A 204,691-nucleotide genomic window follows, 5' to 3' on the forward strand; every position below is an offset into this window, starting at 1 on the left:
TACATATTAAACTGAGTGAGGGCTTTAAAAAGCAAACTGGGAGGGAGAGTGTTTGGAGATGAGCTGATTGTTATTGTGAAATGATAAACTAAAGGGACAAATTAGCCCCAAGTTTGAATCTGACTCTGAGCGTGTGTGTGTGTGCGTGTGTGTGTGTCTGCGGTGAAGCTGATGAACCCCGCCTGGAAGACGATCATTAGTGAGTCAAATACCAGCACAAATGGCCACCCGCGATAATGGCTGACATTCATCTATGTCTGAGTCTTGTCCAACTCGCCGCTAAACACTCACACAACCAGGGAGCTGGAGTCTGACAAGTTTAAAAAAAAAAAAAAAAAAAAAAACTCTGTGGAGGAAAGAGACTACAAACTCATCTCACAGTACGAACCTGAGTCTGTTTATACTTATACATTCTGAGCTGATGTTGCTGCTCATAATGAGTGAAATCACCTCAGATTGACCCTGAACGACTTAGCGGGAACAAGAGAACGAGCGAATAACGATGGAGAGAGTTGGGATTCGAGGTGCAGCTTTCTGAAAATAGATTCAACAAAACAGTCCTCTCACCATAGAATAACCACGTATGATGAGGCAGTGCAAAGGGAAGGAAATAAAACCTTGTTGCGTAACATTTTAACACTCACCCACTTTGGTGTGATCAATCAGGCGCCCGTGCACAGTCCATCCCTCTGCCCCCCCATCTGTTATTGCAAGTGCTGTCCATATAACAGGCGCCTGTCAATTTTGCCTGCTTTTTATTGACTCATCCTCTGAGCCACGGAGGGGTTTCGATCACAATTATCATTTTTTATGAATACATTTTCATGAATATATTAGCGTCCTCCCCACCACCGGCACCCACCACACATACACATACACATTTGGTGGAGTGTTGTTTTCTCACAGTTAATCAGTGGCCAGATAAATCAGAGGCCATATTTGCGGTCCATCTGCTGGGAAGGTGCAGTGGGCTCCAGACGCCATTCAAACATGCTGGACAATAACAGGAAGTGGAAAGACAGCACGCAGACGCTGAAGGCATCACACTTCACTGTTCACTATGTTCTGTCAATACAGATGTCTGGCCAACAGGATTTCTTTTTTTTTTGTTGGTGGAACGGAACGCAAAAAACTTTTTTTGCTTCTGCATGCGGCAACTTGTGACTGGTTTAGATCTACCAACCTGTTTTTAGGTTTTTAGGTTATGGAGGCTAATGTTGGCTAGCATAAGACAGCATTTAACATGATCCTGTAAATGATAATCCAGTGAGTCCATGTCAGCAAATGTTACATAGCCTTGCTTTAAAACTAAAGTGTAACTTGTAACTTGCCAATGCTGCCATCTACAGGCAAAGGAAGTAAAAGCTGCTCCACCTGTAACTTTCCGACCCTGCCACCCTCGAGGTTTTCTAATTTCACTCTGGACTAATGAAATCCGGTTAGAACTCCCTTCTGTCCTCCTGGGAATATATAGGCCTCTGTAAAGCCTGTGTTGGTTTAATATTTTATTAAACATCCTTCTGATCAACAGGCATAGAAATGTAATGACAGTTAGCAGATAACTTGCACTGAAACAAACTGGAGTAGGTTTGGGTTAAAAAAATAGAAAAAGCATCTGGTTGCAGAAACGCCAAAGCTGTGCAGCGGCTCGTTCGCCAAAGCTTTCAGACATTTTTCATAGACAGAAACAGTGGACAGCAGAAAAATTAAAGAATCACTGAGTCAGGGACAGAGCAACTCCACCGGTAACTCTCTGAAACTCTGAATAAAGACCCAAACGGGAGCCGGGTGCTTTGTTATTCCAGATGGCTTTATGGGTCATGAAAGAGTGATTCACGTGTCACATTAAAAGTGCTCGTCGCTGGCCTGCCGTCTAACCGCTCCTCTTCTTAAAAACCGGGAAGCACCCCATCAATTATTTGCTAAGCAGCCATACTGAATATCTCACTTTGAACAGTGTGTGGGGACGGCAGCCCTGTCAGCGTGATGATAGATGCACTGGAGGCTCACGCTGCCCCCAGCACGCCTCTCTGAGGGTCGGCAGCTGTACAAAGCCTGAGCTGTCTGCATGTGTGTGTGTGTGTGTGTTGCTTCTCTGCGCACACACACACACACATTGCATCACATGATAACAAGCAATGAACATAACTAAGTACATTCACACAAATACAGTACTTATGAATACTATAAACAATTCTGAGGTATCGGTTCTTTACATGAGAATTTCTACTTCCTTATATTTCCGATTCAAATACTGTACTTTCAATCTCTTTTACTTATGATGGACTATTTTTTATGGTTTTAACAGTTCCTCTGCTACCTCTAAAAAAATATGAGGAATAATTTATACAGTACAAAAAGTTCATCAAACAAGCAAAGAACAGAAAATCTGAGGCTGTTAAAGTCTGTAAGCAGGATAACGTCACAATGAGAAATCTGGGTCTGATTTGTAAATCATCTTAACTCTGCACAGCTGCAAACCCGCCAGAGCCCGGGCTACTAATTACACCGTTTGCCACTTTAATGTCCAATATAGCCACCGAGGATTCAATTGGGTCTGAGGAGAATTAATAGAGCATTAATCAACATGCGCTAATTAGCTAATAACGTGTTAATTAAATCAGGTATTTAAAGTTCTGAGACGTGTAAAGCTTATTCTAGCGTACACGTGTCATTGACTGTCGAGGGGACAGACAGTACGTCTGTACACGTATGTTGTAGCAGAGATGACAGCGAGTCAATACAAATGTCACGGTGTTGGTTAAACCCGGTCGTCATCGCTCCGCTGGGGATTCCCTCTTCACCCTGCTGTTACCCTCCTCCAGCTGACCCCTGACTGCGCCCACCTCGACCTTTAACTAGTCTCATTTCTTCTCCCTCATGATCAGCTGTGACAAATTAACACAAAAATGCTTTCGGATCCGTGCTGCCGTTCAGGCCACCATACGCCGCACGCTCAGCTGACGTTCATAGATCCTGCTGAGCGGGATGGAAAATGGCAGGAAGCCAATAGCCGAGCTTGTCTTTGAGGTCCAGATCAGTGAATTACTTTGATAGTGCTCTTAATGTGAAATCAATACACCCTCATCCAGTAACCAGTGTATAACGCTTGACCCCAGGACTGACTTTTTTGTTTTTTCCCTCTCTCTTTGTCTTCTAAGGAATGGCTCCGTAAGTTTGAGGACAGCTTTTATCTTTGCGGCGACACACATATCGCTGACACATCAGACACTGTGGGGCCTTGGCTTTAGCTGCTCTGGACTCAACCTCACTTCAGTGATACAGCCCAGACTATCACCTGAGTTCCACGTCAGAAACCCAAAAAAAAAGATGCCAAAGTGTATTATCCGATCAATTTAATCGATATCGGTACACTAAAGACTTTCGTTTCCTTTCCTCCTTCAACCACAAGAACATTAATGACGTCCAACACTGTTGTTGAGTGATAAGGCCTGGCTCACAGTCAGTGTTCACTGTCAGGTCATCCCAAAGGTGTTGGATGGGGATGAGATCAGTGTCTCTGTGCAGGCCAGTCGGACTTTGTGCACGGCAGCACTGTCATGTAGAAGCAGGAAGGAGCCTTCACCAAACTGCTGCCATGCTGTGACCATTTTATACAATGTGCAGTCCCAAATACTAAATGTGAACAAATGTAACCTTAGCAAACAGGATATATTCACGTGCAGTTATTTGCTTGTGATTTGTGAAAATTGCAGTAAATGTGGGTTATAAAAAATTAAATGATTCATTTATTTTTTTGGTCAAATTCGGCACTTCCTGTCTGCTACAACGCCACAGAAAAAAAAAACCCTGTTTCTTTAACAACGTGTGCCATCGTGTCCCGACCCGGGAACCCGCAGATTTTTATTCGACCTGCACAACAAAACTTTTGATAGCTTTATAGAATTTAACCGAAAATCAAATAGAAAAAAGTTCAATAGAATCAGCCATGTTTTTGGTTGTAAGCAAAGTCTGGTCTCTCTCGCCAAGGACTCAGCAGTGGCTTCAGAAAACCTCTGGTGGTTTCAGGGTCTTCACAGCTGTTTCTGAAACACATAAAAACGCTGTGCGATATGAAAACGCAGCTTAAAATCAATTGTTGAATTGTTTTGTTCTAATCCACAACATCTCTCCTGATGGATCATGTTTTAATAAACCGTCTGTATGTCCTCTTAACCTCACCATGTCACCGTCTCCTCCTCCTGTCTGTCCCCCGCGCTCCCAGTCACCTCACCTTAAAGGAGGAGGCCACAGATCAATACGTTTGATGGGGAGGCAATAAGCAGCCCTATTAAGTGACAAAGGTTTACTCTGTAACAGCTGGGCTGGCGCGAGAGCCGAGCTTGTCTGACTAATGAATCGTGAAACAATCAGGCAGTAGCCATTTGTGTTTAGATCTGTAAATATGGCGCGGTACAAGTGCCAGACCATCGCTGGCACTCCAGCTGGGGCCACAGATGGTCTGGATTGGAGGCGAGGCGCAGGCAAACCGTTAGCTCCTCCGGCCCACACTGCACCGCACCTCCTCTGTCTCTGAGTGACAACTTCACTTTCGCGCTAACTTAGGCCGCCTGCCCCACATTGGGAGCCAGGATTTGGTAAAAAAAGAAAAAAGAGAGAAAGGAGAAGAAAAAAAAAAAAAAAAAACTCCTGACAGCTCCTGAATGGAAGCCCAGCCGATGAGCAGTCTTGCTGCGCTCCGGCAGAGGGAACCAGGGGGAGCAGAGAGCCAGGCGAAAGAGAAGAGCAATGATGATCCTGCTATTTAAAGACATGATCAACCTAATTAACCTTGGGATGCCAATGACTAATTCTGAGGTGGCTGGTCCACCACAAGAGAGGCGAAGTGGGAGCCTCATAAATCTCGCTAATAAGAAGCACTTTCTCAAATATTAGGAACACGGGCTCACAGCCTGGTCATTATTGGGGAGTGGATTGAAAATACTGTACGCGGTGTTCTTATCAGTCAAGCGGGGGAAGGAGGCGGCCGGTAATGTGGCAGAGATGGACAGTATTTCACTCGCCGACAGCTGAGTAAATACAACAACATTCAAATGGACAAATAAGAATTCATTTCAAAGAGCTTTTGTCATTTGCCTGCACAAATGATTGAAATAGAGACAGAATATATTCTGCAGTTTCAGTGAGGAGGGAGGGGGTTAGCGGGGATGTGGGGGGGTGGGGGGGGCGGGGGTGTCCTTGAAGATAGAGCTATGAAAGAGATGAAAGGTTTATTTAATCTATTTTCAAGGTAAAATGATCTTCCGGCACTTTACTCTACACATTTGGTGCAGTCAATGTGAAAGCGGTACAAAGCCATTACAATGCCCCCAAGTCCATTAAACTGAATGACAGACGTTGTTTACAACCCCAACTGCTTCTGCAACCGCACCATTATCGCTGCATACTGATGCAGGCGTCCACAGCAGGATTGGCTGTCATTACAGAGGCACATCTTCAAGCAGCATTTATCAGCGTTTGTGGAGAATTTGGAACCTGCTAATCACTGGATGACAGGTTACTTTCATTACTTCCACCGACATATTGGGCTGTGAACACTGCACGTTCAGACTGTCTGTAGATACTGGATGATTACAGACACACAGCGGTGTCAGACATTTTATTTACATCCAGCACGACAGTAACGACTGCCCTTACTGTACTTCAATAAGAAAGTTAATCTGACACGTGCATCTTGTAATTGTCTATCACTTTGATCCAGATTCAAATCCAGATTGAACATATTTGCTCTAAAAACTCCCATATGAAAGTAGTGATTGTTGGATCTGCTTCCTGTCGGCCAACAGAAGTCGTGATCCATCCAACATGATCCACATTTGATGCTGTGTTTAAAACTACATGTAGCTCAAATCCCTTTTAAGGTCCTTCATGAGGTGTTTACGTTGTTTTGTCAAACCCAGTTACCTCTCACATAAGTCCAGCTTTTACAATAACCACATCCACCTGATATTCAGATGTTCACCTCAAACACAACACCCAGGCTGCTGCAGGGTCCGGGTGTTCTGCCCTGCCATGTGCTGGAGGGATATTTATGGGCATCTAAATGTGTGCGGGCAGGTCTGCAGAGCCTTTGTTTCACAGTGGTAATAATGCCAGGCCCAGACCTACTGTCCTTGCCCCTTCAGCCCCGTGAATACAAACCTAGGCAATGGAACTTTTTGCGCAACGTTAACTGTCACGACCCGCGGCGGCGGCGGCTGGAAATGGCTTAACTAAACTGTCAGATCTAATAAAGCCAATAAAGGGATCAGATAAATGTTTATTACATAGTGGGAAAAGATCATTTCTGGACAGAAATTGAGGATGACCTTTCCGGATAATTCCTTGCTGCTACCCCCCTCACCCCCCTCACCCCCCCCCCCCCCCCCCCTTCAGCTGGATAAATCACTAGGTCCCTTTTGTTTCACGGCTGATGGAGCCTTGCTGACGTGGGATTGTTAAAAGCTCGCTGGCTCTTCTTTCTTTGTCTCCCCAATTACAGGAGCCCTCTGAATCTGAATGCCACCTCTACATACAGACAGGGGCAGGCTGCTGTGCTCCCGCGGTTACGACAGTCAGAGGAGATAATCATATAACACCTGGGTCTACGTGCAGATGGAGCCGCTTTTACTGAGTATGTCCTGCACTTCTGCAGCATCAGTGTTCAGAAAATTTAACGGTTTAGACTGAATTATAGTTACAGAAGGAATAGTTACACATTTAGGGAGTTCGATGAGATGATTGACAACACGTTATTTAGTGTGCAGGTGGAGCAGGTGGAGCAAGGTGAGTAGCTTAGTTTAGCATAAAGACTGGCTCTGTCCAAAGTACAAAAATAAACACCTCACTAATTAGCATGTTTGTTGGTTTAACCTGTAAATAACCAGAGGTGAGTTATGGTCTCAGAGGGAATTTCGTGCTGTAACTTCTGACAAGCACTGGGTCTGAAGCAGGCTGACGGTTTCAGAACCAGCATCTGGTGGCCATTAGACGAACAGCAGCTTCCACATCGACTACCGGCTAGTTAACACACTGGAACGCTGCCTCTGTAAAGCGTTACCAGATCTGCCTGCGAAAGTTAACAGAGTGAAAAAGTACACGCTCCGTGTTCATCATTAATGTGGAGAGGGGGGGGCTTTAAATCAATGTAAAATCCAAGTTTAACACAGAAAACCTGTAACACTCATCAAATATGGATGACGACACCGACCCACGAGCACCTGCGCCCCACAGGTTCACTGCTGAACAGATGTGGCGTGATGAGATCAGGTTAGGGGGTGTTCGAAGATGCTTCCTTACCGGGCGATCCCCCTTTATTTTCCTCTCAGACACCCCCCTCCCCCGTTCCTCCCCACCGCCCCTCCTTGGCCTGTCCTCTGAGCTACATGTGGCATGGCTGCCTACTGCTTCCTGTGACAAGCCAAGCTGTCCGCTGACCACTTCATTTTTGATGTTGGCAGGCGAAACTCGAGGCGTGGCGGCCGATGTGTGTGTGCGTGCACGAACGCGCACAAGCACACACACTGGGTTCAAGGGAACATCATCCAAGAAGAAGAAGAAGAGTTTCCAAATGACCAAACACAGGCTGCTTGATGAGTGTTTGCTTCGCCTCTTCTTTGTTTTCTCTCCGTCTCTGTCTCAGAAGTCCATCTTTGTATCTGTTTATCTTTCATTCTCTTTCTTTCCTCTTTTCTTTGTATTGCTGTTTGTGTTTCTGTCGTTCTTGGCTGCTGCTTTTCTTTTTCTTTAAGAAGTGTCTCTATGTCTTTTTTCTCCTGCCATTTTCTGTCGTTTTGTTTTTCCTCCTGTTTTACTTTCTTTTGTTCGTTTGTTTGAGATCTTACTTTCTCTTTGTGTTGTCTTTCTGCCCTTATTGTCTGTCTTTCTTTTTCTTTATACAGTCCATCCTTATTGTCTGCTTTCTTGCTCTGTTTTTATATTGCTTATTTAATTCCTTCTTTTTCCTTTCTTTCAGTTTTTGACTGGTGTTTCTCTCTGACTCTGTGGTCGGGTTCCTTCTCTGTCTCTGTAGGTTTTCTTCTTCCTTTTCTTTCTTTCCTATTTCTCTCACTATTCTTGTCTTTTTTGGAGGAGTTTCGCTTTAGTCCTCTTTGCTTTTGATCCCTTTTCACAGAGTATTTCACACATGAGCCTGACAGTCCATGCACATACTGAGTGAAATAACCCTGCTGTTGTCACTGTTGTAGTGTTAAAAGCCTCATCATTCAAAACGAGGGTTTACAGGACAAGATGAAACTCAGATTTGGGTTTTGCTTGCTTTGCTTCTGTTCCTTTCTGTTGTTTTGCTCCCCTCCATCTCATTCACCAACACCAACACCAACACGTGTACCGGGGCAGCCCCTTATTCTCTGAATCTGTTCCTGTATCAGTGTAACACACTGACATGAGGCTAAAGACACGACAAGGCCCCTGTTTAAGGTCAGATACACATTAGATGCTGGAGTCAGGATTGGTGCTACCATGCTGGGCTCATGATATTTGGAGGCAGGAGGAAAGCTGTGTGTGTGTGTGCATGTGTGCGTGTGTGTGTGTGTGTGATTATAGCTGTAGAGTGAGAGTATATGAGGCAGGAGGGCCTCACCCAGCCCATTAGATGTGCGCACTGGCCTGTGAGATGTTGTATCACTTTAATTAGCGGGGGGCTGTGGGCCACGGCGTGAGGAGATGTTTTAGTCATTGCCTAAAGCCACGGACCCCCCACCACCTCCCCACCTCCCCACGCCCTCCTCACCCTGACCCCTCTCACCCACTCCTCCCCACCCTCACGTAAAAAGCTTTGTCAAGCTTGGTTTGGTTTGGCTCTTTTGTCAAAGTGACTAATGACAGGGTGACTATTGTTTTGAAGGCTACACATCTTGTTCTTTATCAGGTGGGAAACTGTTTTTTTAGACTTGCAGTGGGGAAAATTATATGTTCTGTTCAAACATTTTAATTCAAACTGCAATAAAAAAACTCTTTTTCTTTAAACTTCACAGCATCTTCCTAAATTGCAGCCACATTTCCATATTAGCTGATCTGTGAGATCGTTTATTCAGCCCTTCTGCCTCTGGCCTCGTCTGAATTTGAGAAAACTGGGCAAAACTTAAACGCTGTCACACCGTCTGAATAAATTGCAAAATAATGAACATTTTAGATAATTACGGCGAATCAGAGCACGCTGAATGCGCCCTGGCACCGAGCCAGCTCCCGCAGACGGTCAGAGATGGAGCCATAGAGAGCGGGAATGGGGATTCTGGGTAATTGGACTCATTGTCCCATTGTAGGAGCTAATGAAGTGATGCAATTGAAGGGATGATTCTTTGCAATTGTCTTAAAAGTAATTCAGCAGCTTGTGGCATCGGACAGTTTATGTGAATAACAATAATTATGTGCCATTTAAGAAAACAACAGTTTACAGGATTTGTTACAAAAAAGACGCATCGTGAAAAAAAAAGAGAAAGGAAACGAAATCAAGCAGAAAATGAAAACAACTCCAAACAATTTGTTCCATCACTCGCTAAAAAAAGACTAAATGAAAAATTGTGATTGTTTGTAAAGTGATAGTCTTGCATGAAAGTGGATAATTGTTTGTCAAAATATATGTGTAGATAAAAATTCATTAAAAATGTTTTCCTTTACTTTTTTTTTACCACATGTAACATCAGGCAAAATATAGTAAACGTATAGCTTTCATTATTAAGAGCCTGAGTTCTTGACATGACAGTAACACGCTGTAATACGTGTTACAATGATTTCCTGTCAGAGGTCATGTTTAAAAAAACACAAGTACACACCAGCAAATAGTGAAGATTGATGTCAGAGGTGAAAATCATTGGACAATAGCCTCCTAATGGCCGGTGTCAGATGCCATGCTTCTCTCTGTTAGGGCTGGGCTGGAGGGACGTGGGATTGGATGGGAGGCAGGAGGAGGTAGGTGGGGGGGTGGGGGGTGGGGGTTGATGGTAGGCGGTGCTGCAGCTCTTTATTGCTATCATAAAAGTTTACACGACCGCCATCTCTTACAATCCATATTGACAGGAGTTTTCAGAGAAAAGCTTCTTAAACTGAAGGAAAAGAAAGAGAAAAGAGAGCGACTTCAGCTTCCAGCCGTAGGTGCAACATGCCCCTGTAATAGGCCAAGGAAAATATAGACTTATGGAAAATTAAATGAGGCATGAATGACCATAAGCGTGAAGACAATTACACCCTTCGGAAATCGTATATTTGTGAAGATAATTTCCGGAGGAGTCTGCGCACTCGGACCCGCTGGGGTTACAGTATCTTCTCTTGAACTCTCCTTGAACTTGGGATAACCGTCGCTGGAGTGGGACGTGGCTATCTGCCCCCGCATCTGGTTATTTTAGGTCCAATTTGCTGCCTAATGCCACAATTACCCTGATCTATGGCTCGAGTCACCCCTTTAATGGCTCAGTGTCAAAATCAGCACATTTGCTGAAGCGAGGGCCTGAGAGGAAGTCGTGACTTTGCTCCATTGACGGCTTGATTGATTCAGGAACAACTTTTTTTGTTCCTCGACAGAAAAACCAGAAGTCAAGAGCAAAACAAATGATCTGACTTATAAAACTGAACAAAGGCTGAGTAAAAGATTAGGCTCTGCAGTTTCCTTTACAGATGTCATTATTTGGTAATAACGTATTAGACCGATCGAGGTTAATAAAGCCATAAAAAAGTGCACAATCAGATAAAAACCTGGATCACTTCATCAGTTCTTCCTCCTGCATGTTCTCTGTTCCTGTATAAAAGGAAACGGATTCTTTCTTCTCTGTTTTCATGGTAATTTCTGCCATTTAATTATTTTACACTGCTCCACCAGATATTGTGATGCACTGGTTATTTGTAATTGGTGACTGCCTAAATGAAATGGGTTTATCTTTTACCAGGCTAACATTTAGCATGGTTAGCATGAAGACAAGTTATCATTGCCACGTTAAAACGCTTACAGCCTCAGACTTCCCCATCTGAACCTAACCCTTTGGATATTAGCATAATGATACGAGCATGAAATTATAACGTAAGATAATACAACTCTACAAACACGATGCTGAGGAGAGATGCTGCAGTGTGGAGAGAGTGACTCCACTTTGGCTGCCCAGAATCTCACTCTCTCAGCGATGAAAAGCAGCCCCCTGAAGTCCACTCCATCACGGCATGGCTCTCTGCCCTCGCTGTGGCGTGACTGGGACAAGGATGAGTGGCGGTAAAGGACAAACTCATGGACACCAGTTGGGCTCCCAGAACCAGCACACATTATTACCCCCAACAGAAGCCGAGTGAAGGCAGGAGCCAGGAGCCCGTCCTCGGCACAGCTTCGGTGGGAGATGCAAAAACAGATGGCCACCCCCAGCAAGACATTAGCAGCAGAGATTTGAAAACATCTTGAAGCTCCTGTCGCCACACAGAGACTGTGGTCAGGAGGCTAATGTGAGAATAGTAAAACATCGGAGTAAATGGTAAAATGAGTTGCTATAACAACAGCTGTCTGAAACTACAACGAACTACAGCCACTGCGTACTGAAATATGATGTTACTGAAACAGAACAAGCCAATTAAAACAGAAAACTACCCCTGCCTACCAATATATATGGAGATCATACATTAACACGGAGCAACATTAAAGCTCAGACGCACTAAAGGTTGAACTTTTTCCAAATGATTAAAGACCATTCGCAGTGATACGAGCGAGGCAGCCGGGTTAGGGTCAGCAGCTTCTACAAAGGAAGCAGATTTTCATTTACCATGATTTTAGAACAAAGCAGCTGCTTTAAATAGTGATGCCAACATTGTGACAAGGCCTCAAGTAGAGGCTAAATCAATCAGCACCACTGTGCCTTCGTCCTTTTCTGAATGACACCATCGCCCAACTCTTCGACGAGGCAGTTGTTCACCACCGATTTTCTTGTGAGAATCAGATTTGTTCAAATCACCTCTGCCCTGAAGCAAACACCCAAACAAATTCAGCAGTAGATAGCACACAAAAAAGACAACACCCCCCCAAAAAAAGCCAAGGTGACACGTATCATTGTCTCCAGTTGTTCGGCAGGGGCGATATTTGTCGCCGCGGTGTCAAGAGACTTGTGAACAGAGGATCTGACTATTCCCGGACATATTCTCCGCACCTGCGCCGGGAGTGCACTGGGCTGGCATTTCAAACTTTATCACCTGTCACAAGAGAGACACCGGCTGCTCCGGAGAACACTGCACCCCGCCGCCGTCACCGCTACCCCAACCCCACCCTCCACCCCTTCACTCGCGAGACATCACACCCGTCCTTGGAAGTCGTGCTTGGAAAGAGAAAACAAAGATTTCCCCAGTGGGAGGCTGCAGCCGCTGGCCAGCCAATGTCCATATTGTCTTCTGGCTCCTAATTGATTTGAGGACTGTGAAATTGTCTTGATCACGTAAAGCTAGATGCTGCTTTTTTATATATCCATTCATACACGTAAATATCCACCAGACGCAATGTACAGTGAGTGACTTAAAAAGCCAGACTGCTCGTGCTTATAAGGGACAACTTGTTGAACTGTGTTTTGTTATTTTATTTCACTGCTTTGCCTCCAGACTCCTGTTCATTGTTACTGCTGCAGTGACAAAATGTACTGACAGGATTTATAATCTGTTATATGGGATTATCTACATTTACTAAAATAAGTGGAAAATAAAAAGGTTCACCAAAATAGATGTGAATGAAAAATATCAGAAAACTTTTTTTTTACTGTTTCACTCTTTAAAAATATTTGATTACCTGTGTTCTGGACTTTTGCAAAAAAAAAAAAAAAAACCTGTCAACTGTTGGTTTGTAAGCTGATAAAGCTATAATATAAGAATCTTTGAAACTGATAATGCAACTACATCCGTTAACATCCTTCCTCTGATTTGACTGGAGTGGTGGCAAAATAGAAAACGGAGGTAAAGGCAGTTTTTTCCTGCATTTCCAAGGACCAGCTGTCCATTGGGATTAAAAGCTGAGGAAACTCCTCCAAAGTGACGGCACTAGTCGTTGCTTAGGTTTAGGGTTTGTATTAATTAGTAACATATCAAGTCACAATTATAGAATGAATGTAGTCAGTGGTCCCCACAACAAGTAATTTAAATTTCAGTGTGTGTGTCTGCGTGTGTGTGGTGGCAGTCTCCCGGGGACACAGTGATCAAGGTGACACGTCTCTCTGGTCTCCACAGGGGGTGTCTGGGCTCCAGAAGGCCATGGGTGTCACAGCAACAAAGCCCCACACTGGATGATGTCATACCCCACACACACACACACACACACACACACACACACACACACACACACACACACACACACACACACACACACACACACACACACACACACACACACACACACAGGGACTGACACCGGTGAAAGGTTAAGTCAGCGAGTTTTAAATTGTGATTAGTTGTAATGATTCTGACTGAACTTGTACAACTTTGTAGTCAGTTTTGTTGTTTGTACTGTTGTTGTTGTTGTTGTTGTTGTTGTGTTGGACTGAAATATAATGTGCAGGTGTTCATATCAAAGTGTCCACCTCATGTAGGTTTTAACACTACTGAATACTGAATTTACTTTTTTGTTGTTAGATTGCTTTTCTGCTAAAGAATTAATGGACATTTGTGATTACAGATTCACACAGCTGTTATGGGTGTGAAGTGCAAACTGAAGTTTATGAAAAGGTAACAGAACAATAGTACAATACATAACTGGGGGCGAACGTGGCACAACAAGTAAAAGAGCGTGGCTTTGGACTTTGGACCAGTCTGAGATGGGAGGGTCCCCAGTTCGATAGTTCGATCCCTCGACCAAGCACAACGGATATGGGCGGTGGTGAAGGAGACGAAAAAGTAAAACTACACTACACATGCACCGTGAAATGACCAGGAGAAAGACAGTGGTGTCTTTCAAGATGAGGACCAGTCAGCTTAAGACGGGGGGAGGGGGTGGGGGTCAAAAGACCCTGCTGTTCTGGCGTTAGCGGCTATTATTTTACAAGTGCTAGTCATTATCTGTCCTACTCCACTACGCCCACTCAGTGTCTGTGTCTGCGTGTGCTGTACGATCATCAAAAGTGCACGCCTGGGGGGAATTAGGGAATGAAACATAATGTCAGCAATAACACAAAGGACCTTGGTTTAACATTTCAGCCTGTGCTGTGTCCCTGCTACAGCCCAGAGCAGAGCCAACGCTGACCTGCTGCTACGCTCTGAGCCGCCCGTCCACAGGCTCTGCTTCGCCATCTGAGGTTTGGAAATGTGTTTGCTGCACATGCACACAGTCCACAAAAAATATTTCACTGTCCACAAACAAACGCACGTTTGTGTGTTCACGTTTTATCATTTTAAAACCAAAGCTACAAACAGCTGAGTGGGAAAAACCATTCCGAGTCGGAGATAGTGTGAAGATGTCTCCCACTCAGTGGGTCAGCACCAGGGCTCACATCCTGGAATAAGGGGTGTTTTTCCTGTTCCTCCCATTCTGCTGATACAGCATGACTGCAGCACGAGGTCAGAGCTCCAATCCAGGTCCATAAAGAAACGGTTTTCTCAGTTTGGTGTGAGAGTATTTCACCGTACTGCACAGAGCCCTGACCTCAACCCCATCCAACAGCTGCGGGATGAACCGGAGCACCGACTGCAACCCAGACCTTCATCAGTGCTGGACCTCTCTAAAGCTCTCGTAGCAGATTGAATTGAATTTGATTAAATAACTAAAATGTGGCTAAAGTCATGAGTTGGAAATGAGAGCGTAACCGTTTGACAAAAATTACGCTCTAAAAGTTAGAGAGCATTTCTGCAGGTGTGGTTTTACTGTTGTGCTGTGTGTGACGTGCCGCTTCTGCCATTTTATGTGACGAACTTAGACACGTCTGCACTCATTTGTGCACTGAGGTTTCTGAAAGTTCTGCAGTTTTAGTTTCGGGCCAAATTATGGAGACAAACCAGAAAAAAAAAAAACATATTTTCAGTATTTTCTTGTATTTTTCAGGCCTTCAGTTCACCCATTACAGATTCTGATTTTGAAGGGCATGTGGAATCCCTTCTCTGTATACACTCACAAACACACATACACATATACAGTCAAACACACATATGCTACAATGCACACATGCAAACACGCACACACACTGAAAAGCCATCTCTTCTTCATCTTCACAGTTCTCAGTCATAAATCCCTCCCCTCACAACACTCCAACACCCACACATTTTCACCCTCTGCTTTTCCAAGTTCTAACCCCCCCCCCCCCCCACACACACACACGCACAGACACACACACCTCCTCAACCAAACTGCTTGAGCCACTTGCCTGCCAGGGAGGCAAGATGGCCCTCCAGCCCTCCAGCCAATCAGACAGCTTGGCTCGCACAGGAGATCACAGGCCAGCTGATCCAGCCTCCCCGACTTCTTTCTTCGTCTGCTCTTCTGGAAACTTTTGGAAGCGAGCGCAACATCGGCGGTCGAGCTTCACAGGTCTGCTGGAGAGAGAGCGAGAGATGTGGTGTGATTTAAGAAAGTATGATCACGGAGGACTAATGGCACACTGAGAGATGGATGGTGTGTGTGTGTGTGTTTACACTGCATGTGCTTGAGTGCATGTACTGAAGGGAACACGCTCACACTGTTTTTCCTTGCAGTTAAATGAAAATGAAATCGATTTCACCTAGTTACTGTGATTTCAGTGAGTAACTAGTCTACTAGCATCTTTACAAAGAAAGGCTGTTAATAAAAAAATAAAGTTTAAACTGCTGGAGGCTTTAAATGTGAAACATTGTGCAGGAAGTGTTGTGTTACATTGGCATTAGCTTAGCAGTGATCAAAAAAAGAGCAAAGTGAAAGTGACTGGAAATAATTAGAGAATAAAATCAGTATTTCTAACAAAGAGAAACTCAGAACAGCAGACTGGTAAGGAAGACACAACTGCTGCTGTACAGACCAAACAGTGTAAGCGTTGTGACAATGTCAATCACAGGCCGACAGGAAGTGATGACTTTTCATACCAAAGCTAATTAGAACGGGAGAGGATCAGAAAAAAAGGTTAGCTTCTAACTGAAATATGATCAAATACAAACCAGGAAAAAAGGAAAACTAGAAATATAATCCTGTTAATCAAATGGTGTCCTCTGCAGAGATCCAGGTCTTTAAATAAAACACAGGCACACTAATTGGGATAAAGAAATCAGAGACATCTAAATGTGCAGCTAGCTAATGTGTTGTTGGCTAGCTAACCACAGAATCCCGGTAGACACTTTCTTGGGATCTGGTGAAAATTCCCCTCAAATATAAAATGAGCTCTCTCTTTTTTCTCTATAGCATTCTTATCCCATTGCTTATCATCAATAAATTGCAGCTGCAGCGTGCACAGTGACTAGACTTCATGGATATTTTCCCTTTCAGCTGAACAGAAGCATTTTGGCACTGTAGGCATTCAGCTGATGCTCCTATCCACAGCGATTTACAGTGCCTGAAACAGCAGAATGAGCTTCATCTTACAGATCACCAACACTGCGAGTGGCCAATAAGTGAGTGTGCACGCTCACACTCGCCTTGGTTCGTATTCGGTGTGACACCCTCTCCCTGTTTGTCTTCATGCTTGCAGCTGGGGGTGGAAATGCTGATCATGCTAAGTGGCATGTGGCTGAGACGCAGAAATACATGCTCGAATTGCTCTACCTTGAAATCTGCTTTTGCTCTCTCAAAGAGAAAAATTAGACAAGGGTGGAGAGTGAGATTTTCCAAACGAGGAGTTACAGAAGCCCTATTTTGAGATTTTAAACACACTTGTACACTTGTCTAGATGTATACTGTACAAGTGTATTAATTCCATGTTGCATTAATTGCATGTTCCATTTTTTTTCTGTCTGTCCAGTTTAACTCATTAAAATAGTGCTGTAAAACTGAAGCAGTTGTTTCCTGTGTCCTGGTTTCCAGAAGCAAAAGTCCCATTCATTTTCTTTTCAAACAGTGTCAGGTGACTGAGTGTTGAACTTCCAAATCATGAATGGACCTGAAACAACCAATCGCTAATCTTAAACTACACTTACATGCATATAACAGCAAAATGAAGCTAAAGTGTACAGTTCTGGATTTGGGGTCAGTTTTGGAGGAATTCGGCAGCTGAGCTTCAATATTTTGTTCTAAATATTCAAAGTTCTTTGAATTTGCTGGAGCCCTGATTCACACCTCCGACTGGCTTCTTTTTCACAGCAGCAGCAGGTTTGGGGATCATGGGTATTGTAGTATTTTTTTTTAGCTATCTGCCATAACCAAAACATTATTTCTGAGAAATGAAGTTGAAATAATCATATAAGTAATAGTAATATAAACCTACAGTGCTGTAAAATATCTGAGGAGGTGTCTGTGTTTCTTTGTTGAGGAACATTGAAGATACTTTCAAAAGAAAACTCTTCTATCTTTACTAGGCCATGGGACATTGTTAATTGTTAGATGTGAGGGAATTAGCTTTGGGAAATACTTTGGGAATTAGCGGATCCTCCCTCTGTAAAGAAAGTGGCTCAGAGTTTAGTATTTTGCTGTCCTAACTCTGACGACATAGTCTGCAACTAAATAAAAAACCAGAACCATTTTAGTAAAAATGTGGAACCTCATGTAGGACATAACCTGTGTTCCTGAGTCATAATGAAATGAAATGGTTAATAACAGGACCTAAAACCACTTTAACTGTAAACATTTAGATTAAACACTATATTATCCTGTAAAACACACACACACACTCGTATATGTCTCGAAACAGCCATCTGCACACACAAACACACCATGCCGCACAGTCTCAAGTGAAAATCACATCCTCGTTCTACCGGGAAGGGAAACTGTTGTGTGATTATGATGAACTGGTTAAACTGCAATTACGCCGGCGAGCGATGGGAGACGAGACGACAGCAGTTTAGACGACAATTTGGGAGGTGGCTGCCGTGGCTGCTGCAGCTGGGGCCTGTTTTAATGCAGTAATTGATAGACTCTGCCAGTCACTAGTGGGTTCAGAATTAAAACTCAAATTATCATCATTAGGCACCCCTCTAATTGCTGCATCAAATGCACATCAGCGTTTTTGTTTTTCATTATAAAATTACACTTGTGTTATCTAATTTCATCAGCTGCATCGATGACGTCCACTAAGGCCTTGTCAGTGATTTGAGGAGGATGTTTGGTTTGGTTTTGTTTTCCCCCTCGGCAGCCTACTCACTGCCTCTTGTATCATCGTAATGAACATGTGATAGATGTCTGTCAGATGGGGCCCCAGAATCACTTTCTGGTGTTGATGCGAGCCATAAACACAATCCAGTCCCCCTTCAAATAAATGGAAAACGCCCTGTTTGGAGGACTTATGAATCACTGGGAACGGTAGCTGCGCCCATTAAATGCCTAATAAAGTCCAGTCAGTGGTAATGTCTGCATTCACGGTGTTGATGACATGACCTTTTCAGATCATGCTCAAAAATAAAATGGCACACTCTCATAGGGAAGGTGCAGTACAGGACCCACTATTGCAAAACACACAACAAGTATCATTTATATTTTTCTTTTTAAGACAACATAGCATCATTTGTGTGTTCATGTGAATGTGCTGTTTCAACAGAATCCGTTAGACCAGCGGTTAACAAGCAGGAGGTTAGAAATCCCACAAGGAGTCACAAGATGAATTTAAGGGGTTGTGACATAATTACTGGAGGAAATAAAGGTATTCTACTACACAGATAATTATCATATGAAAAGTAAGGAAAAAAGAAGAAGAAAGAAATCTGCAAACTGTGGACAAAAAAGAAAATCCCAAAAGAAAAATAATCTCTGTGTTAAGATTGTGCAAAGGAAACTGAATGACATCAGTGCTAACACCAAAGACGGGTCCAAAAACATTAAACTCACATAGTAAATTGGTAGAAATAAACTAAACGGAATCAACACAAAGACCAAAACGACTGTTACACATTCTGCTGTCCAGGAGGGAACAAGGTTACACATCATTTTGAAAACACAAAAGCTAAACAGTTGTGAAATCCGACTTTATCCTGCACTCGACATAGTCTCCTTGCCCCCAGCTTAGTCTGTGCCTTTGTGTGTGTGTGTGTCATATGGTAAGCCTCCACACAGAACATACACACTGTAGATATATGCTGAGCAGGCTAATGTTCTCGCAGACCGACTGGGTGCATGTGTGTGTGTGCGTGTGTGTGCGCGTGTGTGTGTGTGTGCCCTTGACAGCAGTCCTGACCTGCTGTTTTCCAGCTGTAACACAGTCAAACACTGAACAATCAGCCTCTGCAGCGCTGCCAGCCAGTTAGCAAGATGTAAATTAGCCAATAGCCACAGCAGAGCTAAATTAATAAAACCTGTTGTCTCCCTGCAAACTACATATCAGACATACTGTAAATGCACAGGCATTGATACAAGGATTGAGGGTCTATCACTAATAATAAATAACTTTATTATCACCAATGCAAAAATACTGTATCTGTTGTAGAGAGCAGTTGCAAAACACTGCAATATTAATTTATCATTGTTAAGTTACATCTGGATTACCACAGTGAATCTGGGTTTACAGTTTGACGCAGCGTTTTCCAAAGCTCCTTAGCTGTCGTGCGCTGAGGCTGCCGCAGATCTGCAAAGCACCACTAACACACAACTGTAGCTGCAAGTGATGCGAACACAGAGTCCTTCTTCTTCAAGAGTATTTTTCCTCACTAAAATCTGGCCCAATTAGAGAATATTAATGATTGTTAAATGTGCATATGCTGGAGCTGGAAAATGGGAAGGTTAATAGACAGGCAGCATCACGCGATCACATTTATCAGTTTCTATTTATCTCTCCTTGGGAGGTGGCAGGTTTACAGTAAATACCTTCTGTCCCCCTAATTTCCTAATGATGGTGATAATGATGGAGAATGGCGCAGTCATTAGCAAGGACAGGCTCTGTGCATCACTCTGTCAGCTACGTCTCTCCCAGGCCTGCAATGAGAAGTGATGGGGCCCAGCTGTTCCCCACATCCTCTCCCCAAACTGAACCTCTCTCAGAGATGGAGAAAGAGCAGGAGGGGGGGAGAGAGAGAGAGGGAGAGAGAGGGAGAGAGAGGGGGAGAAGGACAGAGAGATACAGAGAGAGTACAAACATCAAGAGACAAAATAGAGAAAGGAGACCTGAATACCTGCCAACCAAGAGAGGACGCAAAATGTCACAGGACAGTTTTTAGGAAATTAGCCCATTAGCCGACTTAGCACTTAATTGAGAACACAGACAACAAAATCACCCATGTGTGTCTACAAATACTTAAGCAAACACCTTGATCACTGATAGCACAGTGTCTACATGCTAACGCTTTCTCACGAGCCAGTAATGTGAACAACTGAATATACAACTGATGAACGCCATGATGTTAAAGGCTCTGACTCTGACTGCCCGTGTTGAGATGCTTTTGACACGCACACACACACACACACACACACAGTACGCGGCCTGATGCAGGCTCCATGCTAACAGTTTAGCATGTCTCATGTTTTAGGGGTGTCTTCAGTTTTTTTAAAAGTTCAACTCACACACATTTCATTTTGACCACTGCCTTCATGCAAACCCTTTAGCACACACGTATATCGTGACAGTAGTCTGCATGCTACTGCTTTAATACGCTGAGTGACTGAACAATGTTGTGGGACATGAAGGACTAAAGAAAATACTATAGCTGGCTAACATTAGCCCGATAACTCTGGTGCTAATGATCTAACCTAGCTTTTGAAATGTCTCACAATGTCTCCCATACGTATATTTCCCCTGTCTTCAGTTTATTCTCCACCTCAGATTTCTTGTAGTTCCGTGCACCTTAATCACCGACCGTCATTTTATTTTTAACATCTCCTTTCCTTTCACTCTGGCTCTCCCTGCCTTCCCATTGCACTTCTTTTAATTGTGCACACTCCCTTTGTCTCCACCGTCTTAATTAGTAGTCCACACCACATGCACTACTATCAGCCTTGCGGAACATGTTACAATTAGAGTTGATAGTCAAATATTCCTCTTTTCCAATAGATTAATTTGAGAGTGAGGCTTATCAGGCAGGCCTTACTTGTCCTGCGCAGCGATAGCTTTCAGTGAAAAGAACACTGGTATAGAGTAATCTGAAAAGGCCGCTACCATTATCAGCATGAATGTTAAACACTCAGTATCCACTCTATAAATTCAGGGGAGAATAAAAATGAACGTTTTCATTTGTATTCTTTCTTCTTTTAACCGTTTTTCTCTTGTTAATCTTTGTGCAGAGTCTTGAATCCTTCAGAGAGGTACATATTGGCAATTAGACATCAAGGCATGGCTGATAATGCATTGAGTAAACCTCAAGTTGAATAAATGATGCCCCCCCCCCCCTCCCCCGACCCACCCAAAAAAAAAAAAAAAAAAAAAAAAAATCAGTCTGGCTGATTTAAAACTTGTGACGTTCAAAATTTCAAAGTCACCTCTGATGAATAGCGCAGGGTGATTAATTCATGATGGGATACGCCACCTTGTCAGGCCAAGCTCTTCACTGGGTAATGGCAACACATGCATAATAGAAAGGTGGTTCTCTGCCTCCCCTCGTTGTCTGAGTGACTTCAAAGGAATTAAAAATGGAGCCATCAAATTACATCTGTTGTGTTACTTTGCTCCAACAGTTGCTTCAGAACAGGGGAGTGGATTACATCTCTAATGCAGTGAAAAGCTACAGTGAGTAAAGTCAACAAGTTTGAGAAAAAGCCCGTAAAATAATCTGAAAAAGTAAAAACTGGAGGAATTTCATTATCTTTTTGTAATGAGCCTGAAGGCCTGTCATCTCTCTCTATATTAGATCCCACTAAGACAGTTTCTGTCAATTTATAGTGCATCGCTCATGCATAAGTTATGTAGTTTACTTTTTGCATTTAGAATCTGCTCCATTTATTGTCTGATGTCTATTAAAGAAAGTTAAAACCTGAGTTTTCAAAGTAGTTTTACATTTTTTTTTCTTTAATTATGAGTCCAAACTCCAGCCGTAGTGCAGCAGCAGCATGCCGTAATGACTGGGACTCCTTTGTACATCTCTCCTTCACTAAAAGAGTGAACAGTCAGTTCAGCAGTGGAATGACCTTTTCTCTAAACCCTCCAATAACTCTCCAGCTGACAGGCCGAATGAGCAGATGATCCCGGACTCCTTCATGGTGAGTTGCGACTGCACTCGGTGCAAAATGACAAGTGAATCAAGCTTCTATTTTTACCTCCGGGTGGGGAACTTGTGTCACTCTCGACCACTGCACCCAAGAAAATCAGCCATGAAGTTTGGTTTTGGGCAATCTGACCGCTGACACCGCGGAGCTGTCACTGCGATGCCCTTCTCCTCCATCAACCAATCCCCCGCCTCGACCTCGCACCACTCCTCACACCTGACTGGCACCAGGGGTAGCGTGCCAGGCCAAAAGCGTGATTGACACCTCGCCCGATCTTCTGTAAACACCTTGAGATCTCGACACCTCCAGCAGGGAAGATCAGTGACTTGTGTGAAAGAGGCCTCTCCTCCTGGCCTCGGCTCAAGTCTGCTGGCGCTCGCTATGATGCAGCCTGACTTGTCAGAGGGAGTAACAAGATGCTGAGTGACTTAGCACCTCTGGAAATGTCAGCCCCCGAGCCGGCAGACGCCAGGCTGAGTGGAGTGGCGAGTGCACAGACCCCACTGCGACTGGCTCAGCTGCTGCCTGTAAGAAGCAGGGAGGACGACACATACGCTCGACGAGAGAAGACAAGCAGCAGAGACGAACTGGGCCCTGATGCAGCGCAGTGTTGTCGCCCCATTCCCCCATATTTCTGTCCCACGTCTTACGCTTGCTTCGCTTTTCAGAGAAGTGCATCTGCTATCGTCCAGCTGCTGCTGTGGCTGAAACGGACCCTTGCTGCCCGATGTGCAGTGGGTACGACAAAGTCCATGTGTGATGATGATGTGGGCAAAAGCAGAAACCGGAGCATGCTTAAGTGCCCCGTTATTGCTCTGGTGAATCATGTTAAAGGAGACAAAGCGCCAAAGAGACACCCAGCACAGAGGGGGGAACTCAGTCACGACACAGTCTGTCAGACCGCAGTTATTTACCATGCCGACAAACACATTTTTTCTCTCCCCGAGGAAACTCGAGGATGTATAACACAACATATTTAGTGCTACATATTTATGGAAGTCAAGCAGAAAGTCAGTTTGGTGAAGCATTAAGGAATCAGGGGGCACGGAGAAGAAAGCGTTTACAAAAAGAGAGAGAAGAGAGACTTTGGAGCATGATGACGCTCGGTAAAATCTAATGGGCTGTTTACTCACCGCTCCACACTGCTACATTGACTCCTGATTTATATTTTCTGATTCATAGAGGCGCATGCATCTTACTTTAATCAAGGTTCTCCCTATCACCCCTTCCCCCCGCCCCTCTCCATCTCTCTTGCTGCCATCCTTTTTTTCCCCCACAATGCACATTAACAGCAAAAAATATAATCAGTTTTATGACAGACTATGTTTTTAGCACATGATGGGTGAATATAGCATTTTGAAAATGGCTCATCCCTATCCTCAATCTCCAAATAGATCTGCTGGGATGGAATGCAATATCATCTGAGAGGACAAAGTCTCAAGGGTGTGTGTGTGTGTGTGTGTGTGTGTGTGTGAGTGTGTGAGTGAGCGAATGGCTGCAATCTGATGGCTGCTATTTTTCATGTTTGTTAACAAAATACAATTTGAGGAAGGAACTGAGTAAACGGATAAGGACATAAGCACATTATTAGAATGAGCTGACGAATAAAGTTAGAAGCCTGCAGTGTGTCTGGGACTAAAAGGAGGACAAGAGTGTCCCCGAATAAGTGGGAAGTAGAACCGACTTTACATGGGGAGTTACTTTCAGGTGTTTTTTTTATCATGTTGGAAATGCTGGTGTACAACACGCTTAATGAGATTGTCACAAAGCCCTGACAAAGAGCAGCTTTCCACACGTCACTGCCCCTAAAAATCAGTCAACTGAGAAAAGTTTTGCTTCTGTCTTTCAGGGGTTAAGATTCAGTCTCATTTCTTGCTGGATGCTGTTAGCTGCTAACCAAGAGGGCGAGAAGGCACAGGTTCGGCAGATTAGGGCCGGGGATTTCTCTTGACCTTTCAGCCAAATGCCATGCTGTTTGAGGTGTACAAGCATAATTAGATCTGATCGTCCCGTTGCTTTCTTATCTTTGCCATGGCAAATTTTTTTTGCACTGCAAATCGCTGTTGTTCATTAGTGGCGTTTAAGATGTGGAGGGCACAGGCTAATGACAAGAGCTAGTAAGGTTGAAATAATCCTGTTGTTTCCGACGCTTCCGCATGATGCCCACAACTGTTGCGTCGATTGCTTTCAAGAAAGCCTCCCGTTAATGAGAAGGCTGGCCTTCCGACGGTCCGTTTTGGTTCTGTACATACATCGTCTGGGAGGAAAAAAAAAACACAAAAACATTACGCGCTCTCCCAGCTAATGTAGCCGCCAATTCACAGTGACATTTGCCATTAGCTCCATGCTGAATTCGACCGGCGACAAAAGCAGAAGAAGAAGCTCAAATCATTCCCAATTAACGGAGGCATCAAACAGGAAAATCCTAGCAGGAGATTTTACGGGCAGTGCACGGAGAAAGGTCAGGCTCCAGTGGAACAAGGCAAAGTCACAGGATTTATTAGAACTAATGAGCGCTTTTGTTAGACCAAATTAACGCCAGCACACAAGCAAAAATAATAAATAAATAAAGGGGTCTGAGCGTAGCATTTGTTTTGTGACACACACACGAACCCAGTCACTTGACTGGCTGACGGGCTGACCCAGACACAGCCCTAAAATGAATGTCACTCTAAATATGTTGGATTTGTCCATTGGAACAGTTATACCAGATTTTATCCACATAAATCTGAACCATACAGATGCTAAAAGAGACTCACAAAACTGGAAAGGCAAGGTGTATTTAAATAAGCTAAAAATTCACACATATGTAATTATAAGATTTATTACATTCTTTAAGTTTACATTATAAATTGTATGCAGTGATCTACTCTTTTAGATTTTTCATTTTAATCCAATAGTCGGGGCATTTTACCTGAAATTCAGATGGACATGGAGTGCTCTTAATGTTTTTGGATGCTGTAAACAATTTATTTATGTCCATAATGTCAATAAACATTGCTTTTTTTTTTTTTTTTTTAGATTTCCTTGTATCTAAAATGTCTTCCCACTGTTTCCATCTACCCAAACCACCTGAGCCTCCTTTTACGATCTCCTCATTTTACTAATGAGCCCTGAGACCTTGGATAGAGGAGAGTATTTACTGAGATATTCAGATGAGCAGTTATGGGGATATTCTCTTACCCCTTGTCTTTCTCCCTCTCTGAAACGATGGCGGTCTGTGTGGGGAGATGTAAGAGATTGGCTGTGACAGCGCCAAAATGAGGCTAACGAATATCCTAATGAGGAAATGCCAGCCGTGTTCCTGTGTTCCAACCACACCAGAAAGCTGGCCCTGAGAGAGAGGAACCCGAGCTGCGGCACAAACCCGCCCGGTAACTGACCTCTAACTGAAACACCAGCCACGTTCAGCACAAAGCTCACACAAAATTTAGTACAGAGCATGTTCAGAGGTAACAGACTTTAAATTTGTATCTCTATGATATGGATACAGCAAGTTTCAGTGCACCATGGTTTTGTTTGTTTTATTGATCTATATAAAAATCAGAAGTAAACATCATACTTTAGTATCAGTCCCTAAGAAACAAACAGGAGATTGTGGAAAACCCCCAGCTGTAAGTGTAGTAAATACTTTGTCTTAGTCGGATCATTTCTAGTGACTGAAACACTCCTCCTCCTCCTCCTTTCCTGGGGACCTTAAGGAGTCACCTCAGGGACCCCTGGAAGTGCCCAAAACCCATTTTTGACAACCACTGTCCCACTCGGACAAATCACGCTCTTCTTACATCATTCTGACAAGGCTTTTTAGATTCAAGACAAGGCCTGATTGTGACAAGCGATAACACTGCACACAGACGTCTCTGAAATCTCTGCGGAAGCTGGATTCCATTAGAGAACAACAGGGACGGGCCCCTCAGTCCCCGAGGTCCTAAAGTAGCATATGACACAGAGCCTGAGGGCAGAGGAAGTAACTCAGCCTCACATAATCCACAGGATAAGCTTCACAGGAGACAGACTCACTTAATGTATGAGAGATATTAACGACAGTCCACCGCAGCAGTAACACCACTGACACCACTGATGATGACTTAATAACCGACTCAGAAACGCCTGCACCAAATTCAGACCAGTGGTGAAGCTGATTCATTGATTCATTTGGTAAAACTGCTCACTGATGTGGTTTATAGTGAACAAGAAAGTCCTGGTTCGTGCGAATGAGACTGAAAATACCCAGGAAAGAGGAAATGCAGGCTGGAAGGTGTTTGCTTGTTAATACTCCCTCTATATCTTGGGTGCGTCCCGTTACAGAGACAGACATGTTCAGGGGTGAGGAGGTTGGTTAGGGTAGTAAAGCAGCAGTAGGGGGAGGAGGAGGAGGAGAAGGGGAGGGGTGGGCGGGGTGGCATATGGTCACATGAGAGGCACTATCATGAGTTAGAGAGCGAAAGCCCTGCCTTGTGTATGATATGCATTGTGGCAACAAACATGGATTGCGTGTTTCTGAACCGCCTAGGTTGTAAGCACGGGTGGTGGAAGGGGGGGGTGGGGTGAGGGGTGAAGGGTGGGGGGTTACGGTTTGGGGACGTGTGACGATGGCCTGAATTGAAAAGAGCCACCTTTTGATTTTGGACGGGCCCTGTTCCTGGCACACTGGCCGGCCATAAGGCGGGGTGGGGCCTGAGGATAATGGCAGCAGAAGGGAGAGGAAGCCGACAGCTGGCGAATTCTGCCCCAATATGTTTCCATGAAAGAGGCGAGGAAATTTCAGAAGACGCGATGCCCGAACGACACGCTCGGCGGCAAAAGGGAAGATTAAAAATAAAATTAGTTAACATCTTGCCCGTTTCACCCCACGATGCACATTTCAGCGCAGGAGGGGGAGGGGGGGGGGGGGGGGGGGGTACTGATTGCGACGGCCATTCATATTACAACAACAACAACCAGAAAAAAAAGGAAACCTTACAGTTAATTAGAAGAAGTCATGTGTCACCTCCTGAAGCTCGTTCAGCACACACAGATGTGGCCTGGAGTGTTTTAAGCCACTTTCCATCATCTCTTTTTTCTCTCCTCCCTGCATGCATATCCTGTTTTCCCATCCTAAGCATATTGTGAATCTAAAATGCAAATGACTTCCTCTTTTTTTCCCTCTCCCTTTCTATTTTTTTATTTTTTTTTTCTACCTCCAATCACGGTGCCTCTAATGAGGTGTAAAATATGTGCATTAATGACAGAAAAGTTATTTAGATCTGGGGGAGAGTTAATTGGTTTTAATCAGGGCCTACATCCATCTGGTTACGCGAGACAACAAACTACTTCATCCTGATGCCTCATTAGACATATTGTGAGTTGCTACGACTAAAGGAGACACTTGTCTTCAACTAGCTTCCCTTACACACAGACACTGCTCAGCTGCAAAGCCTTAATTGACCAAAAGAGTACAGACTGGTGTCTTGTCAGGTTTTATATTGTCCTACTGTTCTCATTTATTGTACTGTCCTTTATCTTCTCCTTAAAGTGAACAAAACCTGTGAACATGTGAGAACATTTTGGTACGTAGTGTATGAACAATATAAGCTTGCCAAAATGTTGACAGTATATGTGTACTATACATGGTGTCTTTGAGTGCTCGCCTACATAACACATGCAAAATATAACAGTAATTTAATAATAATATTTTATACCTTCTTATAGTGATTAATCCAATAACTGTATGTTAGTTGGACCAACCTCTTTCTAAACTCTTGAGGAAAAAAAATTCTAAGAACTAATTCGATTTTTAAGAAGACAAACTCCAAAACAACCACGTAAACAAGCAAGTTTTCTAATCTGTGATTGACCATCATAAAGCATCCTCTTCTTCATCATCATCATCATCATCATATTTGAGTGTTACAGTAGCTTAACCCCTTTAGAGCTAAACCTCATGGTGACTTTGTCACGAAACCTGTCTTCGTATGTCTCAGTTTTCCTTAGTTACTGATGAAAGCATCATCTCCATGACATCCCCAAGTGGTCACATAAGTTTAAAAACAGACATTAATTATGCCTCGGGGGAACATACATTTCATGTCACCGTCTTGAAGAGTTTCTGTGCATGGGGAGGGGTCTCTTTAACTAAAGCACTCAACGATCTGCTGTCTGTCTCCATTCGCTCAGCCTAAAGATGCTCTCACCATCTGTTGGCAGTGTGACCATGTCCAAAGGACCATGTTTCTGAGGATCCTAACAGGCCAAGAACTAAAATGTGTGAACTGCAGGCCTGCTAATCTGAAGTGTTGATAAGAGGCTTGAAAACATACCACGTGTGACTTACACCATAAAAACTAGGAGTTCACTGGGGATTCAGCCAAGATCCAGAGGGACTCGATATGAACCTTAAGGTTCTTTAAACAAATAAATCCCTACGGAATTTCTTGCAGAACCCCAACCCTGACTTAATTTTACAAGCAGGGATTTAAAGTTTTCTTAAAGCCTAAAGCACATTTTACAGTTGATAACGTCTGCTCGTTAGTTTGAAGGTCTAAAAATGTGACCTCACACGGAGGGAATCATGTCAAATTAAGAGTTTTCTTTTTAAAGTTTTCAAACTGAAGGAGCAGAGAACTTTATTACAGATGACAAGTGCACATGGGAGAAGAAGGAATCTGCAGCTAGGTTTACCCATGTGCCTCATTAATCATTAGCATTTGGCTGAGAGGCTGCTTTATATGCCTCCATGATTCACATCGTCACTTACTGTGGTCCATCTTCATTTTACGCTCTGGGTCCTGTTCTGATGTGTCATATGAGACGGTTTTGCTCGGGTGCAAACTCACCTACAGTTATTTTCTTTCAAAGTGAAAGTTGTTTTTGTTCAAGGTTGACAAGTTAACCAGAGTTAAATTACTCATTGAACAGTTTGTGAAATCTGTCTGTCAGAGGATCGAAGCTTAGAAGGTTAGAATATAATCATTTTATAAAAACCACATTATGGAACTTACTGTACCAGCTAAGTTCACCTTTGAGCTGAGATTAATTTATTCAGTAAAAAACTAAATGTATGCTCTTTAATCAGTTTTTGTGCCAAACATTTACAAATTACACCTAAATATACATAAAACTGGGGCTGAACAGATGAGGAGTAGTGCTTACCAATAGTAAAGGATTCAATATGTATAATATCAATAACAACTCATCATGTATTCTGCATGAGAAGACTCCGAGACTGAGGCACAGGGAACAAGCGGGAAAAGACTTTTTCTGGGTTTTTGTCATGCAGCTACAGGGCCTTCTGTTTGCTGTTGTCTGAGACATTCTGCCTGATTAGTAAAACATACATGTTAATTATAGAAATCAGTATAGTTGCAGGCTTGTGAGGAATAAGAAAAGTCGTGCAATTTAGTGATTTGCCTGATACGACAGTTAAAGCAGCAGCAGCAGTGATGGAAATTGCCGTGGTTATAATTAAGAAGACCTTAGCATATTTAGCTAAATTAAGCAGTGGGACAGGCTCCATATTTACGGCGTCGTTTCCTGGCTAATTTTCCTCACATCCTTATGTGCGGTGTCAGAAATACTCACTCTGTGTTTACATTTGGTTCCTGTTTCCCTGCTCGTTCATTCTGATTGGCATTTCTAAATCTATAGGGCCTGAGTGTGCCGATTCCCTACAAACCGTAAATTGTACAGCCGGGAGATGATGTGTGCTGACAATCATTATCCGGCGCTGAACTTTGACACCTAATCATGAAAACAGTATGCAAGTGGTACAGATAATTATCTTTGGGAGTGCCAGTGTGTGTGTCTGCTTCTGTGCATGTGTGAGGGGGGTCTTTCTTTCACAAATGAATGTTACGGCAGATCCCCTGATAATCATACTGACTGTAAAAGGCTGCTGTGTTTTTAAGGGGCATAATTAATCATGTACAGTAATCATTGTTGGATAGGAGGTAATGTGATCTTACATTTGTGAATGTTTATTTTCCAAATGCTAAAATGTTGTAAATTTAAATGGATTTTTAAAAAATTATGAGATACAAAACAGTTCAGCTGTGTCTCGTTTTCACTGTGCTGTGCTGTTTCCACAAACGTTAACCAGCAGTGTCAGAGAATATACAAGTTCTGTGGATCACACAGAAGGTCTCCACTCAAACAGCATAAATGTGCCCTTGTAACACTGCTGCATCATGGGAATGGATGTGTTCGAAAGGTTGATGGGGAGGATTCCAGGCAAACACACACACACACAGAGAGCACTGAGGCTGTAAAACCACCATGGGTTTTTACATCTGTCTGGCCTCATTGCTATGCATAGAGCCCCGAGCCACATTTCTCTGCTTCCACCTAGGGGTAGAGCACATTGGCTACGCCACCGCCCTGACAGATTACCGCCCTAAACAGTGGTGCCTCCGCCAGTGAGAGAGAGTCCTGCCAGCAACAGCTGTCCTTTAGCATTGGAAATGCTAAGTTCCCCTTTGACGAAGACCAAACGGGAACGAGTGTCAACAATGCTTCGCCCTGGAGTGGTTGCTAACATCTTGTAACTTTCTGTGCTCCTAACCACTTCTGTTAGATACTTTTGGATCAACAGAGCAGCTGATCTGTAATATGTATGGTAATTTTTCGTTTTTGGCCCCTCTGCTGCCTGTTGTGGAGCACAGAGAAAAAAAACGAAAACACGGTGTCAACGGTTCTCTTGAACCCGTGCTGTACGTTAGCCGGCTGCTATGCAAATGAGGTCGGAGGAGAGGAAAGCAAACAAATCTGTTAATTGATACATCCTGTCAGTGATGGGCCTCGAGGATTGCCGTGAAGAGCTGAAGAGTCATTGTAGAGTGCCTGGGACACTGCAGGAGTTTAAAGTGCATCTCATGGAGATGTTAGCGGTCGTCCTCTACAGACTAATGGCAACCATTTTGTTGGCTGTGGAGAGGTGCCCAAGCTGTCGAGGGACAGGCATTTGGAGTGACCTCGGTGGCCTGCGCTGACCACGGCATACAAGTGTGCGCGTAAGTTCAACAGCCTCTCCAGGAAAAAGCCGTCCGTGGCAAGAAGACACTAATTAAGGTAACACGGGCGGCTAAGTCCCACAAGTGTAGCACACAGTTGGAGTGTATACTGAACCTTGTCATGTAGGTCACTTTGGAGCTTTTAGCAAAGCTATGCATATTAATGGACCTCTGCCACAGCAGTCGCTGCCGCTGCGCTCATGGGGGGTTTTGTGTACTAACTGTGGGGCTCTTTTCTGAAACATATGCATTGCAAATTGAGATTATGGCTGGTTACAGTTAGCGCAGGTCCCCGTGGCATTATTTAGCCATATCAAAAATAAGAGTGCATGATGCTGAAAGAATTATGAGTTACCCATGGATGAAATTGTTACAGTAAAAGAGGTGTAGAGAGATGACCATATGCTTAGTAGTATGAAAATACATCTGCCATATGATTGAAACCCAGATGAATTCAGGGTGTGTGCACAGGGGTTGAAGTGGGATTTGGCAGGTGGGGTGGTTGGGGGGGGGGGGGGGGGGGTACCCTAAGATCCGGTGTAGGTGCGAGGTGGTTGGGGATTGTTACAGCTCAGTTTAACCCCGGTGTGCGCACTGCTTATGTGTTTTAAGCAGCCATTTACCTGAACATCAGGTGGCTTGTTGAATGCATGTGGAAAATACAGGCCGCATGATTCGTATCCATATGGTTTCACTTTCACGAAGGCTTACAGCGCTTAAGATCCTGTAGTACCACAGAAGGCTGCAAGTGAGTGGGGAATTTTCTTGTAGAGAAAAAAATAATCTATACAACTTTTCGCCCAATATCCAGTTTGTAATACATTCATAACACCAGAAGAAGAGCTTTGTAACAAGCGTGTAGATTCAACTGATAACGTGTGTAGCCTCTAAGCCTTTTGAGGGAGAGATGTGGCTAACGTTTTACTTGAGGATATGAAATAATTTTGTGTTAGCTGCCATGTGGATAGAGCGGGAAAAACATACAATGATGGTCCTCGACTGGACTCAGCCTGGGAAAGCAGTTACATTATGTTATTCATCCCACGCCACCATTATAGATCCATTCTTGTTATTCTATTCTAGGAGAAAATATTATTTCATCAGACTGTGCAGAATTAAATGAACCTTGTGTTTATCGTCCCACACAGTTTCTACCTGAGCTGAAAAATACATTTTACCTTAACTGGCACTATGTTTAAAAAAGTCCCAGCTTAGTTGTGCATTAACACACGAAGCTGGACAGATATAGATACTTGTCATACAAGTAAAATCAGTACTGATCAGAAGCACTATACAAAACAATACAATGATCAATGCAAAGATTCAGCCAGCCATCAGAAATATGCCATGAAGCAGCATGAAGCTGTTCATCAGGTGTCGTATGACCGCCAATTTGACCCACAGTGCCTCGCTGTGTTCCTCCCTTTACTCTGATCTCCTTCAGTTCAGTGGCATGCATGTGGCATGGATCTTCAGCTGAGCCTCACAAATCATCTGCCGCCACGTCAGTCAAGCCTTGTTTACTGATACCCAACATCCTTTCCTTCTCGCCTGGCTGTCTTGCTGCGAAGTCGGTCGGCGATGTGTGATGTACATCATCGGTAATCAGATAAGTTGGGTACCATCCTCCTGCTTTCTCTCCAAAACAACATGTCCACTGAACTGAAAGCCAGAGTGCAACTGTCACATTAGCAGCCAGAGAGGACTCACTCCACTGCATGCCTGGTAAACAAACCCTGAAAGATGTTTTGCACGACAGACAGACTGACGGCTCTCTCAGGCGAGGCCAGAGTGTCGCCGAAAAGAGCCGCCATCCTCTCCTCTCTGTTGTCAGTTGAAACTCTTTAACCAATTAAAAATGGCAGAGCAGGGCGCATATTTGAATATGCATGACAGAATGTTGCATTTATGAGAAAAAGGGGTTGAAACTGCTAATTATGTAGTCAACAGTCTATCACTGTGCTTTTTTACCTTCTATTTAATTTGCACATGAAATCTCCCCTCTCACGACGGCAACCTGCGTTTTGATCCTCGTCGATTTTTGCAAGCTTTCAAGTGTGCTGCTTTAATGAGGCATTTCATACTCACTGAAAGCGGTTCTGTCAAAGAATAGTGATAAAACCTCCCTGATCACAACTAACTGTTGTTTGTCACTTTTCATAATGAGCCACGGCCTTATTATAGTTCTTTTTCCTGTGGATCATAATGGAGTCGTCACAGTTTTCACCTCCCCGTAGCTACGTTCTCCTGTGGAGGCAGAACCAGGCGGTTAAATTTATCACTTGATGAGTTTTGCTCTGAGCACTGGCAAAGTTGGACAATTATTTTTGAATCCCTGGACTCTCAGAGGAGTTAACATGAGGGAAACAGCCAATTATGGAATGGGATCTGCTAAAATGTAAAAAAAAAAGAAAAAAGAAAAAAGAAAACAAAAGCAGTGCTTGTGATGTTGTTGGAAATGTCATTAGGGCAAATTGGAAATGTTTATGAATGCGTGACTGAATGACTCATGTAGTTAGGGTCATGAAAACCGTTTACATTCACTGAACTAATATAAATATCTAATTTATTACAGTTTTTTTTTTTACAGTTAATCAGAAAGTTTCTGACTGACTAGTCGACACTGACTGTAACAAACCAGCAGCAAACCAACCAATCACATACACAATGTCAGCTCTTCAACCACAGGGCATCCCACGGCCCAGCTGGGACACTGAAAGCCTTCTTCTCTGTTTCTGAGGTATGGAGAAAAAAAATTCCAGTCAGACCTAACGCCGCTTGCCAAAAACACTGCTCATCCAAAGTCATTTGCAGCAAAGTCCATTATCATCATCACTTGTGGTGATGAATTCCCTATGATGGTGGCAGGCCCGCAGCAGCCTCCACTCATAATGACATTCTGCTCTTGTTGGCAGTCACTCCCCGTCAGATGGCTCATTCCCAACAGCCAGCGTGTCAGACAGAGCACACACACAATACTGGGCTGGGCCTCGCCGCCAGAAAGAGGGGGACAGCAGGAATGGCGGTTGAAAGACAGGGCTTCATTTGTGGCTAGGCCACAGTGTTCGGTCTAGTCAGCATGTTACTTCTAATGTAATCATCTGTGACATTCTGTTATAAATATGTTTCACTGCGCTGCTTCACCTTCTCCTAAGCTTTTACACTTACCGTCCTAAACACGGTGGTGCGCAGTTATTTCCAGGGAAAACTCCACAGGAAGTGATGTAAATTTTATGGCACGTTTAGTTTGTATAAGCAGCGAACACAGTCATGGCTGACCAGAGAAACTAAAGGGCCATCAGCTACAAGAACTCTGAGCTGACTTACTATTTAGACTTATGGAGGATAACTGTGACAGATGAAAGGTTAAAGCCACTGGTGGATGGATCACACATATTTGACAATCGGATCGAAGCATAGAGAGACACATCGTAGATCTTAAGTTCTTTCAATTAAGTGAAAGGGAGGGACAATGATGAGGCTCCCTGATTTCACTGCTGGACCAAATTAAGGTTGATGCCCCATGAAAAGAAATGTAAGAGGAGCTGCAGGGCCAATAATATTTAAAGCACCATGCAACTAAGTCATCCCGTTAGAAATAAAACACCTCTATGGACACGGTGGGTCTGCTCTCTCCAGCAGTGCGACTCAACAACTCGATAAAACAAACGAGACACAAAGCAAAGTTGTGGAAACAGACATCTAGATGCACATTGTTAAAGGTCTGAATATTTGAAGTAACTACAGTACTGACAGGTTTTACAAAAGTGGTATTACGAGCTTCATGTATGTCAGCACATGATAAAAGTATAAAGTTAAATGCCTGCATGTTTGATGCAACAGGGCATGAAAAGAGCGCAGGGTATCATCACCAGAACAAAATGTAGTTTCCCTTCCTCCTTTGCTATTGAACGATTGACTTGTAAGATAACACAAGGAATCCTGGGAGGTGCAAAGCAAGATGGCTGAAGGTGACACTAAGCCGGAGCTTATCGGGGGATTCGGTAAACAAGAGGCCTGGCAAGCGCGGCGCTCGGCTGTTGACAACTGGTGATGGTGACCAGGTGGGATATGTTATCCTAACAGTCTGGAACTCTTGTGAATTATTTGCTGATAGATATAAACAGCTGTTATTCTTGGTAATGGAAAGCAATTAGAAACATCTGCATACTTGGCTGTGAGCGATGCCTCCGAATGGCGGCTGTGGCTCCCAGGTGCCGCTGGGAAATAATTACATCATCAGGACAGGGGCCGGGACTGGAGGACTGCTAGTGATCTGTGAAGAGCAAGGAGGAGAGCCCAAAGAGGAACACACACACACACACACACATAAATTGTATTAGTCAGACTTGTGAGAGCTTTCTGTTAATTACATTTCAGCCTCCAACCTCAACCTTAAACCTAATCTAAGTCTATCCTCAAATAAAATCTTGACCTAAACTGAAACTCAAATTTAACTCTTCCTTTATTTTATTCCGCCTATTTTCAGCGGCACTGGCTGGATATTCTGTCAGAGGGTCTCAGCACAGCCTGACAGATGTTTCTTTCCTGTGCTGTGTCACAAAGTGGAAGATGAAAACATCTCAGGCCAAGTGCTTCGTACCAAATCAGTCCCAGCCGTGGGTGTGATGTCAGACTGGGAGAGAAAAAGAACAAGCCCACCTTCACCACAGGCTCATGTTCATTCATAAAACTGTGACATACATACAAAACATTTGTTGTTGACGCTGTGACATTAAGCTTGGTCCCTGGCACCTTACTGATGAATGATGACAATCTATGTTTGTCTGTGCATCGTGTAGTCTCTACTTTTGGTTTACCCTGAACTGAATTTTAGTTATAATCGATGACCATACCCAAATAGTAACCCTAAACTAACTGACCTAAACTAGATCCTGTTTCTAATCCAAACCTCTAACGCTAATTTACTTCTGTGCCTTCACGTGGAAATTCACAAACTGCAACAAAGATGATGGAGCATCTAAAGTGAGTGTGAAGGTAAAAAATATTCTCTAAAGACCATCTGATTCAAACGTATTATTTACTGAAGAGATGAAGTTAGACAGCACTGGCACTGTCAGCGGGACAGGTGCGACCTGACAAACCTCATCAACATGTCTCAGCAGCAGAGGGCATTTGCAGCTGTTTCACTACATTCAGCCACAAAGACAGAAGCAGCAACACATGAATTTCAAACGTTATACATTTCAGCAGCAAAGAAGTGAGGAGGATTCAGAATAAACCCATTTGGTAAAACTGCCCCCCCCCCCCCCCCCCCCCTCACCAAATGCCTCAAACTGCTTCTCCAAGGCGTACGAGAACACACTTATAAACACATACACCCACAGACGAAGACAGCAGACATTTGTTATGGTGATAATTAATTCAGTTTTCCGAGCTACAAAAAAGATCTGTTCCTCTCTCTCTGATATTTTCTGAAGTATGAATTCACTCTTAATGCCGGTGAGTGAAACTCTTCAACCCTAATGAAAGGCACATGAAGAGTTTGAGCCAGAGGCTGATCTGAAAGCTGGCAATCGTCTCCTTGGCATTGCATCTGTGTAGTTTATTTGTTGTATTTGTGCCCTGTAATAATTAATTTGTGTAATTAGTGTAGGAGTCACTAGTGTTGTGACAAGGACAACACTAGTGATCCCTCACCAGCAAACATAGCTACTGTGTTCAGTGGTACCAAAGCGCCACTGGCACAGAGAACAGGACAGTCTGAGTTTCCTTTTACTTTAAGATAGTATTTTTACTCTTTAATACAGTACATTTTTTATTGCTCCTCCGTAAAATCACTCACTCGCTCTGGTAAAATTTTGACAAACTATGGAGTAATCAGAGCAAATATATACTGAGAATATTAACAACGCAGAGGTACATTAGGTTTGATCATTGGTATGATAAATTTCTATGGATGTTCTGACATGCTGTGAAAATGGCTCACTATTAGAATCCACTGTAACCGACCAAACTGAAGTGCACCACAGTTCAAAAAGATTCAGAGAGATTCGAAACAACTACTGAAACTACTTTGTATTTTTATGGTAGATCAAAACATCTGGGGAACATCTGTCTGTTATGGTACATCTGTGAAAAATGGACTTTTCAGTACGAAAAGTGCTTCTCCTGTACGTATTTTTCAGTTTTACTGAGCCCTTTACTGGAAATGTCCTCTGTGATATTTGTTATGCAGTCAGTCATGCCACAGTGTGTCTTCCTCTAATTGAATTGTGTATGGAGCCACTGACCTTTTGCCCCAGCCTCCTTCTCTCTCTAAACAATACTGCGGCTGTGAGAGCCCCGACTGTGCGATGGCTCTGAATTTACCCCAGCTAAAGCATGACTGTGACTCTCCACATACATCAACGTGCGGGCCCCTACTGCGCGTGCTCATCAGCTGTAAATACCAACAGTCTGCACTGCCGTGGTGAAATGAGCAGTCCGGGGTATATGACCATATTGTGAGGTGGCAGGTCGGGCCTGATGTTTAAAGATAGTGTCCTGTAGGCAGAAGGTCACGGGTCTGAATGGCTCTGCAGGAAATGAGTCCTGACTAGATGTCCTTGATCAGCACACTTACCCCCTGATGTGCGCCTGACAAGTCTCTGAGCACAAAAGCATCTATATGACTGAAATTGGAAATGTATAGAATGTGAGGATGTCTAAAATAAACTTGGAGCCCATCTAAAAGCCTTTCCACAAATCATACGGAGGTAAGTGATATGTGCGTTTAAAAAAAATCTATCATGCAATATGTCAGCACACTACATCATGTACCTGCAGCTTTTAAATGACAAATCACACGGTGCTGTAAGACTGACATAAAACTGCTAAAGTAAAGCAGATGGGCAATCACTAATTGCTATGGTAGATGTCCACACGCTTGAAAATGTTTTACAAATCTAGTTTTATACCAAAAGCCAGAAGCAGAAAATGTCTAGTCTGTTGGAGAAATATGACTTTGATCAAGATTTACACAAAAACAACACAGCAAAAACAGACGGGGGGGGGCAAAAAAAAAAAATCTCTCTTTCTACTGCAGTGCCTATGCAGCAGACAGGAGATAGAAGCAGCTCCAACACAAAACATTATGTTTGTGCCTTTGTTTCATCGGGGCCTGTAATCCCTCGGGCAACAAACAGAAAATATCCGTCAGAACGGATGAACCTGGGGGCCGTGAGTCGCGGCTGTTGTGGCTGGATATGTTGATGCCGGCTGGCGTACCTGTCACAGAAAGCTGCAAGTGCAGTTCAAAAACGAGGTGGCTGGTGTCACATGAGTCTGCTGAGGGAGTCGGTGATGAATATGAGCACAGCAGCGCAGCACTGAGTCTGTATCTGTCAGCACTTTCTTATCCTTACTTTTTAGTCCTGCTTTGTCGTGCTTTTGGGATTGTTTTACAGCAGAGCCGAACGCGTCCGACTCCGTTTCAGTGCTAATGCTTCAGATTCTTTTTCTTTTTTTTGGTTTTGGAGTTCGTCTCCATCTCTGTTGTGTGTTGTTTCAGCACAGAATCTTTAGGAACGATACCGGTATTGGACGATCCTGGCACCTCACCGTTTACTTCCAATGCCAACATTCAGCGTCACTGGAAGTAGTGTGACCTTTATGTAGAGTGGTGGAAAGTAAGGGTGTGGAGGCCGAGGTGGTGCATGAGTGTGTAGTGTGTTTGACATTCACAGGGGAGACCTGCCATTACCCTCAGTAACAGACTGCCAACTGATGTTAATATTTACTTTAGCCTTAACGACAATATTTTCGCAGTAATAACCATATTTTTTATTTGCCTGAAATTAAAACCACATTTTAACCGTAGTTTATTTGCCATGACCATGATTTTTCATAACCTCAGCCACACGGATGTTACCAAGCACAATGCAGAACATTTTTTTTTTTTTTTTTTTAAAGATACATTTTGTTTAACATAAAAAACGTGTTTCTGGGTTTTAAAATTCAGGTCACACCAGTATAAATGGTACAGTACAATCCATATCCTGGTGTTTGTAGCTTACCGGTGCGCCCTCTGTACAGGTTAAGCTGCCCACTCCTACCATAAACCCATTGTACACGGTGAATAATGTGATTCTGATATAACTCGGACTAGTACAGTCTGTTAATCTATTCATAGAGACTGCGGTGTCCTCATACTACAAGTCAAATACATGATCAGATATACTTTTGTAAATGCTTTTCATTTAAACTGACCTGCTGGTCTCAGTTGATGAAAAACAATAATAATAATTGGTGTGTGGAGGTACAGTAGACGACAGCGCGGTGGATGAAACCAAAGTACTTTCCTCCTCCCAGATGGTGCGTTCAGCCTTTTAATAATGAAATCTGCTTTTGTGTTATTTTAAAAATTACAATAACCTTTCTGCTAATCCCCCGACTTACGACCCCGTACACCTGGATTTCTGCGCTGCACGTACGTCCGAAATCCCCCCGGCTCTTGATAACATATTAGGATTATATCTCAGATATGGTTCTTTAATAAATAGTTTAGATAAGCATATCTGTTTAATTTTATCCACCCGCCCTCCCTGCATGCAGGATTACAGTGAAAAGGTTGGTTTTGTTGAGCGCGTGTACTGCAGTCTGCAGACAGAACATGCAAACATCTGTACAACAATTCATCAGAAAGAATTATGTATGGCAGACTGGAGGGCTCTAAGCTGTGTGTATTTCAACATCCCAGTGTCCTGAATGACTGAGGCAGATCATAAATAATGGAAGCAGAATTAATTGGTTTATGTTATGAGCATGTGTTATATATATTGATGGCATACCGTTAGTGTGCAGTTGCTCTGTGCTGGACTAGACATGTATACTGCAGCTTCCAGTTTGATGAATGATCTGGTGGCTGGATTTATAAGGTTTAGGTTTAGCTTGAATTAATGCATTAGATGATGACACAAAACAAATAAACACAAAAATAAGAAATCGAATCGATGCAGGTTAGAAAAAAACAGTCACTTCTGGAAAACTGGTGATAAACTAAACAAAAACTGAACAGATAAATTACAAAAAAAACCAAAAACAATACAAAACAACAGCAACAAAAATAAAATTAAGCTATCAAACACAACTGGGTGAATTCGTGAACAGAATTTATTTACACAATATGGCCAAAGGTGGCCACTGTTTCTAAGTGAGGAGTAATATTAGGTTGTCCGAAAAACTGTACGTACGTTTTTTTTTTAATAAAACAAATGGGAAACAAGTTTAAAAATGGATTCACATCAATTTATGACAAATGTTTAACAACATCTGGTTTGGATGTGTGGCTGTGTACCGGTTATATGAGTCGTGCTGCTCACAGTACATATCTTCACCTTTACACTCTTACTGGTCGGTTTCTGAGGATATCGCAAAGCGCAAATCCAGAACAGATTTTGTGAACTGGATTTATTCACGTTTGTAGCATAAGTGACAAACAGCAGCAAAATGGGCATTTAATTATATGGAAATATTGCTGGTTACTACTTCCAAACACAAAGTTCCACTCTGTATTTCATGGTTAGCCTAAAAGAAAAAAAAAGTGTGACAAACCTTAAATTATGCATGCTGCACTTGACCACGAGGTCTGAATTTTCTAGGCCAAACACCCTGCTCTCTGTGGGTCATGACCCACCCCCACACACACCCCACCCCACCCCACCCCACCACTCCTGCATTGTTTTTGTTTTTTTTTTTACCTTGCGTGCTGAGGTAAATACCTCAGCACCTGCATGTTGCACTGATTTCACCCAGCCCCGGCAGATGGTCCTCACCCTTCACTGAACACACACTCCGGCACCTGGGACGCTGGGGAAATCCTTCCGTGCTCATGCCACTCTGTCAGGGCGCACATGCACACATTATAAACACAGATGCAACGGCATGTGTGCAGGCATGCGCGTCCGCAAGCACGCACAGCCAAACATGAATGCAACTACAACCGGGGCACGAAGACTGAAACAGGCAGAGGCTTCTCATTTCCACGTGTAAACACAAATTCACTGATGTGTGGAGAAAAAGTGGAAACAGAGCACAGAGAAAGTGACGAACAGAGCAGGTTTATGGCATCTGCTCCATCTACTTCAAAAACTTTTAACATTTGTGGCCATGTGTTTTTTAAACTATTCAAATAGTTCATTTAAAAATCAATGTGTGTTTGTGCGTGTGTGTGTCTCATTGATGTCATTCTGTTTGTGTGTGTGTGTCTCATTGATGTCAATTCCCTTCCTCTGATTCACAACTCTTTTACTTGTATTACTGTATTATGTATCATTGGAGTGAAGGGGAAGGTGGTCTCTTCTGTATGTCCTGTTAAAATAAAGTTATTATCATACTATTATAAACTGCTACGTTGACACTGTAAAATCAAACACTGCATATAAAAAACTTTGGGTACCGACACCAGAGAAGTTAAATACTACACACATACACACACACTCACACACACATTAGCCAGCAGCTCAGCTCCAGAGATGCAGTCTATATAAAAAATGGTGTTGTTGTCCCCTCACAAAGAATCACACAGCAAACAAGCGGCCGTGCTCAGATTCGTTGTGATGAGGAGGAGCGTTTCCTTCCTTGAGCTTAATTTGAAAATATGCCCCACAACCCCATGACTGCGTGCCTGGACGGACGCGACCGCAGGCGCAACGTATAGACAAACAAACGCCTTATGGCGACTGTTGCTGCACTCCTTGCTGATTTAATTAAAGAAGCCTTCTGTGCTAGCAGTGCAGCACAAAGGAATGTTAATGATGGAATTAATGGCTGCTGTTTTCCACACTGAGCGCCGCACCAGCCGCACGCCGTCCGACAAATATCCCTGAGCTGAATTCCAGGCCGGAGTGAGGCACTTCATATGGACAGAGACTTCCCTTCTCATATCTGCACTGTCAAAGTGAGCAGCAGCAAATGCCTTTTGTTTTTAGCGTTAATTAAAATCCCCACCACGCTAATGTGATGCATCGTCTCAACCAAAGTCAGACTGCTGAGATGGATTTAACAAGCTGAATATAAACAGCTTCTGTCAAGCGGAGGGCCAGTGGAAAGAAGGCTTCATCTGGGTTTCAGGCTATCATTAAGTTGCAGATTTAAGGCGTTCAGCATTCAGCTGATGCTTCTTTACAGAACAGACCACTAGAAGAATTTTCAAAAGTCAGAGGAGGAGAATCATACAGTGGGCCAGCAAGTTTTCTTGTGACGCCAAGTTGACCATAAATCACAGATAAAGAATAGTTTGTTTGTTCAAATGAGAAACCTTTTTTATAACAAGACAAAAAGCTTCTTCACGTTATTCTGAGGGCGTCATGAGAGTTTTCAGAGTTCGCACACTGAAATTAAGGTCTGAGGCTGGAACCTGCATCTCTGGGCTGCATGTAGGTGAACAACTTATAGTAACAACTTCTGTTTACCATGCAGGTTTGCAGGATTTCATGCTGAGGTTTGGGGGGTGTGGCTTAGCTCCTCTGTGACCAACAGGTACCTATAACATCTTTTCTTTTCCAGCTTAACACCAAATTAAATCATCTATTTACCCTCTAAAAGCTGCAGTTTCACACGCAGCAGTGCAGGGGGCACTATAGCAGGTAAAAGGCGGATTCAGTCTAATTCCGCTTTCCGTCTTTGATGAAGTGGAAGGAATTTATAACCATACTAAGGTATTAGAGCATGTAAACTGCCCAGTGTCATTTCTGTTACATTTAACATTTGTCAGCTGGTGGAAAGTCCAATTTTACAGCTCAGTAAAAAACTAAAACACTGGTGACAGTGGAGATTCCTTTCATGGGATGATCAAAAAAAGCAAATGAACATTCCAATATACAACCACACAAATTCACTAACAGTATATTTAATTAGCAAATATGAATACGTCAGTGGAGCAACCACAGAGGATTAGAGCTTCAATCCAGACTGACACCGCTGTTAAGCAGTGTGCCTTTACCCTTGGCCTGTCTGAAATATTTACACACAAAGTGCAGAAGAAGTTCACTTCAAGCGCAGGTATCATTTTTGTTCAGCCTTTCGGGATATTAACGAAACTTCCCCCAATGTTTGTTCAAGAACTTAAATGAATCAGAGGCAGTAAATCAGGAACACGTGTGTGAAGACCCCGGACACAGTCAAGGGAACTGGGCGATAAATCAGTGGAAGAAAAGGTAATGTGGCCTTATACTTCAAAGTTTAATCGTCATGCAAAGAATCACTCTCTCCTCGCAGGGCGACAGAGTCAAAGATACTCTGAGGTCTGGACCTTCACTCCTGTCCCACATCAATCACACCTGGGCGTTTTTAATTTTCTGACTGTAGATCTCTGCACTGCTCAAGATATTAAGGGTCAAGTTATTTTTTGACATTAGTTTGACACTTAGCAAAGCAGCTGCTTTTAATGCAGAGCGCGACACTACAGCGTTACAAAAAGTACTTTACAGCATTTCATGACATGAATGTGATTTGAAAAGGTCACAGGAAAGTAGATCCTCTATATAAAAGCTATAAATGTCACACTGAGTTCATACAACATCTTTATTCTCACATATTATACCTCTGATAGAAAAATATGTAACAAAGTTTGTGAACTCAGCTCCAAAAACTGACTAATGCCTCATCAATAAAGCCATGAAACCATGAACTGGGCTTTCATATTATTAAACCAGGATCTTCACTGACCTTTGACCTTCTGGAAGCTTGACATTTAAAACGTCTTAAATCTGTTCTGTGTAATATCTGTCCAATGTGGTATTTAGATTGGATTATCTGGATCACCATGCATCCAATCTCAATGATTCTTTTCTGTTTGGAAGGTAGAGACGCTACAGTGATGGAATTTCATTTGCAGGTGATGAGAGAAAACACAGACTTTATACTTTATCCAACCTGACACCTCACTATAGCGAGTCATGTGTGTCTGGAAAAGTATGTTTCCGGACACACATGCATCTTTAGGTGAGGGAATGAATCCCTAAATCTGAGGCACACTAATTGAATGAAATCTACAAGCGTGTGTTGTGCTCACCCCTCAGCTGGACTCAGTTTAAAACCCTACATGTTAAGGGATGGCTGCGAGACTTTTAATGTGAAAATTCTGGAGAAAGTGTTGAGTTTCATTCATGGTGGCCTAACACTGGTGGGGGAATGTGGAACACCTGATGTGACTGTTGCTGTACTGATGAAATTAGCCCTCTGGAAATGGAATAAATGAAATGACTTATCTCTAACGTGAGCCGTTCATCTGTCAAGGGGAAGCACTGATTTCTGTAAAAACTATGTTTTTAAAAAAATGCTATGATGTTTTAGTGAGATGCACACAGGAAAGCGGATGGACGACATACAGCACGGTGTGTTGGAGGAGATCTGTGCAACACGTTGAATTGTGACACAGACCTCTACGTATCTGAATAAAATACACAATCATGATAAATCAACTCTTATCATTAGCTCCCAGTTGCGTTAAAGATCTTTAACTCCAGATGAACTGTGTTGCATTCATGATCACACACGCCTGCTGCGTCGGAGGCTCTGCCTGACGCATCTGTTTCTGCTCTTAAACCACCTCCTAAAACCCGTTTTTATAGACTTGCCTTTTGTGTAATGACTTTTGTTTTTGACGGATTTGTTTAGTTTTGACCTCGCCATCCTTTTTTATGAATATGCTCCGTTTATATATTTCCCTGCGTTGATTTTATGTTTCTGAATAATTATTATTATTATAGCCATCTTTCTTATTATTATTATTATTATCATGACAAATTGTTTACTGCAAACTTGCTACAGATGGGAGCCAGGACATCAAGTGAAAACAAAGGATTGCACGCCAAGCGTTACATTAGTGGATAATATCTCAAAGTCCATGTTAATTTCACACTCACATTTTGTGTTGACTTACACATGACTCAGTGACAGCTTAGGACGCTAGTCAGTGAAAGTTTCTCACATCTCTGTATCCTCTGCACTACAAGCTTTTAGCATATTTCTCTGCACCCTAAAGATTAAGCAAAGACATCTGTGCCCACGTCCTGATGTCCCTGATGATGATGATGATACAGTACTCTGGGGGCCAACACATTAAAACCCTAAGCTATTGACCCATAACTAAAGTGATGTTTGAGCTCATAATCTTTTCATCTCATGGTAGGTGAAACCTGCTTTTTTGGATTTTGACTGTCAGCAGACAATAGGGAGGATCATTTTAACTCAGCTCCATGCTGAGCAGGTGGGAGGGGGGAGCAGGGATACAAACGGAGGATGGGGGAAGTGTGTGTGTGTGTGTGTGTGGGGGGGGCATCCACGAGTCTCGATGTGTTTTTAGGCACTGATGTATCGCCGCTACCGCCACAACAAACTCACTGAGTCGCACCTCATTTACAATCTTCTCCAAAAAAACGCGAGCACTGAGAAGCATCTTCATCATCCTCTCGGGCTTTTCCCCATTGTGTCTGGCAACGCGATTGTTCCAATACAGCGATGCATAAAGGAGGATGCACTTGGGATCCGGGCAATTTCATTACACCGAGTCAAGCTGTTTCAGTTCAGGATCCAGGCCTTTGTGCCGGTTGCCCAGCACTGAGAACTGGAAACATGGCACAAACAACATTATGTGTTATAGCAACTTCGCGCCGGGCCTTGTGATATGTCCATCTGCCGTGACTAGTGTTGCAGATCGCGCTGATATCCCTGCCTCCCTGCCTGTGTTCCCTCGCCTCCTCTCACTGAAGCTCTCCAGGTTGCACGACCACTCAGCCATAGTCGCCCTCAGTGCAAACTACTTTTGTTATGAAAAAAAGAAGATTTTCTCTGAGCTGTTATGCTTTTGTGTGGATGTAGAAGTTTCATTGGCAAGTTTTAGCCTCAAGTGTGCTTCATGGCTGAATGGTAGCATGGTAATATTAGTAATTACAACTTATTCTGCAGTGCATATTGTCTCATGTCTACATCGAGTTAGCACTGATGTATGTGTGAATAATATGAACTGCAGGTAGAGATGAGGCCGTAGCAGAAGGTTTGACCTTTTGGTGCAAGCTTTCGTCACTACTGAAGCATTTCTGTATGGTTTGTTTTCATTTAGCTGTCAGACGTTTAGAAAGGTTTAGAGAAATTAAAAATCGGAATCATAGCTCTGTAGTTGCCATTATCCTTAACCAGGATAAATTAGTGAAATTTTATAAGCTCATTTGTTAAAATATTTTCCACTTTCCTAAAACTTATTTTTTACATTCCTTCTCTTTTTTTTTTCCTTTGAACCTGTCAACTGTTTTCTTTACAACAATAAAAATACCCAGCAAAACGTGTGCTTCAAGACGTGAGCTGATTCCAGCGTCCAAGAAAAACGATCTATGGCATTAATACAAAATGCACAGGAGAAACTTCACACATCAGATATCACTGTATGATCCAAAATCCAACCACCAGAACGCACAAGCCAATGACAATCTGTTCCACCTTTCAAGCTGTTGTTGTTAAAAAAAAAAAAAAAAACACACGAGCATATCTTCAGCTTGACACCTTCCAACTATACTCTGATCTGATTTCATTTTTTTTCCCCCAAGATTACAACACCAAAGACTACACAGAACATATTGACACACTTTAAATGAGGTGGTTTACAGATGCCCGGTGCTTAAATCCCCAAAAAACAAGGCGATGCTTAATTCATATCATACATTTATTTCATGAGGGTAGGCGGGTCGATGCGAGCGAGTCTATCGGGGTCAAGCTGCAGCGTCTTACAGGCTAAGCTCACACTGCAACATAAGCTCATGTTTTCATCTTGCGGATTACTCTTTCTTGGGGAGGGACGGACAGACGTTTGTGGGCAGATGATATTTTGAATTTTAAATAAACAAACACATGTCATCGAGGGTAATGGGGGTGAGGGGTGGGAGGCCGGGGAATGGAAGGGGAGGGGTCGGGCGTGTAGGGGGGAGGTTAAGGAAGAGCCTCCGGCTATCTGCAGAAAGCTGATTATGCTAAAGTCAGGGATTCAACTAGACAAGTTTATGTCTGCGTTGATCAAGGCAGAATAATATGAAAATCTCAGAAGCAGCCTCTGTTCTGGTGATCACTTCCTACATAATCAGATAAGGTGAATCTTAAAGGGAGAGAGTTATCTACACTATGGCAGCATATGGCCATGAGAGCAACTGGGGCTGTTCTGCCTGTGTAAATACAATAGTGTTATGATATCACAGTTGGTGATGTTTTATGGGTTTAGTGGTGTTAGCGTGGTCCATACACTCTCTGCCGCTGTAAAATTAGTCCTATATTAATACCACAGACAATCCTCTTTTTTTTTAATGTGACACAGCAGAACCAAATTAGTTTAACAAGAAATCCTAAATGTTATCAGAACTTTTCTTGTACTCGCTAATAACAGAAGCGAGAGCCATAATCTGCGAGTAATTCCTTTTAGGGATGGAGACAAAGAGGAGCACTAATGTCATAAATCACGCAGAAGAAAGACTCATATCTGCATCATTTCAACGCTAATTAGTCCTTACAATTCATTCTGCCATGGAAGAAGAAGAAAGTGACTATTTTTAGCAGCCTGCTGTATTTATCAGTCCAACAATTAAGCGCAATCCATGTGTACTTGGTCAATTGTTGGCTCCAGTTCTCTATTCTAGCACTTAAAAGTGAGAAAACCGGCAATTTAGTGATAACAAATGTTTTATTTTTTTATTTTATGATATAGCTTCATACATTTAAAAATGATGGAATCAACGCAGTGTTATAGGTTTAGCAACTGCACGTCAGCTAAGCAGCAGCAAAAATAAAATTCAAAAACAATATAGCAGCAGATTTATTGTTATCTGCAGTCTATCTGCTAATACTGGAACACATTTCAGAGAAACAGCCCAGCAACCTTTTTTTTTTTTTTTGCCCTCTGCAGCAGGGTGGAGGCCCACAGCAAAGAGTGGTGGCTTTGTTGTGGAAGAATGCGAATAGTGGAGGTCTGTCATTTATTTGAATCAGCCTCCATAAAGTTGAGGGAAAGCACAGGCTTGGAAAATCAGATTCTGGTGATGCTCGATTTCAGTGCATAAAAGCACAAATACGGTGGGAAATGCTTCAGTGCTGGTGGAAAAGACCAGAATTATACGTTCACATATAATTCTGGACTTTACGGGCATTGTCAGGTGCAAGCCCCATAAGCCACAACAAGCCAATCTACATTTCACAGTATTAACGAGCGGCTCAGCCCTCACTTACGTGTCACCTTGTTTTCCACTGCAAAAACTGAAAATAGATTTTACCTGTAATATTATATATTATGTATGCTTTACATTAAACATGACTGCCATTCTCAGCGTAGTTTATGTCAGAGTGATACTCTGAAGCCCTTCTTCCTCAGCACACTGCTCTAGTGTTCTTAAAGCACCACAGCTTTAACAACAAGGAGGGTAGTTTAAAAAAAGCCTTAAGCATCTGGAGGGATTACTGTCAGAAAATCATTTAACAGACAGTTTCCCTCCTGTTTCTTCATTATCTACTGCACTTGAATGGATGAACAAAATCCTAGCACATGTAAAAGAGGATTTTTTTTTATCTTGTCTTGATGCAGATTACATTTTTGTGTGGGTTATTACTGTATGTTCGAGTATTACCTATTCTCCTTTCAGCTTTTTTTTTTTAACTTCAAATTTAGAGGATTGTGCCGTCTTTGTGGAGGTATGTACTTGTTGAGAGCTTTCTAATGTTAATTAGCTACTGTGATTCACTCAGTCTCTTCCCTGAAAACTCAACTTCAGTGTTAGCATCAATAAGAAAACACAGCACCAGACAAAGTGAGTGTCTTACTCCTTCATCACATTACAGCAGCAGGTAAAACCACCGTCGTCCTCTCCCCCACTTTGACTGTAAAGTATCTCCAATGTCATCAATGGATGAAGCTCATTTCTACTTTATGTTGGAGTAAGAGAGGATAGAGGCACATTTCATTGGCTGCTGTAATGACATAAACATCAATCTGTCTGAACTGCTGCTTAAATGACTGTGTAACCTTTACAGCACTGTTAAAGAAAGATGTATAATTTCTGCATAAAAAGAGAGAAGCTGAGGTAGTAAAACGAGGAGTCTGGCTGATGCACTTTCACTTTACTGGACTTGCAGTCTTTTTTATGTCCAGTCAGAAAGTCGCGCCCCCGAGAGTCACTTTATAAAAGACTCACTGATATTTCCTGCTTTTAACACGCACATTAAGATATTCACTGAATTTTAACAGATTTAAAAATTGCTGGGAACAACAACAGATTGAGAACCATAAAAAGTAGAATAAAGCCTTTATAACCCACTGACATTCCCCACATAATGGAAATATTTTACAATGCCTCCGATTTATGGACCTCCACCTACTATAAATTATATTATGCAAGAAACATCATCATGACTGGTGGCATTAACTACCTTATATTAAATAGGTTTCCAGAGGGAAGGATTGACTTGCTATATGTAGCCTGGAACAAAATTCAATCTGCCGCCATGTTTAATGCCACATTTTTTATTATCTTGCAAGCATATGTTGGAATGGCTACAGATGATGAGGCTAGCTGCTGGGCAAAGTGATCATCAGTGCTGTTTTTTTCCCCTTTTTTATTTAAGCTCTCTTAATAACAGCATCCAGCAAATAGTTTGTGACCTTTGTCAAGGTTTTTGCTGGAAATACAGATGCTAGCAGCAACTGTGCTAGCCCACGGCATGCGTGAATATGCAAAGATCCCCTGTTTTGTTTTTTTTGTTTCAACATGAAAACGTGAAATTGTTTGGAAACCTTTTGCCTTGCAGGGCTTTCACGGAGAGAAGCCACATAGAGCTGAGCTCTGCAACAGTGTTTGATGCTGCTTTCTTAGTTGAGCATATGCCACATTCTGTTTCAGAGAGGCTGTGTTTGTGCAGTGGTCTTTTTTTTTTCCACAGAGCTGCAACTGTGGCCATGGGGAGGAAGGGCTGGTCAGGGACAGCAGCTGTGCAGCCCTCTGTGAGCATCATGACATGCATGACCTGGCCGAAAACACAAGGTAAGCAAAAACATACCAACAGGGCTGAAGTCTTCACTGATTCTACTTCATGTTACTGTATGTGCATTACAGGTCTGTGTGTCATAAAACAAGTCACTCATGTTGTTCACTAGGAATGACACTATAGGAGAAACATGTAGGTCAGCAGGGTGACGTGAATGTGAAGTGCATAAGCAGTTAAACATACAGTAACCAGGAGGGGAGAGGCTTAACGGAGAGATCAAGAGAAAAGGCAGCAACTCGTGGAAGAGGGAAGGAGCAGGGAGGAGGGAGGAGGAGGGTGAAGGAAGGAGGGACGGAGGGGGGCAGGTGGTAGGCATGGGCAGGGGTATGCTGGTGCATCTGCCTGCGGCGTTGGTATTGACGGACATATTTCCCACAGCTCCGTGTCACGGCAGGATCATCGCACATGATTACGGGGGGGATCAGCATGATCGGCTGTCGCTGATTTCGCTGACATCTGTCGGTGAGGTGATACAAGCTGTGACAAGGATTGCCCCAGACATGAAATCTTGAGCGGCTTTTGAGCCACGGTGGCCGAGGCTACTTGTACTCCGAGCAACACCGACACCGTGTCTCCTCGTGGTGTTTTACCTCCGGAACGAAATGAGAAAAAAAACTCAATCTGCTCATTAAAGTCCCACTCACTGTTCAGAACACTGGTACTCCAGTACACATCACTGAAAAATACATTTAGTGGTATTCACATGGACTGTGTGCAGAAAAGTTGAGGATTAGAGACACACAAGCAGTGAGACGTAATTTTCCCTTTATGGAAAATTTCAAGTTGAGTCCATAAAGAAACTGAAATGGGATTTCTGACCTTATCCAAAAAAAAAAAAAAAGTTTTTCTTCAGAATCATATGGTACGAAAAACTACTAATCCGTCGTTGAGAAAGGTTCACTCACATCTTTTTATGGAGCTTTCAACCACATCTGATGGTCTTCATCAGCAGATGGAGACTGATCAGCTGCGATCTCATTATCTACATATCCTGTAGACCATATAGCACCCATATAGGCCATGAAATGAAAAAAATGAGCCATATCCACGACAACCTACCAAACTCCATCTGAAAGCTCTGAAAAAAAATCACTACTTTAAAACAAGATTGCTTCCAGGAAAATCTTTGCCCGCACCGCTACAGACAACTGACTCTCAGGGTTAATGTTCGTGTGTTAGACAAAGCAGGAAGTCGTCCCTGAACATCAGCCTCTGTTAAAACACATACTCAACCTGTGAGAGTGAAACGTTACAGCGAAAGCAATTTACACATAATCCACTGATTGAGCTTCCTTTACTAAAACCAATATCTGCCCAGCTTCAAAAGATGGATTATTTATCCCGGGGTAAGTAATTGCGTGGTTCATAACAATGAGATTCGGATTAAGGAATTCATTACGGGTTTGTAGCCGAGCACAGCTTGTATACAATTACCTTTAAGTACAGCCCAAGAGATAAAAATCATTTCTTCAGTATGGAGAGCTGGAACCGCTTTGATGTGACCCCCATCACAGCACAGGCACAGAAAATTATCTCCCAGCTAAATCCTTTCTTCATTTCATCTCGGAGATTCGAGGGACATTCTTAAACATATGGCTTAAATTGCTGGTAATGGCCGGATAGCGAGTCATCTGGGGCAGGAGCCTGAGCCCTCTCTCATTTTTTGATACGAGCTCTATCTTTGATTAAATGTCAGACTTTCACTGTCACATATGTTGGAGGAAAATCCCCCTTTTTCCTTGGAGGTGCTTTATTGGGCCGTTCCAAGAAAAAGAGATCTAGACTGCACCGTGACCACGATGAAGACATCAGACTTAATGCTGCCATTCTTGCAGTGAATTGTCTTGGAGGTCGCATTCGACAAACCAACTGAAAAGCTTTTAGTTTGATTTAGATGAAAAATGTGCTGCAGCACATTCAAAGAAATAGCCCAAAGATCCTTTTCCCATGACTGTAATTCAAACATCATAGAGTACGAGCCTGGGTTACGCTGGGACCTTTAATGTCCCCATGATTGTCTCAGTTCGGTTTTTCTACTTAGAAAAGCTGGGTGGAAAACTTGTGGACAAAAACTGCTGAAGGTACTGAATCCCAGCCTATCTCCAATTTCGATTTTCAAATCTGGATTTCAATCATGAATTTAATGCCTTATTTTTGGGGCAGCAGATAAAGTGTAAAGACAATTTGTAGAGAAACTGTTGAAAAGTTATTAAGACTACAAGATCTGTGGCACCGAACGCAATCTGTGGCGTCTATTCCGGTCGTCTTGGCGGTGTGTGATTACAATTTACAAATTAATCTCTCCATTTAACGGCTCGTTTGAACCAATAATGAATAAAGATTTAATCAGCATACATGGTTAAACAATAAACAAAGAGCTCAACTGCAAATAATGTCACCACTGATTATAATATTCAGAGAAGATGATAAATATATTTGCAGAATTCAAGGAACTATAAATAAATGTTCTTAAAGCACGTCTGTAGTAATTAATGGTTGTTAAAGATGCTGATTTTTCATTGTGGTATCTGCTCACTGAGAAATGCAAAGCTAGCTGTGAATCTGAAGGCTTGTTTGGGGTTGTTTATTGCATATATGACCAGTCATTTACATGAATAATGTCGCCCCGCTTTACCACCAGAAGTGTTTATGACAGATTAGAGGCCAGCATCCAACTGCATTTTCATTCCAGTTATTTTTGTTTTAATGCATGTGTGAATCAATTAATTCTGTCATAAAAGGCCACCATAAACTGTGTGCAGGAGTTAATGAGTCCGGCATTACCACATCATTACACCAGCTGGCATAATGGAGCATGTGTTGTTTGTCATAATATATGCTGCCACGCTTAACAGTCATAAATTGTTTGGATTGGTAAGTTTTGTTTTTTGTTTGATGACAAAGACAAAAGACCTGTGCAGAGACATTTCCATAGTAACGGTGGGTACATGCAGTGCATGTGTATATACAGGTGACTTTGAAGCTGATGGGATTTATCAGGATGATTTTTAAAGATCCTAAAGCATGTTCGGATTCCATATAGACTGTGTGATTTGTACTAGGTTTACCAAGGTATTAACAAGGATCAAAACCCTCTTTCATCGAGGTCTTTTTGAAGATGCACTGCCTTATTTATTAGTTTCACTGCACTCAACAGCACCTCCAACACAGACAAAGTTTGTGACTAGGTAGTGAGGAAAATGGAAGATCTAGCCACAAATGAGAAAGACATTTTTCTCAGGAGTTGGTGGAGATCAAATTGGAGCTAGAAAAACTCGAAGTGACCAATGAACTTATATTCATCCAGTGGAACGGTTACGCTGTTCCGTATCAGCTAAATCTGTACGTAGACGATGTTTAGCCAAAATGTTTGACATAACAACTTGATGAGCAAGTGCCAGTGTGTCTTTGAGTCTGTTTGAGTCTTTTTTTCCTCTGTTGGTAAATAAATCCCTAATAAAATTCCCACTTTTTGTGGGCGACAAACACAAATTATATCATTCCTCTTTGCCAGAATTAAATTTTCTAGTAGTTAATCCAGTTAAAAATATATAAGAAAACCACCAAGAAAGCACTACTAATAAATAGTCAGAATTTGCCTCCACATACCCAGAAACTCTTGCATAATGTTCTCATGCCTACCACACAGGACTGAGTCACCATCTGCAGTCATCATAGTGCTTGTTTTTCAGTGTAACCTGTGTTTAAAAAGGTATTATTCTCAAATGTAGAGAGTGCAAGACTGAAAATAAGAACAAAATGCTCCAAAGTTCAAACAAATCTCTTCAAACGTGCCTGCTGTAAATGTCTCCTGACTGTGTGAACTGTTAAATGTGGGTGTTGCTGATAAACTGCCTGCACACTAACAATTTTACAGTGTGCTCAGTCAACCTTCCCACAATAAATGCAGGTTAAAAATGCATCACTGCGAGTTCCACTCATGCAGCACATGTATCGTTCAGTCACAGGGTGTACAAAATGTGCCTCCATCCATCCTCTCATAAGCAGTCTGCAGCACAGCGAGGGGGAGGAGCCCGGCCTGTCTCAAGGTCACCGGGCCCTTCACCACTGTGGCATGATGGGTAGCTCCTGCCTGTGCCAGCCAGCCAGCCAGCCAGCCAGGAACTGCCCGGGTCCGCTTGGCCGGCGTTACCTTGACTGAAAGGAGGGAGGAAGGCACCGGCGCCCCCCTGCCGCTCCATAACTGGTACCAAATGGTGCCTCCCCTCTGGGGTCCTGACCCACGAGCAGGCAGAGTCCCAGGACATCTCAGAGCCGAGCTGGAGGATGGGCAGACAGCTGTCTTCTGTCAGTGGGCCCGTGGACCTCGAAGATCATCTTTCTCCACACACACACAGAGTCATTTAGCAGGAGACTTAGTCTAAAACCAGGGATGCACGGGCCTGAACAAAGCACGCCCAGTACTGATATTTAGGGCTACATTCACATTGCAACTAAAAATGTTCCAATTGTGATGTTTCCTCCCACATGTAACACAAGTATAATGTTATCTAATCAGAATTGTTCCTGTACAAGAGTAGGAATGCTCAGTTGACTTTCCCTGGATAAATAAAGGTTAAAAACGTAATAATCATATTGGGCTCTGAGTCCTGCTAATCCCTTTAAATCTGTATGCACAGTGACTATGAAAAGCCTAAGTGAAACAACAGTACATTCTCTTTTAATTCTCTTGAGGCAAGTCTCAGATCTTTTTTTTTTTTTTTTTAAATGAAGAGATAACACAGTTTGTATGAAGAGTCTTACTTACTGCTACCTCTGAAGCCACAGTGAGGCTCCGAGGAACAATGTTATATGGATGTTGATGGGAAGAAGCTGCATAATTAATTTGTATATTCTAGCATGACAGATGTTTGATTTTGGCTGTAAAAGTAATTAATAAGAGAGTGAAGGGAGAGGCAGATTGCTGGAAGATTATTTATGAAGACTCCTCACCGAGCACGTTGGAGGTTGGGGGGGTGGGTGCTCTGTGTGTGTGTGTGTGTGTGAGGGGGGTATCAGCCCTCGCTCATGCCCCAACATCACCTGCTCCCATGACTGTCCCAGCTGTTAGCCTAGCTGCTACCACTGTTGTCTCCGAACATTTGTTTTGATGTCCCTCTTCACTCCAGGTAACAACTGAAATGACTAACATACAGCGAGAGGTGGGGGGGTATTTAAACAATGACTGTACAGTGAAACATACTCTCCTGATTGTTCCAGAGGGCAAACCTGAACACCTGCTTATACTTGGAAGGAGGGATTTTCTGAGAATTCACCTCAGACAGATGTTGACATTTCCCTCACACGGAGGCAGGAGGAGAAATATTTGCAGAGTTGGCCGGGGAACAGCCAACAGGTACATGTGTGGCTTTGTTTGACACCGTGGTCTTTGTCTGAGGGTGCACCTTCAGAAAAGTTAACTGTGATACATTTTTATTATCTGATTATTTCTGTTAACGCTGCATGATTTCAAACAAATTAATGCTGTAAGCAGAAGTTGTATGGATCAGAGGGAATCTGTTGGCTTGGCAATCGTCCTCTAACGATGATTACTGTACAGTCATGATTTTAAGAATATGGACTTCTCTGAAATCTCTGATTTCTTTGAAGGGGACACGAAAAACAGCTAAATACAAACATCTGTCCTCATGACATTATTTGTCCTAATAAAGACATTACTTTATTACATTACCATTACTGTTTTCTTAGAAGATGGTATTTAGTGCCACTTTTGTTGTAAGTACTGCTTCAAATACACTTTGTGTGACTGCTGTTTTATTTCCATCATTTCCCCAGTTCTGTAATGTACATACACAATCATGTTAAAGCACTTATGTTGTTAAGTAACAATTGTTTGTATACATGTGAATGCTCCTAACAGTTAGCATTTTAGCATGCTAACTTCCTTAGCGATTAATGTAATGCAGTGCTGCACATTGTGCAAGTCAAAAAGTGACCACCATGAACGTGTGGACCAAATTTCACAGGAGCCCATTCAGTACTGTAAAGATGGTTCAAAACTGGACCAACAGACTGATGGACCGGCTGACACACTGTCAGTTCTAGAGCCAGCCTGCTGGCATGGCTGAAAATAAGCCCAGTATAAAGTCAAGCTGCACAGCTTTGGTCAGAAAGCATGCCTGAACTCTTTGCCCCACTGCTCCACTATCACAGGCCGTGCCAACCCTGAATGTATAAGCCTGATATGCCTCACTATTAGATGCAAGACTGACACCCTCTATAGGAAATGTACTATAGAGCATCTTTTACACTTTTAATGGTAAAACCATTTATTGGTAAATTGTAGATAAAATATTCTATTAATGGTGATAGGTTAGTAATTTTTACCTCTTGTTCTGATACTTTTTTTTAGGGCCCATGTCAGTCACAGGCCCTTAGACTTGCCTGGACTTACAGACCGACAGACTGAGGAGGAGAAAGAAAATAATTAGATACGGCCCAGTGTTTTGCAACAGCAGGGACGGGACAATTTATGCCTCAATCTAGGCACAAACTTCTGCTTTTCTTTTTTTCCCTTTTTATTACAGAGCTGTATACGGCTTCAGAAGATAATAATGAACTGTAATGGATGCCAAACAGTGAGGACAGGGAGTGAATGTAATTTTCTCAATGAGGGCATAAATCTCGCACGGAGGGTGTTACTGGAACGTCTTGTGGATATTCAAATCTGCTGCTTTGATTGAAGCAGTCACTGTACATCACAGGCCTTGTAGCTAGACAGAAGGTAAGTGCAGGTGATCTGCCACAATGCGATCTTGTGCATTGCAGGCCTGTTTGCTCTGCAGGTCTTATTAGTCAGCAATGATTAAAAAAAACAAAGCTCTGATAGCAGTGCACAGGAAGGGGGCGATTTAATCAACTCCCCTCCTCCTTGCTGTAATATATACACGTTGTTGTGACAACAATAGGGTCTTGTTTCATTTAGCTGCTAAGTCTATGGGCTTACATTAATTCAGACCACAGTCAGGGCTGTGGATTATGGGAATTAAACATTATCTGAATAAGAACAGAGGTGAAGAGGAAGGCATGCATGGACAGTTATGGAGAGATTAAGGTCTGACTGATCTCTCTGTTAAACCTTATAACTGCAAAGTGATGAGACCCTCTGGTGAACAGCTTTCTCTACAGGCCCCTGCAGGTGCCACCCACAGTAGTTAACAAGAAACTGTGCCTGCAGTTCTTGATCGTTCATAGCTACAAAAAAAACAAAAAAAAAACAATCAATACTCAAAACCAAACAAGCACCAAGCCATGACTCGTCCTCTTCTAGATTTTTTCCCCTCTAATTTCCAGGATTTATTCTTAGGTAGTTGAGACACAATTCTTGTAACCAGTCTCCGAAACTTCCTGACAATATCCTGGCAGGTTTTAAAGCATATCTTAAAATCTAGAGTCAGATATGGCTGATGTGAATATACAGATATACAGATTTCTGTGCTTCTAACACTAAAAGGCCGCCACAGCAGGGCCAGCCCTAGAAACGTGAATGCCGGTTGCTGATTGACCAACCGACTGATGAATTTACACCATTGGTCGGCTGCCCAAGTGTCGGAGCTTCCTCACTGGCCGTTGCTTTTTCAACATGAATTGGTTTGGAAACAGTTTCTATTCCATCATCAGACAGGCGTTTACAGGTAGCATTGCTAACTTAGCGCCAGTACGGTAAACTGTGACAGCGGTTTCCCTTCCAAACCATACGACCTCTGTCACAGCTCTTGAATCCCACTATTGGAATCACTGGTTTATTCTGCTGGGTCTATTTTTTTTTCCAATGTCCTGATTTCAAAAGGCGAGGAAATGATTAATAATTGATTTCAAGAACTAAAAAAAGTGGGAAGCACTAAAAAAAGTGAAAACACTCTAGCCAAGTGAAATATCACCTAAAATACTTGTTTGACCTCCTCTGAGTCATCAAATTAAATGTCTTTGACGGTAAATGGGAGAGACTGCAGAGTGGACAGGTAAGTTCAGCCATCAGAAAAGAAATTCTGTGCACATAATTGTGCAGATGTGTCTGATTAATGGGTAATGCATTTGAAATTAATTACAGAGCAATAAATTAGGACTCTAACACAAGACAAAGTGAACTGAATCGTTCTCTTTCTTGAAGGATAAATAGAGAGATGAAATATAATGAAGAAAGAGGGAAAGTGATCATAAAGAAATACATTTGCATACTAATTAAAGCAGACTAATAATCTTCCCAATATTCTTCAAAGGAGTGTACTCAATAGAAGTCATTTCCATAACTGAATTATTGTCCTACTGTCCTACAGTACTGTGGGGAACTTCCCCGCTTCAACCGGTTAAGCTTTTCTCGTTGTTTTAAACTTTCCTGCTTTTAAACTTCGGCATCATTCATTGTAATTCCCAGCACACCCTCAACACAGGGTTAAATGTCCTTTCAATCTGTTAATTGCAAGACTTTATAATTCAAAGTAAGGGACCCAAGACCTGCTATAAATCAAATAACTACTCACAGGGTTTTAATGAATTCCTCCCCCTGACATTGCAGGTAGTATTGTCTAACCTGAAGACTCAACAGCATTCAGTACGCACACTCATCCAAAAAAAAAAGGTTTGTTAAAAAGTGATTTACAAAAGTGATCTACACTCTACCTTTAGAGCAAACATGAAAACAAGCCGCTGCTATGCTGTCCACCATTTAGTCAGCAGTGAGCAGCATTGTGTTTCTTCTGTTCCTTTTAATTAGACTACAGCAGCGTCAAAAAATGCCAGTGGTTATAGAACACAGTACGTCTACAGCAAATATTAAAGCTTGTATGACCTAGATGAACAGTAGGTTTAATCACTATTATGTTATCGCAAAGGGACAATTATTTGTATGAAAATTCTATTTCCTGTTTTAATAACAGGGACAGGAAACGAGTGAATACTGTAGACAGAGTAGGAGGGTCTGACGTCCTGTGTGTGTGTGCATCCATAGATGTGTGTATGCCGTATGTCTGTCTTTATGGCGCGTTCTTCCTCTCACCGTGTCCGCATGGCAGTGAACGTGGATGCATTAACGCACAAAAAAACTTTCACTAGTCGAGTTTAAATAAATCCTTCTGTTAATTTTCTGGCCGTCTGTCCCTCATCGGCAGTCGCCAGCAGCGGTAATGTGCCTCTTCATCCCAGCAGGGTAAACCTCTCAGAAGCAATATGTAATTAAACTCAGAGAGCATATTCTTTAATCCTAAAGGCTATTATAGATTTATGGTCAGTGCATTGTCTGAGCTCCACAATGGCTTTTCCTCACTGCACTCTTGCGGATACCGTGAGCCCATATATGTTCTTAAATGGGTAGATAAAGGTTTTGTAACCCTTTTAAATCTGGCTTCATAATGGGAGTGCTACAATGGCTTACTGCCCTCGTGGGGTAATACGTCGGCTTTTGTATTTGGCCTGGGCTGGATAGAAAAGCTTAGAAAGGATAGAGGAATCTGTAATTATAATGCATCAACCGTCATCAATGACATATTTTTGAACCCATTTCCAGTCACATTAGAAACAAGAGCTGTACATGTGAAATTGTAATTACGGTATTTTCATTTTTAGCTCCCAGGGATTAAAGTATTGAGTATGTTTAATTGTAAGTGTTCTACATTTTAAAACAGTGGAGTCCTGATTAAGAGTGACGTATCAGCACGACAGGATGCTTTCAAATGCCATGAATACTTAACTTAATTGCTACTTTTATTTGCAATATTTTGAGTCAATCTCCATTTTATGGCTCTGTGGGAAAACTCTGATATAACGTTTCCCCTGTGTCCTAATGAGCGTTGGTGGAACACTGTTTTTCTCCCTGATTTTTTTTTGATCTGCAGGGTTTTCTATTTGCATTCAATTTTTTTTTTTAGCCCGTTTGGAAGATCATTTATAAAAAGCATCATAAATCTCACTTCCCTTCATTTTATTTTGCGGTATGTGAACACCAATAATAGCAATTTAGAGCCAAGATCAAGGCTTCCCTCTTCAGAAACAGTTAAAATCATGACTTGGATCTTTTCATAACTTTTACCAAATACTTTTAGCCTGAAGTGGCCAAAAACATACATAATTGTCCAAAAGTCTGAGACCAATTTCCTATTATAATTTCTTGTCTTCGTCTTGTGTTGATTCCAGCCCTCATCTCTTAATATCAGTTGTCTGAACTGAACTCTGAGGCAGCAGATGAGAAAACACTGTCTGTAAGGGTTTGTAAGGGAGCTGTAACAGACCAAATACAAAAATGTAGCACACTTAACTTTTCTTCTGTGAATTGGACAAAAAAAGAAAATACGCAAACTTAATCGCAAACTTAACGTGCCACAAACAAATAGCGACTTTTTGTCTTTTTCCGAGCAGCAGTTGGACCCTTCGTCCTTCTCTGTCACACACAGCTGAAAATCATCAGGTCCTGGTGCCTCAATGATAATGTATTCTCTCTTATTTGACTTTTTAATGGGCTTTCACCTAATTATCATCACATGGTTCCTCAGATGTGTGCTGGAGAGGGAACTCAGGAGTCAGGGAACAAAAGGAGGTCAGATTTGGAGGTGTTGGCACATGGCCTGATCCGCTCTGGTACCCCCCTCTGCCCATTTCTGCACGATGATAAATTTTCCCCTTGAACATGATGTCAATATGTTGATGTGCCTTCCTTTATTAAGATACCATCCAACTGATAACAAGTCCTGCTGTGTGTTACCAACATAAATAATTAGAACAGAGACCAAGGAACGGCAGGTGGCTTTTGGCACAAAGAAATAATCATACTTGATGTGGAAAATAAAGTAAAAGGACCCATCTGTTCACGGCGGGGGGAGGCGAAAAAACACGTTAACATATTGTCAGTAACATTATGAAATACACAGTTAATAATTTAGTCATGGCACATGGCTCCGGACACTTGTTTTAAGTAATCTAACAGAAGTGAGCCAGGGCCTGCTTTGAGGCTTCAAATTAAGCGCAGATTTGCACGCTCATGACTTGTCCACCGGGCATTTTGTCACATGCTCTGCCAATTATTTACTCAAAGGGCTGATGAAGGAAGAGGTAGCAAAGCCATGTAATGTTGAAATAATCATCTCTGATATGAGATCAGCCAAGAAGCAGCAGCAGAAGGGAACTGCTGAACCACAAACTCTCTGTCCATCCAACACAGATTCGACACCCAAGACCATCCTCATCTCCTACAGCAAAATCCATGACCTGCAATTCAATCAGATTTACTTTCCTCTGTAACATAGTATTCCCATGATGCCATATTATGCCATATTGCAGACACTCGATCAGGATAAAAAAAAAAAAACAATCAGGAGATCATTATTTTTAAGAGAGCTCTACAAGAAATAGTAGTGAAAGATCCTTCAAACAGAGCATCTAGCTTTGGTGACCTGTGGGCCTCTGGACCTGTGCCCTACAAGCCTGTACAACAATCCATCCATTCTAAGACAGATGGCAGATTTTCGCATAGCACCAATACAGTCCAGTAGTTCAGCTGTGCGGCGTTCAACAGACTTGTCCATTTTCTCTTTAATTGATATATGCTATGAATAAAATTATTCCATGGAAAATTTTACATCTGCATGCACCCAGGCTCAGAGGCCATTTTCGATATACTGGAGATACAAATTGCCAAAATGAAGAGGCTGTCTAGGATGGCCACTTGAACCAATCAAAGTTCAAGAGGCCTCCTGTCAAGAGCTTCTCGACTGTTATGAGGAAGCACTGGCACATTAAGGCCACCACAGGAGCCTGCACTGATATAATTTCATCTTATTCAGTTGTGTACGAACAGGTTCATCGGTGGAAAGCCATTCTGCAAATCAGATATATTTACTTGCTTGTTTGAGATGATCAGTTTAATGTTTACTGGTGTGTAGAATCATGCTTGGTATATAAATGAGATGATTACGGCTGCAGGGCTTCCCCGCTCAGGGAACAGTCGCCTCCGAGCACAGCGGTGCTTCCACTATGAGAGCAAACTTCAACGCGCGTCGCGTGGCGTCGTCCCAAAGCTTTTTCTCTGTGACTCTGCATAAAGATGTGGTCATTTCAGTCTGAGAATACTGCAGCCTGCTGTCAAACATCTGATTAACAAACCTCTGCAGGTCACAAGTACTATGTGGACTGCATCAGGATTCGTTTTTCTGTCTCTGCGGTATAGTTAAATATATCCATAGTTCTGTTCTTTGAGAATTAAATTCTTTCTTCCATATACAGTTTTGAAAGCACATGCATGGCTTATTTTTCTAAAAACGGGATCAGGAGATATGTCTCTGATACTAACTCTTATCTTAATTTATTTTCTGACTTCCCCTTTAACGATACATTCATCTCAAGGCTCTCTCCAGTCTTGTTTCAATTAAGGACGACTTGTTCAAGGCTGACAAAATGCTGAGCTGCAACAGCAGCAAAAGGAAAAGGAAAAAAAAAAAACACCCACACATCTCAATAAAATGGCTGCTCCTGTATCCCTCGCAGGGAAACATTATTCCTAATAAAACTCTTTAATAAATACTTCAGGTCCTTGGAGAGTTCCTTGAACCTGAAAGGAAACACTGTCTATACCCAGGAGCAAAGAAGGCCATTACAGCTTGTAGTGGAAGATTTAATAGGTGTCATAATTTATCATGTAAACCGAAAAGTGTTTCTTAATTAAGTGCGGACGTTAATGAATTTTTTAATTTGATCCCTGTAAGTACTTTGCCATGCTAATTGCAATATTCCACACATTAGTTATCGGCTATTGCCCTTGGCTATTTGCTGTCGTGAGGAAGGGAACCCTTTTCCCTCAGCTTAAGTTCATTAACACAGTCTGAGGCTCCAGTCCAAACTTCGGAGGCTGTATTGTGAATAAGCAACATTTTATATTTGGGCCTTAGGTTCTGGTCAGCAAACAGAAATTAAGCCGCCACCACCTGATTCTTTTCACAACTGACAGTGATTTGAATTTACCGTTATGAATGTTTTTTTGTACTGATGAAGCACAATCAGTTGTATATCTTTGTAGTTTGAGCATCTGCTCGCTCATAACACCACATCCCCGTACCTCAGACTGAAACTGTAGATGGGAGTAATCACTGAGTGAGCTATTTAAAATGACTAATGCGAGCCGGGCTCGGTCTTGATGACTGCCTTTGTATCCAAAGTCTCGCTATCACCGGTGGCAGGCTCATATTGTTCAGTGCAATTAATCTGTTTGAGAAACATAATAATGGAGTTGCCAACTGCTGCCCGTGCTAGTATTTTATTAATCAACTGCAATTAGGCAGCGCTGCTATGTCCTTAGGATGACTTTTCATTCACTTGCAGGGGAAAGCAGAACGCCAGCACTACAGTGCACTCAATGAGAAATGCTGTTCGCCGCTACAGAGATCACAGATGCGCTCAGACAGACATAAAGTAGCGACAATGTGGGGAATTATCATCAGCCACTAACCAAATGCTGGTGCGTTTTGGCTGCGGCTGTTAAGTTTGTCTACTTTATCACTGACTTCAGCGAATACCAAATGCCATTTTGAGGTTGACTTGCACCGTAAAACCCCAGCTGGCTGCTGAGTTTTAGAAAGCACTAGCGCTGCTGTCGCCTGTGGACGGAACAGCTTCACATCCCACACTGCAGTTTAGCACTACACAGCATCTAATAAACATGGATGGATCATGAAATGAAGGACCACTGGGCATAGGCACCTTAAAGCCTCACTGCTGGAGAGGCCTCTGACTTCATGGTGTCACTACTGTACCTGAATTAGAGCCAACTTAAAACCTCAGGAGTTTAAAATAAAAACCTTTTTGCAATTTCAGTTGCACTTTGAAATAAAATATAATTCATCCATGCCTACACAAGAGCTAGGAGAACGAGAGCATTTAATATTGTATAAAATGACGCTGAACCTTTATCTTTATCAGCTGCTTAAAAAGCAACAGCTTAAAAGATGAGATGAAAGGAAGTACTGGACCTTTTATAGATTACTGCTTCCCCTCAGTTGTGGGTAAAGACACTTGTGCTTATGAGGTTTTATTTTATCAGTATCAAAGCTACTGAAGCTGCCTCTTTGATCATACAGCAGAACAAAAAGAGGAGAAAGATGGAGAGGAAACAGCAGATCTCGGAAGGTGGTGAAGTATTTGGAAAAGAGAAGCGTTGTGAGATTTCAATGCAGGTCTCTATGCTGACTGCAGCAGGACGGCAATTCTATTACTGAGCAACACAAGCCATGTACAATAATGTAAAGTAATTGAATCAGGCCTTCTGAGTGACCATACTTACAGTATGATATTCTGCACAGTGCTGCAGTGAGTTTCTCCTCCCTTCACCCCCTCGCAGTACAGTCACGGTTAAGATGGATTTGCTAAGCCCTTTAATTTAGCCAAAGCCAAAAGAACACAAGGCCATTAACACAAATTTTATCCTCAAACCCAACCCCCTTTGTGTCATGACATTCAAGCTTAATGGAGAACTCAGCAAAGGCAAGCGCGTCCCCATAAATGTTTCATGAAGTAATTCCACCCATATGAAGAAACTCAGAAAAAAATCTGTTGACATTATCCCGCCGATGTTGTCGGAGCATCTGCAGAGGAAATGTATTTAATATTCACAGGCCGTCTTACACTCCGACATTAGCCGTGGAAGATAATCCCTCAAAGATTAAATTAAATGTAGGCTGGAGTGTTTAGTGCGGCTATTGTTTTCATTAGTGCAAAAAGGAGTTGTACTTGCTGCGTATGATATTAAACCGTGCTTCTGGGCGAGCATTTGACATCCATACTCCCCCCCCACCCCCACCCCTCTTATAAAACATAATGTCATTCAGGGTCCGTAATCTCCAAGCAGCAGGTTAGTATTACAGTTTTTAACTACACTTAGCGGTTACTAAATATGCATTTGTGGTATTAAAATAAATCTTCTGTTGAGATAAAAGCAGAAGGTGAACTACACTCCCTGGCTGCTTCAAGCCATTTGCTCAACTTCACTTCAGAGAAGTGAAGGGGGGGTGGGGTGATGCTGGATTGTGAGGATGATAATAATGCAGTTCGCTTCAATTTATTCAAGTAATCAGATGTTCTCTGTTGCAAGGGCTTTTTGGGGAAATGTCAACAGGTTGCAGGAAAGCAACATCTGCGAATGTTGATTAATTATGGTTTGACAGATGTTACTGAATGTCTGCAAAGTCTGGGATTTGAGAAAACAGTAGAATGCCTCATCCAATCTTGTTATCCACAGTGAACGAGTTGCACATAGACATGGAGCACAACCGTATTTTCCACCAGTTAGCATGAAAATTTCTCTAAGTTTTCTGTATCCATGCATAATTTATATACCGTATACTGCATTACTTCAATAAATACAGAGGTCTAGATTAAACATTATCAACCACTGTGACTACTAACAAAAATTACTGCAGGACGCTGCAGTAAGACATACTGAAGCAAAAACAGGAAACAGGTAAGAAGAGAACAGACGATGTGCACCATACCTCAGTGAGCACAGGAATCTGAATACATAACAGTAGCGATCACTCAAGTTTGAAGTTGTGGGTTGTTTGAAAGCTCTGACAACTTTCTTACCAGCTCCTAAGTTTTCATGCTGATTTTAAAGATCACGAAGGACAAAATGAGCTCGAGTTCTTAGCGTTCTTCCAAACCAAAAGGCTCCCTAAGGATTTTTTTTTTGAAAAGCCACAAAAAACAATGACTAGGAAAAATTTGCACTATAAAAAACATCCCAAAAAACTATGTCCTTCCCTTATTCCTGAAGACATTCACTAGGGTATCTTCTAGGGGACACAAAGCGTCTTGATTGACATCTGTGAGAAAGCTCAAGGTGCTGCACTGCAGGCCAGTTTCAAGGTGATGTGCACACTGAGCTTTGATAGTTTGTCTCTAACTCATCATGCTACCGAATTTAAAAAGGAGCAAATGCAGGTCAGACCATGTGGGTGGCTGAATACAATCACATTTCATAAGTCATAAATCATAAATGCCTTATTTGATTGTTCACTTGTTTGTTTCTGTATATCACACTGCTGTTTATGGGTTTAATCATTTAGTCACTTTCAAAGTCAGCAACACTTTTTTTGAACACAATCACAGTCACTGTTCAATCCCCATAACCGTGTCCAACATTTAAAGTCCATCAGAGGCAATTAAAATAATCATACTTTGACAGCACACTTTCTCCAACTAGGCACTCTTGTTTTTATCTCTGTAGATTAAGCATCCAGCTTAAGTCCCCAAACAGTCCGGACATAAATTAAAATTAATCTACTGATGCTGATGAGAGGAGGCTGAGACAAGTGTGCCCAAGGTAAAAATACTGTTCCTACTGGCAATGGCATTTCATTCCTTTTACTTACGGGCCATCATAACAAAATGCAATTTGATACTGTACGCTTGGTTTCTTTAATGTTGTTATTTCAATATCTCTTGGTGAGATGCAATTGCAGTTTTGTTGTTGAAGACAATCACAGTACAACTGAACCTGTATCTAAACAATGTTAAAATGAATGTTGTGACATAAATTATTAAGCTTCCTCAATGACACAACCAGTTCCATGTTACCATAACAGGTACAAATTTTCATCTCCCTTTAACATTTCATTCTCCCCTTTTTTAACTTGACCTTGAAAATTGGTGCCGAACTCTCTTGGTTCCTTATGTTTCAGCCAAATATCTAAACATTTTACACTCACCTTGTTATTGTCTAACAGAAAGCTGTGTTGGTGACACTCACCTTGGGCTGGTCAACTCTTGGTAGTCCAGGCGAGGTTGTAGGTAGTCCATCCTTGCACCACGGTCGGCCCCTGTCACCTCAGGATCCCTGACACGGGGAGCTGTCCCCTCTTTCACCCTGGCGTGGCTGATCAAGCTGTTCCAACAACTGGAAGACATCACAAGTTAAACACTCATTATTTTAATTTGATGCTAATCATGTGTTAATGAGACTAATCCTCGCAATGATTCAGGTAATTTGCTTAATGGCTGCCTAGAGTCCAGATTACAGCAATCAGTCACGTTTGATAAGACGTCTGTTGCGGGGCAGGGGGGAAAACTCGGTGGAGGAGAGGAGGACAGGGAACAGGTGAAGGCCAGCAGGTCTCTGGGAGAGTGAAGACACAGCCCTCTCACCTTTGAGCCGTTAATGTCTCGGCTCTGCATCAGGGGGAGAGCTTTTTGATATTTCCCCTCAATCATCACTCCACACACCATTCACCGTTCCCACCAAGGTGGATGCTGAACATATTGCAAACAACTCAGAGTAGCCTCCTCCTCGGAGCAGTGGCACAAATCATCAAATGAAAAGCACATGAAAGTCCTTGTTCAACAAATGGGACATGAAATTACCCCAATGTCCATCTACTGTTTATTATACAAACATAGTTTCTTCTGTTTTACTGTTGTTTATTTCCACATCTTATATTCAAAACTGTGGATAGGTATATCAGACCATAGTAATGTCATTGTGCCTCTTTTTAACCAAATGTAAGCATTTTTCATTAACTGTCTCTGTTGTATTAGAAAGGATTCAGTTTTTAAAAACACTTCACAGTCTCACAGCTGAGATGAGATTCAATGCGCAAAGCAACAAACCTGTTTTACAAAGTGCAAGCTAGCAATTAAAGCTTTAAATGACAAACATGAAACAACAAATACATTTTAAAAGCACGGGTATCAAGCCATTGCACGCATTATGAAATGTTCAGAGCCCTGTTGTGTAGCTAACAAGCCGTTTTAGCAAAGTAGCTACAGGCTAGTCTTGCTAGTTTGAAGCTGAGCTAGCAACAACATATCGAGGTACGCTAGGCTAACTAACATAGGCTAACTAGCTAAACATTTCTGTTTGGCTAGGTAGGCTTTTTTTCTTTAGTAGCCACAATGTTAGCCTCATAACATTTGTTTCTGTGTCTCTTACCTCTCAGACTCTTCCGCCGGGTTTTAGTCCGGCTGGAGCTTTTGAAAAACTGTCAGCTGACCAAACTTTGGCTGAAAGAGGAGGAGGCGGGACTTCTACATTTAAATACTAACTCCCACTTCCTGGAAACAAAAAGTCGATATACGGGATAACTTTGTATTCTTGATCATTTTAAATGCTTGTAATGGCTAATTCCACCTGTTATAGTGGTTTTTCAAGGCAATTTTCACTGAAACTTCACTGATAAACGTACGTTTTAGATCGATAGACGTGTTTGTGTGATTTACAGGTGTCTCAGCCAATGACAGGTATAAATTGCTGATTGCCCGCCCCCACCTGAGCATCACCCAGTTTCCACCCTCTTTCCCCAAAATTAACACTGGCAGCAACGTTTAACCGCAAGTATGATCTTAAAACGTCTCGATAACATGATTTTAAAAATACAGTTAATTTTAAACCTGTTAAAGCTTGAAAAAAAAAGAAGAAAAAAACAGTGGACTTGCTTGACTGACAAGGCTCTCAGCCAGTTAAAGCCAACAGAATGCTTCCCACCTTAGTTCCACCATCTGCTGGGAGAAAAAGAAGGCAGAACAAACCAAAAATGAACATGGATTAAATAATTTCTTAGAAAATACATTTATATTCAAATAATTTGCAACAACAAATCCATTTCACAGGAAACATAAAATCGAATTACATTTTCTAGCAAAGCAATGAAGATTTTTTTTTTTACATAAGTCACAAAATGTTCATACTGAGCATATCTGTAAAATGTCCGACAACGTATTTGTTTTCCACCGCAAAAATATCCAGCCTTGCAGAACAATATCCACTTGTAGTGACTACAGCATTTTTAAACTTTTTATTGTTATTTTCTGGACAGGAAGTGAGGTGTAAACTGATAGAACAGTAAAAAATGAACAACCCCTGGGCCTCTTAGAATTACAGATGGACTCCTGGTGGGAGGACACATTGTCGGGCAGATCAGTTCACCCTGAGAGGAGGAGTGAATGAGTGAGCTCTCTTCCTGACTCAGATCAAGCAGGGGATGCTACGCCCCTGACAAATGGCCACAGCATAATGACCTGTGTGTGCTAACAAATATAAATCGTTTTCTCTTGCCTTTTTACTGTCATCAAAACAAATGCTCATTAGCCTTTTATGAGGGATTGTGTGAATAATAAATAGATCCTAATTACCCCTATCACAAATGCAAATGTGTGAATTAAAAGCAACGGGTAGTAAAACAATAGAGCTACTGTCCTGGCCTAACATAATATGTACAGTCACTGAGTTATTGAGCAATTAATGGTTTAAATTAATTTCTATGTCCAGTTTATTTACTTTACATTATCTTACCCACCCGTTGATCTGTGCTCCATTCTGCTCCCATTGAGTTATACCCACTTCCTTTGATTCTAATTATTCTAAAATGTTATTCTTTCTCGAGCAGTTCTGTCTGAGATGATTGTTAAAGCATTAGCTATTGCTTTGACCTTTGACCCCCGGAGGATTAACATAACAAATGTGTTTTCAGTTTTGCCGTATGTTTACATTGTGAGTTACGTGCTTAAACGTGTCTTTATTTTTAAAGAATTTGGTTTATGATGTTTGCACTCTCCTGACCCTACAGGAAAATGACAGCTATTTGCATAGTGTTAAACCAACCAACCAACAAACAAACAAACAGTATTAGACAGCATTATTATGGAGCAGGCTTTAAAACAATGGCACTTAGTCAAATCGCCATCACTGTTGCTATTTCTAGGAAGCGCATTTGTCACCTAAATCAGAGGATAACCTATATTTTACACTCTAATCTGAGCTAAAGCATGTCAGATGCCTATACAGGGGGCCCAATCCATTGTTCAGACTGAAGGCTTATCCATGTTTCACATGCTGAGTGACAATGGACTTATGAGCCAGCCCAGTTGGTCTCTGCAGCTTCTGACCACACACTCACCAGGTTCTTTTCAATGGCATAAATCTGATGCACGTGTTAATGCACCTTCTGTTGATGCTTCATCCCACTATGACCATCCACTCCTCTTTAGGTCGAGCTTTAAGGACGATTAAACTAAAGGGGGTTAAAGCAGGTACTGTAACAACCGACTGGGGCCTGAATCTACCTGATGGCCTCAAGATGAACGGATTGAGTCCACCTCATGCATGATATTTGCAGGCAGGAGAGTTAATTTCACAGTTGTAACTAAAAACTGATTAATTTAAGAGAGCAATTGTTAATCTGACCTCCATCTAAATGTGATGAAAAATTGTTTGGGTGAAAGTAAAACCTCTTCGACTGAGGTGATAGATACATAGCGCTATAAGGTGCTTTAGATAAAAGCTGGTTCAAATTCCCTCACAGATGACAGGGTGACTGACGCTGACTTGTGGCAACCCCCACTATCAGGCAGATTATGCTTTGTCCAACAACAAAAAGCTCTTTCTCCTACACTTTAACTCATCATGGGGATTATAAAAAAGGTAGCTCAATACAATGACTTTCATTTCTGTTATTGCTTGACAGGCAGCTGCATGTGGACTTAGCAGCCCCCAGCTCAACTGTAACTATGTGTGGATTAGATCTGCCTGATCCATTAGATGGATTATGATTATTATCACATCCCAATATCATTTCAGTTGTCACACCCCAATGCTTTGGGTTACATATGGGCGCATGATTTATGTAATGTGCAGACAGCAGAATTCCACTGACACAATGTGTAAGACAGTCTGTTATAGATGTTCCACAGTTGTACTGCATTCGACATTACTGAGGCATTTTTTCATCATCCTCAAAAGGATTTTTTAAAATGAGTTTTTAACAAGTCACACAACTTTGTGGAAGTATGGTACTATATTCCTGAAGTTCTCCTTAAATTATCTGTTGTCTTCACTTGTCAGATTGTATAATTCAGGAGGTGCACACAGTGATGACAAAGCAATTAAACAAAGGTCACGAATCGTCAGGAGGTAATGAGATGGATAGCTCAAAAAATAGATTTTCATATTTACTGTATTGCCTGGTGTCTGGATTCTGACAGATGAAGGCGTGGCAAGAAAATAATACTGATTCCCACAGTGGCTGGTGAGCGACCATATTCAACAACTTTAAGTTAAATCAAACTCACTCCTGCAAAACCTTATTTGGGTAAAAATAAGAATAAAAAGGGAGAAAGAGAGTTGATGGTAGTTGATAGTATAAACAGAATTCAACCCTGAAATTACACTTGGTTGCCTTTTGTGGCACAGAGCTAACATCCCCAAACGCGGAGAGGCAGAAAAACATTCCCTTCAGAAATGATCCTCTTTTTGTGACTCTGATACAGTTCCCTTCACAGGTCTCTGTAGGAAATGCTCTGTAGTTTCTGCCTCTCTGATCACTGGCCTGATTAATAGGGGTCTGAATTGGAAATTTAATTGGATGTGGTTACAATTATAAAGCCATGCTCTCCCCGCAGCGGCAACTCTGACTGCTGGATGGCGCCGTCGGGGGAACAAGATATCAGCGGGGGAAACATGTTCTGTCACACCACCCCCACGTTATTCCAATAGACAGGGTTGTGAGGTGTGTCAGATCGGTGTCGCCCACAGTGGAGCCATTAGAACACCCAGACTGCTCTGATGGTGGCGGCCGTTGACCTCTATGATGGTCTCCATTGAATGGCCAATTTATCATGAACGGCTGGTGTGGGAGTTTGATTTCGACGACTTTCGCACGTTTGGCGCGAGGTTTTGCTACAGGTGACTTTTGTGGTTGTCGATCTGGAAATTCTTACACTATGGCAACATGCAGACACACCACTTTTCTTCAGTTTTACTTACCCAGAGAACAGAAAATGCCCCTTTTCCTGCACAGTTAAACACATCACACTTGGGAGCTGCATAGTACAACACAGAGTTTTATAGTGGAGTCACTGAGCAGCTCCATCAGAGCCGTTATGGGCTGTGCTCTCAGGGAGCCTCACCGGTAACCAATATGCTAAGCAGGGCTTGTGCAGACATGTATCTTCTCTCCCGCTCTGCATCATTTTCTCTCCCTCAACATTTCTTCAGCATGTCTACTTTGAGTATATTTGATCCATCCACTCTAATTTTCCAACCAATAAACCCTCTCAGAAATCACCCACTCACTTGCTCACATTGCCCCCTCTCTGCAGTTGCAACCCCCCTAAGGCCTCCGGAGGTTGAGGGAGCCCTCTTTTGGTCAGAATCAGTATAACACCACCACAGCCAAATCTCATCAGCGAAATGAAAAAGGCTCTGTCACAACCCGGGGATCATACCACACAGTTCTGGCACACCCATGCGTGCTGTTAGTCCAGCATACATTATAATCTCTGACATATGTAAGATCCGTGTCATGCTTTTTTTTTTTTTTTTTTCCATAAGCTAAAAAACTTAAAGAGGATGAATTTGAAGCTTCTCCTCCTATAAGCTGCTTTCAGCAGTCTATAGCTGAAACCACCTCTGACAAATGAAAATGGAGCAATTATTAGATTGAGGCCAAGAAGCAGAGACTGGAAACCATTGTCTGTGTTCAGCTGGATCTCTGGTTTGTTTTGTATTGTAATCTATAAAGTAAGGGACTTGAAGGAAATTGTAAGTTGTACAGACCGCTGCTCCTTTATATAAATTCTTCAGTCTTGATGTACATCTCTGAAACTGTGTAGTCCAGGACTTTCTTGGGGAATGGTTGAATTAAATTATTGTCATGTTCTGTGTTTTATTTTGAGTAACTGCTTATTTTTGAGGGTCAGAACGGTCTGGAGGGAACAGACCTGCTGCTTTGGCAACTTCAGAACAGGAAGCAACCTGTATCTAATTTACCTGGACTAAGGAAAGGACCAAACCACGCAAGCAAGCTTTTTGGCAGGGCTGAAACCCATAGTTAATGTCAATTAATTGTTTAATCTGTATTAGTGAAAATAGTGAAAATATAGTGAAGATAAAGAAAATAGTGACACATGTTCCCTGTTTCTTATTTTGTCTGAATAACAGTTAAAGAAAGTTTGAGGAATCAAACAATATTTAATGGAAGAGACTGTTGGGAGGCTGCGATCATCTTTTATGACGCCATAAATAACATTATGTTTACATGGCGGTTTCTCTCCCACCATATGGACAGAGGGAGAAGCTTCGGTGTCAGTCAGCACGACATGCTAAAGCAACAGTGTGTTTGTGTGTTGTGTTTACATGCACATGGACACATGCACATGCATGTGTGCACATATGTGTGCATATGCATTATCAAGTGATTCCTCTGACTGAGCTCATGGCTAGTTAGCCGTGTGTGTGTGTCTCTCTCTCTCTAAATCCTTCTCTGTACTCTCACTCTCCTGTCTTCAAAGAATGTCTCTTTCTCTCTCCCTCCCCCCTCCCCCCTTGCTCTCTGTTGACATGCCAAGTAGTTGATAAAGAGAACGTTTCATTTCATGCCCAGCACCGGCGCCATGGCTGCTCTGCATGAGCGGGCCGTCCGTCAGAGCTTCCGACAAGTGAGGAGGATCCTCGAGCAGCCAGCGCTGCAATGCATGAAGTCAGACTCAAAACAAATGGGCCAAAAACAAAGAGAGAGAGAGAAAGAGAGGGAGAGAGAGCAGGAACCAAACATATGTGTGCGCTGGAAAGTCATGTCCTATTTAAGTGACTATTATTAGAGCGGGTCACCATCTGCAAGTCTAGATAAAGCAAAGGGGGGAGGGGGGTGGTGACTGTGGAAGATTATTCTCAAAAACAAACAAACGTATTAGCACATGCTAATGCTAGCTTGTTAATAGACAAGCTGAAATCTAACATATGTCCTGCAGTGACTTTTTAGACATGGCAGGAATCATTGCACAGGCTCTCCTCATGCATTTACTCTGCATAAATGAAGAACTGTAGAATTTTTTGGGGGGGATTGGAAAGGCTCCATGGAGCCATTTGGAGTTCCTCAGATTTGAATTGTAGGCTGATCCATTAGGGCACCTTCCCAGCTTCTTTCAAACTCTCTGTTTGTATAAAGGCTTTTGCTTAAAATTTAAAATTTTAAACATGACAGCCCTATGACACAATCAGGGTAATTTCCACAGACCTAACATGAAAAAGTTCCTCCGAGGCTTCATTAGACATTAAACTAAAGATGAGTAAATCTCATGGCAAATACTCTGATCTCCATGTGTAAAATTGGTGGAATGACCCTTTAAAGCTACTAGCTATGGCAAAACAAAAGGGGAAAAAAGGGAAAACTGTGTGTTGAAGCGTCAAAAGAACCTTCTAGGAAGATGTTTGTTCAGAAGTCAATCAGGAAGTCTACCTTCATATTCATGTTTTGTCTATTCTCAGTAATCAGTCCATTCCTAAATATTTTTGCAGTGCGTACAAAATGCATCAAAGAAACTCAAATATGTAAATTCTTTCCCAAACAATTTCCCTCGGGTATGGAGTCAGAGTGCAGCAGCAGCAGCTGAGCAACGCTGCATTAAAAAGTCAGACCTCTGTAGTCGCTCCAGCGTGCAGCTAATCGGAGTGGGTATGTTGTTCTCAGAGCTAATGTCACCTTGCTATGAAGGCACATATTGCGCAGTGTGAGAGGAACTGCTTTTCAGCCCACACAAACAAAACAGATGTTGTGGGTGTCAGGGGTCGGTGTGCAAGCTGCACGGGCCTTAATCAACTATTTAAACAGCTGAGAGTTAATGACGTCATTACAAACACAGATTTACAGGCACTTTCAACTCCCTGTGGAGCAACTCGACACATTTTCTTCTTAATTCATCTCATTATTTTAGTTGTTTTCACCTCCGTACCATGCCCATTGTGTTTATGTTTATGTCTGTTGGTATACAGTGCATCTTATCTGCACAACATTAAGTTTGTGTCAGTCATATTATTGTCGCTGCGTCAACTCCTTGTACACATATTGTTTTATGATAAATGTTTAGGATTCATCCAGTTTAGCAACATTTTCCTCACATAAACCATGTGCTCATCAAGAGAAGAATAAACAGATTTTAGAATTAGAAAACAAAAAAAGAAAACACTGAAAACACATGCAGCAGACACAGACAAACATTAGCATTAATTTTAAGTTGTATTTCTGGTCTATTTTGCTCTCCAGGGACTTAAACTCCTCCACAGGTTGTGTACAATAGGCCTTTAGAACAAAAGACTAAAGTTTCAGGCCAAAAAGCCAAAAAAAATAATGAGTTAATGAGTAAAGATGCTAAACCCCTCCCGGTCAGCTTACAGGAAGCCATTCTGGTGCATCTTTATGCAGCAACTGCATTTTAATTCTAAGTGGATCTGGTGAGACAGGCTGTGCTAAAGTTTGTTTGGATGCTTGTGACCCCAGCATATGCACCTGCTTCCCTTTGTCCCACCTAAACTTTTAGTGTAACTACATCTTTCTTCCCTAAACTGCTCTGATCCAGACTGGTAAGTGCTTACACAGCAGTCGTGTACACAGAGCAGGTTGCGCTTCCCTGAGCATCCATGAAATCCACTGCAACCTCAGACAATTAATGAATAGATCGAGGAGACAGACGGACCACAGTGTGTTCTAGAGGCTCCCATTGGCTGCTGAGACAATGGTGACGGCGGCTTCCTGTCTCACTGAATGACAGAACAGTGTGGCGGTGGCGGAGGGGACATCAGAGAAGTGAGTCGGACAGATAGAGAGGAAGGGAGAGGGAAAAAGAGCCTGGGGGTCTTGCAGTCAGTTTGTCAGAGAAACTCAACGGCCACCAGAGCTCCAACCTGCGTCACTTTGAATTCCTGGTCTCACCACATGATATCCCCCCTCCCAAACCAACCCCCCACCCCATCCTGTCCGCCTGGAGATGGTAGATTAGTAGATAGATGCCCTGGCTGCGAAGTAAGGCCGGCTGTAACAACATGTAGGCCCCGACAAATGATTGATTCCCTCCTAATTCTCTCAAATAGGATGTATGAGAGTGTGGCGGGTGGAGAAGGAGGAACGGGGGGCAGAGCAGTCTGAATGGAGATGATGGTGGTAGATTCGATGAGTGGGGGTGAAGAAGAAGAGGCAATAAGTAGGCCACCCTGTGTCAGGTAAACTTTGGGCTTGTCGCTAACTGGACGTGTCAGAGCGGCTAAATGTTGAGCTGTCACCACAGAACAATGGGGTTAAAGATATGGCCTAAAAATCTTATGTTAGCATCACATACAGAAAGACATGAAGAGAGAGCTGAGGACTGGAAGACGGGGGGTGGGGGGGGGCATGAGTCATGCTGAGGATTCCTGTATTTGAGTTTTTACTTTTATAAGTTGAGATGCACGGGTTATTGGTTTGGTTTAATCTCTTCTTTGAACATTAAAAATCCTTAAGATCCACCGGAGAGTTATAGCACAATAATCAGACTGAGCTAACATCTTTCCCTTCACCCTTCAGGCTGATATTGTGTTCATATTGTGTTTGGGAGGAGCAGGTGTTATTTAGATCTAACCTATCAGCTGTGCCCAAAACTCTCAATCCCAGATGTCATTTTCATTTGATAAGTTAACAGTGTTGTGTCAGTGGAAAGAATACAATACAGAGACAGATCTTCAAGGCTGAAACTAGAAAATGTTTGACATTTGTGAATGATAAATTACAAATAAGCTACTATCAAAACTATCGCTGTTCAACAAATCAATTTGTCAATAATTATTTAAATCATTTGACTATCAAGGTGTTTTCATGTTCCAGGCAGCAGGCTCTAGCTGTTCTAAGGGCTCATGTAAACGCATAGGACAAACAACAGTTATCCAGAGCTCCTCTACAGAGACTGGGCATCTGCCTTCGTTAATCAACGGCCCCTTCCCCCTCCCAGAGCACGAATCGGAATAATGAGTCAATTAATGTGCTAAAACGGCAATGAGAGATAGCAGAGAGAGAGAGAGAGGAGAGAGAGGAGAGAGAGGAGAGAGAGAGAGAGAGGAGAGAGAGGAGAGAGAGGAGAGAGAGAGAGAGAGAGGGAGGAGGGGAACCGGAAAAGACAGTGACGAGAGACACACAACGCCACGTGAAAAGGATGGAACTGAAAGGGAAACACAGAAGAAATAGAGCGTTGTGCTATTTCATTGATAATTGACTTTTTGTGTGTCTCTGTGTATGTGTGTGTGTCTCTGTGTGTGTGTGTTTGTGTGTGTGTGTGTGTGTGTGGCAGGCAGCAGTTGTTTGCAGTGCAGTGCTTTGGTTTTTTATCACATCCACGGAGCCACACAGCAGCATCCATGCATGACTGATGGTCTCGGCTGACACCCGCCTCCCCTGGCCTGTCTGTCTTAAGTGAGGAACCCCGGGTTTAATTGCAAAGGGCACATTGGAAATGAATCATGAGAGAAATGGGAGAGGGAGAGAGTGTGTATTAGACAGTGACAACAGACCGAACAGGAACACACACACACACACAATGAGAATCACTGTGGTTTCACTTCAAGTTAACCTGCTCTGCAGTGTTTATTTTGATCAATCCCACATTTTTTCGGTCAGCAGCTTCTCTTTGTATGTGACTGTGATACCACGAAAGACTCAGGTGTTTTATGTTTGGATGATATATTTATTTTAAATCAGCTGCATGCACTGTACAGTAGGTAGTTTAATTAGTGATGCTTTTGATCTGTATCCACACTGCATTAGCACGCCAAATCCTTAATTTGCGGATGTTAACCTGTGGTTGGCCATTGTTTGGTTTTTGTGCTGCATGTATTGTATGGGTAAGAGAGAGAAGCGAGCCTATGAGACCCACAAGCCCCTCTGTTAGACTGCACTTTGAACAGTGCTGAGGTTTAACAGATGATGTTTAGCATAGCAATATTTGCTAATTAGCACTAACATCAAATATGATGTTAGTTCCATTTGTATAATAGTTGTGTATTCTGAGGAACAGAGTAACACCAAAAACACCTTTGCGGTGATGGCTGATGGCTGATGATGTACTAAATGTTCATTTCTGACACATTTAAAGTCGGTGACCAGACAATATGGAAATCTAACTGTTAGGCCAAACCATGACAGCAGGCATTGGAAAGAAATGATTGCATCCCATTGGCCTTAACAATCACACAGATACACACTCACACTTACATTTTGGCGCTAACATTTTAGCATTAGCATCTTGATAGCTTAACACTGTTATCAGGAGCGCACGGAGTGTTAGTGTAATGAATCAGGATATAACAAAGTATTTCTGAGACCAAGATTTGACGTGATTGTATGTGACTATAACTGACATTATCATTTTGAAAAGTCACACATTATTGATTAATTCACATCTGTACATAGTTACAGTTACAGTATTTACACATGGAAGCTGCTCAGTAAATTCTTCATTCTCCTGCTGTTAACCACGGAATACCTGAGGTAATCTGTGTTTTCAGATGCAGAGCAATCACCACAGCTCCCTTTAATCTAAAAAAAAAAAAAATCTGTTGGGCTGACACATGGTACTGCACGCCGACACCAGCATACACATGTGGCATTAAGAGATGCTGGTATTACAAATTGACTACGAGTGTAATTACCCCTGTTGCTAATTGTCCCCCCTGAAAGTGGCACTGCCCATGCCATTACAATCCGCAGCCACTTCAACCCCAGCGATCAATTATTTCCACTCTTGAATAATTAATAACAGCTTAATTGTCCACATTGCTGGCGAAGAGTCAGGGCCTCATTTACATCAACTGTGCAGGAGGATTTTTTTATTCATATTCTTGTTGGACATGACGTTTCTTTGTCACCTTCTGAGATGCTGTGTTTCATTACAGCTAAACACACACAAACGGAAGCTGGAGAGTGTTCACACGGTTACAATCCATAGCCACGGTGACCTGACCGATCAATTATTCAGAGCCATTTGCTTTTGAATCAGTCACTGACACACTGCACGGACGACAGGAGCTTGTACAGCTACCAGGAGAACACCGGGGGGTCCGGGCCCCAGCGGAGCTTCAGGTTCAGACGCCTGCCCACTTACTTTCAGCCTGTCACTAGGAATCACCGACGACCTTTAATGCTCTCACCCGCCTCCACCCGTCCCGAAGCTAAAGTAAATTAGCATGTGTCTCTGAGGAGGTCCATTACAAAGCGAGGGTCTTTTAAAATACAGCGTGTCTTATGAACGTGTGATTGTAAAATGAAAGTAGAGTCACTGTAGCATTCAGAGTGATTCAGGAAGAACAGGCAGGCGGGTGGTGATAGCTACAACACTGCAGGGTGGAGGATCAAGATTAGTTAGGAGTCCGTGAGAGGCAGTGTTTACAGCACCGCACACCGAATATCACCAAACAGATGGGTGAAACATTAAAGGAAAAACCTGAACAAACTAATGCACAAACACAACAATCGCAGATGCCTCCATACATGAGGGCTCACTGAATGGTTTGATGAGTAGGACAAGGATGTGTAACATGCTGCAGCCTTTACAATCACCATTTCAGTCCAGTTGGGAGATTCGTAGGTGTTAGTGCTCTCCATCCTCAAAACTGAAAATAAGGGACGATGACATTCATCCCTTTGCGAGCTTCCAAAACTTTGAGAAGACGCATGATCTCCTATCTGTGTATGAATACAGCAGTAGCTTTCATTCTTCATATATTTTGACTTTTAAAGAACAATCCCCGACAGTCACAAAACTATTCTCCTTCCTCTCATCCATTGCTGTGACATGTTTAACCCATGGCCAGTTCATGAAGGACTTTTACATTTGCTGCCTGTCATCTTGAATGCTTCGCCTCTTCCTACCAGTTTACTGTTAAAACTTTAGCATCGGGGCATCTTATAAAACCCATCTCTGTCTGCACCCGTTTGGTCTTTGTCCACCCCTTAAATAACGCATTTCATATAATTTCCTTGATTGCATCCTAACACGCAAACTACTGAATCTACCGAGACAGAGAGGCCTTGGAAGCATTTTTTCTTGTCCAGATGTTGGTGACATCTCCCGGGCCATTCAGTCCTCACACAGGCATGCTAAGTCGTCCAGAGACCGCAGTCAGAAGGGAAATTACATGAGGAATAAGAGCCAGTTTGTGCACTTTTCCATGCAGGCTTAAGGGAACAGTGGGGAGGGCGCTTTAATGCGACAGTGCGAGAGGTGGTGCGATGGCACTGGATCCATGGCAGCTGTTTCCTTCAATGTTTCATGCTCATAGCCACAGCTGCTCTCCAAATGAGAGTTAATATTGCAGGGGGGCCGTCCACCCTGGGTCGAGCCTTGTCGCATGGTCTGAATGTCAAACTCCGCCCAGCAGGGTGACACTGGCTCAAAGGACACACTGTGTGTTTTTCCCCTCTCTCCTCTCTTGCCCTCTCCTCCCCGTTGATGTGTCTTTCTGCCTCATTGGATCTTTTTCCCCAAACTGGACAAGGGTGAAATCTGTATTTTCCATGGGCAGGCCGATGTGGTCTCAGCTTTAAATGAAAAATAAATGAGGAAATAAAAGATGGTTGTCTGGTTGTAGCCGGGAGAACCCTGTGTTGACACAGTGATTCAACTGGTTTTTGTGTTTCTGAAAGCTGTAGTGTGCACTAATGTTTCAGTATCAAGCTAAACACGGAGAGTAACCCACACTTTAGAACATTTAGAACATCTTAAGTTACACTGACAATGAGCTTTAGAGTATTTATGGTACTGAAGTACTAACTGTTGCACAGTTGGTACAAGTCTTCATATATAAACAAGAAAACAGGTTGTGTATTTCTAAATAATAAGTTTTAGGCAATGATCATCACTGGACTGAAGAATGACAACGAATTGACAAGAATTTCCACATCTGAACAATGGTTCTGAGATGTGGAAACTACTCAGTCCTGTTCCTGCATAAAAGGAGAAAACCTGGACTGAGGCAAGAGACGTGCATGAGCACGTTTTTTTCACGTATATGCGTCCCAGTATGTAATCGGATGACTGAAACCAATACATGTGACCATTGTCTGATCTTTCACCTCCGTGGTTAAGGCTTACATTGCTAACAAGTTGGTTTGCAACTGTACTGTTCAGCAATCAAAATACGACAAAAGAACAAACACAAAAAAAAGTGTACATCTGCTGTCAGTAGACAACAAAGGGTGACCTCCCTGAGCATGTATCACGATTCACCACCTCTGTAAAGTGGCAAATGTCACTTGGCTCAAATGTGAACATTCAAAGATCAAAGAAAACTGAAACGCAAATTTGCATGAAAAAGAAAAAAAGAATCATTCAGTCAGTTGTATACTATCCGTATCAAACACAATGACATCACTTCCAGTCTGGTCCAGAGACGAGATTTGAATCTGGATGTAAATGGAATAAAAGCCTTGATTTAAACACAGCGAGTGCTGTGCTCTTCCCACAGGCCTGCACATGACCTGCACTCTGCAGTAAACCTGTGTTTCCTCTGTGCTGATCGTATCCATAGTGATAGATGTAGGGTGCCCCTCGACTCTCTGTTGTGTCTCCCTGCAACATCGCGCACTACATCCCTTTGGACTGCTGCACACACACAGTGGTGGCAGCTATGAGCATGATTTGAAGTGTCCTGTCTGCGGCAGTGCAGCTGCATAAAGGAAACAGCTGCTGAAATATCACAAGCGACCCCCCCCATGTCTCCTAGTATCTATCACACACACACACACACACACACACACACACACACACACACACACAGTGGTCAGCTCAGCCTGGAGAGAGAGGACACAACAAAGACATCTGCAAGATGGCCTCGGACACACAACCCCACCGATGTGTGCACTGCTGTGATGTCGTCTTCTCTGGGTGGGTGACGAGTGTGCTGCTGTGATGAGGCTCCTCTCTGGGCTTCATCCCACTCCCGCTGTTTTCTTTTTGAGTGGACTGACACGCAAACAGGAAACGATGTTCAGAATCTTTGTTTGAGGCGTGAAGATGAATTTCTGATGCTGCGTCTTCAGCGATGGTTCAGGCCTTTGACAATCCTTGTCCTCGTCCTTGTTTGCTTGCACCTCTGATTGCATTGTGGACCTCCTGGAAATGCCACTGCAGTTTATTTGTGTTTACATCTTGAGTCTAAATGCAAACCTTCCAAATCTTCACCACACGCTGTGCGGCAAAAAGCAGATGATCATTTACGGGTTCTGACACAAATGACGTCCATCTTAGGTCAACTCTGTCTCCCAGAAATGTTTATGTACGACTAAACTGCAACAGCAAATGCATTTTGTAGGAAACATAACTACAACTGGATTGTAGTTATACAGTAAGAGGGTCTGTTGTTGATTTATGTATTTGGCAAGTCACAGTTGACACTGAACATCAGTGTTTGTTAGGTCATGAAACAAAATATGAGAAACAATGAATATAAAGAGAACTTCACACGGTGATGTTAATGATACTCTGCTTATCTGTGTGATGGAATAATCACCCCAGGAAATACAATAAAAATATATTTCTATATCACCGAAACATCTGGTTACTGTCAGGTAATGACTCACGTCCATTGTACTGTACCACAGACCAGATATAATAAAGATTAGATTTCTTCAGGAAACACTTGAGGTTTTCTTTTCAGATCATCAGCTGTTCGAGTCTCAGTGGGAGTTTTAGGTTCCTGGAGTCTTTCACATTTCACAATACCATTTTATCACATTTTGAAGGGAAACAGAAACCTCTGCCAAGTTATTTCTCATGGACATCCCACTCACCCTCACACCTGTTGCGTTGTAGCTCCTTGGGGGATGTGCCATACTGCTGACAATTACAAGACAAAAAAAAAATGTTAATGGCATATGGATCCTATTTGAGCAGCTACGGCTGAGTTGAGCTCAACCAGATGTTTTGGCAATCCAGCACGTTGAAAGGTGGAGTGTGTTACGTGACAGATGACCCTGTGGTCAATACAAGCCGACGACTTCAATGATTTCTGCAAAACTGACGCTAAGTTGCTTTTCCATGCGACTTCCAGCAGGGCCCTCCCCTCTCTGTCTGAGAGAACTGGTTTGTAGCAGACACACAAGTTGCCATTCGCACATTAACATCAAAGAATCTGCATCAGTGTTTGTGAAAGAAAGTTCTTTCATGATTTACAGCAGAATTAGATTATTTAAACAGAGCTTATTTTAAATTCTAATGTCTCAACAATACAATTACCAGATGTCTCAGAGCAACAACAAGATCTACGCTGCAGATCCCTGACCAACCAGCCTGTCGTCCTTTATACTGCTTTCTTCTCTCCACTCTGATAACAATACTGTACTACTACATGCATCAACTTTCAAGGCTTCATTCCTGCAGGAAAACGGTAAAAGTGTAAGTTTCTTCATCCCTGAAAAAGGCCTGTTTTCTATGAAAATCTGACCGTGTGTGGCTGGGACCGAAAGAGGCTTCAATGTGCGCAGAAAGAAAGAAAAAACTGATTGTTCTATTATTACCTGCAGTTTATTACTGTCACACTTATTCAGATGGGAAACAAACACAACAGGTGCGTGGTTATGCTCTATTACACTTTAACAAAGGTCTGTAATAATGACTCTATAATGGCATCTACTGTATGTTTATTATGTATCTGTGTTTGGGTTGTGTTGACTATGTTTTCAACAAATTTAAAACAATTTAAATTCACCTTTCATAGCATATACATGTTGTGCGTGTACATTACAAAAATGATCTCCATCATCTATCCATTATGTCAGTGATGTATCAGTGAGACTTGTTCACTGCCTGTCTGTGTCCAAGAAAACCATTTGTCTCATTTCTGGTTATCTCCCCATGCTACTTCTCACATATGGCCTTCCTCAAAGAACGAGATCTCCACGGGAGCCAGTTTCCGATCTGGCAAAGTCATATAGAGCCTCTCAGAGCAGAGCATGCAGGGTGACGCTGAGCTATATCAACAGTGACAAAAGTATATTGAATAATTATCTTTGGAATTAATACATTAGCCCAAACTTAAGTAAATGTCAGCAGATCAGTATATCTGGGAATGAGAGGGAGAGCGGGGGAGAAATGTGAAGGACGCTGTGCTTCATTAATCATGTCTTCCAAAGTAATGTAGGCAGATGAAATGATTCTTACAGAGAGCTGTCATTACAATCACACTGGTCATTTTAGATATCTAATTCACCATTCACCATCACAATCTTCTGCTCTAGATGGAGGGGGGAGATAATTAACTAATTCAGTGCCGATTAACTCAGGAAAGGATTTCTATCCTACTGGCACACAGGGATGTGAAACTGGGAGTTTCAACCCAGCGACTGTACAGGAATCCTGGTAATTCTCATAACACATGGCTTGCCTTATTTACAGAAAATTAAACATTTAAAGTAACATGAATGTCTGTTTTGAATTTTTGCCTTTAACAATGTTTTTAAGCCCATTTTCTGCCTGGTAATTAACAGCAAATCTCAAAAACGACTCAGGGTTACAAACTGTCAAACTGTGTTTTCTTGCTCCAACAGTTGGCCTCCTCCGTTCCCACCTACAAAAACTTTTATGCATTTCAAACTTTGGGAACACTAACATCAACCCACATTTCATCTAATAAATTCCAAGTGTGTGACATAACATATTTAAATTAAAGTTACTAGTTTGTTTTTTATATCTCATAAAAGCACTGTACTGAGTCACTGAGTTGACTCCCCATGAACAACAGAAGACAAGGGTATAAACAATACTCGGGAGAACTGTTATTCTCTCGGTCGCAGCCTTAACGCAGTCTCGACACTGCTTGGACTTGACGTGATGGTGTTGACTCCATGCAACCTTGCGTCAGTGGTTAGAAACCGCACTGTAAAAACACAGACATCTGACGTCTGAAACGAGACCACGGTCGCCTGCATCTGTCCGATCATCGAGAGTTAACCCCACAGTGAAACATGACTGATATTTCCTGTGACATGAACATCGGTTTGTCGTGAGCTGAACGGAGTCGCACACACCCGAACCAGACCCTGCTCACTAAAGAAGTGTGTTTACATTATTCACTGCTATGAATAAATCACTCCCAACTCTTGATTGTGCAGCATATGTGGGGCCTAAGTTGTGTTCATCTGCCATTCCAAACATCTGTTTAGCCACAGCCTCCGAGGAGCGCTGCTCAGTAGTGACCTAGCCTGAGCTGAGGGGGGACACAAGGATGAAATATACATGACAAGAGTAGAGAAGAAAAACAGAACTGAGTGCAGGGCGGTGGGTTATTGATGATCCTCCTTCCTGTCTCCAGAGCTGCTCCCTCTCTTATTTGGTTTCCCAGAACTTCTCCATATTACATGATCATCCCGGGGTCAGAGGGGCTTACATATACTTTTGATTTTGTTCTAATGTTGGCTGCATGCAGTGCATTCAGTGCTCTGTATATGTGAGTTATCTTGTAGAGATAATTTCACCTCTAACAAGTGTGAATCGTTCTATCTGCTATGAAACATTGGACACAAAGCAGATGAAGATACACAGACAACAGGCCTGAAAGAGCTGTTGGAGTCACATGAGGCCAAGTGTCATAACAACATCCAGGAGCACCAACGACCATCGATGGCCTTGGTAACGACCTTTCAGAGGTTAAAAACCCGGAATTCCAGTTGGAAATGTGTAACTGAAGAACCACTCTATATTCTTCTAACATATTACTGGAGGAGCGAGAAACAACATGGACCTGATCTCATAAGATAAAACTGTGTATTAAATAGCAGGATGAGATCAGGGACATGGCCGACATCCTCCCAGCACCGGCTGCACTGTTAATTTATCTAGATTAAGTTGTCTTGATCCTGCTCAGAGAGCGACCTCCTCCATACAGTAGCAGGTGCTGAGGCAAGTAAAATGGCCTCGGATGATTGATGCCTCTTCAATTAGTCACAATGTGAGACCTTCACATGTCACTCTCGCTTCCTTATTAATGACATGCTGTGTTAATACTGGGTGTGTTAGAGAGCCTCTGAACGAGGTTTGTAATTAATGTGCAAGAGGACCGAGGAATCTTCTGATTGGAGCTCGGGGTGTTTCAGGCGTTTCATTTCGTGTTTGTGGACTTAATTATCTACATGTAGTCGTTTAAATACGCAAATAAAGATTTCTTTTACCATAAAAGTTGGTACTGACATGTACCACACATCCTTTATGTGTTAATTTTAATGAAACAAACCTCAGGTTGTGACACTTGATTGATAGAGAAAGAGTTCAATCTTATCTCTCCCTGAGGCTTCGTACGATTGTGTGCGGCGATGAGATGTCTCTGATGCACTGACATTCAGAGATGCTTTTAATACTCATCACTTTATTACATGTTTTAGCCAAAAGCATCAGTACATTGATGGTAATCTGATTCTGAGCCATAATTAGAGGAAGAAACTGGTGATTTCTAGATTTTAGGACTGTATCCTACTGACAAGTGCTGCGTGAAACCTCGTATAATTGTTTTTGTAATTCTGGATGCATGCGCAGCGCTTAATCGTTACAATTAATCATCTAGACAAAGAATTTCCAGTTTCATATAGACAAGACACGTTCTACATATTTTAATCTCATCTAATTTTCAGTACAAGAAGACATTTCATGTGTGTTTTCCAGGCATTACAGTATTAAGAATATCCTGGAAACAGGATAAGCTGCAGCGCCGCCCTTGCGTGACTTCCGATCACCACTGCCTGCCTTATGAACAGCAGGAGTTAAGCTGTGTAATATGTCAGCAGATTCCCCAACAGATTTTCATTTGGCCCTCATGACAACATCAGTGACCTGATAGCCATCGATCCTCCAGTGTAAGTTTGGTCACGCAAGTGGAGATTACAACTATGTCTCCAGACAAATACAATATTCATGATTATGCAGTACATACACTACAAATGAAAATACATATGTGTTCTCAGTACATACTGTATGTTGTTGTTGTTGGATAATACCTCAGGAGACGCCTCTGATCTCTACCCAGCGCTGACAGAACTCTCTGACTGCTTCTTAATGCAATCAAGACCGCGGGTTTTTCAGTGATCCCATTGACTAAAATCCTCTCAGGCAAAAAGCATTTTAGCAGCAAAGTCAGAAACTGCAGAACTGTGTCACACAGCACTCTGCACAAACCAAACACTTTCACTGACATAACAGACTGGTTCTGACCGTGTTCGAAATATTCTTGTTTGCTAAAAACGTCAAAAGACGTCCATCTGCTTCCCGACCTCTGTCCAGCTCGCAGTGACAGCAGGCTTAAGCATGAATGTGCTCCTCGTGAGAATACGTTTTATTTTCCATTTGGAACCTGCCTCCTGACAGAAAGTCGGATCAGTCAGTCACATTGTTTGACAAAGAGCTGCACAACATGTCGTCGTAATTTGGAAAGTGTACAAACTGACTCCTCTGCGGGTCTCAGTGACTGACAGATGAACCCCGTCTCCAAATATATTTAGAGGGAAACAGAGTTTTGACTGGATTACATTTTCTATAGTCTGATACTGACCATATGAGTTTTCACATGGATGTTTGTAGGGCACAAACCACATACATGACGGTGGATGTGAGCTCTGGTCTTTGGTGTGACAGTCGTGTGCTTTGCACGTCTGCCATCCATCACAACCACCTCCTGGTTGTGATGCTGTGTGAAAGGACCTTCTCAGTAAATGACTTTGTAGTAAGAATGGCCTGATAATATTTACCTCGCAGCTGTTGACATAGATGATGAAATGAGGAACTGTCATGAGGTACTGTAAAGTAGTTCATGGTCTCACCTGTACAGCAATACAGGTATGACATAGTCCTATTTCAGGTCTGAACACAGACTTATTTTCTCAGGCTGAGTGAAGATATGTTAAATCTACCATATGATAGATAGATAGGTTTCTTAAATAAAATAAATGGTGTTATTTTTCTGGAGTAAAGGGCTTAAAAATAACACAGATGTTTGGGAAGCTGAGTAAAGTACGTCTTTTTTTTTAGTTGTTCGACCAAAGCTTCAAATTCAGGGTGATTATTAGAAAATGTTTATTCTTTTTTCATTTTCACTGACAGTTGCATTTAGTTCTCCACCGTGACCGAAGAAGACACAGTGATAACGCTGGTGTCGGATCTTGACAGGCCTTTACCCAGGACTGGAGAGAAGGTTTCATATCCGTGACTGTGTTTCTTTTCCGCAGGGGGGACACGGGGGAGTGAAGGTTGGGTGGTGAAACGGTGGAGGGTTGCGGATGAGGTCAACCTACGCCCAGGGGCTTCCTCAGGTGAGAAGACGTCAAGGGAATCTAGAGCAGGAGATGGATTTCTTCACCGCAGAGCCACACGATCCCCCAGGGGCCGCTCTCACTTTATCTTAATGTCATTCTCTTTCATCCGTCCAGTCGAGTGAGATGATTGAGGCTGTCCCAGCCAATTGTCCGAAGAGGATTTGATAGAAGAGCGAGTCAATGAGGAGGAGAAATATGCCGTAATGTAACTGGCAGAGGAAAATATTCACAGTCACTTCGATGGTGACATTCGGATGGTGGATATTTGCAGAGTAAAGGTATTTTTGTTGCCTATTAACACAGGACATCGATGGCAAATGTGCCCATTGAAGCAACACAGCAACAAACAGGAAGTTGCTGTCCTTTCACAACAGACAGGCAGATAGATCCTTTAGGGATTTTGGTCATCGTGGACACAGTCTGTGCATTAAGTTCAGAGCTGGAGTCAGGATGCGGTTAGCCTAGCTTAGCATAAAGGTTGGAGGCAAGGGGAAACAGGTAGGCCTCAAAGGCTTTGTGGGTTATGCTAAGCTAGGCTAATTGACTCCAACTAAAGTGCTATCAAAGCTCATTTCCCAAACTTAGTTTTAGACGATGCTTTGCAGAGCAGGGGGAGGGGTGGTAGTCGGGGTGTATCAATCCAGATGTTTTTTATTTTCCTGTGTTACCTTTTCTCTTTCTTTCTTTCTCTTTTTCCTGGTGATAATAAAAACCATATATTGTTTTCATGTTTTTTGTTATTATTGTAATTGCATCCAATTGGTCAGTTAATGGTATTAAAGTAATGTCCCATTTTGTTTGACCTGTGTAAAACCCAATAAAAACAGAATCAGTGAACTGTGTTTTGAACAAAGTGACCTAGAGATAAAAAAAAAACAAAACAAAAAAAAAAAAAGGAATTTTTAATATCTACCTATGTTTATGAGCATACCTAAGACCTCTGTAACTACTTCCTCTTAATCTGGACGTCCAGGGGCTTTTAGGCAAAACAGGATAATCATGAGGATAATCTCAATTATTAATAGGTTGGTACAAATATGATTCCCTGACCGATTGTTTGAACACACGACAGAGCTGAGGCAAAACAAAGGCAGGCCGGCGGGGTTAGAGGAGGAGGCAGTGAGGGAATTATCACATGTGTGTCGAACATGATGAATCTGGGATCAGCGGTGTGATTTGTTTGGGCATTTCTGGCTCTGAAACTCGCACTCGATTGGTCGATTGTTGTGTTGTTGATCTGGGAATTTGACCGATACGTGTTCTTATCTAAGGTTATTTGTGGAGCTTAGAATCTGCAAAAAGCCTGGAAGGTTGATTTAAATGGGAAATAAAATTAATTATGCTTCTATACATGCTAAATAAATAATGCATACTGCAAAATGGAGTGAAATCCACTTGTGAAAGAGCATAAAAGTATCAGCACTCTTCACCACACACTTCAGATGGTAGCACCCAACATCCTGCCAGCCTCATGAATAAATTATTTCACTCCTCACTGCCAAACTGTGCTACAATGAGCTAGACTGTATTTTGCCATTTAAATTTCTGAGCCCATTTTCATGCAAATGGGAAATTTATTGTCACAAACCATGTAACGCTGGCAGTAACACCTTATCTTAATGAATATCAAGTGCGGCTGTATTTCCCTGCCGCAATAGCTCACTAATCAAGTTTTAGTTGGAATGTGATTCATAAAGGGACGATTCATGGCCTCTCGACTTACACTCAGACTCTGCGGCCTATACGACTGTGTTATAAGGATTGATGAAGTCATCCATCAGATTGATCGCCAGCATTCTACCAAATGAAAATGATTATCGAATTACTGTGGTCGAGCCGTTAAAAGACCCCCGACTCGTAAAACTCTGAAGTTAGAGCTTCTCTGAACCCACTCAATTAAAAAGTACGAGGTAATCGCTTATACATGCTGTTAGTGTGAGTTATGGTGGTTAGCACAGTCCCTCGCCACTGGTGCACCTAAGTCTATTGTGCAATTACTTAAGAAATGATACATTAAACCTTTGAAAGTACCAAAGGTTTAAGTTCAGGTGACCTTTAAAAGTGCAGTAAAGTTAAATAGAAAGTTGGACTGTTCAGGGTTTTTTTTTTTTTTTTCAATTAAAGTGTTCAGACGCTGCAGCGAAACATAATCCTTAAGCCTCCGTCCACTGTCAGCGGCGTGACATGAATTCTTAGTCCATAAGCCAAATATTGATATTAATCAAAACCTGAAAACGAATTAAGCCTCTTTACTTGTTTATCGGGTTGTTTTTGACCTTTGACACATGAACTTACAGAGGAAACCATAGGCCTGTTGTTTGATCTGCACTTCGTAAATACAGAGGATATTATTCCCTTTTTACAGTTACAGTTAAAGTTAAACTTAAAATACATGAAAAAAAAAACCAGAGCGCAACTCAACCTGCTCTCACTTCAGAACTGAGAGGTTCACTAACAAACACCAGACAACAACTACATCTGAATTATTAGATTTTCTGATGCAATAATTCTGTTTGTTAACACAGCATCGTATCATAAACACATCACCATGTATGTGTATGTAGAGAATGCTCAGTAGCTGCAAATCTAACAATCTACAATAATGGGAGTGACACCGTCATAACCAAGGAAAAGACGCTGACAGTTGAAGACTAGTCTGCACAGTAGAACCAACATGACAAACTCTTCGTATGCTGTGTAGCAGGTGGCTTTGCAGCATCAGTCAGTGTCCTCGGCACGAAGTCCTTCATATGAAAACAAACTGTACAGATTTCTATTTAAATGTCTCATTGGTTTAACGCTTCCCTTCAGGTGCTCAGCGGCTCACATGCTGCCTCTCTGGCTACCTGTTTCCCGCTCAAAGATTCTGCTGTGAAATCCAAAATCAAACCCAGATTCTTAGCCTCCTGTCGGGGACTTGCGTCTCTGTCAATCACCAGGATCCATGTGAAAATCAAAAATAGTTGATGAATATAAATCCATTTTTGATCATAAACACAAATATAACAAAGATGTAACACGAACTATTAAACCATTATATTCAAAATTGCAAGGACAGACTCCAAGCTAATCTTGCAGAGAAGTTATTGATCATAACATCTCTGCTTCTAAATTTTTACATCATGAGTTTCCTATTACAACCAACGCTGTGGCAGTATGTGGGAACCACCTGAAGCTGAATGCAAATGTTTTGTAAAGAAAGAGTTTAGGTACCGTGTGATGAAAGACAAAAACATTCACGTTCACTAATGCAAACTAAGCTTTTAATTCCTGTTTTTGGTTAACAATCAAAGGATATCCCTGCATTGAGGAATTCCTCACCTTTTGTCAATAAACAAGCTTTATCGAAAACGAGCTTTGGCGCTAACAGAGATGATGATTGGCTCATATGTAATACTCTCGGTTTCTGAGAGGAGAACGACAACAACAGTAATTCCCCGAGGGCTTTTGTCCCTTTGTTTTTAACAGCTACTTCAATTACCACCATATGACACTGGGGACAAGGTGACAAACATGTTGTTGTCTGTGTGCACACGAAATGTTTGTGAAGGTTTGTTTGCTTTCACAAACCACCAGGCTGAGCTAATACCTCACAGCCTTTGGTAGATTAGACGGTTTGGGAGGTGTCAATCAGCAGCCCTGACTTCTACCTTTTCACTGTCACTGACTTGTGGACCAATAGGAAAGAGAGGAAGCATCACCCTTCACCTCTCCCCCCCCTCCCACACTCTCTCTGCCTCCCTGTCCTTCTCTCCCTTCATTCACTGAGGATCAAGCCTCCATAATCCCTGGATTTTATATCCACCAAAACAGCTTGGGCCCATCAGCAAATTGCGATGGCATATGGTATAGGTTTATGATTCATCTGGCACATGCATAGCAATGAGAGTCTCATCATCCGTGGGCAAACACCGGGAAAATATCGTAATGTTAAACGATGCCAGCCATGGAGAGAAGTGGCACCGGGCGTGTGGGAGGGCTGTGTTTGTTCGGCCCACCGAGCGCAGCAGCTGAGGTTGTAAACAGGGTTTTGGATCTGTCGTCCCTCCTGCGGTACGGGGCTAGATTAGGGACTGGTGCCGGGGGTGGAGGGTTCCGGGAAGGACCAGCCTCCGGGGGGATGAGAAGATGGAGAGACAACAGGCCTGAATCTGTCTCAAACACAAACCACAGTCTCACTGTGAACATTTTGGCCGCAGTTTGAGAAGAGAGAGGCGAAAGAGCTTTAATAACCATTATATAAAGGTGGAATGTAAATAAACTGATCACTGATTAATAGCAGGATCTTAAAGTTCACATGGGCTGAGTTTTCTGGGTTTCACGTTCAATTTTAAAGCCTGAGCTTGAATTTAGGTCAAAATATCATAAGCAGCGTTTGGGAGGTTACTGTTGACGTAGCGATCACACTTCTTACAGAGGAATGAGATTATTTCACTTCATAAGGAAACATCCAATAATGCACTGACTGAATCAGTCTTCATCACAATGAGACGACGTGGAAAGATTTTTCTTTTCTGCTAGTTTTAAAACAGCAGGAGCAAATCGAACAAGCAAGAAACACATGAGTCTTTACTAACGATGAATAGGAGAAGACATCAGCGGCCGTGTTTTCTGATCAGGTGCTTTAACATTTCATTTTGCTTTGGACAGTAAATGTAATTTACCTTAAATCAAACATCACAGTAACACTTCCATAAAACAAGTTATTTTACGCAGATATTCCTGTTAAAAGCATGTTTCACCCGAGTGAGCTCACTTCTCATTAGTATCAGAGTTTCTCGCTGCCTGTTCAGCCACAGACGTGATCCACAACATTAGCACCATTTCCAAACATCTGCTGGAGGAGTCAGAAGCGATCTGCTGCCTCCTCTGCCTGTGCCTCTTTGGAAATGTGACATGATTACATACAAACACCTCCAGCCAAACTTCCCCTCTGCCTTCATTAAAGCTCGCCACAGAGCGCTGCCGGCAAGGTGACTCGACCCGCCTCTGCCACGGCTCCACCCCCACCGGGGTCTGGCCAGGCCCACACCGCCCCACACCACTGGCTCAGAGGGCCGTCCGTCAGCCACCGTGCCGGGTCAATATGGGTTCAGACACGGAGCAGAAGCGACTGCGGCTGCCTGCGTGGATCTGCGGCTCGGAGAAGGCCTGCCATGAGCTGACAGTCAGTATGTTGGAGGTTTATCATTAGCAGGCTCCAGACGGCCCAACGACCCCTCCGGCCGGACAGGTGATCTCGCTCGGCCGTCTGACTCAACATATGCCCCCGCGGAGCTTCACCACACATATTGTGCCATCATTATTTCATACCTAGCAGGAGCATCTCTGAGCACAGCCCAGATTTAGGTGCAAAAGCAGGTTTCTGTGAAAAGATTTATTTATTATTTTCATACTGTACGTGTGTGTCCCGGTGGGTGGGAGAGAGAAACAAAGTGCATCTGCAGCCTTTTGCATGTGTTGACCATCTGTTCATTTCAGAACACGCTCAGAGAATATTTCAAACTATTTAGTATTTTCTTGGTAATAGCACAAAAAAAAAACGTTTTCAAATCATCGAATCATTTATTTGCCGCAGTGAATAATGACACCTGAGATCAGGGTGTGAAGATCTGCACTGGCCTTTGATTATTTTTTATTCTTCTCTATAAACAATTAAAACTACTGCTTCTCTATCTCAATGGACGAATGAAAAGTTGGTGAAGTAGTTTTTGATTTTTCTGGTTTTAGCAGCTGGAATTTTACCTTGAAATCATCCAACATTAACATTCATTTTCTCCTGCACATTTAAACACTTGGTGCATTTCACTGTATCATATTGTTACACCGTTATTTGATCATTATAACTGATGCAATCATCAGTTAGCATGACCTGGTTTAGCTGTTTGAGGCTGAGCTAATGTTAACACCTGAACAGACCGATGAGCGGGGCCGAGGACTGTTTTCAAACCTCTGGTCCTCGCACCACGATGGCACCTGAGTTTTCCTAGTTTTCCTGTGAATCCTGTTTTAAAGTCGATATAAGAAGCCAAAGTTCTCAGACCATAAAAACCAGATTTAAATCCAGAACCATCTGCTCACAGAAGATTATAGATATGATCAGATGTTTGATGCCAGCGTTCACTTCTTGACAGTTCTGAGTTTTGGTTCATAACAATAAGCAGCATTACTGTTGTAGTATTTTTATCTATCACAGTGCATCATATTCTATGGGCTGATGATTGATGTTACGTAAAGTCTTAATCTGGGAAATTCATAATCATATTACAGACAAGATTTGTGAGTTATATCACACATACCGTATACGTATTCCACTTCCTTGCTACTCTCTTGAAATAGCTGTACACATCACCGACACACAGTCTAATCATCTTACAGGAGTCCTAAATCTTTATCAGCATATATAGTATATTGGGCTTTAAAATTCACAGGGAGCTCACAGAAAAGAGCATCAAGATAAAGCTCTGAAATCCTGAACCGTCAAGCTCTCCTAATCCCCCCCACCTGCATTTTCCACAGCCGTCGCTGAACAGCAGCCCTCCATATCGCCTGAGAAGGGGATTTAGTTGTAATGCTCTCAGAAATACAATGCATAAAATCAAGTGTCAACTCTAACAAGCTGTTCTTAGGGCGGATGGGCTGCCCTCTGGATCCGACAGGGTCTGGGCTCAGGCTTTGAAAGGTTAGCGGCTGTACAGCATCGCAGCATTTGATCCCACAGTTACCCAAATTTCAGAGACAACTGTGCAAATCAGGATAACCTGGGAAGCCAGACGGGCTTTTGGGGGGAAACAGCTGCTTAAGTCCGTTCGCTGCCTGCCAGAGAAACTTTATCAGGGGAAGTGGAGGTTGAAGTTTTATGGCAGCTAAGCCCCCTCCATCAAATTGTGAAAACAGAACCTTGTGGCACAGCTCAGGGTGGATTTAGGAGTTTGCTCTGTGTTTTCTTGGCTGTTAGCGTTAATATAAAAATAGAAAAATGCAAAGACCTTCGGATGCTGCTGTCCTCATGTGCCACTTTTATTCCAAGCACGATGTTAGACTACGGATCATCTCAAATACAATAGTGAATTATTTTCCTCCCAGAATCATAAAGAATCTCACACGTTCCTGCAGCGATGCCTAATGTGTGAAGGGACGCGAGTTTCTTCGACTTTAGTCACAGAAATTATCTTCAAAATTCATTTCTATTCTACAAATTGATCTTCGTGTGTCTCCTTTTGTATCATTTTTGTGAATTTTTCCTGCTGAAATAAAGAATATTTGCAGCGTCTAAGCTTCTTTAAACACACGACATCTTTTGGGTAATTCAGCTACTTTATTCTCCTCTCCGACGTCTTTTCATCTCCAAACTATTTTGTTTGTTCAACTATGGCAGTGTGTCGCTATGTACTGAGCCCGTTTACATATCACATGATGTATAAGCTTGAATGGCAGCATGGTATACGGGCAGGCTTCTGTATGAAGTATGGCTTGTGTGTTTTTTTGTCATTGAAGAACAGAATGAAAATGTGTAAAGAAAAATCAGTCTCTTTGTTGCTGTTGAAAGTTTTTTGTTTTAGTTTTGTGCAGCTTGTAGATTTTTTAAGTTGTTTTTTTCGAGTCACAGCTTAATTTACAACTTCCTTTTCCTGTGGTTGTTTTACAGTAATTTGAGGATGACATTCATCCAGCAAATATTTGTGTATGAGTTGTGCATTTAGTAGATTTGATGATTTTTTTCTTTTTCAGTGAAACCACATTTATTTTTCACCAAATGTTCACTGACTGATGTATTTTATGTATTCTGTATTTCCTCTCCTTGGACTCAGAAGATGAGGCTGGAGGACAGAACAGAAAAGTCGATCTGTACTGAGAAAGAAAAACCTTCACATTCTCACACTGTTTGAAAAGCTCTGGTAGTGCTGATGGTTCAGAGGCAGATTTTCTAACAGTTGGGTTCTGGGTTTAAATCCGGTCTGGATCGTTTCTCCAGCATAAAGCATCAGTTTGCATTAAAATCCACTTCAGACCCCATCAGGCAGTTCTGGAGGGATTTAAATCATTAGACTATGTTCAGCACCACACCTGTATCCAGATGAATTATGTGCATTTAACTGTATTTATTTATGAACGTGGTTATTATTTGGTTTTATTTTGTTGGGGTTATTTTTTCATTCTTTCTTGAATTCACTTATTAATTCGTTTTGGCCGTGCACCAGACTTCAGTTCAGAAACATCGAAGTTTAGCAGGATGAATAATAAACTCAGGTCACCAACCGAGCGTTTCCTGCAGTGGGCTGTTCTTATGATTATGCTGCTAATCAGAAGAACAGCAGCAAACAGAGCAGATATTAATAAACAAGTTCATAAAACTATATTTTAAAAAAAAGGTTCCTAATGTCTCCGATCGCTGGTTTTGGCGTCCTAAAACCTGTGTGAACTGGTCAGCTGAGAGCAGTAATCAGCTTATGGTGATGATGATTTAGTGAGTGCTGAGTCATCCTGTCTGCGGAGCAGAATAACACACAGGAGGGTGTGTTTTCTCTCATTTATACGCACTCAGCACTTAAAGCTCTGGGAACTCGGAATATACATCGTGAGTCACTGCGGACGTTTGGCTTCCATGCAGCTGTTTTTGGGTAAAATATTTGCAATCAAAGCTTCAGCAGACAGACACGAAAGCCTGAGTCAGTGTCTCTTGTTTTTCTTTACTGGTCAACACATCAGCTGATCAGGCTGAGGCTACAACTACCACTGTTTATCTATATATATTCTCTAAAGACTACGGATCGAATAATACAATATTTCTGATACAGCACCCTAAAAAACAAGGGTCATTTTAAGTACACTTTGCTGGTTTATATTCCTGCACTGAAAACAGGAATCTCACTTGTGACAGAGCATTTTACAGTGTTGAATTTCACCGTTTATTTAAGTGCATGATCTACATACATCTTCCACGGCTGGTGAAGACCCTGTAGGGTTAAACTGTTTGGTTTTAACCACCTGTGATCATCACACGTCTGATTGAATCCATACTTATTGTGAACCTCCTCTGCTTTCTGATACTAGAAGAACTTTTTCTTTCCTGGGATCAGTTTTATCATATTCAGGAAAACAGTTCGCTGTCAGAGCAGACGTCCTGCTTTCAGTCTGTACAGCCCTGTCTGTTACCGCTCAGTTTATGCCTCGCTATAACAGCTTCACATGCACACGCTCTGAAACAACAACTGTGTGTCAGGACAACACGAGGTGATTTCATGAGACTTTCAGTGACAGAAATAAGATCAAAACCCGATTTCACTAAAAACTGATGAGAGTTTATGAAAAAGTGAGACATGTAAACATCAGACAAAGAGACATCACGTTCTCTCTCACTTCCAACATGGAGGGGGGGTTATTGTATATGGACACACACACACACACACACACACCTCAGCTGGCATCTTGTCACAGCATGCAAATGTGGACAAAGCAGAAGGTGTATGAGCGCATATTTTTACTAAATGCAAGACCTCATTTTTGGGGCGTTGAAAACCTTGGAGGGATTCTGTGTGTGTGTGTGTGTGTGTGTGTGTATGTGTGTGTGTGTGTGTGTGTGTGTGTGTGTGTGTGTGTGTGTGTGTGTGTGTGTGTGTGTGTGTGGTGCCTCCGGTGACTTACTTCACAGGGGGAGAGGCTGCACACTGTCCACTCCTCTGTCCACACACACTCTGTATAATCACGTTCCCTGTCGGGCCCTATAAATCTGTATGGGCCCAATTAAAGATCGCCTTCAGCACGTCCACCCCTACCAGCACACACGTGTTAAAAAGAGAGAAAAAACAAAAACACAGTTCGCTGTTCATCGAATGTATATTTGACACAACAGACTGCAGTGTAAAACCAGAACAGGAAATGTTTGTTTAAAAATAAAAACAGTGTAAAACTCTTTTTAAAAAAAGCTTCGCAAATAAGATGCTTTTTGGTATTTTGGTTGCAGCTCACACACACATGTGCAACTCGTGTGAGCTGAACCTGGAAATAAAGGTGCTATGTGAATATAAAAAGACAGAAATACAGATTAAAAACTGTACAAACATTAAGATTATAAAATGATAAATTACAATTTTGCACATTAAAAGAGCTGATAGTGATGTGCTCGGCAGAGAGTAACACATGCAAATCAATTTAAAGTCACAATGTGGTCAAAATGTTGACAGAAATCAAATGAAGATATATCAACAATTGTGACAACTTTTTTTTTTCTTTTTTAGCTAAAGTTGTACTTAAACTGTTAAAAGTCGAAAAGCTCGGCTGAAGTGAATAAATGGTTTAAAATAAAAAATGTCAACATGATTCATTTTTCCGTTTTGGAGTTTAAAAGACATTGAAACAACTTCATTTAACAAGTGCAGAAAAACAAAAATACTTTCATCAAAGGCATCAATTTACAAAGAGCAGCAAAGAAATTCAAAATTATTTTTTATCTACAGCAAAAGGTGTTGGAAAAAGAAAATCCCATAGTCTGTGATGGCGTGTGGCGAGGACTCAGAGGGGACACGTGACGTGTTATTAGCAGGGCGACTAGTGTTGTGACTGCTGTGTAAATATCTCATTAGTTCGGGTTAATAACATTCCTGTGCTCCTGGTTGTAACATAAAGACGACAGGACCTAAGTGCTAAAATCTCCTGGTCCTCCGTGCGTCCAGAGCGAGGCTGATGAGCCTGTTAAATATCAGCCTGCAACATTATGCAAGAGGCTAAAAGTGTTTAAGTCGGACATAAATACCAGTGCACCCCTGAGGATTTGATTTGGAATTATTTACGTCCCTCCGATCAGGAAGGAGAGGAAACAAAGGAATAATTAGACGGGCGTGTTGCGCGCCGCTCGCCTCGCGTGTGCTCGTGCCCACCGAATGTGAGACGCTCACCCATTCCCCCTCAAACTTGATGGTTGTTGAACTTATTTTTAGTGTCATTTGATAAGCTTCCCTGCTTGCACAGAGACATCCCACTGACCCAGCCACTGGTCATTGTCTATACCGCTTCCCGTCAAAGCCGGCGCGCTTTGTCAGGTTTCGACTCGAATATCCATTTTGCATCTGAAGTACGGTATCCGAAGTGACTGGATCATTCGAGCCTTTTTCTTCAGCTGCTGCCCCCTTTCCTCCCCCACAGTGTTTCCGCTCACACTAACATCATTTGGGATTGGCGTCATGACAGCGCGCTTGAGAAATCCACAATATACATAAATATATATCCCCTGCTTTTTGGGGTGAGGGAGCTGGGGGTCGGAGGGCGGGGGGGGCATAATTTCTGGAAATGAACAATACTTATCCGTCCATCGCATCCGTTGCTTTGGGTTTGCGTTTTGGACGTGGTACACCGTCACCGTGGCGCGGTGTCCTCTTTTTTTCCTGTGAATAATGTGGTAATAGGTCATTCAATGTCAAAAGGCATAAAAAAGAGACAGCCAAGTCTTCACAGGCTGCTGCTTGCTGTTGCCTTTAATTATTTTAATTAAACTTTGATATTCTGGTGCTGAGAGAACTGGTGAGTTGTGACGGAGCCGGGGAGCCCTCAGAGGATTGAGATGGTGGGCAGAGGAGTGTCGAGGCAGCTGTATCTATATCTTTAAAGTCTTAACTGATGGGTCTGTTTATGGGCAGTGATGTTCTACGCCTTGCTGAGCAGAGAGCAGACTGTGCTGAAAACAGGGGCAAAAAATACCAAGCGCCATGTCAAGGTCTTGAAGGCATCAATCCCTCAAACCTAGCTGGAGATCATCCTGGTCAGGAGGCTGTCCTGCGGTCGAATAACGCTCTATTAATTTCCCTGTCCCGAGTGCATAATGAAAGGAAGGTGTCTTCAAAAAAAAAAAAAAAAAAAAAAATTACAAAACTAAAGGGCAAAGTCTTGATGCCTTCCAGTACCTTGGGGCATCCTGTCTACAATTTGTCATGCGTGTGCACTTCTCAGTGTTAAAATGACAAGATAAGCCAGTCAAAGGGCAGCCGCCAGGCATCCAGCACGGCTGAAGTTGGAGAGGATTCGTGATGAGACATTGCCAAAAGGCAGTGGACTTCTGCACTTGTGAGGCCCACTGGGATTATTCCGACTTCCACGCCAAAGGCAAACAGCCCCGTTCTCCATGTTTTTTTTTTCTTTTCTTTTTTTTTTGTTTTTTTTTTTTAGATAGCTTCCGTCTGTGTCCGTGAAATTTGGTTTTTCACAGAAGGCACAATATGGTCAGAATATGTTAAGCCTTTGGTGCGCACGAAAAGCTAACCGAGTCTGAGCACTGAGTTCTGGGGCGTCCTGTGCGCCTGCTTTTACTTTCCTTATTTAAAAAAAGGATTTGTTATAATGAAAAGCTCGTAAATAACTTAATGAACAAGAGTTAATATTAACATTTCACCCTGTGTGTGTCAGAGGTCTAAGAGCAGAGAAGAAGGGAAACTGTGCACAAAGTGAAGCGGAGTGAACAGATAGTGGTTTCAGCTGCAGGATTACAGATCTTCAAAAAAAAAAAAAAAAAAACAAAACCTGAAATTCTTCTCTTGTCCACAGCTCTCAGCACGGTGGCTTTCACACAGTAGTCCTTCTCTCCTACTGATGCTGCACACGGTTGAAATTCATACACCGACCCTGAAAAAGAGAGAGAGAGAGAAGAGAGAGAGAATTAAAACGACTGTAACAATTAAGATGCACCTCATATCTAACTGCTGCTATTTTCTTTTTTTTATATTTGATAATATTTTATTATATATTTGCTAATTAGCACCTTAAAGTATTTCCTTATAATGTAATTCATATACATTTCTAGTAACCATTATTTTATATGATCCTTGATAAAACTATTTCTATTAAAATAATGAAAATTAAAAAAAAAAAAAAAACCCATAACAAATAAAGATTAAAGTAAAAAAACTAAAGGAGATAATATTCACTGGTAACAGCATAAATATTTGACTCACACAAAACAAAGACAAAAACATAAATTCATTCATTTTCTCACAGAGTGAAAAAATTTCTGCGTTCAGCTGAAAATTTAGTCTCAGCTACAAACCGACCTGCAGGAGCAGGATTTCAGTTCCCTCTCTACCTTTCTGAGAAAACACCCCCGAAAAAAAACCTTTCTGTGCATGCTCTCACCCTACGTGTATTTGTGTGTGTGTTTGGGTGTCGAAGCAGCTGTCTGAGCCTCTCAGTGCAGCAGCAGCAGCCTGCTCGCTAACAGTAGGCCGACTGGCACCAAGAGGGAGCTCTCGCACAGCGAATCCCCAGCAGCCAGTCGGCCTCCAACCTCACACTCACACACAGCTCTGCCTCCCTGAACCTCCTCGTCTCTCTCTCCCTGTCTCTCAGCGTGTTTACATGTGCTTCCTGTGACCTGATGCCTGCTGGTTTTCAGCACTTCTTAAACATCATGAAGGAGAGTTAGTCCTAAAACGATGAGGAGCAGACACCAGCAACTGGTCTGAGGACAGCATTTTCTCACGTGCTTCCAGCCACATCTACCCCGGCAGATGAAGGTGAACGCAACTTTGTTTGTGCAGCTCAAAGCTACAAGTGAGAAATGGAGAGGTGTTTTCTTGGAATTTGGGTGAACTGACCCTTTAATGCGCCACACAAACGTCCTTTGTGGTGAGAGGTGAGAGGAATGCCACACAGTCAGGGGCAAATGCTCCAAAACAGAAGCCTCCAACTGGCTTTGAGCTCAGGACCTTCTGGCTGAGAGCAGACGCTGTGAATATCTGAACCTCCACGCAGGTGAAAACATTAAAGAGACCAGGTTAACGATGCCTCTGCTATGCCACGTAGACGTGTAACTGAATTTCTAAGCAGCGTTCTGCACATGACAGACACCTCAAAGAAAGAACGTCTCCCTGTGGCAGGACTGCGCCAAGGCAAGAGAACAGACAGGGACTCGGAGAGGTGCATCCAAATAATTCAACGTCCCAGAGAAACTGGAAGAAATATCTTTAGATGAGTTGATTTCCACAGCTGAACACAGAAGATATCACACAAGAAAAAAAAAAAAACAACGCTCTGTCATCAGCCTGTCCTCTCACTGTGTCGTCCGTCCACAAAGATCTCTTCACAAAGGGACGTCTCTAACAGACTGAATTTATTACTAACCAAACGATGTGAATCAAACACAGGGTAAGAGGTTGGAGGGACATCTGATTACTGACCAGCAGGAAAATAAAAAAAGTAAACAGGCAAATGTAAATATTTCTATATTTCTCCCAGTAACCTGGTTTCTTACAGCGTGTGAATGTTACCCTGCATTTCCACACTGATCCCTCTGCTCTTAGTCCACTGTCACACTACAGTACTCAGACCTGGTCTTTGTTGACCAGGAAATGTTTAATATTGGAAAATACTAGTGGAAAATAACAGTCACAGCTCTCGAATCCCAACAATATTCACAGATACACTGCAGCGTTTGTGGTCCGACAGTGTGCATAGTGTGTAATGGAAAAACTGAATTTGTGATTTTAATTTTCATTTCAGATGTGAGACATTTGTGACTGATGAGTACAGAAACCGATCTGAAAAGATCTGATCTGTGAGTTGAACTGTGTTTGAAACACGCTCGTATTTGAGCTGCTGAGAAAACAAAGGCACATTCTCGCACATTCAGGCCTCACAGAGTCCAGGTGGCAGCTTCTTATCGAGGTATCACGGACAGAAATGACCACGAGACTTTGGCTCGTGAGCTGCCTGGTGAACGCGGAGCTCAGCAGCCGGCTCCTCCGGTGCGGAAGCTCTTACAGTATCTGCACTACAGTCTGGCTCCGGAGCAGAAGCGTGCATGGGCCGACTGTGACGAGGGCTTTAGACAAGCTGGAGAATCTTCCATTTCTCATTATTTGGCAGGGCTGGTGTGTGTTTGGTGGAGGGGTGGGGGCTTCGCTCCGTCTCTGCATGGTAAGCCCCTCGACGTGTACCCTCTGCAACTAATCTCGCACAGTCAACAAATAAGGCACATCAGATGCTGTTTTGGCCGCGGCCATCAGAGCGGCTAAGTTCAGTGGATTTTACAGGTTTTACTGCGCGGGGGCTCGGTGAGGGAAGAAGTGCTCTCTGCAGCGGCAGAATGGCGGGCAAAGCAGGGGGATCTGGTGCGAGGGCGAAGCAGGTGCAGCACAATACGGTCAAACCCATTCCAGCTCCCCTGTTCCCGGATGAGCGGGGCCTGACTTGGCAGGGAGCGCTGCCTTGTAACTGGGCCATGTTGGAGAGATGGAGGCCCACCTGTGCCACCCGGAGAGGCAGAACAATAGTCTGAATATGTCAGCATGGAATGTCAGTGAAATCTCATCAGACAGTCGGGAGCGTGACTGCAGATAGACGGGTGGATGAGTCAGGTGGTGAGATGGAGAGGTGAAGAGACAAGAGGAGGGGGTGAGGTGAAGGGGGGTCAGAGAGAGGCATCAACTTCCAAATGGAGACTGTGATTAATAAGGTTCATTACAGACACTTCACTGGATTTCTATCAAAGTAAATGGAAATATATTGAATGGTGACACCAAACCGCAGCGTTTCCAACACCATCCGCTGCCGATGTACCTGAGAGATCCGGCACACATCGAAAATGTGGGAAAGTCATTTAAAATTTTGGGTTGCAATTGCATTTGTCAGTTCATTATTTTCATGATTCATATTTTAGTCTGTAAAATGTCAGGAAATAATGAGATGGGCCCACTGGCAGTTCCAGGTTCCCATGGTTTCTGTGCCCCAGTTGCTTATTTTGTCTAAACAACTGTTAAAAAAACAAAAGGATTCACTTCTCATTGATGTAATGAGACGGAACCAACTAACACCTGGCATTAACAAAAAAAAAACCAACTAAATCAACTACTTAAATTTCTGTCACCATTAAGTACAAAGAACTAACAACACAACAAAGAGCTAAAACGGAGCCAAACAGGATTCTTGCTCTGCTCAGTGTAAACTGAAGGCCTGTTGGTCTGAGCATCTGAAATGAACCTCTGGCGTCCCGGTGCCGCGTGTCGTCGAATACCGTTCCTCTCTCAGAACTGTGCCTTAAGGTCGTGTTAGCAGGTCCTCGCCGTGTGTTGACAGGAGCTGCAGAGGTCCACATCTTGCCCAGTCCTTCAGTCAACACGTTTGTCTCTTGGACTCTTGGCTTGTGACTTGAGGCAGAGCTCCAGAAGTGAGGTGGAGACTGTGAGTGTGTGTTTGATTTTGACTGTCATCTCTCGCTGAGTTCGCACCCTGAGCAGCTTGAGTCAGACCAAACTCCGTGTCATTTTAGGAGCTTTTTCTCACTGTGACATACTGTAAGATAAACCAAGTTCTGAATAATGACGACAGACTTTAAAACAGTGTTTGCAGCTTCGAAAACTACTTTTGTAAAATCTAATTACAAATGCGATTGGACGGGACATTAAAACCTATAACAAGACCAACTGAACAACTGGTTATTATTTGGTTCCCAAACTATTCTGCATATCATTTTATGTGTCTGAAAATGGCCTCGCTCTTTGTCTAATGTCCAAAAAAAAGGTATGTTATAAGTTGCAGATCCACTTTCTCATCCTCTCACTTCAAAGTGGGAGACTCAAAGATGGGAGAGTCAACAAAGGCGGAGAGGTTGTGTAAACTTTTCAAAAGACGTCATACAACCACAGATGATGCTGGCTGGGCTGAGTGCTTGATGGTTTTCATAACATGTGTGTATGTGTGCACGCTGCAATCATTGCCAAAATCAACCGCACTCATTCTGGTTGCACCTGCTTAAAAGCCACATCTGCAAATGATCACCCAGTCATGTCGATGACGCTGTTACTGACATGGACTCAGCTGAGGCGAATGAAATTAGAAGCTTTTAAAATGTTTGTTCTGTCAAATTCAGTATAAGACAAGCTTTTACTGAGCGGGGACATCTGAAGGTTTTCCATCATGTCCAAAGAAACCAAAGAGACCATCAGTCATATTCTGTGTGCAAGTACTGGATCTCCGGGTTTTTAGCACAGTGACTCCATGGTGGATGGTTCCCAAACTGTCAGTTCACCTTAACATCATAACTTTAACACGTTTTTAAGAGTTGTAGGTCATTCTGTTGGCTGGTAGGATCTGATCCGGAGCATGAGTCAAACCCTGGAAGTTTTAAGGTCCATATTTTGCCATGTGTCTGTCTCTCCATGACGCCTGCTCAGAACAAGTTTGAAATGAATCTCTGCAACAATTTTTGGGAGACAGATAACAGGAAATAAACACAGCTGATGATGAATTAGTTCTCTTCCAAATGTTTGTACTGGCTTGTCGTATTAATCGATTGTATAGTTTGTCACATTTACAATATCAAAGACAAAAAAAAAAAAAAAAAAAAAAAAAAGATGCATGAAAGCAGCATCCATTTAGGTTACGGAACGAATCTCCCATCTGGACTGTAGTGCGAAAACACTTGCAAGCATGAGAGTTGTAATCCAGTTGCAAGATGCTTATTTTGCAGTGATAAGCTACAGGCTTTGAAAGATTTTATCACCAGAACAGAGACTTTTTTCCACATTAGAGCTTTGCAGCTATACAGTAGCTTAGTTAATCTAGGGCTTAGTTAATCCAACAGCAACAGGACGACTGCAACATTCATCACATTATTCCAACACTTGTCTGTTCTTCTGAAAAAATGTTGATGAGCTGAACAGAAAATTCATACTGCAAATTATTCATATACTGCTGTGTGCGATCTCCATCTCTACATGAACAGGCTGTAAAAAAGTTTTGTTCTCTTTCTTTTTTCTTTTTCTAGAAATCACAGCGAATGTTCTGGGATTCTTGTCTCAGTTTGACAGCTATAAGGAACTCAGAGCGCGTGCAGCCTCCGTCAAGACCGCACACATTTCCACAACACTGTGAACAATAACGTATCCCAACAAATACAATCTACACCTGGATCCAAAGCTGCATTAAAACGTCCATGCATAATGATAAAACAGTCACAGCATACATAGGGCAGATTTTTAAAAATCAAGTCTCAAACTTGTGCAGCTGCTTATGAGAAACTGGAAAAAAAAATTCATCACTCAGGCTTCAGCTCGCTGCCAAACTTCACAGCACATTTCAAAATATCCTAAATCACTGAGGTTTTCCTGGAGAGGCACAGATCCTATCTTTCCTGACCTGTAACAGTTTTAATACCTTTAATACACACAGACAGACACACACACACACAGTAAAATAAAAATCAAAGGAAATTCTCCTTGGCTTATGGAGGACTCCCCAGCCCAAGTTCATTTAAGCTCTGAAGTGTGTGTTGCACCAAGTTGTTCCAAACTTTTAAGCTTCAGTTTCAACTCTGATCTCTGTTTAACTTTAAATGAACAGTTGAGATCATTTCAACTTCAAAAATGGCTGCAACGTGTGAGATGGAAAAGGAAAATAAGCAAGTGCCTGGAGAAGAATAAAGGAAAAACTCAACCTCTAACAGAGGGCAGAAGAAAAGTTGGACATGCTCCAGTGAAAATGCGAGTTAATACTGTCACACCATCTACATCATGTCAGTCTCATGACAGAAACAGCCAGAAAGCTACGAAAAGCAGATCAATGCTGCTCTTTATGGGCTTTTGTCCACGATCATTCCGAGCTGGGACTCGTTCATTCTTGACTATATGGAAATTACGGTGGTTTCAACTTTAAATCCTTAAACAGGGTTTTACTAATCCAGGTTTTAATCTAAACAGTTATTTTAAAATCTGGTTTAATCATTTAAAAAGAATGATCAACTCTAATTTCAGCTTAAACTGATGCACATTGGTGCAATCCACCAAAGTACCGTTAAGTAGCACAAGTGTTAGAAATCACTCCTTTCACAAAAAAGTGTGAACTGTTCCTTTATCGAATCCACAGTCCTCCTCTCTGGTGGAGGCAGCAGACTCTGAGAAGTGAAAAAAAAAACCAACTTCACACAGTGTCATCCTCCCCTTCAAGCCCCTGCCTGTCGAGCCTCAGCCACCAGACATGTGTTCTGTTTTACTCCGTGTCCTCTGCCACATATTGAACAAATTAAAAGTTCAAGTTGGACGGAGAAGCACAGCTGCACGGGGACAGGAGAGAGCCAGAGTGTGAGCAATCCTCCCTCCACGAGGCTGCTGGCCCTCTTCTCACAGCCCCTCGTCCACACACACAGACGCACACACACGCACGCACACACACACACACACACACACACACACATATACGCTGCCCACACAGCGCTGCCATCTGGCCTGCTGGGAAATCAGAGCCACCTGAGACTCGGCCAAATACATGATGCTTGCTGACAACTCGGGCATTTCTTCTCATTGTAAATAGATGAATAAAGATTATACAGGCACATAAGGTACATGGGAGGACAACACTTAAAAAAGCAGTTACTCCTCACACTACTGCGAAGTTTAGCAGCTATGATGATGGAAAAGAAGCAAAGCCTCTGAGTTCAAATGTATCTCCTGGTCCAAGATAGAAAACACTTTCTATATATACTTAATATCCATGTTACAAATGCCTCCACATTTACATATGAACACAGCAACATGGCTCTGTGACATTTACAAGTTTGACTCCACATTTACATATGAACATCACACCCATACTTGACTTCTTGTTCCAAATCTGCAGCTATAACAGCTTCCATTGTTCTGGGAAGACCTGGTTCACAGTCTGTGCTCCAGCTCATGCCAAAGGTGTGGAATGGGTTTGAGGTCAGGGCTCTGTGCAGAGCAGTCAAGGTCTCCCGCTCCGAGCTGGGAAAACCAGTTCTTTATGGGCCGACCGCTGTGCGCCGGGTCATTTTCGTGTTGTAAACGTCGTTTTATTTCCTACGTCATTAAGAGTTTCCTTCATTAAAACCGAGGGACCTCGTGCAGACGAGGCGGACACAAACAGCCCAGGCCTCAGACAAAGTAATGACAAACAGCAATAACAAAGATTTAGCATCAAAACTTAAGATGATATAAAAAAAAACAACCTGTGACACCACATTTTCATCTCAGGCCTTTCAAACAAGAACACTGCCTCCATTGGAGAGTGTGAATAAAGCGGTGGATGATGGGTAAGCAGACTCTGACAGCTCCGTGACTGACCCTGGGAGCAGAGCGGGAGTGAGCGACAGCTTGCAGTAAAAAGTTAAGCTAGCAGGCAGCAGCATATGGTCTGCAGACTGTCAGAGAATCACTGGCTCCTGTTTCCTGCAGACAGGAGAATCTTTTACTGAGCAGAGAGAAGAGAAACTGACGGTGAAGAGAAAGGTCAGGTTCTTTGGTCCGAACCATCAGGCAGGTGCTGAAAGTTTCTTTTTGTTGAACTTTCAGTTGCTCTTTTGAAACGACGCTGATCACACTCGAGCTCATGTAACATCCAGCTCAGGTTTTCAGGGAGGGAAAGATGGACGCCAAGATGGCAGATTTTTGTTTACAGTATTTCTAACGATTGAGACGGTCAGATACTTCTGTACCTGCTCGCTCATGCAGCCCGTCATTGTGGGTTATACTTCCAGCTAAAAGCCTCAAATGTAAATCATGAAAGAGCTTCTGACTCTGTATCAGCTGTCTGTTGTTTCAGGGATAAGTGGTATCTCCTGAAGCTTGAACATGGACGCCACAGTACTGTAGGTGCAGCTGTTTCCTGCCTGGGCCTCCTGCTTGCTTCCAACCCCCCCCCCCCACACACCCTCTTTGGTTTTGTCAGAGTAAGCGCACATCATTGGCAGCTAAAAGCTCTGGGCACCGTCCCTCTGGTTGTTCCAGAGAAATGCCAATCGTTTTGGCGTCGACGGGGGCCTCACAGACGGTGCAGGAAGGCACAGATGGCACTAATGGACGCGCAGAATCCAACCGAGGGACCGGGACAGAGCCACACCGGAGCGCCGTCCAAATAACTGTAGTGTGAATGTACTGTATGGCCAACGCGCCGCTCTGCTCTTGCGGGGCCGATGCCACGGCAATGCGGCATAAAGAATTTAAAATGATAAAATAATCATAAGAGAGGGAGATCGTGGGAGGATCGGCGTGGAGCGGTGCCAGGAGGATCAGACAGAGGAGAGATTGTTCTTGGGCTGATATGTGCTGAAGTGATTTAGACAGGCCTCCTCCAAGTCAACCCACTCCAGTCAGACAACTGGGTTTACAGCTAATGAACTGAGATGCCCAGTCTGTCAAGGAGAAGCCAGTTTATAGACTGCACCTTCTCCTGGTACAATGAGACTTTTGTACAACGTGCAAGCCAGCTGATAGCCTGTTTTATGACCTGTGAGGCGACAGACTTACATTAAGACTTTTTTTTTTTATCGCCCAAATCTTTCCCTCCATTTCCCATGTGATGCCCACATGCTGCAGATTTTAACATTTGTTGTGTAATGCATTCACAAAAACACTCCTGTGTCCACCAGCCTCTTTTTAGCTAGTAGTGCTAAACAGATGCTTGTAGGAAGAACTAGTCACAGCTTTTGGCGGTGCGAAGGGGCCGCTGAAAACCTGTTTGGAGCTCCGTGTTCTTTTGATAAAAGTTTCGATACTTCTGAAGGGTCACGACACCTTAAGTTTGAGCCTTTTTCAGCCTTCTGTGTGGTTTCTAAAAATGTAAGCGGCGTTCAACGCTGAGTGGAAAAGCAGATAGGTGGGCAGATTAGAATTGGAAAATTATAGCGTGGCATTTTAAAATTCTGCAAACCACCAAAACAGCATTATATAGATAAAAGTTTCTCAGGCGCTAGTTGGCAAGAGAAAATGTAGGAAAAAGCGCATTACGAGATGACACGAGGAAGACGCTGAGCTGAAGCACACTTCAAAACATGCAAACAGCAGCAGCAGCATCCGAATTCCACAAAAAAAAAAAAAAAAAATCTGGTTCTGCAGTGGACACACATCTGTTCAGTGTCCCGAAAGCTCAGCTCTGCAGCACAACACACTCAGACGACATGTGCTGCAACTCTTCTGAACAAGGACTCCAAACGCAAACCAAAAATAAAGAGGAGGCCATTTGTTAATTTTTCTTCTGGGTGCCACAGCGTATCAGCGTCCACGAAGAGCCAGTGGGCTCATCTGTACTTTTAAATTACGTGTCATCGCCACAACTGTCCTTCCAGAGAGGCCAGGAGAGACGCCACAAACACTCAGGACTGCACTAAAAACATAAGCTCACATCATGTCTCCGGGTCGCGGCCCCATCAACAAGCATCTCATGTTGCTTAAATAAAGTATGTGTAATATTTTCCTGTTAATACGTCACCGTGAAATTTGTTTTTCTGTTTTGTGCTAAAAGGAGTGAACCTCGCTGCTGCTTACACCTCAGGGTGTGTAGATCCGTAAAGCGCACAACACCACTGATGATTAAAATATGGATTAACAGCATCCACGAAGCTGGTGAGGATTTCAGCGTTTTCCTCAAGGAGGCCACAGAAAACCGTCACAAACAATTCAGTATCTGCCGACAACAAAAGATGAGCAGAGAGAAGAAAAGGAAGTATGGAGAAAAACCGCCTCGTGCTCCAAAGTCACCAATCACGCTGATTTTTGTTCGTGTGCACACTGTGAACATCCCGTATAGCTGTGAAGCGCTGAACATGGCCGTCTGTATATTGAATCAGCTGGTGCACTTTGAGTTTGAATGTGAACAGTAAGTCACACGCAAGCTGCATGAGGGATTTATCAGCAGGTTCAAAAACAAATGAAGAAACAGGAGAAAAATTAATCAAGTGAAAAACTTAATTCACCAGAAATTTACAAGCAGATTTGGTGACGTGTGCACAGTTTTTTTTTCTGTTCTCACAACTAACCATATGTCTGAGGACACAAAAATCAAATTCTGCTTTTTCCTTTCAAATCTCATTTCTACTGTGACCCCCCCCCCCCCAAAAAAGCCACTGGTATGGCTTTTAATTATAATTAGCATGATTAATACATTGTTCTGTAACAGGACCTTTTATTCCAGCAGCTTCTGTCTGCACCTTCAGACAAACAGTGAGAAATTTATTTCTCTTCTAGTTTAAGTGTTAAAGGAAAAACTGTGTCTTTCCAGATATAAATATGCTTAATATCCATTTGGGCTAAACTTTGCTGCCTTAAATTAATCTGTCAATATTTTAAAAGCACAGATGATTCAATCTTCACAAACCTATTTGTAAACAAAGGTCTTAAGATGACTCATTACCAGCAATGTGCTTTACTTTGATGCCAGTCGTGTTTTTGTCAGAGTAAGCAGATATATTTTCAAGTGCTGAAGATCTCATGTTGGAATGAAACTCTTTGATTGGCCTCGATTTTTGGAAAGTGTCCCTTCAATGTGTGTTAATGTGTGTGTGTGTGTCTGTGTGTGTGTTACTACTCCTGTTCCCTGCATGGTTCCCCCTCTCCCCCCTCCACCAGCGGCATGCTGGATAGGGTCACATGTGATCTGCTCTGAGCGGAGACGCAGGCCATGCGACAGGGAGGGCCAATAATTGGAGTGAGTTGTCAAGACAGGGCGGTGTGTTTGTGTGTGTGTGTGTGTGTGTGTGTGTGTGTGTGTGTGTGTGTATGTGTGTGTGTTGTGCACGTGCCAGGGTGGCTCCTCTCCTACAGGGTGGCACATATTAAAGTCCCTGATGAGACTAATGCAGGAGGAAATGGTTTTGGCATCGTGCCCGGCTGAGAGGTGAAAGGGAAGGCTGGTCTGGGTCGACCCTGACCTGAACTGAATCTGGAGCAAGCACGAGAAAAAAAGAAAAAAAAAGGAAGAAATAAAGAAAAGAAAAAGTTGATTTGAATGTGTTTCTCTTTTGTGTGTTTTTTAAATTTTTATTAATGTTTATATTTTTTCTAGAAATTCTGTAAAAACACACAAAAACCATTTTCTGTTTCCCAAATCTAAAAATGCGACGTCTCATATTTGTATTATTACGGAATCATTGATCCTTCAGACAAAAATTAGCGAGAGAGAGATCACAGCCCTCGTTTCCCTTTTAAGAGTTAATCAGCAAATTAAAGATGCAGATTTGCAGCTAAGGACGTGAACCGCCAAAAACATGCAACGCTTTCCTGCAGCTGACATGGTGAACGAGAATTACGAAAAAAAGGTAAAACAAAAGCATTAATGGGAAATTGTGTCTAATCAAAGGCACAAAGGAGATAATTGTGTTGTGGGTTGATGAATTAATTATTATTAGTCTCTCTGACAATTTTGGTTTATTTCATTCTTGCAGCTACATGAACATCTGTAGCTGCCTTATTAATGTTTGGCTCTGACAGACAGAAAAGTTTCTTCTCAAACACACACAGTCATTTTTCAATATTTTAATTATTTGGTTTCTGATCATCATCAAATCACCAATTTATTCTTCTTCTACAATTAATGGATTTTTTTTTTTAAATTTTTGAACACAGAACATAAGACTGTAGGTGTGTGGATGTGAAGCAAGGCGTTAGCATCTACTCATTTTTTAGTATCAGTGTGAAAAATCTTGAAAATTACAAAAAAATATGTCAGCTTAAAATTTACACAATTTAATTATGTCAAGTGTTTTGAGATTTCCATCATTTAAAAAGACAACATCTTCGCACCTTGTTAGAAAAAAAATAAATTAGAGGGTAAAAAAGCAGAAAGATTAAAAAATAAAAAATATCTGTGTAGTTGTTGCTGTTTATTCCAAAGGTGTTCTGCTTATTTAGCAGAGCTCACAGCTGATTTACACTAAAGGGTCTGGGTTCATAATTCACAACCAAAATCTGTCTTCATGTTCAAAGTTAAATCTGATTTTACAGCAAAACTCCAGCTTTAAATCTCAGCTGGAGAAAAGTTGTTATTTACGAGGCTGTAAACTAACAGGGTGGAAACACGAGCGAGCGGCGGAGGCCTGCTACAGCGGGTGGAAAAGCTCGGTGATAAAGCATCTTGTTAGCTCTACTGAGGAAAATATGCTTATCAAGCCGCATGTTAATACAAGCAGTAAATAATGTGATCATCGGCCAGCGATGCTGGAAATATAACAGCGTGAAGGAGCCTGAAGCTACGCTGACGACAGGGAGGTGTTTATGTGTCTTTTTTTTTTTTTAACATGGGCTGCAAACTGTGAGAACTGGGCTAATGTGACCTGATCATGGAAGACATGAGCACCAACATACACTGGCTGGACCAACAATATGTGCGTACACTCATAAAACCTCACACTGCTGTGTAAAGGCATCATGCATGAATAAAAAAGCTGCTGCTGCTTCCTGATGCAGGTTAAACTAAAATTCAGGTTTTATGTTGTTTTCAGATAAAGTGAAGCTTGTGCTTTTTCTGATTTTTGTTTTGTTGCGGACACATTTAGAATAAATGCATGTTAGGACTGGGGTTGCCATACTATTGTTTCACAACGAACTATGAAGATATAAAACAGAAAGACTCCAAAACAAACTCATACCCACACCATCCTGATACACCACTGCCTTCCTCAGCTGTTAAGGCTAACATGTCAGCCAATAACTGCCTACTTACACATCCATTATTCACTCTGCTTTTACCTGTGGTTTGTTCTCATGAGAAACATTTCTGGCTCCTCTGCTGGAAAACAAATGAAGAGACTGAAGAGCTTCAGTTTCAGTTAAAATAACCTCACTTACTCTCTCGTTTCCTGCTAACCTCCCATATTCTCAGCTTATGGAGCCTTTCTCACCTCAGCTGCTGAGTCACCTTACTGCCCCTGGGGTGAGAGCGAGTCTGTGACCTTTATCGCGTTAGCATCCCTTACGTTTTGGAGGCACGAGCGCCGACGATGAAACGAGGTGATCGACAAATCGAAAACGGCGAGAAAATACTCATCGAATGAACAAAATCATCTTTCCTTATCAGATTCTTGAAAATGCATTTTGAGTCTCGTCATTCCTCCATACTCACACATGGTGACAGACATGACCCTGTACGACTGCAGGAACCTTTTTAGGACCTCAGATTCTGCACCTACGACCTTCTGTCTCCGTTCCAACAACCATCTCACATCATCTAACAACATCTGTCCAGGTCTGTTAATATTTACAGTTGTTGCATTGGAAGTGCAAACAGATATTAGAGGGAGTTGGACTTGGGAAACCTTCACAGGAACTCGTGGTGTTTATGGTGAGGTAAAATGGACTAGATGGAAGTTGCTGCTGAAAAAAAATATCAGGCCCAGTGCACGCCCTGATATTTTCTTTATTTTTTTTAATAGTACCCAATAGCCTCTCCAAACCCCTTCACTTTCTTCCAGCTCACTATTCATGCTTTGAGACCAAACTGTGTTGCGTTTTTCTCATTTAAAAAATTAGGGAGTGTATTTTTCAGAAAGCCACAGGATGCTACACCAAACACAACCCAGATAAAAACCCTGTGTACCTCTGTGATACATCAGCTTTATTAAGGGACCACCCTCTTAAGATGCAGCGCGGTTCTCACGACTTTCCCTCGTCAACGATCTGTGGACTAACACTGTGAAAAAAAAAAAACGACTGTGAACTTGAGTCAACTCTGATTGACCTGGAAGTTGGCAGAAGAATGTGGGTGGAAGCCTTGATCTGCAGTATGATGAACTGTCGCATAGCACGCTCAAACCTTCCCCAAGGCCCAGCAGTGAAATTAACAAGTTTGGCAGGCCGGCGATGCCTTCTCAGGCAGGCGCTGAGTGCTGCTCGGCGAGGGGAGGGCGGGCACTGCCTCTTTGTCTCAATGGAGACAAATCTTGGGCGGACTGTTTGTTTGGGGATGGGGTGTGAACAGTGCACAAGTCCATCAAATCAATTAGAGTCTTATGCAGAGACGGCCTGGCTTGGCCTGGGCTGAGGGAGCTTGGCCCAATCTTTTGTGAGGGGTTATGTGAGTCAGAATGTTGCCACAGCCAACAGTCATGACTCGTGTACTCACAACACCAGTATGAGCGGAGGGAGGAGGGGTGAAAAGCTTGCATATGGCCAGAGCCAGTGTGTCACATTTGGGCTAGAGTTCACATTGGGCTCAGACGCTCACACCAATGAACTCATGTGAGCCGCAGCACTGCGGCGTGTTTGAGGGTGAGATTTACCAGCTTAGGGGCGGAGGGCAGCAAACTGTACTGCATGTACACTGACATCCGCTGTTTAGATCCAACTGTAGACATTTATCGTCCATCCTGCCTGAACGCTAAAAGAAAGTGAGATACGTCTGAGGAAAGCAGAACACTGAGCAGAACTTGGTTGAAGATTTTGTCTGAAATAAACAGAATAAATGTAAATTTGCGTGAAACTACAACAGGTTTTTTTGTTTACGTCTCCTCGTGTGAAGGTTCATACTGTCTGCACATTTCCTCAGAGATCCTGGACGACTGGAGGGAAGTATTACTACTTCCTGTCTGTCAGTATTCGAGCTCGGATCCCGTCCAGATCAGTGTCAGCTCAATACATCAACTAACCGCCATGTGATTTCTCAGCTGATGAAGCCTTTCTCACCTTGACTTTCTAGTTTTGAATATATGTAAATGAGCCTGTTCTCACTTTCCAACATGTCCGATTTTCTTTCTCTCTCTGTGGAATCAACAGACAAACGGAAAGGAGGCAACTTTTTAGACGTACACATAGTATAAGCTACTGTCATTGTTACAATGGCCCATATAAAATATTTTCTCTTTCTGACAAACGTCCAGCAGAGCCTGGACAAAAAAAAAAAAAAAAACTACGCACAGGATGCTGCAGAGTTTGTCTCAGTGTGCAGCCAAATTGGACATGTGTGGTTATAATCTCGCATTTACGTGTCCCAGTTACACCTCAACCTCCTGCCTATGAGATTTTGTGGTGCTAATAACGCTACCGCTACAGATCCTCGTCAGACAAATGTAAACACAGGGGCCATTTTAGGAATGTCAACAAACCACTAATGTTGTCGATTTTCTTGTGAGGGCAGTCTCGTACTGTTCCTCCGACCAGGAGTCAAAATGTCTGCCGTGGTGCTGTTCTGATAGTCATTTAATCATTTTAATTACGTGCGAGGCAGAAATGCTAAACATCTGCTGGTCTCACAATTTGGGAAATTTACATTTTTAGAGAGTAAATCATTAATGATACTAAAAAAAAAGAAGAGCAGTAAGCAGGTTAACAGAAAGAAAACCAACAGACAGAACGATACTGAAACATCTAATAAGAAATGATCAGCTAAAGATACTAAACCAGTCTCTGGTTAGTGAGTCAGATTCTCCACATGTCGACTTCCACATGTGAGAAACAAGTTTCTGCCGCTGCTCTTTTGGTGATTTAAATCCTGCAGTGACACTGATTGCACTGTTTAATTAAGCAGGTTTTCAGGCTCTGCAGTGGGTCAACACTCGTTTCGACTTCTGCTGCTGCCATGAGCACAAATCTGAGTGCGATCTGCATTATGTTAATTTATTTGCATATGTTGGAGACTACAGACATTCACAGTTGCCTGAGGCCTCATCCCAAACACTCAGTATTAAGTAATTATTCAACAGTGTGGAGCAGCTCCATTCTCTATTACATGGTATTAAAAAGGCTAATATCACTGCTGTTTTCCTAATAGCGAGGTTGGTGGCCATGTAATTTATTACTACATGCATACTGCAAGTCTCAGAGGATATTTCACCAGGAGGACCCACATATGATGTTACAGCGACTGGCCGAGAGCGTTTCGTCGCAGTTTTCCAAGTTTTTTGGGGAGTCAAGCTGTACTGTTAGGGCGACATGCATGCTAATCAGCAGCGCCGCATCCTGTAGCCTTTTATTATGCGCTTTTCTACACAGCGTGTCAAGATTATTTCGATTGGAGGAAAACGCCAGCTGTCATGTTTTATGCATTTGCTTTTCAGTTCAATTCGTCCTTCACGTCTCTGCTGGAAGATGCAGCTTGACTTGTGCTTCAGCTTTTATATTTTACAGTGTACAGGTTTCGTAGTTCCAGTGCAGATGCTTAGGCCTTGATCGCACGCCAGCAGACCTGTCTCCAGACAGCGGTCATGGGACATGACACCCATGCAGCGTCTGGACAGGAATGTGTTTGGATGCAGCAGTTCCTTTTTCCTCAATGCGTAAATCACTAATGCTTTTCTGGGTCACTTAATAATTCAGAAAGTACGGTTTAAAAACAAAGCTGAAACTGAACACAGAACGACAACAGGTGTGTCTCATATCCGAATGTTTGTCTGAAACAGAATCACAAATTTTTCTCTTCTGTTCCCACAAAGCACAAACTCATGAAACACCAACAAATCAACAAACTGACACGGTCAAACTCCAGATTCACTGGTATCGTAGTTACGTAGCGTCACGCGTGGACAGGTTGAGATGTTGTTGACAGACAATAAAAATAATCTTGTTTGGTAGTTTTCACTATCTCAACATGTGACTCTTCTAATGTCATAAAATACAGGGATGAATAGAACTGAGCAACTGATATCAAAATTAATGTCCCAATTAGGGCTTGGTATCAAGACTTAAATGCTGATTTCTATTAAATTCTTTGTCAGGCCTTTATTACACATTTTTTAATGATACGTTTTCTGATTCAAGTCATAACTTAACATAAAAACCGTGTCTTACTTTCCTGATGTCTTAGTTTTGGTAATGTTATCGTGGGTATGGGTTTTTATTGAAAAAAAAAAAACAAAAATAAAAAAAAACAAAAAAATGGATCCTAAAGTTAGAAAAGTTTCTGATTCAGATCAGTTCTAAGAATTAAAGCTTACGATTCTGACAAAACATTTAATACATAACACTGAGTTATCATCCAGCCACAGGGATGATCTTACATCATATGAGCAGTAGACAGCAGGACTATCAGATACATGAGTAAATGGACTTATCAGTCTAAGTGCAGGGCAGCAACTCTCACGTACTCGATCTGTCTAATTGACTCAAATACTCTGCCCTGAAATCCCAAAGGCCTCTGGAGCAAATGCTGCACATACACACATGCAAATATTACACACACAGACACACACACAGACACACACAGACACACACAGACACACATAGAGGCCCCCTGTCCCCTCCGCTTTCTCCTCTCTAGCCCTGGCTTCATTAGCAGCGGTTTGCATCATCCCCGGTGAAAACGTCACATGTCATCAGTGACTCCATTCTTTATCACTTCCTGCGGTATAGACAGTGTAACCTTCAGAAACCTGCTGCCCACAGTTTTACGTCTTAATTAGGAGCACTGTCAGAGCCACCGAGCGCCCCTCGTCCCGATGTGAAGGGACAGAGAGGGATGGAGACGGAGAGGGAGTGTGAAAGACGCAGAGGAGGACAAAGTCACAGGCACACACCAAGACAGCAGACAAAGGCTGTGAGAGAGAAGGAAGGAAAAGATGTACAGTGGAGGAGGAAGAGAGACAGGAGCAGGCAGGGAGAGGAGGGGGGAGGATGGAGCATGGAGAGGGTGAGGAGGCAGGACTGGAGGTTGACGGCGTGTAACAAACCAGATGACAGAAAGTAGGTGAAGAATTTGGGCTAAAGCAAAGTTTTGTCATGTAAAACAGACGACAGAGCTCAGTTTGCTGTGTACACATCACATTTCTGCATCATGTGATGCGGAAAAAGAAAGACACACATTTCCAAGTAGGACTGGCGATCACTGGAAATGCTTTCTAACCAGTGCTGATACAGTGCCTGAGTTTTGGTGCTGGTACCAAAAAGGACGTGTTTTTTAAGATTAGTTTGAGAAACATGAAACAAGTTTTAGAACAAACTGTTGTCTAAACAAAAGCAGCTCTAAAAAGGATAAATCAAACTGAAACTGACAGAATTTTGTTTTTACTCAGGAATTTTCTGTTCAAAGAAATCTGACCAGGCACTTCAGCCCTGGTCTGCTTCAAAGTTTTTTGTTATTCAGTGCTACAAACACTGAATATAATATTGGTCCATATTAAAACAGCACTGAAGTTTGCTACCCAGCCAAATATATGTATATAAATACATGTATATATACATGCACCTCATATACTGTACATGTATATATACATGTACAGTATATGAGGTCACATGAACTAGTTTGAACTCAGTCAGTATATAAGACCAAAATAAAGTCTTTTCCTGCTGTCCTCACTCTGACAAAACAACAAACCTTTTGCTTTCTGCGACTGAAATGTAATTTTGGAAACAAGAGAAAAAACACATCTGGAGAAACTGTTCCCTAAAAAATATTTTCGCGTAGGTTTTGTCACAGACAGTATTTAGCAGGTGCACGCACAGAGAGAGAAAAGTCGGAGGAGGATGGTTTCAGTGGAAGACAAGAAGAAGAGAGTTGAAATTGTGTTGGCTACTTGCTCGGCGAGAAAGAGCGAAAATCCGGCTTAGCGGCGAAAACCCTGGAGATGCTTGTGTCCTCAGTTTGGGGACAGCTGACGGGTTAACACTATTAAGACTGCAGAGAACACAGGACTGAATGTGCATCTGTGCTCCCAAACAGTGTGATTGAACGCCGCTTTCGAGGCATTCACTCTGAGACACAGATACACAGACAGAAGGACTGCGGAGAAGCAACGGGACGGCGCAGGAACACACATTCTTTTGCTTCTTTGTTACCACGCTCCCATGACAGCTTCATCTTTTTGGGAGTTCATCAGCAAACACATCTTTAAGATGAATTAAATATTTTATCTGATGAAAGTTTATCATCTCAGTATGCTCTGGTTTTATTCATCCAACACAGTTTTTTTTTCCCCATCTCTTTATTTCCTCTTTTCCCATCTAATATTCAGTATTGCACCTAAATTTCATCTTATTTATCTGTTAGCTGCAATAAAATTCTCTTTGTTCGTGACCTGTGTGCCTCCATCTAATCGTAAGACAAACAAACAACAAACAATGAAGGAAAAACCCACTGAAGCTGTCCTGGCGAGCTGCTGTACAGCCATGAAAAAAGCCATTACAGCACTTAAGCATTAATTAAATCTGTATCATCATTACTCAGTATAATTGAAGGTGAGACAACCTATCAATTGTAAAAGATCACACTGTCATTAAGGTTAATAAGCTGTTTTATAAACTATCACCATTAACATCAGATACATCTATTATAATGATAAATGACATATTGATAAAATAGGTGGTAAAATTGTCGTCTTCTTCCGGGGTGGACGTACGGTGGCGAGGATGAGGTGAGACAAATGAGACGGTGAAACGAGTGACTCAAAGTCTCATCAAGATGAATACTTGATACTGCACTGTACTGCAGGAAGAAATGACCGTAGTGTGGATATTTCATGAGGTGGGACAGAGAAGAGAAATGACAACTACATCTGGAACCTCTTCAAGAATGTTTTCAATCAGCCGCTGTGCCGTTTTGCCAGCTATTGTCACATCTGCATCTTTTCTCTCAATCAATTATGAAACGCTGTAATTTATTCATGGGATACTCAGGCTCCAGTTGTGAGAATGTATGAAGAATTCAACCTCCGGACTGACAGGGAAAAAAAAAAAAAAGCGTTAAACAGCATCCTTAAAGAAGACATCTGTTTAAATCATAAGACACACAGCGAAGTCGCACAGATTGTTTGCAGTAAATAAAAACCTGTTTTAACTGTGTGACTGCAGAGCGGCTGACGCAGATTTAACATCCGCATTAACACCAGAAAGATCTGAGCTTCAGTTCCTTTTCAGCCACAGAACAATACAAAAAATATTTTACTACATTTTATTTGTTTTAAGTAAAACAGAGATAAAAATCCAACAAAAAAGACGTTCACACCTGCAACTAACTGTGATGAGACAAAGCCAGGTTTGAAGTAAGGTGAGCTCTCAGAGGCTTTCTCCTCTCGTCTGAGGTCACTTAACACAAGCAGCAAAAAAATTAATTAGCGTCAAACTCAAATTAAAACATCTTTTAATAGCTGTTGAGTCTACAGTTTGGCATGAAAGAGCTCATGCTTAAGCTCATTAGTGTAATTAAGCTCATGTTAAAACAATGGCAGAGGCCCGGCGCTGAAGGAGTTAACGAGGTGGAGCCAGTAATTGGACGAGGAGTGACCCTTTCACAGCCGGTGACGGGGACGAGGCTAATTCACTTAAATTGGCACTAAAGGCCACAAGTTTAGATCCAGAGAGATACAATTAGCATCCTGTGCCTTATTGTTCAAAAAATAATAATAATCTCATGTCTCAGCATTAACAGGGTGGAAGTCACCGCTCTGCCCGATGTGAAACAGCATCTGGCTTCATACATGTGCATTTTCAATCATCTTAGCCACAAGTTGTCATGTGGTTAAAGTCTAATTTATAACTCACTGTGCTGATTCTGTGACGGCTTTTCTCTTTTTAACATACTGTCTTACAGAACTACAACACAATAAATTCACATTTCTAAAGGTTATAATGTTCAGTTGTTATCGAAGGTGATGGTTGCAGATGTTACAGGTCAATACTTTCAGCTAGGTGGACACTGGATGCAGACGAGACCTGAGACAATTAGCTGATTAATCAATTGGCTGATTAATCAATTAGCCAAATGACAAAAAAATTAACCTGCAACTATTTTGATAATTATTTAACCTCAAAATATCTCATGGACTTACTGGTTCCGTATGAAGCATCCAGACCCCTTAGATCATCAGGGACAGGCCTACTGTGTGTTCCTAGGGTCAGGACTAAACAAAGTGAAGCAGGATTTAGTTATTCTGCCCCTCACTTGTGGAATAAAGTTCCGGAATACCTGAGGTCAGCCCAAACACTCAGCTTATTTAAGTCAGGCCTGAAAACACACCTTTTTACTGACGCATTCTCTTAAATTGTCTTTACCGCACTCTTCTTATTTAATTATTTTACTGTTTTCTATTTTTTCTGCTACAATGTTTTAATATATTTCTTTTATTCTATTATTCTATTATTCATGATTTTAAAGTAATCTGTAAAGCACTATGAATTACCTTGTGTACGAATGGTGCTATATAAATAAACCTTGCCTTGCCTTAACCTGTTTAAGCAAAAATGCAAAAAAAAAATAAAAATAAAAAATTAAATAAAATCATGAGTTCCAGTTTCTCGAATGTGAATATTTTCTGGTTTTCTGAGTCTCAGTGAATAGTAAAAAGAAAAAAAAGCATATCTTTGTGTTTTGTGCTGTTTGTTGGATGAAATAATCAAATAGAGAGCTTAAGTTTCCATATGGCTGTAATCTGAGCCTGGGTGACAATTCAATACAACTGCTCACTGACTAAAGGTGGAATCATACTGTTTTGAGTTTAGAGCTACGGTTTTATCCGACGCTAAACATAATGATTATGTGCAGTTCATTTTGGGAGTTTGATTATTTTGAGCTGCATCAGAATCCACCTGCCGTACGGTGATATGTCAACACTGGTAAAACTTTCTAATTAATATGCTGATACTGAAGTCAGCCATTTATTCCAGACCTCCTGCAATCTGAGGGAACTGTTATGGTTCTTTGAGGCCGGTATCTACATTTAAAAAAAAGTGGGTGACCTGTAGGAGTTTCACCGTTTACCAGCTTTAGCTTGAGCAACAGGACAACAGCGGAGAGGGGGACAGATGAGAAAGGAGGAGGTGGTGAGGGGGGGTCGGGGGGGTTGTGTACTCTTGAGCATGAGACTCGGGCCTGCAAACCAATGAATAGAGCCACATTAGTGACACTTGACTGCTCTGTTCACAGTGGAGGCTCAGGGGCCGAGATATTCAGGGTGTTTTCAGGAGATCAACTCATTTATTTTCTGACCAAAACAGATCAAAATAAAAATAACTGTATTCATAACAGGCCTGCATGACAGCGTGTCTGATTCTGCCAAAGAAAAAAAAAGCAAAGATAATTTCATTTTAGGAAGAGAAAGAGATTTAAAGAGACTTAATAACAAGGATAATGTGAGACTAATACTAATAGAACATCATATATGTTGGTAAAGCTTGAGGATTAAACCACGAGTAAAACAAACAAACAAACAAACAAAAAAAAACTTCTGAACTGTCATGTTGTAGATTCTGTATGAGAATTACCATCTGATGTTCAGTAGCACATATTTACATGTTTATTCATAACGTACGTCTGTTATCAAACGCAAACATTTCTGAGCGGATCGTATTACATGCAGCTTCATGCGAGGGCCCTTCACTACATATTAGCCGGCAGCATCACACCGTTACATTTATGTATACAAAATACGAGCGGGCTAATTGAATATTCACTGTGAACATATTCCCTGCATAACATGACTCCCCGCTTCCATCATTTTAAAAATTCAAATCAATGGGAGGAGAGGAGGGGAACATTAGAATACATTACTGCATGTATGTGTGATCCTCCACTCTCCTCCCCCTCCCTCCTCTATATGTCTGTCAGGAGGTGAGCCGAGGAGGAGGAGGAGGAGGAGGAGGAGGAGGAGGAGGGCAAAGTGCACGCGACATAGCCGGCCTCGGCAAAGCTGACGTTAACAATAATGTAATTTAATTAAAGCCAAGATCCCAGCGGTCCTCGCCAAACGACCGGGCTTTGATTTTAATAGGTGATGAAGAAAAGGCTCGGCACACCACGACACCGCCACTGCTCCAACCAGTCTGAGGGATTCTGGGAAAAAAGGCACCGGCAGGACATCAGTTTAGATCGTATCAGGCAGGGGGCTGAGGGGTAGGAGGGTGGGGGTGTGTGAGGGGCGACAGTGGGTGCAGGTACCAGCCCCGGCCACCCAAATACAACAACACCGATCAGCTAATGGAGAGGAAAAGGGGAGACCTCCAGCACAGGGGGGCTGGACAGTCCCAAAAACAACAGGCACGAGCAACAACACTGGAAAATACTTCACTGAAAAGCAAAATACTTCGGTAGCCAAGTGTGTAAAGCCGTGTTCAAAGTGGATTTCTCTGCAGAATGAGATTTAAAAGGGAGGAGAAAAACAAGAGCTAATCCAGAACTGACCGAGGAGAGATCAGAGTCGGATTCTTCACATGCTGATAAATGACATTAAATCTGAAAGGATATGAAAATATCAGCCTGTTCTGTTTTTTTTTTGTTTTTTGTTTTTAATATGTTGCTTGACAAACAGTTTTGCCTTGTTGTTTTTTGTTGTTATTGGAAAGTCTTCTCTAAAATAATAATAAAGCATAAAAGAAAATAATCTGTTTAGTCATATTTGTCTCTATTTAATGAAACACACAAACGGCTTAAGCCTGTAAAAAAAATGTGTGTGTATGTGTGTATTCAGTGTACGCAGATATAAAAAAGGTCAGATTATTTGCAAAGATCCCAACAACAAAAAATAAGTGTTAGGAAATTAAGTAATATATTATTATACATTCTGAAGAAAAATGTTTAAAACTGTTGTTGCAGGAGTTGAAAACAAAACATAACAAAACACAAATCCAAGATTTTAGATGCTGAGAAATTTGGAAGAACTGGAAAGGATTTGGTCCCTGATGTCTCACTGATCATTTCCTCATTATTCCTCTCTTTGTCCTACATTAGGCTACTTTTCACTTTACTCCTCCAACCAGCCGCCACCAACAACAATTAGCTTGGTTCTTCTTGGTCCAAGAAACACACACACACACACACCAACACACACACACACACACACAGGGAGGGTTCCCTCATTGGTAATCCTGTTACCAGCCAGGTCCCAGCCTGGACTTGCCGTGCGGGGACAGGGATGAGGAGGGGAGGGGAAGAAGGAGGGGAGAGGGGGGGATTAACATGGCGGTCATTATCAAATTTACAACCAGTCATACAGACATCTGCCCTACTTTTCCTCTGTTAATGTAAAAAGAACTAATCTGGTTAAGAGAGCACGGGCGCGGCTCGTAAATCGGCGGCGCTCTCCGCCATAGTTAAAGCTGTCACTTCTCTTGTGGGGGGAGCGGCGGCTGAATGGAGCTGTCAGCTGGCTACTTGTTAGGGCTAACAAGGCCGTCCACTGATAGGACTAATGAGGCCCAGGGCTCGCCGCTACCCCGCGCAGCCCACCGCCACCACTGCCGCTGCTGCTGCGGTACTCTGTGCTATGTAATGTCTGAGGAGCTCCGAGGTGCAAGAAGTAACACGGATCAATCCTGACTTCTACGGAGAAACAAAATCAAATTTAATGTATAATAAAAACATCTGTTAAGTCTTTCAGAGTTTCCTTTGTATTAGGAATTTTCTATTAATGCATTTCAGTCTGTGGAAACAAAACACAGGAAGGGAGAGAACTGCAGCAGCATTAAGAAACCTGACTGAGGTTTTATTTTTTTACTAAGAACAGGTGAAATAATCTCACTCCACAGGCAGAGTGTTGGTCTGGTTGTGTTTTTTAAATCAATTTCATGTTATTAGCAACAACATTCAAGATTTGTCTGGAAAATTGGGGACAGCTACAGTGACAAATACAAAGCAGCTTCTATAGAAGCTTCCGCAATCAGATTACAAAACTGTTTAACTGAAAAGATGTTTCTTGGAAGCCTGAAATAAACTAATATCCGCTCAAGTTTATAAACTGTGAAAAATCTTAAAGACATCCGCTGTGGCCAGAGAGCGATGAATTTTGATATCTTAAAGTAACTTTCATTTTTTTAATCCTGTTGTCCATTTCCTTCTCACAGCAGCAAAGAAACAGAACTGCTCCTCTCAGAAAGCAAAAAGAAAAACAAAAAAAACCACTGAATATTTTCCTCCCTCTTCAAATGGAGAGGTGAATTTGATGGCGGTCGGGGGTTAAATGTCAAGCATGAGTAATGTCTGATTGTTATTTGGAGCTTTTCGACTCCAGCCTTTTCCAGCGAGGCCTCATCTCTCCTCACAATGCTTCATTATTTGTGACGCTCTGGTTTAATTCCAATTACCCCTGTTAATTAGGAAATCTCATGCTCTCTGATCTAAGGGTTCACTTCAACTTAATGTCATTTGCCAGGTTGTTTACTTTCGATTTAAACCTTTTATTGTGAAATGAAGTGTTACATTTGTTTCAGTGAGGTATTTATCTGTGAGGGTAAACATCCTGACTGATGTCAATGCGTAGATGTCCTCTCGCATGTATTACCCTGTGTTTATTCTGCATTAGTGCCGCTGTCAACTCTTTCTTTAGGCATATATTAATACCACATTAGCATATTGTCTTATCAGACGTTTAGGTACCAAATTATTCTTTCCAACGGCTGTGAAGAGAGCAAAATGTGGGCCTTCTGCAAAGCTGAAAACCTTCAAGGATGTGTCATCTTTTGGCTCCTCTCGGGCTTTTATTGTAACACTGAACAATACAGTTTGACGGCTTTTATTAGTTTCAGGAAAGATGTTCTCACCATATTCAGTGTGGCATTGTAAAGATAAAAGCAAAAAACGGGAAGCGTGAAAGGATGAATATGTGTGCATCTGTTTAGTTTTTTTGTTTTAAGAATACCAAGCACACATTCGCTCTGCTATATATACACACACTAAGATCAAGTGCAAAGATGCAAAGAAAGAAGCTGCTAAATGCATCTTTCACGTACAGCACAAGACTAAACAGTCTGCTGAATGTACTGTCAGACACAGTGTTCAGTTTTTCCTATCGTTTCACATCAAACAGTCCCTAATTTTGAGGCCATCAGAGCTTTTTCGTCCTGCTAGTATCTAAATGGGTCACTGTGCTTTGTCTCAGGCTGTAATCAGCCTCCCTTATTTCCTGTGAGGAAACCATTTCCTGTCTTGGATCATTTCCATGTGACCAGCCTGCCTAGTACATACTGATACACCAGTGCAGCCAGTATGGCAGCCAGTTTCCTGCTGATCCTATAGCATGGCTAATGTCCAATATACAAATCTGCATTTAAATCTGATTGAGTGGTGAAGTGAGTTGGGTTTATGTTGTTTACCACTGGTAACAGTTAATAATTGTTATTAGTCAGTAGGATAAATAACACAAATATATCTCTGTGTAACTCAAAACGATCAATACCACTGAGAGATGATGCCGTGTTCAATCTCCTGTATTTGGTGTTTCAGAAAATCGCAGCTCTGAGACAAATGACGACCAGCTACCACAGACGAAATAACAACAATAATGTCTCAGGCATCTGAGCTTAACTGAACACACCCAAAGAAAGAGTTTCAAAACAGTCTGTAACTGCATCAGTGTTAACGTCATTTGAACAAAACTTTAAAGCAGCTAGTTGCTCAGTGAGGGATTACAAATCTCAGGTCGGGAGAACAAACTGAAATCCGTGGCTGCTGTGAAAAAAATGATGTAAAGTACAAATGTGTTTAATGTCACAAAAGCCCTGGAATTTGCTTCCCTACATTTCCCATAATCCCTCTTGGTTCTCATTGCAAAGATGATGTTTTGATGATAGCTTTTCTCTGCGGATCTGTGTGAAGACGATAAACATATTGGAAACAATTTTTCTCCCCCATTACTCGTTCACTCCTCCACCATCTGCCATTGAGAGAAACTCAGAGAGAAACTTGAGCTCCGTTTGTGATGGAAGGACATTTCCCACAAAATGTGACCCAGTGGCTCACAATGTAAAAATGCAGTGTAGAGGCCACAGAGAGGCTGCCAATCCTCCCAGCCATGGTCTTGTTTGTTTACAGTAATTATGCTCATGTCTCAAAATGAATGCGGCAATTACTGATGCTAAAATGCTACATGTAGCACCTTCATGCCACTCAAATATTGAAACCGAAAGGCAAATATCTATGTCCAATTTCCAGTCTAATGTTTCTCTTGGCTCCATTTCCATGCAAACAATCACCTCGCAGAATCCTAATTGAGCCCTGAGAAAGCGGCAGGCTCCACACCGCGCTGCCGAGGAAGGAGAAAACAAACCCGAGCGTGTATTTCTGTGACCTCCAAGGACGGCTCAGCCATGCCATGCCGTGCCATGCCAGGCTACGGCAGGCAAGCAGACTGTCACCTATACCCTCGGTGGCCCTTGGCTTATGCCAGCCTTGTCCTCATTTTCTTTCTTTTTTTTTTTTTTCCACCTCCCATTTACATCTATCCTTCTTTCTTTCTCTCTTCCCTCCATCTGCCGGGACTCTTCCAGAGCAGGTCCGTGGAGTCCCTCTGCTCACAGTCACTTAATTAAACGCTCCCACAGCACAGTCTACAACGTGACCGACGGCTGTTAAATTAAGATGCTGTCACAGCCGGGGCATGGAGCGCCGGCAGGGTGAAAGACAGATAAAACCGCCGAGGGAAGAGAGGAGGAAGAAGGAAGACAGAGAGGTGGGACGCTGTGACTGTAGTTTACGGCCTGTGCAGTTTCTTACGTGTATTTTAAGGTGAAAACCTCGACTGTTTAATTCCAAAATCCAGTCGACCTCTCAGATTTTCTCATACGCCACCTCCTCTGACGTCTCCTCCTGATAAAATAAAGTCTACAGATTCTTCCTCACTTTTTTTCCCTTTTGCATCTCTTACATAATTTTATCGTCCTGGGAGTATTCTGTTGGCTCTAATATCCGAAAAAGGTTATTTTCATTATTGATTAACTTCTTGTTTTTACTTCAGTCTATTAATTGTTGAAAAAATTATAATAAAAAAAATCACTATCACAAACTTCTTGAACCTGAGGTAATGTCTCCAAACTCTTTTTCCAAAACAACAGTCCAAACCCGAAGGAGTACAATTCACAATGATCCAAAACAGAGAAAGCAGAAAGTCTTCACAGCTGAGAGGCTGCAGTCAATGTTCAGCATTTTTACTGATCATCAAAATTTAATTTTCTGTTTATTAACTAATCAGTAAATCAACACGTTGCTTCAGCACTCCGAGTGCTGCAGCTTTAAATCCTGAGCTCTCTTCCACTGGTTGTTTATAGAGAACAGTTCAGGGATTTACATTCTTTCTACTGATGCACTCACTACTCATGCACATGTAAATATGTTCTTGATAAACTTTATTTTAGGTTGACAGAGCTAATAGTATGATGCTATATATGACAAAGACTAGTTAGGACAAGAGAAATGAGAGTAGCAGAGAAGGGCAGAGGGATTTTCTTTTTAGGTGAGGTTGAATTTTTGAGGTTTTGCCAAAATGACATTTGAGATCTTGAGCAACATCTAAGATGCTTGTAGGAGACTGCGTTTCTCTGCTGTGCTCTCTTTTCACTCTTGGGATCAGTAACTATCACTTCATTAGAACTTTTAACCTCGATTTTCACGACTCAAGAACAAACTGTTCCTCCACAAAATTGCTAAAAATGTCTTTTATAAGCTCAACAGCAAATATGCTTTAGCAATACTCTAGAGGTCCATCAGATAAGACCATTAACCTCCACGCACCAGCACACTCAGCCCACACGTCCCCCTGGTGAGGAACAGATGAGGGTGAGAAGAACAAATGGAAATCCAACTGGAAATCCAAACGGACTCGCAAGGACTCAGACGCCTGTTCTCTGTTTCTGCCGTGCCTACTCCTGTGTCTTTTTCTGTAGGAGAGTTTAATGTATGGTGATGCATCATTCATTACGCACCTTGTTTGGACATTTTGCAGACAGCTGCTTTTAGAAAACAATACCTAGGGTGTGAAGGTGGGGGTGGCAAATGAGAAAAAAAGATTTGTGAAAAAAAAAAAAAAAAAAAAAAGCACACATGCACCGCCTCTTCAAAAAGAGCCTGAGTGAGCATCAGAATAAGGCCAGCCTCCCCCTCTCTCTCTGCCACCTTCCTCTACCTGCTGTCCCTAGTCGATCCCTGGCAAAACTTGGCGGCAGATGTTGCTGTGCTAAGTTGGCTCTGAAGTGCCTCCCCGGCTCCCCGGTCTCACCGACAACACAGTCAAACCACATTAGATCTCTTTATTTGTGCCTGGGGCAAGTTCGGCACTGCAGCTGTGTCCACCCCCGCTCTACCTTTGGTGTTGAAGGCCCTCAGGCACTAAATGTGAGACCACAAAAAAAAAGAGAAAAAAAAAAAACGTTTCACTCGTTTTCTGTCTCTCTGTCTCTCCTCTGCATCTGCTGACAATCCAGCAGTCTGGCTCCGGGCGGCAGCACTGAGGGAGGGAGCGAGGGGTCAGGAAAGGAGACCGCTCAGAGACGGAAGGAGGGTGAGGATGGAAGCTCAGCGAGGAGAGCGGGAGGGGGAGAGCATGAAGGGTGGCGGCGTGGACGCCCGGGTCCCCGTGCTGAACAGATGTCTGTGACAACCTGCTTCCTTACACCTGTACAAGTCCTTGTAACCCCGCGGATGCAGCCCGCAGAAAAATTCATGACCCTGGAGGTTTCCTGTCCGCCATCAAAGTCCGCTGCTCTACCTCCCCCACCCCCCCCGTTCCTATCTCCCCTCCCTCTGCTGCTCCTCTTCTCCATGTCACTCTGCCATCTACACCTGACCTGCCACCGCACAATTCAGACTCTTCACATTCTGATCAAGTCAAGTTTACTTGTAAGAAACCAAAGTCGCATCCATTGCAGTGGGGCCCCCGGCAACATGAGGCCAATAACAGTGACGGTTACTCACTCCGCCTCAGCTCCCTGAAAAGATGAGGAACAAAAAAAAAACAATGCAGAAAGACTTCTCAGCCAGGAAATCCAAACACAGACCCTCCTCCTCCTCCTCGGACAGCCGAGGGTGCAACAGGAGCCCAAAGTGGAAAAATGACAGTTACTAGAAAGAATGTTGGAAGAAACCCCACAACAGGTAACGGCAACAAATGTCATGATCATGAAAACTCAATAAAAATGGAATCAAGGAACGATTCCTGTCTCATATCAGGTATATGATATCAGCAGTACGTAGATATGCTAACACAAATATCCATGCTACAGGTCAGTGGACAGTTCTGATTCATTTTCCACGTCCACGTTTAAAAATTCACATCTTGGACACTGAAACATGAAACCACACCTCAGCTGTGTAAGTTTCCACAGACTTTACCCAGAGTCTGTTTGATCCTGTCACTTAAACCACACACCATCTTCACCGAGGACATAGTTTCTTTCAGGGATCAGTTAATCTGACGGTGTTGATTTAAAAATGCATAATTATTTATAATTTGTAAACCAGATTGATTTACACAGGTTAATATGACACCACAGTGTTTCTTCCAAAAAACTAAAATGAACTTAAAAAAAAAAAAAAAAACTACAAACTAGCCGAGATTCAAAGTTCATTCTTGACCATGTTAGATTTAGATTTTCATGTTAGACAGATGCTGAGCTAATAAATGATAAAAAGCTCCTTTTTAACTTTAAGTGACGCCAGTTAAAGTTTACACGTGTTGAGCTGTTACACTTTTTGGAAGCAGTGACATTAACTAAATCACTGTGAATCAAATCAGCGTTACAGTGAATTTCATTTGTGCTCAAAGACTCAAAGTAAAAACAAACTGAATTAAATTAGAACTTAGACTTTGTCTTTTATTAAAAAAGCATTTGTATTATTCATCGAGATGCTAGAAATGCTGCGGTGAAATCTGTGAGCCAGCGGAGGATTCAAAACATCCAAACTCACTTAAAAATACATGTTGTTTTCACCGGTTTCCATTCACCGTCCACTACTGCTCAGTCAAGACGCTTCAAAAACACACGGCGTGCGTGGCTTCCTGTTTGATCCTCTCCTGCGTCTGATGCACACAGTCTTGATCACAGACTTAAAAGTGGAGTTTGGCACAGTGATCAGCATGAGAATGAAGCGAGCCAGCGGTGTCAGGGACTCCGCTGGCAGCCTTTCCTGTTCCAGCCTGAGTGCTTTGACACCACTGCTTTACTCACCAGTGGGCCTCACGCTCTGTTTTCGGCTCTTTTAAACAGTTTGCTCGGAGCGACTGAGGTGACCTGATGTGTGGGAACATCTATCATCTTTTACACGGTGGGAGCGGCAGCCATGATGGTTCCACACTCTGCCCTTTTCTGCTTAAAACCCAGACAGGCGGGTGAATATCGGGCAGGGGAATTGTTGTCATCTCAACACGAAAACAAGGGCCTTGCCTACAAGCGTACTGCAGGAAAATATGCAAGTGTGGTCATTTCACGCAAACGCTGTCCTCATCATGAAGCCTCACAACACCACACAAACAGCACGGCATCATACTTCAGTCCTGTTTGCCTTCACAGAGTTATTACAACAGTTAAAGCCACTGGCTCTGAGACAGGCAGTAACAACTGGTCTGAACTCGTATTGCTTCGTGGTTTGTAGGTCAACTGGTGACCTACTGACTTTTAACCAGGTTACAACCTGGTAAGAACTAATTTGGTTAAAAAGTTGTGGGTTTTTAAAAAGCTTCAGTTATCGCAATTTAATGTGCCGCAGGTCTTAACTTTATTTTTAAACAAAAGCATTGAAAAGATGTTCAGACAACGGTTATATACAACCGAGACGTCTCAAAACGAAGCTAAACAAAAGTCTAGCTTCGTTTTAACCTCGATAACTGAACATCTTTTGACCTGCAGACTGCCACATTTTTTAAGGTGCATCTTCTGGCGTTCTGTTTAACAACACCACAACGTCCTGGGCAGTGACTGTCAGGCTCAGAGCTGGACATCTGGCTGGGGTTTTTTTTTCCGTGTTCTTCGTAGCAGCGAACGTTATTCCACTTGAGAGAGTCTGACATCATCCTGAGAACCATTAAAAACTCTTATGGCTCCAGTTCTCAGGCCTCTGTGAACAGGAGGAGGATCACACCACACCACAGTGGATGAAATATATACAGTAGGCATGTGTTCGGGTCCTTTCTCCTCCTCTGCCTGTACAGCCTCCGCAATATTTTACTACAGTGACAGGAACAGGAAAAAGTTTGGAAGTCAGTTTTCTCTAAAGCTCTATATTAGATTTTTTTTTTTTTACTTTAGGCTGCGCCTTAATGTGGTTCTACTCGGTAACATTCAAAAAAAAAGCTGTATGCAGCATTAATGTGGGATACAGGGGGGGTTTCCACAGCTACTACCACGGTATAAAGTATTCTTTCTGAGATTAAGCATACATGTAGCTCAGTGTTAACAGTAGATGGTGTGGTTTGTTGGCTTGTCTGCTGCCTTAGAAAGCGAACAAAACACCAAAACGTGGTTAAATCGGGCTCAGTGGCAGTTTGTGAGCAGTGTGCTCTCCTGACCGCCTGCGGGGCGTTGGGTTTCAGCGTTTCGGTTTGTAGAGCTGATATGTTTCCTCGTCTCTGATGGAGGCTGAGAAAAGCCCAGAGTCTGACCATATTAGGTTGTCTCTGTCATGATGCTTCCTTCTGTGAGCGGCTGCAGCTGCAGCTCACACTGGCCCGATTAAGTAACAACAACACAATGCAAAACTTGTGCCAGCAGCTTCCTCTGCTGAGACGCAGTGCACAGATTCCTGTGACACCCCAGCTGCAGTGCAACGCAACGCAGCAATAAAATAATCAGTTCTTAAATGAAACGGCCGAGACTCAGAAGCTGTGGAAGCATAAAGATAGTGACTTTTTTTTAAAGGCTTCTTCTTTTTTTTCTTTTTTTTAGAAAGGTTACGACAACCTTTAATAGTCCAAAAAAAGAGGAAGACCATCCACACTGCTGACTGATGCAAGATATTCTGTGTTTACAGGATGAGACGTCGACTCACTCCCTTCAGGCTGCGGTTTGTGCAACAAAAATCCCAACAGAGAACTATGACGCTCATTTACTGCATCCCACACACACCCTACTGTAAAACACACACACACTCACACAGCCCAGGTTTTCTTTTTTAAAATCTTCCTCCAAAATTGTGCATGCCTCTGCATATTGTCTTTGTCCTGGGTATGGTTTGTGTTTCGTGCCTTTCAGCGAATAGATTTTCCGTTGTCAGTGATTCAGTGTTGTCTGAGAAGAACGAGGGATGAACTCCGAGGTTCGTTTCACCGACTTACCTTGTCTGCAGAGGAGGGACGCATGAGAGAGACGCGGTCATACTGCCGCCGCAACAAGGCCCACAGAGCATCGAGACGACCCTGATGGAACAGAAAAACGGGATTGCAGCGTCTCAGCAACATGTTACTGACCTTATTTGCAGAAATGGTACGAAAAATTACGTGGAAGGAAAACAACACATCGAGAAAACAAGAATCATGACATGAAACTAAGTACTGGAGTTCCGGCTCACCTTGATGGGAGTGTACCATTTGTTCTCTGTCCGACGGTAGGTGGAAGCAGGTTTCGGGGTGGGGCGTTTGATCATTGGCTCCTCTGCGTCCTCTGGTATGGACACTTTGGCGTTCTTGGCTTTCTCCAGCCTGGCCCCCTCTTCAGTTGAGCCCTTTTCACCCCAGCGCACCTGTGCGGATAAAACCAACCAAGAGCCATTAGTCGACCTCAGGGCTGGGCGTCATTTTATACATTTGTAGTCTCAAAGCCCATAATAAAAATATGGAGGTGATTTTCTCAAACTTTACAAACATCTTCCAGAGCAGCAGAAGACAATTACACAAATGTTCTTTCAAGCTGAATAGCACTCGCTCTTAAATTGACCTGTATGATGGACTTTAATTGTAGCCCTTAATTAAAGACCAGTCATAACATCCAAAGTTCACAAAAGAACATCCGTAACCTGCACAGCCTGTAAGCAGAGGAGGCCGAAGGAGCTAACAACTGCGGTAATTATGCATCCATAAGAAAATTAAATGACCTGTTTCTTTTTTCTTTTATTAATAAGCATATTTACATGTGGTACAATGTGTTATTGTGTGTGAGTGAGCGTGTGAATGCAGGCCTGTGTGTTAGTTAAGCTGTCCTGCTTTTTAATTGAATTCATCACATCTGTTGCAAGGAGGAGATAGAAAAAAAAAAAAAAAAATACACCATCGCATGAATGGGGGAAGGTGATTAATTAGCGACACAGTTTTCAAGCTGTAGGTTAAGCCGTGACAATATAGAACAGCTTTTCAGAATCATCTCCGGGATGCATCCCTGGCCTGCCGCACCATCAAGAAAAGAGAGGGCTGCGATGAATAAAAGATACGTTGTCACCTCAGTCCGCTCAATACACATTTGAAATATTGGCAGCGGCACAGCGGTGGAGGCGGAGGTTGTTTTTCTTAGCGTGACGTCTTAAATATGGATGCAGGGGATAGGGCAGGTTGATCTTAACAAGCACCTTGTTCTCCATCCACAAGGGGGAAGCTTCAGAAGTGGAGACAGGCCTGTCGGTGGGAATCAACCTGCTACAGGAAGAAGAGAGAGGCGAGATAGCCGGGATCGCATCTCGCCAACACTCGTGGGGATAAAGTCAAGCGGTAGGAGCTCCCTGAGGATGCTGGGAAATCCGTGCAATGCCACCAACTTCCTCGGGGCTGGGAAGCGGTAGGGGGTGCAAGAGCGAGGGGGGGAGAGGGAGGGGGGAGGAGGAGAGGAGCCTGCCTTGAAACCTGGATTCCCCTCAGAGGAGGCGGATAACAAAGGGGCTGCCAAGGTTTGGAAGCTGAGAAGGGGGAGGTGGTGAGGAGATGTGGGTGAGGTGGATATGTCAAGTTGACAGCAGCACTCAATCCTTCATCCTGGCAACGACTTGATCCAATCAGGCCCGGACGGCCAAGGACGAGATGGCAGGGCCTGTCACGTCTGAGGCATCAGTGGACTGACCAGTCCCTCCTCCCGCTGCCTGTGTAACTCAACAAACTTGTAGCTCCAGAGAAAAAGGCTGGACGTCAGCAGGTTTCTCTGACCATGATGCAGGTTTACTGGGTAACAGCTGTCTGAAACACGTAACTTCCTGCTGTCAGGGAATCTGATCTGGTCTTTGTCAGATTCCAGTTTTTATTTGCGGTTTAGACTTTCTTCCCCGTAAATACAAGCTCTGACGGACCAAATGATTTAAGATTTGCTGCTCAAAGGAGATTGATGTGTCAAACATAATGGAGGAGACTTGACACTGTGGTGAAAGTGTTTCATCCTACTGAAAACATTTTGTTGGGGGATGATGTCTAGTCTCTGACCTCCATGCGTTTGATCCCTCCAGCTCCTCTTCCTCCGTAGTAGGAGGCGTCCACAGTCGGCCACTTCTTCTTCGGCAGCGGCTCAGGCTCCTTAGAAAGACACAGAGGGAAATTAAGACTAGATACTATGCACAGTATAAATATGAGAAGCTGCAGCTGGAGCCACATCCAAACTCTGATCCTATAAACGACTAAATACATCAACTCTACTAACTTGACAAAAGGACGACTGTGCTCGCTATTGTTTCTTTCAGTCCCATTTATTATTAACATGTGAATTCATTTCCTTCCTGAAGGAAAGACTCATCTACATCATTTGTCAGGAAGGAAGTTACACTTACTTCCTTACTTGTGCTACAGCCATAGATTCTTTCTTTGTCCTTCTAATTTGATTTCCTACAATTATTTCCTTCATTGTTTTTAATCCCTTGGACATGAATCCAGACTCGCACAAGCTCCATATTTAAGTACAGAGAATGTTGCATATTGTGATGACAGAGATATGAGTCATATCTTTAACGATATATTTCATTTTCCACTAATGACAAAGGGTTTGTTCAGCATAAAAACATAAAAATTACAAGTTCACTTCTCAATCAGCAACTTCTCAAGTTTTTTTTTTTAGAATAGTTCAACATTTTGGGAAATGTATTTATTCGTCTGAGTCAGAAGAAACAACTCTCATCAAACTACTCCCATGTCTGTCTGTCTGTCTGTCTGTCTGTCTGTCTGTCTGTCTGTCTGTCTGTCTGTCTGTCTCTGTGTAAAGCTAAGAGCAGGAGGCTAAACCAGTGTGGCTCTGTCCAAAGTTCAAAAGTCCATCTAACCGCACCTCTAAGGTTCCTGTTTGTGAAATATGCACACGATAAGAGTGAGTTGCATCTTTATGAGTCTGAATGCTAAGCTAGGCTAACCACCTACAGGCTCTAGCTTCATGCTTCATACTTAATACAAAGAGGGGGGTCAGTTTAATTTTGAAAAGAAAGCCAACAAGCTTCTTTATCCAACTGTGGAAATATTCCTTTAATTTTCAAAGCTCACTTTCATTAATTCTCAGTGTGGATATTTAATCTGTGACTTTACTTGATGATTTTTATTCTATCTTGTAATACTAAAGTTTTTTTTTTAAAGTTCCTTGGTATCAATATGTATACTGGAACTGTGCCAACACTAAAATACTCACAGGTGGTGGAGGACGGGCAGGTGGAGGAGGCGGCGGCGGGTCTTTGATGACCTGGATAAACAGAAAAAGCAAAAGAGCGTCAGCACAAAGTCCATCGAGGGACGCACACGGACACACACGAGCACACGCTCAAACCTCGTCAAGACAAGCACAGACAAGGCTGACGGAGGTGATTCGTGACAGGTGACTGAGACAGACAGAGACATCCCTGAGATTGTTGCACGGCAGAGACGCTGCCGCTGCCAGGCTGCTTTGTAAATGCAACTGGCGTCCCATCGCCCCGCTGACTGCTGATTACAAGGATTCTGCTTGTAAACCAACATCAGGGGCCCCCCGTGCAAAATAAAGAAAAGCTGAAAATCAACTTGTTGACAGGGGAGTCTTTGGGGCGAGCGCTGCTGCCCGTTTAGCTCTTAATTAATTGGATGGGGTTCAGTGCTCCCAAGCAATCCCCCCAATCATAAAGTCCTAAGGAGTTAATTAGCTCCAATGAGATGCAGAGGAGGAGGCTCGGGCTCGGCTCCAAGCCCTGTCTGGGTGGAAGATGAGTGGCGGCATACACACACACACACAAAGAGAAAAACAAAACACACTCATAACCACGACACACCTCTCCCACAGCAGAGTGACCAGCCCAGCGGCATTGTTCATGACAACACTGGATGACATGGCACCTGAGGAGCAGGTTGTCCACAATGTGATTCCACTCAAGGACAAGATGCCTCGACTAGGTTTTTCAGATGTGCATCGCAAAGCAAAGCGCAGCCTGACAGTGGCATTTGTCAGGTGTCAGTCAGACGCTTCCCATACTGATGTCCAACTTTTTCCTGCAGGATTGCTGAAGACACCACTGCCACTCGCTCCACCTGTGAGACGGATCACGCTGGAAAGACGGAGTTTATTCTTCTGTGTTTCCAGGTTTCAGCGGTTTCAGCTTTCTTCCACTTTGCCAGTGCACCGCTCAGGCTGAGATATGTTCTTACTGTAATTATACGCACAGTATTCATGTGCTAACGTCCACTATTGTGCAAGAGGGGGACTGTGACAGGAGGCCTGGTCTCACACCAACCCTGAGATCCATTAGTCACCAAAGACAGTTACTACTCTGCCACCGCTGCTTATACATTTGCTAAATTGGTTTTGGTGGGAAAAAAAAGAGCAATGTAATTATGGCATATCATAGATCCTAACAGCTGTTTCATTCACCGTTAAGCGCAGGGATACCACCACACACTGTTGTCATTAGAATAATGAAAAATAATCAATTAGCGTTAATTAATTGCTCTTTGACACACAACTAGCTGTTAGTAAATCCAGTAAAGGTCTGCGAGTAGCCTCTCCATACGGTGATTAACATCATTTCAGCCACACCTTACGTAGACGGGATTATCTCTTTTTATTAAGTGCAGCAGATTTCCTGGACATATTGTGGGATAAATAAAGCATTATACAAATGATGGGGCTCTGCTGCTCTTTCCCAGCTACCTGATGGACAGATGTGAAGAGGAGTGCTCAGCGATGTGGCGGAATAATTAAAAATTAAACCACGGGATACTTAGCCATCTGACATCAGCCGCAGCAGCTCACCACTGCAGCCATGACACCGGGGGGGAGACTCAGACCAATCAGAGGAGCTCGGGGCATCGTCCCCATATGGCCGTCTCTGAAACTGTCCGACTGGACGAGATAATCTGTTTGTTCTCAACCTCAAACTCAAACCGTGCTGTGTCAAGCTGTTTCGGGAGGCTTATTGTGATGGATCAGGGGCAGGTAGCATATTTGAAAATGATTTGTGTTTTTTAACTGTGGACACATTAACCTGTTTTTAGCAAATAAAAAACGATTTTGAGGGCGAACAGAAACAAAAGAAGACAGAAGTTCTGCATCGGGGAGCAACGCTGACAACTTCTAAAATGAAATAACATGAAATAATCAGAGATTATTAGCATGTTAAGCACCAACTGAGTTGAAAATGTGTCCAAAAGTGCATCCAATTTAGCAGCGAATCATTTGTAATTTGGATAAACTGCCGATGTTATTCAAAACTGCATCTCCAATCCTAAATCCTTTGATTTGAACTAAAGGCTACGCCATTCTGAGTTTAATTTCCAAACAAATCAGAAATTACCACTCCACAGCTTGTATGACCTCTCTCCTGGCATCAAGCCACGTGGGAGAGAGACCGAGAGAGAGGGATTGTGGGAAAGAGGTTGGGCATGTGTGTGTGTGCGTGGCCTCATCCTGACTGCTGAAACCTGGCAGACTGGGGGTTTAAATATTAACAAGCCACACATGGCCCTCCTCTTCTGCCGCGTCCCTCGATGGAAGGCAACAGCAGCTCTCTCCACCAAGACAAACACGTCCGCGGCCAGACATGCTGCAGGGGGTTTACATTTTAATGCCTTTGTTGGTTTTCCAAAATATGCTTCCATCTCATCCTGGATGGGCTCCCTTCAGGTCCACAAAGCCAGGTGACGTCTATCATTTAAGGGGCAGCGCGAGCAAGCGGGAACGGAGGTGCACAGAGGAGGGGGTGGGGGGCGGGGGGGGGGGGGGGGGGGGGGGGGTCTACTGGTTGGATGTGGAGGGTAAATTTGCCTTTATCAGATCTCAGTAGAAAAAAGCAGAGACACAGAAAAAGACCAGGGTGCACCATCTGTAGCCCCTCTCTCATAGCCCCAAACGATAATCTGTTGTGGATTTTTGTAAATGGTTCTGTGGGTGAGATGAGGGATGGGTGAGGAGTTTACAATAGGAGCTTTCATGAATATCCAGGACTAAAACAAAAGTTTAAACCATATCAACAAAAAAAGAAAGTCGAGTTGTTGAAAGGGAAACAATAAAGAAGAGCTCAGATTCAAGTTCCACCTTAACAAACCCTGTTCATATGGGACCAGTAACATGTGGAACCAGTGAATCGCCTTCCAACTTCCACATTTACAGAAACTTAATGAAATTCTCTGCATGACCTTCTTAGATTCCAGCTCACTGCCGTTTATTCTTAGTCTCAGATCCGTCATGAGTAGGGATGGGTATACCTAGGGATGGGTAACTACCTTCTCGGGTCACTGCTGAAATAGCCCAGTCCTGTGAGCCAGAGCCTGTGAGCAACAACTTGCTGAAACCCAATTTGTCTAATCCGTATTTAACAAAGCAAAACAAGGAAGGAAGTTAGCAATCACAGAAGAAAAAAATAAGAAGCGTGAGAGGTGTAAAAGAAACCAAGCACCAAACAAACAACATGTAGCTGAAAACACTCTGGTCGACAACATTAGCATTAATAAAAGGAGAAACAGAGTAAGTGTTTTAAGCTGGAGCATGGACATGGCAGCTTCAAATGTGATTAAACCACAAACAATCTCTGTGATTATTATTAATCGCTTCAGTCCCCAGGTACGCCTAATATTAGTCCTGCACAAACAGAGACTTTGGTAACCTTGGTGCAATCTGTCACTCACATCCTTCTCCTGCTTATCTCTGCCTCGTTTTGTTTTTAAACATAGTTTGTTCACGTAAAATGACTTCATCTTGTGTTCAGGACTTGTGTGTGTGATCACACGCAGTCATCAGCCACCGAGCAACAGGATGTGGGCTCTCTACTTCATGTTTGAGGTTCTTCCTCTGTGGTGTTGCTAAGCCACTGTGGGTGAACAAGCTGAACAGGAGGTGACAAGGTTTAACAGATGTTGAGCACAACTTCCCGTCAGCGCCGGCTGGTGAACGATTCTGAGCCTGCAGTGTATGAACCCCACCTGACCCTGCTGGTTTATGGTTCCTCTGACCTTCACATGCACTGACCCATTTCCCCAAATACAATTTCAGTGTAAAAACCACAGTTTCAGTTAAACTCTCAAAGATAAGCTGAATTTGCAGCAACAGGATGTTTTCAGCAATGAGAACAAAAACATCCAGAGAGCCTGTTCAGTGTTCCCACAATTAACTTTAGCTCTTAATACTACTTTTTTTTTTTTTTTTTAATCAAAATAAGATATTGCAAGTACTGCTAGCATCATCAAATTTAGAGAAGGCAGCAGTGAGTAATATATATATATTTTTTTGCAGGCAAAACAGACAACGTGACCTTTTTTGCATGTTTTGTCAGAAAATAACTTTCTCTTAGCTCTGGAAGCCCTGAGTTCCAGAGTAGTAATACTCACCACTGTGCAGCAGAGAGGCCAGAACCACCACATGAGGCCCAGAGCCACGAGGGCCAACAGCACCAGGAAGACTATCACCACTGCTAAACCATCCGACTGCAGAGGAAAATGATGGCAATAATCAATTTATACATCCGAATTATGAAACTGTGTCGTTTGAGCTGAACATATTCACTATGATCTGTTTTGTGTTCTTAGTGAAGCAAAAAGGCCCAAGTGGAGGTCATCCATTAGACCCAACAACTGGTGCATGTTCCAAAAAACAGATATATACACAGATATAACACACACACACACACACACACACACACACACACACACAAACATAGGGGCAACTTAGCTGCAAAAATGATTAAATAATTATTTTACAATGGTTTTTTTATTATTACATAAAAGTATTTATGGTTTAAAGGTTGATTTTTTAATTTATATCAACAACGACACTAATTTTAACTTCAACCACGAGATCAGCTACGCTTACTGAAACATTAAACAAGGAAGTTACAGAGGAGTCAGAAATGTTTTTGTATAACGTGCAGGGAGAAAACACAGGAAGGTGTTTTCAGCTCAGTATCATTTCATTTTGCTTTGTTGTTTGTCAGACTCACACATGTGGAAGCGGTGATGGTGGAGGCGGCGGAGATGAAGGACTTGCCGTTGTTCAGGCTGATGAGAACATCCATAGTCCTGAAACGAAAAAGTTTAATCAGTGTCACAATAATATGCTCAATCAACCATACCAGAAAATACAGCGGGAACTAATTGGACATGAGATTGACAACCAACGTTTAAGTCTCCAACAAAAGGGCCGGCACAGATCGGATGTATCGGCATTAGATTTACATATTTTATGCGTTCAAATATCAGTATTTGCCTCAAAGGTCATATATATCGGCTGGGTCTTCCAAAACAACTCATGGCTTCCAGTGTTAGAATGAAGAGCTGAACTGCTTCACCACCAAACCGTGTTTAAAAAGAAGTAACGAGCCCAGCGCTCACATCAGCACGATGCTCACTAAAGAACCCAACGGGTGCAAACTAAATGGTCTAACTAAGAGGGGAGGAAACCCTCTCATTATCACAGCCATCAGCGTGTGTGCATGAAGTAATCTGACTAGCAGTAACAAGGCTCGTGAACTCCTACGACTTATTTAGGGGGGGAAATGCGGAGGCCAAAATGGGCGCAATTAAAACCCTAATGATGAACGGCACCGCAATTTCCATATGTCTATTACGCCCAATCCAATTACCACAGGTTTAATGAGAATTCAGGATACGGAACATGTGAAACGCCTGAAATCCTCCGTCCAACACAAAAAGAGAGGAGAGAAAGAAGTACGCAGAGTGGCATTGTGTGTGAGGGGCCAGCTGTGAGTGTGTGGTAGCGTACAGGGGAGGCCTGCATAAAAACTGGTGCAGCGGAATAATAACAAGAGAGCTCTCTTTGCTCTGGATTTTGCCTGAGGCAGAGCCTTGGGCCACCAATTCTCCTGTGGTTCAGAACAGATGAGCAACCAGACCATGTGTCCATTACTATGCGGTGTATTCTAAACAGTCTAAACTGACTCCTTTGCACCTTTCCTTATTTACCCGTGCTAAATATTTAAAACACAATTCACTGAACTTTAAAACCAGATGCACTTTGACACTTCAGCTTGTTGATGCCTCCACTTTATTGATTTATTCTTTTATTCTATTGCATTTTATTATGTTTATGTTATTTATTTGTTTGACATGTGGTGCTGATTTTCCATATTTAATCAACATCTTACAATCAGGTAGTCGCATTGAAATTGTAATTAATCTTTTTCAGTTAGTGAGTTTAACCTTTACGTGTGTAGGGTAGTTCGGCTCTTACAGCCACAGCCCACAGAAAGAAAACCGCAGGTAGACATTTATAGAAGTAACAGACACACAATGTATAAGCTCCGTTAGAGAAGCCAAAGGCAGGTAAAGGACAATTCCTGAGAAGAATCTAGAAGTTAAAGAGGTGTAAGTGTTATTTTTTAATTTTAGGTAACACTGCAGGATCCTGAAGCACTGAAAAACCCAAGAACTAAAAACATACACAGCCTGACAACTGTGCAACCAGCACACAAGAGATGACACAAATGTCAAGTCAGACAACCAACTCAAAATACACCGCGCCGTAAACCTCTGACATTTCAAACACTCTCACTTTAGGCCTATGTGCAGTTTAATCCCTTGCGTGAAATCCAGTCCAGCCAAGATGAACACAAACATGAGGTTAAACTGTTACTGGACTGTAGTTGTACAGTAGTTGAAAGATTTAAATGAGAGAGGAGAATCATTAAACCTGCACAATGAGGAGGGCATGACTTGAAACGTCTGAGCTCTTCTGCACGAAAACTAATGAATGCATGACAAACACTAAAATACTTAAAAACGCTTCAGTTTTTAACCGGTTTGATTCTATCAGGAAACGCCTCTTTGTGTCCGACCACTGAAACGCTGCAGCGGCTCTGCAGCTCAGCAGAGCCATTCCAGGTCCCTGCATGTTAACTAAGTGCTCGTGCTGGATGGGTGAGGGGAGAGGCTAATTTAGTTGACACCCTCAATCCGTGATAATGGTGGGCAGGTTGTTAATCAAGCTGGAGGTGTGGACCTCGGCGTGTGAAGGAGGAAAGCTCCCAAGCGAGTTACACTGACGAATGCCCACCCCCACCCCCCCTCGCCTGACATCCTTAACGCACCACAACCCAACCATAGTCAGCGAGGCCATTTCTTTTTTCTCCTTCACACACTGACTGCTAATTTACCAAGTTATTGTTGAGTAGGCAGAATCTGCTGCAGCACAGAGGCATAAGTCATATATCCTCTTCCCTTTTTCACCCTTTTATTCCCAGGAATATCACCACACCATTCACCACTGTTGCTCAACAGAAAATTAATTTCCCACGATTCTGATAATCGGCTGAAAATGAAAATTGTTCCTTGCATTTGGTTTTTTTGTGAAGGCCTATAAGCAAATCTGTGCATCTCTGGTGTGATTTGAAGACATTTTCTATAAATTCATTTTTACTTACTTTTTTTTATGTTACACATGCTATACCAGGCAAAACACAAAGGTTAAAAAAATAAATAAAAAAGTCGACTGAATTACTTTTTAAAAAAGCTGGATGAATAATTAAAAACAACACTTCCTGTCATTTAACTTTTACGCAGTCAAAGCCAGTGAGTGACACTGAGGAGAGAGCTGCAGCTGCTCGGTGGGTCGACGGCTATGTTTGAATAAATGCGAGATGAGAGGGCAGATTGTCACGGGGCTGAGGGATCAGTCAAAATTTGGGTGGAAAGCGACACAGGCTCCCAGAGACACCAGTTGAATGGCAGAAGGCTTCTTCTCGCTGCAGATCTTTGGCACCACAGAGGAAAAACTTTGTCCCAGGGCTCGCTATAATCTGTCAGAAAGTAGGCCCGCTGTGACGCTAAGCTTTGGTGATGCGATGCAGCTGGAGCGGCTGACAATGGTGACGCTAATGGCTTTCAAACTTCCCTTAAAGATGTGAAAATTGAGGAGGCTGAATAATTCACAGCGGAGCATATGCGAGGCCTGTCACTCGGTATCCAGGAGCCATCACTCTGCGTGGGTTTGTGTGGCAGAAGTTCTGATGGAGGGAAGAAAACGGGGCTGATGGGAGGGATCGCCTCACGAAGCCGGGGACCAGATGAGCTGTTGTGTTCCAGAGAGAGAGACAGCCGCCATTAGGAAAGAGCGACGTGCACTCGCTGGGTTGAACTGCCCATAATTCATATTCACACTAGACACACAACCTATTATGACGGGCCACAGACAGACACTGCATCAATTTGAGGGTTTCCAAGCCTAAAATGTTGGAATCCAGTGATGTAAAGTAAATGCAATGTGAACTAGAGTCAAATGTTGAGCATTTACAGAATTTTTGTTTCAGTTTATGGCTTATTTTTGTTTCTCAGAACCAAGAACAGCTCGAATCATCTGTTGTTGCACATTGAAGATCTGAAGCTGACACGTTGCTCAATGCAATCAAAGAGAGCTGGTTCCAGATTCACCGTGCGACAACAAATCAGTGCACATCCAACATGTCTGTGCCACATGGAGGACAATCAAACAACAGGACATTTCTATCATAAACATCTTCATACCCCCGCTGGAGCAGATGGAGTGGTGCCGCTGCTAGCAGCAGTTCTGGGACAGCCTGTTCAATTATTGACGAGCATTAGCATTAGCTACTGTACCTGCTTTGTAAAGCAGGTGTCGACTCCCCGCTCAGTTATTTTTTGCCCTCCACCGTTATTGTGAAAACACCAGGTGAGGACATGCTGCTGCAAGAACGCAGCCACTTAACCTCTCGATCGACGCAGCAGCAGGGTGTGCTGGGCCTCCTAATGGGGATACTCAGGGGGTGGGAGGGAGCGGGGTGGGAAGGGAAGGGAAGGAAGGGCATCAGCAGATGCCAGTGTTTCAAGCCTGATGCCACAGCTGTCAGCACAGATGATGCCTCTCTGTGAGTGCTCCTACACAGCTCAATGACCAACTGAGGACACTGCGATTCCTGGACATCGAGCCCAGACGCGGAGCCGCCTGCTCTGAGCCCCCGGTGCGACAGGAAGCTGCAGCTTCCTCGACTCCAGTGACTGCTGCATTTGAAATATTCTCCCCAACAACACACGTCTGTGAGGTCAAGGCAGAAATTCAAGCAGTGCTCACTGAGGAGAAGGCCTCGTGGTTCAAAAGTGGAAACAGAGAAGGAATGTGCACTGAAAAGGTGATTCTTCTTCGGCTGAGTAGAGCTGTGTTAACCGGGCGCCCTGTGCCCCAGAAGTAGTGATGGAGCAGAAGTAGACAGATGGACGGAGACGGAGGATTCCAGGCTCCGGCGTTCCATGCAGGTGGTCCGGGGTGCGGGGATTGTCAGTGCATGGTGAATTATTTAAATGGGGAGCGTGGAAAAGGGAATGGTTGCATCTGTCGCACATCCTTTTAAAGCCCCTCCAACAGATGTGTTTACTCACCACCCGTACCAGCTAACTACTTAATGGGTCACCACTGGCAGCCAAGAGTTAATTAAGCAGGCCTTTTGCAAATGGCGGCACATAGCACCAGCTCAGGTCCTATCAGGGCGTAGCAGGCGCTGCAGGCCTGTGGTTTACAGATGTAGTCGCTCAAGTTAATCTCTTTACTGTATCTTGGTTAAAAACGTGAGATTATGTTTTGCTCTCCTGATTTATTCAAGAGAAAAAACCTTGAAAATCAGGATAAAAGCAAAAACAAGGAGTTCTGCAGTAGCTGCTTCTAACACGGGATCTTCTTTGCATCGTTTCTTAACGTATGTACCAACTTTCCATTTAGTTATTAGTATTTAGTTAGAAAATTATTTAACAACAAACAGAAAATGTGTATCTATTAATTATATCTATTTTGATCGGTGAAAAATTGAAAAATAAATCAATGCAGTTAATCACCAAAAACCTCCTGGTTCCATCTTCTTCTTCCTGGTTTTCTATGTCTTATATCGCTTTGAGCTGAATGTCTCAGATGTTTGAACTGTCAGACAAAACAGGAAATCTGAATGTCTCACCCTGGACTCACGCATTTGACATTTAATGAGAGTAAATGATTAATTAATCAAAAAATAATTGCTACATTAACCCATAATGAAAATAAATGTCGGTTGCAGACCTATTTATTTGGTTTTTTTTTTTGTTTTGTTTTAAACAGGGACAATAAAGATAAACATGCGAGGTAAACTGCATTTTCAGGCCACATAAATTCAAAGTAAAACAACAAATCTAACGAATGAATAAAAAAGATTTCGCTTAAAAAAAAAAAACTAAAGACAAAACAGCTTGTGTGTGAGTTTATATGCATGTGCCTGTGTGTTTATTGTACGTGACAGTTGATCCTGTGACATACAGGTGTAGAAGTGGGCGTACAGTATGTGTGTGAGGACACGTATGCGTTCCACCTTCAGCACCGTCCATCAGCTCCTGGCAGAAAAACACATCACCCTGAGCAGTTTGGACTTTAAAAACTGAGCGGATTATCTGAGGTGAGGTTCAAGCTGATTTGGAGTCGTTACAGCATCACCGTCATCTTATGATACATAATCTGTTTTAGAGCTGAAGGACCTTCAGGAGCCAGCAGCACTCGTAATCATACATTTTTGATTGGATTGCAGTCAGCGAGGACATGAAAATCTGTTGTTCCATCTAGAATGCCTTAGCGATCATCTGTTATGGTTTGGGATTAAAAGAGATGACGTTAAACTCAAACAATAGCTATGCAGCCGGGAATAAACGCATATTTACTCTGGTTTCACTTAAATCTTTGCGGGTTGTATGTATGGGTTGTTTTTCCTGTCGACATCTACAATGTTTACCGCGTCTTTACGCTCCACCAAACTCTTCATCCCCTCAGCTACTGTTTTAACATACAGCCGATTTATAGATTTAGGAATTGTTTATCTGCATCTAAAAAGAAGCAGATGAAACATAAACTGTGCATGTGAGGCTAAGAGAAACCAAGACGATCGAAAAATCTTAGCTAAATATACGAGAGATAAGGAAAAACAAAGCAACTCCATGACTGAACACAGAGGGAAGCAGCACGGAAACGAAGAAGAAGGGGGATCACAACAGTTTTGAAAGAGTCCTGTTTTTGGGAATGTGAAAGAGAGGAAGTAGCTGTGTGTGTGCGTGTGTGTGTGTGTGTGGTTTTACAGGGGAATAAAAAGAAAAAAAAAACATTTTATTTTTTATTTTCTATTTTATTTTAGATTTTATTTAGATGGTCCTATTTATAGATGCCAGTTTTATCCAGTTCGCAGTGAGACGCCTGTCAGTGAAGTTTCACACGTCTCTTGTTGTCCACATGCCAAGATCAAAACTTAAACACATCTACAGAAACACACTGACCTCATACGAGCAACATTTTGGAAAACTAACTACTATATTACTACATTTTCCATGGATACCGTGCATATTTCCATGAAGTTTATTCATTTACGCCAGCGTGATCTACATGATTTAAGGATTTAATGGTGGAAAAACTCCATATTACTGTGTTTAAACTATGGAGACAGTCTAAGAGACACTGAACACCACCGCTGAGTGTTGACTGCTGAATTAAATCATTTAAAAAACTTTAAAAAATAAAATAAAAACGGCTTTTCATTTTTTTTAGTTTTTTTCCTGTGGCTTTAGTAATGGAGGAATCGTATCAGTAGTAGACCACATGACTGACGAGAATCTGACATACACTCACTAGCTGTTCCACTATCACTTCCCCCACCGTGTACTTACTGTCCGACTTCATAGAGTTTCGGTGCAGGACACAGCAGATAATCATTACGCACTGTGCTCGGCTTGTGATCTGCAAAAACAACACAAAAGACAAAACATTAATAAGCTTCCTGCAAGACTCAAATAAAAACCTATTCCCAGATCATATGATACAGTAAATAAAACATCACATTTACTCCTGTCCGTTTTGTTTTTTTGTTTGTTTTTTTTTAAACAAACAGCAGCCATTGTGATCAGAAGTGGTAACTGCAGGGTAACGGCACTGAATTTCACTGCACTGCATCAGGAACAGGCCGAAATATAAGTTACATTAGCATAAAACTGTGTTCACTGAACAACATTAAACATTAAAGGAAAATTTTATCTCAATTTCACAAATATTTTGTGATTTATTCAAAAAATGAATATCTGCTCTGAGAGACGGGACATCACAGATTTGTTCTCAGGTAAAAAAAAAAAAAAAGATCATCTTTTTCTATGAAATAAAAACACAGATATTCAAAGATTAATATTAACTTAAGTTTTGTAAAATTCTGGAGGAAAGAAACAGGACAGCCTTCCTCCTGTGAGATCTGCTTCCTCTTCAGCCTCACGCATCATATGTTTTTCTTTCCAAACTGAATCAGTTATTTCGTAAACTTAATGTATTTTTAAAGCATCATGTTCGTGCACATTCTCCTGCATTCAGGAAGATAACAATACTGTGTCATATGTTTGGTATTTCAGCACTCGTCTACTGCGAGGAATTTTTGTCCTCAAAAAGAGAAGACAGATTGGGTTATGAGTGCACGCCTGTGTGTGTGTGTGGTGTGGTGTGTGTGTGTGTGTGTGTGTGTGTGTGTGTGTGTGTGTGTGTGTGGGCATGTGGGTGCATGTGTGTGTCGGCACAGGTCGGCTGAGCTCTGAACCATCTTCAGCCACAGAGGTCGTTCAGATTATTGATAATTTTTTTTTCCTGCTCGTCTGCTCGGGGCTCTGACCGGTTTTGTGACGGAGAAGACTGTAGCATCTGTTCCACATATGTGGCGTGTGTTCCATAGTTGCCATGATGCCTGTCCATAATTATAAGGTGCCCCACTGTTAAAAAGGTCTGGACTGAACACATGCAAAAGCCAACGAGGGAATAAATAGCCCCAAGTGGGCAAATGTGAGACAGCCTAAACTGAGAAAGGACTAACAGGAAGACATCTGCTAATGGCCACTTCCTAATTCGGATGGATTTCTTTTTTAAAAGGAAAAAAAATATGCTCGAGTATTTTAGTCAAGATGAAATGTTGAAAAATCAAAAATAACTTGTCAAAGAGGGAAGTGTTGTCATTGGCAGTCACCGATCCCACAGATCCCACGGCCAAATGAGAGTTTGAAAAGACTGGCTCTTGGTGCCAAATCCCGTTTGCTTCCTGAAAAAGGATTTTTCAACAGAACAGACTGCGAGCTCAAAATAAGGAGCACAGTGACCTACATAGCCTCCTTTCTTCTGTTGAATTTAGATCATATAGATAGGGTGCTGCTGTGAGATAACAGACATGCCCAGATCGGGGGTTTGTTTTGCCATGCCCAACCTCTGAACACCCACCACCAGCTCCCATCGTCGCGAGCTGAATAAGAAGGTTTCCTGATTTGTGCATGAAATTTAATAAAAGACAATGACTCCTCTCGGTTCCTGCGTAATAAATGAACATGCGAGACACATTCACAGATCAGAGCCGCGGGGAAAGAGGGTGGAGGGTCTGTTTCTGCAAGTTAGCAAGTTTGTGGCTCTAGGGAAAACTTGAATCAGATTGAATCAGAGGGCGACAGGATGCAACGTGCGGCGCAGATTCACAGAGGACAATTTACTGAGATTCAGTGCAGATGTCCAGCTCGCAGCCTCGTTCATTTTATCCCGGAGAAACAGATTCTGCTCACACCTCATTCATTATTAAAAACTCAGGACAAAGCGCCAAACTTTGTGTCCTTAGAAACATTAGTTTGACAAAGAAATCTTTATTCAAATTTCGCTTCCCTGTTCAAATTTTGAGCCTTGAGATGATCTTTTTGTTTTTTTGTTTTTTTGGTCAAATCATCATCATGTTGAAACTAAATTTTAAAAAAAAACAACAACAACAACAACAAACATCTGCTTGGTGAAATATTAACCCAGCAGATTGCGGCTGTATAAAGAATACTGCATAATGAATGGAACAGCACTTTGTGGACAGAAGCACATGATCGTGCCTTCACAGAACAAATGCACAGTTTCTTCTTTCAAAGTTTTATTTTGGGTGGTTTCCCCTCTCATGCCTATTTTTACCATTAGGACACTGATATCGGTCTATTGTGTTTCCTTTTCCGCCTTGTTGTCATCCTCCACACGATTTCTGGCTTATTTATTGACAAAACAACACCCACATATTCCAGTCTGACCATTAAATTAATGATACTGGATGAATGCTCTGAGATCTTAATATGCAGCAAATATCAATTCAGGCCATTTGGCTTTTTTTTTTTTTTTTCTGAAAATATCTGAGCCGTGCTGAATGAACATGTGAAGCTGTGGTTTGAGTTCACCATAGAGAGCCTGATCTAGGCCTGTGGTTAAGACTGAATGTAAGCTGTGCTGCCAGTGCCACTGCCAGTGGTTTGTACCACTTACTGAAGGTTTGCTGGTTGACTATGAAGCTGCAGACGACGCTGTCATTGTTGCGGCCAGGAGAGAAGCCGTTCCCTCTGAGGACGATGTCGAAGGTCTCTGTGGAATGTAAACAAACAGGAGATAAGGACGGGAGGGAGGAACATACGTACGCTTAGTTTCTTCTAGTCTAGACTTCAGACTAAAACTAAAAACAGTCTGATATGAAAACTTCAGTGCTTGATTGCTCACAGCAGCTCATGTTTCGAGCGTTTGAGTGTCATTAACAGTGGTTAAGGCTCACAAAAAAGACACTGCTTAATTTTAAAAAAGCACAAGATTTAGGTGGACCATCCCCAGAAGGTGTGGGGCCTTAAAGGACTAAAACTCTGCAAAAACCTCAAATTATTTAAATTTTATGAGGCTCGGTGGTGAGTTTCAGCGTCAGGTGATGGCCCAAGTGCTGTCAGAGGATTTTAAACTGCCCACATCGATCTGCTCCTTGTCTCAAAGCAGACTCGCTGCCTCACCGCTGCTTGAAACGGAGACATCTTTCCAATTACTCCTGGAGAGATGTCTTAAGTTCTGTGAGCAAGACGTAAAAAAAGAGGGATTCCTGCAGAGAATAAATCAAGCTGAGTTCCAGGGACTGACTGCAGCAGGAGGATCCACTCACCGTTCACACACACACTGGAGGGCTCCACACTCAGAATCTCTGTGCACGATTGCTTTAATATCTGGAGGATGAGGGAAAAAAAAAAAAAAAATGAAATGGGTACATTATCACTTGAGGGCCAGAATAAATACATCAAGTCCTGGCCATTATCAGCTCTGTCAAGTTTAGAAAACAGATTAGGGTGCAACACCTGAGAAATGTCTCGCTCCTGATCGGGGCCTGGCGGCTAAAGGAGAGCACTGAATATCAGCGGCGAGGAGAACAGGCGGGAGAAACGGCAGCTGTGTCAGCCTTTATGGGAAAATTATGCAAGACTATTCCATTCCTCAGTTCTATTAAAAACCTCCGGGATCCTGCATTACCATATAAAGAGGCCTGTGTGAGCCCACTGTCATGGAGCTGCACTATCCGCTATGATTCAATAAATCAACAAAGGACAAACTATGCAAATCCCAGTACACAGTCAGTAAAAAGAAGCATATTAACTGCAATATAGGACACTTGAACCTTTCATTTGATGTTGGGCGAAACTTCAATCTGAGAAGTGGAAGGGGGGAGTGTTTACAGAGGCCTTATTAAATACGATGGTTTGATATGGAACCGTTAAAAGGGGAGAGGGTTGTAGATGACAGCTGGGAGGAAAAGGATCTGCTGCTGTTCCTCTGTGCCACCATTCTCCCCGTCTAATTACTTCCTTGGCAATGCCAGAGGAAGAAAAAAAAAAAGAGAGAGAGAAAGAAAATAAAACAAAATGGACTGTTTGCCTGTCGAAGCTTAAACTGATGGGAGGACCCGAGAAATGACGACATTTTCCCCCGTTAGTTGTAGAAATGTAGAAACAGTTCTGCTCCAAAGTGAGAAATCTGCCACTTGGACAAGCAGCAGCCTTAAAATATATTTACAAAAACATCGTACTTTTAAAAGAAATCTGGGTAAATTGAGTCATTCATTAGGGTTGGAAGATCGAAAGACTAGATCCTTGTGGTTTGGAGATATTAAAATATAAGCTCTGAACATTGAGATTAGAGGCCTCTGTTTGGTTGAACTCAAACAGCAGCTATTCATTTCTCTGGGATCTAGTGACAAACATTATTTACAGGCTGCAGGGGGAAAAAAAAGAGGCAGTCGTCCAATTATCCAAAGTCATCCAAATATCTCAGCCAGTGCTGTAACAAGGATGAGGCTGGTTTACTCGTTTTGTGGGAATAATTAGGTGGAAAGGTTCACGGGGGGCATTTCTGTCTTACGTTATTTAGCAGGTATGCGTCAAAAGATCACATCTGAACATCTTGAAGTCTGCGATGCCGTGCAGGTTGCTAAACTCAGCAGGATGTGTTCGGAAGCTCAATTAACTTAACAATAACGATGTGGCTGCGTTGCAGTTTGGGGTTTTCCCAAAAGGCCGGCAGCTCAGACAACAAAGGCCCAGTGTAGTACAGAAAAAAAAAAGAAAATGGCCTGACTGGGTCCAGAAATCCAACTTTAGCGAGCTTTCTCTGTGAGTTTTGTCATGCTGGTCACAGAGGCAGCGTAGATCCTGCAGCAAAAGGCTGCACAGATGATCTCAAATCCTCAAAATCCAGCAGAGGAGTGAGGAGGCCAACTAGTCAGGAATCCAGTATTACTAATCAGAGAAGAATGCTCCGCGTTTCATTTGGATGATGGAAGCGTCACTGCGCTCAGCGTCTCTGAGGACTGAGGAGAGGAGCGTTCTTGTTGCTCTGCTGGACATTCTTGTACAGGATTTTTTTTAATAATTTGGAAAAGTGTTGTTGTGTACATGCAAAAATACACATACGACTTTAAAGAGAAGGACAGCCCTGTGAAAAAGACCGTGCATGCCTGTCTCTTGATAAAATATTTTTTTCTTTTTAGCTCAGCATAAACTAATCAGAAGCATATTTGCTTCTAATTATCAATAACTACATCCACCCAGAGACTTTAAGCACATTTTAATGTTAATTATTACAAGCTGCATTCACACACTGCTCAGGCATGACAATATTCCAGTGTGCTGAACCACTGTGTCATTTTTTCCTTTTTCATTTGTCAGGATGCCACTCACGGTTCCTCATACTTTAATAATCCGATAGCTACAACACCTGTTTGGAATGACACGTGAAATGATTCTGCTGCAAATCTACGTAATAAGCACCACCTGGACTCGGTTTGGAACAACCAGGATGATATCTGACATGAACTTCACTTTAAAACAACAAACAAAAAAGAAAAGGGGGAATGAAAATACATGTTTAGCATGAAAGATCTCCACATTGCTCATCAGTGTTTGCTCCTTTACATGACATTCACTCTCAAAGCAGCTTTGTCGCACTTTTCATCCTACAACAGAAACAAGTCACACCCTTTGGCTTTGCATCCCTTCAGCTGCACGTCTAACAGCTCTTTGCCTAAACACTGCTGGCCTTGTCGGCTCTGACACAGATGCAAGTCCAGCTCAGGTCAGAGTGCTCCGCAGGGCTCTGGGCTCAGATTCATGTAAAATGTTGTCATACAAACCCCCGCCTTGGCTGACAGCGTTCAGCCTAAAAAGCTGCAGCAAACGGAAAGTATCACTAATTGGCTGGCAGGCGACGAGGAGGCTGCATGGGAAACTTCATATAAACACTGTTTCAGGGCTCTTACTCTCAGACAGATATTTGCTGATTGGAGCATTAGACTGACAAGATGGATCCGATGCATCGCACTGGCTTTTATTCTTAATCAGATTTAATCTAAAATAAAAAAAGAAAAGCTTTAATTGTGCCGAAGTGCTGCTGCAGCTCTGAGAGTTTTGACACTCAACAAAATAAAAACACTGTGAAGAGGATGTCATATGGACAGTGACTGTCAAGCTGCTCCCACTCCAGTGTCTAATTTGCCATGGAGCCGGTAAGACATTTCCCTCTCAGTCTACAAACTGAGGACACAACGAGCAGCGTTTCCACAGACATTTTCCATTCATCTTAGGAGGAAGTTCACTGAGGTTTCTGCTTTAATTTCTGAAGAACTTCAGTGAAGTCAAGACAGGGAACTTTTTTTTTTAAACCAAATTTACCAACAGTCTAAACTACATTGCCACATTCATTTACTTCTAAAATCAGGACAAACCCTAAAAAACAAATGACCAGTTTTGTGCCTAAGTGTCTGTGGAGAGCAATAAATCAGCTGAAGCTCAAAAACCGTCACTGACACACAATCACACGCACAGGGACAAACAGAAAGTAGGCAAACTTACAGAATTGACAATGCCTCTGAGTGCATGGAAGCCATCTTTGACAGGAAACACTTGGTCCTTAGTGTCCGCAATGTCAGCAAGCTGTTGGTAACACGAGAGACTGGAGTAAACAAGACGTACTGCTGATTTAATGCTGCTTTCTTCTTTTTCTGTTTTCGTCTTTATGACTGAGCACTGTCTTTCCTTTCATATCATGGGCAGGAGGAGACATAGCAGATGGCATGACTGTGGCAAACACTTTGCTCAACCATAAAAAAAAAAAAATATCACTGCAGCACAAACTGGGAGCAATGTTGCCTTTGTTTATGACTTAATAAGAGCTCATCACAGGATGGTTACCAATGGTTACAAGGGACAGGCCACCATGTTGGAAGAGAGGCACCACTGACATTAGAGGGAAAATTCTGACTCTTGTGCAGCTCACACAGTCTGACATTATTTCATGAAACGAGGACAAACTCTGGAGTGAAGATTATTCAGTGTGTTGTTGAGACAAAAAAAAAAAGCAGTGGACAAATTCTTCTGTAGCCAATTAAATTTCTTGGTTCCTGAGCAGAGTGATGGGACAATAACAGTTTAACAAGCAACATAAATACAGAAATGATGCTTTTACTCCACAGTTTCCACTTAAAACAGCGAACAATGCTAATGTGCACAGTGAGCTTTAATAGTTACACTCCCCTGCATATCAGTGTTTAACAGATTCTTCTTATGGCTACATGGCAGCGCTGGCATGTCCATGTGAAAATAATATCCAACAAACAAGCTACGCTCTTAGTGAGAGCTTTTTGGAAATGTTACTGAAGGGAACAAACACTGTTTAATATTCTTTCAGTTTATTTGGGATTTGCTTGTGCAATCTAATTAATGCAGACTGTGTCCTAACAAACATCACTTGTTGTGTGTTTTTACCTAACTGATGCAATTTTATGTTTTAGATTGTGTTTCCAGTCCTTAAAGGCTGTTTTTTTTTTTTTTTTTTTTTAAACCACATGGGAAAGTTCAGGACCTGCTAATCCTTTAGCCCCTCAGGAGCCACATGGTTACAGTGCCTGCTACAAACCTGGCTGGAGACCTTTTGCATGTCATACCCCTCTCTCTATCCCATTACGTCGCAAAAAGGCCAAAAATGAAAATCTTAAAAACAGATTTTATTCTTAAGAAAATTCCAAATATGCAGATATTGTTGTCACTGAAGCTCCAGAGCTCCGCTTCACCTTATTTTATTTTTTTTTTTACCATTACAACCATCTTTCAGGAAGTGGGAGCTTGATACTGCAAAGATTTTTTTAGGTGGAATATCTCTTTAAGACATGGCAGCTTTTCCACACAGGTAACAGCAATGATGTTACAAGTGTTTACCTTTCTCGTCATACTTCCAACATGGCAACATGTCTCATGCTACAATCATAATCACTGAGCATACATTCAGTGACAGACTCCTCTGGTGTTTGACTGCTGCAGATTAAGACTAAAGCTCTCTTACCTGCTGCTCATCAAAGTCCTTGATACCCACACAGTAAACACGAGCGCCGTACTTCCTCGCTTCGTCAGCCTGCAGCTCAAATGTGTCCATGATGTGCAACAGGTGCAAATGGAAAAACAAAAGAAAAACACCTGGTGAAACAGAATACTGTACATGCAGGGCCTTCAGGCATCAAATCACAGTCAGGAGAAGGTAAATACATGAATAAACAGTTCAGTAATTCATTAAATAAAACTTTTAAAAAAAGGTTGGAAAAATATTTATGGATAAAAGGAAAAAACACAGTTTAGTATGAAGCATTTGTGTTTGGAATGAAGTGAAAGTACAGTGACATGAAGAGGAGGTGACAGGTGAGACGTCAGCTTTGTGGGAACCCAACATGAATTCTGTTTTGAGACACTTGATCAGGACAACAACTGTTCGACAGCATGAATCTAACCTCTTTCACCGTGAGCTCGTGGACGTAAACTTCAAGCTTCCCGTCTGTCAAAGCCAGGATGATGCTCGAGGACCGCTTGGCCTGTTTGTGTATCTGGGCTGAGGCCTTCAGGTTCAGATGAAGGACAAACATTTCATCAGATCCCAGTTTCACAACAATAATGAATATGGTGAATATTTGTGAAAAGCTACTGAGCGGTAATTGGACTGATGTAAGAGGGTAAACTGACCTCTTTTATTCCCTCATGCATGTATGTTTCACCTGCTGGTTTCACGGCCCGCAGGCGCTTCAGACCTTCTTCTATCTCGTATCTTAAAAGACACATAAAATAAATAAATGACATATTGATCCACATGGATTCGGCTGAACAGATATCAAATCAGAATTTTAAGAATGCTTATTCTTCCGTGCTGTGAGTGAAGGTTTCCGTTACTGGTGAGAAACGACATGTGACATGTGAACACCTCATATATAATGATTTCTTCAACCATTTTTATGATCCAGTGGAAATTTGTCAAAGCAAAACTGGAAACTTAATTATTACTTACAGTACCACTGCATTTACATCTGCTGCATCTATGTTTTACTTGTCAGACCAGTTTGTGTCTGTACTGTATTCACTGTGAAAGACACTCAGACGGACCACAGTGTTGTTCCCCTGTATACTGCTGAATTAATCTGAACTCTTGCTGTGAGTTAGGTTCTATAAGTGAAGGGAGTATAAAAGAAAACTGATACCTAATGCTTCCCTATTTTAACTTCCGCCCTGATATGAAGAAACAGAAAGGCTTGTTTTCTGGGTTAAAACGTGAATAATCATCATGCAAGTGAATACAAGTATCCTAAACTACAAGATGACAAACAAAATCATTGGTAGGACAGGGCGACATGGAAATCACAGTCACCATCACAGTATGGGATGATGTATTATGTACATTATGTACAGTATGGAAGCATCATTGTACTTCAAGACTCATGCTGAGAAGTGCTGTGTTTAAACCAGCAACACACAAGACAAAGGTAACACAATCAAACAGCAGAGTCATGAGATGTGTTCCCACGGGCTCGTCTCAGAGTTCAGTACCTGTCTCCGGTCAGAGGCAGCAGGACCTGTGCTCTGGCTGAGAAAACAATGAAGGAGACTCTCATACTGGGGCTGAAGGGAAACAAGACAAAAGAACAGGAGTCAGAAACGAGTCATCAGAAACGATCAGCTCAAACCATCTTAGGTGGAGACAGTTACCAAATACATCAGCTTCCTATTTCCTTACTCCATAAAATCATCACTTCTGTCCTTCCTCCTCTTTATCAAATAACCACCCACCGACTGACATGTGTTAAACTCAGAACAGCTATAAAGGAATGAGTGAGAGAGAGAGAGAGAGAGAGAGAGAGAGAGAGAGAGAGAGAGAGAGAGAGAGAGAGACAGTTTTATATAAACATGAGTTCAGTTAAGCAGAATTACAGAGGTATAAATAATTAACCAAACAGAAGCGGCTATTTTAATGTCAACTAATATTAGTGTATGACTTAAGCTTCTGCGGGGCTGAAGGAAGTGATTAATCAGTTTATGTACAGGAAACATGTTGTGGTGATGAGTCACATGTTAACACACACACACACACACACATCCTGTTACACACATTTCTATACTTTAACACCTGAGACTTTTTTAAGGGTGTGAACTGACCACAGACATCGGCATCTGACTGAATCCTTTCTGTACGACCAGTCCCGTCTACATTTGCTCTCCCTCTGTCATTTTACACAGGACTCGCTGTCTCAGAGACACGAACAAGTCTTATTTTGCAAACACAGCTGGTTTTTAAGTAAATATCCAGCAGAAATTTGTGAGAAATAAATCAGCAACATATGAGGCAAAATGCACTTTACCGCCTTGTGTAGACAATTTTCAATGGTTACAAACCCGTCAGATTTTCTATCCAAAGTAAATGCAGTAATATTATAAAGGAAAAATGCTACAATGGGAAAATGAATCCAAATCATATCTACACAGAGAGACACACCGATTTAAAAAAGAAAAAAAAAAACAGCACATAACAAGAAGAAAATGTGAGAACATGCAGCCTCATTAAAACCTAAAATGCTGTGTAACTCCAGCCGTCAGACAAACTGTAAGGACACGTATATGGTCCTTACAAACACAAGTATCCCAGGAAAGTACCAAACACAGTATTAAAGCGCTGAAGTACAGGACCTGAGTAAACGTACACAGTCACTTCCCACCTCTGCTGCAAACACAAAGCACACGGATGCCATCCCACAGAGTGAGTTAAAACTTCAGATAATTAAGTGCACAAGTGTTTCCTTCAGAGATCTGAAGCCTTCGGAGCATAAGGAGAGGTGCTGATATTTCTCACCCACGTGACACATGGCCCAGTCGCGATCCTCCCCCGCAAACATAGCACAATCTTTAAGCCACACGGCCAGATCTGGCAGGGAGCAGTAGCAGCCGTATACATCCACATCCTGTCTGCAACTTTCAGTCATATGTGGACTAAAAACTAACCACGCTCAAGCGGGATTGAGAAATCGTGGGTGGTGACTTAACGTCGAACTTTAAGATTTCAGTAGAGCTTATGATTGTATATGTTACCTCTTCAGCGGTATTGAGATAATTTCTAAGAAAGACTTGGGATAAAGAGGCAGCGATGCCAAGGACAAATCAGAGGGTGGTGGTGGGATTTTTTTCTCTTTGAGAGGACTGGGGGGGGGGGGGGCGGGGGGGTTGAAGAAGTAGTCCAGTTTGCTCCACATGGCGGAACAGAAGTGCTCTTGGTGAGCGAGCATTGTTTAGCAGATTGTCCTCGTCGCTTTCCAGTGTTCTTTTGCTTTACTGTACATTGTCTGCCTGTCAGCCGTTCTGTGATGGAAGCAGGGGATAAGTGTGGAGCCGGACCCCCCCGGTGCAAATGGCCATTCTCACAGCCCAGAAGACTGCTCCTCTCTGCCACCCACTCCCACCTGGTGCCTTTGCTATTTTCTTCAACCAACCACTTCATTCTGGCTGGGTCGCTACCGTCTGTACTGTGCTGGCAGGCGCCGTTTGACTCAAACGTTATGCAAGCTGAACGTTTCAAGCCGGTTTCTCCGGTTTTGTCTTTTTTTAATGAAAAAGAAAAAGGATGCCACGGATTCTGCAAAATGATAGTTTGATAGAAACAGGTGGGAAGTCCTTCAAATCTGTGCCACAGGCTGCACCTATGCAACGTTATCGGCTCTGGAATTATAGACATTTATCCCCTAAAACAACCACGCCGATGTTTACTAGATGTAACATTAAAGACGTCAGACAAAAGAATTGTACGACTTTCCTAACTTATCATTTATTTCAATTTCCTACCAAAAGTTTTGTTGTCGGTACAACAACATTTTAGAGATAGTGAATATCTTTCTTGGAAGAAAAGTATTTACTGCAGATTTTTATTGGTTTAGTACATGTAGTCTGATATAACTCCATGCTGCTATCAACATTAAATCATTGTTTGCCTCCCTTCCATGCAATGTCCACAAGTAAAGTTTAGGGAGTATGATTTTCACTTCATGTTTTTTTCTTATTTCAAAATATGAGCGTTATGAAACCCTTCCTGACTAACTGTGAATACAAGCCACAAAAATATATATATTATTTTTCATACTTCCAGAGAATGCATGACTTTGACACCAGGGACTTTGATACTCACCTCACAAACCTGTCGGTTAGGTTCTTCACAAATGAGTAAATCTCAACCCAGTCCGCAGAAACGCTTCCAGACCTGAAACCAGAAAAAAAAAAAAAAAAGAGTCAGCTCACAGCTCGTCAACGGCAGCAGACTGAGTGCCGGAGAGTAAAACACTGTACGATATTTGTGCTTTGTACCACAACCACAGTTGGACATTAAGACCAGCCACATGCTGGATGATTGTGCTGATCAGTCTGTGTACTATAGCTGCCACTTCAGCTGTCAGAACCCTCGAACGTTCACAGGAGCTCTGCCTTTCTACAGATCGAGCTGGCTGGTACAGTCAGGTGGGAAAATCCCAAAAGTGACAAGACCGTAACGTTTGAACTGAAATTTGTCAGACTGAGGCGGAGGTAACTAAATACAGTACTACTGCTACGACTCGGAGGCAGGAGGTAGGCAGGCAGGAAAAGGCGAATACAAACGATGAACAGAAAATGTGTAACGTTAAAGTGAAGTTTCCTTCTGTCCACGTGTTTCCTTCAACCCCTCTTTTCTTTCTCCAGCTGATACGAAAGCATGAAAACTCACAAAACTGGAAAGAGAAGGTTTTCCTTTGATGTATTAAGGCTTAATTGGTTTTAAAGACAATGTCTTTAAAACCAATTACGCCTTGGAAATTAAAAAATAAATTTCTCGCTGCAACCAAGGACAAACCAATGTTAGGTGGGTGTCAACCTGTAGCCCTTGGCCCCGCTCACCCCTCGATAAGTAAATCTGACCACAGTGAACACGGTGTGTAAAATGTGCCCTTGATGTAACGACAAAGAGGTAATTAAACCAATAATTACAATTCAATGTATGTACGGAGAACATAAAACAGAAGAGTCTGACCATTAGGAGGCTCATCTTTCATGCCTCCTCTCTCTCCTCCCTGCTGCCCAAAGACAAGGTCACACTGAGGAGGGAAGAGATGACAGCCGGGGCAAAAGAGCCACCGCGCTCTGACAATATTGGAATGTCGGTGGGTAATTAGCAGTGGTTAAGTGTTGGTGTGGCAGTTAAAGGTGACAGCTCCAGAACACATCTGCATCATGCTGATGGTGCTATTGATCAGTAAAGGTATTATCTGACTGTTTTCTGCTTTTCCATATAGTATCCAGATGTTTACCTGTTGATTTCAGACACACCAGCAACCAGGGAGGGGCAACAAATCAGTGCAAGTCTAAACAAGATGGCGGCGCGCAAGAGCACAGCAGCTCTTAGCTCTCTGTGCTTTTATTTTTCTATTCTGTTCTGTACAATATACTGATAAAAGATTCGATATCATCTGAGATTTGGTTCATAATCATAATTTCAAGATATATGTACTTTCAACGCAAACAGTCTCTAAAAACTAAGACTAACCATCAGATCACTGCTCCGGTTTTTTGCATTTCAGCTGTTTGCAGGTGTGTTAATACATGAATATACATCTGAATATGAATATACATCACCCAGAATTTACAGAACCACAGTCACATTACACTTAAGTCTTGTTTTAATATCTACAGCAGCCAGAAAGTAAAGTTTTCAAAGCTTGTTTGAGTGTGCTAGCTCAGACGTTATATCATTACACTGCATGTTGATTTAGAGATATTTGCTTCAAAATACAAGACTTGAGATTGTCAGTATCACCTCGTGCAAATCTCCATCTGATTATTTCATCTACCAGTTCTGCACCTCAGTGGCCACCCTGTCAGACTGGGGGTGTACAAGTTAGCTCCCTTAAAAAGAGAACCTGGATCTCTGGGAAACTTCTGTGAATAAATACGGCTCAGTGACATTAGAAGCCTCACTTCACAGGGAATTTCCTTGGAAAGAGCTCCTTGAATGTTTAGAAAAGCAAAAAGCAAACAGAACAGCTTTCACAAACTGGCCTCAGACGGAATCATTATCACTTGGAGTCAGAATACCAAAGTCTGTGCAAAGTTTCTTTGAACTGAAGAGCTGCAAATTACAGCTGCAGCAAATTTTACATCATAAACTGCTGACATTAGTCTTATCAGTACAATCAGGACCCAGCCCTGCAACTGATTGGGTTTTATCTGCAAATAAACTTTAAGCAAAAAGTCATGCAACCATATGACACCCTAACAAATTCAAGATGGACCCATCGCCCCAGATTAGGCTTTCAGGATCCCCCCCCCCCCCCCCTCTCCACTAACACAGGTATGCAAAAAATGCAGATCAAATTAAGATATATGGACTTGGTCAAAGTTGTGCCAAATAATCTTGGTCATCATCCTGTAATTTTGCAATTTAGGTGAGGGTGGGATGGTTTGAAAACGGGTCAGGGGAGCAGTGTTTCAACTCAACGGCCCTGAGTGATGGCACGTTTCCAAGCCGGGGGAGGACAGGATTAAAAACAGTTGCTGTCAAGACTATGAACTCTCCAATAACATACTGCAGGTCTTTTTGCATGATGCTGTTGCAGCACTGTGAAGTTCTGCAGAGCTGACTGAACGTGGCTGTGTGGAATCTGTACGTTTGATGTGTGAAAAAGCAGAACGAGCGCACAGAAGACAGGAAGTGGTGCGTTGCCAAAGTCTGTTCCAAACAGTGATGCAATGCTCGTGTGCTAGTTTGCATGATGAGCACCCGCTATTCGAGGACTTCTACGTGACATTGCGGGTTTTGTGTTCAGTGACATTCTAAGATGACAAAAGACATAATGTTAAGGTAACACATTACAATGGTAAAACTCCTGTTAGTTCATCACCCACCACCAAGGAATCAATACACACACAAATGTCAGCCTGTGAGCAGCTACACCTTGGTTAACCTTTGGCGGTTAAAACTACTTGGTTAGGGAAAGATCATGGTCACGGTTAGGTTTGTTCCTCCTATGCAACCACTGAGCGTTACACCAGTGATGCTCAACCTGAACCTCACATCCGCTGCTATTTAGCAAAAGGTACAGCAGGCGCAGGTTGTTCAGAGAATGAAAATGAAAATGGCTTTTAATGTTTTTATTCTTTGTCATAATGCATCTCATTCAATTCTTTGTTTTATATTGTTTTGCAGTTTGTCTTTGTATATACACAACCCTTACTGTGCCTAATGTGTCCCCTTTGTATTGCACAATGTGTAAATGTTATGTATTTACTATTGGCAGAATAAATCAAACCAAAGCCACAGTCAGGAGGAAAGTGTACAGTGACTTGTAGTAAGTGGCAGGATATGGCAATCAGATGTCTTGCTCGTGGGCATATAAGCAATAGTTAGGATCCCAGTTTTGATCCCATCCAGAGAGAGCACGGGGTGTGGGTGACAGGGTGTGGGTGACAGGGTGTGGGTGACGGGGTGTGGGTGACGGGGCCTGGCTTCAGCTGGTGCTGGATGGGGCTGAAGTCTGGGCTCTGTGCAGACCAGTCAAGCTCTTCCACACCAAACTAGGAAAACCATTCACCTTTAAGGCCCTGGCTCTGTGCCTGACATGAACATTACTGTATGCTGTGACACTGAGACCCCCCCCCCCCCTCGCCCCCCTTTTCATTGTGGATATTGTGCATAGGGTTACCATGCGTGGTGTCCGAATACTTTTGGCCAAGTTGGCATCAACATCTTTGGTCACGGCTACCGTGACGCCGCAAAAGAGCCGCAGGAAACACACCTGTCACTCCGGCGGCAGACACCCATCCCCGGCCCCAAAATCTAGCTTCAGCCCCGGCAAAGGCAACTAATTCTGTCCGAAAGCAACAAACCTCCGACGTGTTGCCGTCTTCTGAGGAGTGCAGCGGCGACGTTGTTGCCGTTTTCTGCACCAGCATGGGGCAGTGTGCGACTCAAACCAAACTTCAGCAACTTTTTCTTTTACTTACTTGTCCAAAACAAAGTAGAGGTCGTATGCTCCGTGACATGACCGCTCCTCTGCCAAGCAAGACGAAGCGAACAAACCGAGGAGGATCACAGCAACCGCCGCTGAGGTCCAGCGACTCCTTCCGTGATAAAGTTCTCCCACCGTGGCGGCGAAGTACCGTGAGAGCGTTTCCAACATTTTAACCCGAAAAATAAAGAAAAAATTCAGTCGACAGTCAAGGCCCGTGGTGGACTCAATACCAGTAAATAAGTTTGAGGGAGTTTCTCAGGGCGTAGAGACGCTGGAGCACGACGCGCACATCCCGCGGTTTGAGGAGCTACATGACAAAAGTTTGTCCCAAACAGCAAAGTTAAGCGAGCGACTGCGAAATGAGGTAAATCACCGCGCGACGTCAGCGGCCCCGCACGTTCCCCATCGTCCTGACTCACGGTTCGCTCACACGCACATCATCCATACGGTTCCCCAGCCTTCCCCAAACCCTGCTCAGAGCACCGCCTAAACCAGCGCCACTGCCAGAAAACTTCTCCGGGCCAAAGGACACGATCCAAACAAATCTTAGGATGCTTTCAAGTGCTCCTCCAAAGCTGGTATCTCCGAGCGCTGCGACTTTTTTTTTTTTTTTTTTTACTGCTGTTGTAAGTTATTGCGGAACTCACGAAGCAGAGGAGATATTTCTATCAAACATTCTCCGTTTATCGGTAGTACAAGTAGAAATACCCCACTGTTGCAATCTTTTACTAACCACATTTTACTGTGACATGAAGCGGAGATATGAAGTTGCACAAAATAAAAATAAAGTACAAGTACCTACATTTTCACTAGTGTTGTACACATGTTTATTTACACTGCTGACTTGAAGTAGCCAGAGGATCTGAGGCCTTACACATCATCTGTGCGTTTATCCTCAAATGAACAAATTCTCACCAGTGTCCAGGATCAGACACTTAATTCTGCAAACCTAAAGCAGGCAGGATCCAGCACCCACTCAGCCAAAGGTCAGGGCCTCCGAGGCCTTCACCAGGCTCAAGTTCTTCTCACGCAGCGTGAGTCTCGACCAGCAAATCATGTACCTAAAGTGGTAACAGATAAAAACCGAGGTTTGCGGAAGTTTGGATTCCAGTTTTTTTCGACAGTTCTCAAAGGCCGCATCACATTTCAGTCCAGTACGCACACTGGAGGTGGATCCAGCTGCTGAACTTCTGAGGAGCTGGACTTCTCCCTGCACTACACACACCCAGCATCTGTGTCATCTTTGGTACAAGGCTAATTAATAATGTTACATCACCAGTATTTACACGAATCAAATGCTTTCAAAAGTTTTTACTTTTATTTATTTCTTCAGATTTTTTCCGACCATGCAAACTAACTCACACAGCCAGGGTTGGAGGTTCAATTCCCTGTGGCACTACCAAAGCTGAAATATATTTTCCAAAGATATTCTACAGCTATTGTAGCTGATTTATCAAATAATTCGGTGAAAGGAAATCTCTCTGTTTCATTAAAATATATCGTGAAAGTTTTACATTAAAAAAATAGTTGAGGGATTTTCATGAAGTTTGGTCCCAAAAATGTGTCGTGCCTAAGGCGACTTGAACATTTTGAAGAACTGCTCCTGTATGAAACAACAATTGTGTTTGTGTTGCACTTAAAACCACATGGTTCTTTTTAACATTTGGCCTGTAAACTACAAAACCTCATGTTGTACAACAGGGTTTAACACAGGAAGGGGACCATAATGAAACAGTTTCCCCAAACATCCAGGTTAAGAGCCTTTCACTCGACCATAGATGTCAACTTGGTTTGCACTATGTCTGCAACACACGTTATTTACTTTCATTTCATATCATATGAACACATGGCCAAAGCCAAAGCAGGAATCCAAAAACCTTTTCCCAATACAGAGAGAACAGTCACTCTGAAGAAAACAGAAAAGTCTGTTGGCAAAATGTGAACAGGAAGAGGCTGCAGATGTGAGCTCTGCCATGTGTGAAAGAAAAAAACATTTCGAAATAGAAGTTTCACAAGGACAAATTCTGCAGTTTCCATTGCAGTATTCCTCGTACAGTATTTTTTAGGGAGTGAGGGGTTTTTATTTGAGCCTCTTTGGGTCTTTTCTCATCCAGTTTGTGTTTCTTTGGTTGTTCTTGTTCTGTTTTAATAGCTCACATGTGCAAAGGGGATGATGACCGTCCTGATCACCCAAGAATAAACAATAACACACAACAGAAACAGACCCTAGGAGGCAACACAACTTACAGCTAACTGGAATAAAACAATCGTATTGTGGGTATATTTCAGAGAAGCTGATCAGTCGTGTCCTGACATACACTTTCACTGCTGCCATGCAATTAGGAAATTTGTTTGCCATGGTAACACAAAGGTCCCTGAAAGCACTGAGCATGGTGGATATGACATGTAACAGTGCAAGAGCACGGGGGAATTTTCTGTTTGACGTTTAATTAAGTTTGCCTTTTTATTCAGGGCACATTATGGAAACTGCAGGTGCTTCCATCTACGGCATGGATGGCTCATTGTGCGATTTGAAATCCCCAAACCTGGCAGACTTAGTGCATTTCTCTACTCATTGATCTACACAGGGAGCTGGACCCCTAAACCTGGCAGTGCACCCATGGAGCTGTATGCATCAAACTGAAGCCGCCTTCCTCAGTCGATGGCTGCCATACTCCACCCGCCGAGCTCCGCAATGCAGTTTAACCAAATACAATATGAACATGTGGCCGAGTAAAACCAAAAGTCTTCAAGGGAATACCAACATGGGTAACGCAAACACTCTCACAGTTGCATCTATTACCTGTAGATGAGTAATTATGTTTCGTAAGTCCTGTGTGTCTGACTAACATCCCCTCAGGTTACGGTAAATGCTAATGATATCTTTCCTCAGGTGGTATTTTCCAAGACTAACAGGAAAGTCCAGGATTGGTCTTATCTGATCACTCATGCCTCGTGTTTGAACAAGGTGTGTGTAGCTGGCAGAGGATTTGACTTCAGGCTATGAATTTAAGTAAAAACACTGACAGGCACTCAAACTGAAAATGCCACAGCTGTTGCTGAGCTCTACCTGGTTTACCTGGTTTACCTCTATCTGCTGCAACAAATGTTCTCAATAAAGGCGGAATCAAAGAGTTCTATATATTTAATGTAATTTCTGTAATTCACACAGACGTTTGTTTGTTGGTTTTCAAGGTACGTAACTGTGTAACCATACACAGCAAATAAGAGGGTGAAACAACAGCCGGCACCAGTAATGAAGTCCATGTAAAACTAGAAGCAAAGTGAAAGTTTGGAATCCGTATCCATTTGGAGCTGCCGGCTGTAATTTCTGAGGAAACGAACGCCTCATTTTTCAGTTTCTGAGAACTGAGTCTCATGAAGTCTTGAGACTTCATTGCCAGGTCGAAAGGGGAAAGTCCAAGTGAAGTCACTGGTCATTAGTGTTAAAGTCTAAAGTCATCACATTCATGTGTCTCGAGTCCACACTTTGGTCTGCTCGCCTGCTCTGACAGTGAACATCACTGTTCTTAAAATACAGTGGACAGATGTGAGCCAAAGATGGTCTCAAGATGATTTTGGGAATATGACATTCCAGTATATCTGAAGCTTCTAATCACATTTTCATTCAGTTACCAGTTCATTTTACACTGTGGGAACTGTGTCCACATCTGCCTCTAGAACCACATTTTCTTTAAATCCTGATGAAGTACCTCACTTTATAAAGTGAAAGAACCAATTACTCACACCACAGCTTCTCCTAAAAATGGATTATACAAAGCCACCAAATCTCTTTTATTTTGTTTTGCCTCAGTGTGAAAACTGTGCTGTCACACAACTCCATATCAGCGAGGTAATTACCACTAACACACCTCATCAAATCTGAATAGTCCAGAGAACAGCAACACGCGAGTATAATTATCTGCCAAATCAAAGTCTAATTAGATTTTAATTAGAATGTTAATTCTTTTGCACGGCATTTGGTTTCAGTATATGCTACCTAACTTAGTGTATCCTGATCAGGGCTCCATAAAACAAAGGGAACAAGGAAACAACAAGCATGTATTTCCCATTATTTGGGAAATGTATGTGTATATGAGAATCCAGCGGCTTGAGAAAATAGTTGTACATCAATTTGTCACAGGGCTTTTAAGCTGGAGGAGAAATCAAAAGTGACAGTTAAAACAACAGCACTAATTTATGGAAGCAGCGATGTGTTGAAGCTAATCAAGAGATCAGCCCGTGACAAAATGCAAAAAGTGCAAAAACAAACAGATATTTCTAACAGTTAAGAAAGAAGCACAGCGACATTTCTGCCAGCAGCCTACCTTCAAACATGATGGGTCGCGTAGGGGTTTTTAAGAGAACCCTAAACTAAACCTTTGACCTTTCTTTAAAAAATCATCATTTTCTCTGTAAACTCAGTGCCCTGTCATCATCAATCATATTACCACAATACTATAGAGGAGGGGCCTGTTCAAAAGTTAGTATAGTCTAACTTCTCGTTGGTGGAAACAGCCCAAATGGTACAAGTACAGCCCAAATTATCACAACCCACCCAAAATCATTCTCACCCACCCTGTTAAATACAGTTATCAAATAAATAAGCAGCCAAGATAAATGGTTGTTTCATGTGTTGTCAGTGGAAGATTTGTTGTACAGTTGTACAGTTGTGTGGTCTACTCTGACTCCCAGAGAAAAGCTGCTGAACTTGTTTTCCCTTCAGCGGCTGAGGAAAAGACTTTGCTGAGTAATCAGGCACAAAATGATCAAAGGTTCCAACCCAGTGGAAGCAGCCTGTTCTCTGTGACTCAGTGTGCTTCAGTGTACAGTTAATACTTCTCTTCTGTCCCGTAGGACGGAGACTGTACAGCTTCGTCCTCTGAGGGTCCTTGACGCTCAGGACTGCTGCATGTTTATGATGCTTCATCTGGAGAAAAAAAAAAAAAGAACTCGTTATTGATAATTGGAGAGGCGTCAGGAAATCAAGCCACCTCAAGAAAACCAACCAAAGAAGTATTAGTCACAATAACAAAGATCCATCGAGCCCTAATAGCATCTATAACTCATAATTACCTTAATAACTGTTATTTTAGCTTGTTTTTCCTCCTTTGAGAAAGCACTGTTTGTCACTAATGGCATCTTAAGTTGAAATTGAGTGCCTTGCCCAGAAGTAAACTGCATCTATCAATCATGACTTGAGGCCAAGTATCAAACTACACAAAAGCCAAAAGTGTGTGTGTGTGTAATGAGTGTAGTGTGTGTGTGTGTGTCTGTGTGTGGGACTCAGAAAGCTCCTACACCTGTCTGGTACGTGTAAGTGGTAATTATGCACACAGTGACCACCTTGTGTTGTTCTGAACAACCCATTTTTCATCTCACACGAACACACAAGCTCCTCAGCTGCTCCACATCAGTTTCATCAGTAGCTGGAGCTGAAGATGACGAAGCGTCGTGTTGGAAGATCTTAACTGTGCTGCTGCAGTGTCTCCAAATTGTGCCGTATACAGGTACAAGTTAGTTATTTCTTCAGTGTAGTGGTTTGTCCACTGCAGCTACTTGTGGTAGTGATGTAGTATAATGTTTAAAAAGCGATTCCAGACCATTATAAAGTAAGAAAAACCAATTCTGAACAAATATTCCATCAAGAAAATAATCAGGTCGGGTCAAAACTTGAGACTCAAATGTTTTTTGCTTTCAAATCTCAGCAGCTGCATCTCTCTGAAGTCTTAGAGTTGTATGTTTGAACTGACTTCCTGTGGGTTCACCCTCCAACTCTTCCCTGCACGACAGGCCTCGGTTAAAGCTCACATCTGCACAGGCTCCGTGGTCCTCAGAGGCAGACGTTAGCATTTAGAGAAGGACAGGCAGCGATGCGTCGTCCAGATAATGAAATGAATCCACGTTTGATCCTCTCGCCGTCTCCTGGTAATTGTTCTTGATTCCCCCTTTGTGTTTCACGCTTGACTCCCCACTCATATCAGCTCGTGTGTATGAAGACGTGCTCGTTCCCCCTATCAGTGACAGCAGAGTTCAGTGATTAACAAATTAAGGATCTTCTTTGCCTTAATCTGTCTCGAGGCTTTTTTTCACTTGGCTCCTGCAGAAACATGTTTGGCAGTGACAGCACCTCTGCTCCCCTGTTTAATTGGATTAGAGGGAAGTCGGGATTAATACAGTCTCAGACGGGGCGTCGGGGAGGGCTGGATGAGGGGAAAACAGGTGATGAAGCCATTTCAGAATTACCTTTTCAACTTCTTTCACTGTGTTGTTGAGACGTCAAGGATCTCTTTGGCGTGGAGTATCATGGGAGCAAGTGAAAGCCTGTGTGAGGGCGTATGGATTAATTTAGGGAAACATTAGGCTGAACCGATTAATGTCAAAGCAGGAACACTCAGCGGTTTCCTGATGTTCAGCAGTGGGGATGGGGCCATGCAAGGTTCTTTTAATTTCTCTCGTTTAGTTAGTCTGAGTCCGAACACGATGGGATGCTTTGCACTGTTCAAATCTGACCATTTCTGACTGAAAGATCTAGACAGTTATTGGACGATTAGCAAATCGTCATTAATTAGCAAACTGTCATTGTGAGCGTGCGACCATGCGTTAGCATGTAGCTCAACCCAAGGCCTCACCGAGCAGCTAGCATGGCTGTGGTCTTGTTTCCATAAATCTTTTATTTTCATTTCACTTCCAGTTAAATTATACAGTATAACAGCTTTAAAGGAGATTGGACCTTAACACCGGTGTCGTGTGCTGTATCGACTGTAAAGCCCCCGGAGGCAAATTTAGGATTTGTGGTATTGAGCTACATAAATAAAATCTGACTTAAGCCTCCAAAGCTATAAATTACTTCTGAAAACGTAACCTCACTGTTCTTCCTCTTCGCCTCAAGATTTCAAAATACATGTAATTATGTCATTTCAAATGCTCCCATTTAACAGCCAACCAAGTGTAACAGTGAACACATGACAAACAAAAAGAAGAGAAAAGCACTCTACACGCTAAATTTCATATTAATGCATAGGCTGAATAAACTAATAAAATAAATAAACACAGATATAATATGAATGGATGGTTTTATATTCAGGCCAGCAAACATTTTGTTGATCTCACCCACTGTCGGTAATGATGTTTGTGGCTTTCATGTTGTGACGGATGAAATCAAGGCTTCATTAAGGACAATCAGAGATCAACAGTCAGATCTCTGGTCTGGTCTCTTCCTCCTTCTGTTTGGGTTAAAAAAGATGAAAGGAAGGAAGGGAGTAAAGAAAGGAAGGAAGGAAGGCTAGAAAACAATCCAGGTTCAAGCACAGATGGTTATTGCCCTTCCTGCCTGCGTTCAATCCTGTCATCTTACTTACGTTGTCATTCACTCGTACGTTAACATTCCCTCTGATTTTACCTGGCTCCGATAGTTCAGTCTACTTGGGGACAAGAATATTTTTCCAAATTTTGGAAAGAAAAAGTAAATAATAAATTCACAATATTTATTGATGATTCATATTGATTGTTGTGGCAGCGGCAAAAGCATTTATATACTTGACATGAGTTGTTTCCTCGGTGGAGTCATAAAACACAAGAGTTGGGCAGCAGATTTCCACAAAGTGTTTCCAAGGCCAGCAACTGGAAACTTTGCGGTATTTACGTTCGGGTCCAGACCAAACACATCAGACATATTTCGTAGTCAAACAATTTAGATTCACTGGCAAAACGAACTCCTCAAAACTGCTAAGGTTAGACGACCTTTGACCTCATGGTTACAGCAATAAACAGAGCAGTAGTAGTTAAAAAAAAACGTTGACTGCTGGTTGGAAACAGGAAATGAACAGTGTCCTGCTGTGTTAAAATATTTTCCTTGATTATAAGACTTTAAATTGTAATTTTTATTTTGATAGATTGATCATTTTACCCAGAGCTCATAAATAGTGAATACCTGCTTCCTCTTGGCTCAGACTCTGCCGCTGGTCTGTAAAAATATAACTCAGTTAACAAATCAGTTTGCATCCATGTCATTCCTGTCACCCCCCCCCCCCCCCCCCCCCCCTCCTTTCCTCCCCCCTTACTCCTCTCTGTGTTTTATTTACTTGGCTGACATGCAGGCTTCGCACTGGCAGCTTTGTCCATCAAAAGGCACCTGCTCCTGGTGATTGTTTGCTCACCTTCCTGTCCAGAGCTCTGCAGATGAGTGTCAGCAGTGTGTGTTTCTGTCTCACCACCTTTTTTTTGTTTTTTTCCACTCTTGTGAAAGGTTGACGGGCCGCCTGTGGAAACATCAGCTCGGCGCGGCGTCCTGAGGCTCTGGAAATGTCACTGAATTTCATCACTGCATTACGTCCACCGCATTTCTGTGAGAGTATTTTGTTCAGACTCCTGCATGAGTGTGTAAGTTAGGAATTCAGGATCTTGCTCAAGGACATTTCATAATGTATGACTGTTGATTGACACACTGCTCATTATTGCAGGGACTGATCCTGAGAACTTCCAGGTCCAACACATCATCTGATGTCAAACGTCTCTGCTCACAATACAGATCTCAGCAAATAAATCCTGCATCTTTTCATCACTGGTATATAGAGTTATTGTTCTGTTTTGGTGCGGATATTTAAGTGACATTCAGTGAATCAGAATAAAGGACATAACTTTAGTTCAGACGCAGCACTGATGTACGTTACCTGTATCAGCTGATTCACGCACGCTTCACCAGCTGACTTGTAATGTTCAGCACAGTGAGGCCAGTCACACACTTCTCACCATTACTCTACTCATAGACTCATGCCAATGCCATTTGCTGCTGCAGCTCAAAATCTGTGCCACTTTTAACCATGATTTAAGATCGTATTTGTTTTTATTAAGGTGGACTGGTTATCCCTGCAGAGGCCTCATGGCTGCTCAGAGTCTTGGAGAGCTCACTCTACGAGCAGAGCCTTTTCTGACAGATCCAAGCACCATCTACGTCTACGTGCTCGATGATCACTGCATGTTTATTAGTAGCTGTGTGTTTTCCAAGGCTTCAAGTCTTCAAATGATGAGAAAGACATGTCATACAAATCAACAGAATGAGGTCACTGGAAAATGAGTTGGCGGGGCATTAAGTTAGCTATGACTTTTATCAACCTCTGTTGGTGAACAGTCGAAATTGCAGCAGTCTTATCAGACCCAGTTTCCTTTGATGGAACACTTCCCGTGCTTTCCCCGGCAAGATCTTCAAATACCATTCTGTTCCAAATGAGAGCGCAGGCTGGAAAATCATTGCTAAATTCCTGAAATCTAACCAGCTGGTTAGATTTCAGGAATATTTCAGGAATATAGTCCCTGTGTAAATATGTCAGTGGTGTTTTGATGCTGGAGGGCAGCAGAGATTTGCTGCCTCAGACTTAAAAACTTCACTGAGTTGAAGGTTTATGTTAAAAACTGATTGTGATCTGAGTTTTAAAAAATGGAAATCAAGGGAAAATTGGGGTCACGGTTACTTTTCAAATATCAGAGTGTGTGTTCGACTGAATGAGTACATAAGAGGCAGAGAAACAGTGAGTGGAACAAATAATAAAGACAAAGAGAATGAACAGCAAGAGCGCAGCCGCTGATGTGAAACCAAAGTGGACGAGGCTTTCGAGTAGCTGTTGCTTCACATGTCAGGCTGTGGCACTGCTGAACACTGACGGGGGCTGATTGGTGAGGGCCATCCCTTTACAGCTTAATGATTGTCCCACAGCGCCCTGTCCCTCAGGGGCAAAAACACTTTTCAAAGAAGAAGAAGGAAGTCTACGAGCCTTGCTGTCGCTTAAGTTGGCAGCAAATAATCCGTCCAACCTCGTCACCTCCAGTGCAACCGGCAATCCTCTCCCCCCTCGTTCCACCAGCCCCGGTTCAAACTGCCCCGGGCGCTCAGAGCAAGATAGCGAAGAACAATTGCCGTGTTCACAGTTCATCTTGCCGATGTTTTTTCCAGCCTGTCATGGGAGTCTTTGCACTTTTCCAGCTTTAGAAGAAAACTTGCTGGCACATTGTTGTTTTCTCGTGGCTCAGGAGAAGGTTTGACCTCACATGACCTCTCAGGAGGACAGGTGCTCCGATGAAAGTATCGCAGCACAGCATGCTGTATGAATAGATGCATTAAACTTTTACATGACTTAAATGTATGCACAGTAAGGATCACGCATGGATGAAGTATGGACATAATTCAGGCCTCATGATCATGAATAACCTCTCAGTGACTGTACACTTGTACATCTGTGAGCAGATAACTATCTTTAGCACTCCGGTTTTCCTACTGGTTTTTCTGGTTGATCCTCTTTCTTTGGGTAGTTTGTATGTTTATAAGCAAAAAAAAATGATGATCATCCATTTTTACTTCTCACGAAGAAGTTATATTTTCAGTTTCATTCATTTGTTTGGCAGAAGAAAGTGAGAATAACACATTCCTGTCAAATCTGACTGAACGTTGGACCATTGGAGCAAATCATCAGACGCTGGTGCGGATCCAAGAGTTTCCCTAAGATTTCTTAATATTTTTCCCATGACCTACTACACTTATATATAAGAAATTTACCACATGTATCTCATTATTTTCTACCATTGTGTGCTAAGCCAGAACCAGATTGAACGCTTCTACAGATATTGTCTGGCCCTTTAGCAACTTTAGGCCACAGGCTTTTAAAGCCAACATGAAGAAGAAGCTCCTAAGCTGCTCCACGGAATGGGAACTTGACCTGAAGACAGAGTGATACAACTGTTTAGTCAATGAGGAATAAGTGCTTTCATTTAGGTGCAAACACCGAGTTTCTAAAGAATGAGAAAAAATTCTAGTTCTAAAGACACCTAGAAAAAATTCTAGGTGTTAACTACATGTATAGATTTTTTAAAATGCCATATTTTCCCAATATTCTCTATTATTGTGTGATTTAATGCAGATAAAGGCTGAATCAATGTAAACAATCCTCCCCCCATTCTCAGCACTTTAATGGATTTACCTAAGCAGTCACACTTGAGTTCACGCACGGACACACCTCCTCACTCAACTTGACAAGCTTGCCTGTCTGCATTTACTCTGACGACCAGAAGTATCTAACACATGTGACAAAGTCCTCAGACAGACCAGGGCGGCGTTGGAAGCGATGGGGGGGGGTTGGACCTCGCCTGCTGCCCCTCAGCGTCACATCTCTTGACAGCTGCCATTTTCGGTACCGTGCTTCACCCTCGTCGCCAGCCGACCGCCAAGTCCCCATCACGTCTGCTTTCTCACCGCCTTTTCCTGCTCAGGTTTCCGGAACGCAACAAGGGCGGGAGCTAGCACTGTGTCGCCAGAGATTAGCAACACGGGCATGAGGGCTAAAAGGCCTCCACCGAAGTCTGAGTGATGGCTGAGGACAGAAAAATGAAATGAAAAACATCCTGAACTTAGTGCAGAGCTGGAGATGAGGCTGAGCTGGAGAGGATGGTTTCCCTGATGCTGAATACATGTTGATATGATGACTTACCGAAATGCAACTGACAGGATGCGTCGTATCTAGACCTGATATTATTTCACAGGACTTTTAACGCAAATTTTTATAATGCTGCACTACATTTACGTGAAATTTCTGTGCCATGTCATGATGATGTTGAACTAACCCTCATCAACCTGAGAAGGCTTTTTCATTAGGCATGAGCAGCAGTTTTTTACCTCAAAATCTGAGATTGAAAGATGAGGACACCTTAAGGCTTTCAGAAAAATTCAAATTTGGATATCTACAAAAAAAAAAAAAAAAATCCAGCTGCTACTGCTAGAACAATCAATAATTAACCTTTAGCATCATCTGTGAGCCTGTATTAAATTTTATAGGTATATAATAAGTATGTACAGTCACATTGGTCACAGAATGATGCAACTGATGCTTCTAACTGATAAATGCGCAGTAAACATACAGCTCTGAAAGGAAATATCCATTCGTTCCTCCGTTTTCAGTGACAACCGAGCCAAGAATTGAGTGTAACAGGGGCCAAAATTTGACAGAAAATTCCCCTGCTGTGACAATCTGACAGTGTTGATTAGGAGAGTCACTACTCATATGAGCTAAGATACACTGGCTGAGACACAAGTGAATCTCTGCTCCCTGCAGTTCTCAGAAGTGTAATCAATAACCTCAGCACATTCCCTCCCTGCCAGGTCTGAGTGAGAGAAAACACATGTTCGGTATTGTAGAAGTATCAGAGCATTCACGAATAATTGTGCCTGGCCAGGCTGCTTAAATGAATTCAGGGAACTTATTGTTTGGAGGACAGAGAGCACGAAGATTTGTCCAGCGTCAGCTCTTGTAACCTAGAACGCAGCAAAACAAAAAGAAAACACTACGACAAACTGTACCTTTCCTCAGCCAGAGCCGTTAGTTTGGGAGGAGGCAGCGTGACAAGAATCATCTTGTTTGTTTCTTCAGGGAGTTTTTTGTTTTATTTTAGCTGCGATGACGTGAAAGTGTTGTTCCTATCTGGAATTCACCTCTGGTTTTCTTTGTCCTCAGGAAACCACTGCACTCTGAAACAGATCTCACAGTTTACTGCTGTTGTAGAAATTCTTTTTTTTGTGTGTTTATCGTGAATCTATGCAGATTGTTTTAAAACTTTCCCTTTGACCAAACGTGGACCACACAGTAGTGATATACAGCAAGCTACAGGGCCACCAAAACATTAGTAAGGATGCTTCCCAAGAGGATGCTTCTTCTGACCAGATTCCCAAATGTACTGTCAGTTTGGCCAGAGCTGGATGACCATGACTTGGTCATTTGCTTTCTTTCCAAGAATGAAGTTGAGAAGATTGATACCACTCTCATGACATGATGCCCGTCTTTCGTTCGCTAAGTTATGGCACATAACTCCCTGTAAAAGCAGACACTGTTGAGGTTAGCATACAGCGACTGAATGCTAACAGAACTATGCCTCCTGATCTAGAAGCTGAGCGTTAAAACTGAGCAGTCTGACAGAAAATTAAGTATAAAAATAATTTAAGCAAAAGTCGAGTTTATTTCACTTGAGAGTCTCATCACTGGACGAGCAGACACTCTGTATTACCCTGAAACTGAAAGTGAAAATGAGTAACTGAACCTTATGTTCAGTTCAGTCAGAACAACGTCAGACTGGTGAAAAGAGCCGATATTTGATCTGTGAAAGTAGAATCTATCCAGAGATGTGTTCCAGGAATTGAGTTCAGAACCCATTTGTGACAAAGTGAAAGCTATTTTCAAAGTTTGACGCAGTCGGATGAATTTTCAGTTCAGCAGGCAGCTGTGCGTTCGGTTGAAGTCCCACTCAGTGTCTTTACATCGCTCCGCGAGCGTCTATAGGACCATCAGCTAACAAGCTCCATCTCAGCCCGGAGCCATATCCCTGTAACGTACACCAGAGAGCTGCATCATCTCCCTTCACGTGGGATCCCTTCGAGGACAGCCACAGCACAGCGCAGTTTTTTCGTCACGGACTACTGTGTGAACTTTTAATGCGATTACCGGCCACATAGGATGACATGAGTCCAGGCCACGGCGTCCGTTTTCCCAAAGCAAACATAAGAGGTTTGGATGGATGGTGGGCAAATACCCCTGCACATCCCTCCTGGCAATCACTCCAGCCTCCTCCTCTGGTCATCCTCTAATTTCCACAGGGTCATTAATCTAATATTAAAGGGCTGTGACAGTAATGAGTGCTGCAGATATGTGGTCCAAGGCTGCGAGAATAAATGGGTGCACTTACAATACCAGCAAACTCAGACCAATCTCAGCAATATTTAGCCGGACATTGAGCTGCAGTGCCTGAGCCTCAAGTCATGTTAGCGTAACACCAAACGCCGCTCAAGTGCTAGGGGGTGGGGAGGTGTGTGTAACGTGTATCCGTGTGTGTGAAAAACGCTGTTAGAAGCTCAGACTCGAACCGAGGCCAAACATTTCAGTGGGTCACATACTTGGCTTGGCTGGAAAACATTTGCTGCTTCCCAAAGTCTTTCGCTCCAGCTTCCTCGGGCAGTTTGAGCGGAGGCACCTGAGTGCCGCTTCAGCGCTCTAAACTCAGGAGTTAAATAACCAGGGGCTCACCCATCTTTACTGCAATTACAGCAGATTGCTTCATTTGTACACAAAATTAGGCCTGTTGGGCCTGCAGCAGGATTTTTTATTATTCATTTTATTATTGTGCGACTGACTCTCTCCTCGATTTTGACATTTGTCTCGATTTGTCTCCATTGTGTACTTGTCTTATCTGATAATCTGCTGGCTTTAATTGTGAACTCTTTGTGCCAACCTGATTTCTCTTATAAAACAATCAGAAAAGAACCGTGGAAAAGAACCTCATTGCTTTCCACAGTCTGATGTCTCACTGTCTTTCTTTCTTTGTTTTGCACGCTCTCTTTCAATCTCTGTGCGCCTCAGGCCAAGAATATGAGACCAATTAAAACTCGGAGCAGGGTCCTACAACCATCCGCTCTCCTGGCAGACGTCCTGGTAACACGTTGCACATTCTTTGCTCCAGAAAGCCTCGCGCTCTCCACCCCATTTCCCAAAACCACATAACACAAACGGGGACTGGTGGCTTGGGGTGCGTGCCAGGCTCAGACGCGCAACAACAAAGACAAAGGAGATCACAGTGGGAATGAGGGGCTTCCCCAGAGAGTACAGGGGAAGATGATGGTGAGTTTATGAGGTAAATCTGCTGTGAAATCTCCCCCACGTAGAAAGTGCACAGGACAATGCCGTCTGCTTAGCCCTGACGTGACAAGAATGAGGTCGATGAACCCCGGGTGCGTGACCCCTGACTAAGTCCAGGGAATAAGGTGCCGGGGGCGATAGCAGAGCTTCGTTAAAACCAGAGGTCACTCATTAAGACCGGGATCCTTCCCTCGGCTTAAATGTCTTGAAGGAGAGGGCGGCTTCAAAGCGATTATAGTCAGGCATAGTTATCCATGTCGACCAGGGTCAGAAGTTAAAGTATCCCTGGTGACTGCCGGCATGTCCCAGGATGGTGAACCCCCCCAGGCTCCCTGTGAGGCAACACTGGAAGTCCAGAGGGATTTATTTTCCTTTTCATTGGTGCCACCACTCAAATCCTGCAAACTGTATGTTACCAAGTCAAATTCTAAGAAAGAAGTGAGTTAGGTTTTCATTCTGGCTCTCACCCTGGGGTCTGAGACCCCTGAAATAAACCAGAGTCATAAAGTGAAATATAGGACATGAGAAAACGTTTTCATAAAACATAATGCTCAAATACAGCAGTAAAAGCCTTTTTACAGTGTGCGGTGACACACTGAAGATCATTACTTCATGTCAGAGTTGTTTCAGCTGCAGCAGAGGACGCTAAGTAGCATCATGATTTTTAGACTTTGCTAATGCAGCGAGTCATTTCATTTTATCCTGCTTTCATTCTGCAGACAAGTAAGTCTTAAAGACATATGGACTAAAGTGACACAATTAAACTGAAATTCTTTTAATTTGTTACCAACTAGTTTTTTGGTAACTTCCTGTAGCTGAAAAATGAGGAATGTTTCGCAGAGGTTCCTGTTAGGACCAGAGCCAGAGCTGCAATGTGGCAGAAACATGTCGCTTCCATCACAGCTGCATCTGTGTTGCACAGCTCTGTGGACATGTGCATTTTCGCTGGCGAGTTAGCACTTGCTGCTCATGAACGTCCATGACGGAGGTCCTCCTCGCTGAGGTCTCTTTCATGCCACTGTCAAAACAACTTGTTAGCTCTCAGAAACATTTTATGAATTCAACTTTTGAATATAACTCATTGGTCATGTCCTGGAAAACCTTCCCACCCTGAACCCCTGGCTTCAGAGTCTGCAGGGTTTTTTAAAATTTTTTTATTCGGCTGCTCTCGTCTGCCAGCCAACCCACACCCGCCCTGAATTCTCATTCTCTTTCCTGTCTCTGTGTGTTTTTGTCTCTTTGAGATGAAACTTTGATGCACTTATGGAACGCAGAGCTCTCCCTGTGCAGGGACTCTGAGAGGGGCCACACACCCCCAAAACACACACACTCACATCTAGACACAGATCGAACGCCCTCTACTCGGCAGCTGTGTCCCACTGTCCCACATATACACACACACACACACACTCTATGCTCGGCTTGCTGCCGGCGTCCGCCTGCCGCTACCCGTCAGGACCCCACTGTGTGTTTGCTGCTGCTGGCTTTGATTTCCTGTTTTGTGCGACAGTCCTGCAGCCGTCCTGGGCCACCACGGGTTCGGAGGGGTGAAGGTGGGGGCTGCGTGGGGAGGGGTTGGCGTTGGTGGTGCTGACAGACCCTCCTTAAGGCATTCCACATCAAATGTCATCTTCATCCTGCACGTTTTTCTTTTTCTTGCTCTTTGCTACATCAAAACAGCCCTCACCCCTGACCTCCCAAAATGTTTTCAAAAAGAGGTTTCACATTAAAATTGGCGACATGAACTGTATTCACACAGCACAGAGCACGCAGAGTAATGATGCACTGAAATGTGGAACGCTGGCCATGGATACAAAAGATCTTAGTTTGTCACTTACGGTTTTCTGGTTTGGATTTTTGGGTTCTAGATAGAAATCACATCCTTCGAAGAAGAACAAACTAATGTACGTGGCTGTGAACTGACATCTGTTTCTGTTTATGGAAAAGTGCTGGGACAAAATGTAAAGTTCATATGTTTAGAAGTTAATTTCCAAAAATCCAGAGAACAAAGTCAGATGAATGAAACTGAAATCCAAATCTGAGACTTGATCAAAATCAAACAGCCATGTATATGTTATTCATTGTTGGTGCATCACAGTAGGTCAGAATGTTGTTGTTTCATGAAAAACTGACACTCTTAGTAATACAAAGGAAAATGTGACTCAGTTTTTTTTTCTTCTAAATCAAACTGCTCACGCAATCTGTTTTTTATTTAAATGTTTTTGAATGTGCCAAACTCCAAAGGCAGAGAACACTAGTTCCCAGCTGCCTTCTGTGAGCTGGACTCTGGTAACAGTTCACACGGGGGACTGGACAGGTAGTGTCGGTTTGGGCTTTATAAATAAAACTGACGGAGAAATGACTTGCCTAAAGTCGCAGTTCATTGTATTTTTATGAATTTACACTCAAATCACAGCTGAAAAAGATCAAATCTGTGTTTTAGTAACAAACTTTTTAAACTGGGGAATTGATTCTATTTGAATTAAACTGGTCGTGTGAGACAAGGAGAGCAAAGCCAAACGGAGCATTTGAAGAATTTGGAGGATGCTGCCCTGCCCTGACAGAGGCAGACGTGCAGCTCTCTCCCCAAAGTGTGTTTCTGTGTGTTGGGTTCTGTATGGGAGGACACCCTGAGGGCAGAGGAACCTGGAACATTAAGCCCTGCCATGGCAGCTCAGTGCAGCTCTGAGCCTTGAGCTGCTCTGGCAGCTTGCCCGGGGTGGAGGTGATGGTGGCACAGGTTTGGAAAAGGCCCCTCAGCTCACTCCTCTTCACTTTTCCGGGACACACAAACCCACTCCCTGTCCGAGCCGGTGATAATGTTTTTGTCACTTTATTTTTGGAATCACGTACGACACAGAAGGGAAAGTTGGCCTTCGTGGCCTTCGTTCGACCGTGTTCATCCAGAACAGGGAGCAGCAAGAATCAAAACATTCTGGAAGACGGATGCCAATTACAAAGTCGTGTTGGGCAGCTGGGCAGTCTTGATGATGCAGAGAGAAAACGTGTCCCTGTCCCTTTGAAAACGTCCCAAAATAATCACCTTTGGACGAGACGCCAGGTTGTTCTCAGCTCTTGGGAAATGAGTTGAAAAGCAGCAAACAAACTGAATTTACATGAGAGAAAATCTTCAAGAGGAAGCTAATTCAGTGCTGCATCTATGAGCTTCACGGGCAGCACAAACCTGTGAGAGACCTGTTTGATTACTGAATCAGCAGAGATGACGAGAAAGAAGCCTCCACCGGCCAAGTCTCTTTTTAAAGCTTCTGTGAATTTCTGTCAACTTTTTCATCAACCTCACCTCAGCCACTGTCAAAGAGTCATCACTTATTTTGAAGAGGAGAAGCAGATCTGAGGACACTGGTGACTGAAATGTATTACTTCACCTCAGCTAAGTGGCCTTCATGTCTCAGCCTCACTCAAGGTGTTGTCCACTAAGTCCAGACCCAGGATTTGCTTTTTTTAAATCATTTGTAAGGACAGTCAATGACGGCAACCCATCGCAGTTCCTAATTTACTTGAGGCAAACCTCAGGTGCTCCTTTTGACTGCTTTTTCAAACTTGGGCCAGTTTTTCAAGATCTAAATCCAGTATGTTTGCTGAAGTGTGAAAGATCGCAAACAGGGTCTGTGAGCCTCATCACAGCCTCACAGAGCCTGCATGAAACGTGAAAGCCAACCGTTCCACACGGTGGCAGCCAGGAAGCGGATGTGGTGTACTCCAAGTTTTGAGTGAAGAAAATATTACAACACAAAAAATTAAAATGTCCAGTGTTCTTTATGTTTTCAGAACCTGGACAATGTAGGAATGACTCTAATGCTAACGACCCCGAAACAACTGAAGAAACAAACCTTGTATCTGGTGCAAAAACACCCGATGATGGACCCAAGACCATTCTTCTGGACCGCACCCAGGTGTGACAGCAGCTTTCACACATAAACAATTGCACCAAAACCTCAGGACGACCAGCCTCAGGTTCACTCAGCCCAAGTGTGAAAACGCCCTTAGAGAGCCATCACTCCCACATTTCATACAGTCACTGAACATCAGCTGGAAGCTTAAACATGTTGTGATGTCTGTACCTCTCTCAGCCAGGCCTCGATGCGAGTCATGGCGACATCCCTCTGCTTTTCCACGGCAGCGTCCTCGTCCTTTAAGGCCAGCAGCTCAGCCTCCTGCACTTCCCTCCTCGTTCGCTCCATCTCCTGCCTCAGCTCCTCCTGCCACCTTGCTCCTCGCTCTGCTCCTCTGTGAGCACCGTCAGCTTCCTCTCGCTCTCCTCCAGCTCCTTGGCCAGCTTGATGGACGGAGGACAGAGGTAAGTGTGTCTCCATAAACCCGATAAAACTACAACCACAAGTTAAGAAGTGGAACAGACATGAAATGAAAACTTTCTTCATCTGACAAGTGTTTGATGATCTAACACTTGTTTTTATTTTGAGTTAGTCTTTATTTTCCCTCCCTGATGTTTCTGCAGACTGAGCTCTGCAGGGCGCCCAGCTACAGACAAGAACATTTACTGCAACACAATATAAGCATTTATTGTGTACTCACTGTTTATACACTATAGTGTGTGAGCAGAGACACACTCGAAAAACAATAAACCTTCACAAATGTCAGGTGTAAAAATCCTGAAAGTCACTTTCAGGTCAGTTTCAGGCTCAGAGGAATCCTCTTGTAGTAATCTCAGTGCGTTTTAACTATACATATACAACTCTAACACACATATACATGCACTTACACTTTATCAGGTGAGATTTGGTTTTAGAGTTAAAGTAAGGGGCGAGAATCTGCATAGTGTCAAGAAGGGTCCTCACAGTGTATGTAAGACAAGAATGTGTGTGTGTGTGTGTGTGTGCTTTTGATGTCTGTGACGTCACAAATTTCGGTTGCCAAGGCGATCCAGGTACAGACACATGTCTGTGCCTTTGATGACATCACGTGTCTATATGTGATGTCATAGACATCATGTGGAACCCTATATATATGTATAACCAACACCAGGTCTCTCACAGACTTTACTGAAGACCCAAAACGAGAAAGCGTCCTAGATAATTCATAAATCTCAGTTGCAATGCTAAAACTCCAAGCAAGCTCTGGATCAGAAGAGGATCCACAAACACTCATGGAGAGGGGAGGCACATCTGAGATCCCGCTGGGCACACCTCAAACAACCGAGTGTGCCGAGGAAGAAGAATCAGAAGTGGAGATCATAGTGGACTCACCTCAAACAACAGAGTGTGCCAATATTCCTGCAAATGACAATGAGTCAGAAAGAGACAACCTCAGGGTGTTTGTTGCCATGCTGACGGTAAATGTGCTGATGAAGTGTAAGGCTCTGAAGAACCAACGTGAAGAACAGTGGGCCTCTCACGCCAATCGTCTGGTGGACCAGACAATGGAGGACCTCACCATCAGAAAAGGCTTCTGCCCCGATCACAAGAGCCTCAAGAAAGTCTCCAAGGCTGTTTTGCAAGAATTGCACAAAAAATTTGGTGGTAGGCGCACGCTGGAGTCCCTCATACTCTCACAGGACCCAGATGTGGACAGAGAGATGATCAAAATTATGCAAGCCCAGATCATAAAGTGCTCAGACCTACTCGCTTTCAAAGCTGATGCCAAGCTTACTGTGGAAGATGTGATAAGACTCATATATTTTGTTATTGGTGTTGTGCTTCTGTTTCTGATCATCAAGTACTATCCAGGCTGACACCCCCCCCCAACATGTCCTCTAACACCGTTTCAATTTTTGAAGGGGTTTTGCTTTCTCGCTGTAAAAAAAAAACAGTAGATCAGTGGTAACACTGCACCCCTCAGTGTCGGTGTGGGTTTTCTCCGGGTGCTCCGGTTCCCACCCACATTCCCAATTTGAACAATTTGAAATTTTCGCCACCACCCAACCCCAAAAATCCCCACAGTAGATCAGTGGTTGCACTGCACCCCTCGGTGTCGGTGTGGGTTTTCTCCGGGTGCTCCGGTTCCCACCCACATTCCCAATTTGAACAATTTGAAATTTTCGCCACCGCCCAACCCCAAAAATCCCCACAGTAGATCAGTGGTTGTTGGTTTTCTCCGGGTGCTCCGGTTCCCACCCACATTCCCAATTGAGCCAATAAAAATTATTAACCATATTTTTAATGTCTGAAGTACTATTTCTTGAATTAGAGTAATAAGGCAGACAGTGTGGATTAGCTGACCTCTACACAAACTCAAGCAGGTTGTAAATGCGTACACAGGTCATAAACTGTACAGTCTCATTTGGACCCAAAAGTGAAACCAGAAAAATGAGAAAGTAAATAAATGTGCAATAATAATAATAAAATAAACTTTACTATTAATAAACTTTATTCATTGAGTACTTTAAGTTCACAAAGGAAACACAAAGGTGAAGACATAAAAACATATAGAAATTGAAAAGTGACAAATATTTAATTTTGTACTTTTTATGCAGTCAAGAAGCAATGAAAATTTTTAAGAATAAATGAATGAAAAAAGGAAAACAGAAAACTTGAAAACCATTTTATAACAATGAGAGGTTTTTAGTTTTAGTTTTAACATTTTTTTTTTGTGAAAGGAAAAAAGCCCCAATATCACAGCACTCACAAAACTGAATCAGAAAAACATTATTTTCTAAATAAATAAAAATAAAACAACAACAAAACTGAAATCTAAATCAGTTTGTTTCAGGATTTTTTTTTATTGAAAGAAGAAAAATCTTGCAGGTTCACTGCACTGGGATCAAGAAAGATCAGACTTCTTTACTTAAAACAATAAAATAGGTTGAGGTGATGATTCTATACCTGAGAAATGTTTGTTTTAAGGAAAGAAGAGTCCAAGGCTTCAGTTAGAGAAAAACTCAGACTCAGTGACCAACACTAACCCACCACCACAGTCAGTTACTGCATGAAGGCGACAGACTCAAAGCTCTGATCGCTCATTCTTACTCAGTCTGTTACCTCGTCCTACTGAATGAAACAACAGTCAAAGAAGCCCAGCGCTCCCATTAAGGCTGACTGGGATGTACACAGGGAGAGAGGATGTGAGAGAGTGTGTGTGTGTTTGTCTTGGGGAGGAATCTTTAAAAAGCAGTAGGTTGTTGGTTGGAGTGTTTATAGGCTGATCTCCGTCTGAGTGTATGTATGTGTGTATGAGTGTATGAGGCTTTTGGTGTAAAAACAACAGTTTGCTGATGTTTCCTTGACCAAATGATTTACCACTCAATCAAGAAAATGATCAGTAAATGACTAAATCAAGCTGAGTTAGTTTTAATTAGATGCTTCTACCTTCCACGGTCATGTTCGTTAACTCCAGCTCCAGCTCCTCCAGCTCAGAGACCAGCTCCACCTCCACCTCCTCCGGTGTTAGATGCTGGACTTCGCGCTCCTCTCCTCCGAAATCATACTCCCAGTCTCCCCGCTAACATCCATGCTAACAAGATGCTTCTACCTTCCACGGTCATGTTCGTTAACTCCAGCTCCAGCTCCTCCAGCTCAGAGACCAGCTCCACCTCCACCTCCTCCGGTGTTAGATGCTGGACTTCGCGCTCCTCTCCTCCGAAATCATACTCCCAGTCTCCCCGCTAACATCCATGCTAACAACAAAAACGAAACTTAAAGTTAAATCGCGCTCGGTCACGTTTTCTGAGCCGCTCGGGGCGGGTTAGCCAAACAGCTAGTTAGCATCGACAGATGTCACTGTCTCAGCAACAAAACGACATTTAAAATAAAAACGGAACTTCATTAGCTGCCGTTACAGTCCAGATCACAGCTGCCGCCAGCGGTAAGCTAACTACACGGAAACAACGGTGTGTCGTTGAATATGATCCGACTGAAACGCTTGATCCACCCAGGTTCCACAATGAGATCGTCCATTTTCAAGTTTTTCAATAAACTTTATTGAATCTGCATCGAGCGCATCAGGCAAGAGTTAGCATTCATTTGTATTTGCTGATTGTCTATGACATATCATTCCAGACAGTGGAGGCATTTATGGAAACTTTGTGTTTTTTCATGTGATTTTAAACTGTTAAAGGACTCAGGATGAAGTATTTCTTATCTGTGCCCAGGTGAGTAATGAAACTGTCTCTGAAACACATCAGGCAGGGAGAAAAATTAGTATAGTAATATACTATAGCTCTGCCTTTGGTGTCAATAAAACCTGCACTGTTCGCTGCAGCACTAACACAAATACACACGCTTTCTCTGTGCATGTGAAGTTTCTGCAGACTGAGCTCTGCAGGGCGCCCAGCTACAGACAAGAACATTTACTGCAACACAATATAAGCATTTATTGTGTACTGACTGTTTATACACTATAGTGTGTGAGCAGAGACACACTCAGAAAACATTAAACCAAAACAAGCTTCACAAATGTGTGTGTGTGATCAAGTGTATGTGCCTTTGATGTCTGTGATGTCACATATTTCGGTTGCCAAGGCGATCCAGGTACAGACACGTGTGACATGACGTGTCTGTGCCTTTGATGTCTGTGACATCACGTGTCAGTACCATCATATGTGATGTCACAGACATCACGTGTATATATGTAGAACCAACACCAGGTCTCTCACAGACTTTACTGAAGACCCAAAACGAGAAAGCGTCCTAGATAATTCATAAATCTCAGTTGCAATGCTAAAACTCCAAGCAAGCTCTGGATCAGAAGAGGATCCACAAACACTCATGGAGAGGGGAGACACATCTGAGATCCCGCTGGGCACACCTCAAACAACCGAGTGTGCCGAGGAAGAAGAATCAGAAGTGGAGATCATAGTGGACTCACCCCAAATAACAGAGTGTGCCGAGGAAGAAGAATCAAAAGAGGAGATCATAGTGGACTCACCTCAAACAACAGAGCGTGCCAATATTCCTGCCAATGACAATGAGTCAGAAAGAGACAACCTCAGGGTGTTTGTTGCCATGCTGACGTTAAATGTGCTGATGAAGTGTAAGGCTCTGGAGAAGCAACGTGAAGAACAGTGGGCCTCTCACGCCAATCGTCTGGTGGACCAGACAATGGAGGACCTCACTATCAGAAAAGGCTTCTGCCCCGATCACAAGAGCCTCAAGAAAGTCTCCAAGGCTGTTTTGCAAGAATTGCACAAAAAATTCGGTGGTAGGCGCACGCTGGAGTCCCTCATACTCTCACAGGACCCAGATGTGGACAAAGAGATGATCAAAATTATGCAAGCCCAGATCATAAAGTGCTCAGACCTACTCGCTTTCAAAGCTGATGCCAAGCTTACTGTCGGAGATGTGATAAGACTCATATATTTTGTTATTGGTGTTGTGCCTCTGTTTCTGATCATCAAGTAGTATCCAGGCTGACACCCCCCCCAACATGTCCTCTAACACCGTTTCAATTTTTGAAGGGGTTTTGCTTTCTCGCTGTAAAAAAAAAAACAGTAGATCAGTGGTAACACTGCACCCCTCAGTGTCGGTGTGGGTTTTCTCCGGGTGCTCCGGTTCCCACCCACATTCCCAATTTGAACAATTTGAAATTTTCGCCACCACCCAACCCCAAAAATCCCCACAGTAGATCAGTGGTTGCACTGCACCCCTCGGTGTCGGTGTGGGTTTTCTCCGGGTGCTCCGGTTCCCACCCACATTCCCAATTTGGACAATTTGAAATTTTCGCCACCACCCAACCCCAAAAATCCCCACAGTAGATCAGTGGTTGTTGGTTTTCTCCGGGTGCTCCGGTTCCCACCCACATTCCCAATTGAGCCAATAAAAATTATTAACCATATTTTTAATGTCTGAAGTACTATTTCTTGAATTAGAGTAATAAGGCAGACAGTGTGGATTAGCTGACCTCTACACAAACTCAAGCAGGTTGTAAATGCGTACACAGGTCATAAACTGTACAGTCTCATTTGGACCCAAAAGTGAAACCAGAAAAATGAGAAAGTAAATAAATGTGCAATAATAATAATAATAAACGTTACTATTAATAAACTTTATTCATATAGTACTTTAAGTTCACAAAGGAAACACAAAGGTGAATACATAAAAACATATAGAAATTGAAAAGTGACAAATATTTAATTTAGTACTTTTTATGCAGTCAAGAAGCAATGAAAATTTTTAAGAATAAATGAATGAAAAAAGGAAAACAAAAAACCATTTTATAACAATGAGAGGTTTTCAGTTTTAGTTTTAACATTTTTTTTTTTGTGAAAGGAAAAAAGCCCCAATATCACAGCACTCACAAAACTGAATCAGAAAAACATTATTTTCTAAATAAATAAAAATAAAACAACAACAAAACTGAAATCTAAATCAGTTTGTTTCAGGATTTTTTTTATTGAAAGAAGAAAAATCTTGCAGGTTCACTGCACTGGGATCAAGAAAGATCAGACTTCTTTACTTAAAACAATAAAATAGGTTGAGGTGATGATTCTATACCTGAGAAATGTTTGTTTTAAGGAAAGAAGAGTCCAAGGCTTCAGTTAGAGAAAAACTCAGACTCAGTGACCAACACTAACCCACCACCACAGTCAGTTACTGCATGAAGGCGACAGACTCAAAGCTCTGATCGCTCATTCTCACTCAGTCTGTTACCTCGTCCTACTGAATGAAACAACAGTCAAATAAGCCCAGCGCTCCCATTAAGGCTGACTGGGATGTACACAGGGAGAGAGGATGTGAGAGAGTGTGTGTGTGTTTGTCTTGGGGAGGAATCTTTAAAAAGCAGTAGGTTGTTGGTTGTTTATAGGCTGATATCTCCGTCTGAGTGTATGTATGTGTGTATGAGTGTATGAGGCTTTTGGTGTAAAAACAACAGTTTGCTGATGTTTCCTTGACCAAATGATTTACCACTCAATCAAGAAAATGATCAGTAAATGACTAAATCAAGCTGAGTTAGTTTTAATTAGATGCTTCTACCTTCCACGGTCATGTTCGTTAACTCCAGCTCCAGCTCCTCCAGCTCAGAGACCAGCTCCACCTCCACCTCCTCCGGTGTTAGATGCTGGACTTCGCGCTCCTCTCCTCCGAAATCATACTCCCAGTCTCCCCGCTAACATCCATGCTAACAAGATGCTTCTACCTTCCACGGTCATGTTCGTTAACTCCAGCTCCAGCTCCTCCAGCTCAGAGACCAGCTCCACCTCCACCTCCTCCGGTGTTAGATGCTGGACTTCGCGCTCCTCTCCTCCGAAATCATACTCCCAGTCTCCCCGCTAACATCCATGCTAACAACAAAAACGAAACTTAAAGTTAAATCGCGCTCGGTCACGTTTTCTGAGCCGCTCGGGGCGGGTTAGCCAAACAGCTAGTTAGCATCGACAGATGTCACTGTCTCAGCAACAAAACGACATTTAAAATAAAAACGGAACTTCATTAGCTGCCGTTACAGTCCAGATCACAGCTGCCGCCAGCGGTAAGCTAACTACACGGAAACAACGGTGTGTCGTTGAATATGATCCGACTGAAACGCTTGATCCACCCAGGTTCCACAATGAGATCGTCCATTTTCAAGTTTTTCAATAAACTTTATTGAATCTGCATCGAGCGCATCAGGCAAGAGTTAGCATTCATTTGTATTTGTTGATTGTCTATGACATATCATTCCAGACAGTGGAGGCATTTATGGAAACTTTGTGTTTTTTCATGTGATTTTAAACTGTTAAAGGACTCAGGATGAAGTATTTCTTATCTGTGCCCAGGTGAGTAATGAAACTGTCTCTGAAACACATCAGGCAGGGAGAAAAATTAGTATAGTAATATACTATAGCTCTGCCTTTGGTGTCAATAAAACCTGCACTGTTCGCTGCAGCACTAACACAAATACACACGCTTTCTCTGTGCATGTGAAGTTTCTGCAGACTGAGCTCTGCAGGGCGCCCAGCTACAGACAAGAACATTTACTGCAACACAATATAAGCATTTATTGTGTACTGACTGTTTATACACTATAGTGTGTGAGCAGAGACACACTCAGAAAACATTAAACCAAAACAAGCTTCACAAATGTGTGTGTGTGATCAAGTGTATGTGCCTTTGATGTCTGTGATGTCACATATTTCGGTTGCCAAGGCGATCCAGGTACAGACACGTGTGACATGACGTGTCTGTGCCTTTGATGTCTGTGACATCACGTGTCAGTACCATCATATGTGATGTCACAGACATCACGTGTATATATGTAGAACCAACACCAGGTCTCTCACAGACTTTACTGAAGACCCAAAACGAGAAAGCGTCCTAGATAATTCATAAATCTCAGTTGCAATGCTAAAACTCCAAGCAAGCTCTGGATCAGAAGAGGATCCACAAACACTCATGGAGAGGGGAGGCACATCTGAGATCCCGCTGGGCACACCTCAAACAACCGAGTGTGCCGAGGCAGGGGAATCAGAAGAGGAGATCATAGTGGACTCACCCCAAATAACAGAGTGTGCCGAGGAAGAAGAATCAAAAGAGGAGATCATAGTGGACTCACCTCAAACAACAGAGTGTGCCAATATTCCTGCCAATGACAATGAGTCAGTAATGAAGACAGAAAGAGACAATCTCAGGGTGTTTGTTGCCATGCTGACGTTAAAAGTGCTGATGAAGTGTAAGGCTCTGAAGAAGCAACGTGAAGAACAGTGGGTCTCTCACGCCAATTGTCTGGTGGACCAGACAATGGAGGGACTCACTATCAGAAAAGGCTTCTGCCCCGATCACAAGAGCCTCAAGAAAGTCTCCAAGGCTGTTTTGCAAGAATTGGACAAAAAATTCGGTGGTAGGCGCACGCTGGAGTCCCTCATACTCTCACAGGACCCAGCTGTGGGCAAAGAGATGATCAAAATTATGCAAGCCCAGATCATAAAGTGCTCAGACCTACTCGCTTTCAAAGCTGATGCCAAGCTTACACAGAAAGAAAAAATTAGATTTGCGTTATTTGTTATCGGTTTTGCACTTCTCTTTATAATCAGCATTATTTTGACACAAATAATCACCCCCCCCCCCTAAAATGTTAACACAGTTTCAGTTTTTTAAGGGGTTTTGCTTTCTCACTGTAAAACAAAAAAAGTCTGCACAGTGGATCAGTGATAACACCCTCAGTGTTGGTGTGGGTTTTCTCCGGGTGCTCCGGTTCCCACCCACATTCCCAATTTGGACAATTTGAAATTTTCGCCACCACCCAACCCCAAAAATCCCCACAGTAGATCAGTGGTTGCACTGCACCCCTCGGTGTCGGTGTGGGTTTTCTCCGGGTGCTCCGGTTCCCACCCACATTCCCAATTTGGACAATTTGAAATTTTCGCCACCACCCAACCCCAAAAATCCCCACAGTAGATCAGTGGTTGCTGGTTTTCTCCGGGTGCTCCGGTTCCCACCCACATTCCCAATTGAGCCAATAAAAATTATTAACCATATTTTTAATGTCTGAAGTACTATTTCTTGAATTAGAGTAATAAGGCAGACAGTGTGGATTAGCTGACCTCTACACAAACTCAAGCAGGTTGTAAATGCGTACACAGGTCATAAACTGTACAGTCTCATTTGGACCCAAAAGTGAAACCAGAAAAATGAGAAAGTAAATAAATGTGCAATAATAATAATAATAAACGTTACTATTAATAAACTTTATTCATACAGTACTTTAAGTTCACAAAGGAAGCACAAAGGTGAAGACATAAAAACATAGAAATTGAAAAGTGACAAATATTTAATTTAGTACTTTTTATGCAGTCAAGAAGCAATGAAAATTTTTAAGAATAAATGAATGAAAAAGAAAACAAAAAACCATTTTATAACAATGAGAGGTTTTCAGTTTTAGTTTTAACATTTTTTTTTTGTGAAAGGAAAAAAGCCCCAATATCACAGCACTCACAAAACTGAATCAGAAAAACATTATTTTCTAAATAAATAAAAATAAAACAACAACAAAACTGAAATCTAAATCAGTTTGTTTCAGGATTTTTTTTTATTGAAAGAAGAAAAATCTTGCAGGTTCACTGCACTGGGATCAAGAAAGATCAGACTTCTTTACTTAAAACAATAAAATAGGTTGAGGTGATGATTCTATACCTGAGAAATGTTTGTTTTAAGGAAAGAAGAGTCCAAGGCTTCAGTTAGAGAAAAACTCAGACTCAGTGACCAACACTAACCCACCACCACAGTCAGTTACTGCATGAAGGCGACAGACTCAAAGCTCTGATCGCTCATTCTTACTCAGTCTGTTACCTCGTCCTACTGAATGAAACAACAGTCAAAGAAGCCCAGCGCTCCCATTAAGGCTGACTGGGATGTACACAGGGAGAGAGGATGTGAGAGAGTGTGTGTGTGTTTGTCTTGGGGAGGAATCTTTAAAAAGCAGTAGGTTGTTGGTTGGAGTGTTTATAGGCTGATATCTCCGTCTGAGTGTATGTATGTGTGTATGAGTGTATGAGGCTTTTGGTGTAAAAACAACAGTTTGCTGATGTTTCCTTGACCAAATGATTTACCACTCAATCAAGAAAATGATCAGTAAATGACTAAATCAAGCTGAGTTAGTTTTAATTAGATGCTTCTACCTTCCACGGTCATGTTCGTTAACTCCAGCTCCAGCTCCTCCAGCTCAGAGACCAGCTCCACCTCCACCTCCTCCTCCTCCTCCTCCGGTGTTAGATGCTGGACTTCGCGCTCCTCTCTTCCGAAATCATACTCCCAGTCTCCCCGCTAACATCCATGCTAACAACAAAAACGAAACAAAGTTAAATCGCGCTCGGTCACGTTTTCTGAGCCGCTCGGGGCGGGTTAGCCAAACAGCTAGTTAGCATCGACAGATGTCACTGTCTCAGCAACAAAACGACATTTAAAATAAAAACGGAACTTCATTAGCTGCCGTTACAGTCCAGATCACAGCTGCCGCCAGCGGTAAGCTAACTACACGGAAACAACGGTGTGTCGTTGAATATGATCCGACTGAAACGCTTGATCCACCCAGGTTCCACAATGAGATCGTCCATTTTCAAGTTTTTCAATAAACTTTATTGAATCTGCATCGAGCGCATCAGGCAAGAGTTAGCATTCATTTGTATTTGCTGATTGTCTATGACATATCATTCCAGACAGTGGAGGCATTTATGGAAACTTTGTGTTTATTCATGTGATTTTAAACTGTTAAAGGACTCAGGATGAAGTATTTCTTATCTGTGCCCAGGTGAGTAATGAAACTGTCTCTGAAACACATCAGGCAGGGAGAAAAATTAGTATAGTAATATACTATAGCTCTGCCTTTGGTGTCAATAAAACCTGCACTGTTCGCTGCAGCACTAACACAAATACACACGCTTTCTCTGTGCATGTGAAGTTTCTGCAGACTGAGCTCTGCAGGGCACCCAGCTACAGACAAGAACATTTACTGCAACACAATATAAGCATTTATTGTGTACTGACTGTTTATACACTATAGTGTGTGAGCAGAAACACACTCAGAAAACATTAAACCAAAACAAGCTTCACAAATGTGTGTGTGTGATCAAGTGTATGTGCCTTTGATGTCTGTGATGTCACATATTTCGGTTGCCAAGGCGATCCAGGTACAGACACGTGTGACATGACGTGTCTGTGCCTTTGATGTCTGTGACATCACGTGTCAGTACCATCATATGTGATGTCACAGACATCACGTGTATATATGTAGAACCAACACCAGGTCTCTCACAGACTTTACTGAAGACCCAAAACGAGAAAGCGTCCTAGATAATTCATAAATCTCAGTTGCAATGCTAAAACTCCAAGCAAGCTCTGGATCAGAAGAGGATCCACAAACACTCATGGAGAGGGGAGACACATCTGAGATCCCGCTGGGCACACCTCAAACAACCGAGTGTGCCGAGGCAGGGGAATCAGAAGAGGAGATCATAGTGGACTCACCCCAAATAACAGAGTGTGCCGAGGAAGAAGAATCAAAAGAGGAGATCATAGTGGACTCACCTCAAACAACAGAGTGTGCCAATATTCCTGCCAGTGACAATGAGTCAGTAATGAAGACAGAAAGAGACAATCTCAGGGTGTTTGTTGCCATGCTGACGTTAAAAGTGCTGATGAAGTGTAAGGCTCTGAAGAAGCAACGTGAAGAACAGTGGGTCTCTCACGCCAATTGTCTGGTGGACCAGACAATGGAGGGACTCACTATCAGAAAAGGCTTCTGCCCCGATCACAAGAGCCTCAAGAAAGTCTCCAAGGCTGTTTTGCAAGAATTGGACAAAAAATTCGGTGGTAGGCGCACGCTGGAGTCCCTCATACTCTCACAGGACCCAGCTGTGGACAAAGAGATGATCAAAATTATGCAAGCCCAGATCATAAAGTGCTCAGACCTACTCGCTTTCAAAGCTGATGCCAAGCTTACACAGAAAGAAAAAATTAGATTTGCGTTATTTGTTATCGGTTTTGCACTTCTCTTTATAATCAGCATTATTTTGACACAAATAATCACCCCCCCCCCCTAAAATGTTAACACAGTTTCAGTTTTTTAAGGGGTTTTGCTTTCTCACTGTAAAACAAAAAAAGTCTGCACAGTGGATCAGTGATAACACCCTCAGTGTTGGTGTGGGTTTTCTCCGGGTGCTCCGGTTCCCACCCACATTCCCAATTTGGACAATTTGAAATTTTCGCCACCACCCAACCCCAAAAATCCCCACAGTAGATCAGTGGTTGCACTGCACCCCTCGGTGTCGGTGTGGGTTTTCTCCGGGTGCTCCGGTTCCCACCCACATTCCCAATTTGGACAATTTGAAATTTTCGCCACCACCCAACCCCAAAAATCCCCACAGTAGATCAGTGGTTGCACTGCACCCCTCGGTGTCGGTGTGGGTTTTCTCCGGGTGCTCCGGTTCCCACCCACATTCCCAATTTGGACAATTTGAAATTTTCGCCACCACCCAACCCCAAAAATCCCCACAGTAGATCAGTGGTTGCTGGTTTTCTCCGGGTGCTCCGGTTCCCACCCACATTCCCAATTGAGCCAATAAAAATTATTAACCATATTTTTAATGTCTGAAGTACTATTTCTTGAATTAGAGTAATAAGGCAGACAGTGTGGATTAGCTGACCTCTACACAAACTCAAGCAGGTTGTAAATGCGTACACAGGTCATAAACTGTACAGTCTCATTTGGACCCAAAAGTGAAACCAGAAAAATGAGAAAGTAAATAAATGTGCAATAATAATAATAATAAACGTTACTATTAATAAACTTTATTCATACAGTACTTTAAGTTCACAAAGGAAGCACAAAGGTGAAGACATAAAAACATAGAAATTGAAAAGTGACAAATATTTAATTTAGTACTTTTTATGCAGTCAAGAAGCAATGAAAATTTTTAAGAATAAATGAATGAAAAAGAAAACAAAAAACCATTTTATAACAATGAGAGGTTTTCAGTTTTAGTTTTAACATTTTTTTTTTGTGAAAGGAAAAAAGCCCCAATATCACAGCACTCACAAAACTGAATCAGAAAAACATTATTTTCTAAATAAATAAAAATAAAACAACAACAAAACTGAAATCTAAATCAGTTTGTTTCAGGATTTTTTTTTATTGAAAGAAGAAAAATCTTGCAGGTTCACTACACTGGGATCAAGAAAGATCAGACTTCTTTACTTAAAACAATAAAATAGGTTGAGGTGATGATTCTATACCTGAGAAATGTTTGTTTTAAGGAAAGAAGAGTCCAAGGCTTCAGTTAGAGAAAAACTCAGACTCAGTGACCAACACTAACCCACCACCACAGTCAGTTACTGCATGAAGGCGACAGACTCAAAGCTCTGATCGCTCATTCTCACTCAGTCTGTTACCTCATCCTACTGAATGAAACAACAGTCAAATAAGCCCAGCGCTCCCATTAAGGCTGACTGGGATGTACACAGGGAGAGAGGATGTGAGAGAGTGTGTGTGTGTTTGTCTTGGGGAGGAATCTTTAGGCAGTAGGTTGTTGGTTGGAGTGTTTATAGGCTGATATCTCCGTCTGAGTGTATGTATGTGTGACTTCACGGAGTGTGTGTGTGTGTACAATGAAGTGTTTTTATTGTGCAGTCGAGCAGCCGGAGCTTTAATTTATCTCATCAGGTCTTTATTTCATCATATAAAATAACATGTTTCTGTAAGTCAAACTTCAAACCCTCAGCAGTGGCTCAGCCAGCGCCATGCAGCATGTCACCGTGCTAACGGTAGAGAAGAGACCACACTGCTGCATGTGTGTATTTGATCCGTTTAGGTTCTCACATGCTAACCAGAGCTAAAGAATAAAGTCATTTAGCTTTCCAGCTAATGTCTTATATCTTGTGTTGCCCCTTGGTTTCCTGAACGAGTTGCCAAACAAACGTCCACCAGGGGGGAAAATGCGCAGCTAACATCAGTTTGCATGCTATATGGCTAATTAGCTAGTTCGATGCAGCACACCGAACAGCTTGAAAGCCTTTCCTTACTCGCTGTACAAAGTGTGTGTTCATGAGCTGTTTTGTGAAAGTCGGTACTGTACTGCTCAGCTTTTGGGTCGCATCAGGTGCTACTAGTATCGCTGACAGGACAGAGGGTGGGTCATTTTTTGTAATTTGACAAAAACACTAATTTTCCACCCTTGCATGTCTCCTCCAGTGGCGTAGTGGTCGATGGAGAAGTGGGTATACTTTCACCTTTTTTTTTAAAAAAGTAGTCTAGAAAAAAAAAAACGTTTTAGAAACAGTGACATGTAAGACTTAAGTTTACCCAAAAATCCGTCATTTCTACTTGCACACTATTATAAAATGATCATGACTTGATTAGGAGCAGTTTGTAGTTACAACTGGTCACACAGCCTGGATGAATGTAAAATGTATTTATCATGAGGCAAACATGGTGTTTCAGTTATTTTTTTGAACATTTATTTAAATAAAATACTTCAAATCTGAAGTTGACAATGCATCCTCGTTCATATTTCATCTTAAATAAAACACACAAATCATTCTCTTCCAAACATCAAAACCAATCAGATAAACTTTAAAAGTGCACTGTCAGAAAACTGAAATAAATGATTTGGTTTTCAATAGGTGAACACTATTTTAGCAATGTCTCCCTTTCTTTTCATTGTTATCTATCCCTATACAAAATTAGACAGCCTGATTAGACCTCAATATTGCCGAATCTTAAACTATTTGTCCCAATTCCTGTTTTTAACTTACTTAAAAATCAACTACCAGACTAGCTACTTTAAAATTAAACTAGATCATGTAGGTTAGTTAGGGCTAAGTAACTTGGCTAACGTTATAATTTAGACCTTTACAATAACAAAGTTTCATCTAACATTACAGTCTGGTATGAAATTCTTGCAAACTGGGTTGATTAAACACTTACTGAAAACCAACAATGACGCGGTTTCCCCTCCCCTAGCTTCAGACTAACGTTAGGATAACGTTAGCCTTTCATAACGTTAGCCGACTCGCACAGTTTAACTATTGGCGACAAAGTCTCTTCTCCTCTAAATGTGCAGTCATTTCTATACAACGGCTCAAACAGTAAAGACTGTTATTGTTTCCTATTCAAATACTTTTGTTTTAATATCCCATTATCAGACTATTATCATTTGCCTAATCTACTTATTTCTTCAGATGCGGTGGAAATGCAAACAAGAATGTGAAGGAGGATCTTCTTGTGCTCGGTTTAGTTTCTGTGGTTCTGGGGAACCTGGAAATATTGGGTGGCCGTTGTGGCTTGCTGGCCCTGCTGGCTCAAACACATAAACAGACCGGCAACGCTGAGACGAGGAGGCCAAAGGAGCATTTTATATAAGTAATAAAAATAAATGATAACCTTGAAAATCCCTCTGATGCGATTTTTGAATGTGAACAGGGACAATCGGAGACATTTTGAAGCACCCGAGGGACGTTCTGAAGCATCTCTGTTTTTGTGCCACCTGAGTATGAGCATTTAAGTGACAAAGTACGGGCATTGTTCACACTTAGAGGACAGAAACGTTACTTGCCTTCTTTTCTCTTTGTCTCTCTGCCTCCCTCTTTCATCCCTTCTTCTGTATTTTCCTCTTTCTTTCTCTCTCTGTCTCTTTCCCTTTGTAGTTAGAGCACCAGAAGCTGTGGAGAGAAGAGTCCAAGCCAGCCAACAAAGCTATTGAAGCATTACTCCCCCCTCCTCCCTCCCTCAACTCTCTCCATCTCTCTCTCTCTCTGTCTTTCTCTCCCTCTCTCCCTCTGTTCAGGCCTTGCTGTGTTTTTGGCAGTTACTACTGACCATCATGAACGTCATTGCCAATTTTTGTGAAAACTGGCACATATGGCAGCTGAAGTGCCATATGCCATACAGAATATTTTTTGGCCGTTTCCCCCATTTGTATAATCGCTGGATCCGGTATAAAAGTGGCTCATTATTAATTCATTCCTTCCCAGTTTTTTTTTTCCTTTTCAGTTCCCCTCTGTGTTTTTTTCCCTCATTTTCCTTCATTTTTTTCCAGGTCCATTTGATGTCTATGAGGACAGGAATGACAAGTTAATTTAACGTGCTGTACGGGGATTAAAGCGTTTGGTTAATTCAAAGCTAAATGTGGGGATTATTGCCAGCGTGGAAGTCCATCTTCATGCATTAATCTTGTTTGTATTCTGCATTACTAAAGCACAAATTAGGTTTTAAATGCTTTACATCAGAACTAAATTGGTTTATTTTAACAACAAACCTGACTCTTGTGACATTTGATGGTTGGAAAGAAAGTAATTATATGTTTTTTCTTGACGTAATTTACTTTGTGGGCAGAGTGAACATGCAGTGTGTTCATCACAGAATGGGGCTACTGTTCTTCTATATTTTTCCTATTTTCTAATGAAAGGACCAAAACCAAAAATGTGTTCGTCTATTTCCTAATGCTGTGGCACTCAGCCCTAAGCCCACTGGTTTCCTAACTTTGACTTTTTATTAACTTTAAAATGCTCCTTTGCCAAAATCTTGCATTTTATTTTGTGTGTGTATTTTTGTTGTTGTTGTTTTCCACCTGTCAATCAAACAACATGGGCAGTACTTAAACAGGATGTCTTTTTTCTTTCTTTCCAAACTTTTCTTTGTGAACACTGGAATTTCTGTTTGTCTGGTTGTTGCTTAATCACCCAGTTCCTCTTGTTCCACATGAGCCAAAAAAAAGAAGAAGAAAGAAAACATGCGCGTACACACACACGCATGCACGCACACACACAGACATCACTTCCTGTGTGACAGAGGAGGACTTAAACAGCACATTTAAGAACTATCCTGAACTGGCTGAAGGTTGAGTCACTGTTGTGTTATATCATTGTGAGTGAGCGGCAGGATTAGCAGCATTTCTTTATATAAACGTGTGATTAAACGAGCCAAAACCCTCTCGGACACAGAGAGGTCTTCAGCCTGTTCTTCCGCCCCTGTCTCACAACAGCTTTCACATTCCTCTTCTACTATCACAGGAATTGTCTCTTCTTGTGTGTGTGTGTCTCTGTCTTTCTTTCACACACACACACACACACACACACACACACACACACACACACACAAACGTCCCACACCTCCTCTTTGTTTTTCCCTCAGAGCCACTGCCTGTCTCTTCCCTCTCCTCTTCTGCCCTCCATTGGAAAGAGACTGGAAGGTCTGCACAGCCTCCCACACTGACAGTCCTGTCCCTGTGTTACTGATCGTCCATCAGCACGTCACTTAGGGATCTGGATCGACTTCGCTGCATCTGGACTGTGTTTACAACAACTCAGCTCAGAGCCAGGGTCTTCTTGTTGACTCATCTGAACAACGATGATGTCACTAATAGATAATCAGGATAAAGCGGACTGATTTCTGCTTTTATAGACAGTTTTCAGAAAATCGCTGACTTTGGTGTAGCAGAAATATTGATATTATCATATTATGATATTACAATATTTTTTTAGTCTTTATGCCGTCACTGACGGGTGTACTGTCACGCAGTGGAGCAGATTTTGATTTATCTTAAGGAATTTAGTAATGTGCAAAAGACACACAAAAAGTTATGCTCTTATTTCCAACATGGCCTGTCACTTCATTCTCACTGGGCCTGGGATTAGTCACGCTACGTATGGACCTTTGTCATCACTGACTGCAAGTGTTCATGAGAATGCCCAGTGATGATAAACACTGTTGCTGAGCTACACTGAAGTTCATCAGAGTTTGTGTGTCATCAAGACGCAGTCCACACCATCTCCACACCTGTAGAGGGCAAATGTAAACTATTTACAAACCTAACTGTAACACTGATAACACATTTATGTCTGAGTGGTGGGAGCAGCATTCCTATATCTTCTGAAGACAATATCCTAAATATCAGTGTCAGAAACATGCATCCACAGTGGGAGCTGCCTGGTACAACCACAGACTTTTAAGTAATCGACTGGGGTTAAACGCTTTGCTAAAAGGCACCTCAGCAGCAGTGGTTCAGGTGGAAAAAGGTGGGTGATATAATGTAAAGCTTAAATGTGAGGTACTTAAGCAGTTTTATGAAGGAACAAATCTTTCTTTTATTTTATTTATGTGTGTGTGGGTGCATGTGTCTGTGTGCGTGGCTGTGCTGGACCATTAAAAAAACATATTCAGCTCTGTGTATCAAAGTGGAGGGAGATTTATTAAACAGCTTTGTTGGAAACAATGACTGTCAACATGTCCACAGCTGAGGACTCTGACGTCTGGGTGAATAACTGCATTTTTCCTGTGATGTGTTTACCCATCGAAGATCAATGCATTCGTCTCCCGAGCTGAAGCACAAAACATGCCTAATATTTGATGAGAAGTGGTGACAGGAAGACAATACGTCCGGGATGCAGCTCTGCCAGTGTCTGTCTGCTGAAATCCATTTGCAAAAGCTTCTGTTGTGATTCCCTTGATACGCTGAATGAAAGGGAGGGGAATTAACTTATCATTACTAGAGAAGTCTGCATTGCAAGGAGAAGATTATAGATAAAGTTTAGTTCAGAAGTTGCTCAGGTTTTTTTTTTTTTTTTTTTTTTGTGAGGAAATATTTAAGACCGCCGGTTGATCCATGATAAAAATATGATTCTGTCAGAAACTCTATCTATAATTGACGGTGTGGGGCATTTATGAGCACAAGCTCGTTCCCACGAGATGGTCCATGATGACGGTGAATTAATCACGGTGTGAATATCAACCTGCTTTCCTCACACAGTATTTATTCAACAGGTAATTTGTCCAGGTAGGAGCTTCAGTTGTATAGCTGGCACAGTAAAAGGCAAACAACTGTCCATAATGTCACTGTTCATTTATTTTAAAGTTAGGTGCTAATTGTCCTGGTTGGACATCTTCTGTCCGTTGCTCCTGCTGGTTTCATTTTCAGTTGACATGGAAACACCTGTGTCAGTTGCTAAAAGTTGTTAATATATTTTTGTCACATTAATTGGTGAAATGGGACAATTATAGAGTTGTTAATGCTCTAATTTGACTTTCAACACCTCGTGATCTCGTCCACAGTACACCGTTTTTGTGGCCATTGTTTTGTCGTTAGTTTTTGGCTCTGACACAGGAAGACAACATCCACATTATTAATCCCTCTTACAAAGCTCTGACTGACCTGGTTATTTTTGCGGCTGGGGAAACAGCCTTCAGTGAGAACGCCAGACCTACTTGAATTGCTGAAGAAATCTGAGCGACTCAGAGGACTGGGACAAGGCTGCATGGTTGTAGGTATCCACCTCAACTGCCAGATTAGAAAGTCAGTATTGGATGATTTACTAAACCTACCAATCTTGTGCAATTTCAATGCATGGCAACTATGGTAGAGTTAAAACTACAGAAAAGTCATGGTCATAGCAAATAAACCATTATACAGTTGAGGTATAGTTAGGGTCAAGTATCGGAAACACTTGGTTAAGTTTAGGAAAACATTATTACAGTTTTCAAACAAGTTTCAGCATGCTGCATAAAAGTTGGATGTGCTCCTTTTCCATCCACCACCACATGCATTTTGCCTTGCTATGTAAAGGGGAAATTGCTTCCTGCAGTGGCACGAAACATTAGCACTGAATGTAAATCCTAAAGTACAGTGCTGTCTAACATGAATGTAGGCTCATTCGTAGTAATACTGGACCAATTTTAAGAATTTTTTTTTTAATGTTATTTTGTGGCTCCAGCACCAAAGCATCATTTCAGAGGTTGTGAATCAGGCTACAAAGCTGCCAAATTCAATACATTTCAATGTAATTATTAGCATGTAGCCCACATCAACATGCTAGCATTCAAATGCTATTTAAAGGCTAATGCTAATTTTAGCATGCTAAGTTTTAGCATGTCAGACTGATATAAATTTTAACAACTGAACATGGTAATGTGTTTTACCAAATGTTGGCCTGCTGAAGTGTTAAGCATATATCCACTTACACGTACGGAGGCGATTCAAACGGTACCCTGCCACCATTAGCACCTAGCTAACGTTGTGTAATAGCCACCATTAAAGCATTAACACTTTGATTCAGGTTGAAATCAGTAAATTCAGAACTCCAGGGTTTATTTCTCAGTGTCTGTGCCACCGTCCATGTGATGACTATGTCTTTTAAACATATTAATCCTATATCGACTGTATAAGCATGTCAACTTCTTTTGTTTTTTATCTAAAAATCAAATTCATTCAAATATGCAACAAACTCTGTTTTCTGTCTTTACACAGAAACACACACACAAACCCTCCCAGCAACACCTCACATTCCCTCTCTCTCTGTGAACACACACACATCTTTCCTCTCATTCTCACTCACATTTCTTTCATCAGAAATCTTCGGGCTTGTTTGTTGAGACTGCACAGCTTGTATTTTCCTCTCTTCTTCCTCAGGATTTCAGCGTGGAAACTAAACTTCAACACAAAATCTAAAAAGATCACTAATCACTAATCACTAATCACTAATTTCATCACAATTAAAACCAAACTGGTCACACAGTCAGTCGGTGGTCAGGAGGGACACCTAAAAGCTTGTTTTACTGTAATAAATGCTTGTAACTATTCAAATACTTGAATTACAAATTTCAAATCAAAAATACATTTCCAATGTACAGTATTTCACATCACATGAATAATTTTTCTCTGGTAAGATTAGGCTCCCAAAAATGTCTCAATATGGAATAAAAAAGCCTCAAAATTAGAAAACAAAAATCTAAAGTTTCTGTAATTGTCTTCATTTTATACATTTTCTCAGGAGCCAGTGCTGCTTTTATTTTGTAATACTGCTTAGCATCATAACACTTCCTTGATTTTGAATCAGTTGTGCACACTAACATTTTTTTCCTTTTTTCTTTTTCTTTTTTTTTTTTTTTTAGCAAGGACGAATATTTCAGCAAACTACACGAAAACCTTGAACAAGTAAGAGTTCACAATTTTTACCAAACACAAGGTGCGAAGCAAGAAACCGGCAGTTCTCAGAAAAGCCTTGG

General features: G+C 42.5%; 1 protein-coding gene across 4 annotated transcripts; it reads right to left on the reverse strand.

Moving 5' to 3' along the window:
• Positions 1 to 15,284: 15,284 nt before the first annotated feature.
• On the reverse strand, positions 15,285 to 165,172 carry antxr2a (ANTXR cell adhesion molecule 2a). Of its 4 annotated transcripts, none has more exons than XR_005894305.1 (22): positions 164,638 to 165,172; positions 160,796 to 160,867; positions 158,176 to 158,247; positions 157,321 to 157,402; positions 157,092 to 157,196; positions 156,653 to 156,721; positions 155,167 to 155,247; positions 151,932 to 151,992; positions 151,280 to 151,375; positions 148,645 to 148,714; positions 141,948 to 142,026; positions 141,340 to 141,435; positions 137,183 to 137,233; positions 136,000 to 136,089; positions 134,172 to 134,342; positions 133,939 to 134,019; positions 100,788 to 100,889; positions 97,923 to 98,049; positions 68,675 to 68,688; positions 66,944 to 67,090; positions 35,354 to 35,458; positions 15,285 to 15,486 (listed from the first exon to the last, which is right to left on the reverse strand). XR_005894305.1 is itself a non-coding variant. In XM_041042350.1 (17 exons), the coding sequence occupies exons 1-17, from the start codon at positions 164,811 to 164,813 to the stop codon at positions 100,851 to 100,853; spliced, it is 1,491 nt and encodes a 496-aa protein (XP_040898284.1). In that variant the 5' UTR covers positions 164,814 to 165,172; the 3' UTR covers positions 98,096 to 100,850. The 4 variants fall into 4 exon arrangements, 1 of the variants encoding a protein (XP_040898284.1); XR_005894303.1 differs by having other exon boundaries at positions 15,285 to 15,489; XR_005894304.1 differs by lacking the exon at positions 68,675 to 68,688 and having other exon boundaries at positions 15,285 to 15,489.
• Positions 165,173 to 204,691: the final 39,519 nt, after the last annotated feature.

The sequence above is a fragment of the Toxotes jaculatrix genome, chromosome 7, assembly GCF_017976425.1.
Source record: "Toxotes jaculatrix isolate fToxJac2 chromosome 7, fToxJac2.pri, whole genome shotgun sequence".
Lineage (NCBI taxonomy): Eukaryota > Metazoa > Chordata > Actinopteri > Toxotidae > Toxotes > Toxotes jaculatrix.

Coding starts and splice junctions, on each gene's coding strand:
- antxr2a (XM_041042350.1), bottom strand. CDS start 164,813: ATGTTGGAAACGCTCTCACGGTACTTCGCCGCCACGGTGGGAGAACTT. Junction 151,993..155,166: donor TCAGAGGCATTGTCAATTCT/GTAAGTTTGCCT, acceptor CTCATCCTCCAG/ATATTAAAGCAATCGTGCAC. Junction 100,890..133,938: donor GTCCCTCCTCTGCAGACAAG/GTAAGTCGGTGA, acceptor TCTCTTTTTCAG/GGTCGGTGTATGAATTTCAA.